The sequence below is a fragment of the Scyliorhinus canicula genome, chromosome 4, assembly GCF_902713615.1.
Source record: "Scyliorhinus canicula chromosome 4, sScyCan1.1, whole genome shotgun sequence".
Classification (NCBI taxonomy): Eukaryota; Metazoa; Chordata; class Chondrichthyes; order Carcharhiniformes; family Scyliorhinidae; genus Scyliorhinus; species Scyliorhinus canicula.
Genome location: NC_052149.1, coordinates 74256376 through 74522366, shown reverse-complemented (window position 1 = coordinate 74522366; position 265991 = coordinate 74256376). Strand labels below are relative to the sequence as shown.

General features: G+C 46.8%; 1 protein-coding gene across 6 annotated transcripts; it reads left to right on the top strand.

Moving 5' to 3' along the window:
• The first annotated feature begins 51701 nt into the window (after positions 1-51701).
• Positions 51702-262003, top strand: dnajc6 (DnaJ (Hsp40) homolog, subfamily C, member 6). 6 transcript variants are annotated; one of them, XM_038794472.1, is made up of 19 exons: positions 51702-51757; positions 55746-55839; positions 139969-140107; positions 152657-152706; positions 155656-155804; positions 161020-161142; positions 163912-164045; positions 168738-168932; positions 173327-173444; positions 176790-176869; positions 192277-192467; positions 193605-193703; positions 199288-199710; positions 206076-206252; positions 224983-225117; positions 233491-233799; positions 235547-235695; positions 250141-250317; positions 260379-262003. In XM_038794472.1, exons 2-19 carry the CDS (start codon positions 55809-55811, stop codon positions 260478-260480), a joined length of 2781 nt encoding a protein of 926 aa, XP_038650400.1. In that variant the 5' UTR covers positions 51702-51757; positions 55746-55808; the 3' UTR covers positions 260481-262003. The 6 variants fall into 6 exon arrangements, with proteins under 6 accessions (XP_038650400.1, XP_038650399.1, XP_038650401.1 ...); XM_038794471.1 differs by lacking the exon at positions 51702-51757 and adding an exon at positions 54922-55070; XM_038794473.1 differs by lacking the exon at positions 51702-51757 and adding an exon at positions 98279-98418.
• The last annotated feature ends 3988 nt before the right edge of the window (positions 262004-265991 follow it).

Below are 265991 nucleotides of genomic sequence, written 5' to 3'. Positions count from 1 at the left end.
GTTTTAAAAGAGAGCACCTCCAGCTCTGCCCCTCTCCCCATTTGGGTTCACTTTTGCCCAGGTTAAGTTTGTAGCCCGAAAAGGTTCCAAACTCTTTCAGTATTTGCAGTATTGTCTTCAGTCCCTCCTGTGGCTTCGAGACATAGAGGAGCAGGTCATCTGCATAGAGTGAAACTCTGTGCTGTCTGTCCCCTCTCCGGATTCCCTTCCAGATTTTCGCATCCCGCAGGGCTATCGCCAGGGGTTTGATTGTTCGCGCAAACAAGAGTGGGGACAGTCCTGTCTTGTTCATCTGTGTAGCTGGAAGTATTCAGAGCTGGTGGTGTTAGTTTGGACACTCGCTTTGGGAGCATTGTACAGGAGCCTCACCCAGGCTGTGAAACCCACTCCTGGCGCAAACCCTTGCAGTACCTCGAGGAGGTAGTTCCATTCGACTCTGTCGAAGGCCTTTTCTGCATGCTGGGAGACGATCATCTCTGGTGTTCTCTCCCCGGGGAGGTTCATTATTATGTTCAACAACCGCCTGATGTTCGCTGTGAGCTGCCTACCCTTGACAAAGACCCTTTGGTCCTCTGCGACCACCTCTTGTACGCAGCCCTTCAGCCTTTCGGCCAGGACCGTTGCCAGTATTTTCTTGTCTACATTCAGCAGTGAAATGGGTCTGTATGATCCACCATCCATCGGGTCTTTATCTTTTATGGGAATCAGTGAAATTGTGGCCTGCGCTAACGTGGGGGTCAGAGTGACCCTTGCCAGTGAATCTGCGAACATGTCCCTTAGGTGTGGGGCCAGGACTGTTGCGAATATTTTGTAGAAGTCCGCCGGGAACCTGTCGGGTCCCAGTGCCTTCCCCGCCTGCGTGGAGCTGATGCTCTCCATGATTTCTTCCAGATCTATTGGTGCTTCCAGCTCCCCCCATCTGTCTATCGCCACCACTGATAGTTCCACTCTGTCTAGGAACTTCTTCATTCCCGCATCCCCGTTGGGAGGGTTCGGAGGTGTACAGTCCCCGGTAGAAGATCTCAAATGCCGATTAACCTCCTTTGGTTCTGTTATCGGTCTGCCTCTGCTATCCTTTACTTGCGCTATTTCCCTTGTGGCTGCCTCCTTTCTCAGCTGGTGAGCCAATAGGCGGCGAGCCTTGTGTCCGTGTTCGTAGGAGGTCCCTCATGCCTTGCGGAGTTTGCTAGTGGTTAGCAGGTTAAAGTCCATTTGCAGCTTTTTCCTCTCCACCAGCAGCTCTACGGTGGGGGCCTTGGAGTATTTTCTGTCGACTTTCAGGATGGAGTCCACCAGCTGTTGCCTGGCCATCCTCTATTCCCTATCTCTACTTGCCTTGTAGGCTATGATCTCTCCTCCAATCACGGCCTTCAGTGCCTCCCAGAACTTGGGAGGGCAAGATCTCCCCATTTTGGTTGTTACATGCATAGTCACCTATGGCCCAGTGATATTTTTTGGCAGAAGGCCGTGTCGTCCAGGGGGTCCGTGTCCAGCCTCCACTTGGGGTGCTAGGCCCAGCCTGTCTCCAACTTCATATCCATATAGTGTGGAGCGTGGTGGGAGATAACGATCGTCAAGTATTCCTATTCCATGATCCCTGGAAGCACCGATTTCCCCACCTCAAAGAAGTCGATACGGGTGTACACCTTGTGCACTTGTGAAAAGTGGGAGAATTCCTTTTCTCCCGGGTGCAGGAATCTCCATGGGTCCACTGCTACCATCTGCTCCATAAATGCTCCTAGTTCCCTAGCCATGCCAGTCTTTTTCCCTGTTCTGGGGTTTGAGAGGTCGGTCAGTGGGTCTAGCCTCAGTTAAAGTCGCCCCCCCCCCCCCCCCCCCCCCATAACCAGTGGGTGTGTGTCAATGTCGGGGATTTCCATCATGGTTTTCTTTATGAATTCCGTGTCGTCCCAGTTGGGAGCGTACACATTTACCAGTACGACCGGTGCCCCTTCCAGGACACCGGTGACAAGGACACCTGGGTCCGTGACTGTCTTGGTTTCTGTAAACCTTGTCCTCTTGCTAATTAATATTGCTATCCCACTAGCCCTCATCCCATAACATGAGTGGTACGTCTGTCCCACCCAGCCCTTCCTTACCAGCAGTCGGTCCTTCTCTCTCAGGTGCGTCTCTTGTAGGTAGGTTATGTTTGCTTTTAGGCTTCTTAGGTGGGCGAAGACTCTGGATCTTTTCACTGGGCCGTTGAGTCCCCTTTACGTTCCATGTAACAATCCTGGTGGGGGATTTCTGATGCCTCGGTCCTGCGGGGTCACCCATACTTACCTGGTGGACACGCCCCTGCACTCCGAGGTTTCCCTTTGCTCAGGGGCTGTCCAAAATGTCCACAGTCGCCGCTCTCACCATGAGGTCGGGTCCCAGCACTCTGGGGTTTCCCTTTATCCACAGGGTACCCAGCTATGTGTAAGCCATATGGATTCGCCCCTGCACTCCGGGATCTCCCTTCGCGCTGATGCCCTCCCGAGTGGCTGTTTGCGGCGCCATCTTGGTTCCTTGCCCTGCTTCATGCCTGCCAAGGCCTGTGTCCGTTCTGTTTCTCCACCTCAACCTTCTTTTTTGTTCTGCTCTCCCCCCTCTAGTCTCTGTCCTCCCCCCCCCCACCGTGTTCTTCCCCCGCTTCTGCCCCGTCTCCGTCGCCCCTTTGCGCCAGGTGCTCCCTCTCGCCTGAGAGGCGAGCCACGGCCCTCCTTTCTTTCTGCCCTCCCGTGTTGGCCCTCCTCGCTAGTACGGTGACCCCTCTAGCCCTGGTTTACCTTCACCCTTCCACCCCTTAACTCGCCCTCCTGTCTGCTTCTCACACTCTTGCTCCCCTTGCTCTGCTTCCTCTCATCACAGTAAGAAGTCTTACAACACCAGGTTAAAGTCCAACATGTTTGTTTCAAACACTAGCTTTCGGAGCACCACATTTACCTGAGGAAGGAGCAGTCCAACGTTACCAGTCCAACGCCGGCATCTCCACATCATGGCTACCCTCTCATCAGATTAAGGGAATAGATGAGCCCAAAAACGAGGCAGCACACTCCTGCGTAAAACAGAAAAAAAGTGTACAGTTCGTTATATTATTGTTTCTGTTCGCGGTCTGTCCTCCGCTCTTTGTTCCGATTCTTTTTCCCCGCCCCTGCGGCTTTCATTGTTATTGCAGCTGTTCTTCCCCCAATTCTTTGATTTAACAAACTCGTCAGCCTCCGCTGGGCTGTTAAAATACAGTCCCTTTCCCTTGAATGTTACCCAGAGTCTGGCTGGGAATAACATCCCAAATCGCAGTCCACTTTTGTAGTGTGCTGATTTTGCTCTGTTGAACTCGACCCTCTTTTTCGATGGGTCCGCTGCAATAGCTTGGTACACCCTTATATTCTTCCCTTCCCATGTGCAGCTTTGTGATAATCGCTCTGGGATGCTCCCCGGCTTTGGGCCTGGGTCAAAGCGACCTGTGCGCCCTGCCCATTTCTGGGGGGTTTGGAAAACCCTCCCTCCCCACTAGCTTGCCCAGAATTTGGGCGATGTAGCCCGTGAAGTCTCTGCCCTTGATCCCCATCTGGCAGACTATTCTGACATTCTGCCATATGGACATGTTTTCCTGGTCCTCCATCTTCAATCTTAGGCTCCCCTGGGTCGTTACCAACCTTCTCACCTCGGTTTCCAGGGCTACAATCGTGTCGCTCTGGTCCGAGGCGGCCTTCTCCAACTCCAGGATTGTTTTCTCCTGCGCCTCCACCTTCCTTCCCAGCCCTTCGATGGTTCGCTGCATTTGGTGTCTCGCCTCCAACAGCACCTCCTTCATCATCATGTGGAGCTCCATCCTGATCGCCTCCTTTATGCTGTTTAGCTCACTTTTCAGCACACTTCTCCATTTACCCCCCTGTACGGGGCGGGGGTGGGGGAATGGTCGCCGCGTCCTGCTCCGCTGTTCGGTTCGGCAGCTTTTCCCCTGCCTGTTGCGCCTTAAGTTCCGTCCCGCCTCGTCGGGCCGCCTGACTGCGCGCCCGCAGCTTCTGCCCTGTTCCTTCACTGCTGCTCCTTACATCTCGCCGTCTCCCCGATTTATTATTATTTCCAGGCATATTTCTTTTATGTGCCTTTCACCATTTGGTGGGCTTTTTAAGCCGAAATTCCTGGTAGATTGCCTCTGTTGGGTTAGTTTGGGATGAGAGCCACTTGATGTGCGTCCGCTCAGCACATGGCTGCCACAGTAGCCTCGATTACTGGTTTTAAATCAGTTTGTTGTCCCTTCCCTTCAGCCCCAAAGACTGTGTCCAGCCCAACACGTATTCAGCATCTCTGTGCCGAGAGGGGGCTTAAACAGACAAATCTACTTATGGGTCCTGAACAGTGGCGTGCAGAGGTCTGGTGATGCCCGGGGCAAATCTTGATTGTATGCCCCAAAGCCCCACGTAAATATTTCATTAAATATCACCAAAAAACCTATAGAAAACGTAGTTGCACCCGTTCTAGAGCTATTCACTGACCTCTTTATCTTTAGAACATAGAACGATACAGCGCAGTACAGGCCCTTCGGCCCTCGATGTTGCACCGACATGGAAAAAAACTAAAGGCCATCTAACCTACACTATGCCCTCATCCAATAAACTTTTAAATGCCCTCAATGTTGGCGAGTTCACTACTGTTGCAGGTAGGGCATTCCACGGCCTCACCACTCTTTGCGTAAAAAACCCACCTCTGACCTCTGTCCTATATCTATTACCCCTCAATTTAAGGCTTTGTCCCCTCGTGCTAGCCACCTCCATCCGCGGGAGAAGGCTCTCGCTGTCCACCCTATCTAACCCTCTGATCATTTTGTATGCCTCTATTAAGTCACCTCTTAACCTTCTTCTCTCTAACGAAAACAACCTCAAGTCCATCAGCCTTTCCTCATAAGATTTTCCCTCCATACCAGGCAACATCCTGGTAAATCTCCTCTGCACCCGTTCCAAAGCTTCCATGTCCTTCCTATAATGAGGTGACCAGAACTGTGCGCAATACTCCAAATGCGGCCGTACTAGAGTTTTGTACAACTGCAACATGACCTCATGGCTCCGGAACTCAATCCCTCTACCAATAAAGGCCAACACACCATAGGCCTTCTTCACAACCCTATCAACCTGGGTGGCAACTTTCAGGGATCTATGTACATGGACACCGAGAGCCCTTTGCTCATCCACACTACCAAGAATTTTACCATTAGCCAAATATTCCGCATTCCTGTTATTCTTTCCAAAGTGAATCACCTCACACTTCTCCACATTAAACTCCATTTGCCACCTCTCAGCCCAGCTCTGCAGCTTATCTATGTCCCTCTGTAACCTGCAACATCCTTCCGCACTGTCTACAACTCCACCGACTTTAGTGTCGTCTGCAAATTTACTCACCCATCCTTCTGCGCCCTCCTCTAGGTCATTTATAAAAATGACAAACAGCAACGGCCCCAGAACAGATCCTTGTGGTACGCCACTCGTAACTGAACTCCATTCTGAACATTTCCCATCAATTACCACTCTCTGTCTTCTTTCAACTAGCCAACTTCTGATCCACATCTCTAAATCACCCTCAATCCCCAGCCTCTGTATTTTCTGCAATAGCCGACCGTGGGGAACCTTATCAAACGCTTTACTGAAATCCAATACACCACATCAACTGCTCTACCCTCGTCTACCTGTTCAGTCACCTTCTCAAAGAACTCGATAAGGTTTGTGAGGCATGACCTACCCTTCACAAAACCATGCTGACCATCCCTAATCATATTATTCCTATCTAGATGATTATAAATTGTATCTTTTATAATCCTCTCCAAGACTTTACCCACCACAGACGTTAAGCTCACTGGCCTATAGTTACCGGGGTTATCTCTACTCCCCTTCTTGAACAAAGGGACCACATTTGCTATCCTCCAGTCCTCTGGCACTATTCCTGTAGCCAATGATGACCTAAAAATCAAAGCCAAAGGCTCAGCAATCTCTTCCCTGGCTTCCCAGAGAATCCTAGGATAAATCCCATCAGGCCCCGGGGACTTATCTATTTTCACCTTGTCCAGAATTGCCAACACTTCTTCCCTACGCACCTCAATGCCATCTATTCTAATAGCCTGGGTCTCAGCATTCTCCTCCACAATATTATCTTTTTACTGAGTGAATACTGACAAAAGTATTCATTTAGTATCTCGCTTATCTCCTCAGCCTCCACACACAACTTCCCACCACTGTCCTTGACTGGCCCTACTCTTACCCTAGTCATTCTTTTATTCCTGACATACCTATCGAAAGCTTTTGGGTTTTCCTTGATCCTACCTGCCAAAGACTTCTCATGTCCCCTCCTTGCTCGTCTTAGCTCTCTCTTTAGATCCTTCCTCGCTTCCTTGTAACTATCAAGCGCCCCAACTGAAACTTCACGCCTCATCTTCACATAGGCCTCCTTCTTCCTCTTAACAAGAGATTCCACTTCTTTGGTAAACTACGGTTCCCTCGCTCGACCCCTTCCTCCCTGCCTGACTGGTACGTACTTATCAAGAACATGCAATAGCTGTTCCTTGAACAAGCTCCACATATCCAGTGTGCCCAACCCTTGCAGCCTACTTCTCCAACCTACACATCCTAAGTCATGTCTAATGGCATCATAATTGCCCTTCCCCCAGCTATAACTCTTGCCCTGCGGGGTATACTTATCCCTTTCCATCACTAACGTAAAGGTCACCGAATTGTGGTCACTGTTTCCAAAGTGCTCACCTACCTCCAGATCTAACACCTGGCCTGGTTCATTACCCAAAACCAAATCCAATGTGGCCTCGCCTCTTGTTGGCCTGTCAACATATTGTGTCAGGAAACCCTCCTGCACACATTGTACACAGAACGACCCATCTAATGTACTCGAACTATATCATTTCCAGTCAATATTTGGAAAGTTAAAGTCTCCCATAACAACTACCCTGTTACTTTCGCTCTTTTCCAGAATCATCTTCGCCATCCTTTCCTCTACATCCCTAGAACTATTAGGTGGCCTATAGAAAACTCCCAACAGGGTGACCTCTCCTTTCCTGTTTCTAACCTCAGCCCATATTACCTCGGAAGAAGAGTCCCCATCTAGCATCCTTTCCGCCACTGTAATACTGTCCTTGACAAGCAGCGCCACACCTCCCCCTCTTTTGCCCCCTTCTCTGACCTTACTAAAACACCTAAACCCCGGAACCTGCAACAACCATTCCTGTCACTGCTCTATCCATGTCTCTGAAATGAAACATCAAAGTCCCAGGTACCAACCCATGCTGCCAGTTCCCCTACCTTATTTCGTATACTCCTGGCATTGAAGTAGACACACTTCAAACCACCTACCTGAACACTGGCACCCTCCTGCGAAGTCAAATCTGTGCTCCTGACCTCTATACTCTCAATCTCCCGTACCCCAAAACTACAATCCAGGTTCCCATGCCCCTGCTGAATTAGTTTAAACCCCCCCAAAGAGCACTAACAAATCTCCCCCCAGGATATTGGTGCCCCTCAGGTTCAGATGTAGACCATCCTGTCTATAGAGGTCCCACCTTCCCCAGAAAGAGCCCCAGTTATCCAGAAATCTGAATCCCTCCCGCCTGCATCATCCCTGTAGCCACGTGTTTAATTGCTCTCTCTCCCTATTCCTCATCTCACTATCACGTGGCACGGGCAACAACCCAGAGATAACAACTCTGTTTGTTCTCGCTCTGAGCTTCCATCCTAGCTCCCTAAAGGCCTGCCTGACATGCTTGTCCCCTTTCCTACCTATGTCGTTAGTGCCAATGTGGACTACGACTTGGGGCTGCTCCCCCTCCCCCTTAAGGACCCGGAAAACACGATCCGAGACATCACGTACCCTTGCACCTGGGAGGCAACATACCAAACGTGAGTCTCTCTCGCTCCCACAAAATCTCCTATCTGTGCCCCTGACTATTGAGTCCCCAATTACTAATGTTCTACTCCTTTCCCCCCTTCCCTTCTGAGCAACAGGGACAGACTCCGTGCCAGAGGCCCGTACCCCATGGCTTAGGGTCCCTGCACAGACTGCTTCTTCCCAGTCCCTCTTACAGTTACCCATCTATCTCCAGTCTTTGGTGTAACTACTTCCCTGAAGCTCCTATCTATGACCCCCTCTGCCTCCCGAATGATCCGAAGTTCATCCAGTTCAAGCTCCAGGTCCCTAACACGGTTTTTGAGGAGCTGGAGTTGGGTGCACTTCCCACAGATGAAATCAGCAGGGACACTGACGGCGTCCCTCACCTCAAACATTCTGCAGGAGAAGCATTGTACTGCCTTCCCTGACATCACCTCTAGATTTAAAAAAAACAAGAAGAAAAAGAAACGAAGAGCTTACCTGATATTCCCTCAAACCCTGCTCCCGGTGAAAGGTAAGCAAATTTAAAGGCACTCACTCACCTTCACGACAGGCCCCAAGCTGCCTCTAGGTCATCTCTAAGGTATAGGACGGCTGCCTGAGGTTAAATTGCGCTGTAAGAGGTAGTCAATTTCCCCTTAGCGCTGGGATTCTAGGGATATTGTTCTCTTCTTCAGTCATTTTGCTTTGCAGCAATGGGTGAGATGTTATGTCTCGAAAGTTGTGCCTCCCTCCTCTGCAACCCCCATGGAGAGGGATAAGAGCAGCAACGTCATGGTAATACTGTTATGACCCTTGTGGAAACAACTACAAACAACCCAACTAAGACCAATATACAAAACTTCACTTTTATATTAGCAATCACACCAAAATCAACGTAAATTAAACATGAATTAACAGGAAAATTGCAATAATATGACCGATAAATTACACATAGCAGATACAAAGACATATCTCACACATTTCTCAGTCAGCCCATTCAGCACGTATCACATTCATTTCAGCCACAATATCCTTCAAAACGTTGAACTTCTTCAAATCAAATTCCATCTTCATTTCTCTAAAGCTTTAGTACCAAGTCTCATCAAACAACGGCATTACTTCACCCAATTTCCACAAATATAATTTTCACAGTCGACACATTTCCAGATCCCTTCTTCTTCACAAAACCCTGGTCATGTGGGGCCTGTTTGTGCACTATGCCAGTGCATAAAGGGTCCCCAAATCCAGATATAAAGCTCTGTTCAAGATCCGAGCTCCAGCAGCTTGCAGTCAAGTAGAACATAGAACATAGACCAGTACAGCACAGAACAGGCCCTTCAGCCCTCGATGTTGTGCCGAGCAATGATCACCCTACTCAAACCCACGTATCCACCCTATACCCGTAACCCAACAGCCCCCCCCCCCTTAACCTTACTTTTTTAGGACACTACGGGCAATTTAGCATGGCCAATCCACCTAACCCGCACATCTTTGGACTGTGGGAGGAAACCGGAGCACCCGGAGGAAACCCACGCACACACGGGGAGGACGTGCAGACTCCGCACAGACAGTGACCCAGCCGGGAACCGAACCTGGGACCCTGGAGCTGTCAAGCATTTATGCTAACCGCCATGCTACCGTGCTGCCCCTGTCTCTGAGAATCTCCCATTTATAGGACCCTGGGCTTTAAGTATAAAGGGTAAGAGGGCAAAAGTTAAGAGGCCATGATGAATCTTCATAAAATACTGGTTCTGTCCCAAATGTCAAATTCTGGGCACGACAGTTTAGTAAATTGACAACTATAGAGAGGGTGCAGAGAAGAGTTTAAAAATGGATCAAAAGATAAAGATAAAGAATAAATAAAACTCACCCATGGTGGCATTGATTGCCGTTGATTCGGGAGATTTCGCGCCCTTTTGTTCACCAGGCGCGCAGGCGCGCTCCGGCCGACCGCGGTGCGCAGGCGCGCTCCGGCCGACCGCGGTGCGCAGGCGCGCTCCGGCCGACCGCGGTGCGCAGGCGCGCTCCGGCCGACCGCGGTGCGCAGGTGCGCTCCGGCCGACCGCGGTGCGCAGGCGCGCTCCGGCCGCCCGCGGTGCGCAGGCGCGCTCCGGCCGATCGCGGTGCGCAGGCGCGCTCCGGCCGCCCGCGGTGCGCAGGCGCGCTCTGGCCGACCGCGGTGCGTGCTCCGTTCTCTTCACGCTGCTGCCCCCATCCAATCGATGCCCGGGGCCAGCGCACCGTCGGCCCCCCCTCTGCACGCCACTGGTCCTGAACGCAAGTTCAAAGTAGAAAAAAAGGAACAAAGTCGCGATCCCCATGGGATCTCCTCCACGTGCAGCCGCTCCGCTGAACACTCCGGGGCCAGTTTCAAATCTTTATTTCTCCTTTCCCCCCCCTCAATCCTCTCCCTCCCTCAAAAATAAATGGAAAAAGAAAAAAGCGGGAGCAGAGAACAACAAAGGGGTCAAACTCCGGTGATTCCCCTCCTCAACTCGTAAAGATCCAGAGATAACGACGCCGGAAGAAAACTCCAGCAGATTTTCTCTTTTTAGGGCAAAAGTCCAAGAACATCTCCGATATCCCCCCCTCCCCCCTTCCTTTCCCCCCAAAGAAAGAGCCAACAACTTACTTTCCTACCTATGTTGGCATCATCAGCAAAGTTAGCTACCATTCATTTGGTCACTTTGTCCAAGTCACTAATGAAGATTATAAATAGTTGAGGCCCCAGCATTAATCACTGTGGCACTCCACTAGCTACAGCTTGCTGACCTGAAAAAGACTAATTCATCATGACTCCGCACTTTCTGTTAGCTCACTAGCCTTTATCCGTGCTAATGTGGTTAACCCCAAAACCATGAACTGTTATTTTGTGTAGTGATGTTTTTTTAAAAATTGAGAGTACCGAATTAATTTTTTCCAATCCACCTATCCTGCACATCTTTGGGTTGTGGGGGCGAAACCCCACACAAACACGGGGAGAATGTGAAAACTCCACGCAGACAGTGACCCAGTGCCAGGATCGGACCTGGGGCCTCGGCGCCGCGAGGCAGCAATGTTAACCGCTGCGCCACTGTGCTGCCTTTGTGTAGTGATGTTTGATATGGCACCTTGTTGAAATCTTCTGGAAATCCAAGTACACCACATCTACAGGTTGTCTTTTTATCCAACTTGCTGTTTACTTTCTCAAATAATTCTGATGAAAACCTATGGGGCGCGATTCTCCGCACCCCACGCCGGGAGGGGAGAATTGCGGGAGGGCCGGGCGAATTACGCCACGCCGCCCTGGCACCCCCCGCGATTCTCCCACCCCCCCAAAATGGCGTGTCGTGTTTTGCAACAGGCCACTCGGAGAATCGCTGATCGCTGTTTCTCACGGCGACCGGCAATTCTCCGGCCCGGATGGGCCGAGCGGCCTGCCGAACCCGACCGGTTCACGCCGGCGCCAACCACACCTGGTCTCTGCCGGCGTGAACAGCGTGCGACCAGTGAGTATGGGGCCTGTGGGAAGCGGAGGGAGGATCGAGCACAACGGGTGTTCTCAGCAGATGTCTGGCCCGCGATCGGTGCCAACCGATCGTCGGGCCGGTGTCTCTAAAAGACGCACTCTTTTCCCTCCGCTGCCCCACAAGATCAAGCCGCCATGTCTTGCGGGGCAGCGGCTGACGTCACTTCGGCGCCGCCAGCCGCGTCATTCCCGGTGTGCCGCTTTGAAGCAAGCGTCAAGGCCCGGCGCGCGGAATTCACGCGCCGCCGCTCCTATCCCTCCGGGGGGTGTGAATAGGGGGCGAGGAGCGGCCTCTGACGCCGGAGTGAAACACTCCGGGTTTCACTCCGGCGTCGGCTGTTTGTCTCCCAATGGGAGAATTCCGCCCCATGGTTTTTTAAATGTCATGCTAGTATCCTTTTTAATAGATTGTAACAGTTGAAAATGAAATGAAAATCGCTTATTGTCACGAGTAGGCTTCAATGAAGTTACTGTGAAAAGCCCCTAGTCGCCACATTCCGGCGCCTGTCCGGGGAGGCTGGTACGGGAATCAAACCGTGCTGCTGGCCTGCTTGGTCTGCTTTAAAAGCCAGCGATTAGCCCTGTGAGCTAAACCAGCCCTGTGAGCTAAACAGTTTCCCTACGACAGATGTTAGGCTAACTGGCTAAAAGTTTCATACTTTCTATCGCCATCCTTTCTTGAATAAAGGAGTTACATTTGCTATTTTCCAAACTCCTGGGACCCTTCCAGAATCAGAGAAATTCTGGAAGATGATAACCAATGTCTTTGTAGCCACTTGCTTTTGGACCCTAAGGTGCATGCCATCAGGTCCTGGGGACAAGTCAGCCTCTAGGTCTGAGAGTATTCCCGGTACCTTTCCTCTGATGATGGTAACTGTTTAACTTTGTCCCTCCCTTTTGCCCCTTGATTTTCAAGTATCTTTGGGATGTTTTCTAAGTCTCCTACATTGAAGGCAGACACAGAATACCTGATCAATGCGTCTGCTATTTCCTGGTTTGCCATTATTAATTCCCCATACACACACTCTAGAGCACCAACTCTGGCTTATAATTTTTTCCCCTTTTAAATACTCGTCAAAACTTTTGCTGCTTGTTTTTATATTTCTACCTGGTTTCCTCTTATACTCAACTTGCTCCTCTACCTTCTTATTCAGTTTTTTGCTAGTTTTTAAAAACTGTTCAATATTCTGACCCGCCACTCATTTTTGCAGAATTGTATTGCATTTCTTTTTAAGTTGAAACTATTCTTAACTTCCTTAGTTAGCTAAGGATGATGCATCCTTCACAAAGAGTCTCTTTCTCAATGGAATAAATCTTAAGAGCAATTAAATATCTCCTTAAACGTCTATTAAATATCTCCTTAAAAGCCTTCCACTGCATTTTGACTTTCTCACCTTTTTAACAGAACTTCCCATTTCACTTTAGTCAACTCCACCTTCATACCCTTATAATTCTCTTTATTTCGCTTTAGAACACTAGTCAAGACCCACATTTCTCACCTTCATACTGATCATGACATTCTATCATGTTATGACTGCAGTTGCATAGAGGCTCCGTTACTACGATGTTATTGATTAATCCTATCTCATGGCAACCAGAATATTGCAGGAAGGGCCAGAGAGTACAAACAGGTCTAGAATAGCCTGAGTTGTGATTGGCACTAGAACATACTGCTGAGAAATTATCCAAATACACTCTATGAACTAATTTTCCAGGCTACCATTGTCAATTTGATTCACCCGATCTACATGTAAATTAAAGTCACCCATGATTAATGCATTACCTTTCTTAAACACCCCATTTATTTCCTCCTGTATACTCTCTCCAACTGTGTAACTAATGTTAGGGGGCCAAGAAGCTACTCCCCGAAGTGATCACTTATTCTTTCAATTTTATCAAACTAATGCTGAATGCATTCAGGTACAGAGCCTTTTAAAAAAAATATTTTTATTAAAGATTTTCCATTATAGAGTACATTTTATAACTGAACCCACATTACCCTAGTGTAGATGTTACACAAAACCAACAGAACGAAAACCCAACTAACCGTACACATTTCATCCTCAAAACCCCCCCACCGCACCTCCAAAACCACCCCCCCTCCGCAACTGATGGTGACTAATTCCTTAAAGTAGGTAATGAATGGTTGCCACTTCCGGTAGAAACTCTCAACCGACCCCTCATGGTGTACTTGACATTCTCCAGGTACAAGAATTGCATTAGGTCACCCAACCATACTGAGGCACAGGGCAGAGTAGGAGACCTCCACCTCAGCAGAACTCACTCAGGGAAATCAATGAGGTGAAGGCAAGGACATCTGCCTTCACTCCTGTCTGCACCCCCAGCGAGTCCATCACCCCAAAAATATATATATTTCAAAATTTAGAGTAGTCAATTATGTTTTTCAATTAAGGGGCAATTTAGCGTGGCCAATCCACCTATCCTGCACATCTTTGGGTTGTGGGGGTGAAACCCACACAGACACGGGGAAAACGTGCAAACTCCACACGGACAATGTTCCAGGGCCGGGATTTGAACCCGGGTCCTCAGCGCCGTAGGCAGCAATGCTAGCCACTGTGCTGCCCTCATCACCCCAAAAATGACCACTAAAAGGACAAGGCTCCAGAGGGGCTGGTTTAGCTCACTGAGCTAAATCGCTGGCTTTTAAAGCAGACCAAGCAGGCCAGCAGCACGGTTCGATTCCCGTGCCAGCCTCCCTGGACAGGTGCCGGAATGTGGCAACTAGGGGCTTTTCACAGTAACTTCATTGAAGCTTACTCGTGACAATAAGCGATTTTCATTTTTTTCATTTTCACATCAATTTTCAGAATCACTGACATGGTGTTGAGGAAAGAAACCAAAATCTTACCAGTTTAGGACAAGACCAGAACATGCGTGTGTAATTAGCCGGCCACCCGGAATATCTCTTGCACCTGTCTTCTACCTCTGGAAAAAAATCATATTAGCTTTGGTCAGGAGACATCTGGTGAGCAGTCGCATGTCAGGTGGCTCTGCTCCCGTGGATCCGAAAAATAGCCACTCTTTAACGAAAACCCGCCAGAAAACTCAGCGATTCATTCCCCAAACCTGAGTAAGACAGGGGGAGGCAGAAAGAGAGGAAAAAATGCCCGGAAAAAGGTAGTCTAGGGGCCGAACAGAGACCAGGAGTGGAAGGGGCCAGGAACGGCAGCAGTCAGATGAGCCGATCAGCGCACGAGGTGGCGGAGCACAAGTTTCATTGGAGCGAGAATGGCAGGGAAGCCACGAACAAACCCCTCCTGCATCGAGCTAGCAGCACAGCATTCTAAAGTGTTTCTGTGTAATGGCGGAGTCTTCTTGGAGGAAAGCACTCTGGTTGCATCAAAAATTCTCCAGCATTTAAAAAAATGCAAACTGATACTCCATTTAAAATAAATGTGGTTGATGAGGCCTCCTTCTCACCTGGCCAGGTCAGCCCCAATGTCCTGGTATATTCATATTTTGTGGTCTTCCCGCTGCAGTTCATCGAGTGCCTGGCCCAGTGCAGGATTCTTTCTTGGTCCCAGTATCAGTGCAGTTTTGCTATTACTGGTTGGTTGGGGAAAGTCTCCCTTCCCCCTAGGTTGCCCAGCATCTGTGCCACGTAGTTCATGGGGTCCCTGCCCTTGATTCCCTCTGGTAGGCCCACAATCCGCAGGTTTTGCCTCCTTGAGCGGTTCTCCTGATCCTCGACTTTACCCTTCAGGCTGCCCTGCATCGCAACCAACCTTGCCACCTCTTTCTCCAGTGCCGTGATCCAATCACTCTGGTAGGTTGTGGCTTTCTCCATGTCCTTGATGGTTGCCTCTTGGGCCTCCAGCCTCTTCTCTGCACTGCTCAGAACTGTATTTGTGCCAGGGTGTCGGCCACCACGTCCTTCACTATGGCCTGCATGCCCGCTGTTATCTCTGCTTTTATCTACAGCTGGTGCTCCCTTAGTGGCTCAGTGAAGGATGCCTTCCAGCTCCCACCTGCCAGGTGCAGGAAGGGTTTGTTCGTGGCTTCCCTACCATTCTTGCTCCGGCAAAACTTGCGTTCCGTAGCCTCATGCACTGGTCGGCTCGTATGAGTACTGCCATTCCTGGCCCCCAGACTGGCTTTTTCCGAGCATTTTCTTTCTTATTTTCCACCTCTCTTTCTTCCTTCCTCCATCATCCTAAGATTGGGGAATGAGTTGCCGCATTTTCTGGCGCGATTTCGTTAAAAAGTGGTTATTTTTAGGATCCACGGGAGGAAAGCCACCTGACGTGCGACTGCTTAGCACATCGTCATCACCGTAAGTCCCAATTTTCCACATTGTTAGCCTTTGTTGGCCTCTGCATGCATTTAGTTATGCAGTTATTTTTATTCCCACTGTTAGCTACAGATTATTTTCTGTATGTTCTTGTCCGCTTTTGTATGCTTTCCCCCCGATACAGTCCACAGGCATCAATAGCCTCTGCTTCATTGTCCAATTTACTGTTCTTTATTTGTGACGCCAGTGAACCTAATGCAGTCACAGCTGATCCAAGTTTCCATCTCATGTAAAATCCACAAAATCCAGCTCATGGTCAGCTATAGGATCCTTGGTTGTTATTTTGTTTCCTGTGCTTGGGGACATTGAGATCAATTGTAGCATTGCCACATGGCTACTCAAATGAAGGTCAGCCAATTTAACCTACATTTGGGATTAAAGTTTGTACCTTGTGTGGTGATATCATGGTTATGTTGTAATTCACCGACTGACCATTACGAGTCTTATTAGTATATAAGTGAATGTTCGAGTCAGGTGACCTCAGACTGACTAGAGAGCTAGGAGATAGGTTGCTAGTGCATGTTCCTATTGCTATTCATCTGTTGTTTTGTGTATGTTTGACACACAGTTAATGTTAATAATTTGTTTGTAGCTTTAGCTACAAGTGTTCTTGTAACATACATCAAGTCATCTGACAAGAACATTACATGGTACCAGGAATGGATGGTATCACACACTGAGAAAAATAAAAATCACATCATTGAGTGAAGCCTGCTATGAATGCTATGTGTTTAGATAATGCTTACAGAAGACAGAAGAGTCCATAAATCATTTAATCACTGATTTAAAGTTGAAAGCTAAAACCTGTTATTATTCTGCAGTGGAATCTTCCATGATTTGGGATCAAATTGTGTTTGTTGTGAATTAAAATAAGCTGAGGGAATGTTTGCTAAGGGAATGAGAGCTGTCCTTGGAACAAACAGTTAAGATTTGTCAGGCTCACGAGCTAGCAGCACAGCATTCTAAAATGTTTCTGTGTAATGGCGGAGTCTTCTTGGAGGAAAGCATTCTGGCTGCATCAAAAATTCTCCAGCATTTAAAAAAATGCACACTGATATTCCATTTAAAATAAATGTGGTTGTTGAGGACAAATGGCTGCTACCACTTGATGTGAATGGTACAGTGGTCCAATTGAAGTTAGACACTGGTGCCAAAGCCAATTTAATCAGCATAACTGATTTTTAAAAATCTAGCCAATTAGAAGAAATCACAAAATATCCAAGAGATTATAATGTTCAAGCATTGAATGTTATGGTGCTTGTGACCGGACTGTGGTGGTGAACAACACAGTTTATTCCATCCCATTCTGTATTGTTTCTGAAGGCTTGGATTCATTATTATTTGATAAGTCCTGTGAAGAATTAGGTCTTGTGCAGTTGGTATATAGCATCCACACCAGATTGGATAAACACTCCAATGATTCGGAGAACATTACCAGCAAATTCAGCGATGTGTTCACTGATACAAACTATTAGTAGTAAAATTGCTGAAGATGTAGATCTACATGTCAATCACATTTCTACCCTAACACCCGTATCAGATGCAAAATTACATGAGATTCAAGAAGAGACCAGGAAGGATCAAACTCTTCAAGAGGTGAAGAGGAACATCAACCCACACTGGCCCAGAGGTCAATGTATGGAGTTCTACAATGTAAGATCTAAACTCAGTATCATTAATGGAGTGGTACTTCATTTGAATACTATAGTTATACCTCAATCTCTTTGCAAGGATGTACTTAAGAGGATGCATGAAGGACATCTTGGGATTGAGAAGTGCAAATGCAGACCTCATGACTCTGTTTACTGACCAGGTATAAACCAGGATATTGACAGGATGGTCAGTTGTTGCATCATTCATTGCAAGCAAACAGGAGACCCTATGCAAATATCTGATTTACCCATGGCACCATGGCAGAAAGTAGCTATGGATCTCTTTCACCTATGAGGGAGAGATCATTTAATGATCATAGACTATTTTTTAAACTATCCTGAAATGCCTTGACTGTCAAGCATAATGGCAAGCAGTGTAATACTGCATACCAAGTCAATTTTTGCTGGACATGGAATTCCACCAGTCATTGTGAGTGATAACAGTCCTTGTTTTAGCTGTAAAGTATGGGAAGACTTTGCAGTCATGTATGATTTCAGTCATGTCAAATCCATTGTACCCACAAGCCCAAGGCAAATCCAAAAAAGGCGCAGATATTGTTGTTGAAGAAGGCAATGGACAGCCAATCTGATCCATATCTCGCACTGTTGAGTTACAGAGCATCACCATTGTCACATGGTAGATCACCAGCAGAGTTACTCGTGAATAGAGGGTTGTGTACCACACTTCCATACTTGGAAAAAGAGGAGAATGCAGTGGTACTGCAGGAAATGCAAAACATTAAAGCAAAACAAAGCAGTTCTTTGATAGAGTGTCTGGAACTTTACCACCTCTGAGTAGTGATAACATTGTGAGAACAGAAGATTCAGGAAATTAGTTGAGAAACGCCATTGTACTTGAAGTAGCACCTTCTTCCTACAATGTACAGACAGAGGAAGGGTTGATTTTAAGAAGAGATCTTCATGCGTGTTGTGTTCTGTGTTGTGGCCGTGGTAAAGATGCACACAGAACATCTAGATCTTTGACTGGTAATATAGTTTATTAACAAAATGAGCACTTGGAAAGATAACTGACAAACTCTCATAAAAATAATTGAACTCTCCTGGAACTACTTCTAATGTCCTCTAGTGCAGCTTACTACCAACTGCCATATCTCTGCCGCCACATGGTGTATCTCTATCACCACCTGCTGTTCAGAGGTCATGTAGATAACTATATACATTCATATGTATGTGCATATCACCACCTCTTGAAAACCAGAGAAGACTTTCACAACGTGATGGATGACAAATCTATGTCAGAATCAACGTCAGCTGCAGTGTCAGATAGTTCAGCAGTTCCTGAGCATGAGAATGTCATGGAGAACATTGAATCTACAAGTTCTAAGTAGCAAGGTCAAACTTTGAGAAGATCAACCAGAGTCAGAAGAAAACTTGATCGACTCAATTTGTAGATTTGGATTATTTGTACATAATATATATTGATGATAGTGTATTAATTTATTCCTTCAAAGGAAAGGGGATGTAGTGATATAATGGTTGTGTTGTAATTCACCGACTGACTACTAGGAGTCTCATTAGTATAGAAGTGAACATTAGAATCAGGTGATCTCAGACTGACAAGGGAGCTGGGAGAGAGATAGTGGTTTGTGCATGTTCATACTGTTATTCATCTATTGTTCTGTATATATTTGACCTATAGTTAATGTTAATAAATCGGTTAAAGCTTTAACTACAAGCATTCTTGTAATACAAATCAGGTCTCCGACAAGAACAGTATACCTTCCAAATCTGTATTGTGCAGAACTGCTCATTATATTAATTTATGGAGCTTTTAGGAAACTAGGAGTATAGTTCATTCCAATTCCCAGTGGAGAACAGGAGGCCAAGTATTTTGTTAGTCACCTATAGGGTTTATATACATTGGCCACTTTTGCTTTGAATGTACAGAAAAACCTTCTATAATTTTAAATCAAAAGCCAAAAATAAATTCTATGTGTTGTTCCAATTTGCATCATCACACCATAGTATTCAGCTAACAAACATAAGTAGTTTTCCAGATACTTGCCAAAACAATGATCCCTTAATGGGAGAAACAAAGCATCTCTTAAAAATACATTATTTTGAGAAAGAATACATGAATAAAGTTTCAAACAAAAATACAGCTTGGACTGGACTCTGTCCAAAAAGAGAAGTGTAGTGTCTTTGTGACTTACAAATATCAGCACCGATTCTTCAGTTCCATCATCAGTGAGATAGAGAAAACGTGTTGAATAAATGCAGACCCATTGTTAAGTAATGAACTGCAGCTGGAGAGACGTTTTCGGATGAGTAATCAGGCATAATCTTGGGTGCAGTTTAAGTTGTGAATCTAGAAGCACAGAATACGGGGCAGGGATTGATCCACCTTGCATTCATGGTCCAGATGGAAACCAGGGGCAGAAGTGACGAATTTTGTGGGATAGTGTTCTGTGCCCTCAGGACACATGATGAAGTCAGACACGGTACAGATTTGGATGACCTTCAGGTGGCCAATTAAACTGCCTAAAACAGAGAAAAATAAGCAGGTTAGAACAATCACAGGATGGTTGGTGTGAGAAATGTAATAATGCTCAATGACACACCAGCAGTAAATGTCAGAGCCAAGATGGATTGTTGGCTTAAAATAGAGGGAACGTTACTCAGTGTCCAGAGTAAACTTTGGATGGGATTCTCCGGTGGCTGATGTCGAAATCGCATTCGGCGATCAGCCAGAGGATCCCCAATGGTGCCGAAATTGGGAGCCGCGCCGTGTTTGCTATGCTCCGCCCCTCAAAAATAGCATACTCGTGGAGTACTCCACACGGCGTATGGACGGCCTCAGGTCGTCACCTGAGGCCCTCTCCCAATACTCCGCCCCCAAGTTCATGGGCCGAGTTCCTGATGGCATGGAACACTTATGGTTTTTTTCTTCCGTGGACCTCGCGTGGTGGCTGCGGACAGGGTCCAGCGCCGCCACAGTCGGGGGGTGGGGGGGGGGGGAGCCGTTTGGCTGGCCGGGGGGCCTTGGTCAGTGGCTGGGAGGAATGGTGAGGCTAGTTACAGGGGGGTAGTTTTTGCCAGTTTGGGTCGGCATGTGGCTGGCGCCATGTTGTACAGCATGGCTGCTGCAGGCCGCCGCCGTGTGGATGAGTGACCACCGACCCAGCAATTCTCTGGCCGTATCCACAGGTAAAGCCGGGGGCTTTACGCTGCGTGGATGCTAGCCCCACTCCGGACGGAAGATCGGTGCAACTGTTGCATCATTTTTCCTGGCGTAAAACGCCGCCGTTCCCATGCCAGCGTCAACATGGAGTCTGAAAATGTGAGAATCCAGCCCTTTACGTAGTTTACAGTGGTTGACAGTGTTACCAGAGTCTTGGAGGCAGGATTGGAGGAGAGAGGATAATATCAGAGAGAAACAAATGACATGGGACAGGAATACCACCATGTTGCCGCCTCCTCCTGCTTTTACTGGAGGCAGCTTTAGTGTGCTGCTGACAACTCGTGTGACAGCAATGTGGTTATAATGAAGGAATTAGCAGGCATTGTCTGAGAATAATGGAATTTTACTGGTGGCACACAGAATCGTTGCAGTGTCTGCTCCTCATCAACTCACAGGAGGTGAGTGGGCAGAGAGAGGTTGGAATGCCCTGATCATAACTTATCAGCAAGGCGGAGATCATTCGCAAACAACATCACCTGATCACTTCTGGAGACTGATGTCACAGGTAATTCTAGTGATGAAGAAGTGCCGACCCTGTCATGCCTCCGTTTCATCCTGTCCCCTCTTTTCCCATTCGCCTCAGTAGCATTCTCTCTGCAGACACGATGAAGGCTTGCAGTCGTGCGAACTGAATCACCCTCACTTTTAAAACCTGCCCACCATCCTGAATGGGATGTGATCCTGGACATCAGGGGCGGGATTCTCCGTCGGCCGAAGCTGGAATCGCAGTTTTGACACTGAAATCGAGGCGGGCGCCAGGTTCACGCCAAGTCGCAATTCTCCGGGGCCTCATCAGTGGTGTCAATACATTCCATTCCGCACGCGCAGCAAAATTCCATTCACATCTCCTTAGCGGGCCTGAGCCGGTGTTCTCCGGGGCCGCCGCGATTCTCCGCCTCCAATAGGATGAATTCCCGATGGTGGGGTTCACTTGTGCTTTTAAGAATCGAGAAACAGGTACGGTGGCTGATGAGGGAGAGAGAGGAGGTTGGACCTGCAGAGACACGACCTTGGGCTGCTGGGCCGGACACTGGCCGGGCTGGCTGCGGGGAAAGGGGAAGAGTCTGCAATGCCAACCGGGGCCAACGTGTGGCCCAATGGACTTGGTTGGGCACGGGGGTACACACCATGCTAACATGCCGGCCTTTTTTCCTCTACAGGCAATGGATATTGGAATTCAACCAGCAATGGTGGATCGCTGTAGCCTTGGAGGATGCCCTGCGGCTGTACAAGCTGAAGATGCTCGAGGAGAAGGAAGCTGCAGCAGCGGAGCGTGCCCCAGGAGGAACTGGAGGCGGTTGCTGAGGATGGAGAGCCGGCCGTCGAACAGGCCGACGAGGAGGTGGAAAGGAGGTGCCGCATGAGGCCTCGCGTGTACTGGCAGTGCCTGTCATTAGAGGACCTGCCAAAGCCTCTGGATGAGCAGGGGGGCAGTGTGACACATCTGCTGGCTCCGTGGCAGAATGGGGGACACGCGCTTCCGGCAAGAGGCACAGACACAACTTCCCACCCCTTCACCGACCTGGGGGAGGGGGCAGGGTGGCACTGGCCAGGGGCATGGACACAGCATCCCATCCTAACAATCCCCCCTCACCAAGCCAGCCTCAAAACCAGGTTCCGCCGTGATGGACTATGTCCATTTCATGCCAGCGGAACTGGCCAAAAACTGACGGCCGCTCGGCCCATCGGGACCCAGAGAATTGCCAGGGCGGACTGCTGCCAACGGACCCCGACCGGCGCGGCGTAAACCCTGCCCCCACCCGAAAACCGGCACCGGAGAGTACGGCAGCCGGCATCGAAGCGGGTTTCAGGCCGCCCGCCCCAGGGATTCTCTAACCCGGCGGGGGGGTTGGAGGATCACACCCTTAGTCTCTGCAACAGAGAATCCAGCCGATTATCTTTAATGGGACACCTCCTGGATATTGTACCAACGCTACGGTGGAAAAGTTCAATATTTCATGTTTGATATAGGATTATGCTCCAACTTGTAGCACTTAACATCCTTCACTTTTCTTGAGGAATGCAAAACTCAACAAGAGCAAATAATTTTTTATGTTATGTTAACAGCGAGCAACAAAAAAACCCGTTGTATTATAAAATGATGCATGGGCTGGAAGCAGGGTAGGCGATTTTCCCCTTATTAAGAACTGGATACTCTAAATTTAAAAAAAAAAAGAAACATGTATGGGTCAGAAAATCACTTTTCCGGACAGATTCTGAGACCAACATATGGATAAGATGTTGATTAATATAACTTTTTAAACAATGTAAAAGGAGGTTCCGACTTTGCAATTCTTATTCATTTCCACATAACTACTTCAGGTCTGAGATCAATTCTACCATTGGTATTCAGAGGGACACCAGAGCAGAATACATTCTGTTCCAATTCCCATGGGGGATAGAGAACTTCTCAGAAGATGAATTTCCCAAACGATCAACAGAAATAAACGGATTGACAAGACTTAACTTTCAGACTTTTACTGTAGCAAACAAACTAAAATCAACACAAAATCGAATATTAACCAACAGGCATGAATTAAAAGCAAAGGTAAATTTACCAGTCTCACAGATTTCCAGCTCATTCACTCCCTGCTAAGTCAAATCAACCAGTGTCCATCCATAACCACTCCACTCCCACTGAGCTTACTGGATATGATAATCACCAGGAAGCTCAACAAATCTTCTCTCCCTCATAACAGTACTGATGACTCATGACTTCTATTATTATTTGTGATTCTTATTTCCAACTCCTTTAAATGGGTTTAGTTGATTCTGGTAAAAAAAACCCTCTTCTCTCTCCCCACCCCCCACACCCCACCCCTAGACAGTTTTACTTCTGCTCTCCAATATTTTTTTACAGACCAGAGGGTTCCTGAGGTGAATTCTCCATTTGAGAGTCTAAGTGCTGATGCCGCGAATGAATCGCACGTGTTATACCTGGACGAAAGCAATGCCAGTCCCGGAGCAATACAGGTCATGTTAATGGGCTAGCATCACCAGCATGTAGAACTCATGCAATTCCAATGCATGCTGACCCTCATCCCAGCCAAGATGATGGCACTGGAGCACGCCCATCCCATTGATGAGTCAGCTTGGGTTGGGGGGCTGGGTGGGCACCCATATGACTGTGGCGCTTGGTTCCCAGTGGGAGGTCAGTGGCATGTGCAGCCATGTGACTGCCTTAGGGGCTGCGGAAATGGCGGTCCATGCCCGGCCACCCCGGCCCCATGGACCACCTCGGCCCCATGGACCACCTCCAGGCTGCTCCCCGCTTCTCCCACCGGCCCTGGCAGATGCCAGTGGCACAACTGTCAGCATACTTAGTGATGCTATACACTGTTTGTACCAAACCCTGCACCCTCAGCAGCCTGTTTCCTGATTTGAAATACCACCAATCAACTTTGCCATCAGTAACCTTTCCTGGTGGAGGATCACGGAAGGCCCAGAAAATGCCAGATCGGGCCAGCTGTACAATTTGCATGCACACGCCAGCATGCATTAGAGTGCATTCACACCACTCTTGAGGGACTGGAGTCGGGCATTGTTTGGTGACTGGCGCTAACCTCGATTTTCGTCTGACGCCAAATTCTCCGTCCGAGCGTATTTCAAGATTCCAGCGACACTGGACGGAGAATCCCGCCCCCCTGTTCCTGGGAGAGTTCCAATTCTCTTCTCCCTGCTTCTCAGCAACAGCAGTTCCTCTGTGAGCTTTGTACAATGTGCTCGAAACTGCAGCTCATACATCAATGGATTTCGATTTGACATCCTCTCCCTTCTCAACACTCATCCTATGGCAACCCGAAGTAAAATGGATACCTCTCCAAACTGAGATTTAACCAGGAATTCACCACCTCCCTTCTAGAACTCTGATTTAGTTGGAATTAAAGAGACCTTTTAAAACAGAACCATTGTGTAAGCATTCACAGTGCATGGATGCATGAGGTTCACTGGTATTCAAGTGCTGGTTAAATCTGTATAGAAACTGGTATTGAAGATTAATCTTTAAAAATAAAGTTAGAATACCCAATTCAATTTTTCTAATAAAGGGGCAATTTAGCGTGGCCAATCCACCAAACCTGCACATCTTTGGGTTGTGGGGGAGAAACCCACACAGACACGGGGAGAATGTGCAAACTCCACACAGACAGTGACCCAGAGCCGGGATCAAAGTTGGGACCTTGCCACCGTGATGCAGCAATTCTAACCACTGTGCCACCATGCTGCCCTTGAAAGTGAATTTTGATCAACCAGCGTCGAACCTCTTCTGTACATTTAGCTTCACTCTCGATTGCAGTCAAACTTTAACCAACGCAGAACCCAGGTGATGCAAGGCAGTTATTTGCATCATGTGCAGTCATGTCATCCTGATGTCCAGTTCTATGTCAACTAAAGTGAATAATGCGATTGAAATGTGTTTTTACTCTGCAGCTGAAAATGGAGGGCACAATTCAGTGACCTCGTTGTGCCGAGATGTGGGGATGAGGCCGTTGAATCACGCGAGGAACCTTAATCGAGAATTGCGATGCTCAGAGGGTCTGATGAGATTCAAAGGACTCCCGTAGTGCATTGCAATATGGATCTCACTTTGAGCAATTAGGCTCATTTAAACTCAATTCACCTGGGGCCTAGGAATCACCAGCCTCCCAGGAATCACCAGCCTCCCAGGAATCACCAGCCTCCCAGTGAGGCCTCAGCTGGCTACCATTTGGTACTGGTTCATAAAGTCATGAATTAGTCATGATGGCACCGTGGGTGTGGGGTCTCGCTGGAGTTGAGAGGCCCTGGGTGGTCGAGCACGAGGCAGGATGGTACCCTGGCATTACCCTCGCACCGCCAGTCTGGCACCTTGGTTCTGCAACCCTGGCATTGCCAGGGTGCCCAGGTGGCACTGTTAAGGTGCCAGGTTGGCCTTACCCATACAATGTGGAGTAAGGGGGGTGCTTTATGACCCCGGAAGCGGGGTAAATTGGGCCCAAGGCCGCGGTGGGGGGGGGGGGGTTTGCGAGATCAAGGCTGCTCTTAAAAAATGATGCCCCAATCTGCAAGTAGTCTTAAAAGAGTTAAGAGTGACCACAACTGGCGTTCCTCACTGAGGAAAAGAAAATGCAAAGTGCTATTGAATAGCGGGGTCTTCCTCGGTGCTGCAGACACCCCGCTAAATGCACTGTTCAGTGGATCTGGAGTTTCCTGAATGTTTTAATTTACTCTAGGTTTTCCTCTTTTCCTTCTTTGATTGTGAATAACTAATTTCAAAGACATTCCTTGTGAAACCCCACATTTTCTATTGCAGCAATCTTACCTGCTGTACGATATCATCGGGCCAATGTTTATAAATGTACTCTAACTTGCCTATATCAGTCACAGATCTAGGCCCTGTGATTTCCTGTCCAATTCCTCTGAAATCTAACAGGTCTCAACTTGCCTCTCATCAGGTCACTTTCAAACGTGACTTAGCAGGAGCCTAACTGGTGTAGCCCACTCCAAACAACAATAACTTGCATATAGTTGATGCCTTTTACATAGAAAAATGGTCAGGACACTTGAGATGTAAGGAAAACATGAATGCCAAACAAAAGGGGGACATATTACAGATTTTGTCAGAGGTGGGGTTTGGGAAACAGTCTTGAAGGTGGAAAGACCAGTAATAGACAAATGGAGAACGGAGGATGGGGAGTGGAGAGGCAGTTACACAGAGATGGAGAGGTGCAAAATCATATCTCGGGACTTGTGTAGATCCCACGATGCTTGAAGGCCGCTGGGAAACCCGCAGGAGGCCTCTCGAAGCATCTACCGGCTGAACCATGCTCCAGGATCGCACCTCATAATTATGGCAGGACAGGTAATATGTCAAGGCTGCAGCATGTGGGAGATCATGGATACTGGTGTTATCCAGGTCAGTTACAGTCCTTAGGATAGAATCTTCCAGTTTGGAAAGTGGTCAGGGGCAGCAGGGCGTGACTGCAGCTGAGGCAGGTAAGGGAACATCGGGGGCAGGAGTGTCAGGCTCTACAATTGTCCCACGGTGTGAGGTTCTTTTAATTTGTTTGGTTAAGAATGGGGGCTGCAGGGTGGACTGATCATAGCACTGTGGTACAGGAAGGCATTTAAGTGAAGGGACTACATAAGAAGGTGGTGGTAATAGGGGAGGGACGGTATAGCGAGGGGCTTGACACTGTCCTCTGTAGCAAGGAGCGCAAGTCCAGACAGCTGTGTGGCCTGCCCGGTGCCAGGGTTCGGGCTATTTGCTCCGGGGTGGAGTGGAACATGCAGTGGGAGGAGGAAGATCCTATTGTGGTCCATGGAGGTACCAACGACATAGTTCTAATGAGGAAAGAGGTTCTGCATTGAGGAGCTAAACACTAAATTAAACCATAGATCCTCCAAGGTTATAATCTCTGGATTTTTATCTAAACTGTGTGCAAACTGGCATTAGGTACAAAGGATACCCGGAGTGTGACAGGAAGGGGCAGAGTTTACAAACATTGAAAAACAGCCATAAATCGGATCAAAATGGTAGCCAGGCAAAAATAATGGGTCTTTAATTAATAAAAAAAAATTTTTACTGCACCTTTTTCACATTTTCTCCCAAATTTACACCCAACGCTAAACAATAATAATCAGCAACGTATGTATCAAGGATACTATCAAGGATAGTAGAGTGTGTGGAATCAGAGGAGATAGGGGAAGCATTAAATGGATATTTTTTGTCAGTGTTTACACTGGAGAAAGACAATGTTGTCGAGGAGAACACTCAGGTTCAGTCGACCAGGCTAGATGGAATTGAGGTTCAAAAGGAGGAGGTGTTAGCAATTTTAGAAAATGTCAAAATAGATAAGTCCCCTGGGCCAGATGGGATTTATCCTAGGATTCTCTGGGAAGCCAGGGAGGAGATTGCAGAGCCTTTGTCCTTGATCTTTATGTCGTCTTTGTCGACAGGAATAGTGCCAGAAGACTGGAGGATAGGAAATGTTGTCCCCTTGTTCAAGAAGGGGAGTAGAGACAACCCTGGTAATTATAGACCTGTGAGCCTTACTTCGGTTGTGGGTAAAATGTTGGAAAAGGTTATAAGAGATAGGGTTTATAATCATCTTGAAAAGAACAAGTTGATTAGCGATACTCAACACGGTTTTGTGAAGGGTAGGTCATGTCTCACAAACCTTATTGAGTTTTTTGAGAAGGTGACCAAACAGGTGGATCAGGGTAAAGCTGTTGATGTGGTGTATATGGATTTCAGTAAGGCGTTTGATAAGGTTCCCCATGGTAGGCTATTGCAGAAAATAAGGAAGTATGGAATTGAAGGTGATTTAGCGGTTTGGATCAGTAATTGGCTAGCTGAAAGAAGACAGAGGGTGGTGGTTGATGGCAAATGTTCATCCTGGAGTTCAGTTACTAGTGGCAAGGATCTGTTTTGGGGCCACTGCTGTTTGTCATTTTTATAAATGACCTGGAAGAGGGTGCAGAAGGATGGGTTAGTAAATTTGCAGATGACACGAAGGTCGGTGGAGTTGTGGATAGTGCTGAAGGATGTTATAGGATACAGAGGGACATAGATAAGCTGCAGAGCTGGGCTGAGAGGTGGCAGATGGAGTTTAATGCGGAAAAGTGTGAGGTGGTTCACTTTGGAAGGAGTAACAGGAATGCAGAGTACTGGGCTAATGGCAAGATTCTTGGTAGTGTAGATGAACAGAGAGATCTCGGCATCCAGGTACATAAATCCCTGAAAGTTGCCACCCAGGTTAATAGGGCTGTTAAGAAGGCATATGGTGTGCTAGCCTTTATAAGCATGGGGATTGAGTTTCGGAACCACAAGGTCATGCTGCAGCTGTACATAACTCTGGTGCGGCCGCACCTGGAGTACTGCGTGCAGTTCTGGTCACCACATTATAGGAAGGATGTAGAAGCTTTGGAAAGGGTTCAGAGGAGATTTATTAGGATGTTGCCTGGAATGGAGGGAAGGTCTTACGAGGAAAGGCTCAGGGAATTGAAGTTGTTTTCGTTAGAGAGGAGAAGGCTGAGAGGTGACTTAATAGAGACATATAAGATAGTCAGAGGGTTAGATAGGGTGGACAGTGAGAGTCTTTTTCCTCAGATGGTGATGACCAACACGAGGGGACATAGCTTTAAATTGAGGGGTGAGAGATATAGGACAGATGTCAGAGGCAGTTTCTTTACTCAGAGAGTAGTAGGGGTGTGGAACGCCCTGCCTGCAATAGTAGTAGACTCGCCAGCTTTAAGGGCATTTAAGTGGTCACTGGATAGACATATGGATGAAAATGGAATAGTGTAGGTCAGATAGGCTTCAGATGGCTTCACAGGTCGGCGCAACATCGAGGGCCGAAGGGTCCGTACTGCGCTGTAGTGTTCTATGTTCTATGTTCTATGTAATGTCAATCCCCATATCAATAACAACGATCCCATCCTCCCGCCAAACCCCCAAACATTAGCCCGCATGTTAACATAAACAAATGACAATGAGGACTCCGGAATCACCTATAGTCACCATTAACGCACACAGTCCCCCTCCCCCCAAACCTCCCAGCCCCCCTAATATTCAATGTGATCCAATTCTCAAAAGTGCATAATGAATAACGCCCATGAATTGTAGAATCCCTACATCCTTCTGCTCAGTTCAAATTTGATCTTTTCAAGCGTCAAGAATTCCAGCAGGCCCCCCCGCCACGCCAGGGCACAGGGTGGAGAGGTTGATCTCCACCCTAACAGGATCCGCCTTCGGGCGATCAACGAAGCGAAGGCTACAACATCTGCCTCCGTGCCCATTTCCAATCCCGGCTGGTCAGACACCCCGAATATGGCCTCCCGAGGGCCCGGTCCAGTTTCACAATAATGGGTCTTTACTTAAATGAATATAGCATTTGGCACAAACTAAATGAATTAATAGCGCAAATTGAGGTTAATGGGTATGATCTTGGAACCATTACAGAAATGTGCCATCTGAAAGGGGCTTTGATATGCAAATTAGCATACCAGTGAGATAAGCAAGTGTTTACCTATGTGATGAGGGAGAAAAAAGGGATATAGAAGAGTTAACTTCAAAGTGGAGAGTTAGGAAATTGGTAATTATGCTAAAAGCTGGGTCCACGCGGGCGGGTAACATCGTAGGGAAATAATGATATGGTGCAAAAACTGTAGAAAAGTGACCGTAGAGACAGCTACCATCACAGCCACACTCAGCAGCAGAAAGCAATCTTTCCAAAAACAAGTTATTGCTAAAAGGACAGCCAGTTAAAATCCAAAACTCCAACCGAGAAGATTATGCCTTCGCTGAAACTGAAGACGGTTTTCCCAAATGTGGGCAAATCACCTGTGCATGGTAATTATCTGCTGGAATAGCTCATAGTTATACAATAGTGGATGTTGTTTGGGAAGAAGGGACATCTCCGAGTTCAGGAAACATGGGTAGTTGAGGACAAAGAGGTAACTTTATGTAATAGTGTGTGTACAGCCATCAGTGTAGTTGAAGTGTACTGTTTTATAGTTCTTTTGGATGTGTGGTTTTTCTTTTCCATTAATAAATACTCTTTATTAATTGATCACAAAACCACGAGACTACTCTTCCCTCATTTTCAAATCTTTCCTCACATTATACCAGACTGAAAGAACCAGTGTTCTGGGTTTTGGGATATCCACACATTTAACATCAACTGGGTTGTTAACAACTTAAAGGGTAATTACAAAGGAATGAGGGCAGGTCTCAGGGCTAAGGGCCAAGGCTGGGCATTGGCTGCTGGAAGTGCCTCTTCCTGGTACTGCATGGGGGAACTGAGGTGACACTGTCAACGGGATAGCCCCCAGATACACAAGTGGATCGCCCCGATGCTTATGGCGCATTTCCTCCTGGGAGTTACTAGCTAATAACAAGGAAAATTATGAAAGCTCCTGTGGGCTGGTACCACACCACCTTGACCAGTGACTTGGCAACATGTTTAAATTGAGGCATCGGAGTCAGAATCAAGGTAAAAGGAACCGTGACCATTGCCCAAGTCCGTTTTAAACAGACTTTGGTGAAATTAAGCGGATTTACCAGCCTCCCCAGCGAGGCTGCAGCCGGGCACCGTTCAGCATTGGTCCACACAATCATGGCACTGAGAGGGGGGGAAGAAGGGGAGGGGAAGACACAAGCTCGGGGCACCTTTTCAAAATGGCGGCCCAATCCGAGTTCAGCCCCCAGTGCTGAAAAGAATGCCAAGGGCAAATTCTCTGAACAAATTTCCAAGTGTGGTTGCAAGTGGGAATTGCTGTGACCTTCCTGGCGCTCAGCCTGGCGAGGCCGGCAATGCGATTCAATGTTAATTGGTCCACTTAACGAGGCCCCATGGGCTTCTCACCACAAATGAAGGCTCACCAGCCCCTCACTAACAAGGTCGAGCAATGCTTACTCAGCCAAACCAAGCCAGTTCGCAACAATGGCACCCTTGAGACCGGCCCCACGATTCGGGGATGCAGATCTGGGGAGGCAGCTAAATGCAGGAGGGTTGGCATAGGGCAGCCAGTGCTGCTTGGGGTGAGATGCCGGTGGCCTTCAGCGTCAGTGCAGGAAAAAGTTAATGACCTACACTGGGCAGCACGAATGAGTAGACACCAATTCCTCCCCCCCCTCAAGCATCCACAGTCTATGCGAACCTCCATCCCCTCCCCCTTCAACTCACTGAACCCTTCTGTTCCCAAACCCCCCTCCACCACCGAACCACACATGTGGCTAATGATGCCCTCTCTGTGTCTCTTAGGAAAAGCTCTCAATTGCCGGGAGAGGGCCTAGACTAGCGGAGGGGAGCCAGACATCAGAAGCCTCACCACCTTCGAGGAGTGGCCCTGGAGGTGGCCGAGGACAGGGCAGTCACCAACATGGAGGCTGGCGGACGCTACACAGGTGAGGAACCACCGGGCTCCACCTGGCAGACCTGTCAAACTTGCGTTCTTATTGACGTACTGACTGACCCATCCCTCCCATTGTCCATTCTCCCGCAGGTCCTCCAGCCGATGACGCCAGCCCATCCAGGGTGTCCTCTCTAGTCTCCCATTAGGTCACCTCAGAGGAGAGATCCAAAGATGCCACCATAATAGTACCGTCACAGCTGTCATCCCCACCCTCCACCAGCATAAATACACACACCTTGGTGGGAAACGTGAGTGGTCAGGTTTCTGGGGCACAATCTGGTGAGCACCACACAGCTGATGATGCATATCCAGGGGAGACAGCAGCTGGGGGTCTGCTGGATCCCAGCCTGATGCTGAGCCTGTGGAAGAGGTCACCCCGGAGTTGATAGAAATGTTAAGGTGCAGCTGGGACATTCAGAGGGAGATGTCAGTGTCACGACAACAGATCCATAGCTACTTGGAGGAGTCTCAGAGGCTACGGGCGCACAAGATGTCACCAACAATCCGTGGCACCAAGGTTTTCCGCTGCAGTCACCACCCTAGCTGTGTTGGCCTCGGTGCCACATGTGGGGTGTTGAGAACTTGAGGGAAGGCTGGAGGAACTGACAACAGGAAAGAGGTGGTAACCTCATAAGAGGGCAGCGCGGTAGCACAGTTGCTTCACAGCTCCAGAGTCCCAGGTTCGATTACCGGCTTGGGTCACTGTGCGGAGTCTGCACATTCTCCCCGTGTCTGCGTGGGTTTCCTCCGGGTGCTCCGGTTTTCTCCCACAGTCCGAAGATGTGTAGGTCAGATGGATTGGCCATCTAAATTTCCCTTAGTGTCCAAAAAGGTTAGACGGGGTTACTGGGATAAGTGGGAAGGCTGGGCTTAAAATGGGGTGCTCTTTCCAAGGGTCAGTGCAGACTCGATGGGCCGAGTGGCCTCCTTCGTCACTGTAAATTCTATAATCATGTAAATTCTATAATCAGGAACCCATAATTACCCTTGCAGATCAGTGGAGGTTGTTGGTCTTTTCCAACATTGTATGGCAGTCCTTCTGGTCATGCTGCCCACACTGACAGCCGCTACCTCCCAGGCCATTCTGGTGACCCTCCTGCTGGTCCTGCTACCCTCCTCAGGGGAACCGTATGTCCCGTCTTGCATCCACAGCATCGAGAAGCCTGGCCAGGTCAGCATTTCCAGCACCAAGTACCATTAAATAAGGGCCCCGATTTTGCCAACGTGCCCATCAAGAAACAACCCGCCAACCGCACTCAAAATCACACAAATGTTTCCGTTAAATTGCGCTCCACATGAGAGGAGACATGTTAGAATGATAAACAGCTAGTGTATCCTAATAGATTACACCTACTAAGTTGTGATCAACCAGTCTGCAGGTCCTAGAGCACTTAGGCGGCAAGAGCTAACTGTCTACATAGAATCTGGGTTAGTACAGAACTAGATGCAGAAAGGTGGGGGTGGGGGGGGGAGGGGGGCTGGCACTGCTCCATGCAGCATAGACATTGAACATGCACAGATAGTAATGGCCAGCTATGTTCTGCAACTGGATTCCACTTCTTTAGAGGCCGGATACAATACAGAACCATCACATTCATTTTGAATTTCCTTTCCCTTCATTTCTGTCTCTTCGTCCCTCCCTCCCCACAAACTTCACACATCTTATTAGTTACCTGAGAGGGGCTTGATGTGTTATCTGTGTATGTCTAACATCGACTGCAACTGGATGCAGTAAAACGAGAAACAGGCTTCCGACACAGGAGATGGTCCAACACTGTTTTATTGAACCTGTTGATTGCTGTACATAATCTGTTGTGGGTTGACACTCTATTCACCTAACTAATAACCTCCTACTGGCTTGACCAGACTAGCTCTCTATCACATTGTGATGACGTTCATTGGCCTGTGCACTGCAACTATCTCCCTAGCCGTGTCCTGTGAGAGAGGGAGAGCCTTAATGCCCTGTGGGCTTTGTAGTGGTGGTATCCTGTCTGGTGATTGGTTGTTCTGTGTCGTGTGTGTTCATTGGTTATCCTGTGTGTCAATCACTGCCTGTCTGCATCTCATGATATACATGAGTGGATATTATGACAGGGCTAGTTTTAACAACAGAGCTATGGGTGATAACAGCACAGTACCTAAAGTGCTGAGCCAGGAGTTTCTGTCACATCCTGTAAGTAGCAAGATAAAATAACTGCCAGATATGGAAGAAAGTGGTGCACTTCCTCCATTTAATAATTAATGTATAAATAAACAGTTAGGATGTATTTTTAAACTAGATATTGAGTTGTATGTGCAAAAATACCACAGAGCTTTTATGTCTTTTAACCTGGAGATATTTTAATTAACTTTATTTTTAAATTTTACTGTATTCTGTTTTCAAAGTTTTTGGATGTTAAATGTTAGAATAATGCAGCACAGCAGGTAATTTGGACAATTGAGTGTGTGCTGGCTCTTTCAAAGAGCAATCCAGTTAGTTCTACTCCGGCTCTTATCCTGTATCCTTGCAATTTTTTCTCCAAGTATTTATTCAATTCTCTTTTGAAGACTGCCATTATTTAAATTATTATTAGAGGCAATTTTGGATTCAGTGATGTGTAATGAGGCAGACCTGATTAGGGAACCCAAGATGAAGGAACCCTCAGGGAGCAGGACCACAATTTGATAGAATTTACCCTGCAGTTTGTGAGGGAGAAGCTGCAATCAGATCTAACGGTATTGTAATTAAATAAGGGTAAATACAAAGACAGGAGGGAGGAGCTGGCCAGAGTTGATTGGAAAAGGAGCCCAGCAGGGAAGACAGTGGAACAGCAATGGCAGGGGTTTTTGGGGATTATTCGGGAGGCACAACAGAAATTCATCCCAAGGAGGAAGGAAAATGCCAAGGGGAGGACAAGGCATCCATAGCTGACGAGGGAAGTCAAGGGCAGCATAAAAGCTAAAGAAAAAGCATACAAAGTAGCAAGGATTAGTGGGAAGCCAAAGCAGCCTTTAAAAGCGAGCAGAGGACAACTATAAAAGCAATAAGGGGGGGGGGGGGGGGGGGGGGAGAAGATGAAATAGGACTGCAAGCTAGCTAGTAATATAAAGGACGATAGGAAGAGTTTCTTTCAATATATTAAAAGGTAAGAGAGGCAAAAATAGACATTGGACCACTGGAAAATGTGGCTGGAGAAATAATAATAGGAAACAAAGAAATGGCAGACGAACTGATAGGTACTTTGCATCAGTCTTCACTGTGGAAGATACCAGTGGGATGCCAGAGCTGCAGGAGAACCAAGGGGTAGAGGTGAGTGCAGTGACCATTACTAAGGAGAAGGTTCTGGGGAAACTGAAAGGTCTGAAGGTGGATAAATCACCTGGACTGGATGGACTACACCCTAGGGTTCTAAAAGAGATAGCTCAGGAGATTGTGGAGGCATTGGTGATGATCTTTCAGGAATCACTAGGGGCAGGAAGGGTCCCAGAGGACTGGAAAGTGGCTAATGTAATATCACTGTTTAAGAAGGGAGGGAGGCAGAAGATGGGAAATTATAGGCCGGTTGGCCTGACTTCGGTCATTGGAAAGATTTTAGAGTCTGTTATTAGAGATGAGATCGCAAAGTACTTGGAAGTGCAGCACGGCTTTGTCAAAGGGAGGTTGTGTCTGACAAATCTGTTAGAGTTCTTTGAGGAAGTAACAAGGAAGTTAGACAAAGGAGAACCAGTGGACGTGATTTATTAAAATTTCCAGAAGGCTTTTGACAAGGTGCCACGTAGGAGATTGTTAAATAAGATAAAAGCCCATCGTGCTCAGGGTAAGATCCTGGCATGGATAGAGGATTGGCTGACTGGCAGAAGGCAGAGAGTGGGGATAAAGGGGTCTTTTTCAGGATGGCAGCCAGTGACTAGTGGTGTGCCTCAGGGGTCGGTGCTGGGACCACAACGTTTCACAATATACATTAATGATCTGGACGAAGGAACTGACGGCACTGTTGTTAAGTTTGCAGACGATGCAAAGATCTGTAGAGGGGCAGGTAGTATTGAGGAAGCAGGCAGACTTCAGAAGGACTTGGACAGGCGAGGAGAGTGGGCAAAGAAGTGGCAGATATAATACAATGTGGAAAAGCGTAAGGTGATATGGAAGAAGAAATGGGGGCATAGACTATTTTCTAAATGAGAAGATGCTTAGGAAATCAGAAGCGCAAAGGGACTTGGGAGTCCTTGTTCATGATTCTCTTAAGGTTAACATGCAGGTTCAGTCAGCAGTTAGGAAGTCAAATGCAATGTTAGCATTCATGTCGAGAGGGCGAGAATACAAGACCAGGGATGTACTTCTGAGGCTGTATAAGGCTCTGGTCAGACCCCATTTGGAGTATTGTGAGCAGCTTTGGGCTCCGTATCTAAGAAAGGATGTGCTTGTCTTGGAAAGGGTCCAGAGGAGGTTCACAAAAATGATCCCTGGAATGAAGAGCTTGTCGTATGAGGAACTGCATGGCCTGGATAGAGTGGACGTGGAGAGAATGTTTCCACTTGTAGGAAAAACTAGAACCAGAGGACACAATCTCAGACTAAAGGGATGATCCTTTAAAACAGAGATGAGGAGGAATTTCTTCAGCCAGAGGGTGGTGAATCTATGGAACTCTTTGCTGCAGAAGGCTGGAGGCCAAATCACTGAGTGTCTTTAAAACAGAGATAGAAAGGTTTTGGCCAATAAGGGGATCAGGGGCTATGGGGAGAAGGCAGGAGAATGGGGATGACAAAAATATCAACCATGATTGAATGGCAGAGCAGTATCCACCTCTTAACAAGCAGTGTACAACAAGTTCTTTTTCGACATTGTGACATTGCCCGGCCAATCTTTACTATTTTTAGGGGAATTTATCCTTTAATTAAGCGAAGGAATGTTAGTTTTGGGAATAGGATACTTTTAATGTTAGGCAAGCACTACCTGGTCAGTTATACCACAGGGTCAAGGCTCTCTACTAATCCCAATCTCAGAACAGCATCTCCTCATGCAGCAGAATGACTGTTAAGGACCCTGCTGATGTTAAATTCAAAGGTATCCCTGTGGCGTCACCACTGTTCTGTATATATCGCATATGAGGTGTATTACGTTACTACAGGTATGGGGGTAGATCCCTGCCTGCTGGCTCCGCCCAGTAGGCGGAGTATAAATGTGTGGGCTCTCTGAGCTGCAGCCATTTAGGCAGCAGCTGCGGGAGGCTACACATCTCTGCGGAATAAAGCCTCGATTACACTCGACTCTCGTCTTGTCGTAATTGATAGTGCATCAATCCCAAAACCTAAAAGGGCAACATGGAATCCCGGTTTTTAGTGATGTATATTTGCAATTTGGTATACGGAAAGAAAAGGGGTGGGATTCTCCATTGGCTTATGCCAAAATTGGGAAACGCAATGGGCAGAGAATTAGTTCCGACTCCGAAATCACGGCGGGTGCCGATTTGACGCCAAATCGCAATTCTCCATCTCCTCAACATCGGCGTCAATGTGGTGCAGAATGCAACTGCAGTAAATACCATTTGCATACCATTAGAGGGCCCGACCCAGTATTCTCCGGGGCCTCCGCGATTCTCCGCCTTCGATGGACCGAGTTCCCGATGGCACGGTTCACTGCTTTTAAAAATTGTGAAACCGGTGTTGTGGCTGATGAGGGAGAGAGAGGAGGAAGCACACAGAGGCAGGACTGAAGGTTGCCTGGCCGGACAGGCTTGAGTGGGGGAGCCCTGCCAGCGGATGGGCCATGGGACTCGGGTAACCCTCTCCCCACGGGACTGGGCTGGTGTCCAGGTACGGACAACCATTGCCGCGGCCTGCAAGGCAGCCATCTTGCTGCGCACCCCACTTACATAGAACATCCAGTGCAGAAGGAGGCCATTCGGCCCATCAAGTCTGCACCGACCCACTTAAGAATCACTTCCAACCTATCCCCGTAACCCAATAACCCCTCCTAACCTTTTTGGTCACTAAGGGCGATTTATCATGGCCAATCCACCTAACCTGCACGTCTTTGGACTGAGGGAGGAAACCGGAGCACCCGGAGGAAACCCAAGAAGTCACGGGGAGAACGTGCAGACTCCACACAGTTATCCAGCAGGGAATTGAACCTGGGACCCTGGCGCTGTGAAGCCACAGTGCTATCCACTTGTGCTGCCCATGCTCCTGGTTCTGCAGTGTGACACCGACCGTATGAGTGCCACCACCCCTGCACCCCACCCTCCGTCGTACCACCCACTGTACCACCCCCCACCTGGCCCCAACCTGCCGGTAAGGAACCAGACAGCCAACTCAAGGGCAACGGCCACTGTAGCCCATATGGGGGTGCAGAACGTAGCACTGGCAGTGTCAGTCAACGGTACCTCTGCCAGCAAGGACAAGTGCCAGGGTCAGAGGACCGCATGGTGCTAGGGAGGAAGAGGATGTGGGGGGAGGGGGGGGAAGAAAGGTTGGGACATGTGGGGGCTGAGCCCGCAGTGTCTAACGGGGCTACCATGTAGCCTGTTGGACCTAGTTGGGCACGGGGTATGCACCATGCTAACATGTTGACCATTCACTCCCTGCAGACAATTGATATTAGAATTCAACCAGCAATGCTGGCCTTCCTGCTGGTCGCTGCAGCCCTGGGGGATGCCCTGCGACTGTACGAGCGGGAGCTGCTCGAGGAGGAGGAAGCTGCAGCAGCAGAGCGTGCCCCAGAAGAACAGGAGGCAGCCGGCAACAGGTTAAGGAGGAGGAGGTGCCAAGGAGGTGCCAAATGAGGCCTCGCGTGTACTGGCAGCATCTGTCATTGAAGGACCCTCCGGAGTCTCTGCCTGAGCAGAGAGACAGTGCATCATATCTGCCGGGCTCACCTGGCACCGCGGGGGGTATGAGGAGAACACCCGCTACCGGTGGCCGTCAAGGTGACGGTCGCCCTAAATCTTTACATGACTGGGTCCTTCAAGGCGCCGAGTAGGGCCCTTATCCTGAATCACACAGATCTTGGTGCACAGGTGCATCCGTTCTCTCACAGAGGCCCTATATGCCCAATACCCATTCATTACAATGTTAAACGAGCTTATCAAGATGTCCAGGCAGCCGGGTTCGCCAGCACCACCGACATGCCCCGGGTCCGGGGGGTAATTGAAATAGAGATCTTTCCCCCGAAATGTTACCCAGAGTTTGACCGGGAATAACACCCCAAATTTTACCTTACTTTTGTAGAGTGCTGATTTTGCAGAGTGCTGATTTTGCCTTGTTGAACTCAGTCCTTCTTTTGGGCAGGTCCGCCCCAATGTCCTGAAGCACCCTTATGTTCTTCCCTTCCCACGTGCTCGATCCCGTTTGCCGGGCCCACTTTAGGATTTTCTTCCGGTCTTGACACCGCTGCAGACTTGCGATAATCGCTCTGGGCTGCTCCCTGGCTTTGGGCTCGGGTCGGAGCGACCTGTGCGCCTGTCTATTTCTGGCGGGTTTGGAAATTCTTCCTTTCCCATAGCCTACCCAGCATTTGGGAGATGTAGCGTGTTGGGTCTCTGCCCTCTAACCTCTCTGGCAGTCCCACTATTCTAATGTTCTGCCATCTGGACCTATTTTCCTGGTCCTCCACATTCCCTCTGAGACTCCCCTGGGACATTGCCAACCTTCTCAGCTCAGTTTCCAGAGCTATCATTCTATCTGATAGTCTGAAGGGCCCACTCCAGAATTGTTTTCTCCTGTACCTCCATGTTCCTTTCCTTCCCAGCCCTTCGATGGTTCGCTGCATTTTGTCCGTTGTCTCCGCCAGCATCTCCTTCATCATTGTGCGGAGCTCCGTCCTGAGCGCCTCTTTCATGGTGTTTAGCTCAGTTTTCAGTACGCTTCTCCATTCTTCCCCCTGTGCGGGCTGTGGTGTGTGTGTGGGGGGGGAGGGGGGGGGGGATGGTCATCGTGCCCTGTTTCTGCTCCGCTGTTTGGTTTTCCAGCTTTTCCGCTTCCTGGATCGCCTGAACCTCTGCCTTGCCTTTTAGCGTCCTCTGCCTGCGTGGGCAGCAGCTCCTGCCCTTTTCCTTCGTCTTTGCTGCTGCTCCTTCTTACACCTCGCCGCCCCCATGATTTATTATTACTTGTGGGCATATTTCTGTAATGTGCCTTTCTCCTTTGGCTGGGTTTTGGTGGAAAGATTGTTTTAAAAAAAATTTTCCCCAAAATTTTCAGGAGGGGAGGAAAAAAAAGAAGCTTGTTCCTCTCCGTGATCTTTGAGTCCTCCGACCTTCAGGCTGTTTCTTGGGGAACAAATTTGAGATCCCTTCTCCTCCACGTGCAGCCGCCCTCGAGGACCAGTCCCTCCTCTCTCGCCGTTTTTTACTGTTTGGCTCTCTGGAACGGAGCTTTGGCACTTGGGCCGGGCGAGGAAAGCAGGGCTGATTTCGGGGATGTTTTAATTTTTAACAAAAAAACCGCTGGGAACCACCCAAAAAAGTCCCCGGTGTGGATAACACTGGCGGGACTCAGGGAGGGACCTCCGATGCAGCCTGGCCCGCGGTCGGGGCCCACCGATTCTGTGACTGTTCAATCGTTAATGTTACTGTTACAGCCCCCAGGGAGGTCCATGGGCGAGGACCATCCGGTTTCCTGTGACAGCTACCAAGTACAAACTTCCCTGGTAATGTGGTGGAGCTTCCCCTTTAACGAGGAGAGCTTGCACAGTATAAAAACCTTGACTGGAGTGAAAGTCGGCATGGGAGAACCCTTCGGGGAGTGGAGTTTTTAATGTATGTGTTATTAAACCATTATTTTTACGTCCTACCCAGGTAACAAAGATCAAGTGCTGCCAAGTCTTGCGAACTTGGACCACTTCTGTCGGCTGAAGAGAATCTTCCTGAGGCCTATGAGAAATGTCACATATACGAAAATTGGAGCAATTTGGTGCAGGTACTGAAGACTGGGGGCAGTTTGTTGAACAGATGCAATACTTCTTTAGAACAAATGCCATATTCAGTGATGAACTGCAGCCGGTCATTCTGCTCATGGCTTGTTAAGGTGCCACGCACAGTGTAATTATAAGCCTTCCGTAACTTAATGCACCTGATACGCAGTCTTTCACTGTCTTAGTAGCTTTAGTCAGTTATCATTTCAACCCCAAGTCACCGATAATTGTCCGCCATTTTCATTTTCACACAGCCACCAGAGTCAGGGAAAATTCATCACCGCGTTTCTGACCTGACTATAGCAGCTCACTGAATTCTGTGGGTTTGGAACAGTGTTAAGCGAAACCTTGAGACCATTTGGTTCGTATGATCCGCCATGCAGTGGCCCTATTTGTTGCGAGCAATTGAGATGGCTATCTCCCGCAAAAGTGCAGAGCAGGGAGTCAGGAGGTCCAAGGGATGGCGGTCCTGAACTTGGGATGATCGGTGAGCACCATACTGCCTATCCAAGACCAGAAGAGACGGGCCCCTGCTGCAGGGAGGCAGACCATCGCCGTATGGGGCCAGAGAGCCTTCAAACAGTCTCCCTCAACCCGAAAGAACCGGACCGCGGATAATGGCCAACAACAGGCCACCGAGACGAGGGCGATTGATGGCCACGACAAGGCCCACCCTTCTCCCGTTGTCTTGCCAGACATGACCATCCTCCCAATTGCCGGGCATATTATTTAGAGGAGGAGGAGGGCGACTCCTACCAGCAGTCGCATTGCATAGTGGTACCAAGGATAGTGCCGATCCACGTTATGCTCCAGGTGAACAGGTACCCCATAAAAGGGCAAAAAACATTTTGCCCAGCAATGTTTTTCCAACAAGAAAATCGACTTTCTTAATTTAGAGGACACATTCTTCACTGATGCTGTTCCTAATGAAGACAGGGCCAACGTAGCCAAGCAAAATGAAATGTCTTTGACGAACATAATAAGTAGTAATAATGAAGTATGTACTGTAAATAAAGATAACTGGACAGTTTTTTTACTCATAAATAAAACATTTATAAATGTCAAACTCTACACAGGAGCAAAACCAAATCTCATCAGTATCACGGATATTGAAGAGATGAATAGAATAGAATAGAATCTCCACAGCGCAAGAAGGTAGGCCATTTGGCCCATCGAGTCTGCACCGACCCCTGGAAAGAGCACCCTACCCAGACCCACACCCCGACCCTATCCCCGTAACCCCACCTAACCTTTTTGGACACCAAGGGGTACTTTTAGCGTGGCCAATCCACCCAACCTGCCCATCCCTGGACTACCGGAAGAAACCGGAGCACCCAAAGGAAAACCACGCAGACACGGGGAGAACGCGCAAACTCCACTTAGAGAGTCACCCAAAGTCGGAATCTAACCCGGGTCCCTGGCGCTGTGAGTCAGCCGTGCTAACCATTATGCCACAGTGCCACCCCAGATTCAAATACAGATATGAGAACCAAGATTTTGAACAGACCAGTACTTTTAAAAGATTACAATGGTCAAAGGATTAATTCTTTAGGCGTGTGAGAGCTTGAAGTTCAAGTCAAAGATAGAATCCATAAATTGAAATTTTCAATTGAAGCCACAGATCGTGAATAGCTACTAGGTGTGGAAGCTTGTGAAACACTTGTTAGTCAAGAGAGTATACAGTGCTGATTGCTTTGAATGTGCACAGTGGATCAGTGGATTCAATAATACAAGCATTTCCAGAGATTTCAAGGCTTTGTGTTTTGCCATTGCCTACCGAATTCAACTAAAAGATAATGTGCAACCCATAATACATTCTCCTAGGAGAGTACCAGCACCATTAAGGGATCGGTTGAAAGCTGAACTTGATAGAATGACAAATCTGGGGGTTAAGAAAATCGAAGAAGCAACAGATTAGGTAAATTCAATGGTGTGTGTTAATTCATAGTTTAATTCATAGAATTTATTTATTAAGAAACACAATAACGATTTAAGAATACACACGGATCCTAATGACCTCAATGTCAACATCAAACACAACGAAAACACTATCCAATACCAAAACGTGAAGAAATAATGAGCAAAATGTCAGGTGCGACATGCTTCAGTAAGCTGGATGAATCGCAGGGTTTTTGGCAACTTAAATTGGATGAAGAGAGTAATAAGTATTGTACGTTTAACAACCCATTTGGGCGCGTTGGTTTAATATCCGCATCTGAAATCTTTCACAGGGCAATGGAGCACATTGTGGAAGGTATTCAAGGAGTTTGTGTATATGCTAACGATATAAGAATATAGGGTTCTACGAAGGGAGAACACAACAAAGAACTCAAAGTACTACAGAGTGTTAAGAAGTATGGGCTAAGGTTGAACAAAGCCAAGTGTTAATTTGGCATTAAAGAAATTACGTTCCTGGGAGACAGGTTGTCTGCTCAAGGTGTACAGCCCGATCAAATAAAAATACAGGCAACAATGAATATGCCACGACCAGACAAGAAAGGAGTTCTGAGGATATTAGGAATGATCAACTTTATAGGCAAATTTATTCCAAATTTGTCAGCCAGGACAACGTGTCTGAGAGAAGTTATCAAGAAGATGAATGGACACCATGGTGGTCCAGTGGATGGCACTGCTGCCTCACGGCACCGAGGTCACAGGTTCGATCCCGGCTCTGGGTCACTGCCTTTGTGGTGCTGCACATTCTCCCAGTGTTTGCGTGGGTTTCGCCCCCACAACAGGGTAGGTGGATTGGCCACGTTAAATGCCCCTTAATTGGAAAAAAATGAATGGGGTACTCTAAATTTATTTTATTTTTTTAAAAAGAAAGATGAATACTTTTGAATGAACGGATAAGCATGAGCAAGAATGGCTTACTCTGAAGACAGCTTTGACAACAGCTCCAGTGCTAGCATTTTTTGACCCGACCAAGAAAATGCAAATCTTGATTGATGCATCAAAGGATGGGTTAGGTACAGCAGGAAGATGGAGAGGATTAGAAGCCAATTGCTCATGCGTCTAGGTCCATGACCGACTCTTTGTGTCGATACGCTAAAATTGAGAAGGAACGTTTGGACTATTTAATGGCTTGGAAAAGTTTTACAGCTATGTGTATGGCCTACCAACTTTTCTGGTAGAAACAGATTACAGAACCTTTGTAGCCATTGTCAAGAAAAACCTAAGTGAGATGTCACCACGCATCCAAAGGATGATGATGAAGCTCCAGTGGTATGAGTTTGATCGGATTTACAATCCAAGAAAGCACGTTGGAATTGCAGATGCGCTATCAAAAGCTACAGCCATGCTGGAAGGCAATCAAATGGAAGAAGATGTGCGAGTGCATGTCAATCTGATAATAGAGACACTGCCGGTGTCTGATGAAAAATTGAAACTAATAGTGGCAGAAACCAAAAAGGATGAATTTTTGCAGATGGTAATCAAGAATCTCAACGAGGGATGGTCAAAAAGATCATGTTCAAAGTATCAGAGCAGAACTAAGTGTAGCCAATGGATTCCTACAAAGGCAACAAAGAATAATATTACCACAGTCTCTGTGAGCCGCAATTTTACAAAACATTCATTTTTAAAAAATATATTTTTTGTTCTCCTCCTTTTTCACATTTTATCCCAAATTTACACCCACCAACAATAAACAATAATCAGTAACAAATATGTCAATCCCCATAACAATAACAACGATCCCATCCTCCCACCAAACCCCAAACATTAGCCCGCATGTTTACACAAACAAATGACAAAAAGGAATTAGGGATCACCCATAGTCGCCATTAACACACACAGCCCCCCTCCCCCAAATCCTCCCACCCACCCGCCCCAACTAATGTTTGATGTTATCCAGTTCCTGAAAGTGCATAATGAATAATGCCCATGAATTGTAGAATGCCTCCATCCTTCCCCTCAGTTCAAAGTTAACCTTCTCAAGAGTCAAGAATTCCAACAGGTCCCCCAACCATGTCAGGGTGGAGAGGCTGCTCTCCAACCTATCAGGATCCACCTTCAGGCGATCAATGAGGCGAAGGCTACAACATCTGCCTCAGCACCCGTTTCCAACCCTGGCTGGTCCGACACCCCGAATATGACCTCCCGAGAGCCCGGGTCCCGTTTACGTGCACCACTTTAGAGATTACCCTAAAAACCTCCTTCCAGTAATCCGCTAGCCTTGCACAGGACCAAAACATATGAACGTGATTAGCGGCCCCCCCCATAACGTTCACATCTTCTACTCCTTCAAAGAATCTGCTCATCCTTGCCCTCATGAGGTTCATAGAATTTACAGTGCAGAAGGAGGCCATTCGGCCCATCGAGTCTGCACTGGCTCTTGGAAAGAGCACCCTACCCAAGGCACCACCCAACACTAAGGGAAATTTTGGACACTAAGGGCAGTTTAGCATGACCAATCCACCTAACCTGCACATCTTTGGACGGTGGGAGGAAACCGGAGTACCTGGAGGAAACCCACGCACACATGGGGAGGATGTGCAGACTCCGCACAGACAGTGACCCAAGCTGGAATCGAACCTGGGACCCTGGAGCTGTGAAGCAATTGTGCTATCCACAATGCTACCATGCTGCCCTTGTGCTCCGTATACCACCTTCAGCTGTATCAGCCCCAACCTCGCATACGAGATGGAGACATTCACTCTCCGGTGCACCTCACACCAGAACCCCTCCTCCATATCCTCTCCCAACTCTTCCTCCCACTTTGCTTTGATCCCTTCCAGTGGTGCCTTCTCCTCTTCCAAAATAGCTCCGTAAACCGCCGACACTACCCCCTTCTCCAGTCCCCCTGTCGTCAGCACCTCCTCCAGTAATGTAGAGGCCGGCTCCTTTCTGGCAAAATCTCAAACCTGCATGTATCTAAACATTTCCCCTTGCTCCAGCCCATACTTCGCTTCCTGCTCCCTCAATCCTGCAAATCGACCCCTAAGAAACAAATCTTTTCAGTGTCTTAATCCCCTCTCCTCCCATTTCCAAAAATTTCCATCCCACTTCCCTGGTTCAAATCTGTGGTTCCCCCGAATCGGCATTTCCCTTGACCCTGCCCCCAACCCAAAGTGTTGCCGAAACTGCCTCCAAATTCTCAATGAAGCTATTATTACCGGATTCCCTGAGTATTTTCCCAGGGCGATCCGGAGCGGTGCTGTTGCTATTGCTTTCAATCCCGACCCCCTGCACAAACTCTCCTCTATTCTGACCCACTGGGAATCAACCCCTCTGACCCAGCTCCGCACCTTCTCCACATTCACCGCCCAGTAGTAATACATCAGACTCGGAAGACCCAACCCCCTGCCTGCCTTCCCCTCTGTAGCACCACCTTTCTAACTCTGGCCACCTTCCCTCCCCATATGAATGACGCAATCCTTCCCTCAATCTCTCTGAAAAAAGCCTTTGGCAGGAAAATCTGCAGGCATTGAAAAATAAACAAAAATCGCACAACACGTTAATTTTAACCGCCTGTACCCGACCCGCCAGTGACAGAGGGAGACCATCCCACCTTGCCAGATCAGCTTTCACTCCCTTCCCCCCCCCCCAACTCTTGTCTAGATTTAGTTTGTACCCCGAGAAAGACCCAAAACACTGGAAGCAGCTCCAATATTCCCCTATTGACACACTCATTTCCGACACGTATAACAGCATGTAATCGGCATACAAGGACACCTTATGCTCTATCCCCCACCCCCCGCACTATTCCTTTCCATACCCCCAAACTTCTTAATGCGATGGCCAATGGCTCAATCGCGAGTGCAAACAGCAGGGGGGACATAGGACATCCCTGCCTAGTCCCACAGTGGAGAGAAAAGTATCTCAAGCTGATGTTGTTTGTGCGGACACTTGCCCTCGTTTACAAAACATTCATGAGGGCCACCACGGAATTGAAAAGTGTAAAAGTGTAAAGTGCATGCAACACGGTACATTGACCAGGGATCCACTAGGACAACAACATGTCACATCCAATCCTTTATATCCACAGTCAAATGGAAAGGCAGAGAAAGGTGTGCAAATAGCAAAACAACTACTTAAAATAAAATTTAATGGACAGCCAGGATGATCGGTAATCTGACATTGCTCAGTTATCGAGCATCACCTTGAGAAATGGTTTGTCATCATCACAATTACTGGTGAACAGGAAGATGCCATGTATTTCAAATCAACAACCAAGTCACAAAATAAAACATCAACTGCAGTTTCAAAGGAGAAAGCAGAAGAGATACTATGACAGGTCAACAAGGTCTCTACAACCTTTAGAACACAATTATTTTGGAAGGGTGGAGGATCCTGATGGCTGGTCAAAGTGTACAAACGTGAGACAGAAGATAGGTCCGAGATCCTACACTGTTATCACAGAAGGACAGGTACTCAGGAGGAACAGAAGAGCTTTGTAGAAAATTCAGCAACCTGTTACTTCACTGTTAGCTGAGGATGTGTTAAAATCTTCTGTCTATCCCAACCAATGCAAACTGAACAAGAATCAAGTTTACAACCTGAAGATGCACAGAGTAATGCAATTCCAACAGAGGCATCTTCAGAGCCACAAGAATGTCAAGCTGATTCGGCGGATCAACAAAAGCTTAGAACATCAACGAGACATCGAAAGAAGCCTGACAGATTGAATCTGTAGTGGACGCTATAATTGTAAATAATCTGAATTGTTATGCCATGTGTATCATATGTATGATAATTGCTTGAAATTATGTATATTATATTTTTGTTAAAATCTAAAGGAAAGGGAATGTAATGATATGTAATGAGACTGCAACCTCGGGGAGTCTGGGTGAGGAGTCGTTGTGGATAGTCGTGTTTTTATTAGCTCTCATATTCGAGTTAACAGTTTACACTTAGTTAATAGTGTTTGTGTTGTTTTCTACCCACGTTTTGTAATTTAATAAATCTTAACTCGACATTCTTTGGTTCTCTGACTCAATCATTGCAACGCACTAGAACGTCACAGAGGATGTCTGCGAGCTGTTGGAGGGGACCCGCAAACCACGTACATATGTTTTGGTCCTGCCCAAAGCTGGAAAGGTACTGGAGGGAGGTTTTTAAACATCATCTCGGGGGGTGTTACATGTAGACTTGGAGCTTGGTCCCCTCTAGGCCATTTTCAGGATGTCGGACCATCCCGATTTGCAGGCGGGTGCGGGGGCAGACATTTTAGCCCTCGCCTCGCCGATTGCTTGTAGGCGGGTCCTGCTGGGATGGAGGTCAGCTTCTCCGCCCTGTGCCTTGGCATAGTGGGGGGAGGATCTGCTGGAATATTTAACCATGGAGAAGGTGACATTTGAGCTAAGTGGGGTGGGGGTTCTACAATTCATGGGGCTTGTTTATCATGAACTTGTTGCCATTGAACACTGGGGGTGGAGGTTTAGTTTGTTTTAAAAAACTTTTTTTATGAATTAGCGAGTCGAGGTTATAGGCTGTATATTGGTGGGGTTGTTGGTGTTGTTGTTTCCTGGTTTGTTTATTGTTGTTTCTATGATGAAAATGAGGTGAATAAAACGATTTAAAAAGAAAAAAAAGGGCCAGCCTTGGGAATGGGTTCAGCCACACCATGGGGTCTTCTCTGAAGCCAAAAAGCAGCTATTGTCGTCACAGTTGTTAACCCATTTTGATCATGCCAAGCGCTCTTGCTGACATGCGACCCCAATTCCTACAGGGCTGGGGACGTCCTAACCCACCGCACGGACGATGGGTCGGAACGTCCCATAATATTTGCCTCCGGAATACTCGCCAATGCAGAATGTAACTATGCCAGAATGGTGGTAGTGTTTGGGGTAAAATAATTTCACCAATATATTTATGGCCATGCATTCATGGACCATAAGTCTTTGCTGGGACCATTTAAGGAGGACAGGGCGATTCCCACCATCGCTTCTATATGCTGGGCTCTACTGCTGGCCACCTACGAATACCTATTGGAAGAAGGTTCCGGGGTGGAGATTCCCAAACTGACGCATTAAAGCCGGCTCCCCCTTCCAATCAGGCCACCGACGCCCACTTCAGCTGGCTAGGTCATTGTTCCCTTCATGGATGCTCTACCCATCACAGCATCTCGTATTTGGGCTTGTACCTAGATGGACCTGCAGTTTTCCTGCGTCAGGCACATTATATTGTACGGGGCCCAACACCGTGCTTTGCCAGACAACCGTACACACTTAAAATCCGGGAGCCAAGTATCGAGGCTGGCGTTATCCTTCAGGGAACAGAAGTTGCGTTTCCAGAAAGAGGGCATGGGCTCAGATCTGCAGTACCTCCACAACAAGCACCTGGGAGTTTCTAAAATGAAGATGTTGTCCCGCTGTTATGTCAAGTGGCCAGGAATAAATGCTAACATGGAGAGATTGGCCCAGCGATGTATGCAATGCCATGAACATCAGAAATTACCACCGGCGGCACCCCTCCATCCGTGGAAATGGCCGGGTCGACCCTGGTCCCACCTGCACGTGGACTTTACGGGACCCTTCCAAGGCTCAATGTTCCGCATCATAGTTGACGCCCACTTCAAATGGATTGAAGTGCATCGGGTGAGGGGAAGAGGATGTCTCCATGAGGAGAAACTAGAATCCGAGGGCACAGCCTCAGATTGAAGGGATGACTTTTAAAACAGATGATGAGGAATAGGGGCTGGTTTAGTACACTGGGCTAAATCGCTGGCTTTTAAAGCAGACCAAGGCAGGCCAGCAGCACGGTTCAATTCCTGTACCAGCCTCCCCGAACAGGAGCCGTAATGTGGCGACTAGGGGCTTTTCACAGTAACTTCATTGAAGCCTACTCGTGACAATAAGTGATTTTCATTCATTTAATTTCATTTCAATTTCTTCAGCCAAAGTGTGGTGAACCTATAGAACTCATGCTGGGACAGTGAGTAAATTTAAGGAGGAGTTAGACAGATTTTTAAATTGGTAATGGATTGAAGGGTTATGGAGGATGGTCAGGACGGTAGAGTTAAGGCCAGGGTTTATCAGCCACGATCGAATGGCGGAGCAGACTCATGGGCCAAATGGCTTAATTCTGCTCCACTATTTTATGATTAATAAGGGGCTCAGGAGTTACGAGGAGAAGGCAGGGGAACATGGATGTGAAATATGAGCCATGATTGTCTAGGGAAACAGACTCGGAGCCAAATAGTCTAATTCTGCTCCTCTGTCTTATGGATGCAAGCGTAAACCAGAAGGAGGTTCTGATCCTCCTCACCATAGTCAAAACAGTTGACTGACAGCTCACGTAACTATTTGGGTAAAGTTTTAAGGTTCGCCCTGTGCCACCGGACACCACACTAATCACGCCATGGGAAAAGAGACCCTTATGCCAGTCGACCAATGCGGATGCTGCTCAGGACTTGGGAGAGGGGGGGGGGGGGGGAAGAAAGAGGAGAGAGAGAGAGAACAAGGAACAACTTCACCAGCCACCGAGGAAGAGGCCCACATCGGTGAAAGGGTGCTCAGTACATATACGGGAAAGTATGCGATGAAGATAGTGCATGCATATTGGCGTAAGAGTGTGCATGCATAAAGAGTATATGTGTGAATGACTGCGCGTGCATGCCTGTCAGAGTACGTGAAAACAAGCAGCACAACTCACTTTTAATTAGTTACCTCTGGATCATATTCACAGTCAACCTCCTCCCCCAATTAATCCTGACTTCACTAGTATCATTCAAGGTGCTACAGTTAATGCCAGTATTCATAGGCTAAGGAGGGAGAAATTCAACCCAAGTTTCGGATTCTAATTGCTATGTGGTGAAGTGTGATTTTTGTTTTGGCTGTGATACTCCTAACTATAGTCAAACAGTTGACTGACAGCTCACGTAGCTATTTGGGTAAGATATTAAAAAGTTCCTAAATGGTGGTGATATTGCACTTCCCAGTCCAGAAGAGAAAAGGAAGAAAAGTTAAAATTTTCAATTTTTAGAAATAATTTTGGAGAGTTTTTTTGTGATTCTGTATCGGCACTGTTTGATTATTTGAAGTTGTCGTGAGCAATATTAACCAAAAAGGAAAACTCAATCAATACATTCCTACACAGCAACATTCAACATGAGCATCTGATCACAGAAGTTACCTACGGTCAGTTTACAAAGCACTGTTCCATGCCTGAAGCTGCCAGACTGACTTTTCCCAATTAATTTATTCTTTAAAGAGGATCTTGTTTTTTTTTTAGTGAAAAAGAAATAATAGTGGGAAAAGGGCCAAGACTATATTCAGTGATGGAATTGAAAAAACAAAACCCTTGGTTTAATTGTGCTGATTTGAATTGGATTCCAATCAGTTTCAATTTTGTGGATCAGTTTAATTAATTCACAATATTGGAAAATTTGTGGAAAGGAAATTTCGAGGAGGCCTCACTTTTTTATGCTAAAGAAATCCCATGCACCTTAAATTGTCTTTGCTGTAAATTCATGGTGTGCGGAATCATAAGTAATAAAAGCAAAACATATGAGGACATACATTTTAGGATTTTCCTAAAAAATAAATCATCATTAATGATTAGGATAATTAGGCAAAAACATACATCAGCAAAATTCCACATTTGGCTAGTTCCAATTTAACATTAAATCCATCCATCCAACTAAAACATTCTTTGGAAGGCTCAGAGAAGGTCCAAAAATGAACTTATTTGCAAAAATGTAATTTATATTCTAGCTACAAATTGTCACTCACCACTGACTCAGTTACATCTCAAAAGAATTCCAGCAGATTTGTGAGATGTGATCTATTGCTTGTAAAGTTCCTCTTTGCTATCCTTTATGCTTTTTAAATGTTATGCACTCTAAATTATGTAACAATATTCTGTGCATGCCTTTGAGCTTTTTTATTTATTTTTCAAACTCTGTTCAATTACTTCATTCTTTCTAAATGGAAGCATCAGAATTCAATCAGGCAAATCATCATGGTAGTATGTCTGAGTTTGGGGAATCAGCACTTGGTTCAGTGAACCAATGCTTCAATGTACCACACCATGTCTGTGGTATATAATTCATTGATCCATGCACCATTCCTTCTGTTACCATCAACTTCTCTGATCCTTATCTCTTCTTGAGGTACAGTTCTACAATACCACTAACCCAATGGATATTTGTGTCTTGACAGTGATTGTCATTAGGAAGTGGAATGGTAGTAGTTACAGCTGAAACTCATGTCCTCACCATACATCTATAAATGTGCACTTCCAGCAGAAGTGCTGATTGGGAGCAGGATGGTGGCCAAATGATCCAATCTAGAGGAATTTAAGTTAATTGTTTGATTCTGACACAACCTCCCCATTCTTAGCTGGAATCAACTAATTTGGCAGTGACTGGCTTTCAAATCTTGGGATCTTGCTGGCTAACATGATTTTGGCATTCATTAGATAAACTTGTTGAGTGAACAATACAGCAGTTTTTTTTCCTTCTGTTTTAGATGTTGGAATTTCAGAGGTACACTATATTCCTCAGGTATATCTCTCTGTAAACATCCTTTTAGAGAATTATGTATTGTTTCCTTTCCTATGTGGTCCAACCATCTTGTAGGATATATGCACTTGATTTCCTTACATTTTATACAGCAAAATTAATTTACTGGTTCTGACTCCGGCCTAACTTTTCTGATTGTAACACTAAAAGATAATAAGAATGGGTTACATTCTTAAAGTTATATAATCTTCCTAATTTATCTTTTAAAGGGTTTTTCATTTTAATATGCCACCTCCATTGTATCTGGATAAATAACATACTCTTTGATTTTTATTATATCAGTCACCTGCTATTTTTGTTTTCATTTTATAGTACTAGCCTAATAGGGCATTTTCCTCCCAACAATCTGTTGAGTTTAGTAATGGTATGGTAATATACAGCTATCTTCAGAGTCACCTGCAAAGGTCATTTTTGCTTGGGAAGCGACAACATAAATGGATACTCCAACCTTGCTGACCACTGGCCTCAAACATACTTCTCTCTCATGACTGGTTGTAAAAACTAGCAAGGGTGCATAATCAAACATGTGATCAGGATCCATTTCAACTTGAAGAGAAAGGAGAGTATTTTCTATACATAATCATGTATATCTATTTAATGTAGTCTACTTGGACTTCAGCTAGGCTTTTGATAGTCTCACATGGGAGACTGATAGTGAAGGTAAGAGCTATGGGATCCAAGGAAATTTGGCAGGTTGAATCCAGAATTAGCTGAGTGGGAGGAATGCAGAGTGTGATGGTTGAAGAAGTGTTTTTCTGACTGGAAGCCTGTATCCAATGGGGTCCCGCAGGGATCAGTGTTGGGGCCCTTGCTGTTTGTGGTTTATGTAAATGATTTAGACATGACTGTATGAGGGTTGATCAGTAAGTTTGCTGATGATACAAAAATTGGTGGGGTTGTAAATAATGTGGAGTCTAGCCTTGGATCACAGGAGGAGATGGATAGGCTGGTCAGATGGGCTGAGCAGTGGCAAATGGAATTCAATCTGGATAAGTGTGAAGTGTTGCACTTGGGTGGGACAAATAAGGCAACGGAATACATGACAAATGACAAGATCCAGGGAAGCACTGAGGATCAGAGGGACTTTGGTGTGCATGTACACTGGTCCTTTAATGTAGCAGGGCAAGTGGATACAGTGGTTAAGAAAGCATATGGTTTACTTGCCAAGGCATTGAGTTTAAAAGCAAAGAGATTATGCTCTAACTGTATAAAATGTTTGCAAGGCCACAGCTAGAGTATTGTGAAGTTCTGGGATCCATGTTACAAGTGGAACATGATAGAAGTGGAAAGGGTGCCAAGGAGATTTACCAGGATGTTGCTGGAGAGTTTTAGTTATGAAAAGAGATTGGATAGACTGTTTTCCTTGGAGGGGAGGAGACTGAAGGGGACATCATTGAGATGTCTCAAATTTTGAGGGATATAGATAGAGTAGACGGCAAGAAACGTTCCCCTTGGTGGCAGGATCAAAGACCTGGGGAGTGGGGGGCAAACATTTTCGGTAATGTTTAAAGGGGATGTGAGTAAAAATGTTTCAGTCAGAGGGTTATGGGAATCTGGAACTCATTGCCTGAAAGTGTAGTGGAAGCAGAGACCCTCCTAACATTTGGTAAGTATTTAGATATGCACTTGAAATGCCAAGGCACACAAGGCTATAGGCCAGGTGGTGGAAAATGGGATTAGACTAGTTAGGTGGTTGTTTTTAACTGGTACAGATGTGAGTGGACAAAGGGCCTTTTCCATGCTGTAAACCTCTACGACTCTATTTGGGACAGCACAAGTAGAGAGTTTAAAGGGAGAAAATATGTGAGGGGGACGAATGGGCGTACAAATATTCCTGAACAATTAAAACATTACTTCCCAATTGGTTAGTTAGCAACTATCATAAGTAGTATAGTGCTGAACCATTTCGAATAGGAAGAAGTTGAGGTTTGTCCATGGTTTGAGATGAGATAACAGAGTTTGTGCAATTGGTATTACTGAGCCAGATTTCAGAGAAATGATTGAAAATGCCTGGGAAAATATGATGAAATGAAGTATTTGAAAATGATCTAATTGTTAATTTTGCATTCTGTTAACACAAACATTGGATAATACATAAAAAAACCCAAGGTTAGGCTCCCCAATGGCTTAGTAGATAAATGCATCCTAAACACGTAACTAACAGCATGGTAGCACAGTGGTTAGCACAGTTGCTTCACAGCTCCAGGATCCCAGGTTCGATTCTCGGCTTGGGTCACTGTCTGTGAGGAGTATGCACTTCCTCCCTGTGGTTGTGTGGGTTTCCTCCGGGTGCTCCGGCTTCCTCCCACAGTCCAAAGATGTGCAAGTTAGGTGGATTGGCCATGATAAATTGCCCTTGGTGTCCAAAAAGGTGAGTTGGGGTTACTGGGTTAAGAGGATAGGGTGGAGGCGTGAGCTTAAGTAGGGTGCTCTTTCTCAGAGCTGGTACAACTTGATGGGCTGAATGGCCTCCTTCTGCACTATAAATTCTGCACTATAAATTCCATGATAATCTATGATCTATGAGGTTGCTGGTTTGATTCTTGATTTATTTTGATTTCAATTGGGTTCTCAATAAATGTGCTAACGTGGTTTTTGCAGCTCTGAGCTAGGGAGCTGAATAATTCAGCCAGAATTTCCATTACTGATTGCTGCTAGAAAGCACATTGATAATGGTTCAGGACAGTATTGTGTTCTATGGTGCTAGGCAGGGTTGGCAGGCAGCCTGCCAACAAGCACTGGTTTAGTCTCTCTCACAAAGAATGATCACTAGCTCCTTTCCATGCAACTGCATCCAGCATGAGTCAGTGCCTTCAGGAAAAGTGGGGGAGAAAAGGGACACGATTTAAAAATAAGACAAATTATTTAAATAAAGCAATAATATGAACACGTTTCAATAAGATAATAGTGTACAATTACTGAATGACCTATAATACATCCCTCCTGATAAATGATGCAAAATGACTTTAATTGAACCAGCACAGCATTGTCGTTTAGATATTGAGTAACTGCAGTTCCAGCAATTTTTTTCATACCATCTGTCTGGGTTGTGCCTGTAGCTGTTTGCTTCCTGTGCTGCTGTATAGTCCTGCCTTCTCACACAGGACACAAGCACATAACATTGCTGTGCATCAGCAGCCACAGATAATTGGATGCAATTTGAATGACCTTTGACTGAGTGCGAATGACAAATCATAGGTCAGCACTTTTAACAATCCAGCTTGGTTTCCTGCACATTTCTGCAGTTGATACTGGGCATGTAGGTAAAGAGATTTAGCAACGACAGCGACTGGAGGTAGGAAGAAAGGTTACTTTTTAATCCTTGGTAACAGATATATTATACCAAAAAAAAGTTAAGTTTTCAGAAGTAACTCTAAACAAAATAAGCATTAAAATATTATGTCCTAAAATACAAAAATGCTTGATGCTTGCATTGTATTATTGAGAAGAAGAGAATGCTATTTTTAAACTTCTGTATCAAATGATTAACCAAGCAAAAGCTTTAAAAATTATTTATATCAGCACGGCCATTGCTAGGAATTTGTTTTGCATGTTCGTACCTATCAAAATTCTTAGTCATTTTACAAAAGGAATATTTCTTTAAAAATAAGATGCCTGCTCTTTTCAAAGAATTGAATGATTCACCCAATTAGATTGTGGAACATATTTAAATGTGATTGATGATGTAAAGGTTTATTGTGGAAAGAATTTTTGTGCATTTCTTATACAATAAGTTAAGAAATGTTTATTGACTGCATACTATTTGCAAGGGCTTTGGGTTTCAGAGTCTTACTATACAAATTGCCTTTGTACAGTTGAGTGGGAATGATATCTGTGAAGTAAGAACCATATTTTGCTGCTGAACTGCATTATCTCTTGTGTCGATACCAGTCCTACTCAGCGCTTTTCATGCTAACAGTGATAATTGCATTCTACTTGCTGTTTTTTTTTCCTCTTCTGCATCTGACAGGCTGATGGAGATTTAAATCTAGCAGCAGTCAGCTGAAGCAGGCCTAAAACCTACCAGAGACAAATGTGGAACCAGGAGAATGCAAAATTAGAATGTAAGTAAAGCTCAATGTATAATAACAAAAACAAATGTCCATAATGTTCGAGACATGCCAAACACCGTTGATCAGTAATATTTTAAATGTACAAGTATCTTATGATTCATTATTTATTACCAAGAACATAGATTATCAGCAATCTTCCTTTTTAATTATTTAAATATGAGGGAAACAATCTTTGAATAATTCTGAAATGATGCAAAATCAGGAAAAATATTCTGGAGCTGCCCTAAATTTTCTTTCATTAATTAATTTTTTTGTAATCGTTTTGAAATTGTAATGTTTTGTTGTTTATGTCATGATGATATTCAAAAGATTCTGATTTTAAAAATTCTTTCATCAACCCAACTGCAGAAAATGTTCATCTTCTGCTATGAAAGGATTTAAAATATGTGAAGATTGTAACCAGAAATCATTTTCCAATGTAATGCAAGAATATACTGGAGCATCTTATTATACCATTCAAAGTTGATTTAATATTTTCTGAAGCTTCTGCCCTTTCTGGTTGAATGTTTGAAGTTAAATACAGCTGAGCTGTGGAAAATGTCGGGTGCTTTTGTCCAATATCAAATCAGGAATAGCTTTCTTCAGATATGGAATTTATATTTGAGACTGTTGATCTTGTCTTTTCTGTGGGAACTCGAGTATGAAGCTGCTCTGAAGAATTGTTTGATATTTGTGTTGGTGCCTTCTATCCAAAGTAATCCCAAAGGTCATGAACATCTGAAGCTCTAATGTTTTATAACTGTAGAATAAACAGTCTAAAAGAAAGGTATGCAGCACCATGACGTCAGCACAAATGTACTATACAAATAGCTGATTATCTGCATTTCTTTCCAAAATGTAAAAATCCTTGACTCATCAAAAATATGCAGACAGAGTATTTCACCCTCTCGGTAGCATTGAACATGTAGTGAGTTATCTTTCCACTTCTAGCATCCAGATTTAATCGTAGATGAATGGGATGAGAGTTAAAGGGGTTTAGGATGGTCTTGAGCAAGATTCAAAATGGAAATATGCCTACAGCACAAAACATTTCAATTGACAAATTTATTTAGAGATGCTTTGAGAATAGTCTTACAACACCAGGTTAAAGTCCAACATTCGACAATCGCCAGGCAGGAATGTTCCCTTCCAGTCGGGGAACACTTCAGCAGTCAAGGGCATTCAGCCTCTGATCTCCGGGTAAGCGTTCTCCAAGGCGGTCTTCAGGACACGCGACAACGCAGAATTGCCGAGCAAAAACTTATAGCTAAGTTCTGCACGCATGAGTGTGGCCTCAACCGGGATCTTGGATTCATGTCGCATTACATTCACCCCCCACCATCTGGCCTGGACTTGCAAAATCCTACCAACTGTCCTGGCGTGAGACAATTCACATCTCTTTAACCTGGGATCACCCCCTATCTCTGGATCTGTAATGATTTGATTACCCGCAAATGCTCGCATTCCAAGCATTGTCTGGCATCTCTGACTTTGTCTATATAAATGTTTCTGGAACATACCTCTCCATTCACCTGAGGAAGGACCAGTGCTCCGAAAGCTGGTGTTTGAAACAAACCTGTTGGACTTTAACCTGGTGTTGTAAGACTTCTTACTGTGCTCACCCCAGTCCAACGCCAGCATCTCCACATCTTGAGAATAGTCAGAATGGGTACTAGAAATGTTACACTGGTGGATTAGAAGGCACTTTTCTGACCTGTAACTATTCCTTGTGTATCTGATCTGGGTGGGCATCTTCAGAGATATAGGGCGGGATTCTCCAATCCCGCGACAGAGTGTCCACGCCGTCGTAAACATTAATGTGCCGCTCCCATGATTAATTCTGACCCCTACAGGGGGCCAGCACGGCGCTGGAGAAGTTCGTGCTTCTTCAGCTGCAGATCCCGGCACGAACTGTGCGCCTGTTGTGCCGGCGGCAACAAGGACATGCGTAGTGGCACCGGTGGCAACACGCGCATGTGCAGTGGCCTCCTTCAACGCGCCGGCCCCGACGCAACATGGCGCAGGACTACAGGGGCCGGTGCATAGGAAAGGAGGCCCCCAGCAACAGAGGCCGACCTGCTGATCGGTGGCCACCGATCGCGGGCAAGGCCACATCAGAGGCCCCCCCGACCCCCCCACCTCCAAAGGCCATACCAACCGACCCTTCCACACCAAGGTCCCGCCGGCCCAGGGCACGTTAGAGCAGCGCCAGTGGGTCTTGGCTCTTTTCTGACGGCCGCTTGGCCCATCCCAGGCCGAATTGACGGGTCGGCCAGGTAGAGCGGCCAGCGACCGGCGCCGTGCCAACCACGCCGGCACCAATGGTGCCGATTCTCTGCTCTGCAGAGAATCGTGTGCCGGCATCAGGGTGGTGTGGCCCGTTCGCAGGGATTGTCTGGCCCAACCCAGGGCTGGGAGAATTCCGCCCATAAAACTCCAGACAATTTCATAGAATTTACAGTGCAGAACGAGGCCATTCGACCCATCAAGTCTGTACCAGTCCTTGGAAAGAGCACCCTACTTAAGGCCACACATCGACCTTATTCCAGTAATCCCACCTAAAATGTTTGGACACTAAGGACAATTTTATCATGGCCAATCCACCTAACCTGCACATCTTTGGACTGTGGGAGGAAACCGGAGCACCCGGACGAAACGCACGCAGACACGAGAATGTGCAGACTCCGCAGACAGTGACCCCAGCTGGCAATTGTACCTGGGACCCTGTGCTAACCACTGTGCTAACCACTGTGCTACCGTGCTGCCCTCCAGGCAGGAGCTGCACCATGAACCTATTTATACTATACAGAAGGAAATGGAGTTTGGTAGAATAGAGTAAACTAACCTTTTCCCTGCATCCAACGTGTACTAAACATAACCTGGGAATGTTTGGTGCAGATACAGGATGCAAAATGTGGAACCGGTTACTATTTCCCAGCACTGATAATCTTTCCCTTGGTGAGTGCAGAGATTAGAAGCCTATCTACCTGGAAGTATATTAATGAGGGAAAAAAAAGAGTTGCAATTTCAAATACTGGGGACGCAATTCAAAATGGAAGAATTGGGAGTCTGAATCGGGCAGAATGTTTGAATCAGAATGTAACTGATTTTTAGATTTTGAACATCAGTTGTGGCTCAGTTGGTCTGAATTGCAAGGTTCTGGGTTCAAGACCACTCCAAAGCTTGAGCACAAATCAAGGCTGACACATCAGGGCGGTAGTGAGGGAGTCTCTCGGGTATGGCCTGCTCATGATGCTATTTCGAAGAAGAGCGGAGGAATTTTACCTGGTGTTCTGGCTGATATTTATTTCTCAATCAGCATCACAAAATAATAGATTATCACTTTGCTGTTTGCAGGGGTTTGCTGTGTGCGAATTGCCTGCTGCGTTTTCTACATTTCAATGGTGATTACACTTAAGTCCTTCATTGGCTGTAAAGTGTTTTGGAATGTCAAGTGTAAATGAAAAATATTATTTAGTACAAGTCTTTTATTGTCATACATCATGATAAATACCATTAAAATGTTCAAGAAACATGCAAGAAGCAATTAGGAATATTACTAAGGTGTTTGCTGAGGTGGGATTTCGTATAATACTGGAGTGCTCTATTGAGCCTGGGCTTTTGCTAGTTTCAATTTCTGTCAATTCTTATGCTTTATGTTAACTAAAGTTACAGAAGGAATTTATTTTTTCTAATTCAGCACATATAAACGCAAAATACATAACACAGATAAATATTGTTTATGCACCAGTGTGATTTTTATGTCTGAGCATTTTAGTAATATGTTCAACTTGAGGGATAGGACTTAATATTTCAAAAAAGTAGAATTAATAATCTAAGCTCATTCTATTGAAAAGACAAGTTTCTGAAATAATTGAGAAAATTATATGTAAACTTTTCAATTTTATAATGGTAAGGTAAAGTCTTCATTGTCCCAGATGACCATAGGCTGCTTCTCCTGTTGAGCGGGAGAGCTAACTGGTGGTGATTTAACCCGAGGATCACCACGTTTCAGGCAAGGGGCAATGTCGCGAAGGTGGGGCCTTCATGAATAACCTCAGCCAGCACGGCGATTGAACCTGTGCTGCTGGTTTATTCTGAGTTAGTAATTGTCAGTCAAAGCAATAATAATTGATCTCCGTACTATGGTTAAAATCAGCCAGATACTCTGTTCCTGGTCGCTATGCAGGGATTTAACTCCATGCCATGAACCTATCTAGACTAGACATTGGGCTGAATTTTGTGACCACATGAAGGAGGGAGTGTGGCTGGAAAATGCAGTGAGTATTGATTAACAATTACTAACTCCAGAATACACAAGGACAAAGATCTGGCAATTATCATTCCAAAAGGCAACTTCTTTTTGTAACTTAATCATTAAGTAATTACAACCAGGCTGGTTTGTGATGTAGAGTAAGGCCAGCAGCACAGGTTCAATTCCTGTACCAGCTGAGGTTATTCATGAATATTGAACATTGCCCAACATTTCCCACCTTTTTTTGAGATTCCCTATGACTATGTTTTAATAAGATCACCTCTCATCCTTCTAAACTCCAATAAGCATAGACGTAATCTGGTCAACCTTTCCTCATAAACTAACCCCTTTATCCCAGGAATCAACCTATTGAAGTTTTTCTGAATGGAATACACTCCATTCATGTATATCCCTCCTTCTTCAATGCGGTCTCCCCAATACCCTGTATAGCTGTAGCAAATAGTTCAGGATGAAATTTCAGCAGATAATGAGCAAAGCATCTGCCTTTGGGCAGAGCACATATGAATAATTGATGCCCCAGTACTGACTCCTGTAGTTTGCCAATCTGAAAGTTGCCCATTTACCCCAATTTTGTTTTTTTATGGTTAGCCAATCCCCTATCCATGCACATATATCACCCCGACAAAAGTTAACATGCGAATCCATGATAGTGAAGAATATTAGCCACCCATGCTTTCATAGAACATACAGTGCAGAAGGAGGCCATTCAACCCATCGAGTCTGTACCAACTCACTTAAGCCCTCACTTCCACACTATCCCAATAACCCCTCCTAACCTTTTTGGTTACTAAGGGCAATTTATCATGGCCAATCCACCTAACTTGCACATCGTTGGACTGTGGGAGGAAACCGGAGCACCCGGAGGAAACCCACGCAGACACAGGGAGAACATGCAGACTCCGATGACCCAGCAGGGAATTGAACCTGGGACCCTGGCGCTGTGAAGCCCCAGTGCTATCCACTTGTGCTGCCTGAAAGTTCTCTGCTTCATTTAGACTTCAGATTTTAAAAAAAAATAATATTTATTAAGATTATCAAAAACATATCAAAAACAGAAAATAACAATAAGAAAACAGTATTAACAACAACAAAAAGAAAAACACACTAACCCCCAAAACCAACCCCCCCCCCCCCCCCCCCCCCCCGTAACTACAAAAAGAAGAAATAGATAAACACCCGGCATATTCAATAAACACATACACACATTTCTCCCTTCCCCTTCCCCCGAAACAAACCCCCCCCCCCCCCCGCCGCCTAAAGAACCCCTGTAATGATCGCCTCAGGGCAAATTTCACCTTCTACAATTTAATGAACCCCGCCATATCATTGATCCAGGCCTCCCCGCTTGGGGGCCTCACATCCTTCCATTGAAGCAAGAACTTCTGCCGGGCTACTAGGGACGCAAAGGCCAGGACACCGGCCTCTTTCACCTCCTGCACTCCCGGCTCCACTGCAACCCCAAAAATTGCGAGTCCCCAGCCTGGCTTGACCCTGGATCCTACCACCCTCGACACCGTCCTTGCTAACCCCTTCCAAAACTCCGCCAGCGCTGGGCAAGCCCAGAACATATGGGCGTGGTTCGCTGGGCTCCCCAAGCACCTAGCACACCTGTCTTCGCCCCCGAAAAACCTACTCGTCCCGGTCATGTGGGCCCTGTGCAGCACCTTGAACTGTATAAGGCTAAGCCTTGCACTGGAAGAGGAGGAATTCACTCTTTCCAGGGCATCCGCCCACGTCCTCTCCTCAATCTCCTCACCCAGCTCCTCCCCCCATTTACCCTTCAGCTCCTCCACCGAGGCCTCATCCACCTCCTGCATGACGTGGTACACGTCCAAAATCCTCCCCACCTCCAACCCACACCACCAAGAGCACCCTGTCCTGTACCCCACATGGGGGCAGCAGAGGGAACCCCTCCACCTGCCGCCTGGCAAACACCCTAACCTGCATGTACCTAAACATGTTCCCCGGGGGGAGCCCAAACTTCCCCTCTAACTCACCCAGGCTCGCAAACCTCCCATCCACAAACAGGTCCCTTAACCTCTTAATACCTACCCTGTGCCAGCCAAGAAACCCACCATCGATGCTCCCTGGAGCAAACCGGTGGTTCCCCCGTATTGAGGCCTCCATCGATCCCCCCACCTGCCCCCTATGCCGTCTCCATTGCCCCCAAATTTTGAGGGTAGCCGCCACCACCGGGCTCGTGGTATACCTCATTGGAGGGAGCGGCAATGGCGCCGTTACCAGCGCCTCCAGGCTCGTGTCCATGCAGGACGCCATCTCCTTCCTCTTCCATGCTGCCCCTGCCCCGTCAATTACCGACTTACGCACCATCACTGCGTTGGCAGCCCAATAGTACCCACAGAGGTTGGGCAGCGCCAGCCCCCTCCACTATCCCTGCCCCGCTCCAAAAACACCCTTCTCACCCTCGGAGTCCCATGCGCCCATACAAATCCCGTAATACTCCTGTTCACCCTCCTAAAAAAGGCCTTCGGGATAAGGATGGGGAGGCACTGGAACAGGAACAAAACCCTTGGGAGCACCGTCATCTTGACGGACTGCACCCTGCCCGCCAGCGACAGCGGCAACATGTCCCATCTTTTAAACTCCTCCATTTCCTCCACCAGCCTAGTGAGGTTAAGCTTGTGAAGGGCCCCCCAGCTCCTAGCCACCTGAACTTCCAGGTACCGAAAGCTCCTCCCCGCCCTTTTTAGCGGGAGCCTACCAATCCCCTCCTCTTGATCCCCCGGGTGCACGACGAACAGCTCACTCTTACCCAGGTTGAGCTTGTACCCAGAAAAGCCCCCAAATTCCTTAAGGATCTGCATCACCTCCGGCATTCCCCCCACTGTGTCCGCCACATAAAGCAACAAGTCATCTGTGTATGATGACATTCGGTGCTCCTCCCCACCCCGCACCAGACCCCTCTAATTCCTCGACTCCCTCAACGCCATGGCCAGGGGCTCAATTGCCAACGCAAAGAGCAAAGGGGACGGGGACACCCCCGCCTCGTCCCCCGGTACAACCGAAAGTACTCCAATCTCCTCCTATTTATGGCTACGCTCGCCTCGGGGCCTCATATAACAGCCTCACCCAACTGACGAACGCCTCCCCGAACCCAAACCTTTCCAGCACCTCCCACAAGTACCCCACTCAACCCTATCAAAGGCCTTCTCCGCATCTAATGCTACCACTATCTCCGCCTCCCCTTCTACCGCCGGCATCATTATAACATTCAGAAGCCTACGTCTATTGGTGTTCAGCTGCCTTCCCTTCACAAACCCCGTCTGGTCCTCATGAATGACCCCCGGCACCCAGTCCTCTATCCTTGTGGCCAAGATCTTCGCCAACAGCTTGGCATCCACATTTAACAACAAGATCGGCCTATATGATCCACACTGCAGGGGGTCCTTGTCCCGTTTAAGGATCAAGGAAATCAGCGCTCGTGACATAGTAGGGGGCAAAGCCCCCCCTCCCTTGCCTCGTTAAAGCTCCTAACCAACAGGAGGCCCAACAGGTCCGCATACATTTTGTAAAATTCGACCGGAAACCCATCCGGCCCCGGCGCCTTCCCCGACTGCACACTACCTATCCCTTTGACCAGCTCCTCTAGCTCAATCGGCGCCCCCAGCCCCTCCACCTGTCCCTCCTCCACCTTCGGAAATCTCAGCCTATCCAAAAAGCGCCCCATTCCCCTGCCCCACCCCCTCCACCGGGGTCTTGGACCAGTACAATTCCCCATAAAAGTCCCTGAAGACCCCATTAATGTCCACCCCCCTTCGTACCACATTGCCTCCCCTATCCGTCACTCCACCAATCTCCCTGGCCGCAACTCGCTTACGTAGCTGATGCGCCAGCATCCTATTCGCCTTCTCCCCATATTCGTACACCGCTCCCTGTGCCTTCCTCCAAAGAGCTTCCGCCTTTCCGGTGGTCAGCAAGTCGAACTTGGTCTGAAGGTTACGTTGCTCCCTCCGGAGCCTCCGCGTATCTCCTGTCCACCCTCACCATCTCCCCCACCAACCTCTCCCTCTCTCTTTGCTTTCCCCTCTCCCTATGGGCTCGGGTGGAAATCAACTCCCCTCTAATCACCGCCTTCAATGCCTCCCAAACCGTCCCCACCCGGACCTCCCCATTATCATTGGCCTCTAAGTACCTCTTGGTACACCCCGAACGCGCCCGCCCACCTTCTCATCCGCCAGCAATCCCACCTCCAGGTGCCAGAGCGGGCGCTGGTCCCTCTCCTCCCCCAACTCAAGGTCTACCCAGTGCGGGGCATGGTCTGAAATGACTATGGCCGAATACTCGGCATCCCCCACCCTTGAAATCAGCCCCCTGCTCAGGACAAAAAAATCGATCCGGGAATAGGCTTTATGCACATGGGGAAAAAAATGAATACTCCCTGGCCCTCGGCCTCGCGAACCTCCACGGATCCACCCCTCCCATCTGGTCCATAAACCCCCTCAACACCTTAGCCGCCGCGGGCCTCCTGCCCATCCTGGACATGGATCGATCCAATGGGGGATCCAGCACCGTGTTAAAGTCCCCCCCCCAGTATCAAGCCCCCCGTCTCTAGATCCGGAATGCGGCCCAACATGCGCCGCATAAAACCCGCATCATCCCAATTTGGGGCATAGACATTCACCAGCACCATCCGCTCCTCTTGCAACTTGCCGCTCACCATCACATACCTCCCTCCACTGTCAGCCGCCACCTTTGACGCCTCAAACGACACCCTTTTTCCCACCAGAATCGCCACCCCCCCGATTGTTTGCATCCAGCCCCGAATGAAACACCTGGCCTACCCAGCCCTTCCTCAGTCTAACCTGGTCCGCCACCTTCAGGTGCGTCTCCTGGAGCATAGCCACGTCCGCGTTCAGCCCCTTCAGGTGCGTAAACACCCGGGCCCGTTTGACCGGCCCATTCAGCCCCCTCACATTCCAAGTTATCAGCCGGATCAGAGGGCTCCCTGCCCCCCTCCCCTGCCTGCCCCAGGCCAGCGCCCCACGCTCAGCCCGTTCCCCACGGCAGCAAACCCCCACCCCGGCCCCCCCTGCATACTCCAGCTCCTTCCTGGCCATTTTAGCAGCAACCCGGTACCCCCCCCCCCCCCCCCCCCCCTTCCCCTCCTCCCAGCCGCGCTACTCCCTCCGTAGCACTCCAGTGAGCCAGCTAACTTCTGCTGACCCCGGCAGCTCCCGCCACACCTCCGACCCCCCCCCCCCCCAACGTGGGACTACTTCTCCTCCCCCAGACCCATCAGCAGACCCTCCTCCTCCCCCTCCCGCTCTCACACGGGAAAAAAGCCTGTGCTTCTCAGCTGCGACCCCGCCCCCATCCACCCTCAGCGCGGGAAACAGAAGAAAAGCCCGTGCTTTCCCTCTGCTCGACCCCGCCCATGCAAAAAAGACAGCACCCCACCTGCCCAAGAACCAACACACAACCAGCTTAAAACAGCATAACACAGAGACCCTCCCCACCAAAAGTTAACACAGTTATTTACAAACCCCCGACCCTCAGTCAGAGTCCAACTTCTCGGCCTGCACAAAGGCCCGCGCCGTCTCCGGGGACTCAAAATAAAAGTGCCGGTCCTTGAAAGTGACCCACAGACGCGCCGGCTGTAACATGCCAAACCTCTCACTCTTTCTGTGGAGCACCTCCTTCGTCCGTTTGTACCCAGCCCTCCGCTTAGCCACCTCCGCACTCCAGTCCTGGTAGATCCGCACTACCGTGCTCTCCCACTTGCTCCTCCGCTCCTTCTTGGCCCACCTAAGCACGCACTCTCGGTCAGCGAACCGGTGGAACCGCACCAGCACCGCCCGTGGCGGCTCATTCGGCTTGGGCCTCCTGGCCAGTGTTCTGTGGGCCCCCTCCAGCTCCAGGGGCCCCTGGAAGGACCCAGCTCCCATCAGTGAGTTCAACAAAACGACCACATAGGCCCCCAGGTCTGACCCTTCCAGCCCCTCTGTGAGGCCCAGGATCCGCAAATTTATCCGCCTCGACCGGTTCTCCATCTCCTCAAACCGCTCCTGTCACTTCGTATGGAGCGCCTCATGCATCTCCACCTTTACCGCGAGGGCTGCGGCCTCATCCTCTCTTTTGGAGGCTTGTTGTCGGAGCTCCCGGATCTCCACCCCCTGGGCTGTCTGCGTCGCCAGCAGCTTGTCCGCATTCGCCTTCAGCGAGTCTAGCAGCTCCACTTTTAGCTCCTGAAAACATCGCTGGAGAGTCTCCTGCTGCACCTGCGCTCCATTCCTCGAAGCCTCCGCCGGCCGCTGGGGGCCCTTAAAAGAGCCCAAAAGTCCGTTCCTGGCAGGAGCTGCCGAACGTGCGGCTTAGCTCCGCATAGCCGCAACCGGAAGTCTCAGACTTCAGATTTTTGACTATCATTTATCTCCATAGAAATCACTCTTCCACTTTTTATCTGAAGAAAGGTCTTGGTGCAGAATCTTCTACTTTGCTTTATGTTTCCATGTAAGAAATGACTGCAGTAACGGGTCAAACAGTCCCTTGAGCCTGCTGCATGTTTCTAAGTTTATAACAAATGCTTTGGTATCACTAAGAAGCATATTGTGAATCAAAGTGTTTTACTTTCAATAGGTCTGTGAACCACATAAGGAAATTATTACATAACAGGAACTCCTTTTAGGCCAGAACTTGTCAGACCAGTATTTGTATAGTTTAAAGCACATTCTTCAGGCTCAAGTTATACTCTGTCTCACTCTACCCAGCAAAAAGGGATCCGATTTTCAAAATTCAACAAATAATGGAAGTGCGGGATTGGAGAAGAAATTGCTGGAATAGTCAGATGCTCAGCTAGAATTATTAAAGCGAAGGGACAGATTTGGCATTTTGGGTGTGTACTCTTTATTTGAAGATAACACATATGAACATAAAAATTACAAGCAGTAAATGCTGGAAATACTCCACAGATCTGGCACCATCAGTGGAGTGAGAAACAATCAATGTTTCAGGTTGATGATCTTCCATCAGAGCTGGAGAAATTTAGAAATATAATATATTTTCAGCAAGGGAAAAGGGGGTTGGAGATGTTTTTCAGGGTAAAAGAATGAAAGTGAAGGTCTGTGATAGGATTGAACACAGGAGAGATGAAATGGCAAAAAGCTTCATGATGCAAAGCCCAAGGGACAAGTGAAGAAACAAAAAACAAATGAAGATTGGGCGTGAATGGCAGCATAATGAACAGGTGCTATCTGAAAGATTAAAAAAAAGAAATACAAGAGTTAAAAGACAAAGTCAGGAAAGAAAAGGAAACAGTGGGGTAGTGGTTAGAATTGATGAACTCCTGTTGAGTCAGGAAGGCTGTAAAGTGGCCGCACCACAGAGGCTCCCGGAGATCTGCAAAATCGCGGTCTTTTTTGGTGGGTTTCCCGGTGGGTTTTTAAAAAAAACGAAAGTTCCCCAAAGTCGGCCCTGCCTCCCTCGCCCTACCCAAGCGCCAAAGCTCCATTCCACGGAGCTGAAGACATTAAAAGAAAAAGGCAAGAGAGGAGAGACTGATCCTCGAGGGCTCAGCGGAGCGGCTGCACGTGAAGGAGGAGTGGGGATCGAGATTTTGTTCCCTAAGAAGCAACCTAAAAGTCGAAGGGCTCAAAGAGCACGGGGAGGATAAGACAATTTTTTTTTCTCTCCTGAAAATTTAAATTTAAGAAAAAAACCTTTTGGGTTTTTAAAAAAAATTTTTTTTTTACCAAAACCCAGCCAAAGGAGAAAGGCACATAACAGAAATCTGCCTGCAAATAATAATAAATTGACGGGATGGCGAGATGTAAGAAGGAGCAGCAGTGAAGGAAAAAGGCAGGAGCTGCGGCCCACGCAGGCAGGCGACCCCACGAGGCGAGGCAGAGGATCCGGCGAATCAGGGAGCGGAAAAGCTGGCGAGCCAAATAGCGGAGCAGGACCAGATCGCGGTGACCATCCACCCCCCCCCCCCCCCCAGCCCGCACAGGGGGAGGAATGGAGAAGTGTGCTGAAAACTGAGCAACACACCATGAAGGAGGCGCTCAGGATGGAGCTCCGCACAATGATGAAGGAGATGTTGGCGGAGACAACAGACAAAATGCAGCGAACCTTCAAAGGGCTGGGAAGGAAGGTGGAGGCGCAGGAGAAAACAATTCTGGAGTTGGAGAAGGCTGCCTCGGACCAGAGTGACTGGATTGTAGCTCTGGAAACCGAGGTGAAAAGGTCCGTAACATCCCATGGGAGCCGAAGAGGAAAGTGGAGGAGCAGGAAAACGGGTCCAGATGGCAGAATGTTAAAATACTGGGTCTGCCAGATGGGATAGAGGGCAGAGACCCAGCAGGCTACATCGCCCAAATGCTGGGCAAGCTAGTGGGAAGGAAGGAATTTCCAGACCCCCCAGAAATAGACCTGGGGTGCACAGGTTGCTTCAATCCAAGCCCAAAGCCAGGGAGCAGCCCAGAGCGATTATCGCAAGGCTGCACCGGTTCCAAGACCGGGGAAAAAAATCAGAAAGTGGGCCCAGCAGATGAGATCGAGCACATTGGAAGGGAAGTACATAGGCCAGGACATTGGGGTGGACCTGGTCAAAAGAAGGGCTGAGTTCAACAGGGCCAAATCAGCACTCAACAAAAGTAAGGCAAAATTTGGGATGTTATTCCTGGCCACTCTGGGTAACGGTACGAGGATGGAGCTGTATTTTAACACAGCAGCAGAGGCTGAGGAGTTAATTAGATCAAACAAACTGGGGGAGGAACAGCCGCAACAGCCACCATGAAAGCGACAGGGACGAAAAAAAAAGGAAGAATATTGTCATGAGTACCTTTAAGAAATGGGTGTTTATCAGTGATGTCAGAGTGTGGGTGAAGCTGGGCCGTCTGTCAGCTTTTTACTTTTAGGCTGTTTGCTGCAGGGTGTGTTTTAGTTTTGTTTTCAGTGTTGGAGCTGAAGCCAGACAAAGCAGGTATACTGTTGATCTCTCTGCCATGAAAAGACTGTATCTTGATCATTTGGTGAATTTGGAATCCTAAATGTTTTCAGTAGTGAATGTAAACCTGATGTGATTCTGTTAAAAGGTGTTTCTTTTGTCTTCTGGATGTTGTTTGGGAAATTATTCAGGATTACTTAGTGTTGTATTCTTTGGGGGTTGTATATGAATTGATGGTTGCTAAGATGTTCACTATGTTTTCAAAAGGTTAACTTGAGTTCATAGAATAAACATTGTTTGCTTTAAAAAATACTTTTTCCATTTCTGCTGAAGGGGGGGGGGGGGAAGATCACCTGAAGGGAGAGAGGGACAGGGGCTGGGGGGGAAGAGGAGTTGGAGGGGTGGGTGTGTGGGTGGGGGGGGAGCACAGAACAAAAGAGAAGCAAAGAGAAAGGTGAGGTAGAGAAGCAATACAAACATAGGCCTCGGCGGGCATGGAGCAAGGCGAGGAACCAAGATGGCGTTGAAACAGCCACTTGGGAGGGCTTCAGCGCGAAGGGAGAGCCCGGAGTGCAGGGGCACATTCACATGGCGTATACAGAGCTGGAGGCCATGTTGGGTGCCCCCTGGACAAAGGGAAACCCCGGAGCGCTGGGTCCCAACCTCATGGTGAGAACGGCGACCGCGACCATTTTGGACCGCCCCCTAACAAAGGGAAACCTCGGAGTGTAGGGGCGTGCCCACCAGGTAAATATGGGTGATCCCGCAGGACTGGGGTCAGAAATCCCTGACCTTAACACACAACGACTGATTATAGGGGGGCGACTTTAACTGTGTGCAGGTCCCACTGACCGACCTCTCAAAACCCCAGAGCAGGGAAAAAGAACGGCATGGCGAGGGAACTAGGAGCATTTATGGAGCAGATGGGAACGGTGGACCCATGGAGGTTCCAGCACCCAGGAGAGAAGGAATTATCATATTTTTCGCAAGTACACAAGGTACATACCCGTATCAACGACTTTGCAGTGGGGAAATCGGTGCTTCCAGGGATCACTGGAACGAAGTACTCCGCGATTTGGGGCCTCACGGTAGCATGGTGGTTAGCATCAATGCTTCACAGCTCCAGGGTCCCAGGTTCGATTCCCGGCTGGGTCACTGTCTGTGTGGAGTCTGCACGTCCTCTCCGTGTGTGCGTGGGTTTCCTCCGGGTGCTCCGGTTTCCTCCCACAGTCCAAAGATGTGCGGGTTAGGTGGATTGGCCATGCTAAAATTGCCCGTAGTGTAAGGATAATGGGGGGTTTAAGTGGGGTGATCATTGTTCGGCACAACATCGAGGGCCGAAGGGCCTGTTCTGTGCTGTACTGTTCTATGTTCTATGTTCTATGATCTGGCCCCGGGGATACACTCAGCGAGTCTGGTAATAATAGCTTCATTGAGAATTTGGAGACAGTTTCGCACTTGGCCCTTTGGGTTGGGGGCAGGGTCAAGGGAAATGCTGATTCGGGGGAACCACAGATTTGAGCCAGGAAAGTGGGACGGAAATTTTCAGAAATGGGAGGAGAAGGGGATTAAGACACTAAAAGATTTGTTTCTTGGGGTCAGTTTACAGGATTGAAGGAGCTGGAAGTGAAGTATGGGCTGGAGCAGGGGGAAATGTTTAGATACATGCAAATCATTTTCATACGTTTTAGTCCTGTCCAAAGCTAGCAGATTACTGGAAGGAGATTTTTAGGATAATCTCTGATGTGGTGCACGTGAAACTGGACCCGGGCCCTCGGGAGGCCATATTCGGGGTGTCGAACCAGCCGGGGTTGGAAACGAGTGCAGAGGCAGATGTTGTAGCCTTCGCCTCGTTGATCGCCTGAAGGCGGATCCTGATGGGTTGGAGAGCAACCTCTCCACCCTGTGCCCTGGCGTGGCGGGGGTCCCGTTAGAATTCTTGACTCTTGAGAAGGTTAAGTTTGAACTGAGGGGAGGGATGGAGGGGTTCTACAATTCATGGACGTTTTTCATGATGCATTTTCAAGAATTGGATAACATCGAACATAGTTGGGGGGGGGTGTTTTGGGATGGTTGGGGGGAGGGGAACTGTATGTGTTAGTGGTGACTGAGTGACTGCTGATTCCTTTTTGTCATTTGTTTATGTTTTTTTAAATAAATGTTTTTATTCAGTTTTCATATTTTATATTGAACAAATTACAAATTGTTAGGAGAGGAAAAAAAAAACAAAAAAAACAAACAAACACGCAAAAATTAACATACATATTTACAGGTAAGCATCTTCGTAGTAGTAACTGCGCCCGCCCCCCCCTCAACATGTTTATTTAGTTTGGTTTTGGGCCTTAGCTAGCCATCGAACCCCCGTACCGAACCTGTAGCCCCCCCCCCTCCCGCTACCTTCCCCCGACTATTCTTCCTCTTGTACATTGGCCACAAATAGGTCCCGGAACAGTTGCATGAATGGCTCCCACGTTCTGTGGAAGCCGTCGTCCGACCCTCGGATGGCAAATTTGATTTTCTCCATTTGGAGAGATTCCGAGAGGTCGGACAGCCAGTCCGCAGCTCTGGGCGGTGCTGCTGACCGCCAGCCAAACAGGATTCTACGGCGGGCGATCAGGGAGGCAAAGGCAAGGGCGTCCGCCCTCCTCCCCAGGAATAGATCTGGCTGTTCTGAAACCCCGAAGACCGCCACTATCGGGCATGGCTCCACCCTCACTCCCACCACTTTGGACATAACCTTGAAGAAGGCTGTCCAGTACTCCACGAGTCTGGGGCAAGACCAGAACATGTGGGCGTGGTTGGCCGGGCCTCTTTGGCACCGTTCACATCTGTCTTCCACCTCCGGGAAGAACCTACTCATACGGGTTCTTGTTAAGTGGGCTCTATGTACCACTTTTAGTTGCGTCAGGCTGAGCCTTGCGCACGTGGAGGTGGAGTTGACCCTATGCAGTGCTTCGCTCCAGAGTCCCCACCCTATCTCCATCCCCAGGTCGTCCTCCCATTTCCTTCTTGTTGCGTCCAGTACGGTGTCGTCCCTATCTACCAGTCGGTCATACATGTCACTACAGTTCCCTTTCTCTAGGATACTTGCGTCCAGTAGGTCTTCCAGTAGTGTCTGTCGTGGCGGTTGTGGGTACGTCCTTGTCTCCTTTCGTAGGAAGTTTTTGAGCTGCAGGTACCGTAGCTCGTTCCCCCCAGCTAGCTGAAATTTCTCTGTCAGTTCGTCCAGTGTTGCGATCCTGTCGTCCGTGTATAGGTCCCTGACTGTCAGTGTCCCCCCGTCCTGCCTCCACCTTTTGAAGGTGGCGTCAGTCAGTGCTGGTGTGAACCTATGGTTGTTGCAGATGGGAGCCCTGTTCGACATTTTGGTCAGGCCAAGTTGCTGCCGCAGTTGGTTCCAGGATTGGAGGGTGGCTGTCACCACTGGGCTGCTGGAGTGTTTTTTGGGTGGGGATGGGAGTGCTGCCGTGGCGAGGGCCCGGAGGGAGGTTCCCATGCAGGAGGCCTCCTCCGCACGCACCCACTCAGCTTCTGGCTCCTGGATCCATCCCCTTACTCGCTCGGCTGTTGCTGCCCAGTGGTAGAATTGTAGATTCGGGAGGGCTAGCCCTCCCCTGGTTTTTGTTTTTTGTAAGACCTTCTTTGGGATCCTAGCATTTTTACCCCCCCATACGAACGCCATGATGAGTTTGTCCAGCGCTTTGAAAAAGGCCTTGGGGATGTAGATCGGAATGGATCTAAACAGGAAGAGGAACCTGGGCAGTACGTTCATTTTGATCGTCTGAACTCTCCCCGCGAGGGAGAGCGGGAGTGTGTTCCATCTTTGCAGGTCCTTTTTAACTTCCTCCGTCAGGCTGGTGAGGTTCCATTTGTGGATCCCTTTCCAGTCATGGGCTATTTGGATCCCCAGGTAGCGGAATTTATGTCGGGCTTGATTGAACGGCAGCCCCTTTAGTGCTGCCCCCCCCCCCCCTTGCGGGTGTACTGGGAAGATCTCACTTTTGCTCATGTTGAGTTTGTAGCCCGAGAAGGCTCCAAACTCTTTCAGGAGCGCGATGATTCCGTCCATGCTGCTTTGTGGGTCCGAGATATAGAGGAGCAGATCATCCGCATAGAGTGAGACTCTGTGCTCTCTACCTCCCCTTCGGATCCCCCTCCAATTTTTTGCTGCCCTGAGCGCGATTGCTAGCGGTTCAATTGCTAGTGCGAACAGCAGCGGGGACAGTGGGCATCCTTGTCTGGTGCCCCTGTGCAGCTGGAAGTATTGGGAGTTGGTATTGTTGGTCTGTACACTCGCCATGGGAGCGTTGTACAGGAGCTTTACCCAAGCGGTGAACCCTGTTCCAAGCCCGAACCGCTCCAGTACCTCTATGAGGTATTTCCACTCGACTCTGTCGAAGGCCTTTTCTGCGTCCAGGGAGACGATCACCTCTTGTGTTCTCTCCCCGGAGGGGGTCATTATCACGTTCAGCAGGCGCCTGATGTTCGCGGTAAGCTGTCTACCTTTGACAAAGCCCGTCTGGTCCTCTGTGACCACCTCAGGTACACAGTCTTCTAGCCTCTTGGCTAGGATTTTGGCCAGTATTTTGGCGTCTGCATTCAGCAGAGATATGGGTCTGTATGACCCACATTCCGTTGGGTCTTTGTCTTTCTTAGGTATCAGCGAGATTGAGGCCTGTGTCGTTTGTTTATGTTAACCTGCAGGCTAATGTTCGGGGGTTTGGTGGGAGGAAGGGATTGTTGTTATTGATATGGGGATTGACATTATATTCATTGCTTATTGTTTATTGTTGGTGGGTGCAAATTTCGGAGAAAATGTGAAAAAGGAGGAGAATAAAAATATTAAAAAAAAAAAAAGAATACTCCACAACGCTTATCTCCGACCACGCTCCACACTATATGGATGTTAGATTGGAGACCGGTCGGGCCCAGCGCCCCACGTGGAGGCTGGACACGGACCTCCTGGCTGACAAGGCCTTCTGTCAAAAAACATCGCGGGCCATAGGCGACTACGTTAGTAACAACCAAAACGGGGATGTCTAACGCTCCACGTTCTGGGAGGCACTGAAGGCCGTGATTAGAGGACAGCCTACAAGGCAAGCAGAGATAGGGAAGAGAGGGTGGCTAGGCAACAACTGGTGGACACCACCCTGGAAGTCGACAGAAAATAGTTGGAGGCCCCGACCGTAGAGCTGCTGACTGAGAGGGAAAAGCTACAAATGTACTTTAACCTGCTATCCACTAGGAGAGCAGTGTACCAACTCCGCCAGACACGGGGGACCTTGAACGAACACGGAGACAAGGCTGGCCGCCTATTGGCTCACCAGCTGAGAAAGCAGGCAGCCACGAGGAAAATAGCGCAGGTTAAGGATAGCAGAGGCAGACTGGTAACAGAACTAAAGGAGGTCAAGTGGGTATCTGAGACCTTCTACCGGGGACTGTACACCTCCGAGCCCCCCAATGAGGACGCGGGAATGAAACAGTTGCTAGACGAACTGGAACTACCAGTTGTGGGGGAAGACAGAAGGGGGGAGCTGGAAGCACCAATAGACCTGGGAGAAATCATGGAAGCATCAGCTCCACGCAGGCGGGGAAGGCACCGGGAACCGACAGGTTCCCAGCCGACGTCTACAAAAACCAGTCCTGGCCCCACACCTAAGGGACATGTTCGCGGACTCACTGGCAGGAGGCACCCTGCCCCCACACTAGCGCAGGCCACGATTTCACTGATACCCAAAAAAGAGAAAGACCTGACAGAATGTGGATCATACAGACCCATTTCACTGCTGAACGTGGATGTGAAAATACTCTCAAAAGGTCCTGGCCAAAATGCTGGATGGCTGCGTACCATAGGTGGTCGCAGAGGACCAACCAGGCTTTGTCAAGGATAGGCAGCTGCTGAACATAATTATGATCCCCACCCACCCACCCCCAGCCCTGGGGAGAAGACCAGAGGTGTTCGTCTCCCTGGACGCATAAAAGGCCTTCGACAAAGTCGAATGGAACTACCTCCTCGAGGTACTGGAATGGTTATGGTTAGGAGCGGGGTTCACTGCCTGGGTGAGGCTCCCAAAGTGAGCGTCCCAAAGCAAACTACCACCACCAGCTCTGAATACTTCCAGTTACAGAGAGGAACAAGACAGGGCTGCCCCCTGTCCCCACACTTGTTTGCACTAGCGATCGAACCCCTGGCGATCGCCCTGCGGGACGCGGAAAGCTGGAAGGGAATCCGGAAAGGAGACGGAGAGCACAGAGTTTCACTCTATGCAGATGACCTGCTCCTCTATGTCACAAAGCCACTGAGCACGGGAGGGACTGAAGGCCATACTGCAAATACTGAAAGAATTTGGAACCTTCTCGGGCGACAAACTTAATCTGGGCAAAAGTGAGGCATTCCCAGTGAACCCAAATGGGGGAGGGACAGAGTTGGAGGGGCTCCTGTTGAAAACGGCCCAGAACAGATTCCATTACCTGGGGATCCAAATAGTCCGAGACTGGACTCGGATCCACAAGTGGAACCTGACCAGTCTGGTGGAGGAAGTAAGAAAAGACCTTCAACGGTGGGGCTCACTCCCATTCTCCCTGGAGGGAAGAGTGCAGACGATGAAATGAAAATCGCTTATTGTCACAAGTAGGCGTCAAATGAAGTTACTGTGAAAAGCCCCTAGTCGCCACATTCCGGTGCCTGGTCGGGGAGGCTGTTACGTGAATTGAACCCACGCTGCTGGCCTGCCTTGGTCTGCTTTCAAAGCCAGCGATTTAGCCCTGTGCTAAACAGCCCCTACGATCAAGATGAGCGCACTGCCAAGATTCCTCTTCTTGTTTAGATCCAAACAGACACTGCAAAGGAAGAAAATCAAAGGGGCTTGGCTTTACCAAACCTACAATACTACCACTGGGCAGCAATGGCAGAAAGAGTGAGGGGATGGGTACAGGAACCCGACACAGATTGGGTACAAATGGAGGAGGCATCCTGTAAAGGAACAACCCACCGGGCCCAGGCCACAGCAGCACTCCCATCCTCCTCAACAAGGTGCACAACGAGCCCAGTGGTAGCGGCCACGCTGGGAACGTGGACACAGTTGAGACAGCACTTCAGGATAACCAAAATATCCCCTATGGCCCCCATCTGCAGCAATCAGAGATTCCCCCCAGCCATGCTAGATATCACCTTCAAAAGATGGAGGCGGGAAGGGGGCACACTGACGGTCGGGCGCAGACTGGCAACACTGGACAAACTGACGAGGAAGTGGAAACTAGCAAACGCACAGGAAATGAAGCACCACCAAATAAAACACTTCCTCCTCAAAGAGACAGTAGGATACCCTTGTGCCCCAGAAACCACACTACTGACGACCTGGCACAAGTAGCGAGAAGGGGGGCTGTGTGGGAAAATATAGGGACAGCTACTGGACAGAACCCGAACACCACTGGACGAGACCAGACAAAAATAGGAGGACGAACTGGGGACAGAGGTGGGGTGGGAACTGGAGCGAAGCACTGAGCAGGGCCAACTCCACCTTCTCCTTCGCAAGGCTAAGGTAGCTCAAAGTGGTGCACAGAGCGCACCTGACCAGGTTCTTCCCGGAGATGGAGGATAAATGTGAACTGTGGCAGTGGGGCATGTTTTGGGTCTGTCCCAAACTTACTGGGTTCTGCAATGTCCAAGGTTGTGGGGGTGAGGGTGAAGCCATGCCTGTTAGTGGCAATCTTTGAGATATCGGAGCAGCCAGAACTACACATGGGGAAGGGGGCCAATGGCATTTGCTTTCACTTCCCTAATCGCACGCCGGTGAATCCTGCTCACCTGGCGATCGGCAACACCACGCAAAGCTGCAGACTGGCTCGCTGACCTCGTTGAAGCCAAGGGTAGGGGAGGAGGGGGGGGAACAATGGGGGAGGAACTATAGACTGATCCAGAAGGCAGCGGAATGTACATAGGGTCAGTTAACGAAGGACAAAATAAACTCTTTGTACAATAAAGGAAATTAGCGCGGGCAAGGAAAATGTGATGTGTGTGTGTGTGTGTGTATATATATGTATGTATAACTATTTATAAATGAGAAATGCCAAGAAAAATAATTTTTTTTTAAAAAAAGGAAGGCTGTAAAGTGCCTAATCTAGAGGTACAGCTCCTTGAGCTTGCATTGAATTTTATTGGAGCATTCCAGGAGACAGCGGACATATTAGTGTGAGAACGAGGTGGCGAGTTAAGATGGCAGGCCAACTGGAAGCTGGGGTTCTTACTTGTGGATTGGACGGAGGCCTTCCGCAAAGCGGTTTCCCATCTACATTTGGTGTTCCCAATGTAGAAACCATACCATGCGCAGCAAATGCAGTGCACTAAGCTGAAAGAAGTAAATGTAATTCACTGTTTCAACTGGAAGCAATGTTTTGGGTAATGAACAGTGAGAAGAGGGGAATTAAAAGGATGTGTGTTGCATCTCTTCAGCTTGCAAGGAAAGGCACTGTCCGAAAAGAAGAGGCTGTTCTGGACTGAGGCAATAGTCCATTAGGAATGCTGAAAATGGAGGGAGGGGAAAGATGTGTTTGGTTCCAATTCAGAGGGTAATCTGTTTAATATTGAAGCAAATGGGGTGCAATTTGAGGACCGGGGAAACCTTAGTATTTCTGGGAGGAAGAGAAAAAGGTGAGCGTAAAAGTGCATGAAATGGAAAGGGCACAATCGATGGTCTTGTCAACCACTGGGGACAAATCCTTGGTTGACGAAGAAGGAAGATTTATCAGAAGTGTTGGTATGGAAGGTTACATCATCAGAACAGATTCAATGGAGATGGAAAAATTGGGAGATTAGTATTGGAGTAAGTGAGGTGTGAAGAAGTATAGCCCAAAGTATTTGGCAGGGTCAGTAGACTTGTGGTGAACAATGTTAGTTAATAACCTACCCCCATAAAAGGAAACCAATGTCAAGAAAGGGAGAATCAGAATTGGGCCATGTGAAAGAGACGAAATTGGGAGTAAGGTTGGAAGAAATTCTCCAGTTCAGGGTGAGGGCAATGGTACAGTGATCACTATGCTGGAAATAGAACTGAAGGAGACTGCCTGAGTAGGACTGCAACAAAGAAAGCAGGGCTCGTATTTCATTTCAATGCTGAGTCAGAAATTATTCACAACAATAAAATTGGGCACAATCCAAATATTACAACACCAATCTGATATATATGGATGTTACAGACTTTTGTGTGTGAAGTTACTTTGCTTGTCCTATAATTGTGCTTTGTGGAAGGTCATAAGTATGTTGTGTGGTACTGAGAATAACATGCTAACTTGAGACATCATCAAGACTCCTCCAAAACCTCCTGGGCAGCCTGCTCGCTTGCAGTTAATTGGCAGGAAGGAATTTTTGGGATGATTACAAAAACAGAAAATGCTGGACGATCTCAGCAGGTCTGACAGCATCTGTGGAGAGAAAAGGGAGCTAACGTTTTGAATCTGGATGTCTCTTTGTCAAAGCTGAAATAGTGAGCTTCGACAAAGAGTCATCGAGACTCAAAATGTCAGCGCCCTTTTCTCTCCACAGATGCTGTCAGACCTGCTGAGATTGTCCAGTGTTTTGTTTCAGATTCCAGCATCCACAGTAACTTGCTTTTATTTTATGATGGTTAGTTTGAGGGTGGGCGGGGGTGGGGTGGCGGTGTACAAGGGAGAGCATGCAACTTTTCTTTTTTGCGCTATTGAAGGAACACTCCTACTTTTCCTGGCTCTGCAAAGAAAGGTTTTTAGGTTATGTCTGCTGATATATTTCAGCCTGGAAGATTGTAGCTTCCCCGTTTAGAACCTGGTTAAAATGCAATCAAGTTTCCATTGACTTATAAATTCATAAGGACAACCCCCCCCCCCCTGATGATTTTCCACTGACTGAGAATCCAGAAGGGAAAATAATCTTAAAATCCGAACTGCAGTCGGGTGGTGGGGGGGGTTTGGCGGTGGTAGTGGTAACCGATGGATGCGAGAAGTGTGGCGAATCATGCCCACATGTTTTGGGGATGTGAGAGGTTGGCGAGCTACTGGAGGCGTTGTTCAGGGCCCAATCGAGGGGCGTAGGGACGACCTTTAGGGCGTCGGAGCTGCTGAAGGGGAAGGGCACCACTGTCGTGACCTTCACCTCTCTACCCGGCGACGGATTCTTTTGAATTGCAGGTCGGTTATGTCACCAGGGGTCATGGCTTGGCTGGGGGATTTGTGTGTTTCTCCGGTTGGAGAAGATAAAATTTGGTTTCAGGGGATCGGAAGAGGGCTTTGAGTTATGGTGAGGCCATTCATGGCAATATCTGTGGAGCTGTTCATCACGGGGAGGAGGGGAGGGGAAAAATGTACAAACTTTCTACTTCGCTTTGATTGGATGTAGAACTGTTATTATTGCTTGTGTTTGGAATAAAATATCTTTTAAAAATAAATTCAGAGCTAGGTCATTCAGGAGTGAAATCTGGAAGAACTTTTCACTCAAATGACGGTGGAAATTTTGTGCTTCACTCCTGTTTGTGTTAACCAAGGCAGTGAGCATTGACAAACTAGGGATAAATATTGATTATTACACTGGGGTGAGCCTGGATTCATGGGTTTTTTTTTTGTTCAATGTCTATCTGATGGCAAATAAGACCTTTTTGATTTAACGCCTCATTATGATGGGATATTACAGAAGTGCAGCTCCTGCTCAGGACAGCATTGAAGTGCCAGCTGAGATAATGTACTCCAGACGAAGAACTTTAACTTGGGGGCAAGACTGCCACCTCTGACCAAAGGGTGACTCTAGCGTAGGAGTGAACTTTTGCTATCCCTTATCAAAGTGTTCTTACACTGTAATACGCTGATGAACATCCCAAGATCAGCATTCTAGTTCATTGCAAAACCATTTACCTTTCAAGGTTTAAAGTAATATATTAACCTCTTTGGGTATTGAAAAAGAACTATAGTGCAAAAACTGATTGCTATCATTTGAAATATGTATTGAAATTATATTTACAAAAACATAATATGTTGGAGAAAACCTGGTCTCGAAGATTATGTACTGCATCATAGAATTCATTTCTCAGTAAAGCCACCCGAGAAACTGGGATAAACTAACCTTCTATGATTTTGTTTTGATTTTCAAATCACTGTTTTGATTCTGATATGTAATTTTTTTAATGCAATAAAATGCCTCCCCATGAAAAGTACATTCTACACAGAGGGCTGTTGCTAGGCTGCCATGAAATGGCGATTTGAAAGCATAAGATGCAGAATGAAAGACAATGTGCACAAGCATCTTTCTTCACTAAAGTCACCGCCCACACCGTCAGATGTCATTGAACAGAAGGTGTGAAATCAGAGGTGATAAAATGTATTAAAAAAACAAAATCCAGGGCGGGCGGGGGGGGGGGGGGGGGGGGGGGGGGCTAGCCCTCCCAAACCTACAATTCTTCCACTGGGCGGCGGCAGCCGAACGAATAAGGGGATGGATCAAGGAGCCAGAAACCGAGTGGGTGCACGTGGAAGAGGCCTCCTTCATGGGGACCTCCCTCCGGGCCCTCGCCATGGAGGCACGCCCATCCCCACCCAAAAACCACTCCAGCAGCCCAGTGGTGATAGCCACCCTCCAGTCCTGGAACCAACTACGGCAGCAATTTGGCCTGACCAAAATGTCGGACCAATCTCCCATCTGCAACAGACATAGGTTCACACCAGCGCTGACTGACGCCACCTTTAAAAAGTTAGGACAGGATGGAAGGATGCTGACAGTTAAGAACCTATATACTGACTGCAGGATCGCAACTTTAGACGAACTGACAGAGAAATTCCTGGAGGTGGAGGATAGATGTGAACGGTGCCAAGGGGGCCCAGCTAACCACACCCACATGTTCTGGTCTTGTCCCAGACTTCCAAGGTACTGGACAGCCTTCTTTGAGGCAATGTCCAAAGTGGTGGGGTTGAGTGTGGAGTCATGCCTGAAAGTGGCAGTCTTCAGGGTTTCAGACCAGCCAGATCTATTCCTGGGGAGGAGGGCGGACGCCCTTGCCTTTGCCTCCCTGATCGCCCGCCTTAGAATCCTTTTCGGCTGGCGGTCAGCAGCACCACCTAAAGCTGCAGACTGGATGTCCGACCTCTCGGAATCTCTCCAAATGGAGAAAATCAAATTCGCCATCCGAGGGTCAGACGACGGCTTCCACAGAACGTGGGAGCCATTCACCCGATTGTTCTGGGACCTGTTTTGTGGCCAAAGAACAAGCTGAAGATTAGCCAGGTAGCCAAGCTTCAGGGGAAAGTAGCCAAGGCGTGAGAGGGAGGGATAGACCAGGGGGTGTGGGGGTGGAACAGCTAAACCTTGGAGAAAAGAAAGGTGAACCACATGGGTGGGGGGAGGGGTTGAGGGAGGAGACAGGTGACAATAAGGGGAACCAGAGTGGGAGAAGGGGGGGAGTGAGGCAAGGGAATGATCGCCGGAAGGAGAGCACGGGAAACGACAACAAACTCGGCAAAACAGTAACAGAGAGCAAGGAAAATACGGGCGAAAGACTGGACGAACGGCCAAACGGAAGTGAATGCGAGACGACAATAGCAGCAAAAGCCATCCAGGAGAAGCAAGTAACAACACCAACGCCAGATCCACTCTTGTACTGCCCTCTCTGTATTGGACATAACTAATATAATTGTTTCTCCGGCACCCAAATGTATATGTACCTCCCCAATTTCCACCCCCCCCCCACAAATGGGTGCCTATTTATGTGTTATAAATAATATTGCTAACTGTACAGAGTTGCTGTTGTTGAGCTAGTGCACAATATCCTACCAGTCTTTGTCTTCTTTGTTTTTTCTTTTCTCAAACTAGTTTTTGCTCCAATATATTGCTATCATTTGAGGTTTGTACAATACACATCCAGAACCTTTGTGCAATATTTTTTTATTCAATAAATAAAGAGGAATATTATTTTACATCTTGAATGGTAAGTGTTTGTTTCCCAATTGTTGTGATCCGAGACAAACATCCAATTTTGGTATTGTCTCGTCCAAGACCAGTAATTTTTTTATTTAAAGAAGAAAACTTCTGAAATTTTGTTATTTACTGAAAGAATGAAACTACAAGATTCTAAGGTTTAAACCAAAATCATGTTTACCATACAGGAATCAAACAAAGCAAAGACTAAATTGGTAACCACCTATATTCTAAAACTCTGAATCCACGTTGGTGAAACATGAATTAAAAAGCAAATGATAAATTATACGTTAAATGGCACATACAACCAAGTCAAATCTAATGAATTGGTTCAGCAGTCCACTAAGTATATCTGTCATCAATCTCAGTCACAAAGTCCTTTAAAACTGTCTTCCACATATATAATTTCAGCTCCTCCTCTTCCAGGAATTTAACCTGGTCTCCAGCTGACAGCAGTGCATAACCAATGTGAGTTCTGCGGACATGATCTTCACCTGTCATGTGAGAGTACCTTTAAGAAATGGATGTTTGAGCAATGTATCTTTAAGAAATCGTGCAGCTCATATTACTGAAGTAATGTCAGAGGGGGGAGCTGAGCTGAGATCACTTCTGCTTTTTCTGCTTTTAGTTTCAGTTTTGAGAAAGCAGCTGAAAAGTGCCTGGCTGGTTTGCTGTGAGCTGTTTTGAAAGGAGAAAGCCAATTTTGAGAAAAGAGCTTGGTTGTGTCTGTGTTTGCAGTAAACTGGATCTGCTGTGATCCTTGCCAGGAAAGAATATCTCTGAATCATTTGGGTGATTTTAACTCATAATAGTAATGTCTTAAACCTGATGTGTTTCTGTTTAAAAGTGTTAAGTCTTTTGGAGGTTTGAAGGAAAAAAATTTTTTTAAAAATAATTTTTATTGGAATTTTTTTGAAAAATGTATATCAACAGAACAATAATAATAAACCCCCCCCCCCCCCCCCCCCCCCCGGCACCCGTAATAATGCATATGACAAACCCCCCCCACCCCCCCAAACCCAATAAACAACAAAATAAATTAACAATAAGCAAATTAACTTAAACACTATCCCCCGAAACCACCCCCCCCCTTTCCACCCCTCCCCCCACTGGTTTGCTGCTGCTGCTGAACTAGTACCTTATCGTTGAGCCAGAAAGTCGAGGAAAGGCTGCCACCTCCTAAACAACCCTTGTACCGACCCCCTCAGGGCGAATTTGACTCTCTCCAGCCGAATTAATCCCGCCATGTCATTAATCCAGGTCTCCACGCTCGGAGGTCTCGCATCTTTCCACTGCAGCAAGATCCTCCGCCGGGCTACTTGGGACGCAAAGGCCAAGACATCGACCTCTTTCGCCTCCTGCACTCCCAGCTCCACCCCAACCCCAAATATCGCGAGTCCCCAGCCTGGCTTGACCCTGGATCCCACCACCCTCGAAACCGTCCTCGCCACCCCCTTCCAAAACTCCTCCAGTGCCGGGCATGCCCAGAACATATGGGCGTGGTTCGCTTGACTCCCCGAACACCTGACGCACCTGTCTTCGCCCCCAAAGAACCTACTCATCCTAGATCCGGACATGTGGGCCCGGTGCAGTACCTTGAACTGGATGAGACTAAGCCTCGCACATGAAGAGGAGTTCACCCTCTCCAGGGCATCCCCCATGTCCCCTCCTCAATCTGCTCCCCCAGTTCCACCTCCCACTTAGCCTTCAGCTCCTCTACCGATGCCTCCCCCACCTCCTGCATTACCTGATAGATGTCCGACACCTTCCCATCCCCGACCCACACCCCCGAAAGCACCCTATCCCTTACCGCCCACGGGGGCAACAAAGGGAACCCCTTCACCTGTCGCCTAGCAAACGCCTTGACCTGAAGGTACCTGAACATATTCCCCGGGGGGAGCTCAAACTTCTCCTCCAGTTCATCAAGGCTCGTGAACCTCCTGTCAATAAACAGGTCTCCCAACTTCCTAATGCCCGCCCTGTGCCACCCCAGGAACCCGCCATCCATGTTCCCTGGGACAAACCGGTGGTTCCCCCGCAGCGGGGCCTCCACCGAGCCCCCCACTTCCCCCCCGGTGTCGCCTCCACTGCCCCCAAATTTTGAGGGTAGCTGCCACCACCGGGCTCGTAGTGTACCTCATTGGAGGGAGCGGCAGCAGCGCCGTTACCATTGCCTTCAGGCTCGTGCCACCACAGGACGCCCTCTCCATCCGTTTCCTTGCTGCCCCCTCCCCATCCATTACCCACTTACGTACCATTGAGACGTTAGCCGCCCAGTAGTACCCAGAGAGGTTGGGCAGCGCCAGCCCCCCTCTATCCCTGCCCCGCTCCAAAAAGACCCTCCTTACCCTCGGAGTCCCGTGCGCCCAAACAAATCACAGAATGCTGCTGTTCACCCTCCTAAAAAAGGCCCTCGGAACGAAAATGGGGAGGCACTGAAACAAAAACAAAAACCTCGGGAGCACCGTCATTTTAACGGTCTGTACTCTACCCGCCAACGACAACGGCAGCATGTCCCACCTTTTAAATTCCTCCTCCATCTGCTCCACCAACCTAGTAAAATTGAGCTTGTGCAGAGTCCCCCAACTCCTAACCACCTGAACCCCCAGGTACCTAAAACTCCTCACTGCCCTCTTTAGCGGGAGCCTACCAGTCCCCCCCCCCCTCCTGATCTCCCGGGTGTATGACAAACAGCTCACTCTTGCCCAGGTTCAATTTATATCCCGAGAAACTCCCGAACTCAGCAAGAATCTCCATCACCTCCGGCATTCCCCCCACCGGGTCTGCTACATACGGCAGCAAGTCGTCTGCATACAGCGACACTCGGTGCTCCTCCCCACCTTGCACCAAACCCTTCCACTTCCTCGACTCCCTGAGAGCCATGGCAAGAGGCTCAATTGCCAACGCAAAAACCAAGGGGGACAGGGGGCACCCTGCCTCGTCCTACGGTGGAGCCTGAAGTACTCTGACGTCCTCCCATTTGTCGCTACACTCGCCATCGGGGCCTTGCACAGCAACCTCACCCATTTAATAAACCCCACCCCAAACCCGAACCTCTCCAACACCTCCCACAAGTACCCCCACTCAACCCTGTCGAAGGCCTTCTCCGCATCCAATGCCACCACAATCTCCGCCTCTCCTTCTGCTGCCGTCCTCAATACCGGTGCCCCACAAGGCTGCGTACTTAGCCCCCTACTCTACTCTCTGTACACACACGATTGCGTGGCAAAACTTGGTTCCTCATTGGTCATTCATTTCAGGAAGCAAAGTACTGTACACACCCCTGTCAGCATCAACGGAGCCGAGGTGGAAATGGTGAGCAGTTTCAAATTCCTAGGGGTGCACATCACCATCGTCCACATCATCCTGGTCCACTCACGTCGACGTTATCACCAAGAAAGCACAACCGCGCCTATACTTCCTCAGGAAACTAAGGAAATTCGGCATGTCCACATTAACCCTTACCAACTTTTACAGATGCACTATAGAAAGCATCCTATCGGGCTGCATCACAGCCTGGTATGGCAACTGCTCGGCCCAGGACCGCAAGGAACTTCAGAGAGTCGTGAATACCGCCCAGTCCATCACACGAACCTGCCTCCCATCCATGGACTCCATCTACACCTCCCGCTGCCGGGGGAAAGCGGGCAGCATAATCAAGTATCCCTCCCACCCGGCTTACTCACTTTTCCAACTTCTTCCATCGGGCAGGAGATTCAGAAGTCTGAGAACACGCACGAACAGACTCAAAAACAGCTTCTTCCCCACTGTCACCAGACTCCTAAATGACCCTCTTATTGACTGACCTCATTAACACTACACCCTGTATGCTTCAACCGAGGCCAATGCTTATGTAGTTACATTGTATATCTTGTGTTGCCCTATTATGTATTCTCATGTATTTTCTTGAATTTTGTTTAATTCCCTTTTCTTCCATGTACTGAATGATCTGTTGAGCTGCTTGCAGAAAAATACTTTTCACTGTACCTCGGTACACGTGACAATAAACAAATCCAATCCAATCATCACATTTAGCAGCCTTCGCACATTAGTGTTCAGCTGCCTCCCCTTCACAAAACCCGCCTGATCTTCATGTATCACCCCCAGCATACAGTCCTCTGTTCTAGTGGCCAAGATCTTCGCCAGCAACTTGGCGTCTACATTCAGCAGTGAAATTGGCCTGTATGAACCGCACTGCAAGGAGTCCTTATCACGCTTCAGGATCAGGGAAATTAGCGCCCGAGACATCGTCGTGGGCAGAACACCCCCCTCCCATGCCTCGTTAAAGGTCCTGACCAACAGGGGGCCCAGCAGGTTCGCGTAATTCTTATAAAATTCAACCGGGAACCCATCTGGTCCCGGCACCTTCCCCGACTGCATGTGGCCAATCCCACTGACCAGCTCCTCCAACTCGATCGGCGCCCCCAGTCCCTCCACCTGCTCCTCCTGCACCCTTGGAAATTGGAGCCTGTTCAAAAAACTCTCCATTCCCCCTCCCACCGCCGGCGGCTCTGACCGGTACAGTTCCCTATAAAAGTCCCTAAAGACGTCATTGACCTCTGCCCCCTGCCGCACCACATTCCCACCCCTATCCTTCACTCCACCAATCTCCCTAGCCGCGTCCCGCTTACGCAGCTGGTGCGCCAGCATCCTGCTCGCCTTCTCTCCATACTCATAGACCGCTCCCTGCGCCTTCCTCCACTGTGTCTCTGCCTTTCTGGTGGTCAATAAATCAAACTTGGCCTGCAAGCTACGCTGCTCCTCCAGCAATCCCTCCTCCGGGGCCTCCGCGTACCTCCTATGCACACTCAACAGCTCTCCCACCAGTCTCTCCCTCTCCCTCCTCTTCCCCCCTCTGCCTATGGGCTCGGATGGAGATCAGCTCCCCCCTAATCACTGCCTTCAGAGCTTCCCACACCATCCCCACCTGGACCTCCCCAGTATCATTGACCTTGAGGTACCTCTCAATACATCCCCGAACCCTCCTACACACCTCCTCATCAGCCAACAACCCCACGTCCAGACGCCAGAGTGGGCGCTGGTCCCGCACCTCCCCCATCTCCAGATCCACCCAATGCGGAGCATGGTCCGAAATCGCAATAGCCGAATACTCGGCCTCCTCCACCCTCGGGACCAGTCCCCTACTCAAAACAAAGAAATCAATGCGGGAATAAACCCTGTACACATGGGAGAAAAAAGAGTACTCCCGAGCCCTCGGTCTCCCAAACCTCCAGGGATCCACTCCTCCCATCTGGTCCATAAACCCCCTCAACACCTTGGCCGCCGACGGCCTCCTGCCTGTCCTTGAACTAGAACGATCCAGTAGGGGATCCAGCACCATATTGAAGTGTCCCCCCCCCCCCCCCCCCCCCCCCACCCCCCCCCCCCCATGATCAAGCCCCCCATCTCCAGGCCAGGAATGCGGCCCAACATGCGCCTCATGAAACCAGCATCATCCCAATTTGGGGCGTACACATTTACCAACACCACCCTCTCCCCCTGCAGCTTACCGCTCACCATCACATATCTGCCGCCACTGCCAGCCACCACCTCAGACGCCTCAAACGCCACCCTCTTCCCCACCAGGATCGTCACCCCCCAGTTCTTCGAGTCGAGCCCTGAGTGGAAAACCTGCCCCACCCACCCCTTCCTCAGATGGGCCTGGTCCGCCACCTTCAGGTGGGTCTCCTGGAGCATAGCCACGTCCACCTTCAGCCCCTTCAAATGCGAAAACACCCGGGCCCGCTTAACCGGCCTATTCAACCTCCTCACGTTCCACAAAATCAGCCGGATCAGGGGGCACCCCGCCCCCCTCCCCCATCGACTAGCCATAGCCCATCGACTGCTCGCCCCTGGCCAGCATCCATTTGGCCCGTTTCCCACGGCGATAGAACCTCACCCCGACCTCCCCGACCCGCACCAACTCCTCCCTGGCCAATCCAGCAGCAACCCAGTTTCTCTTCCTCCTCTCCCCCCCCCCCCCCCCCCCCAACAGGCTAGGCCCCTCCTAGCCGCGACGCTCCCTCCACTGTACTCCCGTGATCCAGCTGACTTCTGCTGACCCCGGCAGCTCCCGCTCTAACTCCGACCCCTCCCGATATGCGGTCCCCCCTCCTCCCCTGCATCAGCTTCTTGGCACCGCTTCAGCGCGGGAAACCCAGTCTAATAGCCACGCCCCTCACCACCAGCTCCATCCCCCTCGTCCCGCAGCGCGGGAAACCAGAGAAAAGCCCGCGCTTTCACAATGCCCCACCCACCAACGCAGCTCCCAAACATCAGTCCCAACCCAACCACCAAATCCGAACAAACAAAGACACAGATCAACCACAAACCCCAGTACCCCCCTTAGAACACAAAACCATAACCCACATCGTCCGAAAGCGAGAGAAAAAACAGAAACAGAATAACCAGCTACAGCATAAACAGTGATACAGAAATAGAAAAAACTCCCACAGCCCCCAATCTCTAGTTCGAGTCCAACTTTTCAGCCTGCACAAAGGCCCACGCTTCCTCCGGGGACTCAAAGTAGTAATGCCGGTCCTTGTAGGTGACCCACAGGCGTGCAGGCGGCAACATGCCGAACCTCACCTGCTTTCCTTGGAGCATCGGCTTCGTCCGGTTAAACCCGGCTCTCCGCTTGGCCACATCCGCATTCCAGTCCTGGTAGGCACGCACTACCGAATTCTCCCACTTACTACTCCTCACCACCTTGGCCCATCGGAGAACACACTCCCGGTCGCTGAACCGATGGAACCGCACCAGCACCGCCCGTGGGGGTTCATTCGCCTTAGGCCGCCTGGCCAGTACTCTGTGGGCCCCCTCCAGCTCCAGGGGCAGATGGAAGGATCCTGCCCCCACCAGCGAATTCAGCATCACGGCCACATAGGCCGGCAGGTCCGACCTCTCCAGCCCCTCCTCGAGGCCCAGGATCCGCAGGTTCTTCCTCCGTGACCGAACCTCCATCTCCTCAAACCGATCTTGCCACTTTTTATGAAGCGCCTCGTGTATCTCCACCTTCCCCACGAGGGCCAAAACCACCTCCTTGCGCTCAGAGGCCTGCTGCTGCAACTCGAGTATCGCTGCACCCTGGGTTGTCTGGGCCTCCAGAAGCTTACTAGTCATCACCCTCAGGGATTCCAACAACTCCCCTTTCAGCTCCGTAAAATAGTGCAGAAGGGCCGCCTGCTGCTCCTCCTCCCACTGCCTCCTCTCCACAGGGGCTCCACCGGCCGCCATTTTGTCCACTTTCCCCCGCTTTTCCAGGGGAGCTACTGCCGTTTTTCTCCTCGCCCCACTCCGAGTCCGCACCATAAATCCCGGGGGGTTTTGCTCCAGACCCCTTTATCCACCGGGAATCATCGAATCAGCGCCGTTTAGGGCCCTTAAAAGAGCCCACAAGTCCTATTAAAGCGGGAGCTGCCGAACGTGCGGCTTAGCTCCGCATAGCCGCAACCGGAAGTCTCTGAAGGAACATTTTGAGAAATTATTTAGTGTTGTATTATTTTAAGTAAGGGGTGTTAAGGGATCCAATGTTTATTTAAGAAGGTTAAGTTGAATTCATGGAATAAACATTGTTTTGTGTTTAAAAACCCATGTGTCCATAATTGTAGTACCACACCTGGAGACCAGGCTGTGTGCTTCAAAAGCAACAATACATTAAAGTGGGGGTTGGTTGAACTCCATGATACATTATGGGGTTCTGAAAACGCCGCTCCCATAACACACCAAAAATGTCACACATCTCTGAACCTCCTCAACTCTGCTTACAATGGTTTGGATGGTATAGATCCTCCAATGTTATACTTGAGTAACAGAAACGGCTGCAGAAATGGTAGGGTTGCTAATTCTAAGTTTCTTCATCTGGCCTCTGTCGTCTTCAGTCTGCCTGTACTGCACTACTGGAATCATCATCTATTAAGTTCTGATGGCTTTCAACCCATTCCAGACACCTCAGAAGTTTGGTTTCCAATCGGTTTCGGTCTTGGATTTCTTAGAAATGCAAGGCTCTTTGTTTCCACTCTATTTCCCTATTTGATCAGAACCTGTTTAAAAAATGGTTTGTAATCATAGATTCTTATAAACAATGAACAAAAGTTACAGATGTATACTCTGCACTCCAGAATCACTTCCATTTGAAACTGGGGCTACCAATGCTGTGGTATTCATCTCATTTACAACTTGAAGATGATTCCAGAGTTCAAGATTAAGTGCCTATCTATTGTCACCCAGAGATCCCTATCACTTTTTCCTTTAGTTGTTTCTTTAAGATTGATAGTGGACCTTAAGTAGGCTCAATTGTGACTTTAATTTTCTGATTATTGACCTGTGCAACAAAAAAAGAAGATGGCTTGAGTAAATACCACAAACAGCTATGTGACTCTTTAATTCCAAGGTGCTGCCTGTTAAGAAATGGGTTAAGAAACATTCCAATTAGATGTCTCATTGATCCAATAATTGGCACTGATATGTATAGAGGCTACAGCTGGCCTTTGGGGCATATGATGTGATGACTGAATTTGGTGCTGACTGTGTTCTAAGAAAAATAAAGGTGTTTGTTAAAAGGAGCATATCTCTTAACTCTTTACTCAACAGAAGCTAGAGGCTAACACTGCCAACAGTTGCTGACAGGCTGCGGTTAGAAAACAAGGCCTCTAGTTTTTTGCAACCAAATCTTCTCCAAAGGTGTGATTTTTCTTTTTCAAATGAGGAAAAAGAGATCACTCGTCTACGCGCAATCCTCGTTTTATATTGAAATTTATTTTGAAATTTATTTCAATTCATTCCTGACTGAATTTCCTGACTTCCGGTCAGACTCATCGCACTTCATTCCTGAAGGAAAAAGACATGTTGGCAGTCAAATTTGGCCAGTTCAGGCAGCTTCTTAAAAGACAGTCTATTCTTTGAGCCACTGTTAAGAGGTTTCATTTGGGCAACACGGTAGTGTAGTGGATTAGCACTGCTGCCTCACGGTGCCGAGGTCCCAGGTTCAATTCCGGCTTTGGGTCACTGTCCGTGTGGAGTTTGCACGTTCTCCCCGTGTTTGCGTCGGTTTTGCCCCCACAACCCAAAGATGTACAGGCTATGTGGATTGGCCACGCTAAATTGCTGTTTAATTGGTAAAAAATGAATTAGGTACAGTCTATTTTAAAAAAAAGGTTTAATTTGCAAATACATTTTTGTCGCATTTTGCTCCAGGTATTAATTGATTTTACTTGTGATCTGTCATATTTTCACATTTGTTTCTCCCAATTGTTGTTCTTGGATTTATATTTCACTGCACAAAGTGAATGGGACAGGATTTCCTCTGTGACTTTCCATAATGGTCTTTGACCATGATGAGGAAAAAGGAGGATGAGGACTTAAGATCATTTTTTTCAGGTGTGAAGCAAGATGATTGAAAAGGGGCAAAAATGTAGGTGCAATCAACCTGAGGTGTTTTGTTCACATCCATCATTATCCTCGGATTTGTATGGTGGATTCCTCTAAATGTACTGATCATATAATAGGGGCCCTGATTTACATGTTAGCTGTTGGCTATATGATAACCTACAGTTTGGGGTAAATCTTTCTGTAGGTATGAAAGTTACCTAATATAAAGTTTTAGTGCTACGTTCTTCCAAGATTCCATGGCGTTCAGCAGCTCCATCAAGTAATCCTCAGTGGACATTAATCTCAAGGAGGTGGTATTCTTGAAAGAAGCAACATCGTAATTTTCCCAGCGGGAAGTTGGATAGGGTGTTGAACTTTGAGTGACGAGGTTCCCTGAAATGCAAATCAGCAGCAACACCATTGTAACGGCTTTTCTTATTTTTTTTCTTTATGGGATTTAAAGGCCAGCATTTATTGCCCATCACTAATTGGCATTGATAAGATGGTAGTGAGTCAGATTTTTGAATCCTGTTGTTGCGTCATGTCGGTAAACCAACGGAGCTGTTAAGTAGTGTGTTTCAGGATTTTGACTCCTTTTGCTGTTCCTTCAATATCACTATTTCCAAGTCAGGATGTTGTGGGACTTGGAGGAGAACTTGCAGTGGCGATATTCCCATGAGTCTGCTACCTTTATCTTTCTACATATTTGTGAACATACACGTTAGAGCAGGAGTAGGCCATTTGGTCCTTTGAGTTTGCTCCACCATTCAATGAGATCTTGCTGATCTGATTGTGGCCTCAACTCCACCTACCCCTAGCTGGTAGACCATAAGAAGTAGGCCACTCAGTGGTGGTAACCCTGTTGAATATCAGCAGGAGGTGTTTAGATTTCCATTTGTTGGTGATGGTCATTACCTGGTAATTATGACACAAATGTTACTTGACAGTTAGCCCGTGCCTGAACATTATCCAGGTCTTGTTGCATGTGGCCATGGACTGCTTCAATATTTGAGGATTTGCGAATGGACAGGACAGGTAGTCCTCAGCAAACATTCCCACTTCTGACCTTGTGATGGAGGAGCATTGATGAAGGTTGGAGCCTTGGACACTACAATTATGTCCTAGAGGTGCGGTGATTGTTCTCCAACAACCACGACCATTTTCCTTTGTGGTATCCATGACTCCAGCTCTTGGAGATTTTAAAGTAACCTATTGCTTGCATGAGCAGAAAATGTTTGCATTCAGGTGGTCTCGAAGTCTAATACCAGTGTTGTAAGCACAATTTGGGAAAGTGTAATCTTTGATCTTGGTAGCATTAATCTGCTGTTAGAAAAATTAGCAACATGCAGAACTTGACTGCACTGAAGTAGCGATAACCTGACATTCAGCAGCATCTTTAGGAAAGGAGATTATGCACGACCAGGCTGATCACGTGGAACGTAGGAGGGCTAAATGGGCCGGTTAAGAGGGCACACGTGTTCACGTAATAGAGGGGATTAAAGGCGGACGTGGCAATGTTACAGGAGATACATCTTGGGGTAATCGGTCAGACTAGACTAAGGAAGGGATGGGTCGGGCAGGTATTTCATTCGGGGCTGGACTCTAAGACTAGAGGGGTCGCGATCCTGATTAATAAGCGAGTATCATTTGAGGCGGGAAGAATAGTTGCGGATGTGGGAGGTCGGTACATCATGGTTAGTGGGAAGCTGGAAGGGCTGCCGGTGGTGCTAGTGAATGTCTATGCGCCAAACTGAGATGATGTGGAGTTTATAAGAAGGATGTTGGGGAAGATCCCGGACCTGGACTCGCATAAGCTGGTCATGGGGGGAACTTCAACACAGCCATTGACCCAAGGCTAGACTGGTCGAGCTCAAGGACAGGCAGGGTGTCAGCAATGGCAAAGAAGCTAAAGGGGTTTATGGAGCAGATGGAGGGAGTGGACCCATGGAGGTTTGGGTGGCTGAGAGTGAAGGAGTTTTCTTTCTACTCACACGTACATAAAGTGTACTCCCAGATCGACTTTCATCTTGAACAGGGCCTTACTGACAGGGGTAGTGGACACTGAGTACTCAGCGATCACGGTCTCTGATCATGCCCTGCACTGGGTGGATTTACAGGTGAGCATGGAGGATGGCCAGCGCCCGCATTGGAGATTGGATGTCAGACTGCTAGCGGATGAGGAGGTGTGCAGGCAGGTGAGGAAATTCATCCAGAAATGCATCCAGAACTATCTGGAAGTTAATGACACGGGGGAAGTCTTGGCTGCAACGGTCTGGGAGGCACTGAGGGTGGTGGTCAGAGGGGAGCTGATTTCGATACGGGCCTAGAGGGAGAAGGCAGATAGAGCAGAGATGGATCGACTGATAGGGGAAATACTTCAGGGAGAAATACTTCAGGTCGACAGGAGATATGCGGAGACCCCAGAGGCAGGCCTTTTAAGGGAACGACGGAGGCTGCAGGCGGAGTTTGGCTTGCTACCTACAGGGAAGGCGGTGGAGCAGCTGAGGAAGGCGAGGGGGGTGATATGAGTATGGAGAGAAGGCCAGCAGAATGCTTGCGAGCAGCTCCAAAAGAGGAGGCAGCCAGGGAGATTGGGAAAGTGAAGGACAGAGACGGGAACTTGGTCTGAGATTCAGCAGGGGTTAACAAGCCTTTTGAAGGAGTTTTATGGTAAGCTATATGAGTCGAAACCCCCAGCTGGCCTGGAAGGAATGAGGCAATTTCTGGGAGGGCTGAAGTTCCCGAAGGTGGACAAAGGGTTGGTAGAAGGGCTGGGGGCCCCGATAAGAAGGGCTGAAGACCATGCAGTCGGGTAAAGCCCCGGGACCGGGCGGGTACCCAGTGGAGTTTTATAAAAAGTTCTCTGGGATGCTGATGAGGACATGTACTGAGGCAAGGGAGAGAGGGGGGCTTCCCCCGACGATGTCACAAGCCATGATCTCACTAATTTTGAAGCGGGACAAGGACCTGGAGCTATGTGTGTCCTACAGGCTGATCTCCTTACTAAATGTTGACGCCAAACTGTTGGCCAAATCGTGCCCTCGAGGATAGAAGACTGCGTTCTGGATGTGATTGGGGAGGACAAGAAGGGATTTGTTAAGGGCAGGCAGAATGCGGCCAACGTTAGAAGACTATTGAATGTGATTATGATGCCCCCAGAGGGTAGGGCGTAGAGGTAGCGGTCGCAATAGACGCAGAGAAGGCCTTTGATTGGGTGGAATGGACCCATCTGTGGGAGATGCTGAGGCGGTTTGGGTTTGGACGGGGCTTCATCGACTGGGTTAGACTGCTGTATCAGGTGTCTGTGGTGAGTGTACGGATGAGCAGGTTGACATTGAGCTATTTTAGGCTGTACTGGGGGACGAGACAGGGATGCCCCCTCTCCCCACTGCTGTTCGCGCTGGCCATAAAGCCACTGGCAATTGCACTGAGAGCCTCAAGGGGCTGGGAGGGGCTGGTTCGGGAGGAGGAACAGTCTCGCTGAACGGAGATGACCTGCTCCTATATATTTCTGACCACCTAGAGGGGAAGGGAGAGATTATGAGGATTCTGGGGGAATTTGGCCGGTTTTCAGGTTATAAATTGAACATGGGGAACAGTGAGATGTTTGTGATCCAGGCAAGGGGGCAGGAGAGGCGGATGGGGGAGTTGCTATTTAGAGTGGTGGGGGAAGCTTTCGGTATTTCGGCATCCAGGCGGCACAGGAATGGGAACAGCTATATAAGCTAAATTTGACCCGACTGATGGACCAAATGAAGAAAGACTTCCGAAGGTGGGACATGTTCCCGCTATCACTGGCTGGGAGGGTTCAGACAATGAAAATGACGGTCCTCCCGAGATTCCTGTTTGTTTTCAGTACCTCCCCATCTTTATTCCACAGGCCTTTTTAAAACTGGTAAACAAGGTGATCTCTGGCTTTGTATGGGCAGGCAAGACCCCGCAAGTAAAAGATGTGATGCTGGAGCGTAGCCAGGGGTGGGGGTGGTTTGGCGCTGCCGAACTTTAGCAATTACTATTGGGTGGCAAATATAGCCATGATTAGGAAGTGGGTGGGTGGGGGGAGGGATCTGTATGGGAGCAAGTAGAGGAGGCATCATGCAAGGGCACGAGTTTGGGGGCATTGATAACGGTACCTCTGCCATTCCCGCTGGCGTGGTACTCCATCAGCCCCATGGTGGTGGCGGCCCTGAGAGACTGGGGGCGATGGAGGAGACATGTGGGAGCAGAGGGAGCATCAGTTTGGACTCCAATCTGCAATAATCATCGGTTTGCCCCGGGGAGGCTGGATGGAGGGTTTCGGAGATGGTATAAAGCAAGGATCAAGAGGATGGGAGACCTGTTCATAGAGGGGAGCTTTCCCAGCTTGAGGGAGTTGAGGAGAAATTTGAATTGACAGGAGGGAATGATTTAGGTACCTGCAGACGCGGGACTTCCTACGCAGGCAGGTCTCGACCTTCCCACTCTTACCACCAAGGGGGATACAGGACAGGATAGTTTCCAGAGTATGGGTGTGAGAGGGGAAGGTTTCCGACATCTGTAAAAAACTCATAGGGTCAGAGGAAACTCAGATCGAGGAGCTGAAACATAAATGGTAAGAGGAGTTAGGAGGAGAGATAGAGGATGGTCTCTGGCGTTGAGTAGAGTCAACGTGTCCACATCATGCGCCAGGCTTAGACTGATACAATTCAAGGTAGTTCACCGGGCCCACATGACAGTAGCCCGGGTGAGCAGGTTCTTTGGGATAGAAGATAGCTGCACAAGGTGTGCGGGGTGGCTAGCGAACCATGTTCATATGTTCTGGGCGTGTCTGAAGCTTCGGGGATTCTGGCAGGGATTTGCGGCTGTCATGTCCAAGGTGTTAAAAACAAGGGTGGCATCGAGTTCAGAGGTGGTGATTTTCGGTGTGCTGGAAGATCCGGGAATCTAGCCGCAGATGGATACTATTAGCCTGGAGGGACTCAAAGCCCCCAAAGCCAGAGATCTTGCTCACTGATATGGCTAGCCCTCTCTGTTTGGAGAAAATCAAGTTCGCCCTGGGAGGGTCATTGTCGGGGTTCGTTCGGAGGTGGCAGCTGTTCATCAACTTCTTTAGAGAAAATTAATTTGTCAGCAGAGAAGTGGGTGGGAGTTTAGATTAGTGTGTAAGAAAGGTGGGATCTGTGAGGTAGGAAGACTGCCTTTGCACTATGTTTATATTTGTATGTACACTGTTTCTTCTGTTATTGTTAAAAAACCACAAATACCTCAATAAAATGTTTTTTTAAAAAAGGAAACGAGATTATGGAGGCACTTATGCAAACTTTATCTTTCATTTTTGGATGTTTAAATGTGTTGTCAAATCATGTTGTGCTGTGACAAAAAACACGCAGCCAATCTAGTGGCGTTCTCTCGAGGCATAAGGCCAGTGGGGAAAGAGTTTTGCTTTATTTTTGAGGATGCATTTGTGTTTTTTTTGTGTTCCAAATAACAAACCATTCTCAGCTGTTGTATTAATGTGTATTTTCTAGAGGGAGGCAACTATTTTCTGAACAAAAACAGCGAGCACAGCAGTGGAATGAAAATTTGAAAGTGAAAGAAATATTAACATTTCTGGTAAAACTCTCCAGAATCCCTGTACCTGAGAAAATGTTACACTGGACATATTAATGGACCTTTCTTCAGTTTATTCATACAGAGGGGCAGCACAGTGGTGAGCACTAGTGCCTCACAGCGCCAGAGACCCGGGTCCTTGTGCAGAGTTTATGCACTCTCTCTGTCTTTGTGTAGTTTCCTCATACAGTCTAAAGATGTGTGGGTTAGATGGGTTGGCCATGATAAATTGCCCCTTAGTGAACGTGCAGGTTAGGTTAGGAGGAAAGGGAAAGAGGGTCATGCAGCCTCGATGGGCCGAATGGCCTCCTTATGCACTTGTAGGGACTCTGTGATCCTCAGCTGTGTGTAGAGCAGTTCTCATTCGTCCAGTTACAAACTGATGGAAAAAGCATGAGGTTTGCCTGTTTCTTGTAATGATTCCCCACCACCCCCTCCCAATTGTATAAGTTAAGTCTGCTAGCTAAATTGTTGTGATATCACCTTGAAACGATTGTCTTTTTTTGGGGGGGCAACATGCCTGAAATAGATGGAGCTAATCCTTCAAATTTACATGTGCGAAGATAGAAATCGCCTTTTACAAAAAAATCGAAATTGATAGCGACGAAATGCTGCAAATCAATATGACTGATTTCTCTGCATCGCAGAGTGTGAAGGATATCTCGCTCCTCACTCCTACCCAGCAGCTTCTGCATGTATCGGGATATTGAGTGAGGACAAGTTCCATTGTCTTTTTGAACAGCCTCCCATAATAAAGAACAGGGAATCGTGTGAGACATTAGAGGGTTGGGCGTCACTGGAATAATTCCCCAGGGACAACACTGGCTAAAACGATGAAAATTACTATCGCGTGGGGAGAACGTGAGGCTGGTCCAATTCGAGGCTGTTTTTATTTTTAAATCGAATGCAACATTTCCCATGAAATGACGATAAATTCTTGTAGCACTGCCATTTTCAAAGACCGACAAGATTGCAGGCAAGCTGCAGGCAGCTGAAGGCTGGAGGTGACCGCCTCCATCAGCTCTCTGGCAAGGAGCCAGGCGGAAGCTCCGAGGAAGACCCGTTAAAGCAGCAAGAGGAAAACTGCTGGGGGAGCTTTGCAAGTGGAAAATTGGTACAGGAAGGCTTTTCGCCTTATTTATTTCCGCCCTCCTCCTCCTCCTGGCTTTTTCCAAGGGAACAAAACCATCTTCCTTATTTCTTCCCCCCCTTTTTTTAATTTGAATTTTAAGAATTCATTTAAGTGTACAAGGTCATGACTGGCTCTCTTGTCTGTAAATGAGCTTTTTGGTGACCTCTTCTGGTGCCCCATGAGCCTTCTTGGAAACTATCGCAAGAAGACCAATTATGATGGTTACGAATCTTTGCATTTGGTGGACAGCAGGACCGGAGATTTGGACAGCAAGGTGCGAGCAGGTGAAGCCGTCCAAGCGGTGAGCCCCGTCCCAGCCACAGCCTCTACAGCAGCGAGCGGCCCAACACCGCAGCCAGCCCGCTGCAGCAGCACCATGGACAGCTCAGGTAAACCATTGTCACTTGTGGCCATGTGCCCTTTTTAACGCATGCATATCCTTTAATACGGTATTTTAAACCCCTTGTACTTGCAAATACAGGTACAAATAATCTGCTTCTCTTGCAGTGAATGCAACCAGCATTTATACCCATATAATGTCGTCGTATGATATTGCACATTCGCTATAATCTTGCCTTGCATTTATTTTTTGTGCTTGGACGAACATGATAGTAATTTAGAAAGCATGCTGTGTTTAACATACCTTTCCACTCCTGCATTACTCGAGTAATGCAATACCTTGGTTAATAAAATAGTACGTAAGTGTGTGACTTATGTGCTCCAGAATTCATATTCCTGGTAGCGGTTTAATCGACAAATTCTTGCTGGAAAGATTGGAGGGAAGGAAAATGCATTGACACATTCTGTATATTTCGCAGCATGGCGTCCTTCTGCTACAGATTCTAATTGCCTTTAGGTTCATACTTTCCCGCGTGTTCCCTTTGTTTCTCACTGTACCATTTTGCCTTTGTGGAGTTGAATGTTTTAAATGCTCAATGAAATCTTGTAGACCTGAATTTGACTTTGTCAGCCCGTTGGGTCACAGTGCCATGGGGTTTGAACAGCAAAATCTACACATAGGTGGTCTGGTCCTGTTGATGTGCAATTTAAAAATGCATAACACTGCTGAGAAAAGCTTGTGGTGATATTGTCAACTGTGAATGCCTGGCATTTTGTCTCTTACTATAACGTCTCTAGCATTACTGTATAATTGGTCTGCTATTGGTGCACAAGAATAATTGAGAGATGCTATGTGTGCTTATTTTCATATTGAACAGTCTCAAATTGAATATGTAATTGATCTGGGGTGCAATGTATTTTATTTTCTCTATGATTTCCCATTTTTTGGCTTCTTAAATGTTCCAGTATGGTTTTGTTTGAACCCAAAGCAGTAATTGCTGCTTGATTTTATTCTTGTGCATCTGGAAAATCTCCTTTTGTATTCCATTTTGTTATATCTTTGAAAGTTTCTAATTCCTGAACTCCAACTATGCTATGTCACGTGTTTCACTACTCTGAGGTGGCCATCCCCCAATTTGTACTCAATTTTGCAGGGAGCGTGTGAGGCCTTGGACCTATCTGATACAATCTTGGTAGAAACTTTTAAAAATAAGCTGAAATAATTTTGTCATGAGACAAAACATTCAAACAAAAACATTTTACTGTCCTAAGAGTTAAATAAAGCAAGCACCACTACAACTCATACATTTTGTAGTCACTTTTATACTTTAAACCTGAAAAAACGCATCAGCACACTCCTTTATTCTTACAGGAACGTGAGAGTTCCTTCTCTTCTCTTCGAACCAAACTAAGGTTTGTCACAGCTCTTAAAATTTCATTTTGATTGCCCTCTGTGTTCCTGCTATTTTCAGACGTTTGAGATTTCTTGGGATCCTTTCATGAGCATCTGGCTTCTCTTCTCTCCAACTCTCCTTCAATATGTCATGATCGTGGGTACCCCAGCTCGAGCATAATTTTTGCTGCAGACTTGATTAGTGACTCCAAATCAGTAAAGACCCTTGGTTTCTAATCGTCCTCTGCTAGTCAGCTCTTGGCAGATCATCTTTCTGCTTGTCTCAAAATTGCTTCCAGACTGACTCCAACTCAAACAGGCTGTTTCTGTGAGAAACCACACAGATAAAACCCAAACAAATAAAACTTCCCAGTGTTCTGTTCACATGGCACACTTGGAATGCCCCAGGTAGAAATTTAAACAAATTATCCCCAGCTCCAAAACTGTCATTTTGTTCTGGGGAAAGCAAATTAATAATTTATACTTCTTATTGAGACAGCTGTTTGCAATCCATCTCCACCCCGCAACTCAAAAGGGACCACCCATTGTTTAGTGTTTCCCCACTTCCAGCACTGACATGAAATAAATATAGACCACCATTTGAATTGCTATCAGCTTCTCAAATTAGGTGTTTTTATTTCTCTTGCATTCAAAAATTGCAATCTCCAGCTTGTTCCTACAGCCTATGAATCATGAAATTACATATTAATAACAAGCCCTTAAGTGGTCAGTTATTTGCCACTTGAGGGCTGTTTTCCATCAGGCCTTCAGTTTGAGGCTGGCGAAAGGAGTTCACAGGAGGAGGAAGTCTGGCACGTGTTTCCCTGCTTGGGTTTTGGATGGAACTGGGCAAAGTACCACTCTGTGGCCCCTTTCCATATTTGCACCCTCCCTCTCGGGTTCTGTCCCCTGGGGTGCTCCCTTCTCCCTCCACTGGTCTCTCCATTAAGACGACCTCCCTTCTCTACCGTGAGAACTTCAAATTCACTCATCTGGTCCTCCAGAATTTGGAAACCAGGGACTGCTTGCAGCCCTAGTCCTGGCTGTTGTCGCCACTGGCACTGCTGGGGTTACAGAACTGCAAGCTCAAGCAACCGAATGAGCAGTGGAATTTCTATCTCTAGTCAATTAATACTCCATGGATGTTAAATGGCTGTGGGTCTGCTGTAATTGGTAGTGAGGTGGGAAACACGGCCGGCTACAAGGTTTTGTGAGATACAGTGAACTGCAATACCTTTATCAGCAAGGTTGTGCTACCACAGTTCAACCTTCAATCGTTTATAATGTGAGTTATCAAATTAAAAACAAAGGATTGCCACGGTACAAGTAGGAATCATGCTGCCCAAGGATAAAGAAAGAACTTGCATTAAAATAGCACTTTGCACAATCTCAAGATATCACAGAGTTTTTATAGCCTTTGACATACTTTGCAACTACACTTACTCTTGCATTGTAGGGAAATGGAATTCAAAGGCATTATATCTGAAGGCCATGCCTACTTGATTACGGCTGTCCAATTAAGGTGTTTCCCTTTTGCCCATCGGCTTTCTCTTGAATCATCTACTTCCTGTGGCTGAGACAATCCTCCCAGTAATGCCGTATGGCTTTAGACCTTCACGAGAAACTTTGATATGGTCTTTTTTTGCCAGACAATCCAAGCAAAATGTTACGGACAACATCAGGAACTCTATTACATTCATTAACCTGCCCAAAACATTTGACTCAGAAAATCGTGAGGATCTGCAGATTGTGCCCTGGAGATTTGGATGTCCAAGAAACTTCATCACAATCCTGCAACTATTTCATGATATGATTACAGTTGCGTTGAATAGGAGATCTGAAACCGTCCCCTTGAAAATTTGATGGCCGCATACTATTCACAATCTACCTGACGGTGGCTCGTCATGTCATCAAGGATCAAATGCCTTCTGGTGTGAGTATTAAAAAATACCTAGATGGAAAACTCTAACCTTGGTTGACTCTGTACAAAAACTAAACTAACCACCATAGACATATATGATTTAGTTTGTGGATGATTGCAGTGTTATTGCCCACTCTAAATCAGATTTGCAAGCCACTCTCATTCTCTTCAACCTGTCTTTGTAAGTTGCCAAAACTCTAATATCAACCACTACAGGTCAGTCAAAAATTAGATTTCCCATACATGTGAAAGGACAGACTCAGGAATATATAGAGCACTCTCCATATATTGGGCTGGTTTAGCTCACTCGGCTAAATCACTGGCTTTTAAAAAAGCAGACCAAGGCAGGCCAGCAGCACGGTTCGATTCCCATACCAGCCTCCCCGGACAGGCGCCGGAATGTGGTGACTAGGGGCTTTTCACAGTAACTTCATTGAAGCCTACTCGTGACAAAGCGATTTTCTTTTTCATATTGGCTACAACCTCTCTCAAATCTCAAAAGACCACCATTAATGAGGAGATCCAACACCAGATCGCTGTGCTAGCTCAGCCTTCTAAAGGCTATGGCAGTGAGTGTTTGACAGCAAAGATCCACTGTATGGAGCAGTTGTCCTCACCACACTCCTCCTGTATTTCAGGTACATTTTCAACTAAATAGTTCAAATGAGAACCATCCTACTGAAATGGTACTTCAGTGAATGAATCCAAATTCACGCACAAATTTGTGTTTCACCCTTCTTCAACCTGGTGACCTGTGATCAGTACTTTTGCAAAAGTAGAAGTTCATGTGCTGTTATCAGTCATGCCAATTACTAAATATACAAATAGTGAGCTGTTTCGAAGATGCAATTAGTCTGGGCCTTTCCTTTGTTGTAATCCCACATCAGTGAGGCACTAAGACTGAGACGACAATGAAGAAAAACACAGCAATAAAAAAAATGGTGAGAAATGGCCAAAGAAACAGTGAAAAAAGAAACTGCTAAAGCCCAACTTTGATTTTTCTGTAAGGTTGATCGGCATCCATTTGATACTGGAATGATTGTTTAATGGTCCTTTTTAAATACATTTTCTTTTGTTTAACAGACAATTTTATTGAGGTATTTGTGGCATTGTAAACAGTAACAATATACATTAGTGTGCAAATACCAATTACAAAAAACATGGTGCGAAGAAGTTGATGAATGGTTGCCACCTCCGGGCGAACGCCGATAGTGATCCTCGTAAGGCGAACTTGATTTTTTTCCAAGCCGAGAAAGCTTGCCATGTCCGACAGCCATACTTTGGTTTTTGGGGCTTTGAGTCCCTCCAGGCTAACAGTATTAATCGCCGGGCTACCAGGGAAGCTAAGGCCACAACGTCGGCCTCTATCGCCTCCTGGACTCCCGGGTCCTCCGACACCCCACAAATCGCCACCTCTGGACTCATCGCCACCCTTGTTTTCAGTACCCGGGATATGACGTCCGCAAATCCCTGCCAGTATCCCCTGAGTTTTGGACACGCCCAGAACATGTGGATATGGTTCGCTGGTCCTCCCCCACATCTAGCACACTTGTCCTCCAGCCCAAAGAATTTGCTCATTCGGGCCACCGTCATGTGGGCCCGGTGAACTACTTTGAACTGAATCAGGCCGAGCCTGGCACATGTTGCGGTTCCATTTACCCTCCTCAGAGTGTCTGCCGATACGCCTCCCTCCAACTCCCCACCAAGCTCCTCTTCCCACTTGAGTTTCAGTTTCTCGGTCCCTGTGTCCTCCGCTCCCATAAGCTCCTTATAAATATCTGAGACTCTCCCCTCTCCTACCTCACCCCTGGAAATTACCCTGTCCTGGATCCCCCTTGGTGGAAGGCGTGGAAAGGACGGGACCTGTCTACGTACGAAATCCCGCACCTGCAAGTACCGAAAGTCATTCCCCCTCGCCAGCCCGAACTTCTCCTCCAGCACCCTCCTGCTCGCGAAGCTCCCTTCCAGGAACAAGTCTCCATCCTTCCCACCCCCGCCCTCCGCCACGCTCCCAACCCGCCGTCCATCTTCCCCGGGACAAATCGGTGGTTGTCACATATTGGGGACCAGACCGACGCTCCCACTTCCCCTGCATGCCTCCTCCATTGGCCCCAAATCCGCAGACCCGCCACCACTACAGGGCTGGTGGAGTACCTGGCCGGCGGAAGTGGCAGAGGAGCCGTGACCAGGGCTGATAAGCTGGTGCCCCTGCACGAAGCAGCCTCCACCCGCTCCCAAACCGACCCCATACCCACCATCCATTTCCTTATCATGGCTATGTTAGCCGCCCAGTAGTAGTTGCTGAGGTTCGGCAACGCCAGTCCCCCCTCGCTACGGTTCTGTCCCAGCATCCCCCTCTTTACCCGCGGGGGCTTTCCCGCCCAAACAAATCCCAGGATGATTTTATTGATTCTTTTAAAGAAGGACTGCGGAATGAAACTAGGGAGACACTGAAAAATAAAGAGGAATCTCGGGAGGATCGGCATCTTCACCGTCTGTACTCTCCCCGCTAGTGACAGCGGGAGCACATCCCACCTCCGAAACTCGCTCCTCATTTTCTCTACCAGCCTAGACAAGTTCAACTTGTGCATCTTGCCCCTGTCACGTGCCACTTGTATCCCTAAATACCTAAAACTTTCCCCAACCAGCCTAAACTGTAGCTCCCTCAGCCTATTGTCCTGACCCCTCGCCTGCACCACAAACATCTCGCTTTTTGCCATGTTCAACTTGCAGCCTGAAAACCAGCCAAATTCCCCTAGGATTTCCATAATCCCGTCCATCCCTGCCGCTGGATCCGACACGTACAAAAGCAGGTCACCCGCGTAGAGCGAGACCTTGTGTTCTATCTCCCCCCCCCCCCCACCATTCCCTTCCATCCCCTTGCCGCTCTCAGAGCAATTGCCAGCGGTTCTATGGCCAAGGCAAACAGCAGTGGAGAGAGGGGGCATCCCTGCCTTGTCCCGCGGTATAGTCTAAAATACTCAGATGTCGTCCTATTCGTCCTTACACTAGCCTCCAGGGCCTGATATAGCAGTCTAGCCCAGTCCACAAAGCCTTCCCCAAACCCAAACTGTCCCAGCACCTCCCATAAATAGTCCCACTCCACCCGGTCAAAAGCCTTTTTGGCATCCATTGCCACCACTACCTCCACCTCTCTGCCCTCCGGGGGCATCATAATCACATTGAGTAGCCTTCTTAGGTTGGCTGCCAGCTGCCTGCCCTTTACATACCCCGTTTGGTCCTCCACAATCACGCAGTCTTCGATTCTGGACGCCAGGATCTTGGCCAGCAGTTTAGCATCCACATTAATCAGGGAGATTGGCCTATAGGACCCACAAGCTTCCGGATCTTTATCCCGTTTTAATATCAGCGAGATGGTGGTTTGTGACATTGTCGGGGGTAGCATCCCATTGTCACTCGCCTCGTTAAACACCCTAACCAGCACCGGCCCCACTATCCCCGAGAACTTTTTATAGAGCTCCACTGGATACCTGTCCGGCCCCGGGGCTTTACCCGACTGCATGGCCTTCAATCCCCCCATTACTTCTTCAGCTCTAATCGGGGCCCCAGCCCCTCTACCATCCCCCTGCCCACCTTTTGGGAAGGTCAGCCCATCTAAGAAGCGCCTCATCCCCTCCGGCCCCGTGGGGGGTTCCGAGGTATACAGCTTGCTGTAAAAGTCCCTGAATACCCTGTTCAATCCTGCCGGGTCTCCAACCCGGTTCCCTGCCCCATCCACTACCGTCCCTATTTCCCTGGCCGCCTCCCTCTTCCTAAGTTGCTGTGCAAGCAATCTGCTGGCTTTCTCCCCATACTCAAACACCCCTGGCCTTTCTGAGCTGCTCTACGGCCTTCCCAGTGGATAGCGCCCCCAGCTCCGCTTGCAGTCTCCGTCGTTCCCTAAGTATCTCTGCTCTCGGGGACTCTGCATATTCCCTATCCGTCCGTATCATCTCCTGCACCAGTCTGTCCATCTCCGCCCTATCTGTTCTGTCCCTACGGGCTCGGATTGAGATTAGTTCCCCTTTCACCACAGCCTTCAGCGCCTCCCAGAGCACTGCTGCTGAGAGTTCCCCGTATCGTTGACCTGCAGGTAGTCCTGCACGCATTTCCCCACTCTCACACACCCTCCCATCTGCCAACAATCCCACCTCTAACCTCCATTGTGGGCGCCGGTAACTTTCTTTGCAGACCTGCAGGTCGACCCAATGTGGAGCATGGTCCGAAATAGTGATCGCAGAGTATTCTGCATCCCTCACCCCCTCCACAAAGGCCCTACTCATAATAAAGAAGTCAATACGAGAATAAACCTTGTGAACATGTGATTAGAACGAGAGCTCCTTCCCCGTCGGCCGGCTGATTCTCCAGGGGTCGACCCCCCCCACCATTTGTTCCATGAACCCTCTCAGTTTCCTTGCCATTTCTGGGACCCTGCCCGCTCTGGAGCACGACCGGTCCAGGTCGGGATCAAGGACTGTATTAAAGACCCCACCCATAATCAACTTGTGCGAATCCAAGTCGGGGATTTTCCCCAGCAGTTTGGAGCGTAAACATTCACTAGGGCCACTCTCACCCCCTCAAGCTTGCCCCGGACCATGAGAAATCTACCACCCCCATCTGCAACTGTGCTGTCCGCCTCAAATTTAACCCGTTTGTTAATCATGATCGCAGCCCCTCTGGTCTTAGCGTCAAGCCCCGAATGGAAGACCTGGCTAACCCAGCCCTTCCGTAATCTAATCTGGTCTGCCACTTTCAAATGGGTCTCCTGCAGCAACATTACATCCGCCTTCAGAGCCCGTAAGTGCGCGAACACACGTGCCCTCTTGACCGGCCCGTTTAATCCTCTAACATTCCAGGTGATCAGCATGGTTGGAGGGCATCCTGCCCCCCCCCCCCCCCCCCCCCACGCCGATCAGCCATCCCCCTTCTTGGGCCCACCCTCTACCCATGTGCCGCGCCTCCCCTGGTCCGCCTCTTGGCAGCTCCCACCCCAACCTCTTCCCTGTTACCTGGTTCAGTTCCCTTCCTCGCCAGCAGATCATTCCCCCCCCCCCCCCCCCCCAGCAACAATCCCTTGTAACCTAACCCCTGCCATATACTGGCTGTATACCCACCCCCACCCCCACCTCGCTCCTGTTGACTAGCTTAAAGCAGCTAGCCTGGTGGCTCTCAACTCGGGCGCTACCATGTCTCCTACCTATTGCCCCCCCCCCCCCCCCCCCCCCCCCCCCCAACCCATCAACACCACCTCCCCAGAACAGCCCTGTTCGAGCAATCGCTCTGGGACTGAAACACAGAGAAAACAAACTAAAGAACAAAGTTCGCCCCCACAATAGTGCAATTCAAACTGTGTAATGAGGTGGGCGCTACCACCCACCCCCCTCCCAACATTCCCAGAAAAATAGCAAATGAACCCGAACAGCCCCCAGCATCCAATAACTTAAACTTTAACTATAACTTTGGCTTTAACTTTAAAATTTTCAAACAAACACCTCCTGCCTTTAAACATCTTCATAGGAGAGATGCATTTTCAATTAAATAGTTCAAATGGGAAAGTTGTAGATTTCATAGAATTATAGAATTTACAGTGCAGAAGGAGGCCATTCGGCCCATCGAGTCTGCACTGGCTCTTGGAAAGAGCACCCTACCCAAGGTCAACTCCTCTACCCTATCCCAATAACCCAGTAACCCCACCCAACACTAAGGGCAATTTTGGACACTAAGGGCAATTTATCACGGCCAATCCACCTAGCCTCATTTCAGTGAATGAATCCAAATTCTCTCACCCTTTATGTTTTCTTTGGCTTCCAATCACATTTAGAGCTTCTTCAGGCTGGTGACACCTGTGATCAGTACTATTGCAAGGCATAAGTTCATGTGCTATTTACTAAATCGGGCCAATTGCTTAATGTGCAAATAGTGAGTTATGAAAACATTTAAAACACTCAACTGAAATTGGGAATTTGCTGTTAGCGAGTCATCTACTATGTAAATGGTGTTTTCATAACCTTTTATTAGGTCTCCCTAGGCTAAATGCTCTTTGGTTTGAGAATAGAGTGAACAATATTCCTAGTTTCACTAAGAATCCATTGTTTAAAATACAGACCTGAACTTTTGTGCAGCTGAAGAGGGTCTCTTCCTTGTCTAAAATGGTACCAGAGGCCCACGTCTGGAAGTACCAGCCCCAAACCTGGCCTTTGCCATTTTTGCAGGTGGGGAGAATGGGGATAACTGTAACTTGCTTATCGAAGTTCACCAAGGGCAACTGCGCATGTAAAAGTGCAGCTGTCTTCAGTCAGACCCAATTTTCGTTAGTGCGATATCCTAAACATGATGTGTACTTTAGACCTATCAGGGAAGGTCTAAAGTTAGCTGAGTTCTTTGGGGAAGTAGGGAATAATTTTGGACACCTTTGGGAGAGGTAAAATGCTCTTTGAGGTTGAAAATGGATAAACTGATTGGAGTTGTCAAGGCAGCTAAATTTGTTGCCTGTTAAATATTTGAAAAGAAAACTCTTGTACTTTAACAAAATAAATCAGTGTTTGTTATTTAACTCTGTCTGTTGACATAGTCTGAGGGTTATCATTATAAGATTAGTGCCACATGATGGATTTTCACAACAACACCATTATCATTGTGAGGTGCCTGTCAGTTAACAGTTTGATGGCTCCAAAAGATTTTAAAGTCTTTGAAATGGGACAATGAATACAAATACTTGTTATCAGGAATTAAGTGATTTGGAGAACTTAAATGAGTGAGTGTTTTTCTTTTATGAGTGTTATCAGGAATTAAGTGATTTGGAGAACTTAAATGAGTGAGTGTTTTTCTTTTATGAGTGTAAGTGATTTGGAGAATTTAAATGAGTGAGTGTGTATCTTTAACTTAATTAATTCTTCAATGGACACTAGAATAAGGTTGATAATTGTTGGATACTGAGTCAGATGGTATGGAGGGTGTAAGGGCAAAGGGTAGTACGTGGGGAGACATGGGTTTGCATGTGTTGGCACTGAGTTGGTTTAGGGTCTGTAAAGTGGGGTAGGTGAAAGGACACGAGGTGTCATGGGTTGCCACGTGTAGGACATGGGCTGTCCATAGGGATGTGAAGCTGTTTTTCTCGGGTTTTTTTTGTAGTTGGGACACAGTGTTGCATCACCGAGCTAGGCCTTTCGCTCAACTGCCTCTGCACCTGACAGTCCCTGTTCTATTTCCAAATCCATTCGGGGGGAATGGCAGGTTCATTACAGCCTTCTCCAGAAATGAAAATCTGACCACTCAAGGCCGTTTTTCAGGAGTTTGTATCGGGAAATGAGAATTGACTCTGAGCTCCTCACCTGGGAGTGAAAATTCAGGCCTTGGTGATGTCTGGTTGACTCTATTGTTTTATTCTTTACTTTCTCTCAAACTGGAAATGTTGTGGTGTTACTGAGTTGTGAACAGTTTAAGTATTTTGGGTCTGAACTGTAAACTGTGAAAAGTGTACAGATGAACACCTGCACAAAAATGTACGCTAATTGAAAGTCCCCGGTAACTTGCATTGTATCAGTTACACCAAGGCTGCACCTTAAACCATTGGATACTCTCAAATTGTGAATTACCTTCAATGCACCAACTGCATTTACAATTTACAAGATTTTTGTGGAATGCAGAGCTGTTTCTCCAGTATCCATAGCCGCAGATAAGCCACTTCTCTCAGTTAGTGAATGCTTTCATTGCTCTGTTTGAGTGGCTCATCTGCCACAATGGATATCTCTCTTCAGTCTACATGTCTCACTGAGCTCCTCTAATTTCTTGCCTCTGACCCAGTGACACCATCTCTGCTGCAGAGAACCTAAGCCAGCTGTTAGACTCCCTGGGGTATAGTGAGCTGCACAGGTATGGGTGTCAGGGGCAATGGAGGGTGTGTATTCATGGGGCTCAGCTTGGCTGTTGGGTGCCTTACTAGAAAGGGGTATCTCAGCAGTTGATGACTGGTGGGGAGGCCTTGGGTGTCGGATTGTAGGGAAAGATTTGTGACTGAGGGGAGAGGGTGTGGTGGCTGAAGGTAGAAGGGGCTAATAATAGATGGAGAAAGGTGGCTTGGAGTGTTTTGGGGACTAGGGACAGACTGAGACAGTGGGGAGTGAGAGCTCCTGGTCAGGCAGCGCATGGACAGAATATCATGTGATCAGATCTCCAGGGGTGCCTTTAATCAGAGTTGGAAATCTATCACCTCGTTCCCACCTGTATGAGCCAGTAATAAACTCCTTCCTGGCCTCTGATGTGAGGAACTATAGTACCTGAACGGGGTAGTCCCAGGCTGGAGTCTGCGGGACATAATCCTCACTCATTTTGTTTGGGACCTGCCAGACACTCTGGCCCTACAGAAAACACCTTTCCTTTTGCAGCCTGTCAACGAGGATTTGGATATCCTTCTCTCCATGGAAAAGGTCCAGGGTAACAATGTGCTGAGAAACCCAAAGAATTGAAATTCCATCCTGGTGGTAGGGCTCCAGAGTTGGGCATGATCCCACGCGAGGCTGGAACAATTTTTTTTTCCTATTCTTTCATGGAATGTGGGCGTTGCTGGCTGGACCTGTCCCTAATTGCCATTGAGGGGGCATTTAAGAGTCAACCACATTGCAAGTAAGGACAGCAAATTTCCTTCCTAAAGAAAATTTGTGAACCAGATGGGTTTTTGTGACAATAGACAATGGTTTCATGATCATCATTTTAATTCTAAATTTTCATTCAATTCAAATTTCACCATCTGCCGAGCTGGGATTTGAACCTGGGGAATGTTGCAGGATGTACAGTCAGTGCAGGACATTGGCACATCTGGTTTATTGTACATAGATAAAATTTCATAACCTGACACCTGGTTATGACAATTAAAGGACACCTGGTACAAGTTCCTTTGGTGACACTAATTAACAATTATACTTTATTTACGGTCCAGAATTATGAACTGCAATATTTCCATCTAGTATTGTGAGCTGCGGTACTTTGGGTCCAGAATTGTGAGCTGCAGTGCTTTGGGTCCAGAGTTGTGAGCTGCGGTACTTTGGGTCCAGAGTTGTGAGCTGCGGTACTTTGGGTCCAGAGTTGTGAGCTGCGGTACTTTGGGTCCAGAGTTGTGAGCTGCGGTACTTTGGGTCCAGAATTGTGAGCTGCAGTACTTTGGGTCCAGAGTTGTGAGCTGCAGTACTTTCGGTCCAGAGTTGTGAGCTGCGGTACTTTGGGTCCAGAATTGTGAGCTGTGGTATTTTGGGTCCAGAATTGTGAGCTGCGGTACTTTGGGTCCAGAATTGTGAGCTGTGGTACTTTGGGTCCAGAATTGTGAGCTGCGGTACTTTGGGTCCAGAATTGTGAGCTGTGGTACTTTGGGTCCAGAATTGTGAGCTGCGGTACTTTGGGTCCAGAATTGTGAGCTGTGGTACTTTGGGTCCAGAATTGTGAGCTGCGGTACTTTGGGTCCAGAATTGTGAGCTGCGGTACTTTGGGTCCAGAATTGTGAGCTGTGGTACTTTGGGTCCAGAATTGTGAGCTGTGGTACTTTGGATCCAGAATTGTGAGCTGCGGTACTTTGGGTCCAGAATTGTGAGCTGTGGTACTTTGGGTCCAGAATTGTGAGCTGCGGTACTTTGGGTCCAGAGTTGTGAGCTGTGGTACTTTGGGTCCAGAATTGTGAGCTGCGGTACTTTGGGTCCAGAATTGTGAGCTGTGGTACTTTGGGTCTAGAATTGTGAGCTGTGGTACTTTGGGTCTAGAATTGTGAGCTGTGGTACTTTGGGTCTAGAATTGTGAGCTGTGGTACTTGGGTCTAGAATTGTGAGCTGTGGTACTTTGGGTCCGAGTTGTGAGCTGCGGTATTTTGAGTCCAGAATTGTGAGTTGCGGTACTTTGGGTCCAGAATTGTGAGCTGTGGTACTTTGGGTCCAGAATTGTGAGCTGCGGTACTTTGGGTCTAGAATTATGAGATGACATATTTCGAGCCACGAATAGAGAAAAAATAATTTGGCCTGCCGAAGCATGATTGAGGAAAAGGTATTGATTGCCAGATGAGATTCGGTGATGCCTATACTGTAAAATGTCAGAACTCCTGTTAAAATTGAATTTGTTTGGTTTTATCTATTGAACACCTCACGCACCTGAAAAACTGTCAGGCTGATGCATTTTGATGTTTTGGAGAGTGGACTGTTATGTAGTGGATTATGGCTTGAGATCAATACTTGTGAGAAGCAATTCAGTGCTGTTAGTAACAAGTTATATAACCATCTCCACATTGTTCACCAGATAGATTAAAGCCAAGCTCGTGTGGGTGGGTGGGTGAAGAAAGAGAATTTGTGTGGGTGTTAACCCTTGTGTATACAAGCAGAGCCTCCTTTGCTGGCAGCAAACCATTGAATGTTAGCAATGAGCCAGTGAGACTTGTGATTTCAGTAAAAGCAAAGTATTGTGGATGATTGAAATCTGAAATGAAAGCAGAAAATGTTGGAAATCGTCAGCAGATCTGGCAGAGAGAGAAGCCAAGTTAATGTTTTGAGTTGACTGTAACTTCAGAACTCAATTTGTTGCTTTCACTGAAATACCTAAAATGAAATAAAGTCTGACTCAATTTTATTTAAAAAAAAAATAGGGAATGGTGTCCTGCAAGGTTTGCACTGGCTACAGAAATGCAATGTGGTGACTACCCATTAGTTTGACGATAGCTTTTATTTATTGCATCTTGGAAGGTAGCACGGTAGCATTGTGGATAGCATAATTGCTTCACAGCTCTAGGGTCTCCGGTTCAATTCCGGCTTGGGTCACTGTCTGTGCGGAGTCTGCACATCCTCCCCGTGTGTGCGTGGGTTTCCTCCGGGTGCTCCGGATTCCTCCCACAGTCCAAAGATGTGCAGGTTAGGTGGATTGGCCATGATAAATTGCCCTTAGTGTCCAAAATTGCCCTTAGTGTTAGGTGGCGTTACTGGGTTATGGGGATAGGGTGGAGGTGTTGACCTTGCGTAGGGTGCTCTTTCCAAGAGCCAGTGCTGACTCGATGGGCCGAATGGCCTCCTGCACTAAATTCTATGTAAATTCTATAATCCAGATTTTGCAACAATGTTTTAAGGCTGAGCCATTAAGTGTTCTGCTTCACGTCTCGGGCTATTGTCATCAAACTAAAAGGGAAACTAAAGGACTTGCTCTTTTCTTGGCCTCAGGTATCCCAAAGAACTTTACTACTGTAAGTACTTTTTAAGTGTAATTACTGTTGTATTGTAGGCAAGTGTGGCAGCCAGATTGTATACAGAAAGATCCCAAACACTGAAATTGGATACATGACCAGATAATTCATTTTAGTGATGTTGGTTAAAGGATAAATATTGGCCAGGATACTGACCAAGCTCCCTTGCTCTTCTTTGAATAGATGTAATAGTCTGCTTCATCTACCTGAGAGGCCAGATGTGATGTTGACATAACATCGCACCTGAAAGATGGAACCTCTGACAGTGCAGCACTCCTTCAGCACTGAACTTCGGACCGATTTGTGTCGGTGAACATCATTATGAATGACCATTTATCTTGAACATTATTTGCCTAAATGATTCCTGAGATCAGTGGGATGAGAAGAGTAGAATGGGCCTAGTGATTGCGGAGTTCAGAAGAGCGGTGACCTTATTGAAATGTAGAAGATTGTTAGTATATCCGGTGCTGAGTGGCTCTTTCCCTGGCTGGAGAGTCAAGAACCCAGTAGTCATTGCCTTGAGCTAAGGGGTCGGCTATTCAGGATTGAGATGGTTGACTATTCAGGATTGAGCTGAGAAATTTATTTACTGAAGAAGGTTGTGAATCTTTAGAACTCTTATTTCAGAGAACGATGGATGCTCAGTCATTGAGTATATTCAAGACAAGAGATTGATAGATTTTTGAACACGAAGGGAATACAGCGATATTGGATATGGCAGGAAAGTAGACTTGTTAGATGATCAGCCATGATTAACTTGTACGGCAATGCCAGCTCAATGGTCAGGTTGGCCCACTCCTGTTCTATTTCTTGTGTTTATGCTATTGGTTTAGTAATTCAATCTCTAATACAGGCACGAGGGTGAATTAGAGAATTTGATGGGCAATGTCTGCTCGTGTATAGCATCTGAAATCCAATATTGGTGTTCATTAGAAATTCTTCCCCCAACCCCCAGCACCATCCACATCTTCAATCCTATTTAATCAATATCACTCGGGTTATTTGTCCAAATGAATTTTCTTTTCTATTTCCTTTTCGGCTGCAAATAAAGTATTCGATATCCCTGTTGTCTTTCTCATCTATTGGTTTCAACAGTGCAAAAACTAGTTTCCTTCCACAACAACACATTTATTCCCAGAATCTCAAAGCTTCCCTCAGTTTGCTCCTGTAACTATTATCTGCAGGCTCTTCAAATTGAAAACAATTTAAGCTTTACATCACCCAGCTACTACATCCAGGTTTGACTTGTCCCTTTTCAGTGCACTTTGACTTGCCCCTTTTCAGTGCACTTCAGTGACTGCACCTTGAGCCTTCATTTGACTTACTTTCTTCAATTTAAAATGAACCAAACTACCTTGTTCTCTTTCCCTTGCTGTCATTTACTTGAATAGGATCAGAGGGTGATTATCCTGTCATTGTAATGAGATGTGGAACTCTGAGCAGGGTAATCTGATTGATGCATTGAATAGTCAACCATTTTGGAAGCCAAACTGCCTCATAGCAACAACTCTTTATAGATTGAGGAGTTTGGTAGATTGATAAGTTTAACTTCAAAATGTTCCAGCTGTTGATCAATCATTTAAATTTGGTATGGAAAATCTAATTTGGAGTATCAGGATATAATTTTCTCCCTCTTCTAATTTGTGGTAAAGTAGCCATGAGTACAATGTAATTGTAACTGCTGAAGCTGAATGATTACATTGTAAACATGAAATTTGATGCACGCATTTCTGAATAGGATATTAGGTGAAATCTGATTCCAAAGTATTCTGTTTACAATATGCTCAATGGAGTTTCATACTTCATTTAATCACAGGTTAATGACTGAGATATTTCTAAGTGTTCTCCAGGGTCAATTAAAAAAAAATACAATCGCTATTAACATATATTTGTTTTTTACCCGTATTTCGTTTGGCTGAGCATAAAGAATCATTCCCATAAACAAGCCCTTTCTCTGCGCAAACCTGCGTGTGAAATTGAACACAGCTTAGTTCAGGGATTGAACTCCACAGCTTGGAGAGGCCCTTCGGCCCATCGTGTCTGCACCGGTCAAAAACTGACTTCCGGTGATGGGCAGTCGCACATCAGGTGACTCTCCTCCTACGAATCTGAAAATAGGCTCTTTTACCTGAAATAGCCTGCTAATACTGGAAAAAAATATCCCACGCTCCTTAACCAACAACAGCACGCCTGAAGATGCCGAGCAGCAACAACACCAGAGCCCGCAAAGAGACAAGAAATGGGAAAAGCAAGTGGCTGAGCCAGTGGACGCACAAAGCAACAAAGCTGGGGCCACGGCAGAACAAGAAGAATGGGCCGGCCCACCGTATGCGGAGGACCTGCCCCCCCCCCCACCCACCCACCCCCCACCACCACCAGAGGGCAGATGGTAGATGTCCTTCTTTAGGGAATTGTGAGAACATGTAGAGGAGACATGTACAGGCTGCGGTCAGGGTGGTGGTTGTGGAGGCTCTGGCGACCATGCAGGGGGTGCTGGACAAGGCAGTTGGAGGCCCAGGAGAGCGCTGTAAAGGAACTAGAGAAGGCCTCAACAGACCAGAGTGACCGGATCGCCGCACTGAAAAAGCAAATACCAATGTTGGTTGCGACGCAGCGGAGTCTGAGGGGAACGATAGACAATCGGGAGAACTGGTTATGGTGTCAAAAACTACGGGTAGTGGGCCTGGCAGAAGGGATCGAAAGCAGGGACCCCATGGACTATGTGACCCAAATGCTGGGCAATCTGGTGGGAAGAGATAGCTTCCCCAACCCGCCAGAAATAGACAGAGCACATTGGTCGCTCTGCTCAAGACTCGAGGCTGGAGTGTAGCCGAGGGTGAGAATTGTCAAAATACACCAATATCAGGACCATGAAAGAATCCTGCGCTGGGCAAGACGGGTGAGAAACTGCAACTGGGAATGTCACCGGATCAGGATCCACCAAGACACTGGGGCTCACCTGGCCAAGTGCCGGGCTGTGTTCAACAGGGCGAAGGCTATACAAGAGCAGAGTAAAATTTGGGATAGGGAGCACTTCTTCACGGCCCATGCGGCCGTGGACAAATTTGTCCTGGAGAATGCGCTGGAGAAACAGCAGCAGGGACAGCGGTGAAAAGAGCGCCTGTAGAGACTTTTAAAATTTATTTAACCAACTTGAAGGACACCTTGCATGGGACTGCACTGCCTCATTTTGAGGGCGGCAGTTGCAGCATAGGAAGGAAAGGGCAAGGGCCACAAGAGCACAGGTAATGCGGCGGAGAATAGCAGGAAGGAAGAACAAATAGCGGGTGACAGCTAGATATGTAGTCGACCCCGGGAGGGAGGGCCACCACACTAGCGGGAAAGCTAGCACCAGGAAGCATGAGCAAGAGAGGGGCCACAGTGCATCTCCCGCAAGGGAGAGAGAGCACTCAATGGCGGGAGTATGCATCTGTAATATGGGGACAACTAGGGGAAGAAAAGAGGGGAAAGGATATGGGGGACAACTAGGGGAAGAAAGGAGGGGAAGGGATATGGGGGACAGCAACAGGAAGGGAGGTGTGAGAATGAGGCGGGGGGACAAGGATAGCAAGGGCATTAGGCTGGCTACAGCAGACCACATATGGCAACTTGGACTCAAAAGGCACTGCAAGCAACAACTCTGGAGGGCCCCTGAAGGAAGGGAAACCCTGGACTGCAGGGGCTCATCCACTAGCGCGTGTACACGGTTGGGGCCATGTTGTGTGGCCCCTGGACTAAGGTAAACCCCGGAGTGCAGGAGTGCAACCAAGTAAGCATGATTGATTCCGCAGTAGGGAAGGGACAAATACCCCGCATCAGAATAGGCACCTGGAACATCAGGGGACTTATCGGCCCAGTGAAAAGTCTGAAAGCTGACATGGTCTTTCTCCAAGAGATACACGTGAGGGAGAAGGACCGACTGCGGGTAAGGAAGGGCTGGGTTGGACAAACCTATCATTCCTGCTAAAGGATGAGGGCCACGGAGTAGCATACTGTTAAATAAGGGGATGATATTTACCGTGGTGAGGATAGTTACGGACCCAGGGGGACGGTACGTCATGGTCAACGGTGTCCTAGACGGGGCACCAGTTGCCCTGATGAATGTGTACGTGCCCAACTGGAATGACACGGAATTTATTAAAAAAGGCCATGGCAGAAATCCCCAACATAGACACACTGACTTATCATGGGGGGTGGGGAGGACTTTAACTATTACAGGACCTACGGACAGACACGTCGAACCCCCAAAAAGGGGAAGACTCCTAACATGGTGAAAAGAACTCTGCATATTCATCGAGCAGATGAGGGCAGTGGACCCATGGCAGTTCACTCTCCCAGGTACACAGTGTATACACATGGATCAACTTTATTGTCGTGGGGAAATCAGTGCTTCCAGGGATAGTAAGAGCGGAATACTCCGTGATTGTAATCTCAACCACGCTCTATTATGTTCTGTGTGATGACCGTTAAACACAGAACATCTAGTTCTTTAACTAGAAAGATGATTTATTAGCAAGCATGTGGAAATATAACTGACAAACTATAATACAGATGATGGTTACTAAATTAATTCAGTGAATTCTTCTGGAGCTACTCTAAGTGCAACTATCCTCTTGTTCGTCTTACTACCAACTGGCGGGTGTCTCAAGTCACGTGATTAATCTCTCTCACCATGAGCTGATTGGAGGTCGCATTGCTAACTATATACAGAACTGTGCATAGGCATATCACTACATGCTCCGCGTTGCGTGAATGTGAGATTGGAGAAGGGCTGTGCCCAGCGACCCACACACCCCCATGGAGGTTGAACACGGCCCCCCTGGCTGATGAGGCAAAATACCACAGGCCATAGATGAGTATATTACTAATAACCAGAATGGGGAGGTCTCACCCTCCACGTTGTGGAGGCGCTGAAGACTGTGATCAGGAGTGAAATTATTGGCTACAAAGCACGTGAAGGTGGGGAAGAGAGGGTGGCTAGGCAACAACTAGTCAACTCCATATTGGAGGTCGACGGGCGATTACTCCGAGACTCTGACCATAGAGCTCCTGGCGGAGAGGAAAATGCTACACATGGACTTTAACCTGTTCCCCATGAGGAAAGCAGTGTACCAACTCTGTCGGGCACGGGGGGCTGGGGGGAGGAGGGCGAGGAGTCTTTGGGGTATCAGAACAGTCAGATCTCTTCATGGGGGCGGATGGCCAATGCCTTTGCCTTTGCCTCCCTAATTGCCCCCGGAGAATCCTGCTCGGCTGGTGATCGGCAGCACCACCCAAAGTTGCAGACTTGCTGTCCAACCTATTGGAATTTCTCCAGATGAAGAAAATTATGGCTTCCACAAAACATGCGAGCCATCACCCAGTAGTTCCAAGACTTCTTTGGAGCCAACAGCCAATAAACCAGATGGAGGGAGGGGGAAGCGAAAGTATAACAATGAACACAAACAAAGAGGGCAGGGCAGAATAAAAAGCAATGGAGCCCAATCATACCCAACACAGAATACAATGCACAGCATCACACCACCCCAACTGGAACAGGATAAAAGAACCGAATGAGGGAAGAGGGCACGCCAGACGACTAGAAAGATAGCGAGATCAGGAAGAAAAGGGGGAGAGGGAAGCAGGGGGCCCAACTAGAACGAAAAATCCACTAGAAAGAAGCTGTAACCGTTGTAAATAATGAAAGACGACCGATGTTAGTTTTTCAATGTTATTTTCACGCTTATCTTTGCTCTGTCCCTTCATAAAGACATTAAATACAAACATAAATAAAAACAACCGCCTATGTATTCCAAACCCATTTTCCATCACTTTATTAACAAAATGCAAGCAGTAGCAAAAAAAAATACGGCAGATTACAGTAGTTTCTAGAAGGTAGTTACAGTTCTTCATTCGAGAAATAACAATACAATCCTTCACAACTGGTTAGTGGGGTGATGTGAAAAGTATGGGGTCGCCAATCCCTCTTGAAATGGTCTCTGAAAAGCTGATGAGAGGCACTTTGTATCATATTTGGCCTTTGACAGGAACTGAGGAAACTTAATTTGTTTCATTTAAAAGCCAGATCAAGTTGTTAATCATATATATGATATGGAAGCTGTCTGCAGTCACGTGTCCTCATTCCTTAAGTGTCAATAAACTCTAATTAACTTTGTGTTAAAGTATCTTTATCACCTTGCTGCAAACGTCATTAGACTTGATTGGGAAGAGCTTCTGGTGTGATTAATCCAAATGCTTTCTCTTGTAACAAAACCGACATGGCATCCCCTGTTCTTCTATCTCTGGGAATAGTGTGCTGACATTATGAAATGTGAAGCTGTCAACGTGGGTAAGAAACCCTACCTTCAAATTGAGCAAGACTATACATCTCTGACAAATTGATCCATCTCGAGGGCGATGCATTTAAACTTTTCAGAATCTTAATTATTTTGGATGATTAATAGTACAAAATTAAGATTGAAATGATAGTTCCCTTTTGATTGCTTGATTCACCTTATTATGGGGAAATTGGACATATTTTTGGAAGAAAACCTATTTTGAGGCAACATTTCATGTGAATTTTTAGAAATAGATTTAAGGCTATTAGGCTAAACAGAAACATTGTTTTTTTAAAAATATGTCTATTGAGGTTTTCAACTTTTAACAAAATATTCACCTCAAACAAAGGCTACAAAATAGCTACAGGTATCATTGTACAGCACAAAACAATAGTCATTACATAATTGGGAACAAATAAAATCAGACTAATCAAGGACAAAATCCCCAACGTGTTCCTTCCACAGATAAATGACCAACGTGTTCCTTCCCAATGCTCATGGGGAATTGATTAACTCTTTCAGTGCAATTTAAACTCTTCTCCGGATCCAGGACAGAACAGGCAGCCATCCTACGCCATGGAGATAGCAAAATTACAAAAACAAAGAGGACCAGGCACAACCAAAAATTATACTCGGCCTAGAGTCTCCCATACAAGCAGTAATCAGAGAGCAAAAGTCCCAACATCCACAATCCATCTCTTGGCCCCAGATCATAGGACCAAACAGATCACTGGATCACCAGTGCCACCCTCTAGAGCAGGGGTGTCAAACTCAAATACACCGTGGGCCTAAATAAAAAAATCGGGACAAGTCCAGGGCCGGACTGGTTCAATGTTGTTTTGCAAAACTTATTGAAATGAACTTATTGAACCTGGAACTAATAAAGCTTAGGCTATTGCCTATAAAAACAACATTAAATATTAAATAAATAAAAAAATTAGTTGCATTTATTTCTTATTGCTTTATCTGGAGCTTTTCCAGAGTAATTTCTAATGAAAAAATTTTTCCACAGGCCAACACTTTGTGATTCACACTATACCTGAATAAAATCGGCATCAGCCATATCATACGCCATAGGCGCTTCAATTGCTGGGGCCAGCTTTAATAGTAATTAGATATTATTAGGGCAGCACGGTGGCCTAGTGGTTAGCACAACCGCCTCACGGCGCTGAGGTCCCAGGTTCGATCCCGGCTCTGGGTCACTGTCTGTGTGGAGTTTGCACGTTCTCCCCGTGTCTGCGTGGGTTTCGCCCCCACAACCCAAAAATGTGCAGAGTAGGTGGATTGGCCACGCTAAATTGCCCCTTAATTGGAAAAAATAATTGGCTAATCTAAATTTAAAAAAAAAAGTAATTAGATATTATCTCGCGGGCCTTGAGTTTGACATATATGCTCTAGAGGATAAGGAGCAACAGGATACTGACCACGATGCTGAGCCTGGCCTAGTCCAGCACTGCCACAGTAAAAAAAAAGATCGAGAATGAGCCTCAAGTGTTCCGTGGCACCCCAGTCGCTGCACCGCCCCCCCCCCCCCCCCCCCCCCCCCCAAACGATCCAATACACACACCAACAGCAGGACCAATGCCCCAGCTAGAACAGGAAAAGAGAAAAAAGAAACGCCTTTTGGGGGGGGGGGGGCACCCGATAACATATGCCACCTACTAGGGCCAGTTTAGCTCAGTGGGCTAGACAGCGGGTTTGTAGTGCAGAACAAGGCCAGCAGCGTGGGTTCAATTCCCGTACTGGCTTACCCGAACAGGCGCCGGAATGTGGAGACTAGGAGCTGTTCACAGTAACTTCATACTTCTGACAATAAAAGATTATAATTATTATTACTGCCAAAAGGATATTTAGACCAGCCTCGCAAAAGCTCCGACAGTGATTAAAACATCATGTGGAGATGCCGGCGTTGGACTGGGTGAGTACAGTAAGAAGTCTTACAACACCTGGTTAAAGTCCAACAGGTTTGTTTCAAACACTAGCTTTCGGAGCACTGCTCCTTCCTCGGGTGAATGAAGAGGAAGGAGCAGTGCTCCGAAAGCTAGTGTTTTAAACAAGCCTGTTGGACTTTAACCTGGTGTTGTAAGACTTCTTACAGTGGTTAGAACAGTCAAAGGGGGATCACATTAAGAAATGACCGACTTCTCTCCGAAAGGCGAGCCCAACAAACTCCAGTCCTCAACAGGTTCACACACACTGCATCTGGGTTTAGAAGAAACAAAAAGTGCAGTCCAAAATGAAAAAAAAAACTTTAGGTGTGGCCTTCCTTGAATGTATTGAGAACTAATCTGTCCCCGCCCCCTAGGATGTATCCGATAAAGAAATTGTACACAAATCCTAAAATCAATACTCTGCTGAACTTGATAAAATCCGGATAACCAAAAATGCAGGACATCACACCCGAAAATTCCCTGCAAACAAATAAATTGACAACAATGCCAGACAACAACAAGATTATCAGGGAGTAACTCCAGGAAAAATGAGGCAGTCATTAGGACAAAGAAAATAGACATTCAGGATAAAGCAGGATTTGAAACGGAGAGCACTCTTCAGGATCTTCCAAGGATTCCAATGGTCAGAACACGAACCTTATTACTTCCGACATGTGAACTCAACAAGTCCAGGTGGTCAATTACCTAGGCTCCAGCAGTGGCGCTTGGCCTGGCCGGTTCAGGCAACCCCAACCCGTCTCGACCGACATCAGGAACATGGCACACAGTAGGGGTTGGAAAGTCAACAAAACCCCAGGCATAGAACACGGGATTATCTGTGCTCCATCAAACTTAAACTGCGCAGTCTCCAGATCGAGACTCCCAAGATCGAGACTCCCAAGACATTAACCAGTTTACCACCTCACTGGATACACCATACAGAACCGGACTCCTCAACGGCTCCCTTACACCCAAATTCATCAAGATAGACAACAGGGCATGCAACGGGAACTCAACCATGCGGAGGCGGGCTTCAATGAGAGACTTTGCTCTCTCTGCCAAAATAACTTTCTTGTGTGCCGTCACTGTCCCAATAAAAACCCCTCGCAACTCTTGGAATTGGGCTTTAACATCCTGCATTGCAGGGCCAAGACCACCAGACGGATTAACTTCATCGCTAGCAGCCATCATCTGTCTGTGTGCACCATATTGCCAGGGCTGGAAATCTCAAAGGGAGTTACGCCACCAAAGACCAGGTCCCACCCTAACTCCCTCTAGCCACTACGAATCAGAATCCATGAGGAACAAAGCATGCTTTATGACTGAAAAAGTGCTGAAACATAGATCAACGTTTCAACTTACCTGCTTTACCTAGTGCCATATAAAGGGGACATGACTTCCTTACCTCTGACTCTGCAGTTCTGAACTGAAGGTTTCAGGAGCATGTTACCCTACATGCTTCTTACCTGGCCTGAGTCAGAAGTGTGGGCAAGAAAGGATCGGCTGAATTTCTAGTGAAGTAACTAAAAGTGGAAAGCAGTCCAACTCTGAATTGCTACTCTGCAGAAGTTCAGTTTTGTAATGTCACTGAATTTTCTTTAATGGGAGGGAATTTACCAGCCAAACATTTTTAAAATGCTGAGAGGCTTGGATGATATTGATGAAACAAGATACTTGACCAACTTCTACTGTATTAGGCAAAGCCTCAAACTTGAGATCAGACCCTTTTTTTTTCAACCTCAGGGTAATGGATATGCAGGTGGACTGCTATCTTGCTGTATTTGGTAATTCCTTCAAAAACAGCTGGTTAAATGTCTGGGGATGAAATTAAAGGTTACAAGGAAATGCAGGTGGAGATTACCAAATATCCTGTAGGAACAAGGTTTGACTTCACCTATTCCAAATTCCCAATTCAGTTCAGTTATCGGGAGATGTTGAACAGCACATGTATATGGATAAAAGTAGCGCAATAATGTTGATGCAGCCCCATTCCAGAGCTGTTGGATTGCACAACAGAAGGAAGTGCTCATGAATTAATAATCCAGATTTAAGTTTACATACTTGATTACCTTCCATGCATTGAGGGCAGGGATGGAGTGGGTGGGGTACTGAGGACTGGAGTGAATGGGGACTTTTTTTTGATAACCTCCCTTGATGTTGATTTGATTATTGTTTGTATCTGATCTTTTGGGGAGTGGGTTTGCTTAATTACTTTGTTTCATATTTTTGATACTCTTGGCTTCATCTACAAGACCCTGCTGGAATAGAAGCACTACTGTGAAGGTGATTTCCTGATGGACCAAGATGAGTTTTCGAATTTGTGAAAGATAATGATGTCTCTGGTCTGTTTCTCATTTTGCAATGCTAGTATCTGGCGGAAGATTGTGAAGATTTTAGACATCCATTTGTTTTTGACTTGACCATGAATTTTTATGACATCAGCACCATGTATTTTGCTTTAAGCACAATCATTTAAAATTTTTAAAATAAATTTGGGAGTACCCAATTCATTTTTTTTCTAATTAAGGGACAATTTAGTGTGGCCAATCCATCCACCCTGCACACCTTTGGATTGTGGGGTGAGACCCACGCAGACCCGGGGAGTATGTGCAAATTCCACACGGGCAGTGACCCAGGGCCGGGATCGAACCTGGGTCCTTGACGCCATGAGGCAGCAGTGATAACCACTGTGCCACCTTGCCAACCTCTTTAAGCATAACCATGATCATTGGATCAACAAAAATATTCTGGAGTACATTACCCACATAAATATGATAGCTATCTGTTCACCTTTCATGGCATTAAATTAAAGAAATCATGACATTTATTTTGATACCTATCACGTTTAAAGTGAGAAATGCTGCATAACTTCAAATGGGTTTTGCAATTTGCTTTGCTCTTGGTGTTCATAAATCTCCCATCTGATATTGCCTCATTTTGGCAGCTGTGATTGTTGTTCAATTGAAGGTTAACTATACAGGTTAAGTTTCATTGTAATGAAATGAAGGGTGATTGTCCATTGGTGGCAGACAAAGGCTGTAATTCAAAAATCTGCCGACAAGATTGCAATAGCTTTACAGCGGAATCATTGAAGTTGACATTACGAGGTGCATGTATTTTTGGCACCTGCACTGTGACCCAGTGACAGTCTGAAAATCATCTCAAAATTAAATACAAAAATCGTGCTTACAATGCATATCTCATGTTGGTCTGAATTTCATAGTCAGCAGCAAACATATGTTACTTGTCATTCATTACAATTTTAAATTTTTAAAATTTTTTCCCCACAGACCTTTCTGTGGGCTTTATTACTGGAACTTGCATTTATTAGAAAGCTGCGTTAGTGCAGCACATCAGACAGGGATTTGAGGCTGCAGAACAAGAAACAGTGACTCTTAACCGATCAGATTAGAGAATCCTGAACAAACTTTGCAGAGTCTAAACCAGGAATCGTAAGCTCGAATATTTAATAGAAAATTCTATTTTCATGGGATGTGCACATCACTAACAAGGACAACAATTTGCCATAAGGAAAGGAAATGAAAGGGAAAACAAGATAGAATTGAGTAGAAATAAGACAATGGTGAAGTTTAAAATGAATATTAAATTCAGTTTCTAAAAAATTAGCAACAATAACTAAAATATGAAAGAATGAGCCTCCACACTTATAAAAGTACATTTTCAGTGCCAATGTGGTTGTCTACTGTGATGATTAAAAAATCATTTACGCTTGGATGAACAAGCCTTAATACATTCTTGCATCTTTAGAAAGTTTTACCAGTCCTAATTCATGCATAACATATAAATGAATGCAGCATCTCTTGCGGTGCCAGCGCACGAAAGCCTGTCAGGAAGCAGGATAACTCTGACATCAGATTTCTGTGATTAATTGTGAATGAACAGAAGCTAGAAGTTGTTTTCCAATTTACTCCTTTAATAATGGTCAGTGCTGTTAACTTCACCGTTATTTTAAGGCAAAATCAAAACCTTGGAAGGGTGAGTTGTTATTCAGCCGATGACTTACATTTTACAACTTCCTCGACTAAATCACAAATTTCTAATTGATGTTGGGTTTTCATTAGGTTGTCAGTTAATAATGGGGGCTGAAGTATTCCCTCTGACATGAAGTACTACATTTGAACAGGATGTTATTGGGTTTATCTGTATTTAATACCTTTGTTTGAATCAGAATGATGACATTTACACAAAAAAACTTCTTTTCACCTTCACGCTACGCATTCTTTTGTCGAAACTTGACAACGTTTTGCATGTTTCTGGACTTTTGGTAGAATTTTTCTTTTGGGCTGCCGAGGGACTGTTTATAATGTAGGTAAAGATTTTTTAGTTTAGAATTTCGCGTGGTATAATTTTCACAAGAGTAAATCTAGCATTTGTTTTACATAGAAGGAGCATTATGCAGTTTGCAGATTGATGATGATCCTGGACCAGATCCACAAATGTTTGGCAGGATTTGGTAATGGGCCAGTAACGTTTTGTTTAATGCAGGCAAAGTTTCAGATTCAAGAAGCTTCGTAAGAGAATAAAGCCGCAAGATTTCACTAGTTTTGAACAAACAAAAATAAACATTCTACAAGGTCAGAAAGGTAAAACAATTTACAATATTTATCTTGTACTCTACCATTCAGGGTAAATATGAGGTACATATTAATTGGCAAATTGATAGTCGACCATACTGCACAAAAAATGACAGAGGGCGACCAGGGCAGATTCCTCGGTATTCTCAACAACCCACCAAGATCAGACATCATTAAACATCAGTCAGTGAGTCTCATTGAAATTCTGGGTGTGATCTACTGGCCACATTGAGCTCGAATGGGAGCGCGATGCGGCTAGTAGATGATGGGAGAGGCCACCCCGGGCTTCCTGACAGCCAGTAAGCGTCGCAAAATCTGCCCAGTTCTCGCGAGATGTCGTGATCAGGCGCGGGATCCTTTGTGGGCAGAATCAAGCTTCTCATGCCTAAGTAGGTTTAAAACCCACTTGGACGTGTTGACCTGGGATCTATTGGGCTCTCGGCATTTACCAGCTTCCTGGCATTACCGGCCCACCCAGGGAAACCTCAGCGAGGTGCGTCAGTACTGGTCCACACAAACGTGGACCAGGCGGAACAGCATCCGGAGGTCTTCCAGGCCATTGGAAGGTGGCCCTCTGGCCCTCCCCCTATAATATGGCACATTGGCACTGCCAGCCTGGCACTGCCAAGATGCCCAAGTGGCACAACCAAGCTGGCAGGAGCACTGCCAGGGTGCCATGGCCACGGGGCAAGATCTGAGGTGGGCCATGCCCATTAAAGAGGGTGGAGGGGATTGGGGTGTGTAGGGTGGATATGAAGGGGAGGGCAGTGAAGGGTGGGGGTCCTGGAAGAGGGGAGGTGCCTGAAAGAGTGAGTGGAAAGGCCTGAAAAGGGGGGCCCTCAGCGACCCCATGGCGGGCCATGTGTGTAGGGTGTAATGTTGCCCATGTGTGCAGGGTGTAACATTGCCCATGTGTGCAGGGTGTAACGTTGCCCATGTGTGCAGGGTGTAACGTTGCCCATGTGTGCAGGGTGTAACGTTGCCCATGTGTGCAGGGTGTAACGTTGCCCATGTGTGCAGGGTGTAACGTTGCCCATGTGTGCAGGGTGTAACGTTGCCCATGTGTGCAGGGTGTAACGTTGCCCATGTGTGCAGGGTGTAACGTTGCCCATGTGTGCAGGGTGTAACGTTGCCCATGTGTGCAGGGTGTAACGTTGCCCATGTGTGCAGGGTGTAACGTTGCCCATGTGTGCAGGGTGTAACGTTGCCCATGTGTGCAGGGTGTAACGTTGCCCATGTGTGCAGGGTGTAACGTTGCCCATGTGTGCAGGGTGTAACGTTGCCCATGTGTGCAGGGTGTAACGTTGCCCATGTGTGCAGGGTGTAACGTTGCCCATGTGTGCAGGGTGTAACGTTGCCCATGTGTGCAGGGTGTAACGTTGCCCAACATTGCCCATGTGTGCAGGGTGTAACATTGCCCATGTGTGCAGGATGTAACGTTGCCCATGTGTGCAGGGTGTAACGTTGCCCATGTGTGCAGGGTGTAACGTTGCCCATGTGTGCAGGGTGTAACGTTGCCCATGTGTGCAGGGTGTAACGTTGCCCATGTGTGTAGCCCATGTGTGTAGGGTGCAATGTTGCCCGTGTGTGTAGGGTGCAATGTTGCCCGTGTGTGTAGGGTGCAATGTTGCCCATGTGTGTAGGGTGCAACGTTGCCCATGTGTGTAGGGTGTAACGTTGCCCATGTGTGTAGGGTGTGACATTGCCCATGTGTGCAGGGTGTGACATTGCCCATGTGTGCAGGGTGTGACATTGCCCATGTGTGTAGGAGGTAATGTTCATGTGTGTAGGGTATAACGTTGCCCATGTGTGTAGGGTATAACGTTGCCCATGTGTGTAGGGTGTAACGTTGCCCATGTGTGTAGCCCATGTGTGTAGGGTGCAACGTTGCCCATGTGTGTAGTGTGTAACGTTGCCCATGTGTGTAGGGTGCAACGTTGCCCATGGGTGGAGAGTGTGGGGGACCTTCAAGTCCACTTGGAGATATGGGAACCCTTTCAAAATGATTTCCCACTCCTGAGGAGCCAGTCTGGCCAGCGAGTTCAGCTCCCAGTGATGAAAATAATTCCAAGTGTGGGCTAGGCCGGTGAGAAACTCCCTCCAGCCCAAAAAAGTGAGTAAATGTGGTTAGATAGTGGTGGGGACTAGCCGACAGAGCCAGGGAGAAACTTCTCGCAAAATCTGCCAAAAATGATAATTAGAAACTTTTCAGTTAGATCCTCTATCTCTCTCATGAGGGATTCCAGTTTTCATGTTTGAAGATCCTGTTTTGCAAGTGTGTCGTTCCAGCTCAGGCGGCCTCAATGCCAGCCCTCTGTCATTGGATTTTAACCTTGATTCCTGAGACTCCTTTTCTCTGGACTCCAGAGTCTGCACTCCAGCCATAGGTGGACTTACAGTTTTGAGGACCCATGCTATCCATCTTTGCAGTGACCCCACGTCACACCTTACCTGCAGGTGATGTGATGCCCTGCCCCAATGACGTCTACCATTCTGACTCCAACCCACCCTCAGTTCACGCAATGCAAGGCATAGAAACCCAAAGTCACTGCTTAACAGACTGGCTGCTGTGGCGTTCATGACAACAGCAAACCTGTGCTAATACAGTACAGCAGACCAGTGCAGAACAGAATGAGCCAGAGAAGTCAGTGCAGGAGCAAATATGCCAATAAAATGGAATGTCCAGACCAAGTCTAATATAAGTGGCTTAGCTGGCAACTCTGCCAGGTTTCCATTTTTTATTGTCCAAAAGAGTAAGAAGAGCGTTTTTGATGGCCAGTAAAGAGCGATGGCTGGTACTCATTGATTATAACCGTCTGCATGTTACCACCAGCTATTATATCAGAACAGCACATGTTCTCTCTTGAAGAGCAGATGTTAGACTGGAAAACATGATGGAAGGATACTTTTTAGATTTTCTCGCTTCATCAATTAATTGCAATCCATGGCAACTTGGATGGCTTCTGTTCGGCATTTTCTCTCCAGAAAATCATCAATTGCATCATCGTAGGTAAAATCTTGTAAGGATGCATTCTCAAATGTCAGGATTGCTGAATTTTCAAATGTTCCTGACTCGTCGTACTTTGCAGATAATTTTTCACTCTTTTCATTACAGAGAAAGAGTGTTCATTAGAAGCATTTGTGACAGGTACTGTTAAAAATATCTTCAGAATGGCTTCCACTTTTGGAAAGGTTGCCTGAAAACCATCATGTATGAGTCTGTACAAATCAGCTGGTGCTCTCAAAGCGCGGAGCTCATCATTATCGATTTTAAAATAATTGTTTCACTTCATCTACAATAAGATTTTGTGTCCATGTCCTCCTCGTAGAATTCAGTTAATCTCTTACTTCAGTGGCTCTTGATATTCTCATCCAAACTTTTGTTGAAAAGCATGCAAAATAATTCAAGTTTTTCTTCAGAGATTCACTTCTACTCTGCAAATGCACCATTATTCTGTAACAAATAACACTGACATTATCAACAATGGTCATCTTTTTCCGTTGTAATTTCATTGTTTCTAGTTTCATCAAAAATTAACTTCCTGTGTCTTGCATGCATCTCGCCATCAGAGGAGCCTATATTTTTTGATAGTGCTGGTGCCTCTGCTTGGTGAATGGCTCCCACGTTCTGTGGAAGCTGTTGTCTGACCCTCGGATGGCGAATTTAATTTTCTCTATTTGGAGAGATTCTGAGAGGGCGGACAGCCAGTCTGCAGCTTTGGATGGTGCTGCTGACCGCCAGCCGAACAGGATTCTACAGCGGGCGATCAGGGAGGCAAAGCCAAGGGCGTCCGCCCTCCTCCCCAGAAATAAATCTGGCTGGTCTGAAACCCTGAAGACCACCACTTTCGGGCATGGCTCCACCCTCACCCCCACCACTTTGGACATTGCCTCGAAGAAGGCTGTCCAGTACTCCACAAGTCTGGGGCAGGACCAGAACATGTGGGCGTAGTTGGCCGGGCCTCCTTGGCACCATTCACATCTATCCTCTACCTCCAGGAAGAACCTACTCATATGGGTTCTTGTTAAGTGGGCTCTCTGTACCACTTTTAGTTGCGTCAGGCTGAGCCTTGTGCACGTGGAGGTGGAGTTGACCCTATGCAGTGCTTCGCTCCAGAGTCCCCACCCTATCTCGATCCCCAGGTCCTCCTCCCATTTCCTTTTTCTTGGGTCCAGTATGGTGTCTGCCCCTTCTACCAGCCGGTTGTACATGTCGCTCCAGTTTCCCCTCTCTAATATGCTTGCCTCCAGTAGCTCTTCCAGTAATGTCTGCCGTGGCGGTTGTGGGTATGTCCTTGTCTCCTTTCGTAGGAAGTTTCTGAGCTGCAGGTACCTTAGCTCGTTCCCCCTGGCCAGCTGGAGTTTCTCTGTCAGTTCGTCCAGTGTCGCAACCCTGCCGTCGGTGTATAGGTCCCTAACTGTCAGTGTCCCTCCGTCCTGCTCCCACCTTTTGAAGGTGGCGTCAGTCAGTGCTGGTGTGAACCTATGGTTGTTACAGATGGGAGCTTTGTCTGACATTTTGGTCAGGCCAAATTGCTGCAGTAGCTGGTTCCAGGACAGCCTATCACCACAGGGCTGCTGGATTGTTTATTGGGTGGGGATGGGAGTGCCGCCGTGGCGAGGGCCCGGAGTGAGGTCCCCTTACAGGAAGCCTCCTCCACGCGCTCCCACTCGGTTTCTGGCTCCTTGATCCATCCCCTTACTCGCTCGGCCATCACCGCCCAATGGTAGAATTGTAGGTTTGGGAGGGCTAGCTGCCCCTGGATTTTGTTTTTTGTTAGACCTTCTTTGGGATCCTAGCATTCTTCCCCCCCCCCCTCCTTTTGTCTACTGCTTGGAAAAAGGCCTTGGGGATGTAGATCGGGATGACTCTGAATAGTAAGAGGTACCTGGGCAGTACATTCATTTTGATCGTCTGGACTCTCCCCGCAAGGGAAAGTGGAAGTGTTTTCCATCTTTGCAGGTCCTTTTTTACTTCTTCTGTCAGACTGGTGAGGTTCCAATTGTGGATCCCTTTCCAGTCGCGGGCTATTTGGATCCCCAGGTAGCGGAATTTGTGTTGGGCTTGTTTAAACGGCAGTCCCATTAGTGCTGCCCCCCCCCCCCCCCCCCCCCCCCCCCCCTTGTGGTTGTACCGGGAAGATCTCGCTTTTGCTCTTGCGTTTGTAGCCCGAGAAGGCGGCAAACTCTTTCAGGAGCGCGATGATCCCGTCCATGCTGCTTTGTGGGTCCGCAATGTAGAGGAGCTGGTCATCTGCATTGAGTGAGACTCTGTGCTCTCTGCCTCCCCTTTGGATCCCCCTCCAGCTTTTTGCCGCTCTGAGAGCAATTGCTAATGGCTCGATCGCTGGAGCGAACAGCAGCGGGGACAGTGGGCATCCTTGTCTGGTGCCCCTGTGCAGCTGGAAGTATCGGGAGTTGGTGTCGTTTGTCTGCACGCTTGCTATGGGAGTGCTGTATAGGCGTTTTACCCAGGAATCCTGTTCCAAGCCCGAACTGCTCCAGTAACTCTGAGGTATTTCCTTTCGAATCTGTCGAAGGCCTTCTCTGTGTCTAGGGAGACGATCACCTCTGATGTTCTCTCCTCGGAGGGGGACATTATCACGTTCAGCAGGCACCTGATGTTGGAGGTAAGCTGTCTACTTTTGACAAAGCCCGTCTGGTCTTCTGCGACCACCTATGGCGCGCAGTCTCCTAACCTTTTGGCTAGGATCTTGGCCAGTATTTTGGCATCTGCGTTCAGCAGTGAGATGAGCCTGTATGACCCACATTCCGTTGGGTCTTTATCTTTCTTGGGTATCAGCGAGATTGAGGCCTGTGCTAGCGTGGGTGGCAGTGTGCCCTTAGCCAGCGAGTCTGTGAACATCTCCCGCAGGTGTGGGGCCAGTGCTGTCGCAACTTTTTTGTAGAAGTCCTCCGGGAATCCGTCCGATCTCGGTGCATTCCCTGACTGCGTGGAGCTTATGCTGTCCATGATCTCTCCCAGTGCTAGTGGTGCTTCCAGGCCCTGTTTTCTGCCCTCCCCCACGACTGGTATGTCCAGTTCATCAAGGAACCGTTTCATCCCGGACTCCCCCACTGGGGGCTCTGAGGTGTACAGCCCTTGGTAAAAGGCCCTAAAGGCTTTGTTGATCTTTTCTGGCTCTGTTTGTAATGCGCCTCTAGTATCCCTGATTTGCGCAATTTCTCTGGTGGCTGCCTGCTTTCTCAGCTGGTGTGCAAGCAGGCGGCTGGCTTTGTCTCCGTGTTCGTATAGGGTCCCACGTGCTTGGCGGAGTTGAAGCACTGCTTTCCTGGTGGAGAGCAGATCAAAGTTCCTTTTGTAACTCTTTCCTCCCCTCCAGGAGCTCTACGGTCGGGGCCTCGGAGTATTACGGTCTACCTCCAGTATGGAGTCAACCAGCTGCTGCCTAGTCGCCCTTTCCTCCCTATCTCTTCGCGCTTTGAAAGCGATGATTTCCCCTCTTATTACGGACTTTAGCGCTTCCCAGAACGTGGAGGGCGAAACCTCCTCGTTCTGATTGCTCTCCGTGTATTCTGCTATGGCCAGCGATATCTTTTCATTGAAGGCCGTGTCAGCTAGTAAGGCAATGTCCAACCTCCATGTGGGGCGTTGGGCCCTGCCTGTCTCCAGCCTCACATCCATGTAGTATGGAGCGTGCCCCCCATGATTAGCGGGTGCGTCACTACATCCGGGATTTCTGTCATGGTCTTCTTGATGAAGATCGGGTCGTCCTAGTTCGGCGTGTACACGTTAACTAGTACTACCGGTGCCCCATCCAGGGTCCCGCTGACCATGGCCCCCCCCCCCCCCCCCCCCCCCCCCGGTCCGCAACCGTCTTTGTCGCCGTAAACATCGTCCATTTGCTGACCAGTATTGCCACCCCCCTGGCCCTCGTCCCATAGCAGGAATGGTAGGTCTGTCCCACCCAGCCCTTTCTTACCCGCAGTCGGTCCTGCTCTCTCAGGTGTGTCTCTTGAAGGAAGATTATGTCTGCCTTCATGTTTCTTAGGTGGTTGAGGACTCTGGATCTTTTCACTGGGCCATTGAGTCCTCTTGCGTTCCAGGTGACTATCCTGGTGGGGGGCTTCTGTCCCCTTGCTCCTGTGGGATTAACCATATTCATCTGGTGGACGTGCCCCTGCCCTGCGGGGTTTCCCTTTGTTAGGGGGCCGTCCTGGATGGTCGCTGTCACTGCTCTCCATGTGGTCAGGCCCCTGCGCTCTGGGGCTTCCCTCCATCCAGGCCCCCCCCCCCCCCCAGACCCTCCCACACCTGTTGACTAGTCCCACCCGTCCTCTGCTTGGAGCCCCCCCCCCCCCCCCCCCCCCCCCCCCCCCCCCCCCGCCCTACCCTGCGCTCCCCCTGTTCGCTCACCCTTTTCCGCCACTCTCATACCCTTGAGCTGGGCCTGGTTTCCCAGCTACGTGCGCTTTCCATGTTGGGGGCGGGGTAAACTGGCATTGCCTCTCTTCTCTCCCCCCCCCCCCCCCCCCCCCCCCCCCCCCCCCCGTAGGCATGTTGTTGCCCCTTACCAGGGGCTCCGTGTTTCTACCCTCGCTGTTTGTTTTCCAGCCCATGTTCTTCGATTAATTTGTTTGCGTCGGCAGGAGATGTGAAGAAATACTCTCTTTCTTGGTATGTGACCCAGAGTTTAGCTGGGTATAGAATAACAAATCGCACCTTGTTCCTGTGAAGGGCTGCTTTTGCCCTATTGAATTTGGCCCGTCTCCTGGCAAGGTCTGCCCCAATGTCCTCGTACACTCTAATGAGGTGCCCTTCCCATCTGCAGGTTCTGTTTTGCCTGGCCCAGCGCAGGATTGTTTCCCTGTCTTTGTGGCAGTGCAGTTTGGCTATAACTGCCCTCGGGTGTTCCCCCGCCCTGGGTTTCGGGCGCAGCGACCGATGCGCTCTGTCCATTTCTGGTGGGTTGGGGAAAGTTTCCCTCCCCACTAAGTTGCCCAGCATCTCGGCCATGTAGACTGTGGGGTTTCTACCCTCAATCCCCTCTGGTAGGCCCACTATCCTGACATTTTGTCGTCTTGAGCGGTTTTCCTGGTCGTCCACCCTGCCCTTCAGGCTCCCCTGCGTTCTGCCCAGTCTCGCCACCACATTCTCCAGGGCCGTGATCCAGTCGCTCATGTCGGTCGCAGCTTTCTCCAGCTCCTTAATGGTCGCCTTTTGGATTTCCAGCTTCTTCTCCTGGGCTTCCGGTTTCTTCTCTGTTCTGCCCATGGCGAGCTGCACCTCCACCAGGGCCTTGGCCATGCTGTCTGTACTGCGGCCTCTATGTCTGCTCTGGCCTCTGCCTTGTTTTCCTGCTGGTGTTCGCTCAGCGCCTCGGAAAGACTGCCTTCCAGCCCTCCTCTGGCCTAGGGGGAGAAAGCTCCTGTCTGCCCAGTTCTTTTAGTTGCGGTGAGGCTTCCATTCCACCGCTTCGTGCGCCTATTAGCTTGTCTGAGTGGGCTCGTGTATTGCCCCGTTTGCTCTTGGTGCCCTTTCTCCCTCTGCTTTGGCTCCCTTCTGGCATTTTTTCCCCTTCCCCCTTTCCCCTTTATTCCCTCCTTCCCCTCTTTTTCCCTCCCCCCTCTTCTGAGGAGACTCTTTCCAGGTAAGTTTGGTTTTCTTTTTTGAGAAGCGTGGACGGAGAGAGGGAGTGTCCTGTCCCTTTAACAGTTTTCTTTTTCTAAGTCTTTCTTCTCCGGTCGCTTCCTGGTCCCGGGCCCCCTGCTCCTCCCGCGTACCTTTCCATCCTCCGGCTCGGCTCCCTGCGGCCTCCTCTCCTTCTCCCCAGGGGCGGGCTCTCCCCACGTGCCTCTCCTGCTGCTCGCTCCGTTCCCGAGCGCCTGGGTTTCCGGCGCCCCTACGCCTCGGGGTCCGGGTCGCTCCTCTTCCTTCGCTCCCGCCATACGGGGGCCCAGTCGGCCTGGCTCGCGCAACCGGGCGCGCGTTCTACGTGGGGGGGAAACGGGACGCGACTATGTGGCCCCCCCCGGGAGCTCCTCTGTATGTGGCTGGTCCCCTCCACCGCCGGAAGTCCTCTCCACAAATTCTTTTGACAGTCAAATGTTTCTGCTCCAAATGCAATTGTAATATATTCAGCTGATGCATAGAAACCAAAAATCAGGTAAACAGGTTTTGAACAGCTGCCTCCCTCACACAATTCAACTGCTGCATTGCAGATTAAATTCAATGAGTGACTGGAACATGGGATAAATAATGCACAGAGGTTTGCTTTGGTCAGTCTTGCATGTAGACCGAATATTTTCCTGTTATATTTGCGGCATTATCGAAGCTCAGCCTGCGACTATTTTTGATGTCCAGACCTTCACAGCGCCAGGGTCCCAGGTTCGATTCCCCGCTGGGTCACTGTCTGTGTGGAGTCTGCACGTCCTCACCGTGTCTGCATGGGTTTCCTCCAGGTTCTCCGGTTTCCTCCCACAGTCCAAAGATGTGCAGGTTAGGTGGCTTGGCCATGATAAATTGCCCTTGGGTGGAAGTGAGGGCTTAAGTGGGTCGGTGCAGACTCGATGGGCCGAATGGCCCCCTTCTGCACTATATGTTCTATGTTCTAAATTTGAAATGATATCCAAAACTGTTGACTCTCGGCACTCAGAATTTCTGGACAAATGGGAGCACGGTGGCGCAGTGGGTTATCCCTGATGCCTCATGGCGCCGAGATCCCAGGTTCGATCCCGACTCTGGGCCACTGTCCGTGCGGTGTTTGCACATTCTCCCCGTGTTTGCGTGGGTTTCTCCCCCACAACCCAAAGTGCTGGCTAGGTGGATTGGACTCCCTAAATTGCCCCTTAATTGGGAAAAAAGAATGAATTGGGTACCCTAAATTTATTTTTAAAAAAAAGAATTTCTGGACAAAACAAAGAATTCGCTCAAAACCTTCACCATAATTGGTTGCATATCTTAAAAGTTAATGTTAATTTGTCCACATGACTCACATATGGTATTGTGTCAACTATTATGGGATAATATTTGGCATCTTTGACTTCATTAATCAATTTGTTTCTTAGCCGCTCTGCCATTATAGTGAAATCATCATAGTTTCTGTGCCTTTAAAAAGCTGGTCTTCCCTAAACCACAATATTGATACTTTTCAAATGCTCTTTGAAAAGCTCATCAAATTCATTGAGTTCACAATTGAAACCCATAACGCGAAACTTTTTATGGCGATGTGAACTTTCTTTAGCTAAGGTCATGCTGACTCTTGTGCATGTCTGAACGATTGCATTGTCATGCCAACTAAAATGTTTGATAACTTGTCAACGTGTAACACTTGTGGGGTGGCACGGTGACACAGTGGTTAGCACTGCTGCCTCGCGCCGCAGAGGATCCAGAACAAGAACAAAGAAAATTACAACACAGGAACAGGCCCTTCGGCCCTCCCAGCCTGCGCCGATCCAGATCCTTTATCTAAACCTGTTGCCTATTTTCCAAGGTCTACTTCTCTCTGCTCCCCACCCGTTCATATATCTGTCCAGATGCATCTTAAATGATGCTATCGTACCCGCCTCTACCACCTCCGCTGGCAAAGCATTCCAGGCACCCACCACCCTCTGCGTAAAAATCTTTCCACGCACATCTCCCTTAAACTTTTCCCCTCTCACCTTGAAATCGTGACCCCTTGTAATTGACACCCCCACTCTTGGAAAAAGCTTGTTGCTATCCACCCTGTCCATACCTCTCATAATTTTGTAGACCTCAATCAGGTCTCCCCTGAACCTCCGTCTTTCCAATGAAAACAATCCTAATCTGCTTGACCTTTCTTCATAGCTAGCACCCTCCATACCAGGCAATATCCTGGTGAACCTCCTCTGCACCCTCTCTAAAGCATCCACATCCTTCTGGTAATGTGGCGACCAGAACTGCACGCAGTATTTTAAATGTGGCCTAACCAAAGTCCTATACAACTGTAACATGACCTGCTGACTCTTGTACTCAATACCCCGTCCGATGAAAGCAAGCATGCTGTATGCGTTCTTGACCATTCTATCGACCTGCATTGCCACCTTCAGGGTACAATGGACCTGAACTCCCAGATCTCTCTGTACATCAATTTTCCGCAGGACTCTTCCATTGACCATATAGTCCGCTCTTGAATTAGATCTTCCAAAATGCATTACCTCGCATTTGCCTGGATTGAACTCCATCTGCCATTTCTCTGGCCAAATTTCTAATCTGTCTACATTTTGCTGTATTCTCTGACAGTCCACCTCGCTATCTGCAACTCCACCAATCTTAGTATCATCTGCAAACTTGCTCATCAGACCACTTATACCTTCGTCCAGATCATTTATATACATCACAAACAACAGTGGCCCGAGCACGGATCCCTGTGGAACACCACTAGTCACCTTTCTTCATTTTGAGACACTCCCTTCCACCACTACTCTCTGTCTCCTGTTGCCCAGCCAGTTCTTTATCCATCTAGCTAGTACACCCTGAACCCCATACGACTTCACTTTTTCCATCAACCTGCCATGGGAAACTTTATCAAATGCTTTACTGAAGTCCATGTATATGACATCTACAGCCCTTCCCTCATCAATTAACTTTGTCATTTCCTCAAAGAATACTATTAGGTTTGTAACACATGACCTTCCCTGCACAAAACCATGCTGCCCATCACTGATAAGTCTATTTTCTTCCAAATGTGAATAGATCCTATCCCTCAGTATCTTCTCTGACAGTTTGCCTACCACTGACGTCAAGTTCACAGGTCTATAATTCCCTGGATTATCCCTGCTACCCTTCTTAAACAAAGGGACAACATTAGCAATTCTCCAATTCTCCGGGACCTCACCCGTGCTCAAGGATGCTGCAAAAATATCTGTTAAGGCCCCAGCTATTTCGTCCCTCGCTTCCCTCAAAAACCTGGGATAGATCCCATCCGGTCCTGAGGACTTGTCCACCTTAATGCCTTTTAGAATACCCAAAACTGCCCCCTTCCTTATGCCGACATGACCTAGAGTATTTAAATATCCATCCCTAGCCTCAACATCCGTCATGTCCCTCTCCTTGGTGAATACCGATGCAAAGTACTCATTAAGAATTTCACTCATTTCCTCTGACTCCATGCATAAATTCCCTCTTTTGTCTTTGAGTGGGCCAATCCTTTCTCCAGTTACCCTCTTGCTCCTTATATACGAATAAAAGGCTTTGGGATTTTCCTTAACCCTGTTAGCCAAAGATATTTCATGACCCCTTTAAGCCCTCTTTATTGCGCGTTTGAGATTTGCCCTACTTTCCCGATATTCCTCCAAAACTTCATCAGTTTTGAGTCGCCTCGATCTTATGTATGCCTCCTTTTTCATCTTAGCTAGTCTCACAATTCCACCCGTCATCCATGGTTCCCTAATCTTGCCATTTCTGTCTCTCATTTTCACAGGAACATGTCTGTCCTGCACTCTAATCAACCTTTCCTTAAAAGACTCCCACATTTCAAATGTGGATTTACCCTTAAACAGCTGCTCCCAATCCACATTCCCAAGTTCCTGCCGAATTTTGTTATAGTTGGCCTTTCCCCAATTTAGCACTCTTCCTTTAGGACCACTCTCGTCTTTGTCCATGAGTATTCTAAAACTTATGGAATTGTGATCGCTATTCCCAAAGTAATCGCCGACTGAAACATCAACCACCTGGCCGGGATCATTCCCCAATACCAGGTCCAGTATGGCCCATTCCTGAGTTGGACTATTTACATACTGCTCTAAAAAACTCTCCTGGATGCTCCTTACAAATTCTGCTCCATCTACGCCTCCAACACTACAAGAGTCCCATTCAATGTTGGGGAAGTTAAAATCTCCCATCACAACCACCCTGTGCTCCTACATTGTTCTATCTAACCCAGGTTTGATCCCGGCCCCGGGGCACTGTCCCTGTGGAGTTTGCACATTCTCCCTGTGTCTGCGTGAGTCTTACCCCACAACCCAAAGATGTGCAGTGTAGGTGGATTGACCCTCTAAATTGCCCCTTAATTGGGGGAAAAAAAAGAATTGGGCACTTTAAATTTAGAAAAAAAGGGTGTAGCACTTGCACGGAAGTGGAACGTCGAATTTATTTTGCTCAATGTTTAATTTATTTTCCATGAAATTTAACTACTTTAGCAGGAACATTGATTTACAACAACTGAAAAGTCAAATTGATTATTGGATGAATAACTGCAGATCTTGGGAATCAGATTCCTTGTTTTTATTCCTTTACTTTTCCATGAAATTTAGTACTCTTTATTACAAGCCGCTATGTATGACATCCCACCACAATCTAGTTTCAGTTGCCACAAACTTATTTCACATGGAACCTTTCCAGCCTTCAGGGAGTATCCTTTATCCTGTCGGACTGGAAAGTTTTGGAATACTCGTCGGAGAGGTGAAGGACATGTCTGCAAACCCATTTCACCACCAGTACCGCTTCATATTTTCATCAGCTTTATATGCATGCAGTATTTATGTCAGATAGCTGCATTAATCGAGTAATGTTTTCTGCCTTTGAAATGCAGTCTCCAGCTGCAGCTGAATGGCATATACATCTTGATAGAAAATTCTGTTTCTTCACCTTCAAATTCATCCCAATTGTTTTTCATGAAGAACCCTGCTATTGTTGATGGTCTTGATAAGCTTGGAGGTGTTTTAAAATTAATCATGGAAACTGAGGGTGGGATTTTCCTCCTCCCCCCTCTGCAGTGTGTTCTGCAATGCCAGTGTCTGGTGGTGGGATCTTGTCCTCGCGTTGTCAATGAGGTTTCCTGTTGAACACACCCCTCGCCACTGTGAAACTCATGGTAGGGGCGTGCCATGTGGTAGGCCTGCAAGATCCCACCAGCGTGAGCGGCCTAAAAGTCCCACCCCAAATCTTTTGAGGGTGTTGTTCCCGATAGTTGGGAATCCCTCAATATTTCAATTGTGAATAAAATTAGTTTTTCTTTCATTTTATTTTGCTTCTTCAATATCTACACTTGGGGCATTTTTCTTTTGATTTACTATACATGTCATTCATCAATAACATTACAACAGGCAGGTGTTTTTCTACACACCAGATACCTAGACTAATGCCATTCTCTTGCTTGCTCACTTTGTCAAGCAACCATTCAATTATCTGTTAAAGCAATTTTTGGATTCTGCTTCAACACCAATTCCAAATTTTAGCACACTCTAATTTAAAAAAAAAGAACTTGGACTTTGAAGTTTCAATACGACTGTAATGATCCATTTGCTTGTTTTATTAGGTACCTCCTCTCCAGACATGGAACCCACCTTTGGGGGAGGGCTGCTGGATATGGTAAAAGGTGGAGCTGGGCGACTTTTCAGCAACTTGAAAGATAACCTGAAAGACACCTCCTCAAAGGTGATACAGTCTGTAGCCAGGTAAGCTGCTGGGGAATAAACTACAGTGGGAATGCAAGTAGTCTCTTGTGTTCTTCTCCACTCACTATATATTTGTCAAAGTTACATTTATAACACAAGCCAGTTCTTACAGGAAAGTGCTTGAAGATGTATCCATTCCATTTTCTAATACCTGTACTATTTCAAACAGTTTCAAATTCCTAGGGGTGCACATCTCCAAAAATCTGTCCTGGTCCACCCACGTCGACGCTACCACCAAGATAGCACAACAGCGCCTATACTTCCTCAGGAAACTAAGGAAATTCGGCATGTCCACATTAACCCTTACCAACTTTTACAGATGCACCATAGAAAGCATCCTATCTGGCTGCATCACAGCCAGGTATGGCAACTGCTCGGCCCAGAACCGCAAGAAACTTCAGAGAGTCGTGAACACAACCCAGTCCATCGCACAAACCTGCCTCCCATCCATTGACTCCTTTTACACCTCCCGCTGCTTGGGGAAAGCGGACAGCATAATCAAAGACCCCTCCCACCCGGCTTACTCACTCTTCCAACTTCGTCCATCGGGCAGGAGATACAACACTCTGCGAACACGCATGAACAGACTCAAAAACAGCTTCTTTCCCTGCTGTTACCAGACTCCTAAATGACCCTCTTGTGGACTGACCTCATTACCACTACACCCTGTATGCTTCATCCGATGCCGGTGCTGATGTAGTTACATTGTATACCTTGTGTTTCCCTATTATGTATTTTTTTTTTCCCCTTTTCTTCCCATGTACTGAATGATCTGTTGAGTTGCTCGCAGAAAAATACTTTTCACTGTACCTCGGTACACGTGACAATAATCCAATCCAATCCAATATATGGGTTTTTATGATCTCCTGTAAGTGAACTTTGTGACCTCTGCCATCCAGAGTACATCATTTTTTTGCTCAATACCCAGCTTAACAATAGTGTGACCTCGGAATAAGGAACCAGCTACTGGAGTATATCACATGCGACCACATGAACCTCTTTTCTTTAGAAACAGACTGAATTTATACTCCTGGGAGAATGCTTCTTAAGCTCTGAACAAACAAATCTACACAAAACAGTGAATTGTCAACAGCAATCCAGGAATTTCCCTACTCTATATAAATGCAATGGATGCCAATCATTTCTCTTTAACCATTGACTTTAAATTAACTTCTTTTGATGTTGAACAGGCAACTGTTTAGAAAAGGGTGAACTTGCCTTGTTTGTCTTACGTAAAACATTAAGCATTTAGTTCTCTGGCTGCTGGCTGAAGAACTGACACTTGCTGTGGACTCACAACTTACCGCAGACATTACTAAACACCATTGACGTTATGTAGAAATATAAAATATATGATTGCATCTTTCATTGTTATATTGGATCATTATGTATCTTTTTATACTCAATAGTAAAGAATTTTGACTAATGACTAATTAAATAGTTAAATCAAATAACCCACTTCTGGCTTTAGAAATATGGACACGTGGCACTTCTTTTAAAAAAAATATTTTTCTTGCTATTTTCCAGTTTCTACAGACTAATAGCCCAAGTAGACCTGGTATTTACAAATAAAGTTGTTTCTTACTTAAAGGTTTTTTACATGGTCCTCCCCCTCCCTTTCCTCTGTTGGTAGATTAGTTTCCCTCTTAGTGTTGACTCTTGCCCTAGGCGTCACAAACTGCGTTCTGCTTCTTTCTGTTGCGGTTTTTAGTTGTTGTCATCATTGGTCAAGGATGGGGGGGGGGGTCTACCCTCCGGCTACCCCGCCCCTCCGCCTTCCTAGTCGCTGTTGGCCTTGAACAGACCGATGAATTCCCCCACGCTTTGTGGAAGCCATCGCCTGACTCACGGAAGGTGTATTTAATCTTCTCCAAGTGAAGAAATTTCGACAGGTCTGCCAACCAGTATGCAGGTGTGGGAGGTGCTGCTGATCACCAGCCGAGCACGATTCTCTGACGTGCGATTAAGGAAGTGAGATCCAGGGTGTTGGCCCTCTTCCCCATGTGTTGTCTGGCTGGTCCGACTCCCTGAAGACTGCCACTCTTGGGCACGGTTCCACCCTCACCCCCACAATCTTGGACATCGCCTCAAAGAAGGCTGTCCAGAACCTGACCAGTCTGGGGCAGGCCCAGAACATGTGGTTGTCTGGGCCTCCCTATCGCCATTCACATTTGTCTTCCAACTCCGGGAAGAACCTGCTCATTCGGGTTCTAGTTAGATGGGCTTTGTGCACCACTTTAAACTGCATGAGCCTTGGCCTAGTACAGGAGGAGGTTGAGTTGGCCCTGCTCAGTGCTTCGCTCCAGAGACTCCAACCCACTTCTGTCCCGAATTCCTCTTCCCATTTTTGTCTGGTTTCATCCAGTGGTAGTCTTGCCCCTATCCAGCAACTGTCCGTATATGTTCCCACAGTTCCCCGCCCCCCTCTTCCTTACTGTTTGTGTTTATTGGTCCCTCTAGTAGTGTGTCTATCGGGACCCTGGGGTATCTTGCTGTTTCCTTGCGGAGAAAGTGTTTAATTTGGAGGTGCCTGTCAGTAGGTCCAGATCATCCATCAGTTCGCCCAGGGTCACGAGTCTGTTCCCTATGTAAATTTCCCTCACTGCTAGGGTCCCCCCTGTCGTGTCTCCATTTTTTTTTAAAGATGGCGTCGAGCTTGGCTGGTGGGAATTGTGGTTTCCGCAGATGGGGCTATGGGTGACATCTTGGTTAAACAGAAATGCTGCCTCATTTGGTTCCATGTCTTGTGTGGCTACCACCACTGGGCAGGGTGTGCAGTTTGTTTGGGGGGGATGGGAGCGTTGCCGTGACAAGGGCCCAGAGGATCGGCCCTTGCAGGAGGACTCCTCCAGCCCCACCCATTCCATGATAGATGGCATTTCTGTCGAGAAATATTTTGTAAGGTAGGGGTTTTCAAATTCAGGGCCGCGACCTGCGGGTGGATCACGGGCAGGTTTCAGGAAGGTCACAGCGTTCCTGATCGCGGGACGAGCGCCCAATGAACACAATCCGTTTTTAAAACTGCCGGTCATGACGGACATTTGAGATTGCCGGCCATCCCGTGCATGCGTGCTGGATCAAGCAGTGTGCAGGCCCAGAGCCCAACTGGGTGGACTGCGTCCTCCTGACATCAACACCCTGTCCAGGGCCAGTTTTATTTCAGAAAATGATGAGTCCACTCAATGGAAACAGTGGCAGAGAGCAGGTCACGTGTCCTGGGCGCGAGAGGGATTCCTCCATTTTGCAGCTGCCAGCAGTGCCGGTTTGAACGCCAGGGCCTCTAGTGATCAACCCATGAAGAAGAAGTTGAAAACAGGAAGAAAGCGGCATAAAGATGATTACTTGAGGTATTTGACTGTTGTTGTTGACTGTGCCACTGCAAATTAGGATTCCAAGTTCATGTGCGATATATGCAGGGAAGCACTGGCAAATGAAATTTAAAATCCTCAAAACTCCAAAGACGTGGCGAATTTGAGGACAAACCTCTTTATTCTTTACAACGGATGTAGTGAGATCTTATCATCAGCTGAAGTCATTGTCAGAAATGTAACATTGAATAACAAACTAGGTGAGATTGTGAGAACCAAGTAGGGCTCACCTGTCACATTAAGTGAAAATGGTGGGTCGCGAAGGTCAGCCGTCGTGTGTCCTGAAGGATGTCTGGTTGGTAAAAGTTGGTCCCGCGCAAAAAAGTTTGAAAAACACTGTTGTAAGGGGTTAACACTCAAGGACACGCTTTATTTCTAGAAATTCAAAACTTAAGTCAAAAGTGCAACTCCAAATGGATGTGTTCATCACTATCTCCAATAATCTTTCCTTGCTAACCATCCCATCTCTTGGAACTTTGACAATGTCTTCGGGTCCAATTCAAGTAACTTTTTGAGCACTGTGACAAATATAAGGTTTTCGATGATTCTTACGTTTGGGACTGTTTTAATTTGGGGTAAAATAGAAGAATAAAGGGGATCCTGTGACCTGTTCTGAATTCTGCTGATAGTAAGCCTGGGTGGTTTAATTCTTCAAGATTAACAGTCACCTCAACTAGTTTCACTCCAAAGAAGGTGCAAGGTGTTCACAACATGTGAACAATGGCAGAAGCAACTGTGTTGACAGTGGATAAATTGTTGGTCATCAAAGTCTTGGGGAGATGTTTATATAAAAAAAAACACTGTTATACCTCAATGATTTATTTAATTTATTTTAAAAAACTTTCCAATTAAAGGGCAATTTAGCATGGCCAACCCACCTACCCTGCACATCTTTGGATTGTGGGGGTGAGACCCACACAGACACGGGGATAATGTGCAAACTCCACGGGCAGTGACCTGGGGCCATGATCGAACCTAGGTCCTTGGTGGCATGGGACAGTAGTGCTAACCACTGTGCCACTGAGCTGGTTTATTTAATTACAAGTTAGAATAATGTTGGTAGACAAAAGGATAGCTAATCAGCACGCTACCGAGATACAAGGCTTATGTGATTCAAGTTGCTATGAAGAGATAGACTTTTGAGAGGGGAAGGATGTAGAGGAAGCCATTGTACGATTGGATGCCAAGGTTTTCCTTAAAGGTTGCCTTGAATTTCACCGACAGGTCAGTCTGATAGGATCCGAGAGAGAGAGAGAGATGAGAGGTGGCAAAATGTTTATGGTGGGAGTGTGTGCTCTGATTGGAAAGATCAAATTCATGAAGATTTAAAATGGGGCTATAAGATTGCCTAGCTTGAGCTAGAGGGAGAATATCTGGAAAATGAGGCTATAAAATTGTCTAGCTTGAGCTAGAGGGAGAATATCTAGGAAAGCCAATCACCATGAAAGCTATTTATGAGGCTAAATGTTACCTTGCTGGAAAAGGAAATGAATGGAAATAACCCCATAGGAGCCAAAAATCACTTTGGGTTGGTTTCGGGAGAATTAATTGTCTACTTGAAGGGCAGTTTAAAGTCTAACCCTGGAGTAGGATTTTTGATTGTGTTAAGAGTGAAAGTGGGAGTTCTGTCCTGTTGTATGGTTTAAAGTATAAGGTGCCCCAAAAACAGTGGGTGGAATCTGATCAGAATTTGGACAAGTGCCAGGCTTGGACTGGAAACTGGCGTGTAACTCTCCAGTTGCACAGACCAGTTTTCTCTTCAGATTTTGAGCCTCTTTGAGAAAGTGAATTGAGTGGGCATGGTTTATGCCATCATTCTGGTGGGGTGAGGTGTCATAGAGCCTGAAACCCAGCTCCACAGAGATCGGGACACCATCATTTATTGGTGATGGTTTAGCACGGTGGGCTAAATAGCTGGCTTGCAATGCAGAACAATGCCCGCGGCGCGTGTTCAATTCCCATACCTGGCTCCCCGAACAGGCATAAGAATGTGATGACTAGGGGCTTCTCACAGTAACTTCATTGGAGCCTACTTGTGACAATAAGCGATTATTATTATTATTATTAAAGGGTGCTCCAATCATCACTGCAGCCTAACATTGCCCTAACCCCCATTACGGCAGTAAAGGGGGCATTCACTTGCATCCCCCACCCTCCCTCAACATTCATCACCAGCACTCCACACCGACACCACAGAAGTACCACTGGCAACTCTTTCCCCCCCCCCCCCCACCCTCCACTCCACCCTCTCCCATGGGGCTTGCACTAGGGGCTGCCTCTGGCACTGCCTCTAGCACAGTTGGCATTATCCCCAAGGGACTATACTTCCCCAGTGGGATCCGCTCGACTGCTTCTCATCTGGCTAAACCTGTTGTGAACCTCTCCAACTTACCTTGCAAACAGAATGTTATGAATATTTAGTGAGGGGGGATCACGGGGCGGGGCGGGGGGGGGGGGGGGGTGGGGCCACAGCATGGAAATTGGTGCAAAGCTATTAAAAGGAGGTGGGCAAGAACCTTGTGACATTGCCGGCGAGGGGTGGGGAAAATCAGATCATCTGATCATTCCAGCATGTCCTGATTCTTGCAGGGCTTTCCACCCGTGCCACTGATCCCGTACACTGCTAGTGCAGGCCCAAAATGGCCCGCAGCAGTGTTTAATGTCTGTTGCTTTTAGTTTATTTGTTGCAGCAAAAGTTGTACAACTTGAAATCTTGTGTAAACCTCCTAAGATCACTGGAAATTCAAATTCCTTTTAAAAAGTTGTTGATCTCCACTGAGGGCTGTGCCATGCCCTGATGTTTTTCCTGCACAGCACAATCTGAGAGGTTTGAGGCCCATGCTGCTCTTTTCTAGCCTCCTTGGAGACACATTTGTGTGTAGTCACAATGCTATCCACCTTCTGCATGTATGATTGCTTGTTTCCCAGTCTTCTGTGCATACAGAACGATGGAATAGCAATGGAAGTGCCATTGTTCATTAATAAATGTTTATCAGAGAAGTGAAAGTGAAACATTTCAAATATACTTAACTCAAAGCTTAAGCTGTGAAAGAACAATTTGGGGATCATAAAATTGAATAGGACTATTTACCTGCAGAGAATTAACTTTACAATGAAATGTTTTTTAAAAAGGCAGTACAATGCTTCATGAATATTTGAATGTCAGTTGTATGGCTACAGGGAGAAGATGAGGGGCTCATTGGTGAGTGATCTGCTGCGATAAGATCAATTATTGTCTCCTGTTTCTGATGGAGTACAGAACTGCAGTGCAGATTAATTAAAAAATTGTGAAACCGTACACAAACCGCACTAATTTATATACATCAATGGATGTTTCTTTAAACAACCTAGTGTTCCTTAGGGTGTCTGTAAGCAATGCCACAGGAAATGTAACTAGTTTGTCTATAGAATTATTCTATTGTGTTTGATTTTTTTTGGCTCAGTGGTGAGATCGTAGCTTTTATTTACACTCCATTTTATCTTGATTTATTTTCACTTCAACGGTTCTTTTTTATTTGCTATTAATGTTATCTATTGTTCTTGAAGATAGTGATTCTTCCTGAGTCCACGTTTTGCAGGTATGATCAGTCCTCTGGTGGGAGGGAGTGATAGTTCTTTGTGTCTGATAATAGATTGAGTTGTGATGTGGAGATGCTGGCATTGGACTGGGGTGAGCACAGTAAGAAGTCTTACAACACCAGGTTAAAGTCCAACAGGTTTGTTTCAAACACTAGCTTTCGGAGCACTGCTTCATCCTCGGGTGAATGAAGAGGTAGGTTCCAGAAACGTTTATATAGACAAAGTCAAAGATGCAAGACGATACTTTGAATGCGAGCATTTGCAGATAATTAAGTCTTTACAGAGCCCGAAGTGTGGTACATTGGCGAGACCATACAGACGCTGTGACAACGAATGAAGGGACATCGCGCGACAATCACCAGGCAGGAATGTTCCCTTCCAGTCGGGGAACACTTCAGCAGTCGAGGGCATTCAGCCTCTGATCTTCGGGTAAGCTTTCTCCAAGGCATCCTTCAGGACACGCGACAACGCAGAATCGCTGAGCAGAAACATATAGCCAAGTTCCGCACACATGCGTACGGATGCAAAATCCTACCAACTGTCCTGGCTTGAGACAATTCACATTTCTTTAACCTGGGGTTAACCCTCTTTCTGGCTCTGTAAAGGCTTAATTTCCTGCAAATGCTCGCATTCAAAGTATTGTCTTGCATCTTTGGCTTTGTCTATATAATTGTTTCTGGAACCTATCTCTTCATTCACCTGAGGAAGGAGCAGTGCTCCAAAAGCTAGTGATTTGAAACAAACCTGTTGGACTTTAACCTGGTGTTGTAAGACTTCTTACAAGATTGAGCTGGTGTGCTGTACAATCATCTGGCCACAATGAAAAGAAAATCCCCTTCTTAGGTAGTTACCCCAACAGGTATATTTTACAGCGATATTCACTGCCTAGAGATTAGGAATTAGGCAGCACAGTAGCACAAGTGATAGCGCTGTGGTTTCACAGCGCCAGGGTCCCGGGTTCGATTCCCCGCTGGGTCACTGTCTGTGTGGAGTCTGCATGTTCTCCCCCTGTGTGCGTGGGTTTCCTCCGGGTGCTCCGCTTTCCTCCCACAGTCCAAAGATGTGCAGGTTAGGTGGATTGGCCATGATAAATTGCCCTTGGTGTCCAAAAAGGTCAGGAGGGATTATTGGGTTTTGGGGATAGGGTGGAAGTGAGGGCTTAAGTGGGTCGGTACAGATTCGATGGGCTGAATGGCCTCCTTCTGCACTGCATGTTCTATGAATGTGAGCACTGTCTTTTTTTAGGTTGCTCTTGTCCAGAGGGTTGTGGAAACCCAACTTCAATTGCTGCATAGAGTCCACAAGCTTCCTAAAGCAAGATACTGCAGATTCTGAATATCTGAAAAAAAACCCCCAGAAAATGCTAGATGTACTCAGCAGATGAAATGAAAATGAAAATCGCTTTTATTGTCACGAGTAGGCTTCAATGAAGTTACTGTGAAAAGCCCCTAGTCGCCACATTCCGGCGCCTGTCCGGGGAGGCTGGTCCGTGCTGTTGGTCTGCTTTAAAAGCCAGCGATTTAGCCCAGTGTGCTAAACCAGCCCCTTGCAGTATCTGTAGAGAGAAAGAGTTAACATTTCAGGCCATCCCCTAAATTTGCTGCATTACTATTGGGCAGCGAATGTGGAGAAGGTGAAATGATGTTGGGAGAGCGCAGGCTGGGTTAGTTTAGAGGAGGCGTCTTGCAAGGGTATGCGCCGGAGGGCTCTGAAGGCTCTGGTGACAACCCCGCTGCCATTCACCCTGATGATGGTAGGAGGGGCCAGCTAGGTTCTGGTTAGAGGAGGGGTCTTGCAAGGGTATGAGCCTGAGGGCTCTGGTGACAGCTCCGCTGCCATTCGCCCTGAGGAAATATACGTGGAGTCCAGTGATGGAGTCGTCGATAAAGATTTAGAACCAGCTGAGGAGGCACTTTAAACTGGGTCACATGTCGGTGATTAATCCACTGTTTGGGAATCATTGGTTTACGCTGGGAGTGGGGGGAGGGGGAGTGGAGAGGTAGATGGGATGTATGGGAGATAGAGGGAGGAGAGGTTAGAGCAGATCAGGGACATGTTTGCAGAGGGGAAGTTTGCAGGAGATGTTTTCTGGGCTGGAGGAGCTGCGGGACAGGTTCGAGCCAAGGGGGAGTGAGTTTCGATTTTAGCAGGTGCGGGCCTTTGCACACAAGGGAGGTACCTGCATTTCCTCAGGTGCCAGAGTATGCGCTTTTGGAAAAAAATGTTTCTCCCGGATTAGTGGGGGGGTGGGGGGGTGCGCGCGTGGGTGGGTAGTGATATATATGGGCGGTTGGGAGAGCAGGACACAGCCTTAGTGAAAAGGATCAGGCGGAAGTGAGAGGAGGAGTTGGGGAGGGAGATAAGATGGGTACTTCTGTGCAAAATAACATGCCGAATAAATTCAACCTCCTCCTGCGCAAGAATGAGTCTTATACAATTTAAGGTGGTACACAAGGTCCACATGACTCGGCGCCAGATGAGTGGGTTTTTTCTGGGGGTAGTGACGGGAACGGGCGGTGTGGGAGGGGGCTGGTGAACCATGCCCATATGATCGGAGGTTGAGGTGAAAAGCTGGACCATATGGTGGCGATCTTTGGGGTATCTGAGGTGCTGGAGCTGCTGGAGGGGAAGGGGGCCGTCGTCATGGCCTTCACCTCTCTGATTGCCGGGCGACAGATACTTTTGAATTGGAGGCCATTGGATGTCGGCCACGCCGCCGGGGGTTGCGGCATGGTTGGGAGATCTGTACGAGATTTTCAGGTTGATGAAAATCAAATTTGCCTGAAGGGGGTCGGAGGAGGGCTTTGAGGTACGGTGGTGGCTGTTCATGGCTATATTTGAGGAGCTGTTTATCATGGGGAGGGGGGAGAAATATACAAACTGTGTCCCCTGTTAGATGCTAAGGTTGTGTTAGTTATGTTGAATATGTTTGGAATAAAGTACCTTTTAAAAAAAAATAAATAAATAACCATTTCGGGTCATAACCTTTTCTTCAGAACTGTTCACATTTCAGCAATTACCATTATTTCTCTTCACAGGATTTGGGGAATTAATTATGTTTGAGTGCTGAGCTATAAAACAAATGTTAGGATTAAAGATGTTAGACTAGACACCTTTTAAGGGAGGTCATGTGGCGCAGTAGGACGTCTCTGAACCAGAAGCTCTGGTTCAGAGACTCACCTCAGGACTTGATGGCCAGGGAAGATGTATCCATAACGCAGCCAAGCAAGTTTGTTACCTGCACATCCTTTGAACCCTCACCAATGGCAGGTGGTAAGAGCCGGAGAGATTTCTTCTGGTCACTCATGTGATGGCAGGAAAGTTGGAGCCTCCACCATCACTGTCCATAGCTCCAGACTACAACATGCATGTAAAATGAGATGTTGCTATAGCAACTTCAACTCCCTGAGTGGCACGCCTCAGCCACTTTCTGAAATGTAGTGGCGTAATATGTTTTTAACAGACAATGAGAATCCATGATCTTATCCCAGATTCTTTAAGACATGACGGTGATTATTTATATTGAGAATCCAATGAGACCTTCCCCTCTGGGAGGAATTTTTAAAAAATTAACTGTTCTGCTATAGAGAGAGGAACCACCTTCCTGCTTGCAGAATAAATAAAGCCTAAGGCTGGTCAGTTGGTCAGCCAGGCGGCTGAAGAGAAAAGTTAGTCACTTCAAACCCAGAGCTGGGCAGGATCAAAAGTCTGGTCAACATTGTTTAAGTAAGACTGTGAATTGGAGTAGGGTTGTATACTTCCATTATTTTGATACGTAAAGGAAGATTTGTTGAATCAAATGATACTTGATTACAACTGCTGTTCTGTATGTGCACTTGCTGACACCAAAATAAAGCAGTTTAACAATTAGCATCTGTCTGTGTCTCATTGAAATGTTTTGCATACATGTGTTTACATGCAAAATACACAATGCTTAGTTCAGATCTCAAGGGCTTTGTTGCTACATCTCTGGACTATGCTATTGTTTAATTTGATGAACCGACACTGTCCTGAACGAAGCATGTGTGAACTGGTTACAGATATAACCAGCACTGCTGTACCCAAAATAATATCCAAGTAGGATCTAAAAGATGTAACATGCTGGTTGGAGCACTTGCTGCTAACTCACTTGGTAACCTGGACTGGCAGAACTTAACTAATGGAGAAATAGTTCGAAATGCCAATAATGATGAGCTCTTGTTTTCTAAGAATTTATTTTTTCTTATTAAAACAAGATTATTGTGGACGTGACTGATCAGGATGAAGAACTAGATAATGGAAGACTATATAGTGCGTTTTAAAATGAGACCATAAAATCAGCCATAGATATTCTACTTATTTTCCATTTTTAAATACTTTTCTTGGAACAAGTTTAAATAGTGACTCAAACAGAATAAAACTGACATCAGAAATACAATTAAATTCATTATAAAGAAATCTCCAGCTGTGGCAATGGTTTGAAAGTCAAGACATAGGCTGCAGTATTATTAGAACATGGAGATTTGAAAGCATTCAGCATTGATCACTATCTAGCTAGTGCTCAGCCAACATGGCAGTAAAGGCGCTAACGAAAAAAATAAGCCAGGTCCTCTTTCTAGTTGCTGCCAGTGACTGCCAGAAAGCACCTTCCCCTAACCAGCATTTTGTGTCTCGTTACCACGTGTCTGAAAGAAAAATGAAATGCTTTATCTCCCAGTAAAAGGTAAAGATGAAATTGCCTATAAGCTGCTTTTCTCTTTTGAGGGGGAGAGCTGACAGGTGGTGATTTAACCCAAGGACCATCACACCTTGGGTGAGGGCGAGTTTGAGAAGACAGGCCTTCATTTCCCAGTATTCCCAGCAGGTTGATCTCATTGATGACCTCCAATGAGCAATTTGCGTAGGATTCTAGTCCCACCTCAATAGATGTCATTACTAATCTAATCTAATAATGCAAAAATAACTGCTTCCATTAAAGAGAAGTGGATTCCTTTGGGTAATGAAAAAAGGTGATTAAAAAATAAATACATATATACCAAACTTTGGTGTTATGAGCTGAATTTGTACATTCTGAACAGTTCTAGTGAGATGGAAGCCACTGAGAAGCTGCATGAATTATACCAGGAAACATTAAATTGGCCATGTCATTGATGTAGGCCATTGGAACAATTGCTGCAAGAGGTGGAAACATCATTTTTGCAGTCGGGGGCAAGTGTCTGAAGTTGAACCCAAAATGCTTTATTGTGACAGTGTGATGACCCAAGGCTATTTTGCTTTGGGAGTGCTTGATGTTTACATTGGGTGTTTGAACTGGGTTGACTTTCCTTTCCCACTGCTAACATTCCTTATTTTTACATAAAATGCACCAAAAATGTTAACATTTATAACCATAGTTATGATTGTAACATTACATTCTGTAGTCTCTCCTTCCTTCCCTATGTACGGTATGCATTGTTTGTACAGCATGCAAGAAACAATACTTTTCACTGTATACTAATACATGTGACAATAATAAATCAAATCATTCTCCATTAGGTGTTTATTTGTATGTCATTGTTTTCAGAATTTTCAGAATTACTGTTCAATAATGTCTTGTTCATTTAACCTTTTTGTTTTGTTTTAGTTACGCCAAGGGAGAACTTAATATTTCTTACATTACATCACGGATAATAGGTACAATGCATGCTTTCATTTTTGCAATTTTAAGCCTATTATAGTTATTCGCTTATGGTCAGGAGGGCAGAGGCATTAGAAGTCTAGCTAATAATTTGTTAGAAAAAGGTGTAATGTCACAAGACTAGCAGATCGCTAATGTAATTCCTGTTTTTAAGAAGGGGGACAGAACATTTCCAGGGAATTATGGACCAGTCCGTTTAACATCAGCGGTAGGAGAAAAAATAGAATCCTTACTAAAGGAGATAATAGGAGAACATACGGAAATGAGAAATATAATAATGAAGATGGATAATCAGCATTGAGTTCAAAAGGGAAAAACTTGCTTGATCGTCTTTAAGATATTGGAGGAACTCAGAGTGGAGAATAGTGATGTAATACAGAAAGTGAAACTAATTTTCAAAAGCCCTTTGATAAGGTGTCGCATAATAAACTAATGAACAAGGTCAAAAATTATGGCATCAGTAGACAAGTGACAGTTTGGATTGGTAGCTGGCTTCATGGCAGAAAGTGGGAAGGGCTGGGGTGGGCTGTGCACCAGGATCAGTGGTGGGACCACTGCTGTTCATCATTTTATATTGAGAGTTTGGACTTTGCAATCAAAAGCATAATTTCTAAATATGCCGATGACCTCAAATTGGTTGGAGGGTTGGGGTGAGGAATACTGAGGAGGACTACAATAAATTCTAGGGCATTGATACATATTTAACATAGGCAAATTATTGGCAAATAAAGTTCAATATGGACAAATGTGAAGTAGTACATTTTTGGTAGGAGGAATAGGGCAGTTGCTTATTACTTGGAAGTTGCAGGTTTAGGTGGGGTAGAGGAACAAAGGGATCTCCAGGTACAAATACACCAATCGCAAAACATAGCACCACAGGTTAGCAATGCCATAAAAAAAAATCACTCAGCTTTATTTCTCAAAGGAGAAAATTGAAAAGTAGGTAAGTTACACTAAATCTGTATCAAACTTTAGTAGACCCTTTGCAGTTGTGGTCGCCACATTTTTAAAAAAGCTATTGAGGCATTGTAGAGAAGATTTACAAAGATGGTCCCAGCAATGCATGGGCATGCAGATCAGGAAGGGATTAACCAGCTAAATCCCTTTCTCTTGGGGCTGGGGTGGGGTGGTGCGGTAGAAGGGTGACCTGATAGAGGTCTTTCAATTATGAAAGGTTTTGGTGGAGAATGTTTTCACTTGTGGGGAAGAGGGTAACTGCAAGCCATCACTGAGAGTCACCAAGAAGTCCAATAGGGGAGTTAGAAGAAACGGCCTCAGCCAGCGTGGTGAGAATGGGAAACATGCTACTACGCATTTCTATTCAACTCTACATCTCAAGAGGGTGGTTTGGGCAGTTTGTAACCTACATTGAGCCATCTTTCAAAGGCTACTAGGTCTCCCTGAGGTGCTTTGGTGAAATCTCCCCAGTTTTTGGCATTATGCACTTTATTTTTCAAAATTTCAAGTATGTTGTACCTCTTGTTTGCATTCATTAGTACATGGAGTGGTTAAACTCCAGTTCTCAACTATTTATATGAATTGTGCTTGGAATGAGTTGGGATATTTTGCTTCCAGACCCTGGAAGTACTTGGCTGTATGTAGGAGGCTTGTAAAGGCAGTTGTCTCAGTTATGCAGGTTTTGTGATGGGTATACTGGACGGGATTCTCCCAGCCCCACGCTGGGCCGAAGAATCCCAGCAACGCCCCGCCCCGGCGTCGGCAGGCGATTCTCCACGGAGCGGAGAATCCGCGCCATTGACGCTGGCGCGCTTGGCGCGACGCCAGTCACAGGCCGCTCTACGCAGCTGGGCCGCTGATTCTCCAGCCCGGATGAGCCGTGCGGCCGCTCTAAAAAGGCAGAGACCCGCCGGCGCCATCCACACCTGCTTGCAGCCGGCAGGAACTCAGCACGCAGGGTCGAAGGGCGGCCTGTGTGTGGGGGGGAGGGGGGGGGTGAGGAAGGCTCCAACCTTGGTGTTCCTCCGACCCCGGTGTGCCTCCGACCCCGGTGTGCCTCCGATGGGGCCTGGCCCACGATCAGGGCCCACTGATCGGCGGGTCGGCCTCTTGCTCCCCAAGCCTATTTTCTTATGCGCCGGCCCCTGAACTTCTGTGCCATGTTGCGTCGGGGCCGGCGCATTGAAGAAGGCCACCGCGCATGCGTGGATTGGCGCCAGCGCCACTGCGCGTCCTCATTGACGCCGGCGCCACTGCGCATGCACGGATCCCGTGGCACACATTTTGTACCTGGATGGGAGGCTGGAGCGGCGTGAAGCGTTCCAGCGCCGTGCTGGCCCCCTTTCGGGGCCTGAATCGGTACTCCCAGTGGCCCATTCACGCTGTCGTGAAACACCACGGCATATCCGACGGCGTGGACACTCTGCTGCCGAATGGGAGAATCCCGCCCACTATTGTTGAAACTAACTGCTATAGAATCCAGAATTGCGCAGTTGAGAGGTTCCCAAAGTGTTTAGCTTAATGATTAGTATTTGGCGCATTTAACAGTTGACCATATTGCAGAATTATGGCTGCGAAATGACAGTCACAGAGCTGAAATGTCTTCACGGTGCATGTATCCTGACTCTCGGCTCTTTTAGAGAGTGGAAGGAGAGTGAAGAAATGGAAGGGAATGAGGAGTGGAATGCAAATAAAGTAACAATATCTTTTGAAAATGTGCTTTACAGTTGATTGTGGCTCTCGCTCAGTAACTAAATTAGGCAGTGTCTCAGTAGATAAGCAAGACAGGTAGAGTCTATGAAGAGACTCTGGAAAGGGTAGAATAGTTGGATCGGAAGAACTTTGCGAACTCTGGGTTTTCTATTGTAAATATGTACATTCAGCAACAGTACAATAATTTGAAATATGTGAACCGAGAATCTTAGTTTACTTAAGTGTATTTAAAAGATCAATATATCTGTCTGACACTAATTTCCACTATTTGTCAGTGATATCCTATCCTGCTGAAGGAGTGGAGTTGAGTTTCAAGAATCAAATTGATGATGTCCGATCATTTTTGGATTCACGGCACCTGGATCATTATACGATCTTCAACTTATCTCAAAAATCTTACAGAAGTGCCAAGTTTCACAATAGAGTAAGTAAGCTGGTGCCAGCTTGATTAAAGAGCACATTTTATGAACTTTGTTTTAGTAAAGGATTACTAGTGGATTGTGTTTTGTTGGTTGCAATAACATTTTAAATGTTTGGCAGATTTCTGTTCATGGTTACAGGATCTGATCTGTAAAGTATGATGTCAGTCAACAAGCTGCATTTATATAATCTTTTTTAAGAGTAAAATATTCCAAAGTCTTTCACGGGTGCAAACAGACAAAACAATGAGGTGACATTGTAGGATTGTTGTGTTCTGCCCCATGATCCTGGTGACCTTGGGGTCACTGATTTGGCCACTATTGATATGTTGCCTTGCCAGGAACAGCTGTTTGCCTCCATAATTGATCCTTTTATAACAGGCATGCCTTGTCTGTCTGCACTAATGATCTGGGATACATAAAGATCCCAGGGCGCTAGTCAAAAGAGCAGGGAATTTTCTGGGCGTGATGGCCAATGATGCATCCCAGCCAGAATTAGTTAAAATAAAACACATTGTATTATCATTCTTCTCATTTCCTGTTTGCGGAATTTGCTGTGTATAAAGTTGTAATTAATTGGAGGTGAAGCACATTGAGGTGTCTATAGCATATGTAAATGAAAATAGTTTTACTTGAAGAGATACAAACTAGAATTTCCATATGATTGTTGTTGTAATGTAAATAAATAATTGTTCATGTTTTATTTCTTTGTTTTGTTTTCCCATTCCTCTTGAAGCAACTGATTCACATTGAGGTTGCTGCATGAGTGGGACCCTTCCCAAATGGTCATGTGTTGTGTGAGACGAGATTGGGCTTATCCACGTTGGGATAGACCATTACCAAGTTTTATTTTGACTTTCGCACAAGCATGTCACTGGATAGTGATTTAAGACCCAAAATATTGATTCATTTTCCCCTCTGCAACTCTGATTTGCAGAGTGACAGGACAAGCTAAAGGACATTGCCCTTCAAGGCCATTGTCCAGTCAATTTGGCTGTTAGACTCTCAGGTTTGATGTCATAATTGGAAACCTAGTTCCAGCTTCAAAAATTTTATTTTCACACTTTCTGACTTTCAGTTTTTATTGAGCACTTTCAGCTAATGAAAGCTTTGAGTTTGTCTTTCGTTTTTATTAAAAGATAACAATGTGGGGTGGTCACGTGATGTGAGCGTGGGAGTAATTGCGTTATTGCGAGCTCCGACTCTGCTCGTCTTTTAACCTGCCATTTCATTCTGATGCACATTTCATACTTGTTTTTTCTTGTCCTACGTGAGGCTTGTGCTATGCCATGCCCCTGAAAATTGGTCGTTTTGTGAGAAAGAGCTGAGATAAAATGCTAAAATCTTTGTTTGTTCGTGGCGGTCGGCGTGGCTGAGGTGGGGCCCAGTTGTCGTGGCCTCTCGCCTCAGCGCTGTGTGATTGGATTATGGTTGTCTTTGAAGATGCTGCCTTTTCTGAGAATTTCCGCTCTGGTACAGGTCATTAGGATCACTTCAAAGGATTGCCAGGTACCTTTAGGAAGTGGGGTAGAGGCGCATGAGAGGGAAGTTGCACTCGAAAGACCACTGACCCTGGTTAAGGGCCACCTTCATGTTGTCAAAATCCTGCTGCATGCTGTGTCGTTTACCTTGACGGATTCAGGAGATGGAGGCCGGTTGAGATGTCCCCCTAAGCTCGGTCCACGGTGAGAGATGGGCTATGACTTCCTGACTGAGTTTGAGAATTGACTGCTACGGTTTGGTAATCTTGATTTGGGCGCTCTGTGCATCTGGTTCGATAGAGCACAAGGTATCCTGTCTGTGAGGCCAAGGGACGATATGACCCACCTTTCGCTGGTCCTATATCGTTCTCTTCTCTATGCTTATTGTAAGGGGTTGGAGATGGCCAAACGGGTTGAGTCATCCCCCCCCCCCCTCCCCCGGCTCACTGGCCGGGCCCAGGCTGTGGACCACATGGGCATCGGAGAGATGGAATGGCAGGAGTGATGATGTCTTGTGCTTCGATTGATGGGAACCTGGAGAATGCTTGCTGATCCTACTTTTTCCTTTGCCTTCTCATGCAACATGGTCTTCCATAATGGTTTTGCGGGGCTGTATGGCATGGGAAGATGTGCTTCATTTTGCCATGATCTTTTCCTGTTTTTCCCCCTCTTTTTGGTCAGGTGATATGAGAATCTAGTTTTGCCTATTGATGGTATTTAACAATTGTGATGTAGTTCTCCAGTTCCATACTGTACTCATGCGGGTTAAACCATTTCTGTTTATTTTTCCCTCCATCATGTCGTGTCTTTGTTGCATTGTTTTATAAAATGTAAAATCGCAATAAACATATATAATTTTAAAAGGTGACAATGCCATTTAATAACTTAAAATAACAAATTGTTTTCATGATCTCGGGACGTCCCAAAGCATTTTTAACCAATGAAGTGCTTTTGAAGTGTAGCCACTACATGGTGTTATCAAGAAGCAAAGGTGGTTTTAAGTAATCTATATTTGTATTTGTAGGTATTAGAAATAAGGTATAGCTTTAAGAAAGATTAGTTTTGTTTCTGCATAAGAAAGGATTGAAACTTTTGTGGGTTTCGATTTAATTTTAGACTGTGCCTGCATTGTAATTAAAGGTTTACAATGTGAAACCAAACAATAGTTTAAAGAAAAACTAGGTTGTTTCTCAGCAACCAGGGACCCACACTGAAAAGCATCAGTACTTGTGTTTTGGTTGGAACCAGGTACCCGAGTAGAAAGGAGCGCTCTCAATCTGCCAGTAGAGGCAGGACAATGAAGTAAGGGGCAGAAAGCAAGTCCCAGAAGCTAAAGTTCATAGAATCTCTACAGTGCAGAAGAAAGCCATTTTGGCCATCGAGTCTGCACCCAGGGCCGGCTCAAGGTATTGGCAACTCGGGCAGTCGCCCGGGGCGCCATGTGCTAGGGGGCGCCATGAAGGAGTGCGTGACCGGCGTCAGAGACCCGGCGCCGCGTAAAAGACTCTGGTCCCGCGCATGCACAGTTGGGCGGTGGCCGCCCTCCCTCAGGCCGCCCTGCACAAACATGGCGGATGGATCCAGGCTCGCCGGTGGTCACTCCGGCTCCCCCCCCTCTCCCCCCCCCCCCCCCCCCCCCCCCCCCCCCCCCGAAGGGCGCCGAAGTTCAGCTTGCCCGGGGCGCCTGCAACCCTAGGGCCGGCGCTGTCTGCACCCACCTTCCGAAAGAACACTATACCTAGGCTCACTCCCCCACTCTATCCCCGTAGCCCTGCGCAGTGATCATGGTCAATCTATCTAACCCGTACATCTTTGGACTGTGGGAAGAAACCAGAGCACCCGGAGGAAATTCTTGCAGTCATGGGAGAATGTGTAAACTCCACAAAGACAGCCACCCAAGGCTGGAATGAAACCTGGGTCCCTGTGAGGCAGCAGTGCTAACCACTGTGCCACCGTGCCATTCTAGAATAGGGTATGAAAAGCGAGATCTCAGGAAGACTGAAGTCAAAGGGACAAAAAAAAACTGGAATCTGAACAGGTACTGTTCAATTAAGTTAAAGAAAAGGGCAGAAAGAGGCTCCCAATTAAAGACCGAGCTAAAAGATGCAGACCTGGTGAAGTCGGCTAGCAAAATGCCAGACATCTGAAGTATGGTGACACCTTAATACAGCCTGTGTAGCAATGGTGCTCTATTGCTGTGGTTGGGTACCTGAGCGAGTTGTGTGGAAGCTTGAATGTATAGTGCAGTCCAGGTTAGAGGAATACTAAAAGGAGAATATGAAATCATGGATGTGGATCCTTGTTGAAAGCATCTGAGAGAGATCCTTGTATGGGGAAGGTTTCAAAGTGTGTTCTTTGAGAGTGGAGTTTGGAAACACTTGTGTGGAAGTCAGAGTTCCATTGAGGCCAGTTGGCTCACAGTATACCAAGCGTCTAAGGGGAATTTGATGAGAAATTCAAATGTTCTATTGGGTGGCATTTGCCACTTGGTTTCCGAGTGCCCACAGTTGGCCTGTTAATTTACATCAGTGGTGGGAAACCTGCATCCTGGGGGGCCATCTGGGTTCAGAGTGTGGCCCACAGGACATTTTCATGACCATTGCCCGCTTGCAGGGTTGCCACATTCAGCGTAGTTTTTTTTCCTACTGGTATGACTGCAGTAATAGGCATGTAAATCATGGGGAAGTGTGCTGATTGCACACAGCATTGACTGTGAACGCTATGCACTCATTTTGCTTCCAAAAGGTAACTATTTATGTTGTTTTTATCCATTCAAAATTGATAGTTCTATAAATATACAGATAATTAAGCACTTTCTGTAACTCATCCATGAAATATTCGGCGAGTATTAAATGTATTCCGTCTTCTTCATCGGGTCATGGTTAGTGAACAAGCCTAATTTCAATCGAGCGGCCCATTGAGATGGAGAGCCACTTGTGTAGTTCACTCAAGTGTAGGATGCCCATCATTGGTCTACATAACTGTGCACCTACCAAGAACATTTTAGATATAATATATTTTGTAACCTGTATGACCTTTAAAACTCTGTGTACATCTGTGAAGATATCGGTGGGGTGAGGGAGTATTGTATTATAGTCAAAATTTCATGTTTAATAAATGTTTTATTCTTTAGCTGTAAGATAATTGGAAGTCCGGTGCCTCTGGTCATCCACGTCTCAAAACCAAAAGAAAAGTCACAATCTATTGAACCAGGGTTTCACTTGAGGATCTGTCTGTCCAGTAGTAACATAAGCCGACATCGTTAGAGTATTGGTAAAACAATGCCCAATTTACACACAGCCAGTTAGCACAAACAACAATGTGACAACAACCAGAAAATCTGTTTGCTCGTGATGTTACTGAGTGATAAATATTGGCTGGGAAGATAGTAACATAGGATTTATTTTACTTGATAGCAGATGAAGCCTTGGCTCTCGTCCCATCCATCAGATAACATTTCATACAGACTTCACTGAAACCTTCGCCATATCTGGAGTGTGAATTGAACTCGCAACATTCGTAGGCATGAGTGCTGACATCCTTTTTACAATCGTCTATTTTTCATTGCTGTGTAACTTGCATTTGAACATGATGCACAGATGCTGCTCCCCTCTACTATAGCTGCCCTCCTACCCCCAAACTCCTTATCGCTTGGTCAGCAGAATTTAATTCTGCGCACATGGATTTTTCTTTTGTCTCTGTTTGGTCTCTTGTCACAATCTTCCTTTCTTTGAAATAGATATCTGAATGCAGCTGGCCAGCTCGACAGGCTCCCAGTTTACACAACTTGTACGCAGTGTGTAAGAATATGCATCACTGGCTGCAGCAAAACCCGAAGAATGTCTGTGCTATACACTGTGTGGTAAGATTCAGCAACACTGTTGGAAATTAAAAGCATGATTGGGTAAATTCACCACATGGTATGAAGACCATGCAGTTTCAGATTCCATTCCCGGATGTGGTGAATTTGCTATTTTAACGAGGAAAGCATTTGGGGTACTATAGATGTGCATTTCTGGACTGGAGTGGGGAGGGGGAAAATATTATCCAGGTTGTTTATGTTCAATCAAAATACCCTGTCCCTTGTTGGAAAATATATGTATCAACTGAATTGTGCTGTTATGTCCGAATAAAAGAGTTTGTGTTCCTCCCCACTTAACATTTATGATTTGGCTTACACATAGAATCATAGAATAGAATCCCTAGAAAAGGAGGCCATTCAGCCCACTGAGTCTGCACTGACCCTCTGAAAGAGCACCCACCCAAGCCCACTCCCCTGTCTTATCCCAATAACCCCTAACCTACAGATCTTTGAACACTTAAGGGAAACTTTAGCATGACCAATCCACCTAACCTGTGCAACTTTGAATGGTGGGAGGAAACCAGAGCAACCTAGAGGAAGTCCACGCAGACACGGAGAGAAAGTGCAAACTCCACATAGACAGTTCTTTAAGGCCGGTATTGAACCCGGGTCCCTGGTCCTGTGAGGCAGCAGTGCGAACCACTGTGTCACCGTGCTGCCCATTTAAAGGCCTAGGGGGCTGCAGCTGACCATGAAACGTGTGCACAGTTTAGAGCAGTTACCTGTGGAGCAAAGAAAAGGGTAATTGGGGAGAGAGCAGTATACATTTAAGAACTTTTAAACTATTTAATTAATGATCAAGAACTTGGATACCAGTCATATTTCTTATTAATTAACATTTGAAAGGGCAGCATGGTGGTGCAGTGGTTAGCCCTGCTGCCTCATGGCGCTGAGGTCCCAGGTTTGATCCTGACTCTGGGTCACTGTCCGTGTGGAGTTTGCACATCCTCCCCTATTTGCGTGGGTTTTGCCCCCACAACCCAAAGATGTACAGGATAGGTGGATTGGCCTCACTAAATGGCCCCTTAAGTGGAAAAAATTAATTGGGTACTGTAAATTTAATTTAAAAAAATTAACATTTGAAAATTGATCCGTGTGGAGTTTGCACATTTTCTCCGTGTCTGCGTGCGTCTCACCCCCACAACACAAACATGTGCAGGTTATGTGGATTGGCTACGCTAAATTGCCCATTAATATGGAAAAAAATAATTGGGCACTCTAAATTTATTTTTTTTTAAATTTGAAAATTTAAAGTAAATTCAATAGCAAGATTGTGTTTTTAAAAAGTGTGTTGTAGGCACTCTAGTTTCAGTCAGTCTACCTATTGTTTCTTGGGTAACTGGAATATTGTAGAGCATTGTGGAAAGATTCTGTAATATGCTGGAATTTCCTAATCATGTGCATACTCATCCATTCATGATTAATTGTCTTTTCCTGGTAGTTGCGAATGATGCATTATAGGCCAGATGTGTAAAAGTCTGAAAAGGATGGCTGAATATGCAGACTGGAAGCAACAACAAAAGCTGGGATGCTAGCCATTTTCATTTGCCATGAATGGCGTTGTTCTTGTGTTAACCCTTGAGATAGTTCTCTGCACGTCCCCAGTAGTATATGTATTATATTGCATTGCTGCCATTAAAGCATTCTTACAAAGTTGGCATTATCAGATGTATGTTGTCCACGCAAGATGGAATACGTATGGTAAAGTAACATGGAATACCTACTCATCCTGTTAGGATTAGCAAGCCCACCTTGCTGAGCCTGCATTGGGGATGGTGGGGCAGGAATTTAAAATTATTTTTTAGTTTGTAAAGTTCATGAGGATATAGACTGGATGGTCAAATGGGCAGATGGAATTTCATCCTGAAACGTGTGAGGTGATGCAGGCTGTTTCCGATCAATCAAAATACATTGTCTCTTGCTAGTATATGTGTGTATCAACTGAATTGTGTGCTGTTGTGTCCAAATTACTCCAGTAATTTGACAAGGAAGTATTCAATGAATGGCATTACACTAGGAACAAAGGGACCTTTGTATATTTGTCCTTGGATCTCTTAAGACGAAGGGCAGATTAATAGGTTGATGAAAAAGGCATATGGGACTCTTGCTTTTATCAGTCAAGGCACAGATTACAAAAGCAGGCAGGTCGTGTTTGAATTGTATAGAACTTTGGTGAGGCCGCAGCCTCAGTACTGTGTGCAGTCCTGATCGCCACATTATAGGAAGGATGTGATTGCACTGGAGGGAGTGCAGAGGAGATTCACCACAGGGGAGATTCACCACGATGTTACCTGGGATGGAACATTTAAGTTATGAAGGGAGATTCGATAGGCTTGGGTTGTTTTCACTGGAGCAGAGAAGACTGAAGGGCGACCTCATCAAGGGATACATAATTATGAAGGGCATGGACAGGGTGGATAGTTTAAGGGCCAGTCACGATGGGAGACAAGTTCAAGGTGAGGGACAGGAAGTTTAGGAGGGATGTGAGGAAACCTTTTTTTATCCAGAGGGTGGTGATATTCTAGAATGCACTGTCTGGGAGGGTGATAGAGGTGGATTACCTGACATCCTTCAAAGAGTACCCGGATGAGCATTTGGCATGTCATTCAAAGCTATGAGCCAAGCGCTGGTAAATGGGATTAAGTAGGAATGTCAGGTGTTTTCATGTGCTGGTGCAGACTGGAAGGGCCTCTACTGCACTTTGTGATTCTGTAAATTGTATTTTGTAACTTGCTGGTGAATTGGAAATGTTTATTTTTGCTATTCTAGGATGGCTGTCCTGGCTCTGCTATTTTAGTTTGTGGAATGTTCTGCTTCTGCCATCTTTTCTCTTGCCCAGTTCCAGCAATCCAGTTGTTTAATACAAAAAAGCCAGGGCCTGCACTTTGGCCTTCACACAGGAGGTAAGTAATTTCAGAGATTAATTATTAGAACCTTTTCATTGATATTCTAATATCACAAAACTTTGGTCCTAATGCTCTTTGCAACATAATGACTACTGTTGAGATCTTAAGTGTGACATCCAGCTGGGATTAAATAATACAAAATTGGACAGCAATTTGTTTGATTATTGTGGTGTTGAAGATAAATTCCGTAGTACTTTATCATCTTATAAGTGCTCCATCCTTCAGAAAATTAATTTGGCAAGAGATTGAGGCATGTTCTTCGAGGTCTTTGTCTCAATGGGTACATTCTTTCCAAAGGATCCTTTCCAAGTCATTTTTTTCTAGTAAGTTATCTTTTATGATGTGATCCTTGGGATCAAACTATTGGAATTAAGTGTACACATCAGTGTCTAAGAGTAGAATTGCACCTGCTCTTGGTTTTGAGAAAATTCCCACTGTACACATAGGTCAAAATATGCTCACTGATTCAAATGGAATGAGTGGCTCTGTTCCTGACTTTTCTCTTGAACCTGCTCACCAGTCATCTAAAGCCCCAGTGCCTTCATCCACAATTACCTGCCAATGTGCCAGCACTTCAGTGTCTCCGAGCCTTGTGCTATCTTTTCACACAGCATCCACCTCCTCTCCATTGCTGTCATCGGCTTCTACCCCCAGTGCCAGAGTTTCCCACTACCATTTCTCACCAGATTCCGATGTTCATCCTTGGCTTTGTACACATTGCTGAGAACCCTGGGCTTAAATGGAACATGGGAAGACCAATGAGAGAGTTTGAGAAGGAGAAACAAAAAACTTGCAGCCCCAATTTTAACCTGACCAATGTTGTAGAATAGGCTTTGTTTAGATGTCCATTTTACAGCCTGCTGATTTTCCAATTCACGTTGGAGTGTGAAATCAGATGAATTGCCATTTGACCTGAGCCTACCCCAATGCTACGAAGACAGGTGGGTTAAAATTGTACCTCTACTCTTCAGTTTTGTGAGGAAGGTGGCTATGGAGAATCAGCCATGTTTATATCTTTTTATATATGGGGTGGCGTGAGGGAAATTATGTTTTCAGTTCAGCTTTGTAATAACCATAAGCATAGCCAGCAGTGTTTAAAACACCAAAATGTACCCCCATTCATTTGTGACGGGATTGGAATAAGGCTATGATTGGCTGAGGCTCGGCTGTAGGCTTCGTTGCTCCAGATGCAAAGCAATCCTGCTTTCCCTGGCCAACAAGTTGCTGTAAAAGGCACTTAACTTGTGGAGATGACAACTCAGCCTCTTTTTGCTGTTGGGTTTCTCAAGCCGTGGGAATTAAATCAGGCAACCAATTACACAGTGGGAGCCTGATTCAAATATGTTGCTGAAGTGTTTAATCTCCAGGATTGGAGACTCTACACCATATTACCTGCTGCCGTGAAAATAACGTCAGGGACACTTGCTTCTGGTTAAGCACATGTTTTGCATTTTTCTAGGGTTTGCAGCTCCAAGCCTGTTTTCTCCTGCTTATCATGGGGGAGTTGGGAAATGGTGGTGGTGCCAATTAATGTTGAACCTATCTTGTCTGTGTTGAATCTTTCTGAGAACACCCAAAACTAATCCCATGGTTCTATTGTTTCATCATTTGGTCCTGTAAGCATTTATCCATTTTTTTTACTGAAGCAATGCTCTCTGCTTGAAACACAACCTTGTCGCAAAGTGTTCCATCAACTGACAGAAGAAATTAATTTTGATCTCTCTCTCTCTCTCCCCATGCTTAGTGACAAGATAAATTGATAATCTTTTATCAATGGCACATTGCTCACTAGCAAAACAGTCTTTGTAATTATTTTAAGTTCTATTAAGTCCCCTCATGGCCTTCTCTGTTCCAAAAGAATTAATCATGATATCTCCAGTCTCTCCTCATAACTAGTTGTCCATCTTTTAGCAACATTCTGCTAAATCTTTGTTGAATGCTGTCTATGGAATTCAGTAATGGGGCACTGAAAATTGCACATGTTGCTCTAGTTATGGCCTAGTCGATGACGTATATACATTTGTCAATACTTATTATTCTTGAATTCTATAGCTTATTTATAAAGCACAAAATGATGTTTTTATAGTGGCATTTTGACTTAACCTGCATTTTTAAGGAATTATGTATTTGAAACCCTTGCTTGTTCTGTTCATTTACCCTTGGTGCCTTTTCCTTAAGTGAATATTCCAATTCCATTTTTTCCCAAAATACATTATTATATTGTCTACAGCTGCATTTGTAACCTGTCCATTCTGTTCATCTCTCTGTCTTGCTGACTAAGTGCCTGGTGTTGAGATGAGCAAGACAAATCATAAAAGATGCCAGAGCACTGATTCTGACCAACTCTACTCCAATAAAAGTAGAAGCATAATATTTGGCTCGGTGTAACAGGGGAGGAGAAAATTGGCTATACTTCCCTTATCACGATCAATACTGTAAAGCACAGGTGGAAACTTTGGGTAGAGATGGGAATGGGCTCAGCTGTGATGCTCCTTATAGTCCAATAGCTCGTAGATATTTGTTGTCCAGGCTCTTGTCTGAAGGATTGCCAGCTGGGTCTTTTTAAGGAAAATAATGAATTCACTACACGTGTGGGTCACCAGAAAAGCCAATATTTATTCTCCTAGTTGCCCTTGAAAAAGTGATGTTGGTAAGCTCATTGTTTGACAACTGAGTGGCCTGCTAGCCATTTCAGAGAACATTTAAGAGTTGGTCAAACTGTGATACATAGAGAACACAGAGCAGAAGGAGGCCATTCGGCCCATCAAATCTGTACTGACCCACTTAAGCCCTTGCTTCCATCCTATCCCCGTAATCCAATAACCCCTCCTAACCTTTTTGGACACTAAGGGCAATTTACCATGGCCAATCCACCTAACTTGCACATCTTTGGACTGTGGGAGGAAACCGGAGCACCAGGAGGAAACCCACGCAGATACAGGGAGAACGTGCAGACTCCGCATAGACAGTGACCCAGCAGGGAATTGAACCTGGGATCCTGGTGCTGTGAAGCCACAGTGCTAATCACTTGAGCTACTATGCTGCCCAAGTGAGTCTGAGTTGGTGAGTCTGAGTTATGTTATGTCAGACAGGGTAAGCATGGCAGATTTCCTACCCAGAGGATATTATTCAACCAGATAGAGTTTGAATTCATAATCCGAAGATTACATTGCTACCACTCCCAGTAATTGGGGGGGGGGGGGCAGGCACGGTAGCATAGTGGTTAGCACAGTTGCTTCACAGGTCCAGGTTCGATTCCCAGCTTGGGTCTCTGTGCGAGTTTGCACTTTCTCCCTGTATCTGCGTGGGTTTCCTCCGGGTGCTCCGGTTTCCTCCCGCAGTCCAGAGATGTGCAGGTTAGGTTGATTGGCCATGATAAATTGCCCTTAGTGTCCAAAAAGGGTTGGGTGGGGTTACTGGGTTTCGGGGTTAGGGTGGAGGTGTGGGTTCTCTTTCCAAGGGCCGGTGCAGACTCGATGGGCCGAATAGCCTCCTTCTGCACTGTAAATTCTATCATGCTATTAATAGTATTATTCCATATTGATTTATTTACTGAATTTAAATCCCCCCAAATTCTGTCATGGAATTTGAACTTGTCCTCAGATCATTAGTCCGGGCCTTGTAACGTAACATAATTAGTCTCATAATATTACAACAAAATAACTTTTTCCAGCAAGGTGCTGGAGACTAACTGGCTTCTGTAGAACTCCATGGCAACATAAGTTAGTGATTTTGTGAGGGAAAAAATGTGAAGAAATGCTATCTATGTGATGGAGCTAGATTTGCAACTGTAATTTAACTAAAGTATGTTTCAGAGGGGAAGTTGGCAAGACCAGAAGCATTTGTTTGATCAGTGACATAAATCTACAGGGAACATACTGACAAATAATTGGGGTCCATCTCAAAATTGCAGTACAACAAGGATTGTACCATAACAAGTCTAAATTAAGTTTCCTAATTTTTAAAAATAAATCTAGATACCCAATTCTTTTTTTTTTCCAAGGGGCAATTTTAGCGTAGCCAACCCACCTGCACATCTTTGGGTTGTGGGGGTGGGTCCCAAGCAGACATGGGGAGAATGTGCAAACTCCACATGAATAGTGACCCGAGGCCGGGATTGAAACTGGATCCTCGGTGCTGTGAGATAGCAGTGCTAACCACTGCACCACCTTGCCAGCTATTAGTTTCCTAATTTCAATACAGTTTCTAATGCAAACTTATCTATTTTGCCCAGCTTCATCTGCCTCCTCTTTCATTCTTTTTTGAGTAAGAAGTCTTACAACACCAGGTTAAAGTCCAACAGGTTTGTTTCAAACACGAGCTTTTGGAGCACGGCTTCACCTGAAGAAGGAGCCGTGCTCCAAAAGCTCGTGTTTGAAACAAACCTGTTGGACTTTAACCTGGTGTTGTAAGACTTCTTACTGTGCTCACCCCAGTCCAACGCCGGCATCTCCACATCATGGCTACCATTCTTTTTTGAGTCATCACCTTCGATTGGAAATGAAACTCCTCCCTAAAGATTTAAATGCATTTTAAACTGGCAAATGTGACCAAATATCTTTTAATATGGGAATTTTCCTCATTTACTCTCTATGAAAAGGCTGATTATAGTTAATTTTGGAGATAATAAATGTTATTCATCTTGACAAAGACTGCACAAAATGTTGTTGGTTTCTGTGTATTTTTCAGATATATAGGATATATCTGTGAAATGGTTTCTGAAAAGCCCACGCTCCCACATTGCAAACCCCTCATCATTAAAACTGTCACTGTGAGCCCAGTCCCATGCTTCAATAAACAGAGGAATGGCTGCCGACCTTTCTTTGAGGTTTTTATTGGTGAAACAAAGATTTTTACAACTGCACAAGATTATGATAAAATGAGGTAGGTGGTATTTAACTTCAACGAGATATTAATTGGACAATTGTCTGTGTAGAGTGAATATTGTGTGCATTTGATCAGAGCTTAGAAAAATCATACAGCAATATTGGTGTAATCATTATTTTAACAGAATTGTTAATCCATATAAAAGAAACTGCATAGCAACATTGCTAAAAGTGTAGATAGAGGAGTGTTTGCATGTGTTTGTTAATATTGTGAACAATGATTTCCAGCCTTGGACATGGGGTGCCTGTGTAAAGGATCCACAGGGATGCAACACTCCATCCAATTCCCTTCTCTTGAGCAGTCAATGGAATTGATGATGATTTGCTTCCTCTCTGGTTTGATGGGTTCTGAAGGGTTAATAAATCCAAGCCAATCTATAGACTCTGCCACATGTGGCATTGAGGGGTTGAGTAAAAGGGTTGTTTGAATATTTGTGTACTCCCACTGATGCCTCGAATTTGTGTCTATGCATTCCTGATGAAATATCTCGCTGTGTTCGGTGCCTTCTCTATTTTGGTCAGTCACAATCCAGAGGTTCCCCTATGGCGGCAGAGATGTTTTGACAATACAGCAATGAAACAACAAATAGTAGTATTCTGAATGGCTTAGTGAGCAATGCATTGACCAGCGGCCGTGTGTGCCATACAGACCATAAAAGCCTGAGCTTTGTTCTCCGTTGTAAGCTGAGTTAGTTGATCTCAGCAGGACATCACTGTTGAATGACTTTAAGAATGTCCGTTTTGCTCACAATGTGGCATATGTGTCTCTACTTGAAGCTCCATATATTAATACACAGGACCCTGTTCCTTGCATACAGAAGGAGCATGCACACACATTGTACTCGTTTCTGCAAAACAAAATAAGTGCTAGCCATTTATTGGTTCATTCCACAGGGCAATCTCCAAAGGCAAATGCCCAATACTGTGAAGCTGTAGCCAATGCAAAATGATTTGACGATATATTCACAAAATAAATCAACTATTTAAAAAATCTGGGTGCCGTCTTCAATATATTGAGTGTTATCACAGAATCCCTACAGTGCCGAAGGAGACTATTCGGCGCATCAAGTCTGCACTGGCCCTCGGAAATAGCATCCTACTTAAGTCCACGCCTCCACCCTATCCCAGTAACCCTACCTAACCTGTCTAGAAAGCATGTGGAGGAGGACGACAAGATTTATTTGCAGTTTAAAACACCTTAGTAACTCGTGGAGGCTAAATGAACTAGGTCTGCACACTTTATTTTTTATAAATAATATTTTATTGAGGTATTTGAAATTTTTTATGACAATAACATAAACAATGACATCAACATGGTAAAATAAACATTCCCCCCCCCCCCCCCCCCCCCCCCCCCCCAGCCCAATCTTCACACACCTCAACCATACAACAACAATCCCCCCCCTTTGGAATACTGCATCTGCTGACATTTTAATTTTCCCCGAAAAAGTCGACGAACGACTGCCACCTTCGGGTGAACCCGACCATTGACCCTCTTAAGGCGAACTTTATTTTCTCGAGACTGAGAAACCCAGCCATGGCACTAACCCAGGTCTCTACACTCAGGGGCTCCGAGTCCCTCCACATTAACAAGATCCGTCTCCGGGCTATTAGGGAGGCAAAGGCCAAGACGTCGGCCTCTTTCGACCCCTGAACTCCCGGATCTTCCAACACTCCAAAGATCGCTGCCTCCGGACACGGCATCACCCGTGTTTTTAGCACCATGGACATTGCCTTAGCAAAACCCTACCAAAACCCTCTAAGCTTCGGGCATGTCTGAAATGTGGACATAATTTGCTGGGTTTCCCGTGCACCTCCCACACCTATCCTCAACCCTGAAGAACTTACTCATCCTAGCCGGTGTCATATGTGCCTGAGTGTACCTTAAATTGTATCAGGCTAAGCCTGGCACATGATGAGGATGTATTAACCCTGCTTAGGGCATCCGCCCATAGACATGCCTCTATCTCCCCTCCTTGCTCGTCCTCCCACTTGCCCTTAAGCTCCTCCACCGGAGTTTCCTCCGCCTCCAAAAGCTCCTGGTAAATAACCGATACCTTCCCCTCTCCCACCCAGGTACTGGAAACTACTCTATCCTGTATCCCCCGTGGCGGCAGCAGCGGAAAGGCCAGCATCTGTTTTCTCAGGAAACCTCGCACCTGCAAATACCTGAACCCATACCCTGCTGGCAATTTAAATTTATCCTCCAAAGCTTTCAAGCTGGGAAAGCTCCCGTCTATAAATAGATCCCTCATCCTTCTAATTCCTGTCCTCTTCCAACTCCGGAACCCGCCATTTAGCCTACCCGGTACAAACCTGTGGTTGTTATAAATCGGGGTCCAAATCAATGCTCCCCACTCTCTTATATCTCCTCCACTGCCCCCAGATTCTCAGAGCCGCCACCACCACTGGACTTGTGGCAGAGGTGCCGTTACCAGTGCTCCCACACTGGTGTCTTTACATGACGCCGCCTCCATCTGCTCTTATGCCGACCCATCCCCCACTACCCACTTCCTAATCCTGGCTATATTAGCCACCTGGTAGTAATTGCAGAAGTTTGGCAGCGCCAACCCACCCTCTCCCCGACTGCGCTCCAGCAACACTTTCTTCACTCGCGGGGTTTATCTCGCCCACACAAAGCCCGATCAACCCATGCACACTCTACTAAGTTCAGCATTATTTTCCAAACACAGGCCAATACCCCTATGACTAATCCAGATCTGTCTGTAATATCAAACAACTGATGGCTTTCTAACTCTTAAGTGTTTTTTGGTATAGTCCACAAACTAGCAGATTATTCCCTGAACATTTACATGTAGTTAATTGATTGAAATGGTAAACATAAAAGTTCCTAGCAATAATTGGTCTGCCAGCAGATTCAAACTCAGCAAACCAATTTGTCTACTTACTGACATCCAGCCAAATGTCAATCCATTGCAGCAGATTGCCACTAATTCCACATGATTCAGTGCTGTGCAAAAGTCTACACTTAAGTAGTACAAAATCAAAGGCCTGAAAGTCCAGTTGGACAATGAATACAGAATTTCCCTCAAACATTAAATGCCTTTTTGAAAAAAAAATTCAGATTGGCAAGGCACAGCCTTCTTTCTGGAAGCTTTGTCAGTTGTCCTTACTATAGCATTCTCTGTCCATGTGGACATCTAATGCATCCCTAGTGATTTCCTTGAGTATTTTTCCTACCTTGGATCCCAAACCTAATGGGACTAGAGTTACCTGGTTTTGCCTTATTCCTCTTTTAATAATAGGCTACATTAACCGCCTTCCACTCTGAGAACAGTCCTCGAGTCTGATGGCCTCTGGTATTCTGAAAATAATCAAATATTTCAATTATTTTCAACACTAATTATATTATAAAATATGCTATATTTTGTACTAAAGTTAGATGTATGGAAATACTTAAGAATCATCTGCATTCTACTTCAAAACATTTCTTATCAACGTAGTGTCAAGTCCAGTATTAGCTTGTACTAGTATTAGTTACCATCCCCAGGAGTGAGGGGGAAGTAGATGGTAAATTAATCATTTTGTAGACCCAACCCCAACTAGTGTCAGAATTCTGTGTGTGGTTCATTGTTTCACATCACTATCCAAATGCTGGTTTGTTGTACAATGAGCAAGTAATTGTATTTTGAGTAAAGAAATAAAATGAAGTAAAAACCGTTCTGATTTGCTTCACTGTACAAAGGCACAACATTCATCTTTGGACTTGACAGCTATGTCGATAAGAAATGTTTTGAAGTAGAATGCAGATGAGACTTTAGGCTAGATTCTTAAGTATTATCATACATTTAACTTCAGTAGTACATTATATTTTATAACATAACTAAGATATTTGGTTAATTTTTCAGCTATCTTCAGAGACAATGAAATGAGTATAAAAGAAATGTTCGAGATTGAAAGGGAACAAATACTGTAGTTCAAAATTATAGTTGTGATTTTTGTTTTGTTTTGACTGACCTACAACATTAACATAATGGGCATGCACTTTTTTTTAATTGATTCACAGGATGTGGGCATCATTGGCTGGCCAGCATTTATTGACCATCTAATCGAAAACTATTATAAATAGATGATTTTGGAATGATTTATTAGGAGGTTGAATAGAGAAGGGAGAACAGTCTAATGTTTGGTTATGGTCCTGGTCATTACATTCAAATATTAAGTACCCACTGAAAATTACTATCAAACTGTTTCTGATTCTGCACCTCAAATTTATGAAGTCTTCGATGTACAGATTGCACTTTGTTGTCGATCGGTCTGTTTTTCTCCATCCTCTTTGTGAAGTTGTGTACAAAATAAGGCCAAATAAGTCTTAATTTCTTTCATTAAAGTTAGAGAGTTCACAGTTTTATAATTTCTTAAATCCCAAAGAGAACACCGAATCCAGGAGGGAAAAATATTTGCTTCTTTGGGTGTTAGTGCCCATGGTGATGTCGTTGTTGCTGCCTTTCATATGCGATCGACAATTGGCGGAAGACTTCAAGCAAAGGTTGGTCCGTGTTGTTTCAACTATTAACTCCGATACTATTAATTAGATGGTGATATGTGAATTTTATAAACCTCAAGACATAGGAAAGCACAAACTTGTGCAGATTTTTCAGCCATTGAAGTTGAAGCCTCTCATAAAGTGAACTAGAATTGCTCTGGAATGCACAAGAGACTTTGCCGTCACTGGAATGATCGAGAAACTCATGTTTTCCCTATTCCCAAGTTTTGAAGGATCGAACTTCCCGTAGGTATTCCATAATCCCTACTGGCCAGGAACAGTACTAAAATAAAAGGAACGATTTGAAATATCAGTTAACATGATTAGAAAGGGAAGCTGGGTTGTTTGCAATTTGGTGATAATGGGATCAGAGGAGGAGGGCATAGAGCTCCTGGGTGAGATGTATTTGCAAGTAGCTGTGGCATAGACAGGGGAAAAGCTAGGAAGATGTCGACTCGGGTATGGCTAGATCAAACCTGAGATTATGGGGAGGAGACGGGAGGAAGTTTGGTTTGGGCCATGTGTAGGGAGTTGGGAAGAAGTAGTGGAACAAAAAAGGAAGGAGAAAGGCCTGCATTTATATTGCACCTTTCACAACCACCAGCCGCCTTACTGCACTTGTTGCAGCCAATGAAGAACTTTCAAAATGTAATCATTGTTTTATTGTAAGAAACATGGTATGGTATTTTTCCCATTTGTTTTTCAAAATGTTAGGCTCAGATAGAAAACCGGCATGTAGCTCTCCAGCTGCACAGACCAGTATTCCCTCAGGATCTTGAGCCTTTCTGAGTAAAAAGAAAAAGAGGTTGTCATGGTTTGTAGTGTCGCTCTGGTGGGGCGTGACCTGATAGAGACAGCAAGGCTGACTCTATAGCGATTCGGAGTGCCATCAGCACAGAAACTGAAAGGCTCCCAGCCCCCGCCAAGCCCCCCACTCCCATATAAATGTTAGGACCCCTCCCCCCCTCACGAGCATTGAGGGGGTACCCTGCCTCCCCCAACACATAAGCGACAGAGCTCCATCGTCCTCCCCCCACACCCCCCAGCCCACAGCAGAAGCGACAGGCCCCCCCCGCCCTCCCCCCAACAATTCCAATATTGGGATCACCCCCCTCGTAGGTATTGAGTGACTCACACCCTTTGAAGGCATCGGGTGTCCCCCCTCTCACCACCTCTTGTATTGCTCCCCTCCTCCGCAGGCATCTGCTGATCCCCTCTCACCACCTCAAACTGCCCCCCCCCCTTTTACAGGCATCAGGGCGGCCATCCCCAACTACCGAAGTCATGGGGGTACTCTTTTTTTTTTTCCCCCTCATGGGCATCAGCCCCAACCATACACATCTGGGGCTGCCCAGAATGCACAGGCTGTCACTGCCAGTCTGGCAGTGTTAACCTGTGCCATGGGGCAGTGCCAGGGCTCTGTTTGTGCGTGCCCCTCTCCCCCGGGGGGCTATACTTACATTAGCACCCCTGGGGGAATCCTCTCAACTGAATTGTGTTTTTCAAAATCTGTGATAACCCTAAGTGAGGCGGGGGCCGGGGAAGGGGGTCATGTGGGGGGCTGGTTAACTAATTATTTTAATGTGCATACAAAACTATTAAAATTAGTTTCTTGCCCTTTTGTGGGGGTGAACCTTGTGATGTCATTGGCGAGGGGGCGTGGAAAATCAGGAAACACGATTACACACCCATAGAACTGCACTGTGTTAGTCTTTATTTCTGTGCTCAAGTCCTGAGTGGGATTTTTTTTTTTAAATTTAGAGTACCCAATTAATTTTTTCCAATTAAGGGGCAGTTTAGTCTGAACAATCCACCTAGCCTGCACATCTTTGAGTTGTGGGGGCGAAACCCACGCAAACACGGGGAGAATGTGCAAACTCCACACGGTCAGTGACCCAGAGCCGGGATCGAACCTGGGACCTTGGCGCCGTGAGGCTGCAGGGCTAACACACTGTGCCACCATGCTGCCCCTGAGTCCTGAGTGGGACTTGAAACCAGAACATTGATTCAGAGGCGGGAGCGCTACCAACTGTGTCACGGCTGACACCGAACAAATGCTCTCCATCTAAATGAAATGAAAATGAAAATCGCTTATTGTCACAAGTAGGCTTCAAATGAAGTTACTGTGAAAAGCCCCTAGTCGCCACATTCCGGCGCCTGTTCGGGGAGGCTGTTACGGGAATTGAACCGTGCTGCTGGCCTGCCTTGGTCTGCTTTCAAAGCCAGCTATTTAGCCATGTGCTAAACAGCCCCTTCACTGATAAGAAATCCTGTCTAAATGATAAGAAATCCATCAGTTTCTCATACTTATTGCAGCGGAGGACAGAAGACGATAGGTAATGGAGAAGCCAAACTAAGCGTTATCTTCACACTCGAGGATCATTCCAAGTAGGCTGTTTTGAGTGGAAAGTGAGGCCCAATTAGGCTTGATGTAGTATAACCAAGGTTGGTCATAGATAGCTAAACCAGTGAGGCACAAACATGTTCAAATATGTGTCCCTTCATCGCAAGGAACTGAAGATTAGATCAATGAAAGGGGAAATTAACAGGAAAATAGGAAGGTAGAAGTGAAGGATTACTGGGGATAAAGACTTTAAAAATATAAAGATAAAATGGCGAGAAAGGCTATTAGGTACAACAAGCTTCCCTTGCTCATTCCATGTTTCAATCTCCTTCTCTCCAGCAAATCATTCTGATAACCTTTTGAACTGATTTATACTGTCCACTTCATCAGCCTTACTGAAAATTGTATTGCAAAATTCTGTTGGGTGATGGTGTTTTCCATGGTTCTTTTCTTTAAAAACAATTAATGTTCATTTTGTTATTTGAACCCTTCACCCCCCCCCGTGAACAATTTGTTTGGATCCACTTTGTCCATTCCTTAAAGTTGGTCACCTCAACGTAACCTCTCTGCCAAATATAGTGCATTTCTGTTGTGATTTTGTTTCCAGTCATCCTTCTCATCCTGGATCTTTTTACCGATCACGTATTCTTCCATGATGACTCTTTCTTTCATTTACTTGTTAAAACTGTTTTGCATAATCTGTTTTGTAGCCACATAAACTTGCAAGTTACTGACCGCAGTCCAAAGAAAATAATTTTTTGTAAGATTCTGTGATTTCAAGATCTCCAATACGACACTGCAATCTGCATAATTTCAAAACATAGCCTGTCTATGAATTTGACAACTTGGTTGAAACTGGTTGTTGGCACTGATCGTGTTCAGTGCAATAAACTGTATCCGTTGTAATTTTGTGAACTGGAATTCTTGTTCTGTTCATACTATAACTTAAGCTTTGCCTCTTCTCTTATTAGAACTTGAGATTTTTTTTCCCTTATCTACTTTAGTTAACAAACACACAAATATTCCAGATCCAAGTCCATACTGGATTCATTGCTCCTGGAACTTCTGTATTAAAGTTTACAAAGTGAGTAATAACTTGCTTAATGTGATTTTATCCATTGAAAATACAATTATGGGCATTTTGTTTCCACAGAAAACATGTTGTGCCTCAAGGACAACCTTTGTTGACTGTTTGAGATTTCAATACTTCCGATACTTGCTGCAATCTGTGTATTTTGGATTTGGTGCTTGAAATTCTTGATTTACAGATTTAAATGTCAATTTCTCTCGTGTAGAGATAGTCAATTCAGAGTGACAGTTTTTCATCACTTAACAGTTTAATCACCGACATTTATCGACTGTTACTGTTTAAAAGACCTAGAGTAACCTCAAAATATGAATAGGAAAATGTGGAAATGCACAGCTGCTCAATTAGCATCTGAAAAGAAAAAGTTTTTCTCTTTGGGAAGAAACCCTTCATTGGTGCAATAAAATGAATAGTTCCACCAGAAATTCTGACTTTTGTTCTTTTAAAATGCTTGCTGACTGACATGTTCCAGAATTTTCCATTTTGTGTTAGAAATGTTGTCTATAAAGCTACCCAGTGATTAATATTCATTTCCTCCCATGAATGGATTATGAAATTTCTTTGTTATTTTGTAACATCTTGCCAAGTATTGGGTAATACATCTAAATGTTGCAGATGGAGATGCAGATAACTTGGATAGAGTTCTACATTTCTGTTCTCGCCAACTGCTAATTTTCAATTTATTGAATAAAATGGCTGGAATATTGTGAATTTAGATACCCATCCTTATTTTTGTAACAAAAGCCCATGCCTATCCCTATTTTCTAGATACGTTATGAAGCAAAGCTTGTGTACATGTCCTAAACAATTAATTTTTGCATAAATTATTGATACTACAATAATCTTGAGGGAGACTAGGAACTTATTTTCCCAGTTATTAACTGAAAGAGCTTTTTGAGATGTCGGCTTGTTCCTCAACCCACCGTGATTGACAGGGCCCTTGACTATGTCTGCCATGTTTCCTGAACATCCGCTCTCACCCCTTTCCATCCTCCAGAATCACAATAAGAGTTCCACTTGGCTTCCTCTTCGATCCCATCACCTTTAAAATACAGCACATTTTCACTCATTTCAGCGACCACCTATGTGATGGCAACACCAGGCATAGCTTCCCCGTCCCTTTCAGCAGTCATCTGCGGTATTTTGGTCCACTCCTCAATCACCTCCAATGCCCTGAGCCTCCCCCTGGCATCTTTCCATGCAAACACAAGAGATGTAATGCCTGCCCTTTGACACCATCTCTCCTCACCATCCAACACCCCAAACATTCCAGGTGAAGCTGTGATTTATATTGATTTAGTTTACTGTATTAATTGCTCACAATGAAGTTTCCTCTTTAATGGGGAGACCAAACGCAGATCAGTTGACCACTTTACAGAACACCTCTGTCCAGCGCAGGCTTCCAGTGGCCTGTCATTTTATTTCCCCATATTGTTTTCATGCTGACATGCTGTTCAAGCAAAGCCCAAAGTAAGCTTGAGGAACAGCACCCCACCTTTTTATTAGGCACTCTCTCCCCTTGTTTTGTTTTATTTGTAGTTTAGGATTTTTGCTTTCAGACAGCAGCACATCCTTACTTTCTTTGTTTCATTTCTTGCTCCTTCACCATTCCCTTTGGCCCTGGTTGATTAGCTCTTCTGTCTTTCAATCTCAGCTGTCTTCCATCCTGTTGTTGCTCTGTTTACTTGCTATAAATATGGCAGTCAATATGGTCGCCTTCCTTAATCCTAATTATGTTTACTTTAGAGTCGCCAGGTATCTTTCGATACCGCCACAAGGTTCAAACCCGAATACTGATCAAAGAGCCAATACACCAGTTAGTTCAAAGTCAGTGCTGTTTATTTACACACGCAGTAAGATCTACTCATGCACAACAATACTACAAACTAAACTATTTCTAACGCTAACGCCTATACTTAACTTCGGGTGCCCACTTAGTCAGAGGAACAATGGCCGTCGTTCGGATCTGAGGCTGTTGGTTTTGAAGAGGTAACAGGAGAACAGCTAAGGTCGTCCGTCTGGTAGTGAGCGTTGACCTTGAACTTACTTGCTGCTGGTGGAATGGTCTCTCCGTTTTGAGAGCCAAGTCCAAGAGAGCGATTCTCTCGTGGGAGTTCCTTCTTATACCTGGAGGGGCTTCGCGCGCTTTTAGGCTGGCCTTAAACTTGGCCCCAATTAATTGGGCTGCTTCTCGATCACTGTTATCAATCTTGACCAATAAAGGGGTGGGTGCCCTGATGGCTGGGCGTGTCTTAGGTGGCCGTTGGCCTGGCTTTGGTTGTGTCTTTCTGGCGCCGGATGTCTGCAAAAGCATTGGTTACTTGAGTGTCATTCCTTTGTTCCCGGAGATGGGCCATTAATATGCTAATCGACCTATAGTTTCAATTCCGTCTGGGAGCTGTTTCCCAAATATACATTCAGGCTTCTGTGCCTGCTTGCTTTCTAGCATTGTCCACAGTTCCCTTTAGTCTTTGCGAGCGTCCATTTTGTATTCTGGAAGTGGCCATCCCAGATGGCTACACTCCCTCCTTGTGATCCTCAACGCGAAGCGTGAAGGATCAAATTACTGCATCTTCTTCGTTCTCCTCCTAAGTCGGGCACCCATAAGCAAGGCACTACACTACTCTGTCCTATGAATTGAAACTTTACCTAAATTGCTTTTTATACACACATCATTATAAAATTCTACAGGGCGCTATGACATTCAGGCATGCATTACAAAATAAAAACACGGGAATCTCTAACAATTCTTCTCTAGACTATCCTTAATCAATCAAAAAAAATTAACAACAGTATAAAATTATACAATAGCAGCAATACACGTCTCTGTGGCTTGGCAGTCAAGCACAGAGTTTTAAATCTTTTTCTTTATTAGAACAGACAACAAAAAAGATCGATACACTTCAATTCACTTAAAGAGAGTGGGGGGGGGGGGGGAGGTTTGCTGAAGTCCGAAAATAGGGGGTCTGAAGGTATATACCAGGGTGCTTTCCTCCGCCATTTCCTAAGTCTTAGTGTCTGAACGACGCTGCAGAGTATTGCAAGTACTAATAGTGCTTCTACAACGTAGGACAGGGAGTACCAAGTAATAAACTTGTCACACCAGGTTGGTGTATCGGTTGCTATCTCCGGGTACAGTGTATGGCAGGGATGGGAAACATTCACAGCCTGTGTGGTAGGGGTCGGGGGAGGTCGCGTCCATGCGCAACTGTAGGGATCTCGCGAAGATCCAAATGTAGACCATGATGTCTGTCTTCATGTTCTCTTCTTCCTTCCGTGGTCTTCCTGTGGCTTCTGTGGTTCTGGGTTTCTGTGGACACAAGCATAATATCTGTTATTATCTTGCTTAAGATCTTGTATGTCTGTTACAAAATAAAAACACGGGAATCTCTAACAATTCTTCTCTAGACTATCCTTAATCAATCCTTTTATTACCAATTACCCATTATAATTGGTCACCATATGTGACTCCATCATTTAAAAAAAACCACATATTTGGGACAAGACAGCCGAGAAGAAAATACTGTCATAGCACGAGCAGTCTCACAGCCTGTGCGATTGATGCGGTGTGTGTACCATCCCAGTGTTTGAGGATGTAAATAGCATATGGAGAGCAACCTAAGGGTCGCCGTAAAACAAACAAAAGAGTTTTAAACCAAAAGGTCCGAAAGTGGCGCGTCTGGGCCGCGGCGGGTAAGAATGGGTGGAATCTCCGGGTAGGATGGTGACCAGTGCCGTATGTGATATACCTGAGCGTAGCTGACCAGATGGGGGTCCTCAGGCAGGGTGGGGACCAGTCCCGTTACTCCACTGCCTGAGTGACCGGGAAAGAACGGTAAGAATTTGTGATCATCATGCGTGTTGCTTTTTGTGGCTACTTTCAAACCAGGAGAGTAGCTATGATCAGTTGTCTGCGGACAAACTAGTTCCATTAACTGACAGTGGGCGTTAAAAGAGTGGTGGCGTGGGGCCGTGAAAAACTTCAAGTGCACAAATAACATTTAACATTCACAGTAACAAACACTTAACGTAACACACAAACATAACAGAAATCATGCAGGTTCCATCAGAAAGGACATCGTAAAGCTCCATTGGTTCCTTTTCACCATTATCTGGACACCTCATTACTCTATAGCGAACAGAGTCGCAAAGTGGCTCGTTTGGTGGGAGTCAGACTCTACGTCATCATCTTCTCCCGGTTGCCATACTCGTGACTGGAGTAGTTGTGCCAAAGCTGCTTGGGGCGAATTGGGGTCCATCTCATCATTTCAGATGAGTCTGAACAAATTGTCTCGGTGCCAGTATTTTGTATCGAGGTTGGAGCTGCTAGGGGCAATCCATAGTCGTCGGGTGGTGGGTCTGGATCAGGGGCTTTGATGTACGTGGTCTCGACGGGGTCGCTGGAATCTTGTTTGGAGTCGCTGGTTGTGGGGCCTGGTGCAGGGGTGTAATCGTGTCGTGGTGTGCTGTCGCCGTCGCCGACGCTGTCGCCATCGCTGTCGCTGCTGGTTGGAGGAAGGGAGAGGCTGAGTCGTGCCTCTGGGGGTGGAGTCGTAGTCGTGTCTGAGGTTGGGCTGGATTGGTTGGGGAGGGTAGGAATAGGTCGTTTGTGGGCGGGGCATGTTCATCTGATGCTGCAAGCGAGATGTGGTGTGAATGGTTGTCCTGCGAGCCATAAGCTGGTTTATGTGGAACCACGCAGACTTGCCATTGGGGTAAGTGATTTTATATACAGAGGGGCTGACTTTATCAGAAATGGAGAACGGTCCTGCAAATTTGGAGGAAAGGAATGAACTGGGGTTGTATAGGGCTAGCATGACCTGCTGTCCTGCTACAAATTCTATGGCGTGTACTGTCTTGTCGAAGCAAACTTTACTTCGCTCCTTTCGTGTCCCAAGCCTAACAGCTGCGGCGAGCTGGGCTGCTTTTACATTCTCTATAATCTGCTGAACTGCTTTCTCATGGGTGAGGGCGGTGACTACGGGGCTGGCCAAATCCTGTCCTGACAAATATTCTGTCATGAGGGTGTGGGGGGTGTATCCTATCGACGTGGATACCGTGTTTCTTATGAACATCAGTGCCAAGGGGAGAACTGTGTCCCAGGTGCTATTGTGCTGTTGCACCATTTTCCTGAGGGTTGCTTTTAAAGTCCTATTCATTCTCTCTACTATTCCGCTCTGATTGGGGGTGATATGCAATGTGGAATTTTGTTTGATTCCGAAAATTGTAAGGACATTTTTCATCACACAATCCTGTAAAATGTGAGCCTTGGCCAGACTCTATGCTGGGTGGAAGTCGCCATCTTGTAAAAATTGTGCTGGGTGAGGATCTTGGCTGTCGCTTTAGCCGTGTTTGTTCTGGATGGAAAGGCTTCCACCCATTTTGTGAAGGTGTCGATGACCACCAACACATGCTTAAAACCATTCCTGCAGGGGGGGTAGGGGTCCTATATAATCAATTTGCAAATCCGTCCAGGGGACATTAACGGGGCGGGTGTGACTAAGTTGACCATTCCTTGTGTATCTGTCCGGATTGTTCTGGGTGCAGATTAAACAGTTCTCAATGTAGTACGTTACATTGGCTTTTAAATCGGGCCACCAGCAAAGAGGTCTGAGGTGGGCGAAGGTTGCTTCTATGCCCTGATATCCATGGTTGTCATGGAATTGACAAATAATTTGGTTTCTGTCCTGACTGGGGACTACATAAATACCTTCTTTTAAAATCACCCTGTCATGTGTTGTCAATATGTTCTTTATCGTAGCGGGCTGGGAAGTTGCCTTTTAAAACTTCCCTGAGCTGTGCGTCTTTTTGGGCCTGTGCTAAATCCTGAATGTTGGCCTGTGAGACCTGAACCGCGTGCACTGGGGCACTCCCGGGAGGATTCCAAAAGTGACCGTGTCTGGAACCTGCCTTTGCTAGGGCGTCTGCCTTAACATTATCGGGGGGGGGGGGGGGGGGGAGGAGAACGATGGTGGCTACGAACTTTAATAATCCCATATTTCCAGTCTCTTGCTGTCTTTAGGACATGCTGGAGTAAAGGGGCTGAGGGTAGGGGTTTTCTGGCTGCGAAAATGAATCCTCTAGATTCCCACAGGGGTAGGAATTCAGTTAAACTGTTACAGACCTATAAACTGTCGGAATATATGTCGGCTGGGGTTGGAAATGAGTCGGCATGCTGTACAATATACGCTACGGCTGCCAGTTCTGCCTGTGAGCCTAAATGCCCTGGCAATTTCAAGGATATCTCCTCTAACGCGTGTCCCTGCGCGTCCTCTACATATATACCGCAACCGGTAATCCTTTTTCCGTTCAAAACTGTGGAGGAGCCATCCACATAAATCCTTAGGGGTGCGTCTGTGTCTGTGGGCTGGGGTCTCTGGGGTGTCGTTCCTGGTTTCGGGGGAGCTGACTTTGGTACAAAGGGTCCTGTGTTGTGTTTTGTGGTTATTATTTCACATTCATGTGGGGTGCCTGCATAGTGTAAATTGTCTGCAAGGAAAGTGTATGTATTTGTTCTTTTTACCATAATGTCCTGTCCCTGTAAGAGAAGGGTCCATCGGGCTGCGCAAATTGGCTGACCGTGCTGTCCTTTAGTCTACCATCTAGGAGGAGTTGGGTTGGGGTGTGCTCTGTTGAAATGGTGATGGGGTTGAGTCCTGTAATCTAGACGAAGTATTGAACTGCCCAAAAACACTGCGAGCAGCTGCCTTTCGCAGGCAGAAAATCCTTGCTCGACTGGATCAAGTACTCGTGAGGCGTATGCCACGGGGCCTAAACGATCATGTCTTTCTTGGAAGAGCACGGCCGAAAGGGTTTGGTCGGTGCTTGCAACTTCAATTGCGCACGAGGGGAGTGGATCTGGGACCTGTAATGCGGGGGCTGTGCTGAGGGCTCTTTTTAATGCATCCACGGCATCTGTGTGCTGTGGAAGCCATTCCCAAGGTGCTTGCTTCTTTAGGAATTCGGAGAGGGGCGCTGCCTTTGTGGCAAAACCGACGATGTGATTCCTACAGTAGCCAACCAGTCCTAGAAATGACCGAAGGGCTGTGATATTATGGGGCAGGGGTAAATTGATGATGGAGTCGATTCGTTTCTGCTCGATCTCGCGTTTGCCATGAGTGATCACTGTTCCTAAGTAAATCACTTTTTCCTGAAGAATCTCGGCCTTTTTGGGGTTCACTTTACAGTCAATTTGTTGCAGGAGTCCTAATAATTCATCGAGAAGCAAAATGTGCTCTTTCTTAGTGTCTGTCTGTAGAAGCAAGCCATCTACGTACTGGACAAGGCAATCGGGTTGGGAAAATTTAGCTAATCCATTCGCCAGCTGTCGGTGGAAAATGGAGGGGGAGTTGTGGAAGCTTTGTGGAAGGCACGTCCACATGTATTGCTGGCCCTGGAAGGTGAAAGCAAATTAGTATTGGCACGCTTTATCCAATGGAATGGACCAAAAGCCGTTGCTAATGTCCAAAACCGGAAAAACCTTTGACTGTAGTCCCTGCTTTAACATTGTCTCGGGACTCGTGGCTACGGTGGGGGCTGCTACTGGGGTTACTTTGTTTAGTTCCCGGTAATCAATGGTCAGTCGCCATGATCCACCGGGTTTTCTGACAGGCCAAATTGTTGCATTATTTGTTGAGGCTACTGATCGAAGTAGTCCTTGGTCAAGCAGACTCTGTATCACCTTTGAGATTTCTCCCTCTGCTTCTTGGGGAAAACCATACTGCTTCTGGGGTCTGGGGTTGGGACCTGTAATGTTCACCAAGCCAGCGATCTTGTCACAGTTGTGTTTGTGCTGTGCAAATGCTGCTTCGTGACGCTGCAGGACTTCCCTGACTTCTTTATTTGGACTAATGGCTCGAGGGTTGAACCAGAAGTCTCCTACTGCGCTAATTCTATTTTCATAGTGTGAGCGTGGCGGGGGCTTGTGCGGCCTTTGCCATTCTCCACACACACATGTTTACTGGGTTGAATGATAGATTGTGGGAGCTCATAAAATCAGAGACAGAGAATCACACAGTGCAAAAGGAGGCCATTCTGCCCATTGAATCTGCACCAACCCTCTGAAAGAGCATCTTACCTAGGCCCACTAAACTTCTCTCACCCCAGTAAACCGGCACATCTGTGGGAGGAAACCAGAGCACCTGAGGGAACCCACACAGACACGGGAAGAAAGTGGTGGGCAATGATGAGCATCTATCAATTTTCCAACTAACATTGACATTCAATGGTACTAACTGTCCCACCATCAAGTTGCGGGGCGGAGGGGGGGTCAGCATTGACCAAGAACTTAACTGTTACATTAATGCTGTTCCGACCAAGAGCAGGTCTAAAGGGTATTCAGTTGTGAATGACCCGCCTTCTGATTCCATAAAAGCTTTCCACCATTTACACAGCAAACGTGAGAGGTGTAGTAGCATAATCTGCACAGCTTCAACAACACTGAAGACGTTTGACAACATCCAGGACACAATAATCCCCTGCGTCACACCCGAAACATTCACCCCCTTCATCACTGACACATTGTGGACCATCAACAAGATTCATTGAAGCAACTTGCCAAGGCTGCTTCCACACAGCACCGCCCAACCCAGAACAAAGGCAGCAGACCCATGGGAAATGGAACATCTGCTCAGAACAATATTTGACTGGAGAACAGAAATTGAGTGGAGTCAGGAAAAACATTGATAGTTTAACGTGTGATTCTAATGCCCTCTAATCTGGACAGCTGCAGCATTAAAAGAGTAACAATTTCTGTCTCAACCCAAAGTGGTTGGGTGGAATTTCATGCCCTTTGGAAAAACCTCAGATGTTGTGACTACTCCTAACTCTGTACGGGTCAGAGGTGTACCAACAGATGGAATCCTCCAGGAGTCAACCAATTAAGAGGCAACCTTTTTTCTGTCTAATTAAAGACAGAATTGGGGGCTGGATTCGACATTATTGAGACTATGGGCGCGATTCTCCGCTCCCCACGCCGGGTGGGAGAATCGCGGGAGGGCCGGGCGACTCACGACACGCCGCCCTGGCACCCCCCGCGATTCTCCCACCCCCGCTCGGATGAATCGACGCTCGTCGTTTTTCACGGCGACTGCCGATTCTCCGGCCCGGATGGGCCGAGCGGCCTGACGTTCCCAACCGGTTTACGACGGCGGCAACCACACCTGGTCGCTGCCGTCGTGAACATGGCGCCAAATCTTCGTTTGTGGCTTGTGGGGGGCGGAGAGGGGAGTGAGCACCATGACCGCTCTCGGGAGGGGACTGGCCCGTGATCGGTGCCCACCGGGCATCTCCAAGCGACGCACTCTTTCCCCCCCGCCACCCCGCAAGATCAAGCCGCCACGTCTTGCGGGGCAGCGGAGGGGAAGATGGCAACCGCGCAAGCGCGGGTTGGAGCCGGCCAAGCTGCGCATGCGCGGCTGACGTCACTTAGGCGCCACTGTCGCGTCATTCTTGTCGCGCCGCGTCAAGGCCCGGTGGCCGCGATTTATGGAACACCGCTCCTAGCCCCCTGGGGGGGGGGGGGGGTGGATAAGGTGCGAGGAGCAGCCTCCGAGGCCATCGTGAAACTCGGCCGAGTTCACGATGGCCTTCCCGATGCCACGCGGGAGCGGAGAATTCCGCCCTATGTCCCCACACCGGTGTCAAAACGGTGGAGTTTTACTCTTGAAATTCCTGCAAAAAAAGTGGAAGAGTTCTTAGCCCTGCAGGGGGCTAGCAGGGACCCGGAGAGAGTCTTGCAGCTTTTGCTGCAAATACGGGTCCCCACACTTCAGGGTCAGAGGTCGCGCCGTGCTCCATGGCGGACTCGGACCGCGGATACAGACCCAAGAAAGAGACCTCCCGATCAGCCGCGTGCCTGACCCTCAAACCCAGCAGATTAATGCCCGGCCGTCTATAACCCCCCCCCCCCCCCCCCCCCCCGATCCACCCACCCCTCACCAGGGAAACTGAGGACTGAGTCCGCAGCTGCTACGCGAGCATCCCAACCGGCAATAGCAGGTTAGTTCCATGCCATTGGGAACTCGACCGGTCGGGCGGAAGATTGCAGAGCAGGCCTCTGGCAATGGCACCCCAGCGGCACAGCGTACGCCCTGGTGACGACCGTTTCGGTGCCCAGAGAATCGCCGAACTGCTGCCGGGCCCGATTACGCAGTCAAACTGGATTCTCCGCTCCGGCACTGGCTGGGATTTCAGCATTGGGCTGTGGAAAACCAGCTCTGGGTCCTTGAGGTGGGAGGCCCAATCTGAGGGTATTCATCATTGAATGGATGATGGTTCCCACTAGGAGAATTGGCGCTGCTGTGAAAAGTCTGGTTTTGTGAGGTAACTTCAACATGGAGGTGCCTTCAGAAGTCTGCTGAAAGTTTAAACATAAGGAAGATCCGTGGATCTTGGGGCCTTCTGGGGGAATAGTCATGGCTGAGACTGCAGCCATTGATTCATGAAGCTCAGGATGGGGCCAGTGAGATGATGGACCACTGGCCCTCTGGCCTGTGGTCAGGCTGCTCCTTCCAGATGCTGCTGGCTCCTCACCTGGGCCTTAAGCAGGCCTTAATCGACCCTAATTGGCTAATTTATCACTGCTGCTGATAGTCTGCCTTTGGTGAAAGTGCGTAGAAGTGAAAATGCTTCTGAGAACTGACCCATGTTAAACATCCTATAGCCAGTAGATGAAAGAAGAGATCAGGGCTGGGATTTTACGCTACTCGGTGGGACGGGGGTCCCGGCGTAGCGGAGTGGCGCCAACCACTCCGGCGTCGAGCCTCCTCAAAGATGCGGAATTCTCCGCACCTTTAGGGGCTAGGCCCGTGCCGGAGTGGTTTCCGCTCTGCCGATGGCGCCAAAACCGGCGCCAACGGCCCGGCGTCGGGGCTGGCCGAAAGGCCTTCGCCGGACCGCGCATGCGCCGGTGCGTCAGCGTGGTGGCGGCAGAAGAAAAAGAGTGCTGCCACAGCACTGGCCTGCCGGCCGATCGGTGGGCCCCGATCGCGGGCCAGGCCACCGTGGGGACACATAACGGGGTCCGATCGCCCCACGCCCCCCCCGGGGGCCCGCTCACGCCGCCAATCCTGCTGGCACAAAGGTGGTTTAAACCATGCCGGCGGGATTGGCCTGTCAGCGGCGGGACTTCGGCCCATTTGCGGGCCGGAGAATTGCTGCGGGGGGGGCACGCCAATCGGCGGGGCGTGATTCCCGCTTCCGCCGATTCCTGGGTGGCGGAGAATTCCAGCCACGGTGGGTGTGGGATATACGCCGGCCCCGGACAATTCCTCGACCCTGCGGGGGTCGGAGAATTCCTCCCCAGAAGTCAATCTTCCTTCAGTCGTAGATTTATTCACAGAAAGGCATAACAAATATATAGCACCTAACTCGACAATCCACTGTCAACAAGTGTCTTTTAATATGTCCACAAGTCATTACAAGTGGGGTCACTCATAGAGTAGACATGTTAACCTTAATATATACTATTAATAAACATGACATTCAGCTTTCAAAATTTGCTGCTGGCCCCACCTCAAGTTACCTCTGCAGGGTACTGTGAATATTTGGCTGTTGTGTACCAAAAGTTCCAATGTTTTGGTAAAAGAACACTGAAATCCATGACAAAGTATCGCTTAGAAATTGTTATTCTTGGGCAGCCCCTGAGCATTGAGGATGACTTTTTTCATAGAATTTACAGTGCAGAAGGAGGCCATTCGGCCCATCGAGTCTGCACCGGCTCCTGGAAAGAGCACCCTACCCAAGGTTAACACCTCCACCCTATCCCCATAACCCAGAAACCCCACCCAACCAAAGGGCAATTTTGGACACTAAGGGCAATTTATCATGTCCAATCCACCTACCTTGCACATCTTTGGACTGTGGGAGGAAACCGGAGCACCCGGAGGAAACCCAGGCACACACGGGGAGGATGTGCAGACTCCGCACAGACAGTGACCCAAGCTGGAATCGAACCTGGGACCTTGGAGCTGTGAAGCGATTGTGCTATCCACAATGCTACCGTGCTGCATTGACTTGCTTCCACTGCGGGGAGGTGGGGGTTCTGCGGTGGCTGAATAGTCCAATCCTGGATGGCAGACTCTGCCACAAGTTTGGCAGGTGGTGCTTGATGAGGTGGATGGGTGGGATGCCCTGTATATTGTGTTCTCCTTCCGCTGTTTACGCTTGGTCTCCGCGTGCTCCACCCTACAACACTCGGGTGATTGGCACCTTCGTAGAATCCTAGAATTTACAGCGCAGAAGGAGGCCATTTGGTCTGTCGAGTCTGCACCAGCCCTTGGACAGAGCATCCTACTTAAGTCCATGCCTCCACCCTATCTCAGTAACCCCACCTAACATCTTTGGACACTAAGGACCAATTTATCATGGTCAATCTACCTAACCTGCACGACTTTGGACTGTGGGAAGAAACCGGAGCACCCGGAGGAAACCCACGCAGACACGAGGAGAACATGCAGACTCCACACAGTCCCCCAAAGCTGGAATTGAACCCAGGACCCTGGACCCGTGAGGCAGCAGTCCAAGTCACTCATCACTCTGAATTGAAAATATATCGCCGCTCCTTTGCTGTCGCTGGGGCAACATGGAATACCTTCTCTAACAGCACAGTGGGTGTACCTACACCTCGAGGACTGCAGCCGTTCAAGAGGGCAGCTAGGGATGGGCAATAAATGCTGGCCTAACCAGCAACGCCCACATCCCGTAAATTAATTTTAAAAACATGAAAGAATAATATTCAACCTGTTGTGAGCAATATTGTAGTAGATGCATTTTTGAAGAATCACAGGATATCCTGTTTCTAGACTGAATACAGTTTGAAGGCCATGAAAATAGGCCCGATGAGGGTCACTATGGATGAATCAACCTTTCCAATGTTTCAGAGGTCAAACCCCCACCATGACCATAACTGCACTACAAATAATTTAAGTCAATCCTTTGTTTATCTAGACAGCTTTAGTTCCGCATTATGTATCATTCAGGACATGGGGCACGGGCAGGCACAGGAGGCCGCACGACATGTGCACCTGAGCTGGCGTGGAGGGGACGCTCTAATCATCTCCAGGTTGACCGACTAGGAGGCCTGGCGGTTTGCACAGCCAATCCCCTCACAACTCCGTCCGTGATTCCCTGCCTCACTACAGTGTCTGGTCCATAAGATGGAGGAGGATGCTGAACCGCTCTGGAACACCGTACCATTTGACAATGTCTGATTCCTGCCCATGGTGGCACTTTTCACCATTCACCTGGGTGATCCCTGCATGCGAGCTGGCCATTCCATCACACAATCCCACCGAACCCCTGGGGTGGTGGAGGTGGGCCCAGTGTGATTGGATGGGGGTGGGACACCAAAGAGGTGAGCGCTGGCTGAACTGGGGACCCTGGCCCATGCCCACCCCCATCGGCAGCCCATCTCCACTCCCCAACCCCGGCCGAGAGCAGTCCATTGCTCACATCCTTCTGACAGAGCACCAAAGCAGGTTGTAACGTTGTGAATTTGTGTTTATTGTGAACAAGTGAACATTTCTAGACAGGTTTGTGCCCTAGCCCCTAACGCTATCCTGTGTACTGCACCTGTGCCAACTTAACTGGTGTCTACCTTTCTGGCCGTACGGGCCCTAATGCAGCATCTAGGTGGTTACCCAGGGGGTACATCAGGAGTGGAAATGACCTGCTGTGATTCCTACCCTGTAACCTGGGTCCCGTTTGACGGCCGTCTTCTGGGGTGACCAGGTCTGGATGGGCCCGGTTGCTGCTCGGGTAACCGAGGTGGCATGGTGTTACCCTGTTCTGCATGCTGCCCATGTGATGCACCAGGGACGGGAAGGGGAGATGGTGGAGTCCGAAGTGCTGTGGTGTTCCGGCAACTCCCTTGCGTGAGTCACCGGCACTCATCACCTCCGCCTCGCTCTGGATGCCCGATGGCCTCCAGGCTGCTCCATGGGATCGTGGTGTGAGCAGAGGCTCCCCCACCACCTACAACCTCTGCCTCAGTGATGGCCCACCGATCAGATCCAGTGCCTGCAGCGGTGAGGGGCTGCAGGTCCGGCGGTCCCCCTCCAATCTTTTCCCTCTTCCGCTGGTTGTGGAGTGCCTTTCCCTGGAGGTGGGAGAGACAGAAAACACACCGTGTCAGGCAGTCAGATGCATGCAGCACAGCGGGTGAGTAGCTGATGGCCTTCGTGGCCAGAGCACCTGGCCATGGCCATTGGTATGGATTCTGGCAGGTAGTGGGGGTGGAGGGGTGGTTATGGATGTGTAGGACAGGGGTTAGTGCCAGGGACACAGTGCTGCCTACTCGCCCTGACTGCCCTGAGGAGATTGTGCAGTTTTATGACTCTGCTGGCTGGTCCCAATGTTGGTGTAGTGTTGTTCACGGTGCTCACGGCCTCTCCTACCTGCGCCCAGGCCCGGTGCACGTCGGCGGGTGGCAACCTCCTTCCTACCCCGGGATACAGTGTGGCCCACCTCTCCTCCACTGCGTCCAGCAGGCTCTCCAGTTCAGCGTCAGTGAACCGGGATGCCACTCTTCTTGCTGCCAGCTTGTTGGCTGGGGTGAGTATTTGTGTGGCATGGAATGCTTATGTGCGGCTGCAGCTTGTCAGCTTCTCAAGGGCCAATCCCAAACCAGGTGAATCGGACACTGTTTTTCATTGGAAACGATCATGTTCCATCCACGTGGCGCCGGTGCTAGCCCATTAATGGTTGATGAATTGTTCTGGGAACGGTGTCAATTTTGCTGTCTTAGAAGTCCACAGCTTCAGTCCCAGCATCCACACTTACTTTCTAAAATAGAGAAACCCGCTGCAGGAGATTCTTCAAGCAGCAGTATTCAAATAAGCTTGTCTGTAAAATAATACAAATTCAAATTATTCTGCTTGTCAAAGTAATTTAAATGGTTCCAAGTAAACGGATGAAATTGGCTGTTGGAGAAATAAAAGATGGCTTTGGAGAAGTAAGGACAACATACATTCTTTACCTGCCAAACCTGTGACCTCTACCGCTTCAGACAAGGGCCGCAGATACATGGGAACATCACCCATGAAAAGTCCCCTGCAAACCACACAGCAGCCTGACTTGGGAATCACATTGCCATTCCTTCACTGGGTGAAAATCCTGGAATTCCCTCCCTAACAGCACTGGGTGTTCTCATACCACATGGACTGCAGTGCTTCAAGAATGCAGCTCATCACCACGTTCCCGAGGGCAATTAGATATAGACAATAAATGCTGGCCTAGTTAGTGCTGCCCCTACCCCTTGACACAATTTTTTAAAAAAAGGGCTTTTGAATTTGTGAATACTTGAACTTGAGAGAAATGCTAGATTTGACAACAGTTTAAACATTGAGGAAAAGTTGGTGAGAAATATCCATGTCACTAAACCCATGTTTCTATCTCACCCTTAGACCTGAGTTAGATGCCTGTGATTCTCCAGAGAAATATCCTCCATTGTTTCATGTGATACTGGAAATAGAGGTTGAATCCTCTGATAAACGATTTGATCTGACTCCCCCTTGGGAACATTTAAACACCAAAGATCTTACTCCCAACGCCCTCTTCTCAAGTCACCAAGAACATCAAGACACATTTTCAGCAGGTATTACTATTTTTGTCATTGTGAATTAGCACAATCTTTGGAGATTGTAATTAACATGCACTTCAGCTTTTACTCATTCTCCTGGTGATAATGCAGAAACCTGCTTTTAGAATGATGCCCTTTTAAAAACATTGCACCGAATGTTGATGAAGAGACATGGACAGTTCTTTGCAGCTGCAGTATTTAACAGCATGGTAAAGATGGGAAGTGAGTTTGCACCTGCAATCTGTTGTGCCTCAATGCTCATCCTCAATGCTCTAGGCGGGGGTGGTTTGACTGTCTTTCCAGTTGTACTCCGTGCATTATTCGTGGAGATTTGAGAAGGGAAAGGAATTAAAAAGGAATTCCTTAACCACATTTTTTTACCATTAATTTAGGTTGGAATTTCAGAAATGGTTGGAATTTCAAAATTGATTTGAAACGATTGCAAGATGACTTTCATGATTGGAAAGTTTCAATTATTTTTAAAGCTTTGTTTATTTGTTCATTTTAAAGCTGAATTAATTAAATTATCTGAAGGCTAAGATCTGGTCTTTGGTGGAATAATTCAGATATTCCACTGTCACCTGTTTTTATATCAGAAATGTATTTGGAGAAGGAGAAATCCATTTTTTTTGGGGGGATTTGCCCAACAAATCGTCAAAACACATGACTGGCTGACTGTTAAAAGGAAATTGAGAAATCTACATGAAAGAGAAAGGATCTCTTTTAGCTTACATATATCAAAATTTTCCCTTTCTAAATAGTGATTAATTGTATGATTTGGTACACTCCACGAGAACTTTGTCTGTTGAATGAAATGTATATTGAGAATTGAGATGCACACAAAACCTCTACACTCTATTTTCTTGTTCGGTTAATGTTTTTAAGATAAGAAGGTAGAAATACTCTAAATATTGGCCATGTAATAATTTTTGGAGTCATTGGAGGGGAGAAAATGTCCATGGATACTTACATGGAGCTACAGTTGTATGTGATCTCATCCAGGTAATTGAAATCCTAAACTATTCACCTGTGATGATATACTCCTCGATGTTATTTCAGTGAGGCTAAAAAGTTCCTCCTTGCTGGGAATTAAAATGGAAAATGAAGCACTGAAACATTGATTCTCCAGTAATGTGACTTTTCTTGCCGCAGGTAAAGTTGCTTTAGATACTGTTGTTGAAGTGGAAACCTCATCAGATAATATAAGAAGCACAGGACAAAGTACATTTTTTCCATCCCTGGCCTGGCAAGGTACCTAAACACTACTTCATATTTATATGACACCTCGGGTACATTTTATAATATATTCCAAAAGCTATTTCCTGTGATTTAAAACTGTGAGTTAACTTTGACAGAGGACAAGGGTGGCACGGTGGTGCAGTGGTTAGCACTGCTGCCTCATGGCGCCGAGGACGCGGGCCCGATCCCAGCCCCAAGTCACTGTCCGTGTGGAGTTTGCACATTCTCCCCATGTCTGCATGGGTCTCACCTGCTCATCCTAAAGATGTACTTTTCCAGGAGACACATCCGGAGTGAGACTCATCCAGAGTGGGGATTGAAACTTGGTAATTTGGTGCAGTGAGGTAAATCAGCAAAGGTAAGTGTAAAATCTAATTCTGCTGTTTTTCAGTTAAAAGTGCAGTGTGGAGCTTAGTGTCTGATTGGTTGAAGCTGCCCCACCCTAATTGCTGAGAGGAAGTTATCTGTCAATCACCTGAGGCCTGTTTAGGGGCACATTGTATTCTTCTCTTTGAAGTTAAGGTATTTTTTGAGTCATCCGTTAGCTGAGGTCTGTATAAAAGACAGACAGACAGCGCACACAGTAAGCTAGCACTTTTCCAGGAGACACATCCGAGTGAGACTCATCCAGAGTGGGGATTGAAACTTGGTAATTTGGTGCAGTGAGGTAATTCGGTGCAGAGTGTGAGGAGGTGCTTTTTAACCCTGGTTAGTGACTGGTAAGTAGTCTCTCTTTTTCTTTTCATTGTCTAATTTATTTATTTTTATTTTGAAATTCTAGTTGTTTAAGTTTACCAAGGGTTTAAGACATGGCAGGAGATCCCAGACCCGTGTCATGCTCCTCGTGTGCGATGTGGGAGCTCAGGGACACGTCCACTGTTCCTGGCTCCTTCACATACAAGAAGTGTGTTCAGTTGCAGCTCTTGTTAGACCGCTTGACGGCTCTGGAGCTGCAGATGGACTCACTTTGGAGCATCCGCGATGCTGAGGAGGTCGTGGATAGCACGTTTAGCGAGTTGGTCACACTGCAGGTGAAGGTTACTGAGGGAGATAGAAAATGGGTGACCAAAAGAAAGAGCAAGAGTAGGAAGGCAGTGCAGGTGTCCCCTGCGGTCATCTCCCTGCAAAACAGATATACCGCTTTGGATACTGTTGAGGGAGATGGCTCACCAGGGGAAGGCAGCAGCAGCCAGGTTCATGGCACCATGGCTGGCTCTGCTGCACAGCAGGGCAGGAAGAAAAATGGCAGGGCTATAATGATAGGGGACTCGATCGTAAGGGGAATAGACAGGCGGTTCTGTGGACGCAATCGAGACTCCAGGATGGTATGTTGCCTCCCTGGTGCAAGGGTCAAGGATGTCTCGGAGCGGCTGCAGGACATTCTGGGAGGGGAGGGTGAACAGCCAGCTGTCGTGGTGCACATAGGCAGCAACGATATAGGTAAAAAACGGGATGAGGTCCTACAAGCGGAATTCAGGGAGTTAGGAGTTAAACTAAAAAGTAGGACCTCAAAGGTAGTAATCTCAGGATTGCTACCAGTGCCATGAGCTAGTCAGAGTAGGAATGTCAGGACAGATAGGATGAATGCGTGGCTCGAGAGATGGTGCAAGAGGGAGGGATTCAAATTCCTGGGGCATTGGGACCGGTTCTGGGGGAGGTGGGACCAGTACAAACCGGACGGTCTGCACCTGGGCAGGACTGGAACCGATGTCCTAGGGGGGGTGTTTTCTAGAGCTGTTGGGGAGGGTTTAAACTAATGTGGCAGGGGGATGGGAACCGATGCAGGAAGTTGGAAGGTAGTAAAACAGGGACAGTAGCAAAAGGAAGTAAGGGGAAAAGTGCAAGGCAGAGAAGACATAGTCAAAAATCTAAAAGGGTGACAGTACAAGGTACAGTGACTGAGGGGAGCTCAGTGAATAGGCCCAGTAATAACAAAAGGAATAAAACTGGAGATGTTAAGATTCAAAACAGAGGTAAAAAAACCAACATAAGTGTACTTTACCTGAATGCTCGTAGTATTCGGAATAAAGTAAATGAGTTGATGGCACAAATCATCGTAAATGACTATGATTTAGTGGCCATTACTGAAACATGGTTAAAGGATGGTCACGACTGGGAGTTAAATATCCGAGGGTATCAAACTATTCAGAAGGACAGAGTGGATGGTAAGGGAGGTGGTGTTACTCTGTTATTTAAGGATGACATCCGGGCAATAGTAAGGGATGACATCGGTGCTATGGAGGATAAGGTTGAATCCATTTGGGTGGAAATCAGGAATAGTAAGGCGAAAAAGTCACTGATGGGAGTAGTCTATCGGCCACCAAATAGTAACGATATGGTGGGGCAGGCAATAAACAAAGAAATAACTGATGCATGTAGAAATGGTACAGCAGTTATCATGGGGGATTTTAATCTACATGTCGATTGGTTTAACCAGGTCAGTCAAGGCAACCTCGAGGAGGAGTTTATAGAATGTATCCGCGATAGTTTCCTAGAACAGTATGTAATGGAACCTACGAGGGAACAAGCGGTCCTAGATCTTGTCCTGTGTAATGAGACAGGATTGATTCATGATCTCATAGTTAGGGATCGTCTCGGAAGGAGCGATCACAATATGGTGGAATTTAAAATACAGATGGAGGGTGAGAAAGTAAAATCAAATACTAGTGTTTTGTGTTTAAACAAAGGAGATTACAAGGGGATGAGAGAAGAACTAGCTAAGGTAGACTGGGAGCTAAGACGTTATGGTGGAACAGTTGAGGAACAGTGGAGAACCTTCCAAGCGATTTTTCACAGTGCTCAGCAAAGGTTTATACCAAAAAAAGGAAGGACGGAAGAAAGAGGGAAAATCGACCGTGGATATCTAAGGAAATAAGGGAGAGTATCAAATTGAAGGAAAAAGCATATAAAGTGGCAAAGATTGCTGGGAGATTAGAGGACTGGGAAATCTTTAGGGGGCAACAGAAAGCTACTAAAAAAGCAATAAAGAAGAGTAAGATAGAGTATGAGAGTAAACTTGCTCAGAATATAAAAACAGACAGTAAAAGTTTTTACAAATATATAAGACAAAAAAGAGTGGCTAAGGTAAATATTGGTCCTTTAGAGGATGAGAAGGGAGTTTTAATAATGGGAAATGAGGAAATGGCTGAGGAACTGAACAGGTTTTTTGGGTCGGTCTTCACAGTGGGAGACACAAATAACATGCCAGCGACTGATAGAAATGAGGCTATGACAGGTGAGGACCTTGAGAGGATTGTTATCACTAAGGAGGGAGTGATGGGCAAGCTAATGGGGCTAAAGGTAGACAAGTCTCCTGTCCCTGATGGAATGCATCCCAGAGTGCTAAAAGAGATGGCTAGGGAAATTGCAGATGCACTAGTGGTAATTTACCGAAATTCACTAGACTCTGGGGTGGTCCCGGTGGATTGGAAATGAGCAAACGTGATGCCACTGTTTAAAAAAGGAGGTAGGCAGAAAGCAGGAAATTATAGGCCAGTGAGCTTAACTTCGGTAGTAGGGAAGATGCTGGAATCTATCATCAAGGAAGAAATTCCGAGGCATCTGGATAGAAATTGTCCCATTGGGCAGACGCAGCATGGGTTCGTAAAGGGCAGGTCATGCCTAACTAATTTAGTGGAATTTTTTGAGGACATTACCAGTGCAGTAGATAACGGGGAGCCGATGGATGTGGTATATCTGGATTTCCAGAAAGCCTTTGACAAGGTGCCACACAAAAGGTTGCTGCATAAGATAAAGATGCATGGCATTAAGGGTAAAGTAGTAGCATGGATAGAGGATTGGTTAATTAATAGAAAGCAAAGAGTTGGGATAAATGGGTGTTTCTCTGGTTGGCAATCAGTAGCTAGTGGTATCCCTCAGGGATCCCTGTTGGGCCCACAATTGTTCACAATTTACATAGATGATTTGGAGTTGGGGACCAAGGGCAATGTGTCCAAGTTTGCAGATGACACTAAGATGAGTGGTAAAGCGAAAAGTGCAGAGGATACTGGAAGTCCGCAGAGGGATTTGGATAGGTTAAGTGAATGGGCTGGGGTCTGGCAGATGGAATACAATGTTGACAAATGTGAGGTTATCCATTTTGGTAGGAATAACAGCAAACGGGATTATTATTTAAACGATAAAATATTAAAGCATGCCGCTGTTCAGAGAGACTTGGGTGTGCTAGTGCATGAGTCACAGAAGGTTGGTTTACAGGTGGAACAGGTGATTAAGAAGGCAAATGGAATTTTGTCCTTTATTGCTAGAGGGATGGAGTTTAAGACTAGGGAGGTTATGTTGCAATTGTATAAGGTGTTAGTGCGGCTACACCTGGAGTATTGTGTTCAGTTTTGGTCTCCTTACTTGAGAAAGGACGTACTGGTGCTGGAGGGTGTGCAGAGGAGATTCACTAGGTTAATCCCAGAGCTGAAGGGGTTGGATTATGAGAAGAGGTTGAGTAGACTGGGACTGTACTCGTTGGAATTTAGAAGGATGAGGGGGGATCTTATAGAAACATTTAAAATTATGAAGGGAATAGATAGGATAGATGCGGGCAGGTTGTTTCCACTGGCGGGTGACAGCAGAACTAGGGGACATAGCCTCAAAATAAGGGGAAGTAGATTTAGGACTGAGTTTCGGAGGAACTTCTTCACCCAAAGGGTTGTGAATCTATGGAATTCCTTGCCCAGTGAAGCAGTTGAGGCTCCTTCATTACATGTTTTTAAGGTAAAGATAGATAGTTTTTTGAAGAATAAAGGGATTAAGGGTTATGGTGTTCGGGCCGGAAAGTGGAGCTGAGTCCACAAAAGATCAGCCATGATCTAATTGAATGGCGGAGCAGGCTCGAGGGGCCAGATGGCCTACTCCTGCTCCTAGTTCTTATGTTCTTATGTTCTTATGTACAGGGTAGGTGAATTGGCCATGCTAAATTGCCCTTAATTGGGGAAGAAAAGAATTGGATACTCTAAATTTATAATAAATAAACAAAAATCTTTGGCAAAGGATTAAAAGTAGTTTTACGAATTAACAAACTGCACTTGGTTTTATCGTATGTTTTCTTTTTTTAGTAATAACGTAAAATGAACAGCAGCAGATTTCACCCCTTTTCAATCCTGTTGACTACAGTGGCAAAAAAAATTAGGCAGTGTGTAACACGCGGTTGTTTTAGATCATCAAAAGTTAAAATTATCCCATGTTTTTGCACGCCTATTAAGTAATTTTCTACAATGTGAAACAAGTGTCATGTGGGATTTGAGTCAAAGACCTTATTGCGGATCATAGTTTTTTTTAAAAAGGGGTGTGAGACCACTCTCGGCGGTAATCTCCTACCATTCGGTTTTCACGCCAACTGCAGCAATATGACAAAAGTAAGTTTACAAAAATCATAGACCTGACGAGTAGCTACCAAGTATCATCATTTAGTCTTTTGCATTCTAACTCCTGCAAAGTTTTACCCATATCCTATTGAGGAGGAGGGTTTTTTCCCGCTCCTTAATTTTAAGAAGTTCAAATGGCAATTCCTTTTTACTAAGATGCACTGCATCTACACAATGAGGTCTTTACTCAAAATGTTATTATTTTCAAAATATTTTTCTAGAAACGAAAGGCGATAAGAATGGTGCTAATCGACCATCGGGAGATCGAACAGCTCTTGTGAATGAGGATAGCGAGCCTTCAGATGATGAACTTCTGTCCCTCTCAAGTCAGCACAGTACTGCTAGCATGGAAAAACAGCACGGGACACCAAAAAGTGGCAAAAAGCAGGTGCTTTCTCGATCCTCTGCACCTGAAAGTGTGGATCTCCTTGACTTCAATGGAGGTGCTACAAGCAAGACCTTTACTAATACTGCTCCAGCCAAACCTCCGCCAACTAACTCTGACTTACTGAATGATTTGTTTGGGAGCAACTCTTCCATCCCATCGACACAGGGGAGTAGTGGTGCTCCAGGTTCAACACATTCCACCCCTCGCAGGTCTGCAGGCTCTCCCTCTCTATCATCATCACCGAAGATTAGTGAAGGTATTGTAGCCATACAACTGAGACTTGCAGATTTTGAAAATAAGCATGGTATTAACTGAGCAATTTCACCCACCCACCCCTGCAGTGAGCAACAACCCATTATGGGTTTGCCAAATTCCTCTCCCTTCAGGCCCTGCCCCAGGAAAATCCAACATGGCACCTTGGAGCTCCGGGGGTTGGGGGGGGGGGGGGGGTAAGGAGGTGCCTACCCTCCCTACAATTGCCTCCAGAGTGCCGAGGGGGTCCTGCAGGTGTGGTGGGGGTGGGGTGTTTGGGCTGCGCTGCATGGGCTAAGATTGGGCATCTTTCCTGGGATGGGGGTTGTGTGGAAGCACTTCCCTCTGTCAATGAAAGTCAGCAAACTATCTTTCAGCATGTCAAGATGTTGTTTAAAGTTTACTCCCTGATGTGATGGAACGTTTTGACTCCCGCAGCAAGTCAAGTTTGAAGACCTGTCCAGCTAAGGTAAAGGTTTTCTCTCTCTAGCCTTAAAACATTTAAACTCTATCAGATTGCTGCCCAGCACCTACTCTTTCCAGGAAGCTCTTCTGAACAAAGGGTGGGATCTCCGGCCCCGCCCGCCCGGCGACCGGGAATTCCTGCCCGAGGTCAATGGACCTTTTACATCATCCACATCCTGCCCGAGGTGATCTTGCGGCAGGCGGGGAGGGGCGCAAGAATCCAGCCCAAAGAGACAACCTCTTTTTTTAAAAAAAACTGCAGTTATAAAGAAACCTGCTCAAAAGAGGAAGCACTTAGAGTAAATGGATCCCTGTCGATCTATAAAAACAAACAATGCCGGCCCTCCTTTGAAATAGCCTGGTCCTGTCAATCAAGAAGTTTTTAAAAGGCAGTGTCTGGAAATTTACTTTAAACACTGCAGTTCAAAGGTTTTAAGCTTCCAATCATGCCCGAAAGCTTGAAAAACTTCAAGGGTAATGAAATTCACTATGAAAGAAGAACTTCCAACACATTAAAGGAAAGACTTTCACCTTCTTCCGACAGATCATGGATACTGACATGCTGGGAGAGACGTCAAAAGGTTCCAACACATGAGGGGAAACTTTAAAATACAATTTGATATGCTGAGAGACAGTTCAATGCTACAGAAGGAAGACCTGCCACACAATACTCATTCAGGAAAAGACCCCTGATCTGAGCCCCTCCAGTCCAGCCGAAGCCCACCCCCACTCCCACTTCCCCTGCAGGACTCCCTTCAGCACCCTGGAGGCAAGTGTAGAGAGAGGACTCATCCCCTTGCCTCCCGCCCCCCGGAGTCCACGACGTCAGGCCCACATTTGTCAGAACCTACACTAATTGACTCCCAGCTAGGGGGCAGAGGGGGGTGCTGTGGCTGGAGCATCCCAGGAGGCTGGTCAATTGGGCCTCCTGACTGATCATCAAAATAAAATGAATGAAAATGAGAATAAGCATGCTCTTGCAACTCTGGGCAAGAACTTCATCAGAAGGCGGGCGGGAACCTGATCGGGGATGCCGGAGAGGGCTGGGAGACTCTCAACGGCCGCTGAATCGGCGAGAATCCCGTTTTGACCACAGTGCCCGATTCAGCAGGTCAATGTGATTCCCGCCTGGGGTTAGCGTCCCTGGAGAATCCATGGTGGGGGGGGGAGGGGGGTGTCCGACCCCGGCGGGGGGGGGGGGCCTCCACCGTGGCCTGGCACGCGATCGGGGCCTACTGATCGGCGGGCCATCTTCTCCTAGTGGGGGCCTCTTTTACTCCGCGCCGGGCCCTTGTAGCTCTATGCCATGTTGCGTTGGGGCGGAGCGGAGAAGGAAACTAGCGCGCATGCGTGAGTTCACACCAGTCGCAATGCGCATGCTCAAATTCCCGCCGGTCGCAGCACGCATGCGCAGACCCGTGGTGCCCATTTGACAATGGTATCGGCAGCTGGAGCTGCGAGAGTCACTCCAGTGCCGTGTGGGCCCCCTGTAGGGCGCAGGATTGCTGTTCCTGGGAGCCTGTTGGCACTGTCGTAAAATGCGACGGCGTTTACGACGGCGTCAACATTTAGCCTCAGGATCAGATAATCCTGCCCTAGATTCTTCTCGTATGATAGAATGGCTTGGAAGGATCTAGTATACACGGTTTGATAGTTTCAAAGACTCTTTTCAATGAAACTCAAAGTCATACAAACATTTGTAACTTGATACATTAAGCATTGGATACAAAAACTTGTCAGTTGAACGTTATCAAAATGGATCCTGATCAAACTATTTTTACATTAGACATTGTCTGTACTTAGTGTAGAATTTTCTGTTTTTCTAGGATGTGGAATATTTTGTTTAATCAGATGAAGTTTTATTTCACTCCATTATACTTGGGTATGCGGTGCAATGTTGCTTGATGGCTTTTATTTTATTTGTTCATGAGATTGAATGTTGCTGGTTAAGCAAGCATTTGTTACCCATCCCTAATTGTCCTTGAGAAGATGTTGGTGAGCAACTTTCTTGAACTGCTGCAGTCCATCAGCTGCAGGTACAACTATATTGAGGTTAGGGAGGGCATTCCAGAATTGTGACTCAGGCAGTGAAAGAAAGATGATGTAGTTACAAGTACGAATGATATGTGGTTTGGAGGAGAACTCCTGATGGTCGTGTTCCCAAGTATCTGCTGTCCTTTTCCTTCTAAATTATGGAGTCATGGGTTTGGAAGGTTGTTGAAGGAGCCATGATAAATTACGACAATGAATCTTTTGTCTGCTGTTTGAGCGCATTGGTGGTTGAGGGAGTAAATGTTTAAATTGGTGAAAAGAGTGCCAACTGAGCAGGCTGCTTTACCCTTGATGGTGCTGAGCTTCTTGACTGTTGGAGCTGCACTTATCTAAGCAAGTGGAGAGCATTCCATTATATTTCTCACTTGTGCTCCTCAGATGGGGGAACAGGCTTTGAGGAGTTGGGAGGTTTGTTATTCGCTACTGAATTCCCAAGCTCTGGGTGGCATGGTGATGCTGTGGTTAGCACTGCTGCCTCATGGCGCCGAGGACCTGGGTTCGATCCCGGGCCCGGGTCACTGTCCGTGCTGAGTTTGCACATTCTCCCCGTGTTTGCGTGGGTCTCACCCCCACTACCCAAAGATGTGCAGGCTAGATGGATTGGCCAGGCTTAATTGTCCCTTAATTGGAAAAAAAAACATTGGGTACTCTAAATTTAAAAAAATCTTGTAGCCACAGTATTTATTTGGTTTTTCTAGTTCAGTTTCTGGTCAATCATAACTCTCCCGAATGCTGATAGTGGAGGATTCAGCAATGGCAATGCCATTGAATGCCGAAGGAGAGATGATTAGATTCTCTCTTGATGATGGTCATTGCCTGCAAGTTATGTGCACGAATGTTGCTTGCCACTTAAACCAGGCCTGAATGTTGTCCAAGTCTTTCTGCATATGAACACATGGACTGCTTTAGTATCTGAGGAGTCGCAAATGATACTGAACATTGTGCAATCATGAGTGTACATCCCCACTTCTGACCCATGATGGAGGGTAGGTCGTTGATGAAGCAGCTCAACGTGGCTCAGAGTAGGACACTGGTGGAATCCAAACCAAGCATCAGTGTGCCACTGGATAGCACGGTCGACGACCCCCTTCATCACTTCATCACTTGCTGATGGTTGGGAGTAGACTGATGGTGCGGTAATTGGCTGAATTGGATTTGGCCTGATTTTTGTGGACATACCTGTGCAATTTGCCACCTTGTTGGGTAGATGTTAACGTTGTAGTTTATTTCCTTCATTGGCTGAAATTTTCTGGCCATTCCTGGGATCTTGGTGGCACCGTCAGTGAGCCCCTGCCCCAGTTTCCCTTGCAGTGGAGGGTGCAAACGATGGGAAATCCCATTGACAGTGGCTGCTGCCAACGAATGGTGGGGGCGGAACATTTAGACTATGGACGGGATTCTCTCGACTTGTCCATGGCCCTTGTGAATGAGAATGAAAAATTTGGCATTCCAGCCAAAACTCCATTATCTTTCAGTGGTACCGGAAAATCCCAGCCGCGAACTAGGATGGAAGATTTCGGCCATTGCGTAACTGGCTTGCTTGCCGATTCTTTTCTTTCACGCTACGTAATTGTTTTTCTGAAGGAGAAACTTGTTGTTGTATTTTCCCTGATTAGTGCTATCCAACCCATGTTTCATCCTTGTGCTCAGCCGGCAATAAAGTTGACAGCATATTGCACCTTCAGAGACATGGGGACCCAACACATCAGATTATTTCTTTTACTCCAAAGATGCAGCAGCATCAGTGGAAAACTTGAATGCCAGCCTGGTCACACTGGATGAAGCAGGCAGAATGCTTTCAGCTGGCTGTGCAAATTCTGTTGCAGTAGCAGATTTTGTGGGCACCTTTTGGCATTCTGAAAACCACCACGTACATTTGAGTTTGTGCCCTGAAAATTCTTAAGGTTTTGATTGTTTTCCACAATTTGGGATGAATAACTCCTCTTCCACTATTGGGTCAGTTCAACAAGGATAAAGGAAACTTATTCATTTGAGACAGACACATAGTGTAACTTTTGATAACAATAAACTGTTATCTGGCAGTTAATTTTCTGAATAAGATTAGCCAGATTATAAACTGGATGTTGAGAATTTCAGTCATGCATTAGAATTCACATTGACACCAACCATATTATGGGTGAAGGTATCAGAAGCAAATAGATCTGCAACTCTCACTAAGGTGCAGATGAACCCTGATGATGATCATCTTCTGGAACTACTGTGAGCGTTTGTTGGTCAGTCAATTTTTCAGTTTGCACATCATACAGATATCAGAGTTTCATCTGGTCGAACACATAACCATGTTAATCTTTACCATAATGTGGAGATGCCGGCGTTGGACTGGGGTGAGCACAGTAAGAAGCCTTACAACACCAGGTTAAAGTCCAACATGTTTGTTTCAAACACGAGCTTTCGGAGCACTGCTCCTTCCTCAGGTGAATCTTTGCCATTTGATTGGTTGCAAAAGTGACATTTGGAATCAGTTTTTAATGGGCGTCTTTTAAAAGTTACTTTGACCATAAATTAGATAATGGAGCGAGAATAGAAGAAATCAGTGAGTTCCAACATTCAATTAGGCAGAATGGAGTGTTTTGGGAAAAGTAAAATTAAAGAATAGAAAATAAGAGCAATAAAGGGACAGAACAGACGGTATTAAAATTTGGGAATTGCTGAAAAGAAGAAGTTTTTGTCAATAGCTTTTTGTTTTGCATTCATCAAGACAATTCACAAGAATACCAATGTCGGGGAAAACAACAACTTTATACTGTGCGAAAAGAGAGTGCTGATTGGTTGGCAAGTAGACTCTGATAGAGGGGTTGCCATGACAATGCCCCAGTTGACAGGGACTGATAGCCACCAATCAGCACTCTCTTGTTCAGTAATAATTAGTTGTTTTCCCTTGCATTGGTCGTCTTGTGATTGCTCCAATTGCAAGATGAAAAGCTTTGACAAAATGTCTTGTCGCAACAATACTCCAGTTCTCAACAGCCAAACAACCATTCGTGTTGAAATGATTTAAATTATTTGTTTAAAGATTTGTCTTCATACAACTGTAACAAAGCAATTCTTGACAAATGAGTAACTTTATTACAGCTAGTGTGATTTTTCAATGTCGCCTATGAGCTGAAATCGATCAGCTCTGGAAGCAAGAAATATCCCAACAGCCATAAAAAACATTGTTTATACTGCACATTATTAATGTCTGTACCATAGAAGAGTTTGAACTCTATTTTAGTTTGCAGTTTAAACGTAAGTGGATTCATGCGTGGGTTTCCTCCGGGTGCTCCGGTTTCCTCCCACAGTCCAAAGATGGGCAGGTTAGGTGGATTGGCCATGATAAATTGCCCTTAGTGTTGGGTGGGGTTACTGGGTTATGGGGATAGGGTGGAGGTGTTGACCTTGGGTAGGGTGCTCTTTCCAGGAGCCGGTGCAGACTCGATGGGCCGAATGGCCTCCTTCTGCACTGTAAATTCTATGATATGATACCTATGTGTTGCCATATGAATGCCTAGAGATAGGGCAGCACGGTGGCGCAGTGGGTTAGTTCTGCGCCAAGGTCCCAGGTTCGATCCTGGCTCTGGGTCACTGTCCGTGTGGAGTTTGCACATTCTCTCCGTGTTTGCGTGGGATTCGCCCCCACAACCCAAAGATGTGTAGGCTAAGTGGATTGGCCACACTAAGTTGCCCCTTAATTGGAAAAAATGAATTGGGTACACTAAATTTAAAAAAAAAAAAGAATGCCTGGAGATTAAATGCTAAATAATGCAATCACGTAATGTTTTTTAAAAATTAATTTGTGTTTCTGGAAAGTGACGTTCTTCTATTAACCATTTTGTGTATTTTTAATCGTAGGAACGGCGTTTGATCCATTTGATTCTCAGACCAAACAACACAATCAGGATTTACTCGGAGTTTTCCTCAACCGGAGTGGTGCAGGTTCTCCAGTTGGACAAGCTGACCCATTCCTCCAAACAGCCAGGACACCATCTCCTACTCCACAAAACATTGCTGGTGATCCTTTCAATATGGGTAAGAATTTTCTTGTATGGCTTTTAAGTAAACGCAGAGTCATAAAGGTCTACAGCACAGAAAAGGCCCTTCGGCCCATCACGTCTGCGCCAGTCAAAAATAACCAGCTAAGCATTCTAACTCCATTTTCCCGCACTTGGCCCATAGCTTTGTATGCCTTGGCATCGCAAATGCACTTCTAAATGCTTCTTAAATGTTATGTGGGCCTCTGCCTCTACCACTCATTCAGGCAGTGGGTTCTGGACTCCCAAACTCTTAAAACTCTCCAGCGCAGGCAACATCCTAGTAAATCTCTTCTGCATTCTTTCCAGTGCTATTGCATCCCTCCTACATTGTGGATTCCAGAACTGCACACAGTACATTAGCTGTGGCCTAACCGATGTGTTGTACAGTTCCTCCCTGCTCTCAAACTCTATGCCTCAGCTAATAAAGGCAAATATACCGTATGCCTTCTTAACCGCTTCATTTACCTGCATTGCTACACATGCACACCAAGGTCTCTTTGAGCATTGGTGCTTTCCCAGGATCCTGCCATTCATCATGTATTCCCTTGTCACGTTTGTCCTGCCCAAGTGCATCACCTCATACTTATTCTGATTGAGGGCGGGGTTCTCCAATCCCGCGGCAGAGTGTCTACGCCGTCGTAAACGCCGTCGCGTTTTATGATGGTGTGAACAGGCCGGTGCCAGGACTAATTCTGGCCCCTATAGGGGGCTGGCATGGCGCTGGAGCGGTTCGCGCTGCTCCAGCTGCCGATCCCAGCGTGAACTGTACGCCACGGGATCCGCGCATGCGCAGTGGCCTCCTTCAATGCTTTGGCCCTGACGCAACATGGCGCAGGGTTACAGGAGCCGGCACGTAGGAAAGGAGGCCCCCAGCCAGAGAGACCAGCCCACCAATTGGTGGGCCCCGATTGCAGGCCAGGCCACATTGAAGGCCCCCCGGTGTCGGACTCCCTCCCGACCCTTCCACGCCGAGTTCCCGCCGGCTGAGAGTAGGTTAGAATGGCGCCGGCAGGACTCGTTTTTTTCACGGCCGTTCGGCCCATCTGGGCTGAAAAATCGGCGGGACAGCCGCGTAGAGTGGCCCACGTCTGGCGCCGCGCCAACCACACCGGCCATGTGGAGAATCGGGTGCCGGCGTCGGGGCGGCGTGGCCCTGCTGTGGGAATTCTCCGGCCCGGCCCAGAGCTGGGAGAAACCTGCCCTGAATTCCATTTGCCACTGATCAGCTCATCTGACCAGCCTGTCTATCCCTCCTGTAAGCCAAGGCTATCCACAGAACACAGAACAGTACAGCACAGAACAGGCCCTTCGGCCCTCGATGTTGTGCTGAGCAATGATCACCCTACTCAAACCCACGTATCCACCCTATACCCGTAACCCAACAACTCCCCCCCTTAACCTTACTATTAGGACACTACGGGCAATTTAGCATGGCCAATCCACCTAACCCGCACATCTTTGGACTGTGGGAGGAAACCGGAGCACCCGGAGGAAACCCACGCACACACGGGGAGGACGTGCAGACTCCGCACAGACAGTGACCCAGCCAGGAATCGAACCTGGGACCCTGGAGCTGTGAAGCATTTATACTAACCACCATGCTACCGTGCTGCCCCCTCACTATTTACCACCCCACCAATTTTCGTGTCATCCGCAAACCTACTGATCAACCCTCCTACATTTAAGTCTAAATCCTTATATAAACCACAAATAGCAAGTGCCCCAACACTGATCCCTGTGGGACCCCACTGGACACCGTCTTCCAGTCAGAAAAACATCCCTCGACCATCATTCTCTGCTTCCTGCCACTCAGCCAATTCTGGATCCAATTTGCCAAATTTGCTGGGATCCCATAGCTCTTACCATCGCTATCAGTCTCCCATGTGGGACCTTATCAAAAGCCTTGCTGAAGTCCAAGTAGATTACGTCACATGATTTGCCCTCATCGACACACCCGGTCACCTCTTTGAAAAATTCACTCAAGTTGGTTTGAAAAAACATGCTGACTGTTCTTGATAAATCCTTGCCTCTCCAAATGCAGTTTAATTCTGTGTCTCAGAATTGTTTCCAATAGTTTGCCCACAATTGAGGACTGGCCTGTCGTTTCCTGGTTTATCTCTTCCTCTCTCCTTGAAAATGGTACCACATTGGCTGCCCTCCTGCACCTTTCCTGTGGTCAGAGAGGAATTGAAAATTATTGCCAGACCCCTGCTATTTCCTTCCTTGCCTCTCCCTACAGCCCGAGATACATAATAATAATAATTAATAATTTCACCCGGTCCTGAAGATATATCTACTTTTAAGCCTGCCAGATGACTCAACCTCCTCTTTGTCTACGTTAATTTATTTAATTTTATCACACTTTTCCCTGATTTCTATACCCACATCATCCCTCTCACTAGTCAACACTGTCACAAAGTACACAAGGCCTTACAGTCTTGGTTGAAACACGGACAAAGAGCTAAACTCTCTGAGGTGAGGTGAAAGTGGCTGTCCTTGACATCAAGGCAGCATTTGATCAAGTATGGCATTGAGGAGTCGGAGTAAAACTGGAGTCAATGGGAACCGGCCGGGGGGAGACTCTTCACTTGGAGTCATACCTGGCACAAAGGAAGATAGTTGTGGTTGTTGGGGGTCAGTTATCTCTGATCTGGGACATCACGCAGGAGTTTTTTAGGGTAGTTTTCTAGGCAGCATCTTCAGCTGCTTCATCAATGACTTTCCTTCCAACTTAAGGTCGGATGTGGGGATGTTCACTGATGATTGCACAATGTTCAGCACCATTCGTGATTCCTCAGACACTGAAGCAGTCCATGTGCAATTCAGCAAGACCTGGACAATATCCACCCTGGGAAGTAACATTCATGCCACATAAGTGCCAGGCAATGGCCATCTCTAATAAGAGAAAATTACCCTCACTGAATCCCCCACTATCAACATCCAGGGGGTTACCATTGACCAGAAACTGAACTGGCTCACCATAGATATACTGTGACTACAAGAACAGGTCAGAGGCTAGGAATCCTGCAGCGAGTAACTCACCCTCTAATCCTCCAAAGACAGCCAAGGCACAAGTCAGCAGTGTGATGGAATACTCCACACTTGCCTGGACGAGTGTGGCTCCAACAACACTCAAGAAGCTCAACACCATACAGGAAAAAGCAGCCTGCTTGATTACCACCACTTCCACAAATATTCACTCCTTCCACCACCAATGCACAGTACCAGCAGTGTGTACCATCTAGAAGATGCACTACAGGAACTCCCCAAGGCTCCTTATGCATTACATTCCAAACGCACACTGCTATCATCAAGAAGGACCAGAGCAGGAGATACGTGGGAAGTTCCATAGGAAGTTCCCCTCCAAGTCACTCACCTTCCTGACTTGGAAATATATATTTTTTTTAATTTAGAGTACCCAATTATTTTTTTCCAATCAAGGGGCAATTTTGTGTGGCCAATCCACCTATGCTGCACATCTTTGGGTTGTGGGGGTGAAACCAACGCAGACACGGGGAGAATGTGCAAACTCCACACAGACAGTGACCCGGGGTCGGGATCGAACCCGGGTCCTCAGCGCCGTAGGCAGCAATGCTAACCACTGCGTCACCGTGCCGCCCCTGACTTGGAAATATATTGCCATCTCGCTGGGTTAAAATCCTGTAACTCCCTCTCTAATAGCACATTGGGTGTACCTACACCACAAGGACTGCAGCGGTTCAAGAAGGCAGCTCACCACCACCTTTTCAAAGGAACTTAGGGGTGGGCAACAAATGCTGGTCTAGCCAGCGAAGTCCACATCCTGTAAAAATGAATTTAAAAAATAATAAAATTTAGAACCCTACCAATACCCTCTGGCTCCACATACACATTGCCACTGTGGTCCTTAATGGGCCCTACTCTTTCCCTAGTTATCCTTTTGCTTTCAATGTACTTGTAAAAAAACATAGGGCGCGATTCTCCGCTGCCCACGAAGGGTCGGAGAATAGCGGGAGGGCCTTCCCGACATTTTTCCCGACCTCCCGCTATTCACCCCCCCCCCCCCCCTCACGGCCGCCCCACGACACGAATCGCTGCTCGCCGTTTTTTACGGCGAACAGCGACTCTCCCCTGGCCGATGGGCCGAGTTCCCAGGCCTTTACGGCCGTTTTCACGAACGCAAACACACCTGCTCTCACCGTTCGTGAAAACCACGCAAAGTGCCGTCGCGGACAACCATGGCACCGATTGGCACGGCCGTGCCAAGGGTGGGATGGGCCCGCCATCGGTGGGCACCGATCGCGGGCAGCGGGTCCGATACCCGCGCACTCTTTGTTCCTCCGCCGCCCCGCAGGTTCAGTCCGCGGGGCGGCTGAGGGGCATGACGGCCCGCGCATGCGCGGGTTTATGCGTGATGACGTCATCCGCACATGCGTGGGTTGGAGCCGTCCAACCCGCGCATGCGCGGCTGACGTAATCGTGCGCGCCAGCCGCTGTGACGCTTGGCGCGCGGGCTTAGCGACGGTCGCTGCTGCTAGCCCCAACCGGGGGGGAGAATCGGGTCATGGGAGGGGGCGCGGAGGCTGCCGTGAAACACGGCCAGTTTCACGGCAGCCTTTACGACTCTCCGCATTTGCGGGGAATCGCGCCCTTAGAATTTTCCTTTATTTTACCTGCCTGTATCCTTTCATGCCCTCTTTTTGTTCTCCTGATTTATTTGTTAAGTTCCCTCTTGCACATTCAATACACCTCAAGGCTTCTGCTGTTTTGAGCCCTCTATCTACTGTGAGCCTCTCTTTTTCTCTCTATCCAATGTTGTATATCTATCGAGATCCAGGGTTCACTGGATTTCTTGGTCCCATCCTTTCTCTCTATTGGAATTTGTTGGCTTTGTACTCTTCCTGTTTCCTTCTTGAATGTGTCCCATTGTTCTTTCTCTCTATTGGAACATGTTGGCCTTGTGCTCACTCTCCCTGTTTCCTTCATGAATGTGTCCCATTGTTCTGTCACAGATTTGCCTATAAGTGTCTGCTCCCAGTCGACTCTGGCCAAATCATGTCTGTTCTTATTAAAATTGGCCTTCCCCCCAGTTTAGAATTTGATTTCAGGTTCAACCTTGTTCTTTTCCATAGCAATCTTGAATTTAATGGAGTTATGATCGCTGTCTGCAAAATACTTCCTATACTTGGAGTTTATTGTGAATATTTCTGCTTCAGTAGCATGATTATTATTGATTAACTGATAGTAGTTGTCTGGGTGCTGCTTGTGCCTAGTAAGAGGTAAAGCACACCATTCTGCCTACAATATGTGATAGAACTCCTTGATAACATTAATTGCAGTAAGATTCATATCTTGCAATAGGGTTTTTTTTGTAAATAGATTTATTTTGTTTGATTAAAATATATTTATCTTCCCTCCAGCCACCCCAACCTCTTACAAGTTACTGACTCTTGTTGAGGTAGTATTCTGCAGGTGATGATATTTTAATAATCTTTATTAGTGTCATAAGTAGACTTACATTAACAATGCAATGAAGTTACTATGAAAATCGCCTATCACCACACTCTGGCGCCTGTTCGAATACACGGAGGGAGAATTCAGAATGTCCCATTCACCTAACAAACTGGTCTTTCGGGACTTGTGGAAAGAGCACCCGGAGAAAGCCCCCGCAGACATGGGGAAAAATGTGCAGACACCGCATAGGCAGTGACCCAAGTCAGGAATTGAACCTGGGACCCTGGAGCTGTGAAGCAACAGAGCTAACCAATGTGCTACCAATGTGCTACCAAGTGCTGGGTGATTGCTGTCCTCTAGTCCTGCATACTAGTGTGAACACTGATAGTAAATGGTGGCAGGCTGAGCATTTGAAGCCAATCCCATTCTTTGTCTCACAGCCTCCATCCAGGAGGAATTGCTAGATTACAATCAAAATCTGGAACCCAGGCATATTCTTCTCTCTCTTTTTTAAACTTGGGGATGCTTAAAAAATTAGGATGTCCTATCATCGTGACAGGTACAGTTTGCAGCACAGTCGAGAGTTTGAATTCGGGATTGATTCCATTCTGACTGACACATTCACTAAACAAGCTTATGGAACCTTTGGGCTCCAATAATTATGAAAGGATGGGATAATGGAACGGAATATGTTTTTGATTTTGCCCAGATTCTCTTGTCGGTCTGTGATTTTATCCATCTGACCAGATTTCAGAAATTAATTTTAAGTTTTATTGTATAACTAAGAATGATGATAATGGTGTAGATAATGGTCAGAGCTACTGATCAGCTGTTCTGGGGAAATTTGCATACGTGCAGTGCGGTCAGCCTAAGTTGAAGGTGAATCTGCGAAGGAGACCTGAGGAGTTTGAGTGAAGGCAATCATCCAGCAGAGGGCAGCAGAGCAGAGCTCCTGATCAGCTGTTCTGGGGAAATTTGCATACGTGCAGTGCGGTCAGCCTAAGTTGAAGGTGAATCTGCGAAGGAGACCCGAGGAGTTTGAGTGAAGGCAATCATCCAGCAGAGGGCAGCAGAGCAGAGCTACTGATCAGCTGTTCTGGGGAAATTTGCATACGTGCAGTGCGGTCAGCCTAAGTTGAAGGTGAATCTGCGAAGGAGACCCGAGGAGTTTGAGTGAAGGCAATCATCCAGCAGAGGGCAGCAGAGCAGAGCTACTGATCAGCTGTTCTGGGGAAATTTGCATACGTGCAGTGCGGTCAGCCTAAGTTGAAGGTGAATCTGCGAAGGAGACCCGAGGAGTTTGAGTGAAGGCAATCATCCAGCAGAGGGCAGCAGAGCAGAGCTACTGATCAGCTGTTCTGGGGAAATTTGCATACGTGCAGTGCGGTCAGCCTAAGTTGAAGGTGAATCTGCGAAGGAGACCCGAGGAGTTTGAGTGAAGGCAATCATCCAGCAGAGGGCAGCAGAGCAGAGCTACTGATCAGCTGTTCTGGGGAAATTTGCATACGTGCAGTGCGGTCAGCCTAAGTTGAAGGTGAATCTGCGAAGGAGACCCGAGGAGTTTGAGTGAAGGCAATCATCCAGCAGAGGGCAGCAGAGCAGAGCTACTGATCAGCTGTTCTGGGGAAATTTGCATACGTGCAGTGCGGTCAGCCTAAGTTGAAGGTGAATCTGCGAAGGAGACCCGAGGAGTTTGAGTGAAGGCAATCATCCAGCAGAGGGCAGCAGAGCAGAGCTATTGATCAGCTGTTCTGGGGAAATTTGCATACGTGCAGTGCGGTCAGCCTAAGTTGAAGGTGGTTTGTGGAGAGGCTGTTGGCAAGTGACAGTTAAACCCGAAACACTTTGTGAGTGTTTCCCACCCTACCTCCTCCTCTAACCAACCCCCCCACCCCACGGTGGTTGGGAAGCGGGAGCAGGGGCCTGTCGTGAAGGTGAGTGAGGGCCTTTAAATTTGCTTACCTTTCAGCGGGAGCAGGGTTTGAGGTAATATCAGGTAAGCTCTTCCTTTCTTTTTCTTTTTCTTGTTTTTTTTTAAATCTAGAGGTGATGTCAGGGAAGGCAGTACAATGCTCCTCCTGCAGAATGTTTGAGGTGAGGGACGCCGTCAGCGTCCCTGCTGATTTCATCTGTGGGAAGTGCACCCAACTCCAGCTCCTCAAAAACCGTGTTAGGGACCTGGAGCTTGAGCTGGATGAACTTCGGATCATTCGGGAGGCAGAGGGGGTCATAGATAGGAGCTTCAGGGAAGTAGTTACACCAAAGACTGGAGATAGATGGGTAACTGTAAGAGGGACTGGGAAGAAGCAGTCAGTGCAGGGACCCCCTGCGGTCGTTCCCCTGAGTAACAAGTATACCGTTTTGGATACTTGTGGGGGGGGACGACTTACCAGGGGTAAGCCATGGGGTACGGGCCTCTGGCACGGAGTCTGTCCCTGTTGCTCAGAAGGGAAGGGGGGAAAGGAGTAGAACATTAGTAATTGGGGACTCAATAGTCAGGGGCACAGATAGGAGATTTTGTGGGAGCGAGAGAGACTCACGTTTGGTATGTTGCCTCCCAGGTGCAAGGGTACGTGATGTCTCGGATCGTGTTTTCCGGGTCCTTAAGGGGGTGGGGGAGCAGCCCCAAGTCGTAGTCCACATTGGCACTAACGACATAGGTAGGAAAGGGGACAAGGATGTTCAGGCAGACCTTTAGGGAGCTAGGATGGAAGCTCAGAGCGAGAACAAACAGAGTTGTTATCTCTGGGTTGTTGCCCGTGCCACGTGATAGTGAGATGAGGAATAGGGAGAGAGAGCAATTAAACACGTGGCTACAGGGATGGTGCAGGCGGGAGGGATTTAGATTTCTGGATAACTGGGGCTCTTTCTGGGGAAGGTGGGACCTCTATAGACAGGATGGTCTACATCTGAACCTGGGGGGCACCAATATCCTGGGGGGGAGATTTGTTCGTGCTCTTTGGGGGGGTTTAAACTAATTCAGCAGGGGCATGGGAACCTGGATTGTAGTTTTGGGGTTCGGGAGATTGAGAGTATAGAGGTCAGGAGCACAGATTTGACTTCGCAGGAGGGTGCCAGTGTTCAGGTAGGTGGTTTGAAGTGAATCTACTTCAATGCCAGGAGTATACGAAATAAGGTAGGGGAACTGGCAGCATGGGTTGGTACCTGGGACTTCGATGTTGTGGCCATTTCAGAGACATGGATAGAGCAGGGACAGGAATGGTTGTTGCAGGTTCCGGGGTTTAGGTGTTTTAGTAAGCTCAGAGAAGGGGGCAAAAGAGGGGGAGGTGTGGCGCTGCTAGTCAAGGACAGTATTACGGTGGCGGAAAGGATGCTAGATGGGGACTCTTCTTCTGAGGTAGTATGGGCTGAGGTTAGAAACAGGAAAGGAGAGGTCACCCTGTTGGGAGTTTTCTATAGGCCACCTAATAGTTCTAGGGATGTAGAGGAAAGGATGGCGAAGATGATTCTGGAAAAGAGCGAAAGTAACAGGGTAGTTGTTATGGGAGACTTTAACTTTCCAAATATTGACTGGAAAAGATATAGTTCGAGTACATTAGATGGGTCATTCTTTGTACAATGTGTGCAGGAGGGTTTCCTGACACAATATGTTGACAGGCCAACAAGAGGCGAGGCCACATTGGATTTGGTTTTGGGTAATGAACCAGGCCAGGTGTTAGATCTGGAGGTAGGTGAGCACTTTGGAAACAGTGACCACAATTCGGTGACCTTTACGTTAGTGATGGAAAGGGATAAGTATACCCCGCAGGGCAAGAGTTATAGTTGGGGGAAGGGCAATTATGATGCCATTAGACATGACTTAGGATGTGTAGGTTGGAGAAGTAGGCTGCAAGGGTTGGGCACACTGGATATGTGGAGCTTGTTCAAGGAACAGCTATTGCGTGTTCTTGATCAGTACGTACCAGTCAGGCAGGAAGGAAGGGGTCGAGCGAGGGAACCGTGGTTTACCAAAGAAGTGGAATCTCTTGTTAAGAGGAAGAAGGAGGCCTATGTGAAGGTGAGGCGTGAAGTTTCAGTTGGGGCGCTTGATAGTTACAGGGAAGCGAGGAAGGATCTAAAGAGAGAGCTAAGACGAGCAAGGAGGGGACATGAGAAGTCTTTGGCAGGTAGGATCAAGGAAAACCCAAAAGCTTTCTATAGGTATGTCAGGAATAAAAGAATGACTAGGGTAAGAGTAGGGCCAGTCAAGGACAGTGGTGGGAAGTTGTGTGTGGAGGCTGAGGAGATAAGCGAGATACTAAATGAATACTTTTCGTCAGTATTCACTCAGGAAAAAGATAATATTGTGGAGGAGAATGCTGAGACCCAGACTATTAGAATAGATGGCATTGAGGTGCGTAGGGAAGAAGTGTTGGCAATTCTGGACAAGGTGAAAATAGATAAGTCCCCGGGGCCGGATGGGATTTATCCTAGGATTCTCTGGGAAGCCAGGGAAGAGATTGCTGAGCCTTTGGCTTTGATTTTTAGGTCATCATTGGCTACAGGAATAGTGCCAGAGGACTGGAGGATAGCAAATGTGGTCCCTTTGTTCAAGAAGGGGAGTAGAGATAACCCCGGTAACTATAGGCCGGTGAGCCTAACGTCTGTGGTGGGTAAAGTCTTGGAGAGGATTATAAAAGATACGATTTATAATCATCTAGATAGGAATAATATGATTAGGGACAGTCAGCATGGTTTTGTGAAGGGTAGGTCATGCCTCACAAACCTTATCGAGTTCTTTGAGAAGGTGACTGAACAGGTAGACGAGGGTAGAGCAGTTGATGTGGTGTATATGGATTTCAGTAAAGCGTTTGATAAGGTTCCCCACGGTCGGCTATTGCAGAAAATACGGAGGCTGGTGATTGAGGGTGATTTAGAGATGTGGATCAGAAATTGGCTAGTTGAAAGAAGACAGAGAGTGGTAGTTGATGGGAAATGTTCAGAATGGAGTTCAGTTACGAGTGGCGTACCACAAGGGTCTGTTCTGGGGCCGTTGCTGTTTGTCATTTTTATAAATGTCCTAGAGGAGGGCGCAGAAGGATGGGTGAGTAAATTTGCAGACGCCACTAAAGTCGGTGGAGTTGTAGACAGTGCGGAAGGATGTTGCAGGTTACAGAGGGACATAGATAAGCTGCAGAGCTGGGCTGAGAGGTGGCAAATGGAGTTTAATGTGGAGAAGTGTGAGGTGATTCACTTTGGAAAGAATAACAGAAATGCGGAATATTTGGCTAATGGTAAAATTCTTGGTAGTGTGGATGAGCAGAGGGATCTCGGTGTCCAGGTACATAGATCCCTGAAAGTTGCCACCCAGGTTGATAGGGTTGTGAAGAAGGCCTATGGTGTGTTGGCCTTTATTGGTAGAGGGATTGAGTTCCGGAGCCATGAGGTCATGTTGCAGTTGTACAAAACTCTGGTACGGCCGCATTTGGAGTATTGCATACAGTTCTGGTCGCCTCATTATAGGAGGACGTGGAAGCTTTGGAACGGGTGCAGAGGAGATTTACCAGGATGTTGCCTGGTATGGAGGGAAAATCTTATGAGGAAAGGCTGATGGACTTGAGGTTGTTTTCGTTAGAGAGAAGAAGGTTAAGAGGTGACTTAATAGAGGCATACAAAATGATCAGAGGGTTAGATAGGGTGGACAGCGAGAGCCTTCTCTCGCGGATGGAGGTGGCTAGCACGAGGGGACATAGCCTTAAATTGAGGGGTAATAGATATAGGACAGAGGTCAGAGGTGGGTTTTTTACGCAAAGAGTGGTGAGGCCGTGGAATGCCCTACCTGCAACAGTAGTGAACACGCCAACATTGAGGGCATTAAAAAATTTATTGGATAAGCATATGGATGATAAGGGCATAGTGTAGGTTAGATGGCCTTTAGATTTTTCCATGTTGGTGCAACATCGAGGGCCGAAGGGCCTGTACTGCGCTGTATCGTTCTATGTTCTATGTTCTATATTCTAACTGGATACTCCTTTGAGAACACTCTGCAATTGTATTTTGGTCTAATTTTTCCATTAAGCATCAATTGCGGAGATAGGACAGAATCTTATTGAGGCATTGGGGATCTCGCATACTGACTGGAGAGCCGGTGAGAGACCTTTATTGCTTATTTTCGGGAAGACCAATTGAACCACGCGCTAATCAGGCTGTGGCAACGCCAGAAGTCGGCCTTCCACTGGAATCAAAACCCTGGAGGCAAAAGCCTCACTTACCTCTTGTGCTCAGCAGTGCCACTGGAGAGGCTGTGGTTTCTGCCAGAATTACAGGCACTGGAATCCCAGGATTGTGGAGCGACACGGGTAAGTAATGTGGGTGGGGGTTACAGGGAGAGGTGTTCAGGGGGATGGCAACAAAGGCAGAGAGGTGGCTTTTAGTGCCCATGACGACCTGCCCCCAATCAGCCACCGAGTGCCTTTGATCGACAAACACTTCCATGGAAGTGGCTGTCTATACAATTATACAAGGCCCACCTGCTGCTGGGTTCTTACCAGTACCAGGCGGATGAGGCCAGTGGTCATCAATCGCTGCTCAATTGGCGACGGGCTAGAAAGGTCATCCATGGGCCATCCTGGCCAGAACTTGATTCTGGTGCAAGCAGGAAGGCAGTCTATTTCCAGGACATCACTAGTCCATCTCCAAGCTCCCAAACAGACCATCAGATTCTGGCCATAGAGAGTGAGGCTCCTGGCTGAACAATGGATTGAAATTATTTCACTTTGTAGTATGTGTTCAAACTTAGTCTGACAGGTGGGATGAATGTTTGTTCTCTGGCCCATGTCAAATCAATTTGGGCCATTTTGAATGGGTGCAAGTACACACAACATAATCTGTCCTAATTGATATTGCGACTGAGATTACCAACTCACTGAACACTAATATACGGAGGCTCTTGAACGTTATAATGATGTCGGCGGTAGAAGGGGAGGCGGAGATAGTGGTGGCGCTAGATGCGGGGAAGGCCTTTGATAGGGTCGAGTGGGGGTACTTGTGGGAGGTGCTGGAAAGGTTCGGGTTTGGGGAGGGGTTTGTCAGTTGGGTGAGGCTGTTGTATGAGGCCCCGATGGCGAGTGTGGCCACGAATAAGAGGAGGTCGGAGTATTTTCGATTATATCGAGGGACGAGGCAGAGGTGTCCCCTGTCCCCCCTACTTTTTGAGCTGGCAATTGAACCCCTGGCTATGGCGTTGAGGGAGTCGGGGGATTGGAGGGGGCTGGTCCGGGGTGGGGAGGAGCACCGAGTGTCGCTCTACGCGGACGACCTTTTGTTGTATGTGGCGGACCCGGTGGAGGGAATGCCAGTGGTGATGGGGATTCTCCGGGAATTTCGGGATTTCTCAGGGTATAAGCTTAACTTTAGGAAAAGCGAGCTATTTGTGGTACACCCGGGGGACCAGGAGGGGGGGATTGGGGGCTCCCACTGAAAAGGGCAGAGAGGAGCTTCAGGTACTTGGGGGTCCAGGTGGCCAGGAGCTGGGGGGCCTTGCATAAGCTTAACCTCACAAGGCTGGTGGTGCAAATGGAGGAGGAGTTTAAGAGGTGGGACATGCTGCCGCTGTCTCTGGCGGGTAGGGTGCAGTCAGTCAAGATGACGGTGCTCCCGAGGTTTCTGTTCCTGTTCCAGTGCCTCCCCATCCTTATCCCAAAGGCCTTTTTTAGGCGGGTTAGCAGGAGCATTACGGGGTTTGTGTGGGCACACGGGACTCCAAGGGTGAGATGGGTGTTCTTGGAGTGGGGCAGGGATGGGGGGGGGGTCTGGCATTGCCCAACCTCTGTGGGTATTATTGGGCTGCCAACGCAGCGATGGTGCGTAAGTGGGTAATGGACGGGGAGGGGGCAGCATGGAAGAGGATGGAGATGGCATTCTGTGTGGGCACGAGCCTGGAAGCGCTGATAACGGCGCCGCTGCCGCTCCCTCCAACGAGGTATACCATGAGCCCGGTGGTGGCAGCTACCCTCAAGATTTAGGGGCAATGGAGGCGGCACAGGGAGGAGGTGGGGGCCTCGATGGGGTCCCCAATACGGGGGAACCACCGGTTTGTTCCGGGGAGAATTGATGGCGAGTTCCTGAGTTGGCACAGGGCAGGTGTCAGGAGGCTGGGGGACCTGTTCATAGACGGGAAGTTTGCGAGCCTGGGTGAGCTGGAAGGGAAGTTTGGGCTCCCCCCGGGAACACCTTTAGGTACATGCAAGTAAGGGCGTTTGTCAGGCAGCAGGTGGCGAGGTTCCCCCTGCTGCCGCCGCGTGGGGTTCAGGACAGGGTGCTCTCAGGAGTGTGGGTTGGAGAGGGGAGGATCTCGGAAGCGTACCAGGTGATGCAGGAGGTAGACGAGGCCTCGGTAGAGGAGCTGAAAGGTAAATGGGAAGAGGAGCTGGGTGAGGAGATTGAGGAGGGGATGTGGGTGGATGCCCCGAAAAGGGTGAACTCATCTTCTTGTGCGAGGCTTAGCCTCATACAGTTTAAGGTGCTGCATAGGGCTCATATGACCGGGACAAGGATGAGCTGGTTTTTTAGGAGCAAGGACAGGTGTATTAGGTGCTCTGGGGGCCCAGCAAACTATGTCCACATGTTCTGGGCATGCCCAGCGCTGGGGGAATTTTGGAAGGGTGTAGCAAGGACGGTATCGAGGGTGGTAGGATCCAGGGTCAATCCAGGCTGGGGACTCGCGATATTTGGGGTTGCAGTGGAGCCGGGAGTGCAGGAGACAAAAGAGGCCTGCATTCTGGCCTTTGCGTCCCTGGTAGCCCGGCGGAGGATTCTTCTTCAGTGGAAGGATGCGAGGCCCCCAAGCGTGGAGGCCTGGGTCAACGATATGGCGGGGTTTATTAAATTGGAGAGGGTGAAATTTGCCCTAAGGGGGTCAGTGCAGGGGTTTTTCAGGAGATGGCAACCATTCCTAGATCTCCTGGCAGAACGGTAAAATTAAAAGGTCAGCAGCAGCAGCAATCCGGGGTGTGGTGGTGGGGGGGGGGGGGGGGGGGTTGTTGTTGTCTCTTTGTTTTTGTTTTGGGTTGAATCTTTGCCAACGACGGGCGTTTATTTATTTTTTCTCTTTTGTATACGGGGGGGGGGGGGGGGGGGGGGTTTGTTCTTAGAATTTTCTGTTACTGTTTTCTTTTTATTGCCTCTTTTTTAAAAAAAGAGATTCCCAACTCACTCACTTGATAAGTTGGAAAATGTAAATGTGGCCTTGCTAGAATAGAGGTGCTTCTGAGGCATGGATTGAGGCACCTTGGAGCACTGTTGCTTCACATTTGATTTGTGTGGTACCTGATAAGACAATGAGCTTCTGAAGAGGAAAAATGTTGAATCTGGTAACTGTGATAACAAGAGCATAACAAGTTGAGACTGGCTGGGGAAACATTCATCCTATTTAGAACATAGAACATATGCTCTAACCTTTTTGGTCACTAAGAGCAGTTTATCATGGCCAATCCACCTAACCTGCATGTCTTTCGACTGTGGGAGGAAACCGGAGCACCCGGAGGAAACCCACGCAGACACTGGGAGAACGTGCAGACTCCGCACAGACAGTGACCCAGCGGGGAATCGAACCTGGGACCTTGGCGCTGTGAAGCCACAGTGCTATCCACTTGTGCTCTGGGACCCTGGCGCTGTGAAACCACAGTGCTATCCACTTGTGCTACCGTGCTGCCCTAGGCCCCACTAGAATTATTAATTTGCTTTTCTCTTTCAGGCAGTGATCAACATGCTGTGCATTTTCCAGCAATTGCTGTTTAATTTTACATTTCCTCTCGTGTTTTTTTTCCAAGTGGCTAATAGGTTTTTAAGTGTATCTTCTCTATAAGGCATTAGATTCCCAGGATCACTTTTAACAATGCCCAAACACATTTGAAGGCATGACTTCCTTGATTTTCCATTTTCAGTGAAAAAATAAAAATGAATGAGGAAGATATGCTTTACGCTTCCCTGACCTTTTCAGTTCCATTGTTTTAAAATTAGAGGTCACCCTAATAGGACCGAGAGATGAAAAGGATTTTTTTCTCCAAGTGACTTTGGAAGGCTGTGGAAGGGGGGGGGGGGGTCATTGGATATTTTAAGGCGGAAGAAGATAGATTCTTAGACAAGGGAATCAAAGGTTACCAGGAGTAGATGGGGAATGTGGAATTCAGCATAAACAGATCAACCATGATCTTATTGCATGGCCGAGCTGACTCAAGGGGCCGAATGGCCTACATCTCCTATTTTGTATGTTTGTATGTGTTACTAAATGGCTGATAAAATAACTTGTGCTTTTACAGGGCTGATCCCAGCAGTGCATATATCTTGATACCCTTTTTACAGAATTTCAAGTGACTCCCATGTTGCATTAGTACTTTGGAATTCTTATAAAACCTTCTGTGAAAACTTTATGATATACTGTAAAATATTAACGTTACTTTACTTGGGTAGAGTTTCCCCTGTACTCCAACTGTGTCTATTCAGTCAGATCTAATGGGAGGTTGGGGCTTGAGATCCTCATATCTACCTGGAGGTTCAACAACCTGGGCAAACAAAACAACTCCCTCAGGTAAAAATAAGAAAAATAATTATATTTGTGTTCACAAATGTATTTGACTCACCTGCTCTCAGCAGTCAGCTCAAATTATAAAACCCAGGTGAACTTTGCAAAACACATGAGAACAAATTGGATTCACTTGACATTATTTTCAATTATTTTTCTGTTGTAAAGGGCCATCACTTTTGCTGTGTCGCATGGTCACTTTGTGAGATGAAAATTTTAGTGTGGCCGCAAGGAATCTGAATGGAAGCATTTTCTTTTTCCATTTCCTCTTTCATCCATCCCCCACATGCCATTCCCAGAGGCATCAAAGCCGATGTCTACTGGTTTTCATTTTTCTTTGACACTGTCATTGCCGGTTGAACTTGAATTATTTTTTTTTAAAACATTGAAAAATTGAAGTGAGGAGACACAGGATATCACCAAGGTTGAAGAGCACGAGGGGGGTGGTGGTAATTATTAAAATTAATTATCTGGATTTGCTGATAAAGGTGGCACTGCCCATTCCAAGTTACCCCGAAAATATGGTGTGGGCTTGCGCCTTGAATTGCTACAGTTTGTGTGATCAAGGTACTTAGCAGTTTAATACAATTGAGTGGCAGGTATGGGCAAGTACAAGTCAACTATGCTGGTGTGGGATTGGAATCAGACACTAATTAATCTGAGCAAGGACAGTAAGATTCCCTTGTTTCATTTTTATAATAATCTTTTATGGTTAATTGTTAATATCAGATTTTTACTTCCAGGTTCCAAAATGCATTTATTTTTTGTGGGATGGGGGTTGAAAGTGTATGGAAAAATTGGTTACATTTCCACTGGCTTCTTTCCAATTCGAGGATATATCTGCATGGCAACCTGAAAGTCCTCTTTCCCTGCAAGAAATTAACGTCCGATGACTTTGGGTGTCTGAACATGGATCAATTTAGGCAGCTGTCAACAGCAGAGAAATGGCCATAATTGAATACATAATATATTGACAAACCGCTGAAAAATTGGTTGCTCTGAGAAAGCGATTGGTTGATTAGTGAGTGCTTTTTACAAGGTGCAGTTTGGGACAGATTGTGCAAAGTAGGGAGAGCTTTTATCTCTATCTAACCCCACCTATCCGATGAGAGCTTCTGTTAATATTAGGTGCTTAAAAAGTAGAAATATTGCAGTCTGTTCATTTGAGCGAAAGAAATTGACCAACATCTTCAATGTAATTGCTATTTGCAGTGAGTTTGCATGCTGATGGATACTGTGTGGTGAAAGTGTTCCGAATTCCCCATGTTGGAAATTTTGGAACATTTGAGGAAAGAGGCTTTAATGATCTATGATGACAGCGGTTGGTGAAGTATATTTTCTATTTCCTCACTTGACCGGGAGGTCATGTCTGACAAATCTGTTAGAGTTCTTTGAGGAAGTAACAAGGAAATTAGACAAAGGAACCAGTGGATGTGATTTATTTACATTTCCAGAAGGCCTTTGACAGGATGCCGCATGGGAGACTATTAAATAAGTTAAGAGCCGTGGTGTTAAGGGTAAGATCCTAGCATGGATAGAGGATTGGCTGACTGGCAGAAGGCAGAGAGTGGGGATAAAGGGGTCTTTTTCAGGATGGCAGCCGGTGACTAGTGGTGTGCCTCAGGGGTTGGTGCTGGAACCACAACTTTTCACAATATACATTAATGATCTGGAAGAAGGAACTGAAGGCACTGTTGCTAAGTTTGCAGATGATACAAAGATCTGTAGAGGGACAGGTAGTATTGAGGAAGCAGGTGTGCTGCAGAAGTACTTGGACAGGCTAGGAGAGTGGGCAAAGAAGTGGCAGATGGAATATAGTGTGGAAAAGTGTGAGGTTATGCACTTTGGAAGGAGGAATGGAGGCATAGACTATTTTCTAAATGGGGAAATGCTTAGGAAATCAGAAGTACAAAGGGACTTGGGAGTCCTTGTTCATGATTCTCTTAAGGTTAATGTGCAGGTTCAGTCGGCAGTTAGGAAGGCAAATGCAATGTTAGCATTCATATTGAGAGGGCTAGAATACAAGACCAGGGATGTACTTCTGAGGTTAGATTTACATGGACCATTTGGAGTATTGTGAGAAGTTTTGGGCCCCATACCTAAGGAAGGATATGCTGGCCTTGGAAAGGGTCCAGAGGAGGTTCACAAGAATGCTTCCTGAAATGAAGAGTTTATCATATGAGGAAGGGTTGAGCACTCTGGGTCTGTAATTGTTGGAGTTTAGAAGAATGACGAGGGATCTTATTGAAACTTGCAGGTTACTGCAATGCCTAGATAGAGTGGACTTGGAGAAGATGTTTCCATTTGTAGGAAAAGTTAGAAGCAGAGGACATAATCTCAGACTAAAACAAAGATAAGGATAAATGTCTTCAGCCAGAGGCTGGTGAACCTGTGGAACTCTTTGCTGCAGAAGGCTGTGGAGGCCAAATCACCGAGTGTCTTTAAAACAGAGAAAGATATGTTCTTGATAAATAAGGGGATCAGGAGTTCAGGGGCTATGGGGAGAAGGCAGGAGAATGGTTATGAGAAAAATATCAGCCATGATTGAATGGTGGAGCAGACTCGATGGGCCGAGTGGCCTAATTCTGCTCTTATGTCTTATGGTCTTAAGGACATTGACACAAACCTGGGAAAGATAGTCTTGCTGTCTCAGACAGAAATTGATGTATTGCATTGGGTGAGCTAGTGTGGTATGGGAGAGATGGTATGTCACTGATTTAATAATTAGATCTACAAGTGAGATCATTTTCCTGTTTCTTTTTCCTCCTAGGTGGGGTCAGGGGTGTCAGCAGATCGGCAAATACCAGTCCTACCAGCTCATTACATTGCACTCCTACTCATCAGCGCAAGCCACAGACGCTGGATCCGTTTGCTGACTTGGGTGCGCTTGGTGCCAATTTAGCAGGTTTGTTCTGTAAATATACTAACTTAATTTCTTTGTGGAAATGATAAAGAAGGCGTTGTAATAATAGAAAAAGCAATGACAACTTAGGCCCTTAATATTGATAAATGTTCCCTGGCCCTCAAAAGAAGCATCTGGGGAAAAAAAGCTGAGCTGAAGGAGAAATTCTAAGGAGGGTTAGAAAAAGGACAGTACCGAGAGAAGCAAGTGACAACAGCAGCACCAGACCCATTTGCGTATTGCCCCCTGTAATTGTTTCTCCGGCACCCAAATGTATATCTACCACCCCAGTTCTCCTCCTCCTCCTCCTCCTCCTCCTCCTCTCTCTCTCTCTCTCTCTCTCTCTCTCTCTCTCTCTCTCTCTCTCTCCTCTCTCTCTCTCTCTCTCTCTCTCTCTCTCTCTCTCTTTCCCCCCCCCCCACCACAAACAGTGCCTACTTAAGTGTTAAAAATAATATTACCAATTGTACAGAGTTGCTGCTGTTCAACTGGTGCATAATATCCTACCAGTTATTTTATTTTATTTTTGTTTGTTTTTTGGTATGTTTGTACGTGCTCTTCTCTTCTATAATATATACATCTGTGTACATAACGGTAAATATACTTTGTTCAAAAACCCAATAAGAAAAACCATTTATAAATAAATAGAAAGAGGACAGTGGGATGTAGAGACTTGAGGAGAGAATTTCTGATTGTGGAGCTTAGATGGCTGCAGTCACAGCCAAAATAGAAGGGCAGTATAGTGTACTTTTTAATATAATCTTCCTGTTTTCAAATAAGACGCAATCTTTAAAAAGCGTAGATTCTCTGGTGAAGGTTCCAAGTATGCCAAATCAATGATGAAAATCTGTAATAGTTATTGGAGCATGCTCACTTCACGATCTACCCAAAGATAAGTAAATATTTATCAGCATAATGCAGAACACTGAAGGACCCTCGGATGGTTGGTATATCAAAATGATTTCCTGACTTTTCGCGGAGCACTGGAATGCACCTGGCCTTGAGCTTCGAAGGATAAGAATTCCTTCAGGAACAGTCTCGAGGTTCACTTGCCATTGGTGTTTGGGTGAGACCAGCACAGCAATCATCATGTCGTTGTGAATAACCATGTCTTTTGTTTACCAATAACGTTCAATGCCAGTGGGGAAACTTGAGATAACTGTCTGTTAACCTGATCCCATTGAGTTCAGTCCTTAGTTACTGTACGTTAGATGGTAGCCATGTAGCAGCCAGATTCAAAGACTTGGCAGGCATTATGATTGTGCTAAGCGAATCATCATCCATCAGAAAAATATTGCTCATTTGAAACCCAGGTGCACAATTGCCGATAGGATGGTCTGATCAGCAGATGATGCAACCTATTGAAATTGGTTTTGTTCCCGCAGCCAAGGCCAAATTTGAGCTGAAGCAATGCACCGGTATTCACTCATCCACTAAGAACTGCTGGAAGAAAGTGTTTCTTAAGCAGTCCTTGAAAGGCTCTTAAGAAACTGCTATAAAGATTAAATTATGATACCGTGTATTGTGAGGCTTTGAGGCTCATTAGAGGGATGCATGGAGATCAGTGGGTTGAAGCCATCCTCAATAACACAACATTACACAAAACTGATTCTGTTCAGTGAAGTCTCAGTGGTCACAGTTCTAATAAGAAAACTAAGGCAAAATTCATGACTTCAATACAAATGAGATGGGAACTAGAGATGTGTTGAAAGGGTTGAACCGATAAATGCCCAGAATAAGATGATATTTATCCTTTCCTTCTGATGTATTGGTTCTTTGTCTCCCTAGTGAGGAGTTGTTGCTATATTGAACTAATAACCTAATCAGTTATAAGAAATTGGCATATACACAAGCAAGATACCTAAGGTGAGCAATGAGACAATGCATACCAAAAGGAAGCTTTCTTTTATATACATAAATGTTCAGCCAGTGGTTGAATTTGGAAAGGCATTTATAAGAGGTGTTCCTAGAAACAGTAAAAGTAGCATTTTGGCACATTCTCCCTATGTCTGCATGGGTTTCACCCCCACAACTCAAAGATGTGCAGGTTAGGTGGATTTGCCATGATAAATTGACCCTTAATTGGGGAAAAAAAATAATTCGGCACTCTAAATTTTTTTTAAAAAAGTAGCATTTTGGAGTTGTTAGGAATTTGGAATCTGTTTGAGTTGTGTTGTCCTTGCCCACTGCAGGTAGATGATAAATATGTTTGCTTTCCCCACTTAGCAAATTGATGTTAATAAATATCTATATGAAGAATGGAGAAGGCATATTTTTTACTATCCATCCATTTACAGAATGGGTTTTATAGTAAAGGACTAAACCTATTTTATGGTTAAAATATTAAACAAATTTGCAGTTTAAAAATCTCATCCACTTGCTTGGATGAGTGCAACTCCAACAACAATCAGAGGCTTGGAACCATCCAGGACAAAGCAGCCTGCTTGATTGGCACCCTGACCAGAAACCTTCTCTCTCCCCACTACCACTGCACAGTGACAATAGTGTGGACATCTATAAGATGCACTGCAGGAACTCACAAGGCTCCTCAGACAGCACCTTGCCACCATACCATCTGGAAGGATAAGAGCAGCAGACACATGGAAACACCACCAACATGATGTTCCCTTCCAAGCAACTCATCATCCTGACTTGGAAATAGTTGACCTTCACTGTCGCTGGATCAAAATCCTGCAACTCCCTTTCTCACAACTCAGTGGGTGTACCTACACCTCGGGGACTGCAGTCGTTCAAGAAGCAGCCCACCATTACCTTCACAAGGGCATTTAGGGATGGCCAATAAATGCTTAGTCAGCGATGTCCACATCCAGTGAATACATCAAAAATATACAAACAAAAACATCTGCAGCAAAATGTGTTATTTCCAAAATAAATTAAAATATTTAAATCCAAGGTATTTCTTTTATACCTTTCCTCAACTTGAATAAAAGCACAATTCTACATGCTTATTCTTATTTTAATGTTTCGGCATAAAAAAAGGTTCCACAGATGTTTTTTTGTTGTGAATAAGTTTTAATTAGAGGGAGCAAATCTTATGAACAAGTTCATTGTGCTGTATAAATAGCTATTCTCAACATAAAGTCATAGAGGTTTACAGCATGGAAACAGACCCTTCGGCCCAACTTGTTCATGCTGCCCAGTTTTTACCACTAAGTTAGTCCCAATTGCCTGCATTTGGCCCCATAGCACCATGTTACCCATATAACTGTCTATGTACCCACCTCTACTACTGCCTCTGGCAGCTCGTTCCAGACACTCACCACCCTATGTGTGACAAAAATGCCCCTCTGGACCCTTTTGTATCTCCACTCTCACTGTAAACCAATGCCCTCTAGTTTTAGACTCCCCTATTTTTGGGAAAAGATGTTGACTATCTGCCTTGTCTATGCCCCTCGTTATTTTATAGACCTCTATAACATCACCCCAAAGCCTCCTACGCTCCAGTGAAAAAAATCCCAGCCTATCCAACCTCTCCTTGTAACTCAAACCATCAAGTTGCGGGAGCATCCTAGTAAATCTTTTCCACACTCTTTCTAGTTTAGTAATATCCTTTCTATAATCAGGTAACCAGAACTGAACACAGTACAGTTGTAGCCTTGCTAATATCTTGTACAACTTCACCAAAATATCCCAACTCCAGTATTCAATGTTCTGACCAATGAAACCAAGCATGCCGAATGCCTTCTTCACCACCCTGTCCACTTGTGACTCCACTTTAAAGGAGCTATGAACCTGAGCTCTTTGTTCCCTAACTCTCCCCAACAACCTACCATTAATAGAGTAGGTCCTGCCCCGATTCTATCTACGAAAATGCGACATCTCACATTTATCTAAATTAAACTCTATCTGCCACTCATTGGCCCACTGGCCCAATTAATCAAGATCCCATTGCATCCTCGATGGCCTTCTTCACTGACCACTATTCAACCAATCTTGGTGTCACCTGCAAACGTACTAACCATGCCGCCTATATTCTCATCCAAATCATTAATATAAATAACAGTGGATCCAACATCGATCCCTGAGGCACACTGCTGGTCACAGGCCTCCAGTTTGAAAAACAACCCTCTACAACCACCCTTTGTTTTCTGTCATCAAGCCAGTTTTGTATCCAATTGGCTACCTCACCCAGGATCCCATGAGATTTAACCTTATGGAACAACCTACCATGCCGTACCTTGTCAAAGGCCTTACGAAAGTCCATGTAGGCAACGATGACTGCACTGCCCTCATCTACCTTCTTCAAAAAGCTCAACAAATTCGTGAGACATGATTTCCTACTCGTAAAGCCCTGCTGACTGCCCTAATCAGTCCTTGCCTCTCTAAATGCCTGTAGATCCTGTCTCTCAGAATACCTTCGGACAACTTACCCCCATGGACGTTAGGCTCACTGGTCGTTAGTTCCCAGGCTTTTCCCAGTGGCCCTTCTTAAACAAAGGCACAATATTTGCTCCCCTCCAATCTTCAGGCATCTCATCTGTGGCTGTCGATGATTCAAATATCTCTGCTGGGGGACCTGCAATTTACTCTTGAGCCTCCCACAATGTCCTGGGATACATTCCACCAGTATCTACTTTGATGCACTTTAAGACTTCCAGCACCACCTCTGTATTTATTTCCCCAAGTTCTCTAACATCCATGCCTTTCTCAACAGTAAATACTGCAGAGAAATATTCATTTAGGATCTCCCGCATCTCTTGTGGATCTGCACATAGATGGCCTTGTAGATCCTTAAGAGGCCCTACTCTTTCCCTAGTTACTCTTTTGCCCTTTATGTATCTGGAGAAGCTCTTTAGATTCTCCTTTGCCTTTTCTGCCAAAGCAATCTCATGTCCCCTTTTTGCCCTCCTGATTTCTCTCTCAACCCTATCCGACAACCTCTATACTCTCCAAGGGATCCACTTGATCCCAGCTGCCTATGCATGTCACATGCCTCCTTCTTTCCATGGCCTCAATATACTGAGTCATCCAGGATTCCCTACATCTACAGCCTTGCTCTTCACTCTGAAAGGAATGTGCTTACCCTGAACCTTGGTTAACACACCTTTGAAAGCACCCCCCCCTTCCCCCACACACACACATAGCAGCCGTCCCTACCGGCCAACAGACTCCCCAATCACCTTTTGAAAGTTCTTGTCTAATACAGTCAAAATTGGCCTTGCCCAATTTAGAATCCTACCTTTTGAGCCAGACCTATCATCCTCTATAGCTATCTTAAAATTATGGTTTCTGGTCCCAAAGTGATCCCTTACTAACACTTCTGTCACCTTCCCTCCCATATTTCCCAAGAGGAGGTCAAGTTTGCCGCCCCCCCCCCCCCCCACCCCCTCTAGTCGGACCATCCACATACTAAATGAGAAATTCCTCTTGAATACACTCAACAAATGTCTCTCCATCCAAGCCTCTGATGCTGTGGCTATCCCAGTCAATGGTGGGAAAGTTCAAGTCCCCAACTGTTAACACCCTATTTTTCTCGCAACTATCTGTAATCTCTTTACATATTTGCTCCCCCATTTCCGCTGACTATTTGGAGGCCTGCAGTACAATATTATCAAAGTGATCTCTCACTTCGTGGGCGGGATTCTCTTTCTCCCTCCCCCCCACACCGGGTGGGAGAATTGCCGGGGCACCGCGTGAATCATGCCACGCCCCCCCCCCGACACCCGCACATAATCCCCCCCCCCCCCCCCCACCCCCCCCCCCCCCCCGGAACCCTGTGATTCGCGCCGGGCCGCTCAGAGAATCGGCGCGAGCGGCGATTCTCCAGCGGCCGCTACAACATGACGGTTTCCCGCCGGCGCTGTCCACCCCTGATCGCTGCCGGCAGGAACTCTGTGGGAACGCTGGCGGTGCAGTCTGTGGGGTGGAGGCTCCTTCACCGGGGAGGTCTCCGATGGGGTCTGGCCCGCGATCAGGGCCCACTGATTGGCGGACTGGCCTCTTTCCCCCCCCCCCCAACCCCTCCCCACCCCGAGCCTACCTCCTTCCTCGGGTGGCCCCAGATCACCGGCGCCATGTTGGTGAGGGGCCGGCGCGCGTAAGAAGTTCCCCACGCATGCGCAGGATGGCGCGGCCCAACTGCGCATGCGCAGGAATGAGCTGCCCCAAATGCATGAACCACTCCAGCGCCGTGCTGGCCCCCTGTGGGGGGCCAGAATTAGTCGTGCCCAGCCCTGTTTGCGCCGTCGTGAAACGCGACGGTGTTCACGACGGCATAGGCACTTGGTCCGCGCCGCGGAGAATCGCCCCCCTTATTTTTCAGTTCGACCCATATAGACTCAGTGGGTGGACTCTTGGATATATCCCCTCTCAACACTGCCGTGATATTCTCCCTAATCAAAAACGCAACTCCCCCTCCTCTCTTGCCTCCTGTTTTATCTTTCCTATAGCATCTGTATTCCGGAACATTGAGCTGCCAGTCATGGCCCTCCCTTAGCCATGTTTCAGTAATAGCTATAATATCCCAATACCTTGTACTCGTCCATGCCCTGAGTTCATCTGCCTTGCCCGTCAGGCCTCTTGCATTCAAATAAATGCAGTTTAATCTTGACTTCCCCTGCTCTCTGCCCTGCTTTCTCAAACCACCTGTCCAGTCATGTTTTGTACACTCTCCCTGTGTTTTATTTCTCTTGGCCTTACTGGACCCATTCACTGAGTTCTCCAGTCTCTGTACTGTGGTCCTTTTTGATTTTTGACTTTGTCTTCTCTGTCTTTCACTTTTTCCCTCACTGCCTTTTGTTTCTGTCCCCACTTTACTTCCTTCCGACGTCCTGCATCAGTTCCCACCTCCCTGCCACATTAGTTCAAACCCTCCCCAACAGCCCTAGCAAACATTCCATGTGCTGGATTCTCCGCCCCACCACGCCACATTTCTGCTTCACCCCACCGGTGGGATGCTCCGCTAAGCCAGCAGATCAATGAGGTTTCCCATTGTGGGGCAACCCCACGCTGTCGGGAAACCCCCGGGCTACCGGTGGAGAATCCAGCCCATCTATTTGTGGAAGTCAATGTTGTATGATGGGAGCTGTTAGTTTGAATCTCCAAATAATTGTGATGGTTCTGGGACCTACGGAAGTTCAAGATTGGGAATTCTCACATGGGTCTCTGATAGATCTCTGCTAAAAATATTGTTAAGGACATTAGGAGAATAAAGATGTTGGGCGGGATTCTCCGACCCCCCGCCTGGCCCGTGATTGGGGCCCAACGATCGGCGGGCCAGCCTCTCGGGCTGGGGGCGCCCTTTCTACTGTGCCGGCTCCTGTAGCCCTACGCCATTTGGTGTGGGGGCCGGCGCAGAGAAGAAAGCAACTGCGCATGCACGCATTGGCGCCGGTGCCACTGCGCAGACGCGGACCCCGCGGCGCCCAGCTGATGCCGGGGTCAGCAGCTGGAGTGACCTGGGCCACTCCAGCACCGTGCTGGCCCCCTTTGGCCCAGAGAATTGGGTGCCAGAAGGCCTGTTGACACCAGAGTAAAACACTCCTGGTTTTACACCGGCGTCAACACTTAGCCGCCCGATGGGAGAATCCCGCCCGATATTTTTTTTAGATGAGTTCACTCATTTTCTTGTAACCCCTTCTTTATAAGTTTTTTTTTGTCTTCATTTTACAAATCCTATTTCCAATGCTGAGTAAAATAATTGTACAGAATTATCTCGTGGTCAAAAGTGGTTTGATAGATAAACAGCATCTGGTGGAATTTTAGTGGAATTTTGAGGTGCATGCGTCGCACCAGACCTTGTCCACCCCACATCAAAACAAAGATTAAAACAAAGCAGCCCAAATTGCATGTACAAGTCTGAGTGGCTCAGCATCTGGCTGCTTATCTAATGGTTGCTGAATGGAGATGATGATGGTTATGAGGAGGGTGGAACTACTGTATTCTTTCACAACATTATTTCCATAATTCAGTAATGCAGCATGTCTGGAAGATAGTGAAGGCAAGTTTTTCAGTTTCAGATCACTGGAGTCATTAGTCTGCAACTTGTTCCGATGAGTTGAACCATGGAGAGCCCCATAGTAGTTACATTATTTAAATCCTCATTTGGCAGTGGGTGTATCATGCATGTAATTTCCCAGTGTTCCAGCATTTAGGTTATCTATTCTCCGGACCGAATATGTGAATTGGGACTTCCTCGAAGTGAAGTTCTTTTCTTTCTAAAGCATAACATGCATGCATTGAGATGCTTCTGAAGCAGCAGTACTTTGGGATGGTCAGGCATCCACGTATCTTCGTAAAAAGAATGAATAAATACATGCCACTGTTTCTCCTGGAGATTAGTGATGAATGCAAAGAGGAATAATTTTTGTTGGGAACTGTGTTTAAAAGTTTAAATGTTGTAATGTACTCCATCAGTAGGTAGTTCAGCATTTTCCAGCAAACCCACCACACCCACTGGAACACCGGGAGGATCTTTTCAACCAATGGGCTCTCCACAGAAACAATCCCCTCAACCAGTGGGAGGTGGTTCCTGGCAGCAGAACACAGGATTTGCTTGGCAACAAGGCTCACCTGCCTGGCAACAACCACAAACAAAGCCCCAACAGGCAAAGCCCCAACAACCAATACCCCAATCATCTCCACAGAATAGACCCAACTATAATGTGAGCTTTGCTGGCATGATGGGTACTCGAGAGGAACGCGGCCCACGAGGTCCTGCATGTGGTAAGTATGAATGTTTTTTGACTCCCTTTTCTTTTATAGCTGTGTAGTCAAAGGCGTGAACTGGCAGATGCCTCCAAGCACATCTTAAAGATTACCCATTTTTGTCTCCCTTGCCTTCCCTCCGGGAATTAGGGCGGCACGGTAGCACAGTGGTTTGCACTGTTGTGTCACACCTCCAGGGTCGCAGGTTCAATTCCCGGCTTGGGCCATTGTCTGTGCGGAGTCTGCACATTTTCCCCGTGTTTGCATGCGTTTCCTCCGGGTGCTCCGGTTTCCTCCCAGAATCCAAAGTTGTGCAGGTTGGGTGGATTGGCCATGCTAAATTGCCCTTAGTATCCAAAAAGGTTAGGTGGGGTTACTGGGTTATGGGAATAGGGTGGAGGTGTGGGCTTAAGTGGGGTGCTCTTTCTAAGAGCTGGTGCAGACTCAATGGGCCAAATGGCCTCCTTCTGCTCTGTAAATTATATGATTCTATGATCTGCTTTGTATCATGCCTGGCTTTGTGGATAACAGAATCATAAACTTGTGTTGAATTTGTGCAATTTATTACTACAGAAACATGTTGCACTATTGTGCTGGTCTTTAAGATTTCACTTGCTGATATTAATTGCTCAAAGCATGTTCCCATCTATTTCATTATTTGTCTTCATTGCAGACTGGTTTGAAGCAGTTTTCTTTCCCTTCATTCCATCAACTGATTTCAGGTCCACTAATTTGAGGCAAAAATGCCTCCATGGGGACAAAAACAGGGAAGAGTAAAAGTTACCCTGAATTGCTCTTGTGCACCTTCCTGTGCAGGTTTTGAGAAACATTGACTGTGAGCATTGACTCCAAGAAGTGTGACACAGTAAGACAGGAAAAGGTAAAAACGTTTGGGAACGATTTTAAAATAATCAAGTTGGCTGAATCCAGTGGAGCTGCTGAAATGGGGAGTCTGTGCTCTTCAGGTGATGAAAGGATCAATCAATCACATGATCTATTTCTGGTTGCTGCCCCTCCTGGAAAGTATTTGGATATGCAGTTGCAGCCTTTACCATCTATACTTGCACCTGAAGAATCAGATGGTCAAGTGGGGGTAGGTTTGCTGGGATGGTGAGGGACTCGTTAGCAGAGAGCAACCAATATCCATAGAACTATATTCCTACTAGAATTAGGGTTTTCAGTAGAAAATGCAACAAAACAGAGAGGTTGACCTTATATTTCACCCAAAGTTTTAATGTACGTCTAAATCCAATGAAAAACAAACTTCTCTATCTCTGTCCAATGTACCTCTGATTAAGGCTGCTGGAAGTTAACTTCGCCGGGCTTTGGTGTTTGTCCATGAGAAAAATAGGGCAAAAGAATGCAGTTCACTGGAACACGTATTCCAGCTTCTAGTCGGAGAGTGAAGCAGCCAAACTGAACAGATTGATTGAAGAAAAATATTTTTATTCTTTCTCTGTCCACAGATACATGGTTGACATCAGGTCCAATGTATCCCACCAACATTTTGCCTTAATCTGAAGTCTGATCCTTAAAGGAAGATGTTTGCTCGCATTATGATTCTCTAGAAATTAATTAATTAAAAATTATGTTTATGGTGAAGTAAAAGGTATTGCTTTATTTAGGTTAATAAAGTATTGGCAGTTCCTGTAAATGTCAGGCAAGACTTGCAGCCAAATGCTGTCAATAAAGTGACCATTTTACCTCCGTGTTCGGCTAACCCAGCATCTTGTAATTTATTGTATTGATGTTGCATTTGTTTTAGGAATTCGACCAAAGGTTGCAGATAGTAACTTTGAGGACTTGCTGTCAAGCCAAGGGTTTGCTTCCCAGAAGGAGAAGAGAGGTCCAAAGACAATATCTGAAATGAGAAAGGAGGAGATGGCTAAAGACATGGATCCAGAGAAACTGAAGGTGACTGCCATTTTCTTAACTATACAATGAAACTGGGCAAACATAGCATTTTATATTACTGCTTTCATTTCTCTTTCCTCGTGGATCAAACTATTTTACAAATGATTCTTCTGTAGTGCCACTCTTGTGTCCTCTGGAGGTCTGCAACTTCCCGGGCAAATAGTCAGGCTGCTCCCAAGCCTCATTCAATACAGTCTGTAATTGGCCACTCAGAACGGAATCACAGCTGCCCAAGCTGGTGGCACAGTGTAATGGGATACATACCAACAAAAACTTTGACACTGAGTTGCCAATTGTAGTTACACCACAACTGGCTCTGTTGCTCAGCAGGGGAGTGCAAAGTGCTGGAGAGCGATCATTGTAGTGGACTCTTTCGTAAGGCGCACAGATAGATGCTTCTGTGGACGTGAAAGAGACTGCAGGATGGTATGTTGCCTCGCTGGTGCCAGGGTCAAGGATGTCTCTGAACAAACACAGGATGTCCTGAAGGGGGAGGGTGAACAGCCAGAGGTTGTAATACACATAGGTACCAACGACAGAGCCAGGAACAGTGATGTGGTCCTGCAGAAGGAGTTCGGGGATTTGGGCAGTAAGCTAAAAAGCAGGACCTCGAGAGTTTTAATCACAGGATTACTCTCTTACCCAGTGAGGCTAGAAATAGGAGGATAGTGCAGGTAAACACGTGGCTAAACTAGTGGTATAGGAGGGAGGGTTTCAGATTTCTGGACCATTGGGATCTCTTCCGGGGCAGGTAGGACCTGTACAAGAAGGATGGCTTGCATCTAAACTGGAGGGACACCGATATTCTGGCGAGGAGGTTTGCTAAAGTCACTTGGGAGGATTTAAACTAGTATGGCAGGGGGATGGGAACCAGAATGTGAGCTTAGAAGGTGTAATACCTGAAGGGGAAATAGAGAACCAAAGTAAGAGAACATCACCCTCAGGCAGAGCATAAAAGGTGACAAGTGTGAGAAGGGAGGTGGTCATTGCAGGATTGAGGGTGTTGTACCTAAATGCATACGGAACAAGGTGAATGAGCTCGTTGCGCACATTGAAATTGGCCGGTACGATATTGTGGGCATCACAAGACGTGGCTGCAAGGGGATCAGGGCTGGGATCTAAATATCCAAGGATATGTGCCCTATCAAAAGGACAGGCAAATGGGCAAAGAGGGCAGAGTTGCATTGTTAGTAAAGAATTAAGTTAAATCGATAGCAAGAAGCGATATAGGATCTGAAGGTATATAATCTCTGTGGGAGAGTTGAGGAATCGCAAAGATAAAAAGACCCTGATGGGGGTTATGTATAGGCCCCCTAGCAGTAGTCAGGATGTGGGGGCAGAAAATAAATCAGGAGATAGAAAACGCATGTAAAAAATATTACAGTAATCATGGCAGACTTCTATATGCAGGTGGACTAGGAAAATCAGGTTGGTAGTGGATCCCAAGGAAAGGTATTTGTGGAATGTCTAAGAGATGGTTTTTTGGAGCAGCCTGTGACAGAGCCCACTCGGGAACAGACAATTCTGGATTTGGTGATGTGTAATGAGGCAGAGGTGATTAGGGAACAGTGACCACAATTTACCCTGCAGTTTGAGAGGGAGAAGCTGCAATCAGATGCAATGGCAGGTGTTTTTGGGGGTTATTCGGGAGTCAGAACAGAAATTCATCCCAAGCAGGAGGAGACGTGCTAAGGAGAGGACAAGGCACCCATGGCTGACAAGGGAAGTCAAGTCAAGGTTGAATAAACTCGGTTTGTTCTCACTGGAACGACGGAGGTTGAGGGGCGACCTGATAGAGGTGTACAAAATTATGAGGGGCATAGATAGGATGTATAGTCAGAGACTTTTTCCCAGGGTAGAGGGGTTAATTACTAGGGAACATTAAGGTTTAAGGTGCGAGGGGCAAGGTTTAGAGGAGATGTATGAGGCAAGTTTTTTTACACAGAGGGTAGTGGGTGCCTGGAACTCGCTGCCGGAGGAGATGGTGGAAGCAGGGACGATAGTGACATTTAAGGGGCATCTTGACAAATACATGAATAGGATGGGAATATAGGGATATGGACCCCGGAAGTGTAGAAGATTTTAGTTTAGATGGGTAGCATAGTCGGCACAGGCTTGGAGGGCAGAAGGGCCTGTTCCTGTGCTGTACTTTTCTTTTGTTCTTTGACAGCATAACAGAAAAAGCATACAAAGTGGTGGGGATTAGTGGGAAGCTAGAGGATTGGGAAGCCTTTAAAAGCGAGCAGAGGACAACTAAAAAAGCAATGAGGGGGGAACATAAGAACATAAGAACTAGGAGCAGGAGTAGGCCATCTGGCCCCTCGAACCTGCTCCGCCATTCAATTAGATCATGGCTGATCTTTTGTGGACTCAGCTCCACTTTCCGGCCCGAACACCATAACCCTTAATCCCTTTATTCTTCAAAAAACTATCTATCTTTACCTTAAAAACATGTAATGAAGGAGCCTCAACTGCTTCACTGGGCAAGGAATTCCATAGATTCACAACCCTTTGGGTGAAGAAGTTCCTCCTAAACTCAGTCCTAAATCTACTTCCCCTTATTTTGAGACTATGTCCCCTAGTTCTGCTGTCACCCGCCAGTGGAAACAACCTGCCCGCATCTATCCTATCTATTCCCTTCATAATTTTAAATGTTTCTATAAGATCCCCCCTCATCCTTCTAAATTCCAACGAGTACAGTCCCAGTCTACTCAACCTCTCCTCATAATCCAAACCCTTCAGCTCTGGGATTAACCTAGTGAATCTCCTCTGCACACCCTCCAGCGCCAGTACGTCCTTTCTCAAGTAAGGAGACCAAAACTGAACACAATACTCCAGGTGTGGCCGCACTAACACCTTATACAATTGCAACATAACCTCCCTAGTCTTAAACTCCATCCTTCCAGCAATGAAGGACAAAATTCCATTTGCCTTCTTAATCACCTGTTGCACTTGTAAACCAACCTTCTGTGACTCATGCACTAGCACACCCAAGTCTCTCTGAACAGCGGCATGCTTTAATATTTTATCGTTTAAATAATAATCCCGTTTGCTGTTATTCCTACCAAAATGGATAACCTCACATTTGTCAACATTGTATTCCATCTGCCAGACCCTAGCCCATTCACTTAACCTATCCAAATCCCTCTGCAGACTTCCAGTATCCTCTGCACTTTTCGCTTTACCACTCATCTTAGTGTCATCTGCAAACTTGGACACATTGCCCTTGGTTCCCAACTCCAAATCATCTATGTAAATTGTGAACAATTGTGGGCCCAACACGGATCCCTGAGGGACACCACTAGCTACTGATTGCCAACCAGAGAAACACCCATTTATCCCAACTCTTTGCTTTCTATTAATTAACCAATCCTCTATCCATGCTACTACTTTACCCTTAATGCCATGCATTTTTATCTTATGCAGCAACCTTTTGTGTGGCACCTTGTCAAAGGCTTTCTGGAAATCCAGATATACCACATCCATCGGCTCCCCGTTATCTACTGCACTGGTAATGTCCTCAAACAATTCCACTAAATTAGTTAGGCATGACCTGCCCTTTACGAACCCATGATGCGTCTGCCCAATGGGACAATTTCTATCCAGATGCCTCGCAATTTCTTCCTTGATGATAGATTCCAGCATCTTCCCTACTACCGAAGTTAAGCTCACTGGCCTATAATTTCCTGCTTTCTGCCTACCTCCTTTTTTAAACAGTGGCGTCACGTTTGCTCATTTCCAATCCACCGGGACCACCCCAGAGTCTAGTGAATTTCGGTAAATTATCACTAGTGCATCTGCAATTTCCCTAGCCATCTCTTTTAGCACTCCGGGATGCATTCCATCAGGGCCAGGAGACTTGTCTACCTTTAGCCCCATTAGCTTGCCCATCACTCCCTCCTTAGTGATAACAATCCTCTCAAGGTCCTCACCTGTCATAGCCTCATTTCTATCAGTTGCTGGCAGAAGATGAAATATTAGTGCAAGCTAGCTAGTAATATGAAGGAAGATAGGAAGAGATTTTTTCAATATATAAAAGGTAAAAGAAAGGCAAAAATAGACATTGGATCACTGGAAAATGTGGCTGGAGAAGTAATAATAGGAAACCAAGAAATGGCAGAGGAACCAAATAGTTACTTTCCATCAGTCTTCACGGTGGAAGACAACATTGGGATGCCAGAGCTCCAGGAGAATCAGAGGGCAGAGGTGAGTACAGTGACCATCACTAAGAAGAAGGTTCTGGGGAAACTGAAAGGCCTGAATGTGGATAAATCCCCTGGACTGAATGGACTACACCCCAGGGTTCTAAAAGAGATAGCTGAGGAGGCATTGGTGGTAATCTTTCAAGAATCACTGGAGTCAGGAAGGGTTCCAAAGAACTGGAAAGTGGCTAATGTAACACCACTGTTTAGGAAGGGAGGGAGGCATAAGATGGGAAATTATAGGCCGGTTAGCCTGATATCGGTAAGATTTTAAAGTCCATTATTAAAGATGAGATCGCAGAGTACTTGGAAGTGCCTGGTAAAATAGGACTGAGTCAGCACGGCTCCGTCAAGGGGAGGTCATGTCTGACAAATCTGTTAGAGTTCTTTGAGGAAGTAACACGGAGGTTAGACAAAGGAGAACCAGTAAATGTGAATTATTTAGATTTCCAGAAGGCCTTTAACAAGGTGCCACGTAGGAGACTGTTAAATAAGTTACAAGCCCATGGCATTAAGGGTAAGATTCTGGCATGGATAGAGGATTGGCTGCTGGCAGAAAGCAGAGAGTGGGGATAAAGGGGTCTTTTTCAATATGGTAGCCGGTGACTAGTGGTGTGCCTCAGGGGTCGGTGCTGGAATCACAACTTTTCACAATATACATTAATGATGTGGAAGAAGGTACTGAAGGCACTGTTGCTAAATTTGCAGATAATACAAAGATCTGTAGAGGGACAGGTAGTATTGAGGAAGCAGGCGGGCTGCAGAAGGACTTGGACAGGCTAGGAGAGTGGGCAAAGAAGTGGCAGATGGAATACAATGTGGAAAAGAGTGAGGTTATGCATGTTGGAAAGAGAAATTGAGGCATAGGCTATTTTTTAAATGGGGAGATGCTTAGGAAATCAGAAGCATAAAGGGACTTGGGAGTCCTTTTTCATGATTCTCTTAAGGTTAATGAGCAGGTTAAGTCAGCAGTTCAGAAGGAAAATGCAATGTTTGCATTCATGTCGAGGGCTAGAATACAAGACCAGGGATGTACTTCTAAGGCTATATAAGGCTGTCAGACCCCTTTTGGAGTATTGTGAGCAGTTTTGGGCCCTGTATTTAAGGAAGGATGAGCTGGCCTTGGAAAGGGTCCAGAAGAGGTTCACAAGAATGCTCCCTGGAATGAAGAGCTTGTCATATGAGGAACGGTTGAGGACTCTGGGTCTGTACTCGTTGGAGATCCGAAGGATGAGGGGGGATCTTATTGAAACTTAACAGGATACTGCGAGGCCAGGATAGAGTGGACATGGAGAGGATGTTTCGACTTGTAGGAAAAACTAGAAGCAGAGGACACAATCTCAGACTAAAGGGATGATCCTTTAAAACAGAGATGAGGAGGGATTTCTTCAGCCAGAGAGTGGTAAATCTGTGGAACTCTTTGTCGCAGAAGGCTGCGGAGGCCAAATCACTGAGTGTCTTTAAGACAGAGATAGATAGGATCTTGATCAATAAAGGGACCAGGGGTTATGGGGAGAAGGCAAGAGAATGAGGATGAAAAAAATATCAACCATGATTGAATGGCGGAGCAGACATGATGGGACGGGTGGCCACTAAGGAGTGGTTCCTATATCCTGTGGTCTTATGGTCTTTGTGCAGAATGATGAGATTACTTGGGATTCGGACCAGTGAACTGGTGAATTTGGCTAATTAGCTCTGTGGAGAAAAAGACAATTATGCAGTATAGCATTAGAGCTAATGATGACTAGAGTATGACAGGAAGGCACAGAGCACTCAAACTTAAGATTTCACCAGTAAATAGAGTGATGGTAGAGAAAATGGCAAAAAATACATAAGTCTCTTTATTGGAATTCCTGCAGCATTGGTAACAAGATGGGTGATTTGAAAGCACAAATCAAAATGAATGGTTGTGATCTGATAGCCATTTCAGGGACTTGGTTGCAAAATGTTGAAGCCTGGGAATTGAAAATATTCAGGGGTACGTAACATTTTGGGAGTGTGGAAGGAAAAAAGGGGATGGGGTAGCTCTGTTAATAAAGAATGGGACCAGCACATTCGTGCCAAATGATCTTCCCATGGACAATCAAGATGTAGAACAGTTTGGGTGAAGATAAGTAGCAAGAGAAAAGAGATACTGGTGGGAATAGTAACAGTACCTGTACTGTCGGACAGAGTATAAATCAAAAAATAATGGGGCCTTGTCGAAAGGAATGCTACACTTGTGGGCAATTCTAATCATTTTAGAAATTGAATAAAGCAAATTGAAAAGAAAGCCTTGAGGATGAGTTAATAACTTTTATTCAGGACCAATTCTTAGAACAGTATGCGTGCAATTTAATGGAGAAACTGTCATTTTGGGCACGATTTCTCCACAGCCCCTTCACCCAGCTGACCTGTTTCAAGTGAGTTATTCACTTGAGACAAAATGATACTTCCCTCTCACTGACCACATGTCCACTTTCTTATAGGATCTCCAACTGATGGGTCTGGGTCATCCAGAGTCACCCTCACCACCCAAGAAACCACCTCGGAGGAGAGCTCTGAGGAGACCACCATTGACCTATCACAACTATTATCCACACCCTCCACCAGGAAAGAGATACACACCTTGGGAGGTGACATTAGTGGACAGGCTTCTGTGGCACAATCTGGTGGGAACCATAACAGTTGCTGAGTCACATCAGGTGGAGGCAGCAACATCTAAGGGAGTCAGCAGCCAGAGGTCTGCTGGATCCCAGGACTCTGATGGGTCCCGGTTAGATGCCGAGCCTCTGGGCAAGTTTATCTCGAAGCTGATGCAGATGCTAGGACATAGCTATGACACAGTCGTGAGATTCCGGAGGGGGGTGTCAGCAACATTCCAGAGAGTGCATAGCCAATTGGTGGAGTCCCAAAGGCTACGGGCAAGGAGATGCTGCCGTCCATGCATGGCACCAACGCTGCAAGGGTGGTGACTGCAGTGGAAAGCCTGGACCATGAGCTCAGCGTTTTGAATGGTGGTGTCCAAGGCGTGACTTAGTCTTAGACTATTGAAATGACCACTCAATATGCCCACTGATATTCCAATGGGTCTTCAAAGTCAAAATCAAGGAAAAGAGATCAAAAAGAATTTAAAAAAAAATAGAATTGGGTATAGGACTGTAATTGGAATTGTGTGGGGAAATGTAAATGAAATTGGGTATGGGAATATAAGATTTTTTAGGAATAGGAAAAGAACTCGGAACTTAACCCATCCTTTTTAGGTGATCAATTTCCTGACTCATCTTCAGGATCTAAAATTTTAATTATATCAAATGTTTTCCAAAGAGAAAATCTGAGTTCCTAAATCATTCCTTATTACGTGGTGGTACCTTATCTAAAATTCCAGAACACAGTGGCATTTGGCATTTCTTAATTTGCATTCAAAATTTAGCTGTCTGCATTATGATGGGGAAAATACTAAAGAATGGATCAGCACAAAAAGAAGGGACTGTAACCTTAGATAAGAAATCAAATTTTGCATATTTTTATTACTCTATATTCAAATCTTTTTTTTTATAAATGTTTTTTTTATTGAGTTTTCATATTTTATATATGACAAATTACAAGTTATTAGAGAGAGAGAAAAAAAAAAGGAAAACACAAAAATTTTACATGAATATTTACAGGTAAGCCTCTTCATAACAATAATTGTGGCCGCCCCCTTTAGCCAGCATACATATTTACATTCCCCAATATGGCCGAGGCACATGTTTATAGGCATTTATTTATAGTTTGGTTTTGGGCCTTGGCTTGCCATCAAACCCCCATACCGAGCCAGTAGCCCCCCCCCCCCCCTCCCCCCGGCTACCTACCCCCGATTCCCGCCCATTTTTCCCTGGTTCTTGGCCACCCGACTATTCTTCCTCATGTACGTTGGCCACAAACAGGTCCCGGAACAGTTGCATGAATGGCTCCCACGTTCTGTGGAAGCCGTCGTCCGACCCCCGGATGGCGAATTTGATTTTCTCCATTTGGAGAGATTCCGAGAGGTCGGACAGCCAGTCTGCAGCTCTGGGCGGTGCTGCTGACCGCCAGCCAAACAGGATTCTACGGCGGCCAATCAGGGAGGCAAAGGCAAGGGCGTCCGCCCTCCTCCCCAGGAATAGATCTGGCTGGTCTGAAACCCCGAAGACCGCCACTATCGGGCATGGCTCCACCCTCACCCCCACCACTTTGGACATAGCCTCGAAGAAGGCTGTCCAGTACTCCACAAGTCTGGGGCAAGACCAGAACATGTGGGCGTGGTTGGCCGGGCCTCTCTGGCACCGCTCACATTTGTCCTCCACCTCCGGGAAGAACCTACTCATACGGTTTCTCGTTAAGTGGGCTCTATGTACCACTTTTAGTTGCGTCAGGCTGAGCCTTGCGCACATGGAGGTGGAGTTGACCCTATGCAGTGCTTCGCTCCAGAGTCCCCACCCTATCTCCATCCCCAGGTCGTCCTCCCATTTTCTTCTTGTTGCGTCCAGTACGGTGTCGTCCCTGTCTACCAGTCGGTCATACATGTCACTACAGTTCCCTTTCTCTAGGATACTTGCGTCCAGTAGGTCTTCCAATAGTGTCTGTCGTGGCGGTTGTGGGTACGTCCTTGTCTCCTTTCGTAGGAAGTTTTGAGCTGCAGGTACCGTAGCTCGTTCCCCCCAGCTAGCTGAAATTTCTCTGTCAGTTCGTCCAGTGTTGCGATCCTGTCGTCCGTGTATAGGTCCCTGACTGTCAGTGTCCCCCCGTCCTGCCTCCACCTTTTGAAGGTGGCGTCGGTCAGTGCTGGTTTGAACCTATGGTTGTTGCAGATGGGAGCCTTGTCCGACATTTTGTACAGGCCAAATTGCTGCCGCAGTTGGTTCCAGGATTGGAGGGTGGCTGTCACCACTGGGCTGGTGGAGTGTTTTTTGGGTGGGGATGGGAGTGCTGCCGTGGCGAGGGCCCGGAGGGAGGTTCCCATGCAGGAGGCCTCCTCCGCACGCACCCACTCGGCTTCTGGCTCCTGGATCCATCCCCTTACTCGCTCGGCTGTTGCCGCCCAGTGGTAGAATTGTAGATTCGGGAGGGCTAGCCCCCCCCTGGATTTTGTTTTTTATATGACCTTCTTTGGGATCCTAGCATTTTTACCCCCCCAAACGAACGCCATGATATGTTTGTCCAGCGCTTTGAAAAAGGCCTTGGGGATGTAGATCGGAATGGATCTAAACAGGAAAAGGAACCTGGGCAGTACGTTCATTTTGATCGTCTGGACTCTCCCCGCGAGGGAGAGCGGGAGTGTGTTCCATCTTTGCAGGTCCTTTTTAACTTCCTCCGTCAGGCTGGTGAGGTTCCATTTGTGGATCCCTTTCCAGTCATGGGCTATTTGGATCCCCAGGTAGCGGAATTTATTTCGGGCTTGTTTGAACGGCAGGCCCTTTAGTGCTGCCCCCCCCCCCCCCCCCCCCCCCCCCTTGCGGGTGCACTGGGAAGATCTCACTTTTGCTCATGTTGAGTTTGTAGCCCGAGAAGGCTCCAAACTCTTTCAGGAGCGCTATGATTCCGTCCATGCTGCTTTGTGGGTCCGAGATATAGAGGAGCAGATCATCCGCATAGAGTGAGACTCTGTGCTCTCTACCTCCCCTTCGGATCCCCCTCCAATTTTTTGCTGCCCTGAGCGCGATTGCTAGCGGTTCGATTGCTAGTGCGAACAGCAGCGGGGACAGTGGGCATCCTTGTCTGGTGCCCCTGTGCAGCTGGAAGTATTGGGAGTTGGTATTGTTGGTCCGTACACTCGCCATGGGAGCGTTGTATAGGAGCTTTACCCAAGCGGTGAACCCTGTTCCAAGCCCGAACCGCTCCAGTACCTCTATGAGGTATTTCCATTCGACTCTGTCGAAGGCCTTTTCTGCGTCCAGGGAGACGATCACCTCTTGTGTTCTCTCCCCGGAGGGGGTCATTATCACGTTCAGCAGGCGCCTGATGTTCGCGGTAAGCTGTCTACCTTTGACGAATCCCGTCTGGTCCTCTGTGACCACCTCAGGTACACAGTCTTCTAGCCTTTTGGCTAGGATTTTGGCCAGTATTTTGGCGTCTGCGTTCAGCAGAGATATGGGTCTGTATGACCCACATTCCGTTGGGTCTTTGTCTTTCTTAGGTATCAGCGAGATTGAGGCCTGTGCTAACTTGGGTGGCAGTGTGCCCCTAGCTAGCGAGTCTGTGAACATCTCCCGCAGGTGCGGGGCCAGCGCTGTCGCGAATTTTTTGTAGAAGTCCGCCGGGAATCCGTCCGGTCCCGGCGCCTTCCCCGTCTGTATGGAGCTAATGCTCTCCATGATCTCTCCCAGTGCTAGTGGTGCTTCCAGATCCCGTTTTCTGCCCTCTCCCACGACTGGTATGTCCAGTCCATCAAGAAACCGGTTCATCCCAGCCTTCCCCGTTGGGGGCTCCGAGGTGTATAGCTCTTGGTAGAAGGCCTTGAAGGTTTCGTTAATCCTCTCTGGTTCTGTTTCCCACGTGCCTCTGGTACCTCTGATTTGCGCAATTTCCCTGCTGGCTGCCTGCTTTCTCAGCTGGTGTGCCAACAGGCGGCTGGCTTTGTCTCCGTGTTCGTACAGGGCCCCGCGTGCCTGGCGGAGTTGGTGTACTGCTTTCCTGGTGGAGAGCAGGTCAAAGTTCCTTTGTAATTCTTTTCTCTCCGCCAGGAGTCTATATTCAAATCTAAGATGAGATAGAAATCCTACCTTCGAAGAGGAGGTGGAGGCATAGTAGTATTGTCACTGGACTAGTGCTATTGTTACTGTACTAGTAAACCAGAGACCCAGGATCAAATCCTGAAATTTGCATTTAATTTTTAAAAATCTGGAATTAAAAGTCTAACGATGACCATGAAACCATTGTCGATTATTTTAAAAACCCTTCTGGTTCCCTAATGTCCTTTAGAGAAGGAAACCTGCCGTCCTTACCTGGTTTGGCCTACGTATGACTCCAGATCCACTGCAATGTGGTTGACTCTCAAACTGTCCCCTCAAGGGCAATTAGGGATGGGCAATAAATGCTGGCCCAGCCTGCGGTGCCCACATCCCATGAATGAATTTTTAAAAAATACATCAGGATGATGATCCAAATAAATGGCCTGCTGATTTACAGCATTTCCTTTGCTATAAAGTGAATGTGATACATAATGTGTTAGAATGCTTCCTTGCTCCAATGGCAAAGTACTTAAAGTAACCAGGATAGAGGAGTTGAAAGTTTTCTGTCTTGACTGGCTGGAAGGGTCAAATTGTAAATCTGACCAAACAACCCCTGAATATAAATATTACCAATTACTTATGGGAATTGTTAGTTATCCCAAACCTGAACCAATGCAACAGACAAATGATACTTCAAATAACAAAGTAAATTTTACTTTAATCGTTAAACAAAGATGCATCTTACACAATCATTCACCTTCAGCATTAATGGCATTACATAGATATACCATTTCACAGTATGATTTTTATTCACGCAGGTTAGGTCATGGTTCCTATCTGACCATAGTTGCTCATGGATACGGTTATTATTTGCAATGTACAATTCTGTGAACTGTGTAGCCCAGGGACACGACAGTTCTGAATCTGTAGCTTTCCAGTGTTTCTTTTCAACCGATCAACCAATAAGGTCATGGTTCGGCCGCCTCTGATAAAACAATCAGCTCTCTTTAGCTTTGAATCTTCAAGCAATCACAACATTTTTCAGGGTTTAGCTCCTTTTATTTACCACACATGACCTGCAAGAATTCCTTTACTGCCAAACAGAAATAAACTGACCTCCTTCCTGAAAGAGATTTGTGTTTTATCTCAAGAATTTCATGTGTTTTTCTTTCTGTCTTGATCTTGAGTGCTGATCACCTTCTGCCTCCAGCTTTCCTTTGTACCTGGCACATGCCTTCCATATCTTAACTCCCTTCCTGTTGGTACTGCTTCCAGGTGAAGTTTTGCCAAATTACATTGATGAGTATTTCTTAAACCTACAAAAGTATAGTTGATCTCTTTACAATTGACGCAAACTCTTAAAAGTCCTTTCCAAACATTCTTAAATACAATTACTGATTCTGCAGACATTTTAACGGAATTGCATATGAATTTGTGGAATCTCAAGACATTTCCTGGCAAGATCAAAGCAGAACACTGTTTACTAATTGGCAATTAACTCAAAGAAGTTAGAAAAAATTCTGGTTTGGGAAAATGGAAAACATCATACCCAGTTAATACATGCTTATTTGAAACTGAATTCTGTTTCAGTAAGGTAAAATCTGCCTGATTCATACTACACCGTAATGGGGCATATATGATGTGGATCCTATACAATAAGAATACATTTCCAGTATTAATTAACCCCTGAATTAAAATCCAGTACCACGAGTAAAGAAAAAAATCACCAGATTTGTTTTTGTGACTTGCTTGAGGATAAAGCTGTATTGGCAACATGTTGTTAAAAATTCACTACTAATAAAGATGTTACAGTGAAAACCGATGTTCAGAATTAAATTTCTTCATTTATCCTTATAGGTCAGACAGCATCTGTGAGGAGAAAACCATATTGACCTAAAATATTGGGGGGATTCTCTGGGTCCACGAGCTAGCGGTGGGATTCACGACAGCCCGTTGAAGCAGGTGTGGAGCAGAAAATGAGTTTCACGTCTGCTGTCAAACACATTGCGAGTCTCACGGCCCGGCCTTTCTTGCCGAACCTGACGAGGCTCCCTCCAAAGCCTGGCGCGATCATGCAAATACCTCATTAATCCTAATTTTACTATCATTATTGGAAAGGATTTCCTGGGATGCTCCAGCCCCTTCCCTCCCCCTGCCACCCCGCCCCCGCCCGCCAAGCTGGGAGTCCCATTGCCGTGAATTGGTGCAAGTCCTGAGAAACTGGGACATGATGGCCTGCACTCTGAGGGAGGGGGCAAGAGGGTGAGTAACCTTCTTGCACCTGCCAGGGTGCTGAGGAGGGTCTGTCAGGGGAGATGGGGTTTGGGGGAGGCTTGGGCTGGACTGGTGGAAGCTCAAATATGTGGTATTTACTGAGATGGGGGCCAATAGGCTGGACCTCCTATCTGCAAATTTAAATCCTTCAAATTGTGTGTCAGCACGTGACGATGAAAGACCTCTGAGAATACAGTGAAAGTCTTCCCATCCGTAGTCTTAAACACTTTAAATTGTCTTCCAGCATGATAAAATGAAACATCTATGAGATAAAGTTTTTTTTTAAATAAAAAAAAAAGTTTGTGTATCCAATTGATTTTTTCCAATTAAGGGGCAATTTAGCGTGGCCAATCTACCTAGCCTGCACATCTTTGGGTTGTGGGGGCGAAACCCACGCAAACATGGGGAGAATGTGCAAACCACAAAGACAGTGACCCAGGGCCGGGATCGAACCTGGGACCTCGGCGCCGTGAGGCTGCAGGGCTAACCCACTGCGCCACCGTGCTGCCCTCTGAGATAAAGTCAAAAGTCTTCCTTCAAATGTGGTGGAAACCTTTGAAGTGTTTTTCGTCCACATTCTATTTCATTGCCCTTTATCTTTTTCCAAGTCTGTGTCCATGTCTAGAAGCCTAAAAGGTTTGAACTGCGTTGTTTATATTCAATTTCAGGGACCATTGCCTTTTAAAAGCCTCTATTGACAGTTCCAGGCAGTTTCAAAGGAAGGATTACTGTTGTTTTATTCATATAGCTCTACAGGGATCCATTAAATCTGAAGTGCTTCATCTTTTGAGCAGCTGTTTTCCTAACTGCAGCTTTTTTTTTGTCCTCTTTTTTTTCTGAAGACTTTCCTAAAAGAGCAGGTGTGGGGGATGCACTCAGAGCACCTGGTGCGGTTTGAAGGGGGAGTTGCTGAGGTTGGGGGGGTGGGGTTTCTCAGCGATTTGATGGGGGAGAGGGTTCTGCAACACTATTCTGAGATCAAGTTGCCTATTTCCAAGGAGCGGAACGTTTCAGCAGGTCTATGCCCCGTCCCCCTCAGGGCCAACATAAAACCCGAGCCTATGAAAAACTGTCTCGGTGGCACTGAATGGTGTATCAGCATTTCTCCTCGTGCCAATGGGAATTGTTCAGGTGAATTGTGCACATTAACGCTGCTTCTCTCTCCACACAGGCCACTTGGTCTTTCCAGCACTTTCTGTTTTTATTTCAAATATCCAGTATTTTGATTTTGTCATCTTCTATTTTTATCTTGATTATATACTACTCATAGAGTGAGTAATTATTTTTTATAATTTCAGTTATTGGATTGGATTGAAGGAAAAGAAAGAAATATACGTGCATTGCTGTCAACCATGCATACTGTTCTATGGGAAGGAGAGACCAAATGGAAGCCTGTAGGAATGGCAGATCTGGTAACTCCTGAACAGGTGAAAAAAGTCTATCGGAAGGCAGTACTTGTTGTTCATCCTGATAAAGTAAGTTTCCTTTTCAATTAAGTATTCTTGTGCTAGCATTATTGTTTGGGGTACTGGGTAGACTGACGTAGATGCTTGTTTTTCACCCTACAGTGCATGGATCATGATTGTTGAACAATACCGTGGGTCTCTGTTCACTTAACTCCAGACTTCTTGGGCACTTCTCTGCGTTTCACTAGTTTCCTTAACTAGCTGTTTTTCAGAGCTCTGCACTTGTTTTCTTAATCAATATTCCATAGCATGGCTTATTTCCGAGAAAAGCTGTGAAAAATGTTCCTTCTCTATAGCCTTCTAAACCAGCTACTTCTAGCAGAGCTGTGAGAGTTGCCTACTCTCTCACTACCTATCCAACTGCTCAAAAATTAACTACATTAAAACTTAAAAGTTTTTCTTCCTTACTAGGCCCTAGTTGCTAAGCAACGCCTATGTGCTTATGGCTTTTATTTATTATTTATGCATTAACCCTCTCTACATACAATAGAAACACAGTTGGAACTTAACCAGCCCCCACACATGCCCTTTGTCCAGCATGAATCTAACTATAGGTTTTACTCTTCCAGGCACAGTAACATTGAATTAAGCCCACTCAAAACTATATCTTATTTATGTTTACTAATACTAATACAAATATTAATCCCTTAAAACTACCTTGATTTTCCAAACTGTTCAAAACCTGTGGAATCTTGTGGCTGTATACTCTTTAGCTTGTGTTTTTGATCTCAAACTGTAGTAATTTTAAACAAGTTATTGGGGGGTTGGGGGGGGGGAGGTTGTTGCCGGGTTCAGGTTTATAACAATACCTTTCTGTAAATTTAAAAAATTTAAACCAGAGGTGTGATAAAAATTGGAGTGATTCCCTTTCCCTAATCCCTCTGCCAACCACCCCCCCCCCCCCCCCCCCCTTGCTATCCTCCCTGGTCGGTCCCGGGGTTTGCTCCCCCTTTTCTCCCTTTGTCAGCTTCAGCCATTTTTTCTTGTGGATGAGTGGTGGGGGGGGGGGGGGGGGGGGGATGGGGATGGATTACCCCCCCCCCCCTCCCCCCCCTCCCCCGGGTTGTGCATCCCTGTTGTGCCTCCTTGTCTTTTGGGGTTTTTTCCCTGTCTAATCCTCCCAGTTCTCTACCCCCCCCCCCCCCCCCCCCCCCCCCTTACTGGCTGTTGTTGGCCTTAAACAGGTTTTGGAACAGGCCGACAAGTTGCCCCCATGCAGTAAGAAAGCCTTCCTCCGATCCTCGGATGGCGTATTTTGCCTTCCCCAGATGGAGAAATTCCGAAAGATCAGTGAGCCAGTCTGCAGCTAGCTGGATGGTGCTGCTGATCACCAGCCGATTAGGAAAGCGAAAGCTAGGGTGGCGGCCCTCCTGCCCATGTGTAGCTCTGGCTGCCCTGATACCCTGAAGATTGCCACTATTGGGCATTTCACCCAGATCTATTGGTGCTTCCATCTCCCTCCCCCCCCCCCCCCCCCCCCCCCATCTGTCCTCCCCCACAACCAGCATTTCCAGTCCGTCGAGGAACTGTTTCATCCCCACGTCCCCATCGGGGGGCTCGGAGGTGTTCAGTCCTCAGTAGAAGGTCTCAAATGTTTGGTTGATCTCTCTTAGTTCTGTTGCCAGCCTGCCCCTGTTATCCTTTACCTGTGCTAGTTCCCTCGTGGCTGCCTGCTTTGTCAGCTGGTGAGCAAATAGGCGGCCAGCCTCTTTCCGTGTTTGTAAAAGGTCCCCCGTACCTGGCGAAGTTGGTACACTACTTTCCTAGTGGATAGCAGGTTAAAGTTCATTTGCACCTTTTTACTCACCGCCAGTAGTTCTACGGTCGGGATCTCGGAGTATTTCCTGTCTACCTCCAGGATGGAGTCAATCAGCTGTTGCCTGGCCACCCTCTCTTCCCTATCTCTGCATGCCTTTGTAGGCTATTATTTCCCCTCAGATCATAATTGATGGAACCATCAATTCACCGGACACGTGTTTCCGATATGAATATAGGCTTTAATCGACTTACTACAGAACCAGCCTGTTACCCGTTGATGAACTCTCAGTGAACTGCAGGCTGACTCTGGATAAGGGTATTTATACAGCAGCACTAGGGGGAGGAGTTGTGGGCGGAGCCAAGGGTGGAGCCCTATACAAGCTCCTGAGCATTCCCAGAGCTACTCCCCCTAGTGGTCGGATAATGCTACTGCGCTTACAAAGATATAGGGCGAAATTCTCCCCCCCCCCACGACGGGTGGGAGAATAGGGGGAGGGCCTTCCCGACTTTTTTGACGCCCTCCCGCTATTCTCCCCCCCCCCCCCCCCCCCCCCCCCCGCCGAAATCCCGACAAGAATCGCTGCCGCCGTTTTTTTACGGCCGGCAGCGATTCTCAGCTGTTAGATGGGCCGAAGTCCCAGCCCTTTACGACCTTTTTACGAACGGCAAACACACCTGGTCCTGCCGTTCGTAAAAACGTTGTGACAAACTCGCAAAAAATAACCATGGCACCGATTGGCACGGCAGTACCACGGCCGTGCCAAGGGTGCCATGGGCCCGCGATCGGTGCCCACCGATCGCGGGCAGCAGGCCCGATGCCCGCGCACTATTTGTCCTTCCGCCGCCCCGCAGTATCAATACGCGGGGCGGCTGAGGGGCAACCCGGCCCGCGCATGCGCGGGTTTCGCGCAAAAACGCGATGACGTCACCCGCGCATGCGCGGGTGGAGTCTTCCCACCTGCGCATGCGCGGCTGACGTCATATGACGCGTCAGCCGGCGCTAACTCCGGCAAGCGGGCTTAACGATATTCGTTAAGCCCAACTTGCCGGAGCCTCCGACGTCGGGCTGCTAGCCCCGACCGGGGGACCAGAATCGGTCCCCCGTCGGGAAGGGGCGCGATACCGTAAAACCCGCCCGGGTTTTACGGCAGTTTTACGATTTCTCCCGTTTGGGGAGAATTTCGCCCACAGTGTGAATTATCATGTTACATTCACCACAATAGTCTTCGGGGCCTCCCAGAACGTGGAAGGTGAGACTTCCCCGTTCCGGTTGTTAGTCACATAGTCGCCTTTGGCCTGTTTTTTGGCCGAAGGCCTTGTAGGCCAGGAGGTCCGTGTCCGGTCTCCCATGTGGGGCACTGGGCACGGCTCATCTCCAACCCCATATCCACATAGTGAGGAGCATGGTAGGAGCTGACTATCGCGGAGTATTCTGTTCCTGTAATTCCTGGAAGCACCGATTTCCCCACTGCAAAGAATTCTATACGGGTGTACACCTTGTGCACTTGTGATAAAAACCAGACTTACCTGGTGGACGCGCCCCTGCACTCCAGGGATTCCCTTTGTTAGGGGCCATCCAAAATGACCGCGTTCGCCACTCTCCCCATGAGATTGGGTCCCTGCGTTCTGGGGTTTCCCTTTGTCCAGGGGGCACCCAACATGGCTGCTAACTGTCTGTACGCTACGTGGGTGTGCCCCTGCACTCCGGGGTCTCCCTTTGTTTAGTGACCCTCCAAAGTGGCTGATTGGACACCATCGTGATTCCTTGGCCTTCTCCATGCCTATCGAGGCCTGTGTCTGTCTCGCCGCCAACCCTTTCCCATCCTTCTGCCCTTTTTTGTTCCATGGGTGTGTTCTCCCCCCCACACCTTGGCCAGAAACTCCCTCTCCCCTGAGAAGTGCACCGCGGCCCCCTTTACTGCTTGTCTTCCCATGCTAATACGGTGGCTCACCTCCCTGGGCTGGTCTCACCCTGTCTTTGTTCTGTCTGCCCGTCTTCATCCCCTTCCTCGCCCCCTTCAACTGTTTCCCCCTCTCCTCACTTCCATCTCTCTGTCCTCTACTGTAGCCCGAGAATACGGCAGCGCAGTCCCGCACAAACACATCCATTCAACAGATCTTGGTCCCGTTTCGTCCTTCACTTTCCATCATTTTTCCCGCTGCCCTCACCGTTGCTGCATTTGTTCCTTTTCTAGATAGTTGGTCTTCACGAACTCCTCTGCCTCCGCTGGGGTGCTGAAGTAATGTTCTTTTCCGTTATAGGTTACCCAGAGTCTGGCCGGGAACAACATGCCTAACCTCACCCCACTCTTGTAAAGCGCCGATTTCGCCTTATTGAATTTGGCCCATCTTTTTGCGAGGTCAGCCCCAATATTCTGATAGACCAATATTCTGTGTCCTTCCACCTCAGGATCTTTTCCCGGTTCTGGACCGGTGCAGCTTCGCAATGATCACTCTCTGCTGCTCCCCAGTCTTGGGTTTTGACCGGAGCAACCTGTGTGCCCTGTCGAGTTCTGGGGGGTTTGGGGAGCTCTTCCTCCTGACCAGGTTGCCCAGCATGTGGGCGATGTAGGCCATTGGGTCCCTTCCCTCCACCCACTCTGGCAGATCCACAATACGGATGTTCTGTCGCCTGGACCTGTTTTCCTGGTCCTCTACCTTTCCCCTCAGGATCCCTAGGGCCGTCACCAACCTCTTCATCTCGGTTTCCAAAGCCACGATTCTATCACTCTGGTTGCCACCAGACCCAGGTCCAGGATCGTCCTTTCCTGGGCTTCCATCTTCTTTTCCAGGCCATCTATCGTCAACTGGAGGACGGCCGTCGCTTCCGTCGCCACCTCCTTCTCCACCTTTTTCCTCACCACCTGGAATTCCATTTTGATCACCTCCCTCATGGTGCCCAGTTCTTTTTTTACGGAATATCTGCCATCCCTCCCCGGTGTAGTGGCGGCGCCACTGCCTGTTCATGCACCTCTGTTTGTGTCGTGGCCGCCCCTCTCTTGTCTCGGCAAGGCCTCTGCCTCGCCTCATGCGTCTGCTGGTCCGCTGGCTCCTGCCCCTTGCTGCCGCTTCAGCCTTCTCACCGGCCCTTTGAACTCCCGTTTGCCGGCATAATAGAGGGAGTTTTAACCCTTTCAGCACTTATTGGGTTAACTAAAAGTTTATTTTAAACTAATTTCAATACTACGTCTAAAAACTATACCCATCAGTTAGAAACATCCTGTCCTTGTGACTAGATCACACTGGGTCCATTTCAGTAATTTCCAGTTGATGCCAGTATTACAGCTGTAGTGGAACAGATTTGCAACGGGAGCAGTTTGCTCTGGTGCAAAAGAACAGGTAGGATGCTATCAAGGACCATAACTGTTGCTGTGTCTAGTGCACTCAGTCATCTCTAAATGGCATGTAGATAAGTGACTATGTTGGAGAGCAGCATCTTGATGACTCTGAGGAGGTGGCCAATGGGATTGCCGAATGATTTTGGTTAAGCACTCTTGTCTTTAAAACCCACGTCCTGGCACCACCATGGTTGAGGATTTGGATATTAATGGAGTCTCCACTTTCCGTTGGTTATCTATTTATATACCACCATTCCTGACTGGATGTGCTTGAGTTGAGAGCTTTGCTCTGATCCTCCAAAGATTGTAGGACAGCTTTTCTCTGTCTTTAACCTGCTGCTTTTGCTGTTGCTGCACTCAGTTGTACCAATTCTGAGGTGTACCTGGCATTTCATCTGACATGCCCTTATGCAATCCCATTGTGCCTATAATTGGTTTCCTAGCTTAATGTTGAACAAGATACTAGGCCATGAGATTAAAAATGATGGTAGTGTGTAGCTCTGCTGCTGATAACCTATAACATCTCACGGGTGCCCACTTTTGGATCTGTCCTTCGTCTGTCACACAAGGAATGATGGTAGTGACCCAAAACTCAATGAAGGGTGTGCGCACTATGAATTTGACACATTGGCCAAGGTCTTCTAATCCAGGTCAGAAATCCTATTTCTGACCTTGATCAGGCAAAAATCACTGCACATTTACAGCCAGTTTTTCTGAGCAATCCTTCACATACCACCCAATTCAGCAAACATCACAGACAATCCACACACAAATCACACCTTATTGAAAAATAGCCATGGAGAGGGGAGAGGTGGGTTGGGCAGCAAGATTAGTGTGCTGGGTAGGGTAGCGGGATGGTGAGGTGGGTAGGTGAAAAGAGGGAGGTGGCTGGGGTAGAGTTCAAGGTTAATGGCTAAAATGAGCTGTGGGGTGTTGGGTTGGGGAGCCTAGTCGGGTAGGGGTAGCGGTTGGGTGGGTGGGGATGTTCAGGTTGGTTGTTGAGGTGGTAATTGGGGATGTCAGTCTGAATGTTGGAGGGGCCAGTTGTATAGTTACCCAGGTGTTACCCAGGCTTTTCTCTATCTATTATTCCCAGGGTAACCATCTGGGTAAGTAAGTTTGAACTGTCTGAAGTTGCAGATCTAACTGAGTTGGAGACCTTCATTTCATTTCACCTTTTTGAAAGGTCCCTGGTGAAACTTCTTGGGCAATTCCCACAGAGTCCTTGCGTTGAGACTTCAAGGGTTTCCAAAAGATATGAGGTATACTGGTCTCTGTCTATCCAGAGATGAGAAAATCTGGGCCATAACCTTTTAGGACAGTGCTCATTCCCCTGTTTTTATCCTGGATAGGCAGATCTGTAACTGATGAGGACAATGTCAAGGAGGTTACAACCTCATGTTGGTTTCCTTACCATCTTGTACAAGCTGGGGCAGTTATTTATTTCCGTGCTTGACCAGTGTAGTTGGTGGCGGGGGGTAAATATTATTCTGTAATTGACTATAGTTAGTACTTTGTTTGACCAGTGGGACAGCTCTGCCAATTTGAGTACCTGTCTCCAGATACTGAGGAGGACTTTCAGGGCCAGTTAAGTGACGTGACACCTCTTGACTTGGTGCAATTTTAGGCTCATTGTCAATAGATCTGCACACTGTTTTCCCTATGTTTGAACTATATAGCAGTTTTTCATAGTCAAGTGACTTGCTAGGCATTTCAGAGGGTATTAAATGCAACTGGGAGCTGCATGTACGTTAGTCCAGGTAGGTGAGACAGCATGCTTTTTTTTTGAAGGACATTAGTGGATCAGTGGATTTTTTAAATACTTCAGCTTTATGGTTGGTTTTTGGATATCCACAAATTGTCCAAGCTTTTATGCCTGCTGATTATAAGCATCCATAATATGGTCCATGTATAAATTTTAAATCTACATCCTCATTAATTAAAGTCACTAATGCAAAGAAGATTTGGGTGTCTAGGGTATTCTGATTTAGGGGTTGTTCACATAAGAGCCAATAGCATTAAGAACAAATGTTTTCAAACTTCTAGGTTCAAAATGCAAACTGGACAAACAAATATTGAGCTGATATTTGCTGTGGAAATAATGAGGCTGGTAGTGCTCATCATAATTTGCATGTAAATCATGCAGCAACTTCCAGTGCACTCACTAACAGTCAAAAGTGACAATCTGAAGTTGCCACTCAAACTGTTCAAACAACATATTGCCATCTGTCTCCTCATTCAAATGTGTCAAATGGATATAGTTCCTGTACTTGTATATGGAAGTCAATTAATGCTCTTATAAAGTAGAGCTTTGTCCATTCTGCGAAAGTACATTGTGTGGTAAATCTAAATTATTGTTGAACTTTGAAACTGAAAATGAACTTTTACAAGTGTGGTATCTCAATTCCCTCAGCTTTTAATTGTTGTTGGAGATTGTAATTTTTATTTTTTCCTTTTTCTTGTATCTCTCAACTTGAACTTTATTCCTCTTTTCAGTTCCTAATTTGACATTTAGTCCATTGTTTGCATTTACACATTCAACTCGAGCTCTGTGCTTTCATTGACAATCTTCAATCTGATTGATTGAGTTGCACAGTTGTTTGACCAGATCCAAGATCCAATGTTGAAGATGCTACAGTATCTTGTAGACAACAACTTGTTCTGCAAAAACCTATAGAAAGTCTATTGATAAGTGCAAGTCTTAATGAACAGCCGGTGTTATTAAATCACCAAACAGATTAAAATCTGTTTAATTAAGAATAGAATATACATAAGCGTTAGATTTCCATGGTTTGCGGACCTCATGAAGTCAGAGTGCCATAATTTATACACCTATGCCGTGGAGTGTTCCTGATGATTATTGGTATAAAGACCCTGGAGGCTGAGTAATTGAGTAAACGCTAATTTATCCATGGTCAAAGGAAACAGCTGCTACTGTGACTGCACAGTGTAAATCCCAGTCAGGGCTACCAACATGATGGTCCTCTGCCTGCGAGTGGAGAAGTTCGTATTCCACGAGTCCCATGGGGAGATCGTTTTAGGGTATCCCCATGGCCTTGGGGTTATTACACCCCTCTGCCCCCTCCCCCAAGTCTGAAAGTTCCCCTTCAGTAGCCATCTGAAGGGCTTTCCTCACTGCTTTGCACACGTTTGTCCTTCTGCCAGAGGTAGCATATAGCGATTCATTGATCACATTTTTCGAGATGAACAGCAGAGGGACACTGCCGGGGGCCCGGCTCCAGACGCGCCGTAGTCCATGAGTGCGGATGCTTCCATGTCCATCTCCAAGCACATGTCGTCATCATCATCCTGATGGGCCAGATGTTGGAAGCATGGTCGTGTCTGACTAATCTGTTACAATTATTTGAGTATGTAACAAGGAAGGTAGACAAAGGAGAACCAGTGGATGTGATCTATTTAAATTTCCAGAAGACCTTTGACAAGTTGCCACATAGGAGGCCCTTGAGTAGGAGGCAGTTAAATAAGTTAAGAGCCCATGGTGTTAAGGGTAAGATGGCATGGATAGAGGATCGGCTGTCTGGCAGAAGGCAGAGAGTAGGGATAAAGGGATCTTTTTCAGGATGGCACCTGGTGACAAGTGGTGTGCCTCAGGGGTCGGTGTTGGGACCACAACTTTTCACAATATACATTAATGACCTGGAAGAAGGAACTGAGGGCACTGTTGGTAATTTGCAGATGATACAAAGATGTGCAGAGAGACAGGTAGTATTGAGGAAGCAGGGGTGCTGCAGCAGGACTTGGACAGGCTAGAAGAGTGGGCAAAGAAGTGGCAGATGGAATCCAATGTGGAAAAGTGTGAGGTTATGCATTTGGAAAGGGGAATGGAGGCATAGACTATTTTCTAAATGGGAAAAGGCTTGGGAAATCAGAAGCACAAAGAGACTTAGGAGTCCTAGTTCAAGATTCTCTTCAGGTTAACGTGCAGATTCAGTCAACAGTTAGGAAGGCAAATGCAATGTTAGCATTCTTGTCGAGAGGACTACAATACAAAAGCAGGGTTGTACTGCTGAGGCTGTATATGGCTCTGGTCAGTCACAATTTGGAATATTGTGAGCTTTGAAAAATACTTTTCCATTTCTGCTGTACCACAACTGTAGAGTGGGCGGTGTGCTCCCCATACCACAATCTATTAAAAGTTGTGGGTCAGGTGAACTCCATGATACACTTCGGGGTTCTCTAAACCCTGGCCCATAACAATTACTTAATAAAATGTGAGAAGGAAATAATAAAATGTAACATACATGCAAATTAGAAATGAGAAGTGAGTCCAAAAATAAAAGTTTAAAAACGATATAAGAATCCGTGTTTGACTTGTCCATGAGGAGTAGATGGTGAAATGCTGCGGTTGTTAAGTTGGGTGACTCTGGTAGCACTGAATTCAGCTGTTTAGAAGTTGATTTGGAGATTCCTGGTTCTGCAAGTTACCTGAAAGGAATTGTCCTGCTTCTGTTCTGACTGTGGCTTTTCTGACTCACTTCCAACAATTAGAGAGCAAGAGCAACTTTACCTGCCATTGCAGGGATTCCTAGTGAATGTTCCCTAGCTGTGATCTTCAACGCACAGTAGATCTAGAATACCAGACTGGCATACATTGACCAGAGTTGCAAAGGCATGTCAAAATACTGCCTCTTAGGAGATTAAATGTCATTGCATTTGATTAGATGCCTTAATAAGAAAGATAAGCGATATGGTGGTGTTGTAAGTAGAAGGACTTGGCTCAATAGAGCTCTACTGTTCTTTTATCATTCCATATAATTTCCTTGTGAATAATGTATGAAATCATTGTTTATACCTTTGCCTAATTTTAGTTTATGTAGCCAACTGCACAAGCTATTCCTTTTCTCATTTAAATTAGAAGAAAAAATCAGTAGATAGAATAACTAGTGTTTAGCCAGTGATGGTTTATTTCTTAAATGATTTTCTGCACTAACTGAGATTCATTTTCACTTGCAGGCCACTGGTGAGCCATATGAACAATATGCCAAGATGATATTCATGGAACTGAATGATGCCTGGTCAGAGTTTGAAAGTCAAGGTCAAAAGCCTCTGTACTAATTTAATGCAAGCTACTTGCCTGTGTTTCCAGTTGACTCTCTGTACCTGTGCTGAATGATTTTTTTTGCTTTAAATGTTGATGTACATTGCTTTCCTTTGGTAAATCTGTATTCAGGCATTTACTGCATTAATTATTTAGATGACACTCCCCTGTAATGAGCTATTGTTTTAATGACCTGTTATCCTTTCACATGAGGTTTTGTAAGGAATATATTGAAAACAGAAATGCAAACATGGGAATATCGTTTGAGATAAAGGTGACATTTGACTCTTTCCTTGCGATCTCGATTTTTGTTTGCAATGTAATATGTAGCGTACTGCCTAAATCTTATCTCTATGCACACCTTTTCACTTTGCACTGGAATATGTTGCTTGTGATTTCAAATTTATCACATTACAGTTGTACATGTGTTTTTTTTTCATTTGAAATCCGTATAATAGTGTAGTTGAGGCTGTTACTAATTGCTGGGCAATGTAACAACGCTTGGTCCGTAATAAGAGAAAACATTTCTGATGAGCATTACAAAATCATATCTAGACTTGTCTTCTCCTGATAATATTGATCAGTATTACTCATTAACAACCTCAGTCAGCATCTGGCTTCAGGGCCACTCGGGATTGTTGCAATAAGCTCCATTGTGAATCAAGATGGTGTGGCTCTGTTTCCCACAAATTGAGCTCCGGCTATTGAGAATGCCATTGTGAACAGTTGCCAAGTAGAAGTCATGTGCAGTCTCACAGGAACAAGAGGAAAAAACTACAGGACCAATAATTCTACTTACCATAAGTAACCAAGAACATTCAATTGGTTTCTTTTGCTGAAGTGAAGGAAAGGAATTTAGCATTGATCCTGTGGAAGAGAAACAGGCAGGCTATGAATAAAGGCCAAAAGGCACAAACAACAGAAAGTCTTTGGAAGAGACCAAATGGCACTGGACTGTATTATGAGCACTATTTGTACAGATGGAAAAAACATTTTCAGACTGCTTCCTATATTTAATGGAAAATTTCAGATCTTCACTCTAGAGCATTATTCCAAATGTTTTGTTTAAAACATGTACCATTTTGTTCATATGTACAATATATGATTTCTTGGAATGTTCCATTTTTAAGATGCTTTATTATGCAGTCTGCGATATTGCAGGACAGTTAAACGATTTATTGTCCACTCACAACAGACTGTGAATCATGTCATCATTAATATTACAGAGTACAAGAGCTTTACAGTGTAATCTTTAGGTCTGCATTTTACAGTACAGGAAATGTCATGTTAACCTTGATCTATTACTTGTGTGTTCTTGTGGGGTAGAGTCGGGTGGGGTGGGGAGACGAGGGAGGGTAGATGAGAGAAAATTGAGTTTGAGTTTATGACAAGTCTGTGTTTGCTACATCTGATGTCAAGTTATTTGAAATATGGCTATTCATAAAATGTCTGTAATTTGTAGAATATTGTCTTCATTCTAAATTGTACATAACACTGGCTGTAATTGATATGAAATAAACATAAATGTGTATTGCGGAAAGTTGACTTTTGTAGTTGTAGTGCAGATCAAACTGCAACTGATTTCTGCTTTTATCCAAACAATTATTGAGTAAATGTCCATTTACAAAATAACACCTTTGATCAAAATCCTTTAATTTGCTCGATGACAGACATGTGTTGGGATAGATATTCTAATGATTTCATGAACCTGAAGATCTATTTCAAGAAATGCAACATATCACATCAATGCCTGGGAGACCCTTGCTCAGAAGAGACATACTTGGAGGAACCTCCTGATTGAAGGGACACAATTCTTCAAGAACACCTGATGGCAAAAGGAGGTCCAGTCAAGGAGCCTGAGAAAGGAATTCCAGCGATCTTCCAAGGACCGACCCCACCTCCGGGGAAACTCCTGTCAAGTGAGTGATTGAAGATGCGACTCCAGGATCAGGCTCGTCATTCTATAATGTCCCATTTTAAATGGTCCTGCTGGTTGGGGCTAATTAGTCACTCACTGTTGGTGCGAGGCATCAATGATGGATATTTGTCTGTTGTGTAATTCAACTATCCTAGGTGGTAAACATAGATGACGTTATCACATTTGACCAAGATGACTGGAATGTATAAGCCTCCTTTATCTGTGACTCTAGCAATGCTTGTATACCTTGACGATTCCAAAAGTCTCTGCAGTCTTTGACCACTTTGTACAGTTTCAATAGAACATACAGTGCAGAAAGAGGCTATTTGGCCCATCTAGTCGGCACCAACCCACTTAAGCCCTCACTTCCACCCTATCCCCGTAACCCAATAACCCCTCTCTAACATTTTTTGGTCACTAAGGGCAATTTATCATGGCCAATCCACCTAACCTGCACGTATTTGGACTGTGGAAGGAAACTGGAGCACCCGGAGGAAACCCACGCAGACACGGGGAGAATGTGCCGACTCTGCATTGACAGTGACCCAGCGGGGAATCGAACCTGGACCCCGGTGCTGTGAAGCCACAGTGCTATCCGCTTGTGCTACCGTGCTGCCCAATCCTGTACAATTTATCTCCTTTCCTTTTTTATTTGGTTTTGGAAACCAGAGGCTTCCTACAAATTTCCCATTTCCTCAGTGATTTCTGTATATTGCTAAAACACCAGGTCACAAATTTCAAGCTGATGCGTGCCTCATTGGCACGACAGGTCCAATTTTGTATTCAATTAGGGCGTGCACACTTCTGGTGTAGGTGCTATTTTGGTGAGGGATTAACCCACATGCAGGTATGCAGAATAGGCAGATCTGGGTGCAATTTAACCACCATGTTGCGCCCGGCGTGAATCTAGGCATGCCGGTTAAATCGTAGGAAAGGTCAAAATCAAACTTTGTGCCAGTCGCGAATCGGTTTGTTATCAAACCGGCTCCCTCCCAATGGCAAATTCCAGATCAGGGCCAGAGTGAAGTGCAGAGCATTAACCCCAATTTGCACCAATTTCCATCTCATTAGTGAGATTGAAGTAGAGATAGCTTCCCAGGAATTAACTGGCTCCCCCAGCAGGAAGTCACGTGGGTGTCGTTTAGTGCTCCATTTTAAAACGTGAAGCGGGCGCTATGGCTGCTGAGGGAATCCGAGGAGGTGAATAGCCATTTTCATTTTTGTGCATGCAGTTCAAGGGCACTGGTGCTGCAGCCCCTGGGCTGAAGGGGGTTGCTGAAGTGTTCCAGGTTGGGGGTCACCCCTGGGCTTTGGTGGTGTGAGGGGCTTTCTGTCCATGAGGTCTTCAAGCCATCTCTAAAAATTGTGGACACCCATAACAGTGGCAACTACAGCTGCTGCCTGTCTATCACATCAAACACTTCCAGAACAGAGCCCAGAAGGTCGCTTTAACTCCCTTTGACTGTGAGCAGCCTCTAGCTTCACAGCTGCAGGCTCTTGCGAACATAAAATTTGCCTTCGTTGTGGGAGCTATTCACAGTTGGAGGTTTGTGTTCGTTGCTTGATCCCGCTGGTGGCTGCAGATGCCTGGAGGCTGCTGTTGCTGTTCCCTTCCTTTCCTGTTGCTGGAAGGAAGGACAATTTTTCTAAGACACCTGAGTCCTGAAACATTGGGCTGAGGGGGATGTATGATTCCAGAAGACAATCCGGTTTGAAACCAGAAACCTGGTGCGTGACATTGTTCCAAATGGACCCCCTGCTAATGCCATTGAAGAAATGCTTTTGCAGATTGCTGATAATTTTGTTGCTGGTGTGGTGAGTGCTGCATGTAACTGGCACGGCACAGTGAGATAAACACGCCAGAAGAAGTCAAGGAAGGATGTTCAACTGCACCCTGAGCGCCAGTGGAATATGTGGATGCCAGGATTTGGTACCGGTGAGATTGGGCCATGTGGGAATGCCTGCACAGCTGTGGCCCCTGGACGGAGAATAGCACTGGTGCATGGAACAAGTAACACATTGATGGACAGATCGTATCTATGACAAAGTTCTGGACATGACAACACATTCTCTGGCTTATCCTCCATTTCTGTTGAGGAACCTGCGAGGGGTGATACCGTGTGGGGTTTTTTTTGTGTGAATATGAGCTGATACGGCTTTGCATCGGTACCAATTTGGAATTATGACATTTCCTTATTGCTTAAAGGTCAGTGCGATACGTGGAATTTTACGTAGTTGATTTTCAAATCTTTGTTACTGTTGACCGTTTGATAAACAAAATATTCTGAAGTGGTGCTGCAGATTGTGGTTGCTGCTTGAGATGCAACTGCTGCTGTTTCCTCCTTTTGCTGTAGTCTGGCGTAAGGAAATGGAGGATTGGAAGATGATGCTGCCTGGCCTGGAGAAGTGGAAGGGGAGCTCTCTCTCTCTCTTCTGGTGTGCCCTGGATCGGTGCGACTTTCCACTGAGGGGTCTACTGCTGGAGGAGGAGAGAGTCACATTGATCTGGATGCGTGGTGCTTGCTGCTGCTGTGTATTTGTTTGCTGCTCCCTCTCTTTGCTTTTGTGGCCTGGAGTAAGGAAAGGGGGGACAGTAAGATGACCTACCTTGGCCGAAGAAAGGGATCTCTTTCTCATTTCTGACATGCTCTGGATTGGTGCGATCTTCCATTGCTGGGAGCTTCAGGAGGGAGAGTCGGATTGATCCAAATGAGCAACTTGTTTAAGGTGTTGAAGAAATGTTTTTGCAGATTGCCCATGGTTCAATATGCAAGGCCGGAGAGTGATGAACACTCACTGTGAGGTAAGCTCTGATGTTGTTCAGTTTATGCCAAAGTCTGACTCCTGTCTTTCTACTGCCAGTGTGCTCACACCCATCCTCTGAACAGGGTCTGCATCAGGGGTGTTTGATCTTGGACTGTTGTGCCCGCAGAGTGGTGGGGAGAGCGGAGGACAATGGGTTGGGGGTGCAAGCAGGCCTGCTGTGAAGATTAACATGACAGATGGCCTTCACTAGTATGTGATTATTTAGTAGGGCACATTTACTTTTCCCTTGACCCTAACTACAGATTGTGACCACTACCATCCCCCCCCTCCCCCCCCCCCTCCCCCGGCCTCACCCCAGTGCCCACTCAGGATCCCTCAATCCTCTTGATCTTTCGTAGTCCATTGCTACATCTAGGTGTGTTCCCAGGATGCACATTAGAGGTGGAGGCAGCCTGCTGCTTTCCACGCCCTATGGTCTCTGATGCACTTGGCAGATGTCCCATGGAGGGCATGGAGCTGGAGGGCCCCGGCTAAATTACCGGTGTCATAGGCGTCACTGTGCCATCCTATTCTGCCCACTACTATTTGAGATGCGCCGGTGTCAGGAGGGGGAAGATTGTAGTAACTGGAGACCACCGTTGTCTCCTTGGCCTCCAGATCATCCTTCTCCTTAATGGTGCCCATGGGACCCTGGAGGCTCCATGGGACCCTGGAGGGAGTTCCAGGGACCTCTGCATTATCTGGGGTGTTCCCCCCCCCCCCCTCCCCCATTGTCTGTATCAGCTTTGGGATAATCTTGTCCAGAGGCTCAGCATCTGACAGGGACCCAGCTGAGACCTCCGGC

Excerpts from the sequence above, each read along its gene's own strand:
- dnajc6 (XM_038794467.1), top strand. The coding sequence starts at position 98,208 with ATGAGCCTTCTTGGAAACTATCGCAAGAAGACCAATTATGATGGTTAC. Across the intron at positions 155,805-161,019 it reads GTGCCAAGTTTCACAATAGA|ATATCTGAATGCAGCTGGCC; the intron begins GTAAGTAAGCTG and ends TCTTTGAAATAG. Across the intron at positions 206,253-224,982 it reads TGGTGATCCTTTCAATATGG|GTGGGGTCAGGGGTGTCAGC; the intron begins GTAAGAATTTTC and ends TTTTCCTCCTAG.